Source organism: Microtus pennsylvanicus, chromosome 6, assembly GCF_037038515.1.
Source record: "Microtus pennsylvanicus isolate mMicPen1 chromosome 6, mMicPen1.hap1, whole genome shotgun sequence".
Taxonomy (NCBI): Eukaryota; Metazoa; Chordata; class Mammalia; order Rodentia; family Cricetidae; genus Microtus; species Microtus pennsylvanicus.
Window position 1 is genome coordinate 4079831 of NC_134584.1, and position 212947 is coordinate 4292777.

The 212947-nt window shown below is 43.9% G+C and overlaps 3 protein-coding genes and 1 long non-coding RNA gene across 7 annotated transcripts; 3 read left to right on the forward strand and 1 right to left on the reverse strand.

Annotated features, from left to right (window-relative positions):
• The first annotated feature begins 2788 nt into the window (after positions 1-2788).
• Ahrr (aryl hydrocarbon receptor repressor) lies at positions 2789-89877 on the forward strand. Its single transcript, XM_075977785.1, has 11 exons — positions 2789-2880; positions 16578-16650; positions 25036-25217; positions 43237-43334; positions 67936-68025; positions 73050-73179; positions 74994-75127; positions 79025-79221; positions 85257-85318; positions 85550-85691; positions 86366-89877. Exons 2-11 carry the CDS (start codon positions 16586-16588, stop codon positions 87366-87368), a joined length of 2103 nt encoding a protein of 700 aa, XP_075833900.1. The 5' UTR covers positions 2789-2880; positions 16578-16585; the 3' UTR covers positions 87369-89877.
• Positions 89878-92354: 2477 nt separating this feature from the next.
• Exoc3 (exocyst complex component 3) lies at positions 92355-124468 on the forward strand. Of its 3 annotated transcripts, none has more exons than XM_075975690.1 (13): positions 92355-92404; positions 100356-100546; positions 104185-104404; positions 108024-108705; positions 110546-110663; positions 111439-111564; positions 113716-113816; positions 114330-114440; positions 114521-114671; positions 117246-117368; positions 119590-119751; positions 120318-120445; positions 121576-124468. In XM_075975690.1, exons 2-13 carry the CDS (start codon positions 100373-100375, stop codon positions 121745-121747), a joined length of 2268 nt encoding a protein of 755 aa, XP_075831805.1. In that variant the 5' UTR covers positions 92355-92404; positions 100356-100372; the 3' UTR covers positions 121748-124468. The 3 variants fall into 3 exon arrangements, with proteins under 3 accessions (XP_075831805.1, XP_075831807.1, XP_075831806.1); XM_075975692.1 differs by having other exon boundaries at positions 92373-92484; XM_075975691.1 differs by lacking the exon at positions 92355-92404 and adding an exon at positions 93102-93230 and having other exon boundaries at positions 121576-122535.
• A 2780-nt stretch (positions 124469-127248) lies between these two features.
• Positions 127249-174113, reverse strand: Slc9a3 (solute carrier family 9 member A3). 2 transcript variants are annotated; one of them, XM_075975687.1, is made up of 17 exons: positions 173797-174113; positions 141908-142210; positions 139719-139879; positions 138107-138185; positions 137387-137564; positions 136195-136415; positions 135641-135843; positions 135049-135138; positions 134882-134952; positions 133738-133867; positions 131357-131472; positions 130686-130815; positions 130298-130474; positions 130047-130119; positions 129262-129369; positions 128644-128893; positions 127249-127387 (listed from the first exon to the last, which is right to left on the reverse strand). In XM_075975687.1, the coding sequence occupies exons 1-17, from the start codon at positions 174002-174004 to the stop codon at positions 127384-127386; spliced, it is 2502 nt and encodes an 833-aa protein (XP_075831802.1). In that variant the 5' UTR covers positions 174005-174113; the 3' UTR covers positions 127249-127383. The 2 variants fall into 2 exon arrangements, with proteins under 2 accessions (XP_075831802.1, XP_075831803.1); XM_075975688.1 differs by lacking the exon at positions 127249-127387 and having other exon boundaries at positions 128640-128893.
• Positions 174114-197159: 23046 nt separating this feature from the next.
• LOC142852748 (uncharacterized) lies at positions 197160-203192 on the forward strand. The gene is made up of 3 exons (XR_012910979.1): positions 197160-197288; positions 200223-200467; positions 200841-203192. It is a non-coding gene; the product is annotated as an uncharacterized LOC142852748 (long non-coding RNA).
• Positions 203193-212947: the final 9755 nt, after the last annotated feature.

Below are 212947 nucleotides of genomic sequence, written 5' to 3' on the forward strand. Positions count from 1 at the left end.
GTATTCATTTAAACACTGCTTGGCCCTTTAGCTCTAGCCCTTACTGGCTAATTCTGATATCCCTATCAACCCATCTCTAATAATCTGTGAGCACTGGTCTTAGTGAGCACCGGTCTTACCGGGAAGATTCTAGCCTATGTCCATCCTGGGTCGGAGCTTCATCGCATGCATCCGCCTGGGAGCGGGGAGCACGGCGTCTCTCTGAGGCGTCTGCCCCCGAGAGGAGAGCTGTGGAGTCTGAGCTCACTTCCTCTTCCTCCCAGCATTCTGTTCTGTTTACTCCTCCCACCTATGTTTTAACCTATGAGGGCCAGCCAAGCAGTTTCTTTACTTTTTTAACCAATGACCTTCCTCCATCAACTTTCTTTTGAAGGGTTATCTGTACAGAGACTTAAGACTGTGAGAACATCTAATATTGATGACCTATACCCTGGAGGTATCAAGGACCAAGTGTTCTGCTGTACTTGGTAAAGACATCCTCAATTTTTATTCCAGTTATTCCAGGAATCAATAGTGAAGCTCCCCTTCCTGTTGGTTCTGAGGAGACAAAGTAAGTGTGGTGGGACTTGTATTTGTCTTGAGATATAAAGGTTGTCTTCCCACAAAAGAGGAGTGAAGCTCTTTCTGTAAAGTTCCAAAGGTCCTGAAAGTGACAGCAAAGCCCGAATTCTTAGGGTACCTATGAATGCCAGTTCCCTGATCAGCAGGCTGTGTATAGCAGAACCTCTCTCTGCCTCTTCATTACACCTGCAGTTCTGTTGCATGCCCGTTAACAAAGCTATACAAGAATCACAAACATCTTGAAAATTTAAAAGAAGAAAAATGAAGTTTACTGTAACCTCACTTCTAGCAAACCAAAATTTTCTATGCATAGTTTACATTGCCAAAAAGCATATCAAGATAATAATCAATGATTAAAAACATGGTAGTGTATCTGCACATTGTTTGATGCCCAAATCCAAATAGGAATACATTTACTCAGTCCCTGTTCCTGAGCCTATGTTTTCTGTCAGGCAGAGATGTTTACAAAATCGAGAACAGAATAGAGCTATCCCAAATCCCCAGATTTGTTGGTGGAACTCACAAACTAGAAGATGTTAGCTGTTTACTTTCAGAGCTGTGCATGGAAAAGACAAGGTACCTTTCGCCTCTGTGCTCTCAGGACCAGTCCCTTGCGAGATTCTAGAACATGGCTTCTGACCAAGCAGCTGGTGCGGGGCAGGGAGCAAACAAGGGTAACCGGGAACGTGACTGAATTAAGGTGTGTCCCAGGAACTGGAAACACGGGCAGAGTCAAAATCAGGACTGGTTGCCTAAATGGAAGGCGGGATGAGGACTAGAACATGGAGGGCAGATTGCCCACATGAGAGCTTCAGAGACTCCATGAAAGTGACCTTTCATGGAGCTTGTTAGCAGGAGTCCTGATACCTAGGCCAGGCAGGACAACAGAACAGGTACGTTTAAGGGCTGAACCTAACCATGTGATGTCCTGAAAAGCTTCAGATGAGAATGTGCCCCCAAAGGACCCCAATGTGTCTAATATGTCTCTTAGGTAAGTTCTGTGTCAGAAAGAAACAAACTAATATTTTATACTTCGTGAAGTATAAAAATACTGCATTTTTAATCTTTTTGATTCTCCAAACAACTGCATAGATCAGGCTAGGAGGGTCACATTAAATCCAGGTTACCTATTCTGATCTCATTCTCTGACCCTAGGGTCCAAGAAGCCCCAACCCACAACTCTGCAACATGGAGGAGACTACTTGGACCTCCTCATGCCCAGGTGAAATTTGGTGCACAAACTGGGAATTTGAGAGGCCCAGGGTAAGATCACATATAGGCACAAAGATCTCGGAGGATCGCGTGGACTCAAAGGGCAGGCGGTGCCACTCTATCCAGGCAGTCAGACCTGGGAACCCCTGATATTCAAAGGGCACGGGGCAGATAGAGCCGAGGACGTGCGTGCGCCCCCTGCCGCTTTTCCCTTGCTCCTGCAGCTCCGGGCGGGGCAGGGCGGCTCGCGTGCCGGGGTGGGGCTTTCCTTCTCAAGTCCTGAGGGCAGGTCCCGGAGCTGAGAGAGCTGACAGTTCCCGGCCTCTGCGGCTCCCTCAGCGGGCGCGCCCAATCTTCCGCGCCCCGCCTGCCCCTGGTAAGTGCTCCTGGGTTTCAAGGGATCTCTGGTCTTTGCCTCTGCAGTAGCCACTCTGGGATTTTCCTGCTTGGTCCAGGGCTCCTTCTCCGACTCCTTCTTGCGTCTGGGGGACGCAGAATTGCTCAAAGTGGTGGACACTGCAGGGGCGTCTCGCTTGACATCCGAAATCTTTGAGGGAAGCCAGTCAGGTTCCACGGTTTGAGGACCTTAATTTCCCCAACTTGGGTATCTTGTCCCCAACCCCCTTCACTCTTGCAATGCAAATGAACATAACCTGTCCCTGGACCTAATATCTTTTAAAAGTTTTTGCAGATGCTGGCAAAGGGCGCCCCACAGTCCGCCTCAGCCATTCCCAGTACTGGGGCACCACTGGCACAGCCAGTGGAAGTGGCGCAGCCAGCTCCTTCATAGAGATCCGAGGACAGTAACCTGGGACTCACATTTCGGAGGGAATTACATTCCAGGAATTCACCAGTTAGTGGCTTCAGAAATATCTGTCCCCTCCAATCTTGAGTGGCAGAAAATTCCAGAGTGTGGCTCCTTTCAGAATGGGGCAGGAGCCCTGGTGTTGCTGGAAATCTGCGAGGCATGAACCCTGAAGTCCTCAGCTCCTGTGTTACTCTTGTAATTCCAGTTATGGAACCCTATCCCAGCTGGAGATGACCGTCAGCTCCCACTCCCGGCCTCAGGGAGTCTCTTGGAGGAGGCACAAGCTGTACACCGTTCTGGTACATGGGTCCCTCTACAAAAGTTCTATTTTGCAGCTGGTTCCAGGGTTTGGGTTCATGAGATCTTTCTAACTGTGGCTACCCCTTATCCAGGATGGGAGGTATAGCTTGGCTTCTCAGGAGTGTGTCCAGCTAAACTTAAAGGCCCTGCTCTAGAAGTTTCTGTGTGCACCTTGGGGATTATATCCCAGAGTTTAGGGTACTGGACACTGTAGCTGGACTTCTTCTGGTCTGGTCAGTGGGTCCATAGAAGGAGACACTCTTGGCCTCAGAGCCTAGTTCACTTTTTCGCCTGCCTTGGTATGAGACCTTGCTGCAGTATGCAGTGACTGTCTCCGTCATGGGAAGGTGCTGATTATTCCTGATTGGATTCCATGTTCTGCTTAATGAAGCAGCCTCATGAGGTGTCTGTTGTCAACCATCTTACCGAAGAAGAAATGGGAGTAAACAATTTGCCTATGCCTTAACAGGACGGGCAGTGTTTGTGTTCAAAACACATATGTCCTTTCCACCTGGCCTTCCCAGTAGTTGAACATGGCCTCAGGGTTACCATGAATGCAAGACTAGAAAGAAGACTGAAATATTGCTACCATGCACACAGGAGACTGCTTTTTATTTCTACTTTCTAGTTATCTGTTATATAAAGTGAACAACTGTTACTTTTGTTTGAGAAGTTTGGTCAGCTTATGTCTTAGTGGGTAGATGATCCACAGGCCAGAGAGGGCAGGCCCTGCTGTTAGCACAGGGTTTTCCTATGAAAAGCACTCACATGTCTGCTGCCCATGACCCCATGGCTCACCTCTGGATACCAAAAAGACCCTATTCTGGGCCACCAAGAGTCCATTGTGGAGGGTCTCCTCAAACAGTCTTCATTGAAAAAATGTCTCCTATCTGCTTCTAAAGTCTGGAAAAGAGATGTAGTTGACCACAAGGGACATTTGTGTGTAGTTGTTCTGATCCTTTAGAGAAGGACACACAGCTTTGGTAAAATAAAGTGGTCAGTTGCAGTGATGCTAACTCTATGCTGGGGACATAGGCAGAGACCAAGGTGCATCAAAGCAGTTGTTTGGAAAGACTTCACAGAGACTTGTGGATGCCAGCAAGTTGCTTCTTGTGCTCTCTACTGTATAGGGTATAGAGCAGCATTTACCAACTCTTTGTGCTTTTTGAAAAAACCTGCATTTTAGGACTGTTCTTCACATTTCAGCAGAGATATCTAGGAACATATTCCCTGCTAGAGTGATCACCAGCAAGAGGCTGTTTATGAGTCTAGGCAGGCTTATGCCACACCCAGATCGTAGCCCTTGTTGCAGTGCCTGCTGTTGTTGTCTCTGTGTTCCTACATGCCATTGGTTGCCCCCATTCTAGTTCTCTTCCTGCCCCTGCACTCATTCCTGCCTATGACAGGAATTTGGCCACAAGGCCGGTCAAGCTTGTGGTGCTGGGGCTTGGGTTCTTCTAGGATGTAAGAGTAATCCCCTTCCTTCACTTTATTTGACCCGTAGGGTAGTCCAGTGGGTGGTGTGTGTGTGTGTCCCCCTCTGAGGGTGTCAGAAAGCATCTCTGGCCTGTTCTCTGGGACCAGGCCTGGGTGTGGCTTGGAAGTTTCCTGCCTGATTTGTTAAGTCCCTTGCAGATGCAGTGAGACGGCTTTATATGCTGGCCTCCAGCCACTGCTTACCCAACCTGCTTTCTTGGAGAATTCCACTGACTAGGCGTGTGGCTGGACATAGGGTGAAACCAGCATCTCACAGGCATTTCCTGGGAAGGTGGGCCGTCGGAATGTCATTTCACATCCTCATCCCTTCCCATGGGTATCTCTCGTGCTCCAGCTCATAGCCACACTCACTACCCATCCATCCATCCAAACCCTCCTGCTCCTCCATCTCCACTTCCTTAGGTATCCTCCCATTCAATCTGAAGATTTTCCTCTGATCTCATCACTCCTGCAGCTTCCTTCCCTCCCCTATTTTTTTGTTGTTACTTTGTAGTAGTTTCTTGGCCCATCTGTGCTACAACTTGTCAGGGTTTTCTGTCATTCGGTGCATCATCCTTTTACTTTCTTTTTAAATTAAAAAATGTTTTATTTTGTATTTTGTGTGGATGAGTGTTTTGTCTGCAGTGATTTATGAGTGCCACATGCATACCTACCATTGGTTGTAAGCTACCATGTGGTACTGGAAACCACACCCAGGTCCTCTGCAAGAGTAACAAATGCTCCTGACCCCGGAAACATCTCTCTAGTACTTCCTTTTATTTATTGATAGTGTACTTTTAGGCAAACGTTTTATTTTGATGAAATCCAATTTATCCTCTATTTTTATTTTTTAATTGTGTTTTTAATGCTAAAACTAAGAATATTGTCACATTTAAAAACAGGAAGGCTTATATTATTTTGTTTGTTGTAATCCTTATGTTTTTGAGACTGCTGAAGCTTTAACTCTTACATTTAGGTCTTTACTTAATATTGGGTATTTTTTTCAAGTCGTGTCAGACAGGTGTCCAGTCTCACTCTTTAGCAAGTGGATATTTATTGTTTTGAAGAGACGTTGTCTTCCTCATTGGGTAAGCTTGGAACTATGTTGAAAGTCAGCTGACCACAGTATGACCATTCTTGTACCACACGTTCTCTCTTCTTAAAACTTAAAAACCCACTTATTAAGTAATTTATTTGTGTTCTACAAGGGGGTCTTGTTATATAGCTGAAGCTGACTTTGATCAGGATCCTTCTACCTTACTATCTCAAGTTCTGGGGTTACATAAGCTCACGACCATACCAGCTCTTCTGTCTTTCTAAAATCAGATTCTCTGGAGTTGGAGTTACAGGTGCTTGTAACTCACCTGATGTGGTTGCTGGGAACCAGACTTGGGTCCTGTGCAAGAGTAGTCCTAACCATTGCACCGTTCCTGTGGCCCCTTCTGCATCCTTTAATAAAGAAATATTCAAGCCTCTTACAAAGATGAGAAGAATTTTACTATAGCCACTTTGTCCCACTTTGTTTATAAACCAACACAGGTAGCTAATTATCAATATTGGCAGATATGGCTTTATTTGAGCATTATTCTGCCAACCAAGCTGTCTAGACTCCACTTTCCTCCCAAACAATTATGTAGAAGTGAATCCTTTGCATGCTGTATGTGTGTGTTTCTAGAATATTTGTATATTTGTATGATCATTTCTTAGATTGATTCAATTTTCAACTTTAAGTTGATTAAATTTAATATTAAGTATTAATACTAGAGCAACTATAAAGGTGCTCAGAACTCAGAAGGGAACTCAGAAGAGTACCCTGGTGTAGTGGGAGAGTACCTTAGGAGGGTCCTTTTGCAGAGATGGTATTCAAGCCTTTTATGAAAAATGATTCAACCCTACAGGTGGCAGAGGAAGTTGCTAAGTTTTCTAGCCTCTGTAGTGCCAAGCAAGAGCTAAGAGAAAAATTAGTTCCAGAACCAATAAAGAACCCCTTGTCTTCCAGGGTCCCTATGGTGCCCTCTCCTGCAGGCATAACATCATGTTCGCTCTAAATAGTACTCCAAGAACCCAATATCTTCATGCTGAGCAGGCAAAAGTGACTTGGAACCTAAAAACAGCAGGTGGATAGCCAGTCTGTTTCCCAGTATTTCTATACCACCTCTTGGATGGTTTCTTCCGTGTTGACTTTTGGTATACACAACTCATAAATCTCACAATAGACAATAATTATTGTTGTTTAAATTATCAGCTATTGTTTTATTTATTTAGTTTTAAAGGTGTGTTGTGTGTATGTATTTGTGTGTGTGTTTTTGTGCATGCACGCACACGTGTGTGCCAGTCAACAGAGGCCAGGAGAAGACATTAGATCCCATGAATTGGGATTATAAATGGTTAAGAGCTTCCTTACGTGGGTACTGGGAACTGAACTCTGGTCCTCTGAAAAATCATCAAGTACTAATCCACCTCTCCAGTACCTCATTTCAAAAATTAAAAAACAAAAGAATTTGAAAGGCAATATGTAGAATTCTAAGTTATATCATCTTTTTTTTAAAAGTGCTTTTACTTGGTTCCTTCTGAATCTTTCTGTTTTCATTCATTCTGATGCTGTTGCTGTCCTTTATTGTTGTATTTTACTGTATCAAATATTGTAGTATTTGGATTTTAAAATTATTTGTCATGGATTATGAGTGAGTTGGATATGAAGCAATTTGGATACTTCAGTGTAATCTTCCTCATTTTTTTTTTTTTTTTTGTGCTTGAGCTTCACTGAGCTGCTTGGGTCTGTAGTTTATAGTTTTCATTATATTAACTTTTTTTCTGATATCCCTTTAATCTTTCCTGATTTCTAGAGGCCTACTTACACATGTCAGGACTTTATAAATACTATTTAATTTTTACTTGGGTCTTATTTTAAATGTTATAACTTTTTTTTTCTTTTTATTTTTTTATTTATTTATTTATTTATTAAGGATTTCTGCCTCCTCTCCGCAACCGCCTCCCATTTCCCTCCCCCTCCCCCAATCAAGTCACCCTCCCTCATCTGCTCTAAGAGCAATAAGGGTTCCCTGACCTGTGGGAAGCCCAAGGACCGCCCACCTCTATCCAGGTCTCCTAAGGTGAGCATCCAAACTGCCTAGGCTCCCCCAAAGCCAGTACGTGCAGTAGGATCAAAAACCCACTGCGATTGTTCTTGAGTTCTCAGTATTCCTCATTGTCCTCTATGTTCAGCTAGTCCGGATTTGTCCCATGCTTTTTCAGACCCAGGCCAGCTGGCCTTGGTGAGTTCCCGATAGAACATCCCCATTGTCTCAGTGAGTGGGTGCACCCCTCGCGGTCCTGAGTTCCTTGCTCGTGCTCCGTCTCCTTCTGCTCCTGATTTGGACCTTGAGATTTCTGTCCCGTGCTCCTCTGTCTCTGTCTCCTTTCATCGCCTGATGAAGGTTAATATTCATGAGGATGCCTATGTGTTTGTCTTTGGGTTCACCTTCTTACTTAGCTTCTCTAGGAACATGCATTATAAGCCCAATGTCCTTTATTTATGGCTAGAAACCAAATATGAGTGAGTACATCCCATGTTCCTCTTTTTGGGTCTGGCTTACCTCACTCAGGATAGTGTTTTCTATTTCCATCCATTTGTATGCAAAATTCAAGAAGTCCTTGTTTTTTACTGCTGAGTAATACTCTAATATGTATATATTCCATACTTTCTTCATCCATTCTTCCATTGAAGGGCATCTAGGTTGTTTCCAGGTTCTGGCTATTACAAACAATGCTGCCATGAACATAGTTGAGCATATACTTTTGTTGTATGATAGGGCCTCTCTTGGGTATATTCCCAAGAGTGGTATTGCTGGATCCAGGGGTAGGTTGATTCCGAATTTCCTGAGAAACCGAAACACTGCTTTCCAGAGTGGTTGCACAAGTTTGCATTCCCACCAGCAATGGGTGAGTGTCCCCCTTTCTCCACATCCTCTCCAGCAAAGGCTATCATTGGTGTTTTTTATTTTAGCCATTCTGACAGGTGTAAGATGGTATCTTAAAGTTGTCTTGATTTGCATTTCCCTGATCGCTAGGGAAGTTGAGCATGACCTTAAGTGTCTTATGGCCATTTGAAGTTCTTCTGTTGAGAATTCTCTGTTCAGCTCAGTGCCCCATTTTATAATTGGATTGATTAGCCTTTTACGGTCTAGTTTCTTGATTTCTTTATATATTTTGGAGATCAGACCTTTGTCAGTTGCGGGGTTGGTGAAAATCTTCTCCCAGTAAGTGGGTTGCCTTTTTGTCTTAGTGACAGTGTCCTTTGCTTTACAGAAGCTTCTCAGCCTCAGGAGGTCCCATTTATTCAATGATGCCCTTAGTGTCTGTGCTGCTGGGGTTATGCGTAGGAAGTGGTCTCCTGTGCCCATGTGTTGTAGAGTACTTCCCACTTTCTCTTCTATTAGGTTCAGTGTGTTCGGACTGATATTGAGGTCTTTAATCCATTTGGACTTGAGTTTTGTGCATGGTGATAGATATGGATCTATTTTCATTCTTTTACAGATTGACATCCAGTTTTGCCAGCACAATTTGTTGAAAATGCTGTCTTTTTTCCATTGTATACTTTTAGCTCCTTTATCGAAAATCAGGTGCTCATAGGTTTGTGGGTTAAAGTCAGGGTCTTCTATTCGATTCCATTGGTCGACTTCTCTGTTTTTATGCCAATACCAGGCTGTTTTCAATACTGTAGCTCTATAATAGAGTTTGAAGTCAGGGATGGTAATGCCTCCAGACAATCCTTTATTGTATAAGATTGTTCTGGCTATCCTGGGTTTTTTGTTCCTCCATATAAAGTTGATTATTGTCTTCTCCAGATCTGTGAAGAATTTTGATGGGATTTTGATGGGGATTGCATTGAATCTATAGATTGCTTTTGGTAGAATTGCCATTTTTACTATGTTGATCCTCCCAATCCAAGAGCAAGGGAGGTCCTTCCATTTTCTGGTGTCTTCTTCAATTTCTTTCTTCAAAGACTTATAGTTCTTGTCGAATAGGTCTTTCACTTCCTTGGTCAGGGTTACCCCTAGATATTTTATGCTATTTGTGGCAATCGTGAAAGGTGATGCTTCTCTGATTTCCCTCTCTGTTTCCTTATCCTTAGTGTACAGGAAGGCTACTGATTTTTTGGAGTTGATCTTGTATCCTGCCACATTACTAAAGGTGTTTATCAGCTGTAGGAGTTCTTTGGTAGAATTTTTGGGGTCACTTATGTATACTATCATATCATCTGCAAATAACGAAAGCTTAACTTCTTCCTTTCCAATACAAATCCCCTTGATCTCCTTATGTTGTCTTATTGCTATTGCTAGAACTTCAAGCACTATATTGAAGAGGTATGGAGAGAGTGGACATCCTTGTCGTGTTCCTGATTTTAGTGGGATGGCTTTGAGTTTTTCTCCGTTCAATTTAATGTTAGCTGTTGGCTTGCTGTAAATAGCTTTTATTATATTTAGGTAGGATCCTTGTATCCCTATTCTCTCCAAGACCTTTATCATGAAGGGGTGTTGAACTTTGTCGAATGCTTTTTCAGCATCTAATGAAATGATCATATGATTTTTTTCTTTCAGTTTATTTATATGGTGGATTACATTGATAGATTTTCGTATGTTGAACCAGCCCTGCATCTCTGGGATGAAGCCTACTTGATCATAATGGATAATTTTTCTAATGTGTTCTTGGATTCGGTTTGCCAGTATTTTGTTGAGGATTTTTGCGTCGATGTTCATGAGTGAGATTGGCCTGTAATTCTCCTTCCTGGTTGAGTCTTTGTGTGGTTTTGGTATCAAAGTAACTGTAGCTTCATAGAAGGAGTTTGGTAATGTCCCTTCTGTTTCTATACTGTGGAATACATTAAGGAGTATAGGTATTAGGTCTTCTTGGAAGTTCTGGTAGAATTCTGCATTGAAACCATCTGGTCCTGGGCTTTTTTTGGTAGGGAGGTTTTTGATAACCTCTTCTATAAATACTATTTAATTTTTACTTGGGTCTTATTTTAAATGTTATAACTTTTTAAAAAGAACTAAATTCCATTGGTTTATTGCCAGGATATAGTTGTATGATTAACTTTTGTATATTGTACTTTTAGCCTTTGACATTGCTTAATAGTTAATTATATGAAGTTTCTTTGTTTGTTTGTTCTGAGACAGGATCTAACTACATAACTTTGATGTGCCTAGACCTTACTATGCAGACTAGGCTGTCCTTGAACTCATAGAGATCTGTCTGACTCTGCTTTCCCAGTGCTGGGGTTAAAGGCATGTGCCACCAAAGCCAGATTGTAGGACATTTTTCAAAAGTGTTTTTTTTTTCTCTTTGGGGGAATTTTCTATAGGTACCATCACATTTCTTGTGATGAGATGAAGTTTGAATTCTTTCTTTCCAAGTTTTATTACTTTTATTTATTTTTCTTACCTTATTTCTCTGGCTAACCCACAATATGATGTGTGATAGGAGTAGAGAAACACAACAGATGTTTTTTCCTGATTGTGGGGGATGACTTGGTAGGATGCTAACTGTAGACTTTCTGGAGATGTTCTTCATTGAGTTTCTTACACTGCCTTCTATCCATAGCTTTAGGTGAGGTTTTTAGTGATCATAATTGAATTTGGGTTTTGTCAGATGATTTTTGTAGGTATTAAGATCATATTTTTCTTTAGTTTATTAATTGATTCTTGAGAATTGAAAAAAGAAGCACTGACTTCTTTGGATAAAATCCATTGAGGCCTGATGTATTTTGTATTGCTGGATTCTATGCACTAATATTTAATTGAGGGTTTCTGTATCTATGTTCACAAAAGATACTGACATATAATTTTCTTATTTTGTAATACCTTTGCTTTGATAGCAGAACAGGGCTGAACTCACAGATGAGTAATGTTTAGTTTTTCTACCAGAAACAATAGAGCTGGACTTATTTATATTTTAAATTAGTGGACTATATCAGGAAAGTTATTTGGGCTTGAGCTTTTTTATTGTGATGTAGAACTATCTAAGTTATTTGTTTTTCTTGAGAGAATTTTAATAGTTTGTGTCCTTGAAGGAATTGCTCCATTTCATTTAAATTGTTGAATTTATGGGGGAAATTATTTGTCCTAGTGTGATTATTCATGTCTGGGCAGCCAGGAAAGGAACAAGCAGTCTCTGCTTACAGGCATAAGACAAAAGAATGTAACTAGGGACAAAGAAAAAACTAACCAAGTTGCCAATCTTCTAAGAAAACATGGTAATCCTAAGTGTGCCTACTCCCTACAACTAGCACAATTAAGAAAATGGCTCATCACAGGTACTGATAAGCTTCTCTCACTGATCCATAGAACAAATAAACAGGACATCATTACAGACACAGAATTCACAAATGCCAGCTGACTGGAACTCAGGGGAGCTGAGCTACAATACACATCTTTCAACACCACCAGAATACACATTAGTCCTGTGCACATGGAGCATAGAACAAGACAGACTTTACTGTAAAATTTACATAATCCCTAATAAATCCAAAATGACAGAAATTATACAAAGTATGTTTTCTGATATAGTAGAATTAAACTAGAAAAACATCTGAAAAACTCCCAAATATTTGGAAAATAAGGAACTCATAATTTTAAAAAATAGAAATAAATAAAAATGAAAACATGAACACATCAAACTTTGTGAGAAACAGCGGAAAGTGCTTGTTAGAAAAATAAAATGTATCAAATAAATAATCTAAGCTTTTAACTGAAGTAACTGGGACAGGAAAAAAAGCCTAAATCAAGCAGAATAGAAACAAGGCAGAGAAGACATGAAACTTAAAACATAAAAATGAAGAAAAATTAAAATAATAGTTGGATCTTAAAAGATCAACAAAATTGGCAAACCTTTATTCAGAATGACCAGAAGTACAAAAATCATAGACTACCAGAATCAGAAATGAGAGGACATTAACATAGATAGATCCCATAGACATTGGGAAGACTATAAGAGAGTACCGCTATGAACTGAACTGTGTCCCCCAAGATCCATATATTAAAGCTGCAGCTCTACATATGGACTTGAGGCATGAATGGAGGGACTAAGGAAGTGAGGTCATTGGGTATATCCTGTAGTTCCACAGAGTTGTGCTCTTAGGAAAGGAGCAAAAGACCCTGGAGTTCTTTCTCTCACCACTTCATGAAGACACAGGAAAACAAGGCTATCTATCAGTCAGGAAGATTCTATCATGAGAAACTGAATTGAATAGCATCTTGGTTTTCAATGCCCATTTTCCAGAACTGTGAAGTGTGAAGGTCTGCTCTTTAATCTGCCCAGGTTGTGACATTAATTACAACACTGTTTGGCCAGTGTCTCACAGGCACATTTCTAGCTAGCTCTTACATATTTTTTTTAATTTTTAAAAATTTATTCTTTGGTAATTTCACACATGAATACAATGTATTTAGATAATATTCCCCACACTGATTCCACTTCCTGTTTTGCCCAGACCTGACCCCATCCCTATTCTTTTCTTTTCCTTTCTCTTCTTTTCTTTTAACAAGAGCATGAGACTTCTTTTATTTTAAAGCATTCAGATGTCAAAGTCATAGAAACTTAGTATTTATTGAACTGTTACCTCAGATGAGGGACTTTTTAGAATTAATAAGCTCTGGGAGCCCCAACTTGTCAGACCCTCAGTGATTATGAAGAGAGTACATCTTTGTGAACATGACAAGACCTCTAAACACCCTGAAGCCAAGACTTCTAGGGAACAAGGAGCATTGCTTATCCACTTAGAGTGTAATCATGCAGTCTTCTTGTGGTCCATGTGGACTGAGCAGATGGCAGCTGGGGATAGTACTCACTTCTCATCTCTGAGTATTTAGAGCTCTATATATTCACTCTGTCTTTGAAGAATTACAGAACTGGTAGGAACAGCAATTTTAGAAGGGATTTATACGACTTCACAAGTACAAATCCTGCTAATGTCCACAACAGTACTTAGAGTAAACATCAGGTTATGGTGCCATGGATTGTGCCCACCCAGAAGATGAACTATCTTTTAAATTAATTTAAGTTACCTCTGAATACATTGGCCACAGCCCTTGAAGCATGTTTTTTTTTCATTTGACCCTAACAGTTTATTCTTTACTGAGGTGAGTTTTCATGCCTGTGCCACATCCTCTCCAGGACTGATGCATTCATCTAATATTGGCTACTAATGGCATAGAGTTAAAAAAAATCTCTTCCAGGATGATTTTCTGTTAAGTAGGAGCAGCCTAAGTTGGGGAACTGCTTCACTGTCGCTCTTTTTTTTTTTAAACCACTAGTTAACGATTTTATTTATTTTTAATTGTTTTTATTGAGCTATATATTTTTCTCCCCTCCCCTCCCTTTCTCTCCCCTCCCCTCATACCCTCTCCCATGCTCCCAATTTACTCAGGAGATCTTGGGTTTTTTTTCTACTTCCAAGTAGATTAGATCTCTTAGGATCCTCATTGTCATCTAGGTTCTCTGGGATTGTGAATTGTAGGCTGGTTTTCTTTGCTTTATGTCTAAAAGCCACTTATGAGTGAGTACATATGATGTATGTCTTTCTGGGTCTGAGTTACCTCACTCAATATGCTGTTTTCTAGATCCATCCATTTGCCCGCAAATTTCAAGATGTGATTTTTTTCTTCTGTGTAGTACTCCATTGTGTAAATGTGCCACATTTTCCTTATCCAGTCTTTGGTCAAGGGACATTTAGGTTGTTTCCAGTTTTTGGCTATGACAAACAATGCTGCTATGAACATAGTTGAGCACATGTCCTTGTAGTACAATTGAGCATCCTTTGGATTTATACCCAAAAGTGGTATTTCTGGGTCTTGAGGAAGATTGTTTCATAATTTTCTGAGAAATTGCCATATAGATATCCAAAAAGTCTGTATCAGTTTGCTCTCCCACCATCAATGAAGGAGTGTTCCCTTTACCCCACATCCTCTCCAGTATAAGTTGTCATCGGTGTTTTTATCTTGGCCATTCTTACAGGTGTAAGATAGAATCTCAGAGTTGTTTTGATTTGCATTTCTCTGATAGCTAAAGATGTTGAACATTTCCTTAAGTGTCTTTCAGCTATTTTAGATTCCTCTGTTGAGAGTTTTCTGTTTAGATCTATACCCATTTTTATTGTATTATTTGTTCTTTTGATGACCAATTTCTTGAGTTATTTGTATATTTTGGAGATCAGCCCTCTGCCTAATGTGGGGTTGATGAAGATCTTTTCCCATTGTGAAGGCTGCCATTTTGTCTTGTTGATTATGTCCTTTGCTTTACAGAAGCTTCTCGATTTTTAGGAGGTCCCATTTATTAATTGTTTCTCTCAGTGTCTGTGCTACTGGGGTTCTATTTAGGAAGTGGTCTCCTGTGCCAATGCATTCAAGTACACTTCCCACTTTCTCTTCTATGCAGTTCAGTGTGGTTGGCTTTATGTTTTGAGGTCTTTGATTCATCTGGACTTGAGTTTTGTGCATGGCAATAGATATGGATCTATTTTCATTCTTCTACATGTTGATATCCAGTTATGCCAGCACAATTTGTTGAATATGCTTTCTTTTTCCATTTTATATTTTTTGCTTCTTTGTCAAAAATCAGGTATTCATAGGTGTCTGGGTTGATATTTGGGTCTTTAATTAGGTTCCATTGGTCCTCCTATCTGTTTTATACCAATACCGGACTATTTTTATTACTGTAGCTCTGTAGTTAGGGGTTGATGTCAGGGATGATAATGCTTCCAGAAGTTTCTTTATTGTACAGGATTGTCTTGGCTCTCCTGGGTTTTTTGCTTTTCCATATGAAGTTGAATATTGTTCTTTCAAGGTCTGTGAAGAATTTTGCTGGGATTTTGATGGGAATTGCATTGAATCTCTAGATTGCTTTTGATAAGATTGCCATTTTAACTATGTTAATCCTATCTACCCAAGAGCATGGGAGATCTTTCCATTTTCTGGTGGCTTCTTCAATTTTTTTCTTCAAAGATTTAAAGTTTTTGTCATATACATTTGTTTGGTTAGAGTTACTCCTAGATATTTTTTGTTATTTGTGGCTGTTGTGAAAGGTGATGTTTCTCTGATTTTGTTCCCAGCCCATTTATCATCCCTGTAAATGAGGGCTACTGATTTTTTTGAGTTAATCTTGTATCCTGCTACATTACTGCTACCCATTTCTATCAATCTATGTATCACCACAAGGTATTGGCCTATCAGTAGGCATCTATCTCCTTATGCAGCTACATGGCATCTCTTTGACTCCACCTACTCTCTCTGTTTGGATTTCCAAATAGGATTTGCTCTGCTATGCCAATGGCCAATGGTATAAAAATACTCCTAGCCTACAGACAGGAATCCCACATCATATGCCTTGCATGCTACCTAGCTGTGTGATTAGTGTTTGCTTGGAAGATCCACTCTATGAGTTTTCTCTTTCTCTGCCTGCCTCCCTTAATCTTCAAAAGAGATCAATCACATAGTTCTGACAATTTCACTGTCACTTCCAGGCTTAGAAATGGTACCTCTTCCAGATAATACACATATGAGGTCAAATCAGGGCTATCCATTTACATTCTTAGGCTACTGGGGCAGGGGGTGTGCAACAGTGGTCTAAGGGAAATTGTGAAGGCTCAGATGGCCTCACTACTAGAAATATCAAGATTCTATGACATGATGAGAGTCCTTATATTTGATGAGGGGATGAGAAGTTGCAAACTTTGAAGTGCAGGCCCAGGGATTCTTTAGTAACTTCTGTGGGAGGCATAGGCCTGGGTTTAGCACCAGAGGACACGATTAGTTGATCTGCAGGTGGCTGAGCATGAGTGACCATAGTGGAAGACCAGCACATAGAACTGAGAAGAAATAATGCACTTAAATGGGGGGCTGCTAACCCCATGGGCCTGTGGGTGCAGGAAGGACTGCCCAAATAAACAGATGGCATGGCTCTGAAAGCAACAGCCTCTTGAGGCTCAGTACATGTTCTCTGCTCCACCGCCTGTGTCATGCTTCTACTCAGAGTAAAAATTTGTGCGGTTCTCAAGGCCGCCACCTTGTTTTCCATAGTGCTGTAAGAGTGAGCACTCCAACCTGCATGAGGGCCGGTAGGCCTTGACTGACCTTCCTGATTTGGGGTCACTACAGTAGGCTCATGTGGGATGTCACATGGGATCTCGCCATGTGATTTATTCAATGTCCCCTTTCTCTTTTAGGACCAAAGATGATGATTCCACCAGGAGAGTGTACGTATGCTGGCAGGAAGAGAAGGAAACCCATTCAGAAGCGGTAGCGTATCATCCCCTTCGTCGTGATATTGCTGGGGAGTGAAGGACATACTGTGCCTTCCTGAGGAGAGGGAATTTTATAGGCAAACATAGTATAAGGGAGACTTTGGAGAACCTTTCTGGTGTCATGGTGTCCTTTGGGTCTCATGTAAATGTGACCTGTCACTGGCTTTCTTTAGCAGGTAAGCTTACTCAAGGCAGCTTTTCTGACCTAGACACAAAGCACTGGCCGGAATTGGTGGAGGTCTCATCTGGGTGAGGGATATGCCACTAGTATGTTTGGAACATTTGTTCTCTTCAGCAATGAGTAATTCTGTCTGTGGAAAGTGCCCTAGGGTTTAGTACTCACACTCCAAATGACAAAGGCTCTTTGGGGTGCATTCTCCTCACCCAAGGTCTCTGAAGGTATAAAGATAGGGAAAACCAGGGTTCAGACCCATGTCCCCCAGGGATACAAATATCCTTGTCTGTGGTCTTTCTGCCTTTCCTGGGCTTAACCTGCAACCCACAGAATGGTCAAAGTTGGAGGTGTGTGGTGGTTCCAGCAAAACCAGAGTTTAGAACACTTTCCAGGAAATCAGCTGAATTATAATTTGCCCACAGGCTGCCTCTGGCTGTTGGTATAGAATCTGCTGTATATATCATCACCTGCAGTTGTGTGTGCATGTGTGTGTGCATGTGTGTGTGTTACAACACACTGTTGGGAGCAGTGAGACCCCAGATCCTGAATTTCTTGTAATTCCCTGATCTGAGTGCCTACAGCTGCTCTGAGCACGAAACCTTCAGGAGTTCCTGATGGCAGGAAAGTGGTTTCTTGATGGAGGAAGGTCATTGGCTAATAAAGGAACTGCCTCGGCCCATCTTATTGGTTAGAACGTAGGTAGGTGGAGTAAACAGAACAGAATGCTGGGAGGAAGAGGAAGTGAGGTCAGACTCGACAGCTCTCCTCTCCGGAGCAGACGCCTCAGATAGACGCCATGCTCTTCCGCCTGCCTAAGCCTGATTCTGCCTTCTGCCCAGGAGCAGGCGGGGAGCTCTGAGTCATCGTCACGGTCTCAGAGCACTCTCCTTCCGATCCCAAGCAGGAACACAAACATAAAGCCAGAGTTTGCACTGGCGGCACAGCCCCAGGAAGCCACGCTTTGAAATGACACAGCGTTTTTTTTGTTGCTGTTGCCGAATCAGTAAATTTTTCTACAGCACGCCACCAACAAACAGCAAAAATCTGTGTTAAACTCTCTCTCCCTTATATTTAAGCCTTCTCAGGTTTTTTAAGTGGGTTTAGTCCCCACGTTGGGCGCCATTTGTAGTAATATGGGCAGCGGCGGGGCTGCATCCCCAACACCCTAGCAGCCTGCTCGGCTAGCTTATGCCCCAAAATAATTAAACGGACACTGTATTCTTTTAATCACTGCTTGGCTCATTTCTACCTGGCCTCTTCTAGGCTAACTCTCGCACCTGGACTAGCCCATTTCTTATCATCTGTGTAGCACCGGTCTTACCGGGAAGATTATAGCCTAAGTCCATCCTGGGTCGGAGCTTTAGAGCTTCATCTTCCCTGGAGCAGGGAGCATGGCGTCTATCTGAGGCGTCTGCTCCGGAGAGGAGAGCTGTCGAGTCTGACCTCACTTCCTCTTCCTCCCAGCATTCTGTTCTGTTTACTCCACCTACCTACGTCCTAACCAATAAGATGGGCCGAAGCAGTTCCTTTATTAGCCAATGACCTTCCTCCATCAGTTTCTGGTGGGTTTGGCTGGGGCATGGCTATCTCTATATAATCTGCCCTTGAACACAATAAAGGGGGCATTCTTGGGGAATTCAGACCCGTGTCCCTGTCTCTCTCTCTCTCTCTCTCTCTCTCTCTCTCTCTCTCTCTCTCTCTCTCTGTGTGTGTGTGTGTGTGTGTATTTTAACCTCCAGCCCCCTTGCCCAAAGCTCTCGAACTGGGTGCCAGCACACAGAGCACAGACACAGGGGTGTGGTGCGTGGCAACACACACACCCACACACCCAGAGAGAGAGACAGAGAGAAGGGGGATCTGTGTTCTGGATATGTGATACAGCTGTGTGCATGATACAACTGTGTGTGAGACTGGGATGCAACAGAATGTTAGTGGTGCACCCAGCAGTAGCTCCTTTTAGGTGTGCTCTCTTTGTAAATGACAGAGCTACCCCTGCTGGCCTCCAGGGCTACAAGATATTGTGTTGGTTTAATACCCTGTGGACCCAAGGCCTGACAAGAAGCTGAGGTTATCTTGAGTGTGAGACTGTATTTTGAAGGTGGTTATTTGAAGGTCAGAGCCACCAAACAGTGGAGCTTGAGGTCTTTGATATGAGGAGAGCTGGGGTAACAGTTGAGTACAGTAGAGAAGACATAAAGCCCATGAGAGTAGGCATAGAAATGTGCTCCTCTATGACAGAGATTTAGATTTGTTTATATAACATTTATCATATAAATAAGGAAAGAAAATAACTTAATCACTCAACTGAAACAGTGGTATATGGTGGGCAGTGGAGAAGGAAGTTGAGCTGAGTTTTTTGTCTTGATAATATTTTAACTCCAATGCAAAAGCAAGACCATGTTTGAGGCATTAAATACTTACATTTTATTTTGTTTCATTTATTTTTGAGACAGGGTCTCATTATGTAGTCCTGATGGGTCCAGAATTCCCTATGTACAGCAGACTGGCCTTGAACTCAGTTATCGGCCTGCTTCTGCCTCCAAAGTGCTAAGATTAAAAGCAAACACATTTTGATTTATAGATGCTCTGAAAAGATAGAAAGCTTGCTTGGCTCACAACATAGGGGCTGTCTCTGCACCCCATCCCCTTTCAAGAAGCATCTGATTTTAGAATTTTCTGTGAATGCTTCTTGAAATGTCTCTGCAGTGTATGTTTTTTCCTATATGTACTCATGTTATATACATACTTGCACACCTCTGAGTCTTTTCCATAGGCTGTACTTTTCCTACTATACAACCTGAGTATATGAGGTGTACTTTCCAAGGGTTCATCTTAGTCCTTTGCTGTCCATTAAGCTCTGTGTTCTCCGCTGCAACACAGATCTGTAGCATGCACGTCATCAGTCAGGATCCTTCCACCTTATCCAGGGAGCTTAGGGATGTGGGTAAATGACACGGGCAGCCTGATGTTAGTGTCACCTGCCATGCTATAAGTGGCAAGTAATTTGTAAGAGTGTTCATTCAACCTTAATTTTTTTCTTCACACCCTAGGTGTTACCTAGTAGCTATGAGTATTTCTGAATCTATAATTTTCTTCTAGAAGTGAATGTCAAGTATCACCACCAGCATGTTTGGTGTTCCACATCTCATCTTCTAGGATTCCTGGGATTTTATCACATACAGTGTCTTCATTTCATGACAATGTGGAAGTTGTAATACTCAAGTCCCTTGTAGTAATAGGAGCGGCGGGGCTGCGTCCCCGGCACCCGGCCACCCACATGGCTAGCTCTAGCTTATGCCCCGAAATAATTACACGGAAACTGTATTATTTTAAACACCGCTTGGCCCATTATATCTATCTAGCCTTTTCTCGGCTAACTCTTGCACCTGGACTAGCCCATTTCTTATAATCTGTGTAGCCCACGAGCTGGCTTACCAGGAATGATCTTAACCTGTGTCTGCCTGGAGTGGGAGAATCATGGCGACTCCCTGACTCAGCTTCTTTCTCCCAGCATTCTGTTCTGTTTACTCCACCCACCTATGTTTTAACCTATGAGGGCCAAGCAGTTTCTTTATTGCTTAACCAATGAAATCAACAGATTGATATATGACACTCCCACATCAATCCCTGATTTTTTTTATTTGTTTTTCTTTTCTTTCTCCCCCAAAATAGGTGTGTGTGTGTCTGTCTGTGTGTGTGTGTGTGTACACACATTGGAGCACATGTGCATTCACATGTACCATGGTGTGTGTGTGTGTGTGTAAGTCAGTTCTGTTCTTTTATTATATAGGTCCCCAGGCTCAAACTCAGGCCAGTAGGCTTGGCATCAGGTATTTTTACCAACAGCTATCTCACTGGCCCACATCTGCTTTTTCTTTACTGGAGTATAATTGAAGTATAAGTGTTTCAGTTGACCTGACAAGGTTTGTAGCCAATCAGCTTTTGCCCATGAAATCACCAGCAAGTCAAGATTTCAAATATTCTGCCACTCCAAAAGTCTCCTTTTGAACTTTAGCTGTCTCCACCACCTCTGTCCCCAGGCAGCCTCTGCTCTACTTCCTGTCGCTGTGGATTTTGCACTTCTTGTGTCCTGTATAATTGAATTACATTCTTTGGAGCTACTGCCTTGCATAATGACTCTGGGGTTCCTCTGAGTTCATGCATCAATAGCCCTATTTTTTTTTTGCCCAGCTATTCTCTGTTGTGGGAATATTCCAGGTTTGGTGGACACCTAGATTGTTCCCTGTTTGGGGGCTGTTAAAGATTCTGTGGATATGCCACACCAATTCTTGGAGAGCTGGGTACTTCTGTTCTTCTTGGGTAAATGCCTAGAGAGACAGTTGCTGCATAACAGTGCAAATCTTTCCCAGAAACTTTCAGGCCATTCTCCAAAGTCGCTGCATCCTCTTATGTTCCAGTTACAGTGAAACAGGGTATAATCCCCTCTATATTCTCCAGTACTTACATTGCCAGTTTTCAGTTCCAGACGCTTTCATGAGTTGGTAAACTCTCAAGGTTAATCTGTATTGACTTAAGGAATAATGATGTTGGATGTATTTATGGGCTTTGTTTTCATTCATGCAGCCTCTGTTTTAAAGCATTTAAATAATTTGCTTTTTTTCATTTCAGATCGTCTCACTATGTCCTGAGAGTTCTTTATATACTCTAGATACAAGTGCTTGTGATTATTTTCTTCCAATCTATGGCAGCTTTTTCATTTTGTTAACACTGGTTTTCAAAGGATATTTTGGAGGCTGTAGAGATGGCTTAGCAGGTGAAATGCTTTCTGCTAACCATGAGGACATGACTCCAGCTCCCTAGCACCTACACAGATTCTGATCATGGAAATACTCATCTGTATCCCCAGAGCTGAAAGCAGGGAAGCAGGCGGTCTAGCACAAACAGCGAGAGACTATACCACAAAAAATAAGGTGGAGAAGTCTGATGTCAACCTCTGTCTTCTTCTGACATGCACACCAGCTTATAAGCACACACATACACATGCATGAACAAATACACACATCTATACATTCACAAGACAATTTAAGCTGAACATAGTGGTATGCCTATAATTCTCGTAATCAGAAGACTGAAGCAGGGTCATGAGAATGAGACCAGCCTAGGTTACATAATGAGATGTCTCAAAGAAAAGTAATCTAAAGAACTTTGGATGAAGACAATTTTATTGTGTGTGTGTATGTTCTTTTTAAAATTTATTTTATTTTTCCTTTTTAAAAAAGAAAACAAACTTTCATTCATTTTACATACCAATCCCAGTCCTTCCTCCCCTTCTCCCATTCTCTCCACCTATACTACACTCCACCCCCACCGACTCCCCAGAGAGGGTAAGGTACATTGCTTTGGGGAAGGTCTAAGACCCTCCCTACTATATCTAGGCTGCGCAAGGTATCTATCTGAAGAGAAGAGGTTCCCTAAAAGTCAGCACAAGCAGGAGAGGGTAAGTCCTGGCCCCACTGCCAGTGGCCCTCAGTCTGCCCCAGCCATACAAATGTCAACCACATTCAGAGGGTCTAGTTTGATCCTATGCTGGTTCCTTCCTTGTCAGACTGGAGTTTGTGAGCTCCCATTAGCTCAGGTAAACTGTTTTAGTGGGTGTCCCCATCATGGTCTTGACCTCTGCTCATATTCTCACTCCTCCCACTCTTCAGCTGGACTTTGGGAGCCCCACCCACTGCTCCTCTAAGGGTCTCTGCCTCTGTTTCCATCAGTTGCTGGATGAAGGTTCTATGGTAACATTTAAGATAGTCACCAATCTGACTACAGAGCAAGGCCAGTTGGGGCACCCTCGCTTCTATTGCTTAGGGTCTCAACTGGGGTCATCCTTGTGGATTCCTGGGAATTTCTCTAGTGCCAGGTTTCTTGCTAGTCCCATAATGGCTCCCTATTCATCACTTCTTGCTGTTTCTTTCCTCTGGAGCCTGTGAGAATTCTATTTGGCCTCTATATTTGCCCTGGATTTGAACTCATCACAAGCCCAGAGGACCACTTGCTTTCTAGATGGACTGTCCCTACTGATTATTTACCCTTTCTTGGGGTACCACCTGCTTCATGGAGATGATATTGGGAAGTAGAGTGTGGAGTATAGATAGCAGTGAGGTGTATCTTGGTGTCCTGAGAACAAGAGGAGGAAAGCAACATGTACTATGACTTGTAACAACTCCATTGCTGGACAATGCCCCACCCTGAGCCTGAGACAGTCTTGGAGTGCAAGGAACCAAGTGCAAGTTTGCTGCAGGTAGTACCCTTCATGTTCTCTGTATAGAAAGACCTGGTGGTCAGGGCTAGAGCTAGTGTAGGCACCACCCTGCATGGAGAGGCAAGGACACCTCTACCTTAGATTTAGATAGAGGTTAGAAGTAAGCTGGGATTATGGGATCATCAATGGAAAACCACCCGATTTGTTAATTGGTAAAAAATCAATAAAATGTGGTCCATTTATATGCTTTAATATTACTTAGCCATAGAAAAGAATGAAGAAGCAAACACACACATTATAATGAGAATGAATCATGAAAGCATTCTATTTTGTAAAGGCAGTTGGTGCACCATTATTCATGTTTCCATACATTCAGATGAAATATTCATAAGAGGTCAATCCACAAGGGTAGAAAACAGGCTTTCTGTTTCCAACGCCAAAGTAAGGAGTTTAGGAGAAAATGCACACGAGGGAGGTGCTTCCCTTAGGACAGTGAAAATCTTTAGGTCAAGAAGAGACGAGCAGTGTCATGACCAGCAGATGAAAGACGCTCACTTTCAATGACTGACTGTGTTATGTTAGTTAGATGTCCTGGGTTTGTTGCTGCCTGACATTATTTAAAAACTGGGGAATTTGGGCCATTGGACAACTCCTCAAAACCAGAGAGGCCTCAAATCTGAGATTCCCTGAGATACCAGAAAGTGTTGGGCTGCTGATTCAGATGGCTGATTTGTGAAGTTCTTACAATAACGGGTCTTTTTTGCTCTCCTGTCCTTTCCAACTTGGATCCACTCTGACTGCTGTGGTCTCTTCTAGATGCATAGTGTGGGCAATACTGATAGTGAATAACCAGGAAGGTTTATTTTGTGCCACAATTAAGAGGTTCGGAAGAGAGAGACCTAAGAAATGAGGTGAAGGGATGTTGAAGGCGCCCTCTCCAGGCAGGCATTTGAAGCCAGGTCAGTCTATCTATGAGTGAGCAGTTTCCTGAGCTATATGAAGTGGTGGACAAATGACCTATTGGTCCTCCAGATGCTCAGGCTCTGAGAACTTTTCTGTGATGTCTGGCAGGTCCTGGAGTCCTCTTCTAGGCATTTGGACTACCAGGCTTGAATTTTGAACTGAAATTCTTTGTTCTGGGAACCAAAAAGACTAAGAACTGTTTGGATTACCAACGGGGTCAGGAAACGTCACCACTCTAGCATGGGAGCTTGTATTTTTCCTGTCATATATAGTTTGGGCTAGGTGATGTGAGACTCTGAAGGAAGCTAAATAAAAGTATATTTTTCCAGGCACATTTTTTCCCAGACTGCCCTAGCCAGGTATCCTCCCTTCTCAGAAAACCTGACACAGAAGTGCTGAGAAATGCAACAGAGCCACACAGCTAGTAACTATGCCCTTCATGCTTGCCTGAGACTTTTCACACATTCCTCCAAAATATCAGGTTGTAGCTAACTGGTGTGCTTTTTATCAGTTTCTTCAGAAGTGTAAGCTGAATATTCTGTCCTGCCAGCCAACTCCCAAATAACTATATAGAGGTTTATTATTAGTTATAAATGCTTGACCAATAGCTTAGGCTTTTTTTTAACTAGCTCTTATAACAGTCCATTTCTATTAATTTACTTGCTGCTCATGGCATGTTACTTCATCTTGTACTCATCCTCCTTCCTCTGTGTCTGGCTGGCAACTCCGACCTTCTTCATACGAGAGAACTCTCTCTCCCTCTTTGTCCTCAAGTCTCGCCTAACCTCTTCCTGCCTAGCTATTGACCATTTAGCTCTTTATTAAACCAATGAGAACAACACATCTTCACAGTGTGCGAAAAGATTGTTCCACAGCAAAGGAGTGATCTCTAATTCTCATAAGCATTTTCTGACTGGGCAACAGCTTCAGTGTTCCCAGCAAGGTCACTACAGAGAAAGGTTTCTTGCCTGTGGGGCCATTGGCTCCTGGTAGGAACCTATATGACTAAGGCCCTCTTCCCACAGGAGACTTACCATGGGGGCTGAGAAATCAAATCCTTCCAAACGTCACCGGGACCGCCTCAATACAGAGCTGGACCACCTGGCCAGCCTGCTGCCATTTCCACCTGATATCATCTCCAAGCTGGACAAGCTTTCCGTCCTGCGCCTCAGCGTTAGTTACCTCAGGGTGAAGAGCTTCTTCCAAGGTAGGACTCTCATTTGGACATTGTCTCCATCTAAAACTGACTAAATCTCACTTGTGCCATCTGAGTTCACTTGAGTCCACTTAGGTTACACTTGTACATTGCTAGGTCTGTTCTGGGTTCCTCTGGTCCAGCTGAGTTTCTCTTGAGCTCTGTTGGGTCTTACCTGGGTCCAACTGAATCCAGATAGATCCAACTTGGGCCTAGCTGTGATGAGACACGTGCATAATGAGTTATACCACCATGCAACCCTCCCTGCCTGTGCATCTAGGTGGGAAGATCCTTGGTTGTGGGCTGACTCGTTTGTGGGATTCCTCTGGCTCCAGGTCAACAGTAACACACTTGCTTCAGGGTTTTTACACACTTCACTAGGATGATCCTGGGTTCTCTAAGTGACCAGATCCAGGACAACTCTGAGGATGGGGGCTTCAAGGAATAAGGGATTCTTGCCCAGGAACAGGACAGCTCTGAGGGGGATCCAGAGAATAAGGGGATCTATTCTGAGGGAGAGTAGAACTGCCATGTGCAGTGGCTTTCTTTTGTATTTTAATAAATAATGCTTCCCTGACGATCAGAAAAGTAAAACAGCCACACTGGCCAGCCTAACAGACCATACAACAATGACATACACCTTTAATCCCAGTAGCCACACTAGTTTGTCATAGAAACCAGGTTGTATTGGTGCACGCCCTTAATCCCAGAACTAGAGAGAATTATAAAACAGAGGAAACAGCTCTCAGGCACAGTCTCATTCTGAGGTTTCCTGAAGGCATGTCACCATTTTCAGACTGAGGTAGAAGTAAGAGTCAGTGGCTGGCTGCTTTGTTTTTCTGGTCTTCAGGTTGAACCCTGATTTCTACCTCTGAGTTTTTATTAATCATGCATCAGCCACAGACAGGTGGTCTAGTGTCCACAGTTAACCTTGTTTGCACCTTGGATACCACAAGGTGACTCAGGAATAACTTTGTATGCTCGAGCAGCCAGACTGACTGATCTCCTGCCATCAAGCTCTAGCAAAGTCTTTCTGCTCTCTACAATGTGTGAGGCCCTGTCTTCTGGGAGTCCAGGGGCTCCCTACATCCTGAAACTCCAATCGACCATGGTTTAGAGATATTTTGTACTGAACCCTCAAGGATAGAAGGGCCCTGGACTTCCTGGCACACTGTGGCTTTGTTCCGTGGAAGAGGGGCAGGGAAAGGTGCCTGTGAAGGACTAGGGTGGGTGGTCAGAGACAGAGCCCTTCTCTGTGTTCAACATGGTTTCTACCATTCGTCTGTATTGAGAATTGTACCCGTGTTCTGCCACATCATCTTGTTTCCTTAGATATTCAGGCTTTGGTTTCCTTGGAATCTTCGGTATCTGAAGGATGGAAGAATACATAGGGGTTGAAGACATAGATAAGATTGAGAAGCTTCCTTTGTTGGAATGTGGGGGTGATGCTCCCCAGCTTCTGCATTATGTGGCAGTCAAAGGTAACAGATTTAAAGAGTGTGGAAATCTAAATGGTTTGGTTTCCAGTCTGACTTTTCAGGTTAGTTTCATGGTTACATGTTCTGATGGAGTAAGCAGTATTACTAGACTCTGGTAGCTCTACCCTCAGTGTCCTGTTGGCATGTGGGGTGTTTGCAACATAGGGACCTGCTATCCTTGGCACAACCCCAGAGCCCTGGAGAAGTTTTGCTTTCCAGGATAAGGAGGATGCCAAGTGGAAATTTTGTATAGTGCCGGATCATCTTGATACCCTTGCCTAAGGTCTTCCACAGGCACCCCTGAGTCCTGGCTAGTCCCAGCCTTCTTGAATACCATACCACAGTGGAAATATGACAATACATTTTCATTTTGCTCTCTAGAGTTTCTATTTTTACCCACAAAGATATTGCTTTTACAAATTTCCTCCACTCTAGGTCTCTTTCCCATAGAACCCCTATCGACTTTGGGGCCTGCTGGCAACTCTTAGTTCTAATGGTGCTGCATTCAGTTTGCCTCTGAGATTTGAGTGTTTTTCCAGGGCATTAGGGTGGGAAGAAATTGAGAAAATCTTTCAAAACATGCTGTGTCATCCTGATCTTGTATGGGTGTGGGAAGCTAGGATGGAATTGAAGCTCCTGACTTTGGTTTCTACAACATGCCTAAAAGTGAGAAGTGTGACCAAGTGCTCCCATGAGCATTTTTAGCAAACCTCAAGGGCAGCCCCATGTCTAGACCACTCAGATCAGACTGGGGCTGCTGCCCTGGGTAGAAAGACTCTGTCCAGAACTGAAAATGGCTTTGTTTTCTATCCTTGCACTGACACAGCACTCTCACACACACTTGACCTTGGCACAGAGATGAAGAGTGGTCTAGTTTCATTCTTTTGCTGTGATAAAATATTCTAACCAAAGTAACTTAGGACAGGAGAGGATGTGTTCAGCTTATAATTCCAGGTCACAGTCTGTTGTTGAGGGAAGCCTAGGCAGGAACTTAAGGCAGGAATTTGAAGGCAGGCCACTTTCTCTTCCACGTAACATTACCTTCAACCAAGAAACTCATTTTACAACCAAAGAAGCATGGTAGGAATTGTGGAGGATGCTACTCAAAGGCTGGCTTTAAGACTGGCCTGTACTCAGCTAGTACACATTTAAGGATCATCAGCCTGGTGATGGAGCTACAGTGGACTAGCCAGAGCTTGCTGGCCCACAGGAGATATGCTCCTGATGTTTCCGGCCAATTCCAAAGACTGCCCAAGAGTTTGTATAAATGCTCAGTTGTTAACTCAGAAGTGAAGTGGTTTGCCCATCTTACCATCATTTTCAAAGTTCTGAGTTGTGAATGCAGCACTACTTTTGGTTGGTCTTCCCACATCACTGAAACCTGAGGATCCCACTGTGCTGAAATGAAGTAAATTCTGAGGGTCCACAGACTTCCTGAGAGTGTTGAGGCTTTTGGGGGCAAGATAACAACCTTTTAAATTTCTGTACTACAAATGTTTTACCAAGAATTCTGAATTTTGTGATTCCCCTTAAGCTGTACATAGAGAAAAAATTCTAAAATTTTTCCTGAATTCATTTCTAACTATGTGAATAGAAAAAAAATGAATCTACAAAAATTGGATTTTAGTTTATGCTCGTTGACCCGAATGAATGAGTTAATTTCATTAAAATTGTCATAAAAGATCACCCCTGAAAAGGACACGATCTGGAAACTCCAAACTCGGAGGGTAATAGTGACATGAGAATCTGTCTGGAACAGTTAGGGTTGAGGCAGTGGACTATTTTAGTTTTGTTCATCTGGTCTCTGTGTAACGAGGCCGCATGCTTCCATAGATCTTTACTTCCACCATCTTCTGTGGGTAATGGTCAGGGCTGGGATTTTCCACTTTTATAAGTTTTTCTATCCACAAAAGGGGAAATTTGGGTGAAGAAAAAATAGGGAGTGTTTTGAAGAGACAGCCTTGTCCTATTACAGGGCAGGAAGCAGAGTTGGGTCCTCCCATGCGTACGTTAAGCTGGATCCTTGGATATGTAGCACTGAGGATCAACCAGAAAATTCTGAAAAACCCTGGCCCCATTATTACAATCTAGAAATATCATAAGTTGGTTTTTCCCAAGCCTCCCCAGGGACTCCTTGCTGTCACCAGGACAAGGCCTAGGAAGACCTCCCAGGAGTATAGAGTCTCAAGCATTGATATTAAAGATCATGCCCAGGCCTGGTTCAGGGACAACATCTACCCAATAAGTCATTAGAATGACAAGATCCATCAGGCAAGCCACTCAAGGGAGAGGAGGTGATCCTAAAAACCAAAACAAATAAGAAAAAGAGGCAGAGAGACCTAGCTTCATCTCTCATAAAAACCTAGGGATTTTTCATGGCTACTCTTCTGCTACTGCTGTTGTTTCCTCCTCCATATGGCCCATGCTCACCTGGGATGGAATCTGGGACCGTTTGCTGATTCGTTTTGTTCTCAGCCTAACATACCTTTCCACACACTTCTGGCTGTCCTTGAGTTCCTGCCCAAGGTCAGCCCTGGCCGCCACGCTCATTTGAACTGAACAGGCTCCTCTGCTTCATGTTAATCCCAGATGGATAAATACAGACACACCATGACATCACTAGGTGTGACCTGGGACCTAGAACTTGGGAATACAACATCTATTAGCATATAAAAATCAGGAGTACCTTGAGAGTGCTAATGACTTTGGATACTCAGGACTGATGTATACAATTATTAAACAAGATCGTACCTTTTTTTCTGTTCTCATTGAGGGATTACTCTTTTCCTAATGGTCTTTGTTATGGGTTAAGTATTTGTGTCCTCCAAAAATGTGTATCTTGAAGGCCAAATCTGCTGTGTGATGGTTTTTGAAGATTGGGCCTCTAAGTAAAAAAAGTTAAAGAAGATCCCAAAGTTGTGGCTGTGATCTTTCAGGATTATTGCCCTTATGAAAGGAACACAAGAACCCTCTCTGAATACAAACCCGCAATAGCCACTCATTTGAGGACATAGCAAGGTATGTGTTTATAAATCAGAAAGGCCCCCTCAAGGAGCCCAAATTTGCTATCATCTTGACCATGACCTCCAGCCTCTAAAACTGTGAGAAGATAAGTCTCTGTGGTCCATCCTGCCCAGCCAGTGATAAATACCGAGAAGTGGGATTCCATTGAGACAAACACTGAGATATGCAAGGAAAGCTTTGGAATTGGAAGCAGGAGCTCTAAGATGTGTGCTGGGGCATCTGTTTGCTTAACATGGCTGTTTGTGCTGATCCTGGAATATTAAGAAAGGAGGAGCCCTGCAGAGCAGGCTCTTGATGTCTCAGAAAACATTTGTTATATTGAACAAAATTTAGTATAAACGTGTGCATTAGTGAGTTATTCTGTTAAGAACTCAGCAGGAACAAAGATCTGGTTTTGGAAACCAGTGGAAATGGGAGTCTTATTCATAAGTTGTCAAAAGTGCAGCCTGACTGTGCCTTACTGTTTTGTCCAGAGTAGAGCCTGCAAAAAGATGAGGCCAGGCATTCAACAGAAGAGATTTCTCAGTAGACTACTGAGGGTGCTCCTTGATGATTTTCTTTACTGCCTATTATAAAATAGGTGGAATGAAAAAAATTAAGAGAAAAGGAACCAACTTAAAGAGTTGAAAAATCCTTAGCTTACTCATATTGTAACAAGTGAGAGAGGAGGCAGCGGAACAAGCACTTGTTAAAGAAACTGTGTGGTATGAACCACGGATTTAATCAGCCACCACAGAAGGAGGAAGAGAGAAGGAGTACACCAGCAGATGTTTCCATCTCAGCAAAAGGAGATAGGGCAGCACCACAAAGTAATTCCACTAACAACATGCATTCACCATCACTAAAGGGGCAGTATGACCCGAAGAGAGAGTCCAAAGTTGCTGTGGGCTGAGGAAGCCCACCTAGAGCTTCGAATCCAAGATATTTCTCAACTCCAATATCTAACTGGGTTTACCTTGTTGGGTTTTAGCCTTTCATAACATCTTTCTTTCTTTTCTTGATGTCTCCCTTCTGAAACTGGAATCCGTCTTCTATGCACTCTGCCACTGTGTCTCTGATGTACACACATGGTTTGAGCCGCAGACTCACAGCTTGGGGAATCTGCTCAGGGGTCTATCATATCTAGGTATCTCCCCATGTGAGCAGATGATGCTGAGATGAGACTTTACTTTTAGACGTTAGAGTAAATGTTGAAAGGATTTATATTTTTTGTTTTGAGACAAGCTTTTAATGACCGAGCCATCTCTCCAGCCCATGTTAAGACTTAACACTTAGGGTCAAATAGCTTTCACAATCATTGCTAGTGTATGAAAAGATCAGACTGATTGTTTTTTGAACTGATTCTATTTTCCTACCTCTTTTCGTTGATTTCAAAAGATCAACCTGACCAATTACAGACAGCCTTGATAAGTCCCTCTCTCCTTCCCTCTCTCCTGTCTCTGGATTCTTTCCCAGGACATAAGGAACTGATGTTTGGGTTCCCTTCTAGCTTTCCCAGCAGACCTCCCTGTATGGTCCTCATTCTGACTCCGGGAGGATCTGAAACAGCCTAGGGCCTTGCTGGTCACTTCTAGGAGGGTATATTAGTATTCTATCCTACTGTCCAAGCAGGCTAGCTTGCTATTTGTACAAGTCTAGTGATACAGTTAAAACATAATGCAACTCTCTAATGAAAGAGCCTCGGATGGGAGGATGAACCCCAATCCCACTCCTGTACAGTGATGCTGCTGTTCCCGATCCCCTTAGTAGGAGTAGAAGGGGAGAAGGAAGAAGGCCAAAAACTGTCCCGTGTGTCTGGCATGTCTCTAATGCATGAACTGACTTGTGGAGCCCATTCTCTGTGTAGAGACACCTTGCTCAACCTAAGTATGGGAGGGGGAAGGCCTTGGTCCTGCCTCAAAGAGGTGATGCCATAGGCTCAGTTGGTTTCCCAAGGGACACCTTACCTTCACTGAGGAGTGGGTGGGGGTGGGGCAGGGGAAGGTGGGGGAGTGGGAGGAGAGGAGAAAAGGGGAATTGGGTTTGGTATGTAAATGACAAACAAACAAATAAATAGAAAGAAATGTGGTTTAATTTTCAAAGGAAAAACCAGAATGAGAAAGCATAATCAAAGAAAAAGACAAGAAAGTAGTAAAAACTCAAATAGGTGCAATAACTACAGAGCATAAAAGTCCAATATATCACTAATTATAAGAAATATAAATAGAATAACCATGCCAATTAAAGGATATTTTATTTTATAATATTGATATTTTATAATTTTGATTTTTACAAAGAGCATGTGTAAAGTCTAAGAGTTTAGAAAGAAAGAACAAAAGATGGAAAGACACACTGAGGAATCCCTACAGAGAGACTTATGCCTTTGAGTCAACGTCCAAAATTTTCTTTGAAGTTTAAAAGCACTGGGGAGAGAAAGGGGATGAGTCACTACATAATTACTTAATGATTCATTTTGTCAGATGAATAAGATAATTTAAAATTTGTGTGTTCCTAATAACCTCAAAATCTATAAAAGAATCATTGACTATAAGAAAAAGACATAAATTTATCATCAGAAAGATTAATTTATGGAATAAAAAGTAGAAGAGTAAAACTTATGAAAGATGTAAACAAGGCAAAAATAAGGTTAATCTAATGGACAAACATAAAGCACTGGACTCCCAAGCTATAAAGTCCTAGTCTTCTCAAACCTGCATGTAGACTAAAATGTTGAAATCAGATAATCAGTAAAGCAAATATCAACAAAAGTCAAAAGACAAAAATCACAAAAAGCTTACAGTGAAACTCCAGAGAATATTAGCTAGAAGTCATTAATAAAAAGATAACCTGGCTGGGAGGTGACGGCACATGTCTAATTCCCAGCTCTCAGAAGAGAGAGCAAGTTCCAGGACTGCCAGGGCTACACAGAAAAACCAAAAAGGAAAAAAAAGAAGAAAAGAAAACCTGAAAACTAGAACTGTTAGTGCCAGAGAAGAAACAACAAAGGAATATTGTGTAACATAGGAGGCTCTCTACTGACCGAGACAGGACTGATTTTTTCATTAAAATGATTTAACTAGTAATAGCTGATAACTCTATGAATAAAAAGGATTTTATTAACATACATTAGTATAGATAAATGAATTAAATAAACAGTGAGAAGATCTCTCTGTAATATACTACTAGCTAATAAAGTAGGTGAAGCAAACATAAAGTCGTCATTCCGTGGCCATTGAGCCGTAGTTAATTCAGGCAAGTAATATCAATAAATACAAAGAATAATGGTAAAAGTGTGGTGAGATATGGGATTTTTATAGTCTCAAACAAAATACCTTTTTGTGTCGATGGGGGAAAACATAAAGGAGAGAATCAGTACTCATTGTCCTTAGTGGTTGTGTTTGATCTGCTGAGAGTACCTACGTTAGCACCGTGTATCACACCCAAAGCACCAGGGATACAAGGCAGAGGAGTGGACAGCAGTGGCTGTGGAAAGCAGGACAAAACGGCTCTCAGCAGGGCTTGGACAGGGCATGCACAGGAGAGGCATAGGAGAGGTTTCCTGGCTTGTGGGAAAGTTACCGTTGCAGCCCAAGTCCTGGAAACTGTTACCTGCAAACCTTTGTTTCCTTCAGTTATTTTTACTTTTAATTAGAACTTTTAACTGGAATATAATATTTGTGCTTATTGGTTGAGCAAAATATGTAAAATACTTATACTGAAGCATATATAATGATCAAGTTAGAATAATTAGCATTTCTCTTTTTGTCATTAGAACTAACACATTAAGTATAGTAATAGTTTTGAACCATTATTACCTTTTTGAAGTGAGTCCTATTTGGTAATTTTCTTTCTTTTTAAGATTTATTTTATGTATATGACTGTCTTGCCTCAGTACATGTCTGTGTACGACATGCATGTGGTGCCTTCAAAGGTCAGAAGAGATCATTGGATCTTCTGGAACTTGAGTTACAGATGGTCCTTTAGAGCTACTTCCTGCTTCGAACTCTATTTTTATAGCCATAGCCCACCCTCTCTATTTCTCTTCACACTATCTTTCCCATGCTATGAATGACCTTTGTTCTCTCTACTTTTGCGTTAGCAACACTTTTAGCCTCCATGAATAAATGAGAACATGAGGTAGATTCAATGTTTGGCTTCTTTCATTTAATACAATGACACCCAATTCTATCATTTTTTTCTGGTAAACAATAGCATTTCATCCTTTTAATGGATGAATAGCATTTCACAATGTTTATTCATCATATTTTCCATATCAATTAATTCATCAGTGAACATCTAGGCGGATTCCATATCTTGATTATTATGAATGGTGCTAGAGTTAATGTCTCTTTGATATATTCATTTCCTTTGGCTGTTAACTCAGAAGTGAATTGAGGATTATATCATATTTCTTATTTTAGTTTTTAAAATTACATTTAAATTTATATTTTATATTACATTATTCTCCCTCCTCCCCTGAGGTGCGGGGAGCATTCTTCCATCATATGTACAATGTAGGTCCTGATGCAAACTCAGGTTGTTAGATTTGGCAGTAAGCATTGTTACCCACTGAGCCATCTTGACACTTGCCATTTTTTTCTATGCTAATATCTTAAAGTATTTCCCCTATGTTTTCTTTTTCTAGTTTAATAATTTGGGTACTTAACATCTGGTTTTAGATCAAGTCTGGGTTGATGCAGAGGATGAAGGATAGGAGTCAAGTCTCAATCTTATAAATATGGGTAATTCCTTGTGAACTCAGATATAACCCCACTGAGCCTTCAGGGATATCAGACAGCAGTGTCTAAAGTGTTTCCTGATTTAGACCTCAGGTATTATAGAAAGAATTTTCTTTGGTAGTGGACATGGGATGCTGAATGATATAAACTCAGGACCCAGGAAGAAAGTACCAGTTGCTGATATTGTCAGCTTTTGTTTCTGGAAGAAGTGGTGCTCGGGGTGTAGACTATGGAGGCTGTATCCCTGTAACTCACCAGAGGAGCATTCTCAAGGGGAATAAAGAGGTGTCCTAGCCTAAGGAAAGTACCATAACTCCTGCATCTTGAGGGAATTCCCTGGCGGCTTGAGCTCTTGTCCCTTATGCAGGACACCGCTTAGGCCAAGATACTGTGGGGCACCACAATGGTTGTGCTGACGGAGCTGCAGCTTTCTGTGTTAGTGTGGTTGATTATCAGTGGACCCTTGAGAGGGGACATACAGGAGCTCTGTCTCTAGAACAGGAAGATCCTTTTTTTTTTTTTTTTTTTTTTTGGTTTTTCGAGACAGGGTTTCTCTGTGGTTTTGGAGCCTGTCCTGGAACTAGCTCTTGTAGACCAGGCTAGTCTCGAACTCACAGAGATCCGCCTGCCTCTGCCTCCCGAGTGCTGGGATTAAAGGCGTGCGCCACCGCTGGCTGGCCGAACAGGAAGATTCTGAAAGAGACTCTGTTCTCAAGATGGCATGTTACTAAAGCAGCCCAAGTTCCAAGATTGGGAAGATAAGGCCAGTCCACGAAATCAATGATAGTATATGTGGCCTCTCTCCAGCCAGGGCTGCTGGTGTCCAGGGTGCTCTATTCAGCACGAACTCTGTTAACTCTTCTTTCAGGAAATGGGCCATGACCATGTGCTCCATTCTACTCTCACTCCCACATCCCAGGTTTCTGAAAGACTGACATCTCCCATCCAGTAGCCTGGAAATACAGATGTCTGTTTGGGGTTCTGGTTCTTTCTTAGGGTTTAGGTAAACACTTGGGCTTATTTTTCTAGACATCTTGGTATTACTTCATCCAGATCTTTTCTCAAAGGCCATCCCTCAGATGGTTTGCCTAACCATACTTTTGACATCACCCCTCATTCTCAAGCCACAGTAGAGCTTCTCTGACTCCCTGCTCAGTGTTTCTTCTTATGTTTGTCTCACATGTGGTATCTCATTCTCTGCTGTATAAAGTCAGGGATAGGTAATGACAGGTTGAATGATAGGCTGAAAGGGGAAGCAACTACGGGGAACAAGAGGATATATCTTCATAAGGACCTGTGTATCTGACATTGAGATATCAGTATGTTTTACTAAATTCAATCTGTGTCTGTTAATCACAATTACAGCAAAACCCTGATAGGAGCTAATGACCTATAATAATGTATAGATTTATTTTTGAGTGTTTGTGGTGTGTGTGTTGCTGAAAATTGAACTCATGGATAACCAAATGATTTACTGAACTTTCATCCTCCATCCCACACTAGCTCAGAATTGAGAAATAGATGGTTATTTATTTAGGGGTAGACTCACAAATCAGAATCCTCTGTTTGAACAGAGATCAGAAAATGAATCCCACAACTGGAACAGGGAGGTAGGACTTCCTACAGCAATCAGTTCTTATTTACAAGTAGATTATATACTCTCCCTGACTTCTAGGGCACCCAGTCTGTGCTGTCAGAACAGTATCTGGCTGTAGGCCTTATTCATGCTCATATTCACACCCTAGCATCATGAAACTATGAATTTAGTACATCTTTAACTTTAAAATATTTTATTTTAAAACACATTTTTTGTTGTTATTGTTTTACAAAACACTTCTTGAGCCCTCACTGATATGGGAGAACTTTCTCTTGCTATTGTTTGCTGAAACATTTCTGATAAAAATCCACGAGAACACCTAGTTTTTGCTATACCAGAGACTTTATACCATGAAAAATATAGGGATCTGCATTGTGCCCAAATTATGTTCTTCCTTCCTACAAGGAGCTAATTTGGTTTTCATTCTTCACAATGACAGATAGGGTGGTGTTTCTCCTTTGAAGTTTGCATGAAGCTACACAAAGAGCCTGTGGGGAGAAGTAAAACCCAAAGCAAGGAGTTAAGAAGAGATGGGGACATATCTGCCTTTTGACTACTTCTCACTGGCTCAGAGGAAATGCAGTTTTAAAATTTTATTTATTTATTTTACATTCCAACTGCAGCCCCTTCTCCTTCCTTTCCTTCTACTCTCTCTCCCCACCTTCCCTCCACCCTCCCTCAATCCACCTCTCCTCTATATTTGCTCAAAAAGAGGCAGGCCTCCCATGGACATCAGCAAAGCGTGGCTATCAAGCTGCCTTGAGATCAGGCACGAGCCCTGTACCAGGCTGGACAAGGCAATCGAACATGAGGGATAGGTTCCCAAGAGCCAGTCAAAGCACCAGGGACAGCCCCTGCTCCTGTTGCCAGAAGTCCCGTAAAGAGACCAAGCTACACAACTGTCTCATATATGCAGAGGGTGCAGCTTCCCTGGTTGTCAGTTCAGACTCCGTGAGTTCCCATGCACCAGGTTAGCCATTTCTGTGGGTTTTTCTGTGATGTCCCTAACCCGCTCCCCCCACCAGATTCCTATAATTCCTTCTCCCTCTCCTCAGCAGAACTCCCAAGCTCTGCCCAATGTTTGGTCCTGGCTCTTTGAGTCTGCAGACAACTGAGGTAGTCACCAGTTCAATCGCAGGGGATGGCCAATTCAGTTGTGCATCCACTGCTGCCATGAGTCTTAGCTGGAAATGGAGGCTTTATGGAGTCTGGTATAAGTCTGCTACAAGGGAAACTCCCACAATTTGGCCCCAATTTCCTGAGAAACCACCAGATTGATTTCCAAACTGACTGTACAAGATTGCACTTCCACCAGCAATGGTGGAATGTCCCCCTTGCTCTACACCCTTTCCAGAATAAGCTGTCATTTGTGCTTTTGATCTTAGCCATTATGACAGGTGTAAGATGGAATCTCAGTAATTTTGATTTGCATTGAGGAAATGCATTTGTGTGTGTGTGTGTGTGTGTGTGTGTGTGTGTGTGTATGTATGTATGTATGTTTGTTCCTTTGTAAACTTTTTGGAAGTGTGAAATCTTTAATGAATGTATTTTAAAAATCTGGAAATTATACATCAAAGGCAGCAACTTACTATAATATACAACTTGAGTTATGCTCCAATTTTTTTTTTTTGGTTTTTCGAGACAGGGTTTCTCTGTAGCTTTGGTGCCTGTCCCAGAACTAGCTCTTGTAGACCAGGATGGCCTCGAACTCCCAGAGATCTGCCTGCCTCTGCCTCCCGAGTGCTGGGATTAAAGGCGTGCGCCACCACCGCCCGGCCCAATTTTTTAATATTACATTTGGGTGAATGTTTATTCGTGTTTCGATGTTTTTTCTTGTCTGAGGGACTGAGTAGTAAAAAGATATTTTGAACGATAAGTGGGCATTGCAGAGATCCCAAGACTAGTATTTGGTAAAGTCCCAGGTAAGGCACAGCTAGCAGCTAGGCTGGGGTGATGGGGCATATTCCTATTAAACTGTCTAACCTCTTTAGAAGGCTGGAGGAGAAAACAACATAAAGGATACTGGCCCAGTGTGCAGCTTGAAGCCTGGAGGTCAGACACAGTATCATTTTATCCCAAAACTGGCCTTGGACATATATACTTCAGGGTTCACTAGAGAAGCAGATAAACAGAGGCAGGCAGTATGAGGAATTGGTTCATGTATCATGGAAGCTGAATCCATGGGAACCCTTGGGAGATGAAGGCTGTGATCCAGCCTAGGTGCAAACAGAATCAGGAGCAGATGTAAATGAGAGGCTATGTTCCAGCTCACCCAGAGGCAGGAGGAAAGGGCAAATTTCTCCCTCACCAGTCTCTGTGTTCTTCGGGCCTCAGCAGTTGGGAGATACCACCCACACTAGGGAAGCTGGACCTGCCTCCCTGGACCTGATTCAGATGCTACCCTACCTGAAATAACCTCAGACATTGGAAGCTGTGTGACTGGGCAACTCACACATACTCAAAGCAATGTTGGTCATGGCCCCAGGCACTGTCCTTGTTAAAGTAGAGGCCAGTCCTTGGTTGTGGATCTGTTCACTCAAACATCTGAAACAAGTCAGCAAGAGGTTCAGATGTGTCCTTTCCAAAGACTCTTGGATTTTCTCCAAATTAATGAGATTCCATGCATGTGGCAGGAACCCTGTGTCTGGATCCCCAGTAGGTGCATCACCATCAGGCAATCACCAGACTGCCTAATGCACAAATGAGCCCATGCATTTAGCACAACTGAACATCCTAGATGCACAAAAGGGCTGTGAATATCACAAGACTGTGGAACCAATGGCTACTGTTGCCAGGGTATCCCCTTCGGTCCTGAGACACTCTCAGGGAACCTGTCCATATCTAAGCAACTTCACTTAGGGAGCTTTCTCAAGACAGGGTAGCCAGGAATCCAGGGCTTTCTTTCATGTCTACTTGTTCCTGCCTTCTAGAACTGCTGAGTGTTCTACCAGCAGCCTGGCAGCTGTGTACCTTGGAAAAGCTGTGATGTACCTGTGGGTCTGTTGGTCCTTACACCTTCTTCACGTGAAGTAATATGTGGAACAGGTTTTGACTGGTAGAACCTTGAAGCATAGCGTGACCTAATACAAGACCCGGACAATGTGTCATTCTGTCTGTCCATACTGTCTCTGCCCTGCTGCTTACTTTGGCATTATGTTCACAGTAGACTGTGATGCTGTAGACTGAATCCTGACAGAGGCCTGTTCTTCCCAGCTGTAGTTCTGGGACTCTAAAGTAAGTTGGCTTACTGAAATTCCAGTCAGGTCTCCTTATTTGCCAGGAGATGCTTCAGAGATTTCAACTGTCCAGGACAGTCCAGGTTGCTGCCAGGAGATTCTGGGTGAGTCCCGAGTGACAACTCATCTCTCCTACTTTCTTTTTCTTCTTTTCTCTCCTCTTCTTTCTTTCTTTCTTTCTTTCTTTCTTTCTTTCTTTCTCTTTCTTTCTTTCTTTCTTTCTTTCTTTCTTTCTTTCTTTCTTTCTCCCCCTTTGCTTCTCTTTCCTTTCCTTTTCTTACCCTTCCTTTCTGCTCTGCCTGGGACCCACATCTCTATCTATTGACAATCTAAAATAAACTTTACTCAGCCTTGTAAACATTCAGAAAACTTTAGCCAAAATTCTGGAACATCTCTCTGCTCCAGCTGGCTTGCTCAACTTTGTCTCTGACCATAGCAAGTCCAGGGGGAAAGTAACTATAGAAACAACTGTCCCACTGATCAGACATACCACTCAGGTATGGGAATTGACATCACTGAGCTGAAAGAAAAGAGAAAAAAGGAGTCGTTTTCCAGGCATTACAGCACTACCCAGGAGTAGAGATGGTTCAGTCTTCTTGCTTCTCCTCCACAGAAAAATAACTGGATTTGTGTGTATCTAGCATCCAGAGAAGAGATCCTCCTTGCCTGCTAAGTGTGGAGAAAGGGAAATATGTTACTAGGAAGCTGAGTGTACAGGATAGCCTGTACTGGCTGCATTGCTGTGTGTAGCAATTTCAGCTGTCTCCATGGTAACTCTTCAAAATCTTGCTGTTCCAAATAAACTACTTCAAGGTTTTAGAAAATAAGAGAAGTGAAAGATTCGTTGGCTCCAGTTGATTGCGACCAATTGAGGACTCCTTGAAGTGCCCCTTTAAATCTCAAAAGTGACTGTGTTTCCTGGGGTAGGGATTTACTGATCTGCCTTGCATCTACAGTTGCTGGGGAAAGACTAGGGTTGTTGACAGGATTACCTGGATTTTAGGTCGAGCTGGGCACAGAGCACAGGAATTTCTGTGCTCATTTCTGAGTGGGTCTCCCCAGCAGGTCCCTCTTCTTGCCAGTGGCCCCAGCAGAGCTGGTCGAAACTTGTAGGGGTTGGTGCCTTGAAGTTTCCTGCTCACGACCCTAGAAGCCGACAGGGGCGGGGAAAGTCTATAGGAGCAGGGTAGAGGGACGGAAGCCACGAAGAAAGCAGAGGGAAGTAGTGGGGAGACTCTCGGAGGCGTGTGGATCACCGTAACCCTCTGTTGGTTCTTAGACACCTACTCCCTAGCTATGCTTTGTGGGGATCCCAGTGACCCCCGCCATTCTTAACACGTAGCAAAGACACCCTCCTTCGGCCGATCAGCCACTGCAGGCAGGCGTTACTGGACCGGGAGGTGAGACAATCCAAACCCCTCCCATCCCGGTCCCACCCCAGTCCCCGGCCACACCTCTATCCCTTTCCCTCGGGTCTGGGCCCCCAACCAATCTACCCCCACGCCTGCCGGGTGGGGCCCCATTCACTCGCACGCGATCTCAGCCATCGCGTGACGCCGGTGGCCGCAGGAGGAAGCCGGAGGCGCCAAGCACGCGATGGGGGTGGCGGAGTCCCAGGAGCTCAGCTCTGCTGGACCTAACCGCTCTTAGAGGCGGAGCTGGCTCTCGGGGTTGGAGTAGGGAGATCCTGTAGATTTGGCCAATTTCTGGGTTGTGCTCAAGTAATCCAGCAGCCCCACCCCCACCCTCGTCCCGGTGTAACAAGCTTATCGCCCCCTCAGCCACCCTAGCTTAAGTTCTCTGGAAGCCTTGTGAAAACTCAGCGGTGCTGGGAACGTTGCTCCTCTGCAGGGAGGCCATTAGAAAGTTGTCCGCTGGGAATCCTCACGGCTAATGCCTTGGTTTTCATGGGACCTACACAGGCCTAATCTTCCTGTTCTCCTCACCCCAAAGCACGAGGAGACAGCTGTTCTTTTAACTCTTGCAGTTTTCATGGAATGTTTCCCAGGGCTATGGGGATGTCTCCCGGGGCTCTAGCGCCTCCGCGTGTAAGCTAGTCTCTCAGTTCCTTATCGCCAGAGAAGAAGCAGAGCATTTCGCGAAGAAGAGGAGTACTATAAAGTGAACCTCTTGGGGGCCTCCTGAAGCCACATCTGGAAACTCAATGTATCATTGCCTCCTGTGTAGGAGGCCCAAACTGGGGAGGTTAGAGGTGAAGACGAACTGGTAGATAGGCTTCAAGGAGTCTGGCTCCACCCCCTTCTTTTTCCTAGAGCAGCTTTTTCTCAACCTGTGGTTCTGACCCTTTTTGGCAAACCTCTATCACCAAAGATATTTACGTTATGACCATAACGGTATCAAAATTGCAGTTATGAAGTAGAAACGAAAATAATTTTATGGCCGGGGTTCACCACAACATGAGGAACTGTATGAAAGGGTCAAAGCATTAGGAAGATTGAAAACCATTGCCCTAGAGGCATCAGGGGCTCAGGTCTCCCAGGAGTGATTGAGTTCTGAAAAGAAAATGGTACATTCTTTACTTAGTGCAGAAAATCCAGTCTCAGTAGTTGGGAGAGACAAGGGTAAGAAATGGTAGCTGAAAAAAGGAAGAGAAAGATACCATGTCCCAAAGGTCATGTCACTGCCACTGGGGCCACAGTCTCCTGGGCTCCCCTGGGAAGGGTGGCCTGTTACACAGGGTGCATTGTCCTTACCAAGACCCTTGCATGTGGGTAGGACTGTCTGAGGATGCCATGGACTTCTGGGACAGTGGAGGATGCCAACCAGCTGAAACAACAGCTTTGCATGAGACTAGGAAGGCTAGGTCTGAGGGCCAGGTGTAAGTCTGTTGGGGAGTGGGGCAGGGTGTTAAACAGTATCTGGATCCCAGAGTAGTAGGGCTGCCTGGGAGCCTGGATTCCTCAATCTTCTGGAGATGCTAAGAGCTGCAGAAAAAGGGGAGTTCACTTTCATGGTACCAGCTGACAGTAGAATGGTAGGAACCACTCAGAAAGGGAGGCATGGAGTCACAATGAGGCTCAGATTCTAGGTAAGGATTACCAAACTATACCACCACTCTTGGGTTTGACGGCCAAGCCATGTGACACATGAATGATAGAACTTTGATTCAAATATTACTTTTACTTCTGAAAAATACTCCCAGCCCATCAAACTCATCCTTTTCAGCATGAGGTGGGCAGTGAGCAGGCAGTGAAGGTACTTTTAAGAATGCTGTGGCCCTCAACAATGGGACTTTCTGTCTGTCTTAGGTCTCCAAAGACTGGAATCCAGCTTAGTAAGAGAACCATGAGCTTTCCTTCCCAAAGCCTTTAGACCAGAGTTGAATAGGGGTACCAGGGAGGTCGTCATCTTCATAGGCTCAGAAGCATTTGGGGAAAGTGTGGGCATTCTCAGGGGACATCATTTATCTCCAGATGAGGACATTTGGGCTACTCCCTTCCAGGAGAGATGAGGGTATGGGATACGGGTAGACTCAGAGGACCCTGACCTACCTAACCTTGAAGCAGATGGCAGACAGGTTCCCTTTCATCAGTTCTGTTGAGATCTGCTGGTATTTGGATCTCAGTAGGTGACATGTCTGTGGGAATCCTGGGATCCTTGATCATGAAGGGGACCTGGCAGGAAGCCATACTTTGTCTCCACACTGGGTAGAAGGGAGAATCAAGAGCAGTTTCCAAGATGAGGGTGGGTGGTACATGAGTTGGTTACACTTTTACATTAGGTCACCCTTTCCTGTTGACCTGGGGCCTCAACTTGATCCTCCTGCCAATTATACAACTCTTTTAGAACTTTTTGGAGATGCTGCATATCTTGTATAGGACAACAGCACAGCCTAGGTTGAACATCTAGCAGGAACCATGTGGTATAATTCAGACAAACATAAGAAAAACATGACTTAAAAACCACTAGCAGGCCTGGGCTCTGCAAAGGGCTCATCTGTTCATTCTTCCCTGACAGCCTTGCAGGAGACATGTGTATGGCCAGCTCCAGCCCTGCCACCTGAAGACCACTCACACAGAGGGTTCCCTGTGCAGGAGGGACGGCTGCTGCTGGAGGTAAGAGCACATTTCATTGCAACTCCACACAGTCATGATGGTTTTGTTTTGGTTTTATTTATTTGTTTGGTGTGTGTGTGTGTGTGTGTGTGTGTGTGTGTGTGTGTGTGTGTGTGTGATTCCTAATAAGTAGTTGAAAGGCACTAATGTGCCTTCATGAGCTATTTGCCAGACTTGTCCAAGACTGCTTAAGCTAGGATCTGTGGGCAGAGAACAACTTCAAGGAAGGAGTTAAGGATTTCATCATCCTCTTGCTAAATCTAAGAATCATTTGTCATTCCATATTTGCTGGTTTTACCCACTGATGAAAGAACCTAAATATTAGGCCATTTATTTCCAAATTAAACACTAAAAATAGTCAGTGTTGAGTTTCTATGTGGTTCACCCAGAGTCCTATGCAAGCAGGACCTGACAATTCTTAATTTCACACTGGCATTCAGGCTGATGGGGACTTACATTAGGTGGGACTTTTTCCCGTATGAGATGAATCCCCAGACTGTTTGGTGCGGAGATTTCTCTGAAGTGTTCAAGCTTGGTCTCTGACATCTCAGAAGATGGTCACAACAGAACTGTGTCTGAGGGCTGAGGGCTGGCACAAAAAGATCAGGAAATGAAATGATGGGAATATAGGGTAGGGCAGAGTTGTACTCCTTTGACCTCATCCTCACTGGGCCAGGCCCTGGGTGAGCCTCTGTGGGCAGTACAGATGCCAGGAGCTGGTAGTTCCTCACTTTTCTTCTTAATCACTGTGGGAGAGGGTTGGCCTTATGTTCATCACCATTCAAATTTTAGGCACCATCTCTGTCTATGCCTGCTTTAAAAAGAGGGAATGAAAATATTAAGAACCCACAGAGGGAATAGCTTCTTTCAGGGTGAAGTCATACCCTCTCACCTCCTCTACTATATATTTTACATTAGAAAATCTCATGTACATTTAGAGGAAGAAAAGGATAATGGACAGCCAGGTGCCAGGCTCCATTCCAGACTTACTTGCCTTCCCTATAGGCTTCTGCATCCTCTCCTATGGCTCAGATTTCCTTTGTATTGGGTCTTCTTGCCTTTTACACTTTCCTAACTTAGTCCTTTTTAGCCAGTCAATGTGAACTAAGTTGAAGAAGAGTGTTCTGGGTCTATCTTGGCCATGAGCAACAGCATCCAGGGGACTCTGGGAACCCCAGGGGTACCTAATGGAGAAAGAGCTAGGGTGAGGAAGCATCACTAAGTTCTATTACCTCTGGTGAAGAATCTAGGCTTTGATTAGTTTATAAATCCTTCAATTTAAAAAAATACAAGGAAGCCGGGCGGTAGTGGCGCACGCCTTTAATCCCAGCACTCGGGAGGCAGAGGCAGGCGGATCTCTGTGAGTTCGAGACCAGCCTGGTCTACAGAGCTAGTTCCAGGACAGGCTCCAAAACCACAGAGAAACCCTGTCTCGAAAAACCAAAAAAAAAAAAAAAATACAAGGAGTTGCATTCTCAAAGGGGCCCCCACACAGAAGCAGTTGTGCTTGCTCAGAATAGCATGTGATCTGGCTTCAGTTCTTTATGGTCAATGTGGATAGACCTAGATGACACTGCCATTTCTCTCTGGGGAGCATTGTCCTTCAGTGGAAGAAATATGTGCAACCTTATCACTTACCATTATGTGCTAGAAAGCACATTCTTAAGTACTATTACTTTTTCTCTAATATTGCTTTTTCTGTCAATGATAGTAAAAGCAGAGCTTTAAAGTGCATCCTAGTTTGAATTACATCCTTCACAAATATCTTTTCAAAATTAAGATTCATTAAAAAATTAAGACTCATAAAAATCCTCCTTAAACTTTTGTATTAAATTATAAAACACAGAGTATGCACACAGCACCCTAGATACCTGAGTAGTCTGATCGAAGTCCTAACCAGGTACATGTTCTTCAACACCTCCTCTCCTGTCTCCCTCCTCATGTCTGGACTTCCCTTTATACCTCCCTTTTAGGCTCCACACCTCCACCCACAGCCTACTCCACAAACTGACCCCTCACCACTTTCTTTACTCTTCCTTCCACACCTGCATTCTTCTTCCCATGTTTCCAGCCATGCTTTGTCTGGAACCAAGTAGGTTACGTGTAGGGTCTTTCTTTCATCTCCAGGGCAGGGAATTCAAACTACAAGACTAAGGATGCTTTCAAAAGGTGCCCACTGCTCCATGTTCTTGGGGTTGCTTTGGTTTTATCCCTCACCCAAAGTCATTTTGGTGGGTGAGTGCTGGATCCTCACCATTTGAACTAGTATTTCCTCTTGACCGAGGATGTTAACTATCTCTTCTCTGTGTCTGTATTCTATTTACTAAACCATTAGAATCCTTTGCACATATAAAAACCACAATTTTGCCTTCTTACTATTTAGTCTAAAGAGCTCATTGTACACTCTGGACACCTGTCACTTGTCACATGTGAAATTTGTGAAAGTTTTCTCCTAGGCTGTGACTTGCTTTTCATCCTCTTGATAGGTGATGTACAAACTGGAAATGCTTAATTTTTATTAAGTCTTTTGCCATTTTTTTTGTTGGTTGCGATTTTGGCATCACGTGTAGGAACTCTTTATCCTAAAGTCACAAAGATTTTTTTATGTTTTCTTCAAAGTTTTAAATTATTTTTACATTTATTTATGTAGTGCGTGAATGTGTGTGTTTGTTTATGTGTGTGTTTGTGCGTGTGTGTGTTTGTATGTATATGTGCGTGTGTGTGTATGTGTGCATGCATGCTTGGGAGGTGAAAGGATAACTTGAGGGAGTCCTTTCTCTTCTTCTACCATGTGAATCCTGGGTGTTAAACTCAGGTTGCCAAACTTGGTGGCCTACACCTACTAAGCCATCTTACTGATCCATCCTTCACAGTTTTGTAAGTTTTACATTTTGCATTCTCTGAATTTTATCTGGCATATCAACATTACATACGGTTCTGAGCACTGGATGATCTGAATCTTCCAACTCTTTTTTCTTTCAAAATTGTATTGCCAGGGTTGGAAAGATGACTCAACAGTTAAGAACACTGATTTGCTCTTCCAGAAATACTGAGTTCAACTCTTAGCACCCACATAGCTGCTCATAACCATCTGTACTCTGGAGTCCTTGGGTACCCAATGCCCTCTTCCGGTATGCAGATGTGTATGCAGACAAAACACTCATATACATAAAATGCATAAATAAATCTTTCAGAAAATTGTCTTGCCTATTTTAGTTTCTTTATCTTTGCACATACATTTTAGAATGATCTTATTGACATCTTTAAAAATTTCTTCTGGGAGCTGGAAAGATGGATCAATGATTAAGAGTACTTGCTACTATTGCAGAGGAGGTGGCTTTATTTTCCTGCACCCAAAACCACTGGCAACTGAAATCATTGGTAACTGAAGTTCCAGGGGATCAATGCCATGTTCTGGGCCTTCGTGGTACTTCCTGCACTTGATACACACATATTCAGGCAAACATTTGCACACATAAAATATAAATAAATAAATCTTCAAAATTTGCTAGGATTTTGATTGGAATTATTAAACTCAAGTGAGCTTCTAAGCATATGTGTGTCTGTTTATTTAAGTCTTTAATCACTTTCAAGAGAGTTTAATAATTTTCATCTCACAGATCCTCTGTGTTAGACTTTTACTTAGGTATTCAGTATTTTCTGTTGTTCTATATATGGACCTTTTTTAGCTATAATTTTTCATTGTTGGTAAAATATATGCAATCTGGTTTCTAGGTTTACTTTGTGTAATATGACTAATACATTAATTAAGTAGTTCTGGGAGCTTTTTCATAGATTCATGGAATTCTGTTTTATGTTGATTATATAGTTTGAGGACAGAGATAATCTACACTAAAAAGGTTTTTAATTATATGAATGGGCAGGGTATGTGCACATGAGTATAAGTGCCCAGCGGGGCCAGGAAAGGGTGTTGGATCACCTCGAGCTCCTAGAATTATAGACATTTGTGAACTGCCCTGCATGGGTGCTGGGAACCGAAGTCTGGTCCTCTGCAAAAGCAGTAAGCATTCTTGACAACTCCCAAATCTATATTTACTGTTTGAAGCTACCTACTTTTTTCTGCCATCATACATTTTTAGGCTCCCAGTACCGTGTGAAAGGGACATCTTAACCTTGTTCCTTATATTAGGGGAAACTTCAGTCATCCTAAATCAAGCATGATACCAGCTTAGTTTTTCTGTTTGAATCTTTGAGTTTTGTAGATGCTTTACATTAGATTAAGAAATTCTGTCCCATGCTTTTTTTCTGTGAGTTCTTATGAATAAATGTTGAAATTAAAGTGATTTTTCTGCATCTATAAAGCTGAAAATGTTTATCTTGCCTTTAGTCTGTTGACACTATGAATTACTTTGGTTTTCAACTGTTGAAACAACTTTGCAGCATCAGAATAAATAACACTTATATATTGCTTCCAGTTTATAAAGGGTTAGCATTAAACCTTCAAAATAGTTAAAAATATTTTTAAATTAAAATATAATTACATCATTTCCCTTTTTCCTTTTCCCCCTCCAATCCTTTCTATGTATCTGTTCCCCAACTCTCAAATTCATGATTTCTGCTTCTTTGTTATTCTGTAGAGATAGATATAGATAGACAGATGAATATTCATAAATATATAAATGCAACCTGCCTAATACATATTTTACTTGTATGAATATGATTGCAGGTATGACCATGATATCAATTTGAGGCCTCTTGCCTAGGGAAGACTATTTCTCCCACTCTCAGCACTCATTAGTTGCTTGTAGTTCTTTGTCTAGGGTTGAGGCTCCATGGTATTTTACCCTTCCATGTTAGCATGTCTATTGGTGTTGTCCTTGTTCATATCTTGTTTAGGTAGCCATGTTGATGAGATTACATGGGTGCAGCTTCTCTGACATTCTAGGTAATGCACCCTCACTGCAAACTTACTGCTCCCTGGTTCTTACAGTCTTTCTACCCCTTATTCTTCTATTCACTGAACTTTAGGTGCAAGAGTTGTATTGCAGATGCATCAATTGGGGCTAGGCAGAAAATAATAATGATAATGTTTCTCTGCATTTCTGTAATTATTTCCATCTGTTACAAGGAGATGTTTCTTTTCTTCTTTTTAATTTATTCTTCTCTAATATATTACATTCCAACTGCAGTTTCCCCTCCCTACTCTTCCAATACCTCCCCCCACATCCGCTTCCCCCCAGATCCACTCCTCCTTTCCTTTTAGAAAAGAGCAGGCCTGTCAGGGATACTAACCATCATGGCAGATCGTTACAATAAAACTAGGCACATTCCCTCATATCAAGGCTATACAAGGCAACTCAACAGGAGGAAGAGTCTGAAAAGCAGGCAAAAGAGTCAGAGACGGTCCTTGCTCCCACTGCCGGTTGTCCCACAAGAGCACCAAGCTATGCAACCACAAGATATATGCAAAGGACCTAGGTCACTCCCATACAAGCATCCTGACCATTGACCAGTCTCTGTGAGCCCTCATAATGAGCCCTGGATAGTTGATTCTGTGGGCTGTTTTCTTGTTGTGCCCTTGACTCCTCTGGTCCTTCCAGACACTTCTTCACAATCCTCCACAGAATTCCCTGAGCTCTGCCTAATGTTTGGCTGTGGATCTCTGCATCTGCTCCTATCAATTGCTGAATGAAACCTCTCTGATGACAATTGTGCCAGGCTCTGGTCTAAAAATATAGCAGAGGAGCATTAGGAATCATTTCGTTGACTTTTTTTTTTGGTCAGTTGTGTTTGGTTCTATCCTAGGTCTCCGGGCTGTCCATACTCTGGTTCCTGGCCCTCCAGGCAGCATCTCATGGCCTGGGTCTCAAGTTGGACTAGTCATTGATTGGCCACTCCCACCAGTTCTCCACCACCTTTCCCCGGCACATCTTGCAGGCAGGATAAATGTAGGTCAAAGGTTTTGTGGGTGTCCCAATCCCTTCACTGAAAGCTTTGCCTGCTTACAGAAGATTGCTGGTTCAGTCCGCAAGGAGAGGTTTCTTGATGAGGGCTGAGAGCTATACCTATCTCTGGATATAAGAATAATGTTTTCTTGATTAATTGGTCCCCATGGTTAGAATGAAGTGTCCTTTACCTGTTCTGATTGATTTTAGTTTGAGGTCTATTTTGTCAGATATTAGAATCGTGATGGCTCCATGCTTTCTGGTTCTATTTAATTGGAGTACTCTTGTCCATCCTTTCACTCCAAAGCAGTGCCTATGCTTCAAGAAAAGATGTGTTTCTTGTAGACAACAGACAAATGGGTTCAGCCAGCCTGTGTTTTTTCATTGGAGAATTGAGATCATTAATATTTAAACTTTTTATTGAAAGGTATGTTAATTGCAGTTATTGCATTATTGACTTTTGGTTTTGTTTGTGTTCTCAGTAGTCTTTATGTTTCAGTAACTATAGCTTTGTATATTTTCTTTTTGTGGTCTCTTGGCTGCTCATTCCTCTCTTCAGCCTGAAATAGTGTGTCCTGTATTTTCTTTAAGTTTGGTCTGTTGAATATAATATTTTAAGTCTTTTTATATCATGGAAAGTTTTTCTTTCTCCTTCACCTATGTCAGATAGTTTTGCTAGGTACATCAGAGTAGGTTGGCAGTCATAGTGTTTTAGACCATGAAATGCATTTCTTCAGACTCTTTTGGCTTTTGATGCTTTCATTGAGAAATCAGACATTATTCTGGTGGGTTTTCCTTTTATATGTGACTTGTCTTTTTCTCTTGCAACTTTTCAGTGTTTTTTCTATGCTTTGTATGCTTGGTGTTTTAACTATGATATTGCAGTAGGGAGCTTCTTTTCTGGTCTTCTATTTGGTGTTCTGTGTGCTTTTCGTATCTCTGTGTGTATGTCTTAATTTGTGGAAGTCTTTATTGTTGGAGATCTGCTCTATGCTATTGAACTAGAAGTGTTCTGCCTCATTTATTCCTATAATTCAATCGTTTGCTCTTTTCATGCTGTCCCATATTTCCTGCATGTTTATTTCCTGTATGTAAAAATTTTCAAATTCTTTTATTATTTTGTCTAGCTCCTCTATTTTAATCTTCAAATCCTGATATTCTATCTTCTTTTTGATTAATTCTATTTATAAGACTTTCCTTTGGGTTTTCTAGTTATGCTTTTTGGTTTCTGTTTTTTGATTCTTTCTTCATCTCAGCTTGAGTTCTACTCAATTCTCTTTGCTGAATTCCATTTTTAAATCCTGGATTTTTTTAGTCATTTCCATCAGTCTATGTTTGTGTTTTCTTGGGCATCCATCAGCCATTCATCCCGTTTAAGTTCATTGAGCTGTTTCTTTGTGTATTCTTCAAATTTCTTAAAATTTTTAGTAAAAATTATGATTGTTCTTTTAAACTATGCTCTGGGGTTTATCTATGTAGTTCTCATTGGCAACTGCTTTTATAGGAGTGTTGGTTTAGGGGTCAAGATACTGACTTGATCTTTCATATTGTTTGTCTTTTTGTGATGAGATCTGGGCATGTGGACTTCTTTTGTTAGCTCTGTGTCTGATATTTACAGAGCAGGTTGTTTGAGAACACAGGATTTCTGGGATAGGTTGGACCTAAAGGTTGAATATAGATTATGTGGAATAAAACCAGGTGAACACAGGGTGCTGGGATAGCATGCAGGGCGTATATCTTGGTCTAAGCCTAGAATCTAGGGGTTGATTCAAGGTTGAGGAAAGTTTATGAAGGGAAGGATCTGTTGGAATCACTCTGGTTGGGAAAACACGTTGGATTATAACACTTGAAGGGCCTAGAGGTTGAGGAGAGGTGAGGCGTGGCCTGACCAGTTACTAGAAGTTAGAGATGGCTAGACAAGGCTGGTACACTGGATGTGGGACCTGAGCTGATCTGGGGGTTTCATGAGGAATAATGAAGAGGAAGATCAGACTCTTCAGGTGGTCCCTGGTGAAGTATGTTCAGAATATGGCTGGGTAGAGTGATTAAAATATTGGGTGTGAGGGGCCTGGAGGTTTTGGTTTGGTGAACTAATTGACCCAAGGTTGGACAGGATCTTTGGGGGTCCACTGTCATCCATTATAATCAAGCACCAAGTGGTGCTGGGATTCCACAGCTAAAGAAAGGAAGTGGGGGGAGAAGGTAGGAAATCTTACTACAACATAAAAAGATTTTATCACTTAACATGAATTGTTCCATGAAATGGCTCTTCTAACTGTACAGAAGTTCATTGAGATGTATAGACTTCGTATGGGTTAATGTTTTTATTTGCACTTTATAAAAATAAAGTTCATAACTTTTTATTATAAAAAAATGTAAGCAGGATATGTTGGTTCATGATTTTAATCCCAGCATTTAGGAGGCCGAGACAGTTTCAGCTACATTGTGAATTTGAGGCTGTGTTACATGAGACACTGTCTCAACAAAACAGAGCAGTGTGGGGCACACCAGGATGGACCCACTCTTAACTGCTGTGCTGGACCAGCTTCTCAGGTCTGACAAGCTCTGGGTTAGTGCTGCAGCTGACCACGGCTTTCTCATTAACGATGCCTGCCTCTCCAGCAGCTGATGCAAAGGCCTTTGGTTAGGTGAAATCTTGCAAGGAATAAATGTACACAGCATACTCTGGAAGATAACTTCCACTTCTAGTACTATCTCAATCTTTTTTTAATCTGCTCTACCCAGTCTTTCCTTCCTTCTTTTCACCCATTTGGTGAACTGTTATTCAAGCTTCAAAGCTTTCCAAAGATTCACAGAACAACAATTTTTCAATCACCCCCCCCCCTCCGCCACTCACACACCTCTGGCTTAGCAAATGTAGGGTTAAGACAGCCCCTTTAGGGAGCGGGGTTTGCCTCGGGCGAATGCGTACCGATAAATGGGCCGCAAACGCGGGAGGAGGCTCCGCCCTTTCCTTCCTACCTCCTGTACTACGCTGGAACTTCGGTTCTGTAAGTTTATCATTAAAGTGGTAAATATTCTTTAATATCTGCATTGCATTTATTTACGCCGATACAATCAAAGATCTTGCCATATTTGCTTTTAAGAAACCTGAACAGTCACTGTTGTGCTTCTCCTCAATCTTTTTTATTTTCCAGTAGCTCCTGAATGCTTTACATTTAGGAGTAATTTATTCATCTTGATCTTTAGTAATGATGTTTCTGGGTTCAAATCCTAGATAGTGTCTGTTTTTATTTCATTGATCTTCCTGAACCAGTACATTTATTTCCACAAAATTTGGGTATTTTAAGCATTATTTTTCTTTAAAAAATTTTGTGTGAGATTATTATTCTGTCTTCTACTTGGAGAGTCAGTTGAAACAGCTATATAGGTACTAGCCTTTTCATACTGTCTCATGGGTCCCTGAGGATCGGAACATTTGTTTTTCCTGATATTTTCTCTCTCGGGTTGGATGATTTATGTCGAATTGTCTTTAACTTTATCAATTCTTTTCTCTGTAACCTACATATGTTATTAAGCTCATTCACTGAATTATTTATGTTTTATATTTTCTCAGTTCCAAGGTTCTCACATGATTTATTTTATAAGATAATTTCTCTGTTAACTTTAAATTTCCCCCCTAGTGTTCACCTTTACCAAGTGCAGAACAGAATCAGACTGTATCTTGGATTCATTTTGCTTGTGCTATGAGACTCTGGATCCGTGAGATTCTCAAGGGAATGCTGAGTAATTTTTATTTAGTTTGCATTTGTAACAATCAGCACATCCAGGTCCTCTGCGAGCACCAGATCCAGGCTTGATCAGCTGTTTGGATTTGTGCTACATGGATCTACCTCCCACAGCACTGTGTGGGTCCTAAATTGGTTCTTGCCAGATCCATCTCTTAGTCATCCCTCTCCTTCTTCCATATGCCTCCACGTAGCTTGAGAGCCACCTGGGTTAGTATAGTTCATACACAGAAGGTGAAGGTTCCTGTTTCCTGGAGCCTCCTCTCCAAGGTCCCTTCTACTTGCTACCTTTTTGCTTTCCTGGTCATGACTAGAAAGAGGTTTCTTTCAGACTTTTTTCCTTCACCATTGTCATATGATTTAGTGCAAGGGTCTTATGATTAAGGCAAGGCACCAAGAGAATATGGGGGGAACCATGATGTTACCCTCTCCCCAGGGAATAAAGGCATTTCAAGATATTCTGGAGCTCTAGGCTACTTTCTCCATGTTGCTGTTCATAAAATTCACCTGATAATTTTTTTACTAAGTTCAGGGTACAGAAGAGGCAGGTATGGGACCTAGATCATAGTGTCTCACCAGAGACAAAGACATTGAGGTTTGCCAGTAGGCAGCACACCCAGGAAATAGAGGTGCCAAGAAAAGTTGGAATAGACAGGCTACCTACCACAAGGTTGATTCAACTCAAAAGGTAAGAAAATGTCTCTTTCTGTTCTCTCTTGTTGTGACTGAACCTCATAGACCAAGTGGTTTATGAATACTTATATAGCTCATGGTTCTGTAGGCTGGGATGTCCAAGATCAAGAAATCACATCTGGCAAGAGTCTTCTTGTTAGTGGGAACTGTGCAGATATCAGAAGAAGTTCAAGATATTATTATGTGGTGGGAGATTGATCCATCACTGAGATAAAAGAATTCATGGTCCATCATCACCTCCTATTAGCTTCACCTGGTCCCACTTGAACAGCACAAAGTGGATTAGGTTTAACTTGATACTGGTGGACACACCCAAACTTAGCACAACTAGTAAAAGGATAAGTGAACAGAAAATGAAGTGGACAGGTACATTTGTGAACTCCATGCAGGGAGTGTTGCCCAGGGCACTGAGGGGTTCTGAGTCTGCTGGGCCTGACTCTTCTGAGAAGTCTGTGCTGTTCTAAGGTCATTGGGAAGCTCAGAAGGAAGCATGTTGTGGTAGGTGCTGGGAAACCTGGCATTTCAAGCAGTGAGTGACTGGGACTAAAGGAGTCAGCAGCTGCCTGTTAGGTGAGCACATGTCATGGTAAGCATGGGTTTTGGTAGGCGTGGCTTTGGCAGGCATGGGTCTAGAGAAAAGATACATAATAGAAGTGTGACATCTTAGACATCTTTGAAAGTGTGGCACTTGGTTCTCTTTCACACTGTTTGCAATACAGTGTAGACAAATGACATGTATACATTGCTACAGAATTTCTTTATTGAAATAAGTTCTAATCATTTTCTCTCCCGTTATTCCTGTAAAGCTTTCTCTGGTACAGTCATATGCAATGGACTACTTGAAACTTGTGTGTTCCTGCTAACATTTCATACCAACAGAGAGCATGTACGTGTAGGAATCTAACCATCTGCTTTTAGGAGTTGGTGCTGATTCCCAAAGAAACTGAGAGATAAGAATTTGTTTACAGAAATTGCACCCATGTCTAAAAATAAACCTAACCAGGAGAAAAAAAAAGAATAAGGACATGAGAAGAGCACAAAGCCATTCTCTGAAGGGCAGGAAACTGTGAGGTTCACCGCCACGGTAATAACTCATCTTTGTTTGAATCTTTGGACTCCATGTATTTTTTTTGTGTGTGTGACATATTTTCTCTGTGTAATAATCCTGGCTGTCCTGGAACTTGCTTTGTGCATGAGACTGGCCTTGAACTCAGAGATCCACTTGCCTCTGCCTTGGCCTCATGAGTGCTGGGATTAAAAGTGTGTGCCACCACCACCCAGCTCCATATACCTTTTAAGGCCTTGTACACTGGCATTTGGTTCAGTCTGTCAGATGGTAAAATTATGCCCCAGGTTTATTTTGACTCCTCACTTCATAGGGTATCTTTCTGTCCTTCTTGTATAGCTTTTTCTAAGTTAGCTTCTTGCAGACAGTGTACTAAGGGACTCTCTTCTTGAAATAAGCCTTACTCTTAGGGGTGACTATACTCTAGTTGGTTCTTATTTTTTGGGCTGGTTTCTATTGTCATATTTATATTTGCTTCTCTCTACTCTTTCTTTGGTGTCTCCTCTGACCCTCCAGTCAACCATTGAGTCTTCACATGTGGTCTGTGTGCTGTTGTTCTTACCAGTCTCCTACCAGGACTTTCTGTAGGAATCCTCTCAGTTACCCTTTGAGAGCTCCTAGAGTTACTGATTCTGTCCTAAGCCTTATGTTGATTTCAGGTAGACCACAGTCTTTGTTGCTGTCTTCTTTTTCTGTGTTGACAGGATCACTGTGAAACCAACCAGAACCTTTGATCATCTTTTTGCCTTTCCCTCTTGCCCAGATCGTCTCCCTCCAAAGGGATTGTTCAGGATGATGCTACTGTGGGTCTTGGTATGAAATCTTCCAGGATCTCAAAGCAAACCAGAGACTGTTATGTGTTACATTTGGGTAGCCATTTGGGTAGATACAGGGTTTAAGGTGTAAATCTTTCCCCTCAATTTTCATGGTATAGTCTTCTTTTTGTAGTGCTTGATGGCCTGAGTTATCCATCCACCCTAGTGCTCTTGCTCTTTGAAAGTTTTGTAAAATTTTCCTTTGCCTTTGGCATCCTCAAATTTCACTGTGATGCACCTTTTGTCTTATTCCCCTGTCTGTTCCCTCTATCGTCTTCAACTCTGAAAGTTTTATGTCTTCATTCCTGGTTCTTTGTTTTGTTTTTAGGAGCTGGCATTACTCAAAGACTGCCCCTATCCTAGTCACCTACCATTTCTATTTTTTGTACAGCTGCCCTTCTCTGTGCCCATCGGCACAAGGGCTTGTTACTTATCTTCCCACCATGTTCATGTTCACTGTGTGTGCATTATCAATTTCATACCTAATGTTTTCACTCTAAATAATTATATCATTTGTTTTCCTTTGCTAATAATACCTTCCTTATTTCTTTGGATGTCACACTTACATCAGCTCCTTAGTTTGATGCATGTATGTCTCATAGGTTTCTTTGCTTGGACTTCTGGGATACCAGACAAGGGATTTAGACCTAGGAACATTGGCCACCCCTGGTCCACTGGAGAGATGGAAGAAAGTGTGGTCAGGTCAACCAGCTTCCTGAATGAGAGTATTACCTATAGAGAAGGGCTTATAAAGGAGCCCTTCACTACAGGGGTCCCCTCTGTGGGCTTTTTGTATAGTATGTGCCTAGGGCATAGCTCTGTGGTACCAGCTTCCCCATCTCTGTGGGCAGGTCTCACCAGTCAGAGATGGTACTAAATCACTTGGCAAGGGGCAGGAACATAACCATTCCTAGGCTGTTCACCGTTAAATTCCCAACTTAGGGATTGCCTTCCACACCCCAACTCCAGACAACCTTAGGTTCCTGGGCTCTCTTGGCCTTTATGGGGATCCAGTTTCCCCTGGTGTGACTGAACTGAAGGTGTGTGTTGTATTTTTGTGTTTAATGGAACAAAGGAGGTTATCATGAATGAAGGTAAAAAACAGCAGTCTAGGAGACTTTCTGGGTGAGTGACTTTGTATACTGAGGTAGCAAAAGTCTCCTGGTTATAAGTGGCCTGCAAACTAAAGATTGACTGAATCACATGCTCAGATGAAGGAAATCTCACAAGTTCCCTGAGCAGAGCACAGGGCTGCCTGCCAGTTTTTAGCTGCCCTCTGTCCAGTCTGCTTTGCAATGCTTTACAGAAATAGCTGTAGGATAACCTTATATGTCAGGAAGTCATAGCCATATGCCAGGCAGAATTTCTCTGAGTTGCACTGCTGTGTTCTGTAAGTTTTGGAAAAGCTACCCCAGACCCCTCAGACTCCTGGAAGGAGGTTTATAGAATTCAAATACCTCCAAAACTCCAAGTATAGTAAGTTGGAGACAAAATATTTGAGAGTTGTTCTTCCAAAGAAAGACTTCAAAAACTTACCTTCCTGGTTGGGATGTCTTCCTGGAGTCCCACATGCTGGACAGACACCTGACTTACGTTCTATGTATGTGACCATATACTGGTTACTGGGAAGAAGATTGAGGTTAGGGATATGGGCTAGAGCCAGAAGAATAAGAATCCCCTTTATCCTACCCACTTCTTCTCCCACTCAGTTAGGAGGCCATGACTAGAAAGAAAATAAAATCAAATACCAGAGACTCACATCCAACACTCAGAAACTCCAGGCTACAGAAAAAAGAGAACATGGTGGGAAATGGACCAGGAGAGCAAGGAAGATCTGACAGGACTGGAGGAGCCATGCTTGAGGTTGAGGGATTAGAGCCTATCCTCTAAAAGCCTGGCAGATGAAGATGATGGTTTGTGTTACCTACCGTTGGGAGCCACAGGATGGAGATTTATCCTCTTGTGTCCCTGTCTTTTAAAATGGTGGGGAATGAAATGCATAGGTCAGGAATCCAGAGCAGATGCCTGAATGTGGCTAGGGTCTGAATTATTGGGGCTCCTGGATCCCCTGATGCCCCTCATTGATTCTTGGGACCCTCAACAAGCAGGTTGCAGAATACGCTAACTTCATCTCATGACCCAGAGCTTTTTGCCTCCTTTTAAGGCCTTTCTGACCGAGAAGTCCACATTTTATTACCAAGAGTTGTAACTGTTGGGTCTACTGTTCCTCGGTGCCTTTGAAGTATTTTTCCTTTCAGGAATCCAATATATACATAATGTTATGAATATTAAGGTAGTATTTTTATCAAGGAGGAGCAAAATGCCCCTGTGGCTAGTCTGTTTATGGATATGGATGGGAAGACCATGTCATGGAAACAGTGATCCCAGGGATGCCCACTTCAAAGCAGTTCTCTTCAGCTGGGGCCATGTCTTATCCTACGCTTTGTAACTTTTGGAAAAGCTATCACAGACCCCTCAGACTCCTGGAAGGAAGTTCATAGAATTTAAGTACCTCTAGCACTCTATATGTACTAGTTGGAGACAAAATATTTGGGAGTTGTTCATCCAAAGAAAAACTTTTTTTTCATGTGAAGAGGTAGAGCTTTATTGAAATATAAACATTCAAGAACATGTAAGACAGAAAATAACCACAACATATACGGACACTTGCTGTGAGAGGACGTCTGAGGTATTTATTCACGGCCTAGGCTACCATGTGCTATCACATTTTTTTTCTGGTTAGAATACATACAAGACATGAAAAGGGGGATGCTGTCCTGCCACGTGACTTTCAGGACTATGCCTGCAGGGGAATAGAAAACACTATCCTGAGTGAGGTATCCCAGACCCAAAAAGATGAACATGGGATGTACTCACTCATAATTGGTTTCTAGCCATAAGTAAGGGTCACGGAGTCTACAATAGGTAAATCTAAAGAAACTAAATAAGAAGGTGAACCCAAGGAAAAACATATAGTTATCCTCTTGGCTATGGGAAGTAGACAAAATTGCCGGGGAGAAAATTGGGATCTTGGGGGTGGGGTGGGATGGGGGTAAGGGGAGATGGGGAGAGAAAAGTTAGAAGGGAAGGAGGAGGGGACTTGGGGAAACAGGAGGATTGGGATAAAGGAAGGTTGGACAGGGGAGCACGGAACCACAATTCTTAGTTAAGGGAGCCACTTTAGGGTTGGCAAGAGACTTGACCCTAGAGGGGCTCCCAGGAACCCATGGTGATGTCCCCTGTTAGTCCCTTGGGCAGCTGAGGATAGGGAACCTGAAATGACCCTATCCTATAGCATTACTGACGAATATCTTGCATATTATCATAGAACCTTCAGCTGGTGATGGATGGAGATGGGGACAGGGACCCACAAATAAAAACTTTAAAAACTTATCTTCTCAATTGGGATGCCTTCCACATTCCAATGAGGCATGGTCTTTGGTCCCTGGCCCAGAGGGTGGTTCAGATATCTAGGGCCAGGCTTCACCTCTCTGTTGCTTTTTTGGTGCTCAGGATTATGTACCATTCACCCTCCCTGTCCAGCACACTCCTCTAACCATACACAGTCTGAGATGGGCATACTGCCCACTCAGTGGCTGACTTGCTGTAGGTTAGCTGTAGGACAGAACACAGGAAGGGGTTGCTGAGAGTTAGTGGAGTGAGTGGACAACAGGCTATCCACACCTGTTGTCTCTGCAGCCACAGTTAGCATGGTCTCTCAGGAACTGCTTCAAGTGCTCTAGCTGCTTCATGGAAGAAATTCAAGGCTGAGTTTACTATTTGTGGCATCTATAAACAGCCATTTATTCCACTCCCCCGGCTAGAACAGTACTTGCACGCACGCAAGTTCCATGCCGCAGCCCCTGCGAGTGATCTGGCTCCAGGAAGCCCAGCCAGCTGCCCCAATGCCTGCCTGGTGCTGCTCGCGTGACTAGGAGCCTGTTGCTGTGCAGTAACCATGGCAGCGAACTCCCAGGGGGAGTGACTTGCTCCAACTTCCCCTAATGCCAAGGGGGAGAGATGAGAGGAGCTGTTGAGAATTGTTCCTTTTTCCCTCTTTTTTTTTCTTTTTCCCTCTGCGGTGACCTTGACAAAAATAATCTTTGAAGTACAGGCTCACTATCTTCCTGCCATGGGACTGGAAGAAATCAAGATAGTCAGAGTTCGCCAAAGGAAGTACAGCTTCTCAAAGTGCTGGCCTCCCTGTGTGTAGAGGGTGGGAGGAATGCCAGGGCGGAGCTGAGGGGCCATCAGACCACTGACCCTTGCCTGTGCTGATCACCATCCTTAGTAGTAGTTGCTTCATGTTATGACTTTCAGTAATTAAACATAGATGTGATTTTTTTTTCCTTTAAAAATGTAGTCTTTAACCTTAGGACTAAATCCTTTTTTTCTCCACTTGGAAAAGTGATCTCATTTTCCATGTACCATGGGTGTTTTGTTTTGTTTTGTTTTTTGTTTGGGGGGAGGAGTTTGTAGGAATAAAAAGAAAAAGAAAAAAAGCATTCATGATGCATATTTGAAAGATGGTTCCACATGTGTAAAAGAATTTGGCATGACAATTCTGGACCAGAAAGTCAATCTGATATTGAATCCATATGATCCCACAAAAAGCTTTTTATGGTCTTTAAAAAAATCCTTCCTTGTGAGTTAAAATTAAGATTGTTTTTGCTTGTGACTAATCTCATAAAATCTTTTTTAAGAAGACATTTTATATACTCAAGTCTTGAAAATTTTCTTTGGTCTTTGAACTATTATTAGTAGGACATCATGAGTACGTGGCAAGCACTGGGCTGGGAAAAGCTTTTGCAGGATCTGGGAAGCACAACTGAACTCTGTCTGCCCAGTGGGCTCAATACTAAGGACATATGCTCTGACTTAGCCTGCTGCAGTCTGCCAGTCACCTGAGAGAAACGATGCCCCAAACACCATGATGGCTGCCTGGCATGGCCGTTCTATCAGAGCTGAGGGCATTGCCTTCCGTATTTCTCCTGCTTATCGCCCTGCTGGTTTTGCTCTCATAATTAGCCTAAGCTCTCATGCAATGCTGATGCCTTATTCACTAACCACCCCTACGTGCACCCCTGTATTACTCTCATCTCCGTCTAGAAGGGGACTACAGTGGCCTGTAGGTTGGATGGTGGACAGCAGCCAACAGTGCATGTTGTAGTGATTTGGGTCTCCCCATTCTGGACAGAACTGACTGTCCCTAAGGCATAGCTCTACGACCTGAACATTAGGCTAGACTGAGCTTACCAAGTCACCCTAAATATTCTGTCACCAGCTTTCCACCCTTCCACAGACTCAGCTTTGGTCTCACCCAGCCGAGCTGTGCCCAGATCCCGCTGGGCTGTATCTAGAAGGATAGAGGGGCTTCCAAACTTGGAGATATTCTCCACTGGGATCAAATGAAGGCAGAACAAAAACTCTGGAATTTCCCAAGCAAAACTCTTGAAGACAGCACACAAGAAATGTGGATCAGAAGTACTAGATGCCCCTTTGTGAAATGCCTGCCAGCTGTGAAGGCAGCAGAGTAACATTCAAGCCTCACTGCAAGTTTCTAAACTTTCTTTTACCCCACTGGATTGCAGGAAGAGCAAAGTGTCAGATGGACCCTCACACCTCCATACCTTCCTTCTCCAACAGGCCTGCACAACTCACACCCACAGTCGCAGAAGCCCTCTTCACCAAGTCAGAAAAAGGAGTCACCCAAGTATCTGTGAACAAACGAATGGAAAAAGAGAGAAAGAGGATTGTGTCAATGTAAAATCCTCTGCACAGTGAAGGAGACAGTCAATAGAGTGAAGTGACAGACTTCAGAATGAAAGAAAGTATCTGCAAAACATACATACAATAAGGGGTTAATGTTTAAATAACATGAGATTCAACTATCAAAAAATGATTAAAATATGCACTTTTAATCCTAGCACTCATGAGGCAGAGACAGGCAAATCTCAGAGTTTGAGGCCAGCATGGTCTACACAGCCAGGGCTATCCAGAGAAACTCTGTCTTGAAAAACCAATAAATAAAATAAAATATGTAAAGGACCTAGGATATTTCTCAGAAGAAGATATACAAAAATTAATAGATATAAAGAGTGCTTACTTACTAACCATCACTAGGTACAGATCAAACTCACTTATGAATGTCACTTTGTCCAAGTGATCAAATTCAAGTTCAGTCATTGCAGAAAAAAAAGTATGGATGTTCCTCCAAAAACTAAAAATGAGTTACCATATGACCCAGCAATCCTCCTAAAGAGTGTGTATCCAAAAGAAATGAGATCATTATGTTAAAGAAATACTGTGCTCCTATGTTTGCTGCAGCACTATTTAGAATAGCCAAGTAATGGAAACAGCCCACATATCCATCAGCAGATGAGCAGGTTTTAAATGTGGCACAATACAATAGAATATTAATTCAGGCGCAGGAAGAAGGCAGGCTTGCCATTCGCAGTAACATGAGTGAAACTGAAAGATTGCTCAGTAAAATAACCCAGATAAAGAGAAGTTCATTGCATGGCCTCATTTTCTGTGGAGTCCATAGAAGGGGAGAGTAGAATGATGGCTGCCAGAGGGCAAGAAAGGAGTGTATGACACGTGCTGCCAGGTAGATGACTGAGATTATTGTGCCCAGTGACATAACCCAGTCTCAGAAGGACAAATACTGTGTGCGTTCACTTATGTGTCCCCAGAAGGATGAAATCAGTACAGACAGATTATATGGGGGATAAGGCTGGGGGCAAAGAGTACTTGAGATGATGGTGATCCCATAACACTGTGAATTGTGCTGAATGCCATGGTGCTGTACCGTGCTGTGCTATGCTGTGCTGTGCTCTTAAAAATGGTTAAAACGGCTTGATGGTGGTAGTGGTAGTGCACACCTTTAATCTCAGCACTCAGGAGCCAGGGGCAGGCAGAATTCAAGAGTCAATTGTCTCCTTCTACCCTGTGGTCCTAGGAATTGACTCTTGAAATCTGTCCTCTGACTCCAACATAAACTCCAGGGTATACAAATAAAATAAATACATACAAAAGGAACATCTAGAATCTTACTATGGGTTGCAACTCCGCATCGGAGTCAAGTAACTGAATGTAAAAGTCCTTAAACATTTACAGTAAAAGGATTCCGAATACACGGTTTGCTCAGTGACCACAAATTAACAAAACCAGACATGTAATGAACTTGAGCTATTTCTGGTGGCACTGTCTTCTCCTGCATCTCACACCTCCATGGCAGCCTTGGTTCTGAATGCAATATTTACATGTTTCACTGTATATGCGTCGTGCTGCATAGCACCAACAAACACTGCCTCAAACACCTCGGCTCCTATTGAGACTATTGTATGTTACGAATTGCAGTGTTTTTTTATTATACATAATAGAGTTTTCTGCTCTTACAGAGTGTGAGTTTTATTTACAGAAAACAAAACTTTTAATATTTCCTGCTGTCATTTCTCAGCATATAAATATCAGATTAGTATTGTGGATTGAATTGTGTTAGAATGTTTGATTTTTAATAGTGCTGTTTGAGTTGATGACTTAACTGTGGGAGCAAAAAGAGCCTGGGTTCAGATATCTATCACCCATGTAAAAGCCATTATGCATGGCCATGTGTGCCTCTAATTCCAATATTGAGAAAGTGGAGATAGTCAGATCCTGGGAGGTTGTTGGCCAATTAGCATAGTTAAAATGGTGAGTATCTCAGTTAGAGTTTCTATTGCTTCAATGAAACACCATGACCAAAAAGCAAGTTGTAGAGAAAAAGGTTTATTTGTCTTACACTTCCATATTGCTGTTCATTACTGAAGGAAGTCAGGTCAGGAACCTGGAGGCAGGAGCTGATGCAGAGGCCATGGAGTGGGGAAGGCTGCTGCTTAATGGCCTGCTTCCCCTGGCTTGCTCAACCTGTTTTCTTATAGAATCCATGTTCACAAGCCCAGAGATGACACCACCCACCATGGCCTTGGCCTTCCCCCACTGATCACTACTTGAGAAAATGCCTTACAACTGAATCTCATGAAGGCATTTCCTCAGCTGAGGTGCCTTTCTCTCTGATAACTCCAACTTGTGTCAAGTTGGCACACAAAACCTGCCAGTACAGTGAGCTTAAGCTTCAAGTCTCAGAGAAAGACCCTGTCTCAAAAAAATGAAACAGAGTTACCAAGGAAGACTGACCTCTGCATGCGAGTGCTCTCTCTCTCTCTCTCTCTCTCTCTCTCTCTCTCTCTCTCTCTCTCTCTCTCTCTCTCTCACACACACACACACACACACACACACACACACACACACACATTGTGTGTAAAACAGAAAAAAATGTTAAATGCTAGATGCATTTTGATTTGGGATCGGATCAGAACAGAATTTGTAAAATTACTCTAAACACAATTCTGCAATTTTATAATACATGTTTATGTGAAGCAGTGTTCTCAAGATCTATAATTATAACATCGCAAAGTTAATCAACTCTGAAAAACATTGGAGATACTCATATGTTCTGCAGTTCCAAATCTTCACCCAAATCAATTCTTTTTTAATTAATTAATTAATTGTACATCCTGGCAGCAGTTTCTCCTTCCAGTCCCTCCCTCCCCACTCCACTGCTCTGCTTCTATTCTCCAATCCACTCCTCTGTTTTTGTCTAGGAAAGGGCAGGTTTTCCACGAACATGTTGAACAGGTCAACAAAACATGGCATATCAATCTAAATTAATTCTTTATATAAAATAAATAAGTACATGCACCTCAGTATAAAAATTCCCTTTAGTCCTAATTAAATAGTAAAATTACATGTATACCAAATAATCATGTTAAAATAAATTTATTTATAATTGGTGTTTCTTTATATATTCATGAAAGTTCTAATGTTAAAAAGTGTATTTATTGTTATTGCATGTATATAACTTGTGGTTGTACACGTTATGGTGATGTGTTAGGAGACAACTTTGTGGAATGTGTTATTTCCATCTTTACATGGATTTAGAAAATGAACTTCGGTTGTCAGATGTGCATTTTCGCCAGCTAAGCCATCTCACCAGTTTGAATTGTAGCTTTTCAAAGTATACCTTTGCAGGAGAACAAAACTCTAAATTTAAGCTCAAAGTCTGTGTCAGCACGTGTGGCTTTCTCTACAGATTTCGGTGCAAGGTCACACCCTATCTAGGTAGAACACAGAAACTGTAGGTTGGGCTGGATCCTGTTATGTTCTAGCTCCCACAACCATGATTGCAGGAGAAACACAGATCTCTGAATCTTTCTTCTGCCGCCCAGCTGAAGGAGGCAGAAAATCTACTGCAAAGTTAACTGAAAAATAAAGAGAAAAAATGACGAAGATGAAGCCCAGATGGAAGAAAGCCTCTGCAGTGTGGACCAGCTCTTCCTGGCTCTTAGAGACAAAAACCGGCTACCGTGTAGGGCTGGTAGCTTAGAGAGACACAAGGGGCACTTGCTAGGGTCAGGGTCTTAGATAATCCTTCCCTTGTTGACTCCATGAGTATCCTCTTTTTGCAGGTAGAATGTAGCACAGGTTGGCTCCTGTACCAAGATGCAAGGTTTCCCAGGCTCTGCCTACACCTCTACCTGAGTGGCCAAATAGTTCTTTCTGTGTGGGAGTATAGAAGTGAAATTATTATTTTTGTTTGTTTGTTTAGAGACAGGGTTTTTCTGTAGCTTTGGAGCCTGTGCTGGAACTAGCTCTTATAGACCAGGCTAGCTTTGAACTCACAGAGATCTGCCTGCCTCTGCCTCCCGAGTGCTAGGATTAAAGGAATGTGCCTCCACCACCCGGCTTAGAAGTGAAATTTTAAAAGAATTATGACATTTGATATTTCCTGAATAAAGTGATTATGGCATTGATAAGGAAGAAAGGGAAGTAAGTCCATCTAACTGGGGAATACAGGTATTTTGACTGCTTTTTTTTTTTGTAAAAAAAAAAAAGAGAGAGAGAAACTTTTAAGACACAACTCAGCCATCCCAGGTAGGGAAAATTATGGGAAGACAGCCAACTAGGTTCATAAGGTATAGACAGTCCTGGAAGCCAATGCTGATAGATACAACTTAAATGAACATTTTAACGTACCCTTCCCTGTGACAAACAGCGAAACATTCCAAAAAAACCTAATGTAGATCAAGCCACCTATTCGATGAACAAGTGATGTATAGCAACAGGAGAAAATGACAAACCATCTAGAGTACATATAAGGAGGAAACACTAAGAAATTGTCTAACTGATAAATTAACAAAAAGTAGCAATAACAAATTCTCTAATTTTTCCTTTTTATTTATTTAATATAAATAAATATATTTATATATTTTATAAATTTAATTCTCTCAAAGCACTGTTTATTAAACCTAGCTTTGACCTATGGTTTGGGATGGCTTCTTTAGGTGTTTGTTGTCTGTTGTGAACTTGGGTGTGTGTCAGGATTTCCTTTCTGGTTCATTGATCTGTTCAAACCCCAGAACCAGTCTGAAAGAGACTGTGTGGTATGTTTCATACTGAGCGATGCAATCTCTTGTTTTGGTTCTGTTTTTATGGTGTTAGGGTGCTTATTACATGGAAGTTACTAGTACTGTGTTTGAGAGTTCACCTGGAGAAGGGGAATCCTTTGGAGCCTGAGCCTTTTTATGAGTCATGGATGGATACTTTCCCACTTCAGATACTGTGGTGGTTTGAGTGAGGATGGCCCACATAGGCTCATATATTTGAATGCTAGTTTCCTAGTTGGCTGAACTGCTTGTGGAAAGATTAGGATATGTTAGATGAGGTTTGCCACTGGGAGCCGGCTTTGAGGTTTCAAAAGCCTAGGCCATTCCTAGCTAGTTCTCTCTCTCTCTCTCTCTCTCTCTCTCTCTCTCTCTCTCTCTCTCTCTCTCTCTCCCCCTCCCTCCCTCCCTCCCTCCCTTCCTCCTTTCCTCCGTTCCTCCCTCCCCCCATCCATACAACTTGGGCAACTTGTGGGTTGACTACCAAGCTCCACTGTCACGGTGAGAAGAAGTCTGTAGACAGAGTAAGTTTCACGGTGTCATTGAAACTTTTGTATGAAACCAAGAAGCAGATCATACTTGAGTCATAGTCTCTCTGCCCTGATACAGGTTATAGCAGTCACCCTCGCTTCGTTTCTTGATATTACTAAAGACACCTGGAATTTTTTCCCTTTAAGAAAGTTGCCGCCTAAAGAGTAATGCACACATTACTACCACCATAACTGCTTCCACCACGTTATGAAATTTTTTTAAAAAATTAGGAATGAGTAGCTTATTGAAGGCTTCTTTATTTCTATAAAGGATACTCAGCTATTTGTCCTTAGAAATATATAATATTAGTAGATTTACTAATAATGAGCCAAACATATGACTGAAGCAAATATACTTGGGTTCAAGGTTTGATCATTGATCAAACTGGTCATTGTTTCTTAATGTGAAATTCACTGTTGTTTAGTGCATTTACATCAGCCCTCAAAAATAATATTGATTTGTAACTTTATTTTTTATGGTACTTTCATATCAAAGTTAAGTTGTTGAAGTCATATTTAAAATAATTAAAAATTTTCTTTACATTCTATTTCTAGTCAAATTCTTTTTCCCTTTTTCTTTTATTATTATTATTTTCTTTTATTATTTTTTATTGATTTTTATTAAGCGCTACATTTTTCTCTGCTCCCCTACCTGCCTCTCCCCTCCCCTCTTCAACCCTACCCCAAAGTCCCCATGCTCCCAATTTACTCAGGAGATCTTTTCTTCTTCTACTTCCCATGTATATTAGGTCTATGCAAGTCTCTCTTAGTGTCCTCATTGTTGTCTAAGTTCTCTAGGATTGTGGTTTGTGGCTGATTTAGCCCCCAAATGTGCCCAAGTTGGATGATTTCTAAGGTAAACCAGACTTTCAAGGAATACATTGCTTTTGTCATAAACAAGTAGGTCAAGATGATGGGGAAGGGTCTGGATTGGATTTTTTCTTTTTGCTAGACACCAAAATTAGGAGAGACTGTATACACAATTCTTAGAAAAGCTGAAAATTTTTCAAAATAGTATACAGAAAGCTGAACAATGGAGAGAAAGGTCCCCTTCTGCTTCCTCTTGGGATGATGCTTCATTATGTCAGTCCAGTGATGTTTTATTTCATTAAACATGTATACTGTATCCCCAGGAGAGAGATCTAACTAAGTCTTTAAACTCACAAACATGGCCAACTTCCTTGGTCTCCTGTTAATGGGGAACTGTCACAAAACAAGTGATAGAAAGTTGATGTCAGTGCTTCTAGAGGTCATACGAAACAGGAGAAATGTTGGGTAGTTATTCAGAACTAACCACCTCTTGTTCTTTTCATTTTGGGTAAGCCAACTCGGTTTTATTTATTGTTTTTCTTTCTTAGTCTCTCAATGGCTTCGCTCTGGTGGTGAGTGCAGAAGGGATGATCTTTTATGCTTCAGCAACAATTGTGGACTATCTGGGCTTCCATCAGGTAAATGAAGCAAAAATATATTAAATGTGGATTCCATTACCTTTGTAAATGTGTATTGTCTTCAAAGCTTAAGACTGTTTAAGATCAAGCTTTTGATATCACATGACTCAGCTTTGTCTTAGACAGCATGTCAGCTTCTGTGGAGTGTTGTGGTGCTTGGAGACCCAGGGACTTGGGCTGAGACTCTACTCTCAGCCCTCGGATTCAGAGCACCATCCCATTTGATAACTCTCTGGCCCTATACACCTTCAACAGCTCTCAAATTGGGTTATTAATATTTTTATGCACTGAAGAAATTTTCATTCTATCTGTATCAGATGTTTGCCTCTGCTTCTGCCTTCAATAATGCCTTTTTAAACTCCTTAAATTTTCCTGTGGCCTCTTTAATACTTTTGTATTCACTCTGTAGCCTACATACACACACATACACATGACAGAGAGAGAGAGAGAGAGAGAGAGAGAGAGAGATCTGATAGACAGATATAGACAGATAGAAGGATAGATGATAAAAAGATTTACTATGTGATGTATAATGTTGATTTAAAATTAATTTAATAGTTTCCAAGAATTAAAATAATATGGCTATTTCTTATACACACCTCATAGTTTAACTTACTGTCATTTGAGCTGAAAGCCAGAGTCCCTCAAAACTAAGGATACTGTTACTATCAGAACTTATCCTGATATGATACTTAACCTATCCTTGGTGTCATTTGTACATTGTCATTTTTGCCCCTGGGCAGCATTTCTTCCACAGTCTCCATTGCTGGATTTAGGCTGGCATGAAAGCCATGTAAAGACCCCAGGGGATGGCGGCATGCAGTGAGTGATGACATTGACCAGCTGAGTGGGACAGGATGGGGATGGCTGGGCTCTGCCACTCAGAAGTTATGTCTCATTCCCTTCAGTAGTACAGTTGACAGTACTGCTATCTGCCTCTGAGGCTGCTGAGAATGTATACAAAGAATCCTAGGCACCCAAATAAAAAGTGCCCCTGCCATCTGTTCTTAGTGGCCCACGATACCTCAGCTTGGCCAAGTACAATATTCATGGCCTGACGACGTGGAACTTTCCATCCTCTGGAGATGAGCCTAGTCCTGAGGAGACCTTATATAAGAGCACTAAGTCAGTCTCTCGTCCCTGAGATGACAGCAGCCCCCAGGGAAGACTGAGGTCTGCTTGAACTATTTTATTTCTGAAAGTAGACTCTACCAACTGTGACTCTGTTTACAGCATGGAGGTAATGTGCATTTGCCAGACTCTGTGACCCTCTGCTCTGTATAGGGTCCCGGTGTCCTAACAGTGCAGGATTTGGGCATGGAGGCAGATAAGAACATGACATGGTGGCATGAGTCTTATATTAAAATAGTCCCCAATATAGTCTTCTCTGCTTGTGTGTGCATTCAAGCTAGAAAGAGACACCCGCCACCTTCTACATGTTCAGAATTATTTTAATTTAATCCTTATCTGTGAATAGGCTATAAACTCCTTAGTTACACCTAAACCACCTCCTTTATCTCAAACTGATGGTCTGCTACAGAGTTGGGGGGTTGAGGACAGAGGCACTGAAGTACGGAGTGGCTTATTTTCAAGGTTAGAATTTTCTTGCTGGAATTTTACTTATTAGAGGTCTGCTATTTCTCTTTGTCAGAAGTATAAATCTGTTTTTCCTTCATTATAGAAAATGTTTCCATTGTCTTTACTTTATGCGAAGTATTTCACAAGAATATTACAATAGCCTTGTGCTCTCAGGAACATCTTGTATTGAATGCTTTACAAAAGTTAAGAGCCAATTCCTTCCTGGGGCTGCCTGAATATACCGTCTAGCTTCTTCAGATCAGCACAGCTGTAAAATTAAGGCCTATGAAGCTTATTCATTCAGGAAACTGCCTGTTTCCCCACAGTAACTGTGGCAGCTGTCACCAAGTGAACCAGAACATCAGAGCCCAATGGTCTATGCCCAGTTAGTAGATGCATACATCTTTGCCCAGTTAAGCAGCTTGTAAAAGATAGGCTCGCCTTTGTGTCCTACTGTATGAATAGTAGCTTGACGCTGAAATAAAGACTTCTTCTCTTGGTGGCAGCAGAGTCTAGTTTTTGTGTCATCTTTACCCCTTCTTACATTTTCTCATTACTTCTCTTGGTTCTGCTCTAAAAACTTTGAAGGACAAGGGCCACCACACCTGGGTATTAGTTATTAAAACAGGAATTTGTTTCTCTCTCTCTCTCTCTCTCTCTCTCTCTCTCTCTCTCTCTCTCTCTCTCTCTCTCTTTGTTTTTTTCAAGACAAGGTTTCTCTGTGTAACAGCCCTAGCTGTCTTAGAACTCACTCTGTCGACCAGACTGGCCATGAAATCTGCCTCTCGAGTACCACTACTGCCCGGCCAGAAATTTGTTTATTAAATATAAAAACATTTCATGCTTTCTTCTAATTGTCATGGAAATATATGGCTTTGCTTTGAACTCCCTTCCGGCTTTGCTGTCTCTTGCACTGTCTTGTCTTCCCTTTGCTTCAGTTAACTGCAGGCCCACAGCTCATGTTAACCTAGATATACCCATTCACGTAGAGATGATAGATAAGGGTCTTGGGAGGCCCGGGGACACTGGAAACCACACTCTCCAGTAGATCTACAAAGCTCAGGGTCACCCAAAAACTGGGTAAAAAGAATGTATGTGCTACAGTACCTGCTTGCACCCTCAGTCTGGGAATCATGGGAGCCCACTGTGCCTAGGTCAGTAGTTTCTCTAGTTAAAACCACATAGCGAAATAGAACTGTCTGAACATGGTAAAAACTGTTAAGTTTTAAATTCCTGGTTAATGGGAATCTGCCGGTGCTGATGCAATAAGCCAATCAAAATGAACTAATAAATCCGGGTTTATTCTGAGCAAAGCATTCCTGGGTGGCCCCAGGGGAAGTTGAGGAGACCACGAGTGGAATCCCACGAGGGATCTTAATGCTGATAGTGGCTTTCTCAGGAGCAGAGTATGTACTGAGGCAACTCCAGGGGAGGGAGCTTGGAATGAATGTGGTCAATGACTTAAAGAACACCCACATTCTAATTTTTAATTAAATTGACTGGTCTAAATACATGGTGAGATAAACCATACACAAAAGACTCATTACCATCATGAAGATGTCAGCCATCTCCACATCAAACTATACAATTAATGGGATTACAGTGGAAGTAGAGACATTTTGGGCAAACACTGGCTCTCTAATTCTAGACTCTTCATTGACAGGTATGTGCCATTATAATAGCATTCTTAGGAGAGGAGGGGGTTACCAGATGGGATAGTGCAAATCAGGCAGACCCACAAACAGCACTGCTCAGAGACAAGTGCCTTGGACCTATGAAAACAACCATTCCTGCAGTCATCCAAGTCAGAGAAAACCATCTTATCTCCTGATTTATACCAAGGGGAATGACAGACATTTCTAGAGATAGCAGGGCAAAGATAGGAGGAAAGAGTGGCTATGTTATAAAATGCCAACACATGAAGATGATGCTGCCACACAAAGACCAGTCTTGCAGTTGTTATACTGGGTGAAAACATAGATCCCAAAGAATCCAGTATTCTTTTCTTATGGGATTCAATCTGTGTGTGTAGTATAAATCATAATTTAGGGGTGTCCCAAGAGGCTCCAACATCATGCTTCCTGAAATGGGAATTTTCTCTATTCAGGTCAACTTCTGCTATCCTTCAGTGTCAGTTCATTAGGGTGACTGAGATCGTGATGACCAAACCTGTAATTCTTGCCCTGTTGGGGCTGGAGGCAAGATCATGAGTTAGAGGACAGCCTGGGATAACTAACCTGTTTTTGAGAGCCCCCCCCCCCCGCCTCTCTCTCTCTCTCTCTCTCTCTCTCTCTCTCTCTCTCTCTCTCTCTCTCTCTCTTCTCTTTTTTAAAAAAGGAAGCAAAAAAGCTAAAAGGAGATTGGTGTGTTCATTTCTGCCACAAAGAGATTTCTGTGCCTCAGCACCACAATTGCCTCCAGAGCCCTGACCCTAGACATCCCTAACCAGACAGAGGTTGTATCTGACAACTCTGCCTTCTCTCTGGGCTGTGTGCGAGCATTCCTTTGTAAAAATGTTCCCTCTAGATATGCCTGCCACTGAGCCCGTGCATGTTTATGACTACACACTTCTGTCACCTCCCAGTGGTATCTTATTTGTTATCTGGGGTACCACAGGGCTTATCCACAAAGTTACAGGCAATGATAAGGACGTGTGGAAAACGTGAAGGATTTCATGAACTCTAGGTGAGATTGCTAGTTACATTTTAAAAATGTAACAAGTTTCTAAGGTCTTGATTACTAGGGAACTTTTGCCCATCTGAGAAGAGTATTCTAGTTATCATAATCATTCATTTGAAAAGGATGAAACCTAGAAATAGATCTAATATGAGAATCCTGTCCTATAGAGATGCTGTAGGACCTGGTGGCATTAGTAGGCTGGGTTCCCAATGGAAAGAATGTGCCAGATTCTTCATTATGGGGATGGTAAGTGTCATAGGAGACCTCTCCAAGATCATGGGTTATCTGTACATGTCATAGTCAAAATGAGGCCAAAGTTTCTGCTCTGTCCACCAGACAGCTACCAGAGGACTCCAGTACCTAAAAAATTTGGCTTTTTCTTTAAGGGGGTTAGAGGAAAGAGGACCAGAGAGAGAGCTAAGATCTGGTGGGTCCTAGGCACATCATGGACCTGAATAGGTTGAAGTATATGACACGATTGGCATGAAGTACAAGAGTTGATTTAGGAAAGAGGACTACTCTGACTAAGTGCCTATGGCTTTGAGGGCATGATGATACCACCATGCAGGCCAGATCCTGGGGGCCACAGAGTGAAGATTCCCTGGAATTACATGAGCGTGGAGACATATCCTTCCAAGGAGGGCTGTTGGAACCTCAAAAAGGTCTGCCTTTTTCTCAAAGTTTTTTCTTTACATATGTGACTTGTCTTTGAATTATTGACGTGGGGATCATGTGATGAGGCTAAAGCAACTGCTTCTGTACTTCAGACAGATGTGATGCACCAAAACATTTATGACTACATCCATGTGGATGACCGACAGGACTTCTGCAGACAGCTACATTGGGCCATGGACCCTCCACAGGTGATGTTTGGGCAGTCCCCACATCCCAACACAGGTAGGCCAATTTCAATGACATTCATGTTTTTCTCTGAATCTACATAGAATTTCCTTCAGAATTCTTTCTCTTGAGCTTTCCTCTCCAGACTCCTTCGGCAAGAAGTTGGTTTATCCTAGGCTCTATGTGGCTACTGAGGGCCTTTGCATCATTGTGCTTGGTCCAGTCTCCTCTGCTCTTCACTATGGCAGACACTAGAGATACTCAGCTCATAGAGAGGAAAAGCTTATTCTGTTTCATAGTTTGGAAGGGTTCAGTTTATTAACTGTGGATCCTTTGCTTTTAGACATTTAGGAAGAGGCAGCACATTATACTATGAGTGTCTGGCAAAATCCTTATCTGGCATCCTACTCAGAGAGGAAAAAAGGGAACTGGATCCATATTAATTACTTTAGCTGTTGCTACAACAAAATACTTTACAAAAGCAGCTTAAGGAAGGGCTTATTTGGGGCTGGAGAGATGGCTCAGTGGTTAAGAGCACTGTCTGCTCTTCTAGAGGTCCTGAGTTCAATTCCCAGCAACTACATGGTGGCTCCAAACCATCTGTAATGAGATCTGGCGCCCTCCTCTGGCATGTGGGTATACATGGAGGCAGAAAGTTGTATACATAATAAATAAATAAATCTAAAAAAAGAGGAAGGGTTTATTTCTGTACACCCACCATATCAGATATAGCCCACCATATCAGAAAAGCCTTGGCAACAGGACCATGTGGCAGCTGGTCACACTGCACCCACGGTTAGGAAGCAGAGATGGATGCTAGTACTCCCTAGGTCATGGAGTGGTGTGACCACATTTCAGGTGGGTCTTACTACCACAATTAATCCAATCTAGAAACTCCCTCGTGGATACTCCCAGAGGTTTGTTTCCTGAGTTGTTCTAGAGCCTATCAAGTTGAGAATTAAGATTAATAATCACAGCTCTATCCCTTGTTATGTTAACACCCAAACATATCACTTTAAATTGTAACAGGGTCCCAAAATACTTCTCAAAGACATGCCTCTAAAGCTCTAACACCTCTTACAAGTTCCATCACCATAAGCTGGAGTCCATGGACCTTTGTAAAATATCCAAGATCCAAACTCCAAGGTCTACCATATTTGGTATTTCCAACACCCGCTAAGAGCCTAAGAACTTGTCACTTGTTTCACAAGCTCTCTCAAGCCCCTTATCTGCTTTGTACCTATTCACATTTAACTGAAAAAACAAAATCTTCCACAGCATAGTTATCTTTTGTGCACTAGAACCCTGTAAATCACTCATCCATTGAACCCAATTGATAAATATGGGCTGTAAATAGAATATTTCCATAAGGAGTAGGTAATAGTGGATTTGGAGGATATAGATGCATGTGGGTCCTGGGCTTCATCCAGGAGTTCATTCAGATGATGGTTTCCTACAGAAACTTTAAATAATTCAAAGAAAAATTTCCTCCCAACCTCAACATCCAACAGAATAATTCACCTTAGACCTAAGGTGCCTTTGCATCATACCATTTATACAACTCAAACAACACTAAGTGGCCGACCTTAGTCACACATGAATCAGTGCTAAAAACCAACACCATTAAGGGTAGGGCCAGTGAAAGCAAAATCCATCCAAGCACTATCTCTTGGAGACGTGCGGGATGGCAAAGGCTTGCGGAACCATGGAGACATGTTTATTTTAAACGGAGTAGCATGTTTCTTACAAACTTCATCGTAGTCAGTTACATGTTCTTCCGTGTGCTTACTCACTATCCTCAAATCTCTAGTCTGTTGTTTCCCATCCTAATCATCATATTTTATTTTGCATTATTTGAATTATCTTATCAGATGATCCCATCCTTGGGAAGTTGCTCAGGGCCCAGGAACAGGGCAAGGGCTTGCCCTCAGAGTATGCAGCCTTCTTGACACGCTGCTTCATCTGCCGTGTTCGCTGTTTGCTGGACAGCACCTCTGGCTTTCTGGTGAGTGTGTGAATGCCTCAGACATGTGGGATATATTCTACTCTGGTGAAGAAAAGGTGGGGGACAGAGTGAGCACTATGTAGAGGCTTCAAGCAAGAAGCCAGCAGAGTTGGACCTTGACAGCCCGCACTGATAGGTAGATGGGGAGGTAATAAGATAAGGCCCTAGAGGATTATAAGAAAAGCAGATGAAATATTTAAAAATTGACAATTTTCAATTCAAGTTTAGGTGTACATTTATTTAAAGCTAATTTAAAAAGTCTTTTCTAGGGCTGGAGATACAGTAAATAAGTAGGGTTCTTCTCGCGCATGCACAAACTCCTGGATTTGATTCCCAATACCACATAAACTCTATATGGTGGCTTACATTTAAAATTCCAGCAGTTGGGAGAGACCTCTGTGGGTCCAGGCGTGAGTATGGGACCTCCAGGGGTGTAGAACTGAGCCAGAGAACTCTGCTGGACCAGGCCCAAGCCAGGAACCTCCACAGGAGTGGGCCCAGGCCAGAAACATCTGCAGGAGTGAGCCCAGGCCAGGAACATCTATGAAAACAGGCCTGAACCAGCGACCTACACCAAACAGGCCTGAGGGAGTGAACTCCACAGGACCAGGTACAAGGGAGCCACCGCTGACTGAGCAGGCCCAAACCAGAGAACTCTGCGGGACCGGGCATGAATCAGTGACCTCTGAGGTAGCAGGCCTGAGCCAGCAAACTTCACTGGAGCAGGCTCAAGGCAGCAATCACAGCAGAAACAGTCCCAAGCAAGCAACCTTTGTGGGAGCAGGCCCAAATGACCCCGGGTATTTCAGAGCTACCCATGGGAGCGATGAGTAACTTCCAGGAACACGGAGTGACCAACAGGGTGACTGGAACCATGGCACTGAGATTCCATCTTATACCTGTAAGAACAGCCAAGATTAAAAACACCGATGACAACTCATTCTGGAGAGAATGTGGGGTGAAGAGAACACTTCTGCATTGCCAGTGTGAGTACAAACTGGTACAGCCCTTTTGGATGTCAGTGTGGCAATTTATCAGAAAATTAGAAAACAACCTTCCTCAAAACCCAGCAATACCACTTTTGAGTATATATCCAAAGAATGCTCAGTCCACAAGGACATGTGCTCAACTATGTTCATAGCAGCATTGTTTGTCGTAGGCAGAACCTGGAAACAACCTAAATGCCCCTTGACTAAAAAATGGATAAGGAGAATGTGATACATTTACACAATGGAGTACTACACAGCAGAAAAATATCACATCTTGAGATTTGCAGGCAAATGGATGGATCTAGAAAACATCATACTGAGTGAGGTAACTCAGACCCAGAAAGACATACATCATATGCATTCACTCATAAGTGGCTTTTAGACATAAAGCAAAGAAAACCAGCCTACAATTCACAATCCCAGAGAACCTAGACAACAACGAGGACCCAAAGAGAGACATACATGGATCTAATCTACATGGGAAGTAGAAAAGGACAAGATCTCTGAGTAAATTAGGAGCATGGGGACCATGGGAGAGGGTAGAAGCGGGGGAAGAGTAAGGTAAGGGAGCAGAGAAAAATGTATAGCTCAATAAAATCAATACAAAATATAAAATAAAAAAAATCTAGCAGTAGGAAGGTGGGAGTAGGAGGATCAGAATTTCAATTATCCCCAGCTATATAGCAAGTACAAGGCCAGCCTGGGGTACATGAGACCCTGGAAAGAAAGAAAGAAAGAAAGAAAGAAAGAAAGAAAGAAAGAAAGAAAGAAAGAAAGAAAGAAAGAAAGATTGATTGATTAAAAGTAGGGTTGATAAGATTACTCAGTAGGTAAATGTGCTTGATTTACCTGACCACCTGAGTTTGATCTCTAGGACCCATACAGGAAGGGAGGAGCCAACTCTTGGAAATTGTCTTCTGACCTGCACATGTGTACCATGGCATAGCTGAGTCCACAGTTTTGGTTGCAGCCCTTTCCCCCGACACACACACACACAACATTTAGGCTTCCATCATTTTAAATGTAATATTTTTCTTTATTTTTATTAGTATATTTCTATATTTTATCATTTTACATGAGAGTCTTTTGCCTGCATATATGTATGTACCTTGTGCATGCTTCACGTCCATGGGAATCATAAGAGAGCACCAAATCCTTTGGAATTGGAGTTACAGATGGTTTTGAATCCATACCGGTGCTGGGAATTCAACCCAGGTCCTCTGCAAGAGCAATATGTGCTCTTAACGCTGAGCCATCTTTCCAGCTCTGAGTTTCCACTTTTCACATTTGACCATTTCTTCTTCCACCTCCATATGAAAAGAAAAGGAGGTTATCCTCCTGGGACTTAGCAGAGCAAGGACTCTGGATCCTGCCTACCTTGCCAGGGCACACTGAATTTGCCCTTTCAGAACCTTGGCCCCTGGTTCCTGTACCCTCCCTTTCCAATGAGTCACAGCTGTCTGATAGCCCCTGGACACCCTACATTGTCTTGGCAAGTATTCCACTCTGAGTCCTTGGACTGACCTCAGCTCCCAGTGGTAAGATTCCTGGTGGGCTCAGCTTCCTAGATTGATTTGTGGATATGGGACCATAAGATCCAGTCATCACTGCATATTGTCCTTCTGGTCCCCCAAAACAAGCCAGACATATATGCCCCATATATATATATCCTGGACAAACGTTCCTGAGAGATTCCTATCTACACAGCCGGGACTAATGGTCCCATCTTCTTCAACTGGACTGGGTTTCTGAGAGAAGGGGCTATCTCCCTCACCTGGACTATGGAACCCCAGAAGTCAGAAGTCAGTCCCTGGGGACTGCAGATAGACCACCCACTAAAGGATGGACTGATAATTCCTAACAGGCTTACTGCACACCTGGGAAAGAGCCCTGAGGAAATCTGTATGAGGTCTGCCTAGAGCCTCAGTATACCCTTTTGTTCTATCACAATCGGTGACCAGCTTCACCCAGCTCTGTATCCATGGCTCTGTGAGCTACCCCCATGTTGCAAGAAACCACTTGTTCATCCCTGATGCCTGGCTAGCTTAGCCCTGAAATAACCACACAGGCCCTTTTTACTCCATCCAAAGTCTAGGCAGGGGTGGGGAGAGTCTGCCCAAGATCAATTGTTAGAATATTGGCGTCTGATTGACCTTATGTAAATAATTCTAAATCAGCCATAATGGGAATATTTATATCAAAGAAACTGACAAACAGTGCAAATCTAGAATTTTTTTCCTTAGAGCTGGGCATTGAATGTTTTCCAGTACACCACCACTGTCTAAAATTTCTTACACCATGTTTGTGATTGACACCAAGTGGATCCTTGCAATTATTTGTTCATTCCACAACCCATGGATGTATTTAGGCATGGATGAGTGGATAGGGCATGGGCACATACTGCTAGGTCATATGAAGGCAAGAGAATCCTGAAGGAACTTGGGAATTAATTAAGTGATATAGCAGTCTTCCCTATATAAAAATATTTGTCTCTTATCATAAATACCTAAGCTCTTTTCCGGAAATTAAACTCGTACCATATATTTTAGATTAATAAAAGCAAGCTATCCTCGTCTTCTCATTAAAAGCAAGGAATGCTAATTTGGAAATGGAAAGTTAAAGCGGGGTCAGCTCTCAGGGAACTTTCCAGGGAGCTCCTGAAAGAGGTGGCTGATGGCTGGGACAACTCAGGTCGATGTGTACTCATGTCTGCCTACATATACACACACCAGGGGTGTCAACATGTGCGTGGGCGAGTCTATGCTATCCATAAATGGTCTTGAGACTGCCAACTAAGGGAACTACTTATAGCCCTTGGGCAGAGCTAGTGCCCAGGAGGCTGAGCTCCACTAAGGTAGTGACCATCTTAGAACTCTGTGAACAGCTGTATTTGTCTTTAAAACACCAGACTATGCAGTTCCAAGGAAAGCTAAAATTCCTGTTTGGACAGAAGAAGAAGGCCCCATCAGGAGCAGCCCTGCCCCCGCGGCTCTCACTGTTTTGCATTGTGGTACCAGTCCTGCCTTCGGTGACTGAGATGAAAATGAAAAGTGCCTTCTTGAGGGCGAAGCACAGGGCAGACTTTGTGGTTACAGTGGACTCCAGGTGAGCAAGAATTGTCACACCATGACATTTAATTATGATAGCAAAATGTTGTTTGTTATTTCTATTTAATTTTCTGTAACAAGTAATAAATATGCAATCTGATATTTTAAAACCCATACACAATGTACCTGACTACTATTAGGGACAAGTATCTTTTCAAAATTGGTGCAAACTGTAGCACCATGCATTTTCATTGCAACCATTCTAAATCTGCCCTTAATTTCTAGGCTCAGAGTAAGACCCCAGAGAGAGGTTGAAGTGGTCCTGTCACCTCCTTGGGCCCTGCCTCCTCAGTTTGTTGGTGCTGGTTCATAACACAGACAGATATTCAGTGGGCTCATCTAAGATTAGTGTCAAAACTGTACCAGCTTCCTAGGCCCTCATCTGGATAGTCCTGTAGCATTTTCCCAAATTTCAAGAGTACAAAACACTCCTAGTTTCCTGGGTCATATCTATGGTTGATTCATGGATCCATTTCCAGGAGAGATTTAAAATGCAATGCATATAAAGCTATTTTCTACCTGGTATAGTGACATGGGAGCATGTGGTCAGCGGGAATTGACTGGATCCTCAGTTCTGAATCTGATTTCTGTTTTATGACACTGTTCTTGGAGAAACATGAACAAATGTCTACTCACATTTGATAGTGAGCCGAAGACAGACAAAAGTATGGATAGCACAAAGTCCAATTTGGTGAAGTAATGAGTTTTATTAGGGTTATGTACAGGAATGTGGGTGAGAGGTTACTTATAGGAGCAGAAACAACTCAAAGACAACTACATCACTAAAGTCCACCCCAGCATGAGTGACAGATCACAAAATCTGGAGCATACTGTATAGCCTCCGAGCAGCTCAGTAGGTTGGAGAATGGTCTTTCCTGGGGACTCGATCTGAGCCTTTTCTAGGCAGCTTAGCTTCTTTGAGGATCTTCTACGTAGTTTGGCTTGTGAGACTCCCAGGAGTTTCTGCTGCTTATACATTCCTGGGAGATGACTAGAGATTCTGCTCAGTTTCAGGGACTTCCTGAAGCTATTTTGGGTTATTTACTTCCTGTCTTAATGATCTTCCCTGCAGGATGGAGTGTTCTACTTTCCTTAGGACATCTTATTGTTTTGTTTCACTTCCCTGTAAACATTCTGACATTAAATATTTCTTTTATATCATATGTCTTCAGGAGTTTCTCCCTGAGATGGAAAGTTTTAATCTAGGAGGAAGCTACTACACAACAATTTTCCCCATAGATTGTGAGCAACACTTTTTCCTGTTCCACTATAATAGCATAGTCAAAAGGCCCTAATTCCCAGGCAATTGTATGTCCTTTGGTGACTCAAACAGAACCAAGATGCCCCCTCCCACCTCCAGGACATAGTAAGGTCCTGGACCATGACCGCATTAGTCAAGACAGCAGGCTTAGAATAAACAGTGAAAGTTGAGATGGGCTCTCCATCTATTTAAAATTGAACCAGGAGTTTCAGCTGTAATCCTGACCCTAATTCTAACATGAGCCATGGTGCTTTTCTTATAGAGGCAATTGTGAGCTCTTCTCTGGCCTTGGTTGCAGAAGAGTGTTGGGAAGGGGCCCTCTAGGACCACTATTTTCCCATCAATCTTGTCCCCTCCTCAGTATAGCCTCCATGAGGGCAGTTAAATGCCTTATCAGGCCATTTCAGGAGTCAGTGCCCCTTTTACTGGCCTCCCCATCCTGACCTGAGGATGTCATGCCCCAAGCATCCTAGAACAGTGCCACTAGTGAGCCCCTCCTAATCCATGGGTCACTCTGTGATCTCCTTTAGGTCATTGGCTGAAAAAGAAGGGATCCTGTTTGCTCTGCTGCACCAGACCCCTTCTTTTATCCTTTGGGGCCTCTCTGCAGCAGCCAAACTGAGTGACCACTCTGTGGCTTAGTCCTAGCCCATGCATGGCCTTGGTCCCCTGTAATTGTCCCCTTGTTTGGCCTAAGTATCTGTTACATTCCCATTTTGAAGGGTGATAAGCACCAGGCATCACCTAACTCGTTACCTGAATGCTGGTCTGTTACCTGGCCCTCAAGAGTAATTTGCCAAGGCTGCACAAACCCACAGAGACACAGAGCTCACTACCACATGCATTGTGCACATTTAGAAAATGCAGTTAGCAAATGTTTTGGGCAATTGTGAAAATCTAGCTCCTGTTGTTTCTGCCTTTCTTCCTCAGCTGAGTGCCTTGGTATGTTCATCTTGCTCTTTGTCTTAGTTAGGTTTCTATTGCTATGAAGAGACACCATGACCATGGCAACTCTTATAAAGAAAACGCTTAATTGGTGTGGTGTTTGCAGTTTCAAAGTTTCAGTCCCTTATCATCATGGCAGTTTGCAGGCAGATGTGGTGCTGGAGCTGAGAGTCCTATGTCTTACAGGAAATCAACTGACACACTGGGTGGTATCTTGAGAATAGGAAAACTACAGTGACAGACTTCCTCCAATAAGGCCATACCCACTTTAACAAAGTCACTTCTCCTAATACTGCCCACCACTGTAAGATTATGGGTGTCAATTACTCCAAACTACCACGCTCCTGGATCATGCTTTTTATGTTTTCCAACCAAGACAATTTTCCTATAGATATATACAGTGACAATAGACTTAGAAATACAGGTAGAATTCAGATAGTCATGTACTTTAGCTGGGACATCTTCCTTTAGGAATACCGTCACCAGTGGCCAGCTCCTCCTGTTATGTTCAGTGGCAATCTCTGCTGCTTGCTCTATGCTGCACTCTGCTCCCTAGTTTGTCTTTGTTTCCTACCTGCATTTCTTCTTTCATCAGCATTAAATCTTGTTCTTGAGATTTGAACCTGGACTGGATCTGAGTTCCCAGCCACTCAAGGACTCCACATTGCATACCGCCATTCAAACCTTCTCTGTCAGCTCGTTGGACCTATCATTGTGCCTCATCATTGTGACAATTTCACAGTCACTAGGCTCTTGCAGCTCAGTCCCTAGTTATCTACCATATCTCAGATGGTGGGGAGGCTCTTGCCTAGACATCCCCTGATGTCCAGCTACCAAGTGACTATACTTTCGTAAGAGCCAGCGTGGAGATACTGCCTTGTCTACCAGCCAATGCCAGCAACCACATAAGGTTGAGCCTGCCTCTCTCCTATTGGGTTTGATTTCACCCTGCCATGGCATCTGTGACTCACCTCCACCTTCTGTAAATTGTGTGTGCACAACAATGGTCACACAAAATTTTCCTTTCTTTGCTTTGATTGCCTAGATTTGTTGTTCTTACTGTTCAGTGCTTACCTGGCAATAAAGCCAGAGTTGTTACCTTATGGTCTTCTGGGAGCAGGGCATATGGAATTAGCCTCAAGGGATGAAATTGGGACTGAAAATAGCCTAGGAAGTTCACAACATGGGGCAGCAAACCAAGAACAGTAGACTTCTAGAACATTCTAAAAATAAGTTTGTGTGCTTTCTCATTTTTTATTAAAGAAACAGCATATAAATATAAGGGAAAAAAGCAAGTCCATTGGGGAAAATACTTAAATCCCATGATCTATCCAGAGCCCAGTGGTCTGCAGAACCTTGTAGTTTGCAGGGGCAGACCCCACCTGTACAGGGGCAGAGGGAAAGGTCAGTGTATATCAACCTCAAGGAGTACTCTGCTTTTGTTCAGTGTCTGAGGTACCTGTTTTCAAAGAATAATTTGGGTTGTTTTCATCAGAGATCCCCACAAATCTTCTCTTTTCTGAGTGTTTTTCTAGTCCCTAAACAAAGCTCTGGGAACACTAATACTGTGCTCCGAACTGGGCCTGGAGAGAGACCTGGAACCCAAGCAAGAAAGTGCAATTTCTGGTACCATTTCACTCTGTCTTCTGTTCGTGGTGGACACAAGAGTGGGGACACAGGCCAATCCTTCCAGAAGACACTTAGATGGAGTTGTAGGAATTCTGAACACAACAACCCTATAAGTAGGTGCCATCCTATGCAAACCGTTAAGACTCTTATGGAGAACCTGGTGTTCATGCCTCTGCCCTCTCTGCTTTGACCTGAATTCAGCACTGCTGTCAGCAAGCACACCACAATTCATTCTCTGCAGAGGCAGAGATGGTCGTGCCAGGCCCTGAGAGCTTGCTCTGGGAGCAGCTGTATGGCTATTGCAGGAGCAGCTGCCATCTCTCACAGCTTTCTTAACAAGTGTTTGTGTTGACCGTTCCTCTTTATTTCTTCAGCCTGCCGTGCTCTTTTACCTACCTGCTCAAATTTATTTCAGATCCCCAAATCAACCCTTGACACAGTTTTATCATTGTGTCCATGAATACAAAGTGGGAAAAAAAGATGATTCCTGGAGAGTACACATTCCCAGCAGTTTCCCAATAGGTCAGGCTTCCCTTTCTCTCTGTCTCAGCTCCTTACAGACCCCAGGTACAAAGAGCATAGAGCACTATAGAGTGAGTTCAGTAGACAGACTTTGAGATCCAGCATGGTACCCAGCAGAGGGGCATCACCAGAAAAAAAAATGCCTACATTTCACCTTCAAAAAGCAAAATGGCTCTATCAGGACAACTCAAAATTATTCTAAATAGAATTTAAGGGCAAAATCCATGATTCCAGTAGCGGGCCAGACTTGGCAATTCATCCAGATCTGTCCATTCAATAGACCAGTAGTGATAAAAATAGAGAAGGGAGACATAGATTATAGTACTTTGGAGACAGGAACATATGAAGGCCCCCATCTTTGGCACATTTACATAAGCTTGTGGCTAAAATAGAGGCATAACTGGGGTAAGGGTAAGAGATGTATGCTTAATTAAGAAGTTACAATCAAGGGATGGTAATCTGGTTAACCATTATTTCAGTTCTGATTCAGCAAAGTGGTCCCAAGAAGTCTTTATTGCTTGAGGAGATAAACTGGGTCTCAGGAGATGGTTAGTATTTCTTCCAGCTGTTGCCCCACCATCACAGATAGTCTGTCTTAAGAGACCCCCTGTAGCTAGAATCTAAGGTGTCTGTAGGTTTGAAGAAATGACTAAACACCTTTAGTCACCTAAATGTGAACATGAAACAGAATGCTGTAAAAAGCTGACAATACGATGCCTCTGTTATTCTTATTTTTGTGACTTAAGCCTTGAAGACAAATGAGTTAGTGAGCTGACTAGTTTTATGTCAAGCACAAGCTAGAGTCGTCTGAAAAGGAGCAAACCTCAGCTGAGAAAATTCCTCCAACTGTAGGGCCTTTACTTAACTTGTGATTGATGGAGGAGGGCCCAGCTCATTAGCCGTCCCTGGACTGGTGGTTGATTGTTGGGTTCTATAAGAAAACAAGGTGAGCAAGTCATATGAGCAAGCCAGTAAGCAGCACTCCTCCGTGGCCTCTGCATCAGCTTCTGCCTCCAGATTCCTGCCCTGCTTGAGTTCCTGCCCTCACTGCTTTCAAAGATGAACTGTTGTATGGAACTGTGAGTGAAATAAACCCTTTCCTCCCCAAGTAACCTTCAATCCTGACACTTCATCACAGCAATAATAACCAGAACTAATCGTCCATGGACACCTATCTAGAAACTAGGGCTACCTATCCTAGCTGTCTTAGTTCTCATTATCCTGCCTTTAGAACTCAAGTGAAGAGTTTGGTTTTTAATAAAAACAGCTTCCAAGTTCATGTTATAACTCTTACCCCAACCCCACACAAAGTAGTGGCTTTGTGATCACCAATTCATTGTTCTGATGGTTGTATAGAACACAACTTCATTGAGTCACAGGAATAAACTGTATTTTCATTCTGGCCTTCTGGAGGGGAGGAAGTTACAATCTCTAGAAGCCATCTATGTGCCATCTACCTCCTAAAGTAATTAATGTTTGTATTTGTATTGGCCCCCAAATGCAACGTGCTTCAGAATCTTCAGGTAGCTGTAACCAAGAAAAATCTGTGCAATATAAAGATTAAAAGGTGTATGTTATTTCTGTCTTCTCTTGAGCAAGCAATAATACCTGTCTTGCTAATTTCTTTCATTGTCATATTGTTAATATGCATTAATGCTGTCATCTGATCTTTACAGGGCAAAAGCTGTTACAAGTCTGTGTGAATCAGAATCACATCCTAAACCCAATTACTTAGCAGGTACTTCTAAAACTTCATTTTCTTATCTTTTCTCTATGGCAAGATGTTTTTGTCCCTGAGAGAGTTCCCCATGCCTACAGAACTCTGTGTATTTCCTGGAGATGCCAGGGCTAGCAGGGAGTATCACAGAGATAATTGTCTGGGGCTGTCACTTTGGTCCTGAAAACTGTTGAGAAAAAACTGTCTCATTAGCCCTCATTGTGACATCTTTCCCTCTCTAAATTCTAACAGGAAGGAACAATGGAGAAAATGGCATTTCACTGTTCAGGGGACAAACAGATAGGAGCCACTGGGCCCGGGCCCTAGCCAGGCCTTCATGTCTCTGCCTCAGGGGTGGTCCTGACCTCATCCTCGACCACAAGGGGGCTTCAGGGTAAGTGGTACCAGGATGCACAGTCCTATCCCCTATTTAAGCCACCGTGGTTATCAGAGTGAAAGGGATGGAATAGGCATGGAGAAGAAATAATTGCTATAGCCCTGACACCTGTGTTTGTGGACATCCTCTCAGCCTGGGCAGCAAGCAATCAGGGAGGAGTATGCTGGGCTCAGAAGTCTTTCAGGTCACAGCCCTTCTCTCACCTGCCACATGCCCACACTCTCACCCAATCCTGACCAGGGATCTTTACCAAACTGACTACTAGGTAGTACCTTCCTTATCTCTCATAACACAGGTGCTAGTCCTGAAGCCACAAAGTGTCCTGTGGTCAACCACAGAATTGTTCTTTCAATTTGATAGTCCCTATAGTGTTATATTAGTCATGATCATATGACTGATGGAGGATACTCACCCATGCCTAGTGATGCCTCCCTGGACTAAGGAGAGCAGCATGCTGCCTGGGACCTAGGGACCAAGGAAGGCAAGGTAAAGCAAGGAAGGGTCTTCACTGTTCCCTGGGATTGACAACAGATGGTTGAAAAGGCCAATGTGATCTTGGAAGACTTGAAGCTTCCCTTAGGAGTTAACTGGTATTGTACTAAGTTGTCATCCCTAAGGAGGTAAGAGTATCACTTCTGTTGCTATGTTCAATGGCTATCTTTTCTCTGAAGGGATAGGGAAGAAGAGGACCAGAAACACATACTAAGGAGATCTACTGGTGCCCGGGGGCAGAGGGAGATGCACAAGTACAATTATGGCTTGGAAACACCAATACACTTGAGGCACCTGAACTGGAGCACAGAACAGAGAAGTCAGGAGGTCACTACCAAGTTGACACGGCAGCCCAGTAAGAATGAACCATCCACCTGTCCAATGACCCATGGTTCCTGTATGCCCTACCCTGGAAGCCAGGGCATGTTCAGTACCAGCAATATGGCTTCTTTCAAAGATTCACCAGACTATCACGCTGGTGCCTACTGCAGTCAAATGAACAGACCCTTGCAAGATATCCATCAGGTACATCCCTCCACCTGTCATATCCCCCAGGGCAGCCTAGGATCCAGGATCCCTCTGCATGGAATGCAGCGTTTCTCAGCCAGAGGTTTTTCTACAGAGGAAGCAAAATTGCACAGCCTGCCAGTCACCATGGACACCCCATGTAATCCAGTATTATCACTGGAAGTACCAATCAAGATGGAAAATGAATCTGGGACCCAGAACATAGTTGATGTCAGCACAACTAGTCGGGTATGGCTGGGAGCTAACGACATGGCCAGGAGACATCTGGTCAGTTTCCCTGCCAGGATGCACCTGAAAACAGAGCCCGACTATAGGCAGCAGGTCTGTACCCCACACCTTGGGCATGGTATACTGGGAACGAATCCCCACAGCAGAGATACTGTGGGATCCTGCAGGGAGCCGGCTCCTCTCCATCCTGCACATTGCACCTGCCTGGATCCAGAGTCTCCTCACCACCTCTTCATGCAGGGTCACAATGAGAGCCAGCACCCCTCTTTGGGTCAAGACTGCAGAGCTCCTATTGTTAAGCGTGAGCCCCTGGACTCACCATCATGGGCTAGTCCTGGACAAGTGACTGTGCCCAGGATATTCACTAAGGGTGCCTCTATAGCTGTGATCCCACCCAAAGGCTCTGATGGGATTTTCCTACCCTAGAGCTGCGGTTCTGCTGGAAATTTCAGTCCTTGGATGATGGGATGTGATCAGAGATTCTTCTAGTGACACTCTTTACAGAACTCCATGAGTGAGTCTGAGATTCCCTGTGTGTAGCTGAGTGGTAGAGTATCCTGAATCATATAGAACATCAGAGGATTCTCATGAACAAACCTAAGTCTGTTCAAGTGGACACTATTTCTCTTTGAAATTAATGTGCTTATGAAAGTAGCCAATGGTATTTTATGGTGGGCAACCCTCAACTGATGTATCAAAATGATGTGTCCCTGGTACCCAGTCTTTCTACATCTCCTGCCTGTATTCAACAGAAGTTCTGGGGTTTCTAAGGAGATCTGAAACCACACTTTGCATAGTGGTGGTCAGGGAAACATACCATCCCATTTGGTATTTTCTGTGGATTTCTAAATATGATTTATGTACCTGTATCTCTGTACACATCACATGGTGGAGGTTATAGTGTCCAGGCCAGAAATCAGGGAAGCATAACATACAAAAAAGGGTGAAGCCACACTGGTGAGGATGAATTGTCCCTGGCTATTGTCTGTAGAGCCTTCCTGTAAGGGCAACAGTTCCTAGACCAGAGAGACTTAGGGACAGGAAGGCAGCTAGTATTTGTTCTGAATTGCCAAGGCAATGTACTCTGATTGTAGGATATGTGGATATTAAATATGAAACAGAAAGAAAGGGTTACCACGAATCATTAGCAAGATGACTTATGGCTGGTAGAGCAGTTGAGAGTGTTCCAGGGAAGGGCTCAGACCAAAAATCCTGCTCCATTAGCACAGGGGCCACTGAAAAGGAAAATGCCTGCTGTGCTCTGCCTACCTCTATGGTACAGAGAGTCTTCATCAGGGATGAGCATCCACCTCTGATGTCACTTCCCCTGAGGTCTTAGGAATGCCTGCTAAGGAGCTTGCTGGAGCTCATGGCTAATTCTACTAGGCAGTCTCTTCAATACAGACTTTCTTTTCGTATCTATGGCCCCAGGAAATCATTGCTCAGCTACTGGCTTAGTGAAGAAGCTGTCTGGAAAATGCCTATCACCTTGTTAGAATCTGGTTGGGTGGGCAGAACCAGGTTCTCTGCTCAGCTTTTGAGATGTCTAGCTCTCACTGTGGGACAGGGATTCACCTGAAGATCTAGAACTGAGAATACCCACGATGAAGGCCTGGGAACTTGTGTTCTCTCTGTCCCCCAGTCCACAGAGGCTTTTCAAATGGGAAAGGCAGGAGCTGTGCTGTCACAGATGTGAGGCTTGCTCATAACATCACAGCAGCTTCTCCATTACCTAAAGCCTGCACCTTGTGCCCAGCCACTGATCTCCCTCCTTCCCTCAAACTGTCTCAGTCCCACTTTGCACGTTTCTGACAAGCACAGCTTACACTGTGGGTCCTAATGAAAAACAACAGGTACGATTTGAGTCTTCCTCAACACTTCCTGTTCTAACCACATGCCCAACTCCCAAGGACAGAATATGCTCAAACCCCTCATGTGTCTGACATTCTAAGTATTTCTCTCTGAAAGTGATTAGTTATGTTCCTATCCTCAGCCAGACTCAGCATCCTATATGCTTATTACACAAGAAGCAGAGAACACAGTAAACTGTTATGTTCCAATGTATACAATATTTCCCAGGCATACTGGAGCCAGTGGAAGAAACCTTGGAAAAGAGTCAAAAAGAGGGAATTCAGAGACATATTTAGGAATGGTGGTGTGTATTGCAGCACTAAAGAGATTGAAGCCTATATGAGACCCTTCTCAAAATAAAATAAAATAATAAAATGCATTATTATATATTTATCAATCTTAGCTAGATCCCCCTCCCCTAGCTATGTAACCAAAGAATAGCCATGTCCCCCCAGAGCCTGTATGCCCTCTGTTCAGATACTCTGAACCTTTCTGATGAAGTTCATCTGCACACTGCTGGGATGAGTTACCAAGTGTGAAGTGTAGGCAGCTCAACTGGGACCTGGGCTTTCCCTGCAGGTCAGGCTTTGTGTACACTGAGTTCTGCACTTGGATATCAGTTCTGCAGATTTTGTGTATGTGAGACACCACATCACATGGCAAGCTTGGATACCTGGTGCCAACACTGTCCAAGGAAGCTCAAAACTCCCAATCTGCACTTTTGTTGCACATTCATCACAAGTGTCCAGTCAACTTGTACAGGAGGTGCACAGAGGTTACTCCTGCTTTATGAGTTCACCATCTACACTAAGCACAGGCTCATACTTTTTGTGATATCTAACTTTTGCCTATGTGGCTAAAATATCAAAACCAAATATAGTGAGAGATGGGTTAAGAAGTAATATAAATACATATTTACATTTGCAGTTTCTACTAGAAAAAAATCCTCAAGATCTAGACTGACCCAACAAACTTTAAACAGATACACTACAATGCAGCTTTCTGTGCTGTTTTCTCAGTGCTCTGTTTTAACAGAGAATGCAAATGCATTTCTTATACTGTAGTCTGTACTAAATTTGCAAAACTTCTGCAAAATAAACCTCATGTTTCCATGTATTTAGTGTAAGATTGTGTGTCTTTTCCTTCAGAGAGTGTTTTGGATTTACATTCTGGGACAGCAGAAGAGAATAATAAATGTAAAAGTAGAAAGGCTGGAGATGAAAACTGGGGTTGGGCCCTCTCATTGAGGATTGGGACCTTCATGTGCTCTCAGGACGCCCCATCCTCACTGCCTGTGAAGAGTGAGGAAGGCATGACAGAGGCCTCTTGTCATCCAAGGATATTTTTATCCTGTGATAATTACCACATTTTAATCCTTTTTGTTTATATCTTATGCATTTTGTATCTTCACAACAGTCTCTGTCTGTGACTTTTGACAAAACTTAGACAATTTGATGCTAATCTCACACACAAATTTTCTCAGGATTAACTGGTCATTGTGAGAGAATTCCTCCACTACTAGCCCTTTTGTTTTCTTATGTTTTAAATTTTCTCTGATAACAGTCTTACCACATTTAATCCATTTACTTGTGCTCATTTGAGCACATTTCTATTTCCCATTTTGTTTTCAATTATGGTTGATCAAGTCTTCCTTTTCCCACGTTCTCTGCTTGCTGGCATACTGTTCTCCCCCTTCCTTCTCTCATTTCTGCTTGTTTGGATGCTACAATTCTATATATCCTTGATACATATTTGATAACATCTAATCTGTAGCTAAGCAAGAGCTCTGTCCTCTGAGAACAAGAAAAGATCTTGGGCAACATTATAATTTGTTTCTGTTGAGATTGAGGGGCCCAAAGAGTCTCTCTGGATTTTCTTTGCCAACAGCTGAGTCTCAGCACTACTCTTCAGGCTGATAAGGAGGTATTTGTCCCAAGTGAAGTGTATTTCGTAGCCTACCCTACTCTATGGCCCACCACAGCTATGCAACCTTCTAGCAATCCCTAGGATAGACAGTTTCTGGAAACATTCGTTCACCAAGGAAGCTCTGAGCTGATTATCTGGGTTTCCAGAAGGAATCTCCATCTGCTCTCCACCTACTTAGAACCTGTACCTCCTCCCTTGCTCTGGGTAAGTGTAAAGTGGGCTCTGGGATACTCATTTTCCTGCTTCAGGGTAGCATAACTTTCAGTCACTGCTTGTTTATTTCCCTAGTTTGACCCTGGTTACTCCTATGCCTGCCTAGAAATCCACCTATACATTCAAAAGTATGCTTAGTATATTCATCCTGTGACCCCAAGAGCTTGTTGAGCTTTGTCACCATGTGGCTAGCCAAAAATAGAAATCAAGAAAGATTCTTAAATTTTGTTTTAGTTGTAAGAAAACAGAAGTTGAGTCCTTTACTGAAGCAGTTCTCTTCTAAGTAGGCTAGTTAACCGAATCTGTTAGGGAGCACCATGACTAAACTCTCCAACACATAGGCAGTAGTAGATTAGGCATTAGATATAAGGTAACCAAGAAAAACTGCAGCTTTGTCTTGGTATCTGTGCCTACTGACTTTGCAGTTAAACATTCAAGAAGCTGAAGTTCTTCCTACTGTATCATAAACTAAGGGATCAGAGCACTTTCCCAATTGCAACTCATGCACTGAGGGTCTGCATCTTCAAAAATTGACTTCGTTATATCATTTGTATTGTAGTTATAAAAGATTACCCACATTGTTCCTTCCTTTACTGAAGATCTGCCCTATCATGCTCTTGTTTGGGAGACCCAGACTTTGTAGTGATGTTATGGGTAGGTGTGCTACTCAACAAGTGTGTATAAAGAAAAGGTGAAAAACTAAGACCCCTTAGGGCAGAGTTGTCAAACCTGATGGATTAGTAGAAGAACTTAAACCTGCCAAAATTTACTAAAAGTTCACACCAGTGTGGAAAACTCTCTGTGTCTGTAGAGGTAGGGAAACTCGTAGAAACTTTCTGGCTGTTCCTAGTTGTCAAAGCAATTTGATGTTTCCTTGTTTCCTTCAGCTGAAGGAATTCCACCAGCTGTTTTTTTGTTTGTGTTTTTGTTTTCTTTGTAGCTTCTATGAGCTATGTTAACAGCTATCAGCAGGACCCCACTCTCTGTTCCTCAATTTGAATCTACCAGCTGTCAGAAACCTCTAGGGGACGGGTGAGAACAAAGACAGCAAGAAAAAACAATTATACGAAGTACAAGTAATGCAACTTTGAACACACAACACAGTAAAGAGATGGAGAGGTGTGGAGAGACCGAGGTGGCTAAGGAGAGGAACTGAGCAAGACCCGAATGAATCCTGAGAAAAGGAGTGGGTACAGCAGGTGCTGCATCAGAAGAGAGGGGCGGGGAAACGGCCAAACGCCAGAGGGCTGAGCCAGGCCAGGATCCGCAATCCCAGTTTAATTCTGAGTCTGTGTCATAAGGGGCAGCACACGCTGCCAAACAAGGAGATTACCGACGAATTACCCGCACAGCAGCAGCCTTCAGGACCAGGTTGCCCTACTCCCGTCCTTCCGCCCCAACGCCGGAAACGGAAGTGACCACGCTGCACACTTCCGGTCTGGCTCCGGGAAGTGGAAGCAACTTCGCGGACGGTGAGGAGCCTCAGTTCTGAGACTGGGTCGTTGGGCTGTGGGCGGGGCGCTGCGACCTGGCACTGCGTGCCCCTTAGCGGGTTTGTACCTTGGCGAGGGACCACATTGGCCTTTGGTGCGGGCGCCTGGGCGGGTTGGGGTTTGTTCTTGACAAGCGTCCCCCCCCCTTGGGCGGGGCTGTTTCCACGCTCAGAGTTAGTTCCCTTTTGCGCCTCTGGCCCGCAATCTGACATTCCTCAGGCTGCCATTGGAACCGGGCTCGGTGGAGATCCCTGTCATTTCTTCCCTTCTGATTCTCTGTGTTCAAGGATCTTTATCTTGCAAAGGTTTTGCCAGCTTTCCTTTAGCATCTGCAACTGGGCTGCCTTTCACCTGTCAGCTGGAGTGGGTGATACTGTGCCAGTGGGAGTGGTTGGATGCTGAGTTTAATACCTAACCTTGTAAATAGAATTATGCCGGCTTTGATGTCGTTGGGAATGCTGGGGATAACGTGTCAAACCAAAGCAAGAAAACAAAAACTTGCAATTGCAATTATGTGTGCAACAGAATCCCAACTTATAAAGAAATAGAGAAGAAAAAAGTAAAAACAGCGCTCTTAGAAGTGGTTGCCTCTAGAATCCTATTTCTGTTGTCTGATCAGATTTTTTGTTTGGACATATGTAGTTTTATAATCAGAAGGTGAAGAAAGATAGTATTAGCAATGTTGCTGTTCCACTTGAATGAGAGATGGCAAAGAAAGAGATACACAGTGAGAAGTTACATGATGAAAATCTACAATGAATTTTGGTGGTTTTCTGAAACTACATGGAATGAAAAGCTCTAGGAGGTGGTTTATTATTATTATTCTCATCACGTCTGTGAAAGTTGAATAGTTGAAATCAACGGAAAATGTTATTGATTATTGTTACTCAGCAAATAGCCTGTGGTCCATGACTAGGATAGTGTTGTATCTCAGACTGAAGACTGACTAATCCAGTATCTGAATATCTGTGCTTAGGGGAACAAACTGCTTGAGAAAGAAGAATGTGTATCTTCATTCTGTCTTAGCTTTATTTTAAAGGTGTTAAATGTAAGAAATGGAATCTTGGGTACCCAGAGCAGTGCTAAGGGGGAGTCATTGTACTCATGTTTGCCCACTGGGCTGCTGAGGTGTATGTAATAGTCATTGTCTCCCAGTGACTACCAGTGGGCCTGGCTAGCAATCGGGTGACAGCTCCAGAAATGAAAAGTTGAACTAATAATGGTGATAGAGATACTTTTGACATAGTAGTCTTTTTTTTATTGAGAAAAGGAGAAAAAAAAACAAGTTTCCACCTCCTCCCAGCCTCCCATTTCCCTCCCCCTCCTCCCACCCTTCTCCCCCTCCCCCCACTCCTTCCCCCTCCCTCTCCAGTCCAAAGAGCAGTCAGGGTTCCCTGCCCTGTGGTAAGTCCTAGGTCCTCCCCCCTCCGTCCATATCTAGGAAGGTGAACATCCAAACTGGCTAGGCTCCCACAAAACCAGCACATTACGTAGGATCAAAACCCCGTGCCATTGTCCTTGGCGTCTCATCAGCCCTCATTGTTCGCCATGTTCAGAGAGTCTAGTTTTATCCCATGCTTTTTCAGTCACAGTCCAGCTGGCCTTGGTGAGCTCCCAATAGATCAGCTCCACTGTCTCAGTGGGTGGGTGCACCCCTCGTGGTCCCGACTTCTTTGCTCATGTTCTTCCTCCTTCTGCTCCTCATTGGGACTTTGGGAGCTCAGTCCAGTGCTCCAGTGTGGGTCTCTGTCTCTATCTCCATCCATCACCAGCTGAAGGTTCTATGATAATATGCAAGATATTCGTCAGTATTGCTATAGGATAGGGTCATTTCAGGTTCCCTATCCTCAGCTGCCCAAGGAACTAACTGGGGACCTTGGCTTGGGCACCTGGGAGCCACTCTAGGTTCAAGTCTCTTGCCAACCCTAAGGTGGCTCCCTTAACTAAGAATTGTGCTTCCGTGCTCCCCTATCCAACCTTCCTTTATCCCAATCCTCCTTTTTCCCCAAATTACCCCCATCCTCCCCTTCTCCCTTTTCTCTCCCCATTTCCCCTTACCCCCATCCCACCCCACCCCCAAGATCTCAATTTTCTCCCCGGCAACTTTGTCTACTTCCCATAGCCAAGAGGACAACTATATGTTTTTCCTTTGGTTCACCTTCTTACTTAGCTTCTTTAGGATCACCAATTGTAGACTCCGTGACCCTTATTTATGGCTAGAAACCAATTATGAGTGAGTACATCCCATATTCATCTTTTTGGGTCTGGGTTACCTCACTCAGGATAGTGTTTTCTATTTCCATCCATTTGCATGCAAAATTCGAGAAGTCATTGTTTTTTACCGCAGCGTAGTACTCTAATGTGTAGATATTCCACACTTTCTTCATCCATTCTTCCATTGAAGGGCATCTAGGTTGTTTCCAGGTTCTGGCTATTACAAATAATACTGCTATGAACATAGTTGAACAAATGCTCTTGTCATATGCTCGGGCATCTCTTGGGTATATTCCCAGGAGTGGTATTGCTGGGTCCAGGGGTAGGTTGATCCCGAATTTCCTGAGAAACCGAAACACTGATTTCCAAAGTGGTTGCGCAAGATTGCATTCCCACCAACAATGGATGAGGGTACCCCTTCCTCCACAGCCTCTCCAGCAAAGGCTATCATTGGAGTTTTTTATTTTACCCATTCTGACAGGTGTAAGATGATATCTCAAAGTTGTTTTGATTTGCATTTCCCTGATCGCTAAGGAAGTTGAGCATGACCTTAAGTGTCTTTTGGCCATTTGAACTTCCTCTGCTGAGAATTCTCTGTTCAGTTCAGTGCCCCATTTTTTAATTGGGTTAATTAGCATTTTAAAGTCTAGTTTCCTGAGTTCTCTTCATATTTTGGAGATCAGACCTTTGTCTGTTGCGGGGTTGGTGAAGATCTTCTCCCAGTCAGTAGGTTGCCTTTTTGTCTTGGTGACAGTGTTCTTTGCTTTACAGAAGCTTCTCAGTTTTAGTAGGTCCCCTTTATTCAATGTTGCCCTTAATGTCTGTGCTGTTGGGGTTACACATAGGAAGCGATCTCCTGTGCCCATCTGATGTAGGGTACTTCCCACTTTCTCTTCTATCAGGTTCAGTGTGTTCTGACTGATAGTGAGGTCTTTAATCCATTTGGACTTGAGTTTTGTGCATGGTGATAGATATAGGTCTATTTTCATTCTTCTACAGGTTGACATCCAGTTATGCCAGCACCATTTGTTGAAGATGCTTTCTTTCTTCCATTGTATACTTTTGGCTCCTTTATCAAAGATGAGGTGTTCATAGGTTTGTGGGTTAAAATTCGGGTCTTCTATACGATTCCATTGGTCGACTTCTCTGTTTTTATGCCAGTACCACACTGTTTTCATCACTGTAGCTCTGTAATAGAGTTTGAAGTCAGGGATGGTAATGCCTCCAGACAATCCTTTATTGTATAGGATTGTTTTGGCTATTCGGGGTTTTTTGTTTTTCCATATAAAGTTGATTATTGTCCTCTCAAGATCTGTGAAGAATTTTGATGGGACCTTGATGGGGATTGCATTGAATCTATAAATTGCCATTGGTAGAATTACCATTTTTACTATGTTGATCCTCCCAATCCAAGAGCAAGGGAGGTCCTTCCATTTTCTGGTATACTCCTCAGTTTCTTTCTTCAATGCCTTAAAGTTCTTTTCAAATAGATCTTTCACTTCCTTGGTTAGAGTTACCCCAAGATATTTTATGCTATTTGTGGCTATCGTGAAAGGTGAAGCTTCTCTGATTTCCCTCTCTGCTTCCATATCCTTTGTGTATAAGAGGGCGACTGATTATTTGGAGTTGATCTTGTATCCTGCCACATTACTAAAGGTGTTTATCAGCTGTAAAAGTTCTTTGGTGGAGTTTTGGGGGTCGCTTATATATACTATCATATCATCTGCAAATAACGAAAGTTTCACTTCTTCCTTTCCAATTCGAATCCCCTTGATCCCCTTATGTTGTCTTATTGCTATTGCTAGAACTTCAAGCACTATATTGAAGAGGTATGGCGAGAGTGGACAGCCTTGTCGTGTTCCTGAGTTTAGTGGGATGGCTTTGAGTTTCTCTCCATTTAATTTGATGTTAGCTGTCGGCTTGCTGTATATAGCTTTTATTATATTTAGGTATGACCCTTGTATCCCTTATCTCTCCAATACTTTTATCATAAAGGGATGTTGAATTTTGTCAAATGCTTTTTCAGCATCTAATGAAATGATCATATGGTTTTTTTCTTTCAGTTTATTTATATGCTGGATTACATTGATAGATTTTTGTATGTTGAACCAGCCCTGCATCCCTGGGATGAAGCCTACTTGATCATAATGGATAATTTTTCTAATGTGTTCTTGGATTCGGTTTGCCAGTATTTTGTTGAGGATTTTTGCATCGATGTTCATGAGTGAGATTGGTCTATAATTCTCTTTCTTGGTTGAGTCTTTGTGCGGTTTTGGTATTAGAGTAACTGTAGCTTCATAAAAGGAATTTGGCAATGCCTCTTCTGTTTCTATATTGTGAAATACATTAAGGAGTATAGGTATTAGGTCTTCTTGGAAGTTCTGGTAGAATTCCGCATTGAAACCATCTGGTCCTGGGCTTTTTTTGGTAGGGAGATTTTTGATAACCTCTTCGAATTCTTCGCTACTAACAGGTCTATTTAGATTGTTCACCTGGTCCTGATTTAACTTTGGTATATGATATTTATCTAAAAAAGTATCCATTTCCTTTACATTTTCCAGTTTTGTGGCATATAGGCTTTTGATCTAATGATTCTCTGAATTTCCTCTGTGTCTGTGGGTATGTCCCCCTTTTTATTTCTGATCTTATTAATTTGCAAATTCTCTCTCTGCCGTTTGATTAGTTTGGATAGGGGTTTGTCAATCTTGTTGATTTTCTCCAGGAACCAGCTTTTTGTTTCATTGATTCTTTGTATTGTTTTCTGTGTTTCTATTTTGTTGATTTCAGCCCTCAGTTTGATTATTTCCAGTCTTCTACTCCTCCTAGGTGAGTCTGCTTCTTTTTTTTTCTAGAGCTTTCAGGTGGGCTGTTAAGTCTCCAATGTGAGCTTTCTCTGTTTTCTTTAAGTGGGCACTTAGTGCTATGAACTTTCCTCTTAGGAGTGATTTCATAGTGTCCCATAAGTTTGAGTATGTTGTTTCTTTATTTTCATTGAATTCCAGGAAGACTTTAATTTCTTTCTTTATTTCTTTCTTAATCCAGGTATGGTTCAGTAGTTGACTGTTCAGTTTCCATGAGTTTGTAGGCTTTCTGGGGGTAGCATTGTTGTTGAATTCTAACTTTAATCCATGGTGATCTGATAAGACACAGGTGGTTACTAATATTTTTTTGTAACTGTGGATGTTTGCTTTGTTACCAACTATGTGGTTGATTTTCGAGAAAGTTCCATGAGCTGCAGAGAGGAAGGTATATTCTTTCCTCTTTGGGTGGAATGTTCTATAGATGTCTGTTAAGTCCATTTGATTCATTACCTCCATTAATTCTCTTATTTCTCTGTTAGATTTCTGTCTGATTGACCTGTCCATTGGTGAGAGAGGAGTGTTGAAGTCTCCTACTATTAGTGTGTGCGGTTTGATGGCTGCCTTGAGTTTTAGCAATGTTTCTTTTATGTACGTGGGTGCTTTTATATTAGGGGCATAGATGTTCAGGATTGAGACTTCATTCTGATGAACTGTTCCTGTTATGAGTATAAAATGCCCCTCTCCATCTCTTCTGATTGATTTAAGTTTGAAGTCAACTTTGTTAGAGATTAGTATGGCCACACATGCTTGTTTCTTAGGTCCATTTGCTGGATAGGCCTTTTCCCAGCCCTTTACTCTGAGTAGGGGCCTGTATTTGTGGTTGAGGTGTGTTTCTTGTAAACAGCAGAATGTTGGATCCTGTTTTTTTTATCCAATCTCTTAGCCTGTGCCTTTTTATAGGTGAGTTGAGGCCATTGACATTAAGTGATATTAATGACCAGTGGTTGTTAACTCCGGTCATTTTTTTTTTGTCGTAGAGTTTGTGTGTTTCCCTTCTTTGATTTGTGTTGGTGAAGGGTCTCTAGATGTCTGAGTTATTGTGGTCATTGTTGGACTCATTGGTTAGTGATTTTCCTTCTATTACTTTCTGTAAGGCTGGATTTGTGGCTGCATATTGTTTAAATTTGTTTTTATCCTGGAAAATTCTATTTTCTCCATTTATAGTGAACGAAAGCTTGGCTGGGTATAGTAATCTGGGCTTGCATCCATGGTCTCTCAGTTTCTGCAGTACATCTATCCAGGACCTTCTGGCTTTCATGGTTTCCATGGAGAAGTCAGGTGTAAGTCTGATAGGTTTACCTTTATAAGTAATTTGGCCTTTTTCCTTTGCAGCTCTTAATATTCTTTCCTTATTCTGTATGCTTTGTGTTTTGATAATTATATGGCAAGGGGATGTTTTTTTTTTGATCCAGCCTATTCGGTGTTTTGTATGCTTCTTGAACTTCATAGGTATATCTTTCTTTAGGTTGGGAAAGTTTTCTTCTATAATTTTATTAAATATATTTTCTGGACCATTGAGCTGCACTTCTTCTCCTTCTTCTACTCCAATTATTCTTAGGTTTGGTCTTTTTATTATGTCCCATATTTCCTGAATGTTTTGTGATGAGAGTTTGTTGGACTTGCTGTTTTCTTTGATCAGTGTGTTTATTTTCTCTATGGTATCTTCAGAATCTGAGATTCTTCTACCTATTGTATTCTGTTGATTATGCTTGTTTCTGTAGACTCTGTTTGTTTACTTAAATTTTCCATGTCCAGCCGGCCCTCTGTGTTTTCTTCTTTGCCTCCATTTCAGTTTTCAAGTCTTGAACTCTTTCCATTATATGTTTGATTGTTTTTCCTTGGTTTTCTAGGGTATCATTCACTGATTTATTCAATTCTTCAAACTTTCTGTTATATTTCTGATCCATTTCTATAAGGGCGTTTTTTACATGCTGTTTAAGGGCGTCAATCACTTTCATGAAGTCAATCTTTTCTACTTCTTCTTGATTAAGGTGTTCATGTCCTCCCGTTGTGAGGTCGCTGGTTTCTGGTGGCTTCATGTTGCTTTTCAGCTTGTTGGGCGAATTCTTGCCTTGGCGTCTGCCCATCTCTTCTTCCAAATGCTCCCTTATGGATCTTCTTTTACCGGATCAGGTCTTGCCTACCCAGTGCTGGCTCTCCCCAATGTTGGCTCTCCTGGCGCCGAGAAATCAGGTCTCCGTGCCCAACGCTGGCTCTCCTGGCGCCGAGAGATCAGGTCTCTGTGCTGGTTGGGCAGCTTGCAAACAAAGCGCCTACCCTGCTTGGTGCAGGCAGGCCATAGAAACAAAGGAACTCCAGCCCGCTTGGGTGCCCCAAGGATTCGGACCCAGTGCCCAGACAGGCTGGGCTGGGTGATGTTATGTGCCGAAAGAGGGCGGTGGGGCCGAAGTGGGGAGGGTTCTGGATGGAAGCTGGGTGGGCTAGGAAGAAAGAGGCAGTATCCAGGGAGTAGAGGCCCTGCAGAGAGCCCAAGAAGGATAGGGGGCCAAGGAACCTCTGAGCTCCCCGTCCCAGGCTGGCGCCGCGGGCCAGAAACTCACCCCAACTGACATAGTAGTCTTAAGTGCCTGTATAAATATCCTTTGTGTGTGCCTCTCTTATGCCTCTGAGATATCCCTGCCTCTCTTTGTTAAGGTGAAACTTGAATTCCAAAGATTTGTGGTTTTGTTAAGGAGTTTATGACCCAAGTTTAGCTTTTTTTTTTTTTTTGGTGTACTGATTTAAATATTATAAAAACTTTCCTTTAGTTGCACTGTGATCACATGAGCTTTGCATATTAAGTTTGGTGCCATCACTTCATCCTTTTTAACATACCCTTTCCTTTGTGTACATAGTGTACCTGTGGTATGATATGTGCAAAGATTCTACCTGCTTTTTGACCATGAAGGAGACAGACCTGGAGGCTGTTGCAACAGCAGTCCAAAGGGTTGCTGGGATGCTTCAGCGCCCAGACCAGCTGGACAAAGTGGAGCAGTATCGCAGAAGGGAGGCTCGGAAGAAGGCTTCTGTGGAGGCCAGGCTAAAGGTAGGGGACCATAGGAATCATGGGACAGAGATATTTCTCTTGAGAGTTTCTCCTCTGCCCTATCCTGCTTGCCTCCAGCACTATTTTATGGAGACATTTTTCTCAATTGTGATTCCATCCTCTCAAATGACTCTAGTTTTTGACAAAGGAATCAAAATCATAACTGGGAAAGATAGTCTCTTTACAAACAGTATTGGGGAAATGCAGTATTCACATATAGAAGAATAAAACTAGATCCCTATTTCTCACCTTGCACAAAAATCAATTCAAAATGGATCAAAGACCTTAACAGAAGACCTAAAACTTTGAAAATGCTGAAGGGAAATAGAGAACACTGCAAGCTATAACCATAGGCAAACACACCTTGAAAAGAACTCAAATAGGCTCCAGAAATAGTCATTAAAAATTGACTGGGCCTAGAGAAATGGCTCTGTAGTTAAGAGCACTGGCTACTCTTCCAGAGAACCCGGGATCAATTCCTGCACCAACATGGCAGCTCACAACTGTCTGTAACTCCAGGATCCAACATCCTCACACAGACATACATACATACAGGTAAAATACCAATAGAGCAATTAAAAAAAAGAATTGACAGCTGAGTGGTGGTGGTGCATTGCCTTTAATCCCAGCACTGTATAGCTACTGAAATTAGTATGGAGGTGTATTATCAAAACATAAACCTACCATACAATCCAGCTATATTACTCCCAGATATATATCCAAAAGAGTCTAAGTCACATACCAGAGACACTATGAGCACATCAGTGTTTATTGCTGTACTATTCACAAGAGCCAAGACATGGAACTGGCTTAGATTTACTCAACTGCAAAGAAGGATGAAAAACTACATCTCCTGCAGGGAAATAAATGATAGAAGCTAGAGATCATTTTACATTAAATAACTCAGACTCAGAAAGACAAATATTGTGTGTTTTCTTTCAGAAATGAGAAACTAGATTTAAGTACACACACAAAGACAAACACACCATGAAATTTTTTTTATTATTTATTTTTTTATATTACTTAATTAAAATTTTCCACCTCCTCCCATTTCCCTCCCGCTCCCCTTATCCCCCTTCCCCTCCCTCTCCAGTCCAAAGAGCAGTCAGGATTCCCTGCCCTGTGGGAAGTCCAGAGTCCTCCCCACTCCATCCAGGACTAGGAAGGTGAGCATCCAAACAGACTAGGGTCCCACAAAGCAAAGACAGACACTACCTCAGAGTAAAGGGATGGGAAAAGGTTTTCCAATCAAATGGACCAAAGAAACAAGCGGGTGTGGCTATACTAATATCTAACAAGATTGATTTCAAACTAAAATCAATCAGAAGAGATGGAGATGGACACCTTATACTCATAACAGGAACAATTCATCAGGAGGAAGTCTCTATCCTGAATATCTATGCCCCTAATATAAAAGCACCCACATATGTAAACGAAACATTACTAGAACTCAAAGCATACGTCAAAACCACACCATGAAATTTAAAGGGGTTTATGAAGTGTGAGGAAAGAGTCTAAAGCAGTGGTTTTCAACCTTCCTAATGCTTCAACCCTTTAATACAGTTCCTCAGTTGTCGTGACTCCCAACCATAAAATTATTTTTGTTTCTACTTCATATCTGTAATGTTGCTACTGTTATGAATCATAATGTAAATATCTGTGTTTTCTACTGGTCTTAGATGACCCCTGTAAAAGGATCATTCAACCCCCAAAGGGGTTGTGATTCCCAGGTTGAAATCTGTTGGTCTAAATGAAAGGAACTAGAGAAAACAGTAAGAGAGAAGAGAGACAAAATACCATGTTTTCTTTCACATACACAATATAGATTTAAATACCTATAAACATAATATATAATATATTGTGTTGACTAACTTTTATGATCATGATGGATGATCTTTTTGATGTGTTCTTAGATTTATTTTTGACACCAATGTTCATGAGGGATTTCTTTAAGGGGTTTATTTATTTCCTCTTTGTTGTTGTTGTTGTTTTGTCTTGTTTGTTTTTTATATTTTTGAGACAGGGTTTCTCTGTGTAACAGCCCTGGGTATCCAGGAACTTGCTTTATAAACCAGACTGACTTTGTAACCCAGACAGACACATATCCTCCTGCTTCTGCCTCTGGAGTGGTGGGATTAAAGATATCCAGTTCCTCTATCATCTGCATAAAGTTGATTTTAAGGTCACTTCAACTGTGTTAGAATATTCCACCACTGCTGTAGTAGGATAACTGGGCTCTGGTGGTGGCATGTTGCCCGGCTTATAGTGTTCTTATATTGCTGTCTAGGCGTCTGGATTTGGGAGGATTGTAGATCTAGGTGCCAATTTCTGAGTTTGTTTTTGTTGGATAGGTGTTTTGTTCCTGCCTTTCTAGTCTTTGTTGACTGGATTTCCAGCAGCTGGCATGACATCTACTCCATTAGACACTCTCCCTGTTGGGGCTGGAATTCTGGAGGCTAGCTTGGTCTTTGGTCCAGCAGGAAGTCTCTTCCTGAGTTGGGGGTAGGACATGGTAATAAGGAGGAGAATGGGGATTGGGGGTAATGCATGTGGGGGCACTGAGAGAGTGGAGGAGGTCTGCAGGTGGGCCACCTATCTGGGGTTCTGGCAGCCCCTGTGATCTCTGGCCCAGTAGTGTATCTCTGTCTGAATCAGCCTATCTGTTCTTCTGACTGGCATAGTATGGAGCCGTTCTTCTGAGTGGTGGTATGTCCAGCATTGCACCTGAGCAGCTAATATCTGTCTGTGTGGGGTGGTGGAGTGGGAAGGGGTGTCAGTGGGGTTGGACTTTGGGATCTGGAACCAAGGGTGTGGAAGGGTTCCTGAGGGCAAGTGGGCTTCTCTCTTCTCTGACTGGCTTGTTATATCTTCTTGATGCATTGTTCCCTTTGTTAATATACATCAGTCATTATATCTTCTGACTAATTTTGCTTCTAAGACTACTTTATCAGATCTCAGAATAGTGGTCTAATTTTTGTTTGAAGTCTACTTTATCCTATTTCAGAAAAACTAGGGCACCTTCCTTTTAGCTTTCATTTGTTTAATGTGAGTGTCCTTGCAGGTAAGTGTGATTCCTGTAGATAATAGACATTTGAATCCTGTTTGGACTTTCTTTTGTTGTTATTGTTGTTGTTGTTGTTTTCCAATGCAGTCAACTAGTTTACATCTTTTAATTGGAGGATCAAGGCCATTTTATATTTAGTTATTGAGAGCAGTTTGCTGGTTACTGTAATTTTGTTGGTTATTTTTTTTAGTCAGTCGGACTAATGTTTGGTCTTTGCTTTTTCCCTATCCAGATAGGGTTTTACTAAGTTGGCTATGATAGAATCTTTGTTAATCTATTCCTTTTTAAGGTGATTCTTTCCTGAATTCTCCTAAACGAAGCTTCTCCCTGCTTATGATATTTTAAATATCATTGATGCTTTAAAATATAACATTGTTCTGTTCCCAGGCAGTATTGAAAGAAACAAAAAGTTACTGTGTAAGTCCATCAAATTGTTTTTTTTTTCTGAAATTGAGTGATTTTTGTTCCCTTAAATGATTCTTTCTGGACTTGATTCTCTTTGGAAAGTTTTATTCCTTAGGAAATCATATATGGCTGTCATTGGCTCTTCTTACCTGCATGGTGTCTCCTTTAGGCAGCAATCCAGTCACAGCTAGATGGGGTGCGCACAGGCCTAAGCCAGCTTCACAATGCACTGAATGATGTCAAGGATATCCAGCAGTCTCTGGCTGACGTCAGCAAGGACTGGAGACAGAGCATCAACACCATTGAGAGTCTCAAGGACGTAAAAGATGCAGTGGTACAGCACAGCCAGTTGGCCGCAGCTGTGGAAAACCTCAAGAATATATTCTCCGGTGAGTGGGGCGAGGACTTGGGTGGCTGCTAGAACACTCATGATGGTACCTTCCCACACATACCTGCTTTTCCTTCACACACTGGGAGCCCTGTGAAACATGGCCAGCATTTCTTTGCAATATGCTTTTTAGGCCTGTCCTCAAGTGTGCAGTACCTTCTCTGAACATGAGTGGAAAGGGTCAGTTGCGCAAATGTAAATAAAGACTAGCGGAGAGGGTGCTATTCTGTGTCAGGGTAATGCGCAGACATACACTGCAGAGCCGGTGCTTGACTAGGAGTCCACTATACAAGGACAGGTAGCAGTGTATGTTTATAGGGTAACTGACTGGTGAGAGGAGAGGCAGGCCCTGAGAGAGAGGATCTCTGACAACAGCAGTTCTTAAGCTAGGGCAAGTAAGTGCACAGGCCAGGGAGCAGGTGGGATGGGAGCAGGTGGGATGGGAGAGAGCAAGGAGGAGTCTCAGTGTGACAGCCACAACTGGGGGACTCCTGGAGAAGAGGCAGAGGACTGCCTGGCTGACTGGCCTGAGTTATTCCTTTGCTATCTGTGTTAGGGAATGCAGAATGCTCCACCGCTCATCCACATGTATGTCTCTAGTCATGAACTCTTTTCAGTGTCCAGAAAATCTCAAGAAACACTGACCAATTCACTAGTGATATGACTAGGTTAGGGCTTTTCTTTGTAGAGAGATCTGTTCAGATTTTCTACTGTTCTGCTTCTCAGTCTGGTAGGTTTTTATATCCAGGAGTTTGTTTGATCTGGATTATCCCGGTTTTTGGTACGTACTCAGTTTTTGATTGTTACCTTATAGTCCTTTTTATAAATTTCTGAAAAATTAGTAAAATATTCCTATTTTCTTACCTTAATTAGAATCTTTTTTCTTAGACCATTTGAGCTAAGGTTTTGCTAGTTTTCTTAATCTTTTCAAAGGATCAAGTTATCGCTATTGATTTTTATTTTCTGTTTTTGTATTCTCTGTTTTGTTTATATGTTTTGAACTCTATTATTTTCTTCCTTTTAGCTTTGGGTTTAGTTATCCTTTTTTAAGATTTATTTTTTTATGTATGTGAGTGTTTACCTGCATATATATTTGTGTACCACATGCGTGTGTAGGGCCTATAGAAGTCAGAAAAGGACATTAGATTCCCTATAGCTGGAGCTGTGGGTGGTTGTGAGCATCTGTTTAGGTTTTGGGAGCTGAACCATCTGTCTAACCCATCTTCTTTCCTTAAGTTGTAAAGTTACGTTGTTGGTTTGAGATCTTTCTTCTCAATGGAAGCTGCTCTAGAAAGTGTTTTCCAGTTATTCCTCCTGTACTGCATCCTCCAAATTTTGTTATACTGTATTTTCATTTTCATTCTTTTCTACATATCTTTCACTTTCCCTTGGGGTTTCTACTTAATAACATTGTTTAATTCGACAAAATTTGTTTATCTTTAAGTTTTCCTTCTGTCACTGATTTCTAGATTTTTCTGTTTTATTTGAAGAATAAAATATCTTGGAACAGCTATATTTTTAAAAATCTATTGAGACTCAATTTGTTTCCTCAATGCAATCTATCTGTAGGTTGTCCCTGTGCAGTTAAGAAGAATATGCATACTCTTCCATCCTCAGATCTTAAATTCACTAACGTGTAAAAACTGTATTTCTCTATAACTTTATCCCACCCCTCTTCAGTTTCTTCTTTATACTTTGTATATGTCCCAAGACAACCTGATACTGTATTCATTTTTCAGAACATATAGAGAACAAAAAATTGTGTTAAACACTTGCTCTTGTTTTTACTTTTGTTGAGATTTTTCCCTACTTTGTGTTTTGTTTTTTTGGGGGGAGGGCTATTTTACTTAAATTATTTATTTGTTCTGAGAATTTTAGATTGTCTCATGTAACTCAGGTTGGTCTTGAACTTGCTATATAGCTAAACATGACTTGAATTCTTGACTCTCCTGCCTCTACCACCAAGTACTAAAGTTACAGGTGTGTGTCACCAATACTAGCTGAGATCTCTTCATGACTCCCAGTTACTGTCTTCTTACAAGGTGCCGTCTACTGCCGTCTACTGCCTTTTCATTTCCCCCATATGATTCCTGCTAGCAGACTGCAGACATGTCTAATTGTAAAGATTTTTAACTTTTTCATCTTTGGGAATCCTAATTTCTCTCTCACTTTTAAATAATAGTTTTTTCTCTAAAAGATAAAAGATTCTTGGTAAAAGCTGGGCTTGGTAGCTCACCGCTGTACTCCTAGCACTTGAAGGCTGAGGCAGGAATATTGTTGAAAGTTTGAGGTCAGTGTGGACTATAGATTGAGACACTCTCAAAAAAGAAAGAAGGGAGGAAAGAAAGAGAGGGAGGGAGGGAGGAAGGAAGGAAAGAGGAAAGAAAAGAAAGAGGAAAAGGAAAAACAATTGCTAGTATTTTTTTTTAGTGCTTTAGTATATAATCCCCAAATACATCTGGTGTCTAAAATTTCTGATGAGAAATCTGCTAGTGATATTTTTTTAGGAGTCCTTTTATGTGATGTTTCTTCTCTTGGGTTCTTTCATTGTTTGGTTAATTGGTTTGCCTTTCTTACAGGTCATTGAGCTTCTAAAATTTTACATTAGTGTCTTCTATCAAGCTTTGGAAGTGTCTAGCCATTATTTCTCTAAAGGGTCTCTCCCTTCTTCTTTTGAGGTTATGACAGTATATATATGATGGTCTGCCTTAAGGGTCTATGAATTCATCTGGGCTCTGTCTACTTTCTTTAAGCCTTTTTCTTTCTGTTCCTGATAATTACCATTATTCTCTCCTAACATTTTTTTGGTTCCATCTCCTACCTGCTCAAATGGCCTTGCGCCCACTTTAGTTAAACAGTTTTAATCTTTATGTCAGTAGACCTGCCATCAGGTCCTTCCTGAAGCATTATGTATTGAATTGGCTTTTAGTTGCTGTTGTTTGTTTTTTGTTTTACTTTGTTTTTTAACTTTTTAATGAAGCATGCTGGTAGCATGCTTTGTGTTCTGTTTTGGCACTTGATTCTTACATAAATGTTGGGATCTTCCAGAATTCTGGTTTTAGATTGTTTTATATAGGATCCTTTCATGTTTTATGAGCTTTTTCCTCTGCCTGAGCATCCATAGTGATTTTTCTGACATGTCCTATATGTTTATGCATGTACACACATGAGCACGCACACACATGCTTTTGAATGCCCTTCTGTTAGACTTCCAAAGGGATAGAAAGAAAATTGGAGAAAGGAAGGTAGTCATCCTCTTTATTTCTTGGAATTCACATCAATAATAGTAGCTATAAAATAGTTAGAAGCAACCATCAATAATCAGAACATGGATCACCATACTTGAAGCATGGGATTTTTTCTGAAACCCACCTTAGCTCAAGAAAGATGACATTCACTGGTTTAGAAGAAGCACATGTAGCTGAAGTTGACTGTAATTACTTACTTTCCATCTAGGCCTTCTAGGAGTTGCTAGTCTTTTATAGACCATTAGGGTCTCTCAGGGCAGCTGTCCAATAGAGAGACTGATGCCAGGTGCCCCCTTCTTTACCTGCTGTCATCTCTTTGTGTACACACAGCCTTCATGTATTTTTACTGAGTCAACTTGTACCTTTCTCTAGTGCCTGAGATTGTGAGGGAGACCCAAGATCTCATCGAACAAGGGGCTCTCCTGCAGGCCCACCGGAAGCTAATGGACTTGGAGTGCTCTCGGGACGGGCTAATGTGTGAGCAGTACCGCATGGACAGTGGGAATAAGCGGGACATGACCCTCATTCAAGGCTACTTTGGTAGCACACAGGGGCTCTCTGATGAGCTGGCTAAGCAGCTGTGGATGGTGCTGCAAAGATCACTGGTCACTGTCCGCCGCGATCCCACCTTGCTGGTCTCCGTGGTCAGGATCATTGAAAGGGAAGAAAAAATTGACAGGCGGATACTTGATCGAAAAAAACAAACTGGGTTTGTTCCTCCTGGGAGGCCCAAAAACTGGAAGGAAAAAATGTTTGCCATCTTGGACAGAACTGTGACAACTAGAATTGAAGGCACACAGGCAGACACCAGAGAGTCTGACAAGATGTGGCTTGTGCGCCACCTGGAGATCATCAGGAAGTATGTCCTGGATGATCTCATCATTGCCAAGAACCTGATGGTCCAGTGCTTCCCTCCCCACTATGAGATTTTTAAGAACCTCCTGAACATGTACCACCAGGCCTTGAGCACTCGAATGCAGGACCTGGCGTCAGAGGACCTTGAGGCCAATGAGATTGTGAGCCTCTTGACATGGGTCCTAAATACCTATACCAGGTAGAGCTGATTTCATGCCTTATGTCTTCTTTACTTAGAAACTTGTAAAAGCACACTGACCAACAGTTTACAGTCTCGTGCATTTTGAACCCATGCCCTTTTCTGGTTTATGAAAGTCTTTCTGTTCTGCCTGTTGGGGACTTACCCTTGAGGATGAACCACGTCTCATGTGGGTACAATTGTTTCTACATGGTCGCTGCTGTCTGCCATGGTATTGTTTTCTATGCTAACTATGTGCGTTCTTGCTTCTTCACAGAGATTTCCTGAGACAGGTATAGTATTGGAACCTTTTATAGGTTGGGATTCTGTGGCTGTAAGAAATTCAGTGACTGTTCAGGGTCACCAGGCTGGTGAAGAGATTACCAGGTTTTGTTTTCCTTATCAGTACACTGCAACAGTTAATCATCCAAATATAAACAGTTGTATACTAACTTAGTAGTCCTTACCTGCAGTTTCTGAACTCAAGAGTTTAGTGGAAAGATGGTTTGAGCATGGCCTGGACAGAATAGCAAGACCTATCTCAAAAATAAAGAAATAGCAACAAGAATATATAGAAAAAATATGTAGACTATATAGAAAAATCAGTTATTCCTTTTACATTACAGCTTGATACTATTACTTTATGTGAAGGAACACGAGCCACTTTATGCATGAAGTACGTGAAGGGGGACTTTGAAAAAAATGTCACTGGGAAGCTATCATGATTACTTTTAAGATTAGGTAATTAATGGACTTATGGGTAGAAAACGATATTAAGTAGTATACTAAAATTTCTTTGGTTTTGCCCACCTTATTGTGGAGAAAGAAACCATGCTTTTAACAGTGAGGTTTATTTTGTGTGTGGCTTTAACTATTTATATAGAAAGATATGAACAGAATGAATTTGTCAGGCATCATTTGATACCTTTTTAAAAAGATTTATTTTTATTTCTTTTAATTATATGGAGTTATATATGTGTATGCATATAGTTACATACATGTTAGTGCAGGTGCCTTCAGATGCCGGAGGTGTTGGATTCACTGGAACTGCATTTAAAGATGACTGAGCTGCCTGACAAGGGCACTGAGAAGTGAACTCAGGTCCTCTGAAAGAACAGCAGGTGCTCTTAACCACTGAGACATCGCTCTGGCCCCATTGTTTTATAGCTTTTACATGTACGGGCCTGAACCTTAGTTTTTAACCACTGTTGGGAGATCCAAATAGTCTCCACTATTCCATTCCATAGTCTTTCACCAAGCCTAGAGCATAGTGTTTTGTGTGTTCTAGACTTTTTTGAACCTAGTTGCATGAACAAACACATTTTCTCTGAAACTTAGCATTTGTTCCCCTGCCTTCTGCACAGGAAAATGAATGTTGTCTTTCTTTCTCTGCAGACATGTTTCCTCCACTGACATTTACTCCTTACCTTAGTCTCACCCCTGAAGGCGTTAGTGACTCACGGCAGTGCTTAGTGTTCCAGATAACAGTACTTGTCCATTTATCTTCTTATTGAGTGTGCCAGTTCAGCAGTTCCTGTTTGCCTGGTCGTGTCTCAGTTCTAGAGACACAGTGAGTTAAAACAGACAAACCTTTGTGTATCTTCCCTGCCTTTGAGTGTGGGCTCCCTCTGCCTCATCAGGCCATATTGAGGTTACGTAAGTGGCTGTATAGCCTGCATGGTAACATCATGGAGGGGCCTCCAAATCGTTGGCCTTTCACTCTGTGCTGTCCATGAGACCTCTGTTCTTCCTGATTGGTGGAGATCTCTAGAATAGTGCCTTTACATGTCAAGTCAAACACATAGACTTACTTGAGAGTGTTCTGTTGTGGTTTGTCATTTACACCTGGTTTTCACTGCAGTACAGAGATGATGGGGAATGTGGAGCTGGCCCCAGAAGTGGAAGTTAGTGCCCTGGAGCCTCTACTCTCTTCAAGTGTGGTCTCTGAGTTGCTTGACACATACATGTCAACACTCACGGTGAGTAGAAATGGCTTGCAGTTCCAGAAAGTAGTTAGCGGTTATCTGTCTGGAATGTGGTGAGACATCTGAACTAACCCTCCCTCAACAGACTAGCTGTTTCTCTGCATCTTATCATGCCCATTTTCTGTTAAAGAAGGGATACCTGACTCTGGTTCTGGAGCTCATTTGAATATATTTCGCAGATATGTGAGTCTCTTCTGCTGGAGGAGCCAGCCTGTGCCACCCATTTGGCTGGCAAGATCTTGTGTCTAAGGTAGCATAAGCCACCTTAGCACTGTGTTCCAATTTGGGGACCCAAGGGCCAGGCTGACATCGGTTTCACAATGAATGAACAGTCTCAGTAAGATGGAACGTGCAACGAAATAGCATCTAAGCCACTACTAGGTGTCCCTGGGGTCTGGAGACCTGTGTTTTGCTGTGACCTGAGGTGACTAGGCTGCTAAGTTTGTTCTCTAATGGACTGGGCCTAACCATCAGATGCTGGACATCTGATTTTATCCTCCAGCATCGTGTTCATCCGTAGCCTTCTTGATGCTTTCCCCTCTTTATCTACAGTTAGGGTTTTGGTGGTCCACATATGCAGAGACCAGTATGAGCACTTCACACAGTGTGAATATGTGAGTTGCATGTGAGATGCCTGCTCTAGCAGGTTCTATGCTTAGGAGCACGGATTGCTGTGAAAAGCCGCACCTGGTCTTCACAGCTAAAAGTGCTGTGAGGAAAATATAACTTAGAGCCTGTTCTTTCCTTTTCCATAATACCGAATTCCTAGTCCAACATCATTGCCTGGCTTCGAAAGGCACTGGAAACAGACAAGAAAGACTGGAGCAAAGAGACAGAGCCAGAAGCAGACCAGGATGGCTACTATCAGACTACACTTCCTGCCATTGTGTTCCAGGTAAAAGCTCTGGATTCACAGGTCCCATTTCCCATGTGGGTAATAGGGTCTGTTGGTTTTTTAGACAGAATACCTCAGTCCTCACAATTTAGTAAAGTTGTCAAGAGCACCCTTTCCCTGATGTCTCCTGTCTCTGCTTTCTTTTTTTTTTAATTTATTTCTTTATTAAAAATTTCCACCTCCTCCCCTCTTTCTGGAGCTAAAAAACAAAGTGGAGTCTGAAGATTATTCTCACTAAGTAGTATTTATCACCCAGTGCTGTGGTTTCATCGCTTCTGCTCAGTTATTTCACCCAGGATCACTTGAGATTTTCCAGATCTTTTTGGGTCTGAACTGGAAGCTAATCATATGTTGGCTATGCATGGTGCTCCCATTCTGTGCTTATTTACACTCTGTGTTGGTAAACTGTCAAGATTTATCTTAAAAATGCCACAATTGAGTTTAGTCTGGTGAAATCCAGGGACGTTTTTAAAGATACTTTCTTATTACTGGACAGTACTGGATATTAGGCCCATGTACACATTGAGGACCTGTATTGGGCCAAGACACCCTAAGACCAAATCATTGGCCCAAAAAGATGTATTTGCCCCAGAGAGGCAATGGGCAGGAATAAGAGACAAAGACAGGAGATAACCGAGAAGGGAAAGGGGACGGAAACAAGGGAGGGAGGAGGGTCTTTGTCCCAGAGGGACAAAGGACTGCCTCTGCATAAAGAGGAGACAGACATGGCCTGTTTATAAAGTAAAGGGGGGAAGCTCCTGTATTGGGATAAGGTGTTTAATTTTGATTAGACAGGTTAATTTGGGCAGACACTACTGGGCTTTTGATTGTTGGATTTCAATGCTTGGAGAGCTGGACCTCAACAGGAAGAAATGGCCATATAAGGGAATAGACCTTGGTAGCTAGCTTTAGGAATATAATCCAACAGTTTTCAGCAAGGCAGAGGGAATGGGGTAGAGGGGCCAGGCCTGCTAGAGCCCCCCCCCCCTCCCGAACCATTTAAGGATGATTGGCTGTAGAGCTTCATTGAAAGTCTGGTATAATTCTTCTGTGACTCCATCTGGTTCTGCCCCCCCCCCCCCCCGTTTAAGCTAGAAGACCTTTTATTATTATTCCAATATCCCTTACTTGTTATGAGTCTGTTTGGGTTGTTGAATTCTTCTTGGTTTAATTTTGGTGGTTTCCTAAATCTAGAAATTCATCCATTTCTTTTAGGTTTTCCAACTTATGGAGTATAGATTTTTAAATTATTTCCTTACAATATTCTGAATTTCTTTGGCATCTGTTATAATGTTTCCCTGTTCATTTCTGATTCTGTTCATTTGGATCTTATCTTTCTTTCTTTTGTTTTTTTATTTTTGTTGAAATCTGTTTTTTAAGTCCTGGGTTGTCTTTAGTATTTCTATCAGCCTTATATTTGTATTTTCCCAGGCATTATTCAGTTGTAAATTCTTTTTCCTTAATTTTACTCAGATGCTTCTTTGTGTCTTCTTTAAATTCCTTGAATTCTTTGATGAATTTAACTGTTCTTTTGAATTCTTTTTCTTGAGATTCATCTAGGTAATTCTCATTGGCAGACATTTTTATAAGGTTTAGTACATTTTGGAGGAAAGATAAAGGCTTGATCATTCATATTGTTTGTGTTTTTGTGAGGTATTCTGGGCATATGGACTTCTTTGTTACTTCTGTGTCTGACGTGACAGAGCAGGTTGGGAGGAATAGAAGGGAAGATTGCAGGCGGGTTGGACCTAGAGATTGGAAATTGCTTGGGAAGAATGAAAGCAGGTGGACTGGTATGCAGGATGTGTGTCTTGTTCCAAGCCTGGAGTGTGCGAGTAGATCTGACCAGATGGAGAGGTTGGATATGGTACAGTAGGGGCCTATGGTCAGGAACAGGCAGGGTGGGCCATGGGAGGAGCCAGAGGTTGGTTGAGGTGAGGTAGGGGTGGCTGGACTAGGCCAGGGCACTAGATGAGGGATCCAGGCTAGATCTAGCAGGTTGGGAGGGTGTGTTGAGCAGGAAGAGTCAGGCAGATTAACCAGGGTAGACCTTGGAGAAGGATATCCCAGGTAGAATTTTTATTAATGGTTGGAATATTTTTCTATACTCTTGCAAGACTATTTCAGATTTTTAAGTTTTTCAATTTTTAGATGTTTGAACAGAATCTCCAAGTTGCTGCTCAAATAAGTGAAGATTTGAAAACAAAGGTGCTGGTTTTGTGTCTTCAGCAAATGAATTCTTTCCTAAGCAGGTATGTATTTTTGCCATTGATCTAACTTACAAATTGTGTGTTTTAAGGGCAATTGTTGATTCTAGTATGCTGTTATTAAAAGATTAGCCTCCTTTTGTTGTTCAGAAATGCAAAAATATTATAAAGAAGTAAAAGAATGCGACGATGAAGACATCCTAACCGATGAGACATGTGATACAGTGTGTCCCAGTGGGCCTTTCCCTGTGAGTTGTCCACTTGAGGTGGATAGGCTTCTGAGACAAGTACCTTTACCTACTGAGTCATCCTCTAGTCCTGTTATGTAAATTGTGGAGTGAATTGTTCATGAGATAAAGTGATACTTTCCTGGTTACAGTTACATGTTTCAGAGTATCTTCATGTCAGAATATCAAACTATATTTCAAAGCCTGCTACAATTAATTTAACATGATTGACTCTCTGTCAATCTAAAAGTATGTTGTTGGTGTTTAAAGACTCCTCTGGTCTAAAACTGCTGTCCCTGGAGGCAGCTTGAGTCCCCTGATGTGATTTCAGATACAAAGATGAAGCCCAGCTTTACAAAGAAGAGCACCTCAGGAACCGGCAGCACCCACACTGTTACGTGCAGTACATGATTGCCATCATCAACAACTGCCAGACCTTCAAGTGAGCGGTGATGGGACAGGGTGAGGCAGACAACATGCAAGCATGCAGCTCTTCCCTGAGCCCTTGATGTTTCCTTGCAGAGAATCCATCGTCAGTCTGAAAAGGAAGTACCTGAAAACTGAAGCAGAGGAGGGCCCGTGTCTGAGTCAGCCAAGCATGGATGGGATTCTAGATGCCATTGCTAAGGAAGGCTGCAGTAGTCTGCTAGAGGAAGTCTTCCTGGATCTAGAGGTATGCTTGGCTCCTCCATCCCTGGGGCTAGAGCATGGAGTGGTCTCATGCTCTTCGGGCTACACTGTCACCTGCCTCATGTAGAAGCTGCACGTGAGCTGAGACATTCCCTTGCGTCTGTGCTAAGCTACAGCCAGAGGGCCACTGGCTGCCTTGTATGATGTAGGACCCTTCGTAGGCAAATTTGGATAAAGACTCTCAGGATATTTTAGGCATCAAACTGATAGCAAATTACCTGATAAGTATGTGGAAACCTATCACAAAACCCAGCTGAGAGTGCATAGGTCACATAAATCAGCTTCAGTTTGGAATGAAATTTGAACATTCAACAAACCCAGAAATCATCAGCACTCTTGCCAACCCTAAGGTGGCTCCCTTAACTAAGAATTGTTCTTCCATGCTCCCCTATCCAACCTTCTTTTATACCAATCCTCCTTTTTCCCCAAGTTCCCCCCATCCTCCCCTTCTCCCTTTTCTCTCCCCATCTCCCCTTACCCCCATCCCACCCCACCCCCAAGATCCCAATTTTCTCCCCGGCAATTTTGTCTACTTCCCATAGCCAAGAGGATAACTATATGTTTTTCCCTTGGTTCACCTTCTTACTTAGCTTCTTTAGGATCACCAATTGTAGACTCCGTGACCCTTATTTATGGCTAGAAACCAATTATGAGTGAGTACATCCCATATTCATCTTTTTGGGTCTGGGTTACCTCACTCAGAATAGTGTTTTCTATTTCCATCCATTTGCATGCAAAATTCGAGAAGTCATTGTTTTTTACCGCAGCGTAGTACTCTAATGTGTAGATATTCCACACTTTCTTCATCCATTCTTCCATTGAGGGGCATCTAGGTTGTTTCCAGGTTCTGGCTATTACAAATAATACTGCTATGAACATGGTTGAACAAATGCCCTTGTCATATGCTCGGGCATCTCTTGGGTATATTCCCAGGAGTGGTATTGCTGGGTCCAGGAGCAGAAGGAGGGAGAACATGAGCAAAGAAGTCGGGACCACGAGGGGTGCACCCACCCACTGAGACAGTGGAGCTGATCTACTGGGAGCTCACCAAGGCCAGCTGGACTGTGAATGAAAAAGCATGGGTTAAAACTAGACTCTCTGAACATGGCGAACAATGAGGGCTGATGAGAAGCCAAGGACAATGGCACAGGGTTTTGATCCTACGCAATGTGCTGGCTTTGTGGGAGCCTAGCCAGTTTGGATGTTCACCTTCCTAGATATGGACGGAGGGGGGAGGACCTAGGACTTACCACAGGGCAGGGAACCCTGACTGCTCTTTGGACTGGAGAGGGAGGGGGAGAGGAGTGGGAGGAGGGGGAGAAGGGTGGGAGGAGGGGGAGAAGGGTGGGAGGAAAGGGAGGGAAATGGGAGGCTGGGAGGAGGTGGAAACTTGTTTTTTTTTTCCTTTTCTCAATAAAAAAAAGAAAAAAAAAGAAATCATCAGCAAAACAATTTTTATTTATATCAAAAGCATAATGCACCATAAATAGGGCCACTTTGGAACACAGATAGCAGCATATTTAAATGCCTTAGCAGGAATCAGCATATATTAAAACATAAAACAATGGCCATTTGTGGGTCTTGCTGCAAAGGAATTTTTTAATCATGCCTCATTGAATTCAGATCCCCAGTACTCATGAGTATGACTATGAATGCCTTTAACCATAAAGCTATGAGGAGCAGAGATAGGAGGACAACTGGGACTTTCTGGCCAGCCAGTGTAGACAAAATGGTGAGCTCTAGGTTCAGTGAGACACCATGTCTCAAGGAAATAGAGTGGAGAGTGACAGGACAGGACAGCCAATGTCCTCTGACCTCTTTGTAGGGCACGCATACACCAGTTGAGAAAAGAAGAGATGTTTGTCTTTAGGATTATTTTTTTTTAAAAAAAAAAGACATAATACACAAATAGACAAAGGGTACAATGACCTCTGCACAGAAAAAGAATGACCAGCATCTAAACATGAGCCAGACATCTATCTGCTGTTACCAAAGAAACACAGATTGAGACTTAGTGTGAGCTGTTGCTTACCTTGTAGCTGGGGATTGAAACACACACTGCTCAGTAGAGCTGACTCTGCAGTTTTCAAAGGGCAGTTTGGATACACTTATAATATATACTTATATTATAGAGTTTTAATTTGCATACTTTTTGAATCAGAATTCTACCTAAAGGAATTCCACCTGCAAAATACAAATTCACTACAACATTATTTGCAATCACAAAGTGTGAAAAATATATAAATGTATATCAGAGACTTTGGGTAAATTATGACATATCCATATAATATATTGCTATTAAAAGTAAAAGCCAATATTTGCATATCTAACCTGTTGTTTGTGATGCTTTTTACAAAGCTTGTATCTAAATACAAATCTCATAAATTTAAAGTAGAAAATTGCAGATTATGTAAAAGTAGATTTTTTTTTTTAACCTGAGTATATCACTGCCACTTCAGAAAATCTCTGTGACACCAGGGAGTGTGCACTCTCAGGTAGGGGTGATCCTGGGCATTGTGCCAGATGAAGATTTACATGATCACTTTGTGCCTTTCAGCAACATCTGAATGAACTGATGACAAAGAAGTGGCTGTTAGGGTCAAACGCTGTGGACATCATCTGTGTCACTGTAGAAGACTATTTCAATGACTTTGCCAAAATTAAAAAGCCATATAAAAAGGTAAACAAATGGGTTGTGGTACACTGGAGCCTACCTCCCGTCTGATTTATAATTAAGTGTCAAAATAGCTGTCTGCTTATAACAATATGCCAATGTTTATGTGATCTAAAGAAGGTGAGGTGTGGGTGAAGACTGGAATTTTTTTTTTTTTTTTGAGGAACATAGGAGTGTCTGACAGTGGTCCGAAGTCTTTGGGTATTGCAGGGAGTGGCCCACTTGTTTGTCCCAGATGCCCGGCTAGCTTAGCCCCGAAATAACCACACAGAAATTGTATTAATTAAAACACTGCTTGGCCCATCTGCTCTAGCCTCTTATTGGCTAACACTCACATCTTGGTTTAACCCATTTCTATTAATCTATATATGGCCATGTGGCAGTGGCTTACTGGGAGAGATTCTAGCCAGCATCCGTCTCAGGCAGAGGATCGTGGTGTCTCTCTGTGACTCTGCTTTCTTTCTTCCTCCCAGCATTCAGTTCTGTTTTCCCCAACTACCTAAATTCTGCCCTATCAAAAGGCCAAGGCAGTTTCTGTATTCATTAACCAATGAAAGCAACACACAAACAGAAGGACCTCCTACACCATTTGGGTCTTAAGGAAGGAGGCTATTATCTGGGGAAATTATATGCACTTCACAGGCATTTCTTAACTCCAGTCTCAGCCTCCTTGCAGCTTGATTTAGTTAATGATATATGTTCCTTTTTCTTCTTGGAGACTTGTGGGGCTCTTCCCCAATGTGACAGCAGGCCTGTGGGCCTAATGGTTGTGTGTGACTCTCCATTTTGGATAAGGGACAATAGCCCACCCCACTCACAGGGAGCAGATTCCAGGGCAGAAACTACAGCTATCAACCATGATATCCGTGCTTGTACAAGTAAGGAAGCTGACTGACTTAAGTATCTCCTTCAGGAAGGCTCCATTACTTCCATGTAGGGAGTCTGAGCTCTTCAACAAGCTTCTTCCCTATACTTCTACCCATGTTGGTTCTAGACTTTTCCTTTGCTTTGTAGTACTCCAGACAGAGGTTTCTTTTCTCATTGAGTCTTTCCTGAAGATTCATAGATATTTGGCCTATAGTTGTTTTGTTTTAGCAGAGGGTACAGGTCGTTGTTTTGCTTTTCCACTAATCTTAGGCTGCCTGTGGATGAGTTAATACTGTTTGGGCTCCATCTGAGCTAAACTCCTCCTGCTAAGCCAGCCTGTCAGTCCATGAGGCCAAAGTTTGTTTGACTCAGGCAATTAGTTCCTCAGTTCCATTGTGTTGAGTTGAGAGCTTCAGGGACAGGCAGAGTTAGAGCATCTAAAGGAGTTAACCCTGAGGCTAGGGCACACGTCAGGTAAGTGCTGGCCTGGTGTTTCTGATAATGAGGGTCACTGCAGCCCATTTGTACATGATATGGTGCCCCTAGAATAATGATGCTGGAAACAAGTTCTCCCAAGGACTTAAATCTGTTTGATTTTTAGATGGAAAGTAAACATCAAGATTGCACAGGCCATGTATGAGTCCTTTCTTGTTCCTGTGTATCTGTCTCTGTCCCATCAGCCAGCTCCCAAATAATGGCATGGAAACTTCTTATTAATTATGAAAGCTCGGCCTATAGCTTAAGCTTGTTCCTAACTAGCTCTTACAACTTAAGTTAACACATACTTTTATTAATCTATATTCTACCGTGTGGCTTTTACCTCTATACCATTCTGTGTGCCTAACTCAGTCTGCATCTGGCTGGCTTCTCTGCCTGCCTTCTTCCCAGAGTCCTCTCTGTCCCTAGAAAGCCTGCCCCACTATTGGCTGTTGAGCCCTTTGTTAAATCAATCACAGCAATATATCTTCACACAGTGTACAAATACCCCAAAACACCTATGCACGTGCTGTTCTGACAGTTGGCCTAACCACCTAGCCACTCCTGTGCAGCCAGGAGAGTCCAAGATGTTTTGGTGAAATCCAGGTATGCTTAATTCGCTTAATATACTTACTTTAAAATTCTACCAAATATATGGCAGATGTGGTACTCTGGAGGCTGAGACAGGAGGATTATTGTGAGTTTTGAGGCTAGCCTGGACTGTATAGCTAAATCATGTCTCAACAGAGAAAAAGAAAACAATCCAGCTAAGTTGTTGGGTAGGAAGAATGTGCACCGACCTGTTTGCAGGTCATTTTAGGCTTGGTGAGAACATCTGTGTGTGTTAGCACTGTGGAATCTGCAACTACATGTTTCTTTATAGAGGATGACGGCTGAGGCACACAGGCGTGTGGTGGTAGAATACCTGCGGGCTGTCATGCAGAAGCGTATCTCCTTTCGAAGTGCTGAAGAACGCAAGGAGGGTGCTGAGAAGATGGTCAGAGAGGCTGAACAGCTCCGCTTCCTGTTCCGGAAGCTGGCATCTGTGAGTAATTGGCACCATGGGCTAAGCTCCAGGATGGTGGGTGTCAGGTGTCAGAGTTTTGTTGTCCAGTAGCTTTTAATTTCTGTGCCTGGACTGTTTATGGGGTCCAGCAACATCAGAAACCAGTGGTTAGTTGTGTCTGTCAAGAGGAAGGTCTTGTCCACAGCCTGCCCAGGTCACAAATGATACATTTCCAGAGGAACTGACACTTTACGGCCGTCCATGTGACTTCATAGTAATTCATCTCTTCCTGTCCTTCTGCCCTCGCCTAAGATTCTGGTTGCCTAACTCCTAACTTAATAACCTCATAACCTAACTCCTTGTCCCAAGTGGCTGTGACTAGATACTACTCCACTAGGCCCTTTTCCCGGCTAGAGACCAAGTAGTGACTAACCAAATCACCTCATGAGAGTGGCCCCAATCCCTGCTTAGAAAGAATCTTGGGTGTTCACATGAAAGAGCAAGGTGCCCAGCCTGAAAGGGAGTTTGGAGATGTCAAGATAAAGTTGAGACTGCTGCAGAAGACTGAGTTTAGTACTGTCCCTCACGCTGCTGCTGTTTTCCAGGGATTTGATGAAGATGCGGATGGACACTGTGATACAATTGTTGCAGTGGCAGAGGTTATTAAGCTCACAGACCCTTCTCTGCTTTACCTAGAAGTCTCAACTCTGGTCAGCAAATATCCAGACATCAGGTAAAGGCTGAGTAGTACAACAGGCTATGCCTACTACCCTTAGGAAGATGAGCTGTGAGCATCAGGAGTTAGACAGTACTTGCATCCCAACTGCATGTGAAGAGAAAGGTTGTTGGAACTGTGGTGGTGTGGCTGCACCAAGGTGTCATCTGTGCAGCCTTCGACCAGCCCTCCCTGATGTTAGCAGAATCTGGCTGGGGTTTGTACACCTACCTTATAGCCAAGCTTCTGTGCCTGAGTGGGTGGTGGTCAGAAGGCAAGCCTAACTGTACAAGATAGGGAAGTGTCGCTAAGAAGAGACGCCATGACCACAATTCTTATTAAAAGGAAAACATGTAATTGGGACTAGTTTACAGTTTCAGAGGTTTAGTCCATTATCATGGTAGGGATTGGTGGCATGCAGACAGTCATGGAGGAGCTGAGAATTCTACATCTTGATCCACAGGCAGCAGAAGCAACTCTCACTGGACGGTGTAGCTTGAGCATAGGAGACCTCAAAGACCGCCCACAAAGTGACACATTTCCTCCAACAAGGCCATACCCCCTAATAGTGCCCTCCCTATGAGGCCATTTTCTCTCCAACCACCACAGGAAGGACTGAGTATTGCATCTGTGTTGAGTAGAGTGAGAAGGTTGTGATCACTGAAGTGGTCTGAAAGGTGATCTAAAGAAGGAAGCTGACATATCATATGTGGCCAGGACTTCCTTGAATATATGTGTACTCAGTATCAGGCTGAGGGAATGGGTATCTGCTCCGTGTCCCTCTATGTGCTGTATTGGCTTCAGGCCCCAGGCCCTGCCTTTGTGACCTCCATTCCAGGAACCTGCCATTTTCTCTAAGGGTGAGCATGGCTAAGTTGTCTCATTGCCACTCTTAGAAGAACTAGAGTCCTAAGCCCTCCAGAGCTGCCCTTCCCAGGCCAGACAGTCTTGACACCAGTAGTTAGAAGAGCAGAATTTAAAAAGTGCTTTGCATTTTGCAGAGGAAAATTAAGATGACATTTAGGGTATCTCATTCTATAAAAGAAGAGATGCCCTTTGTGGCTGTCGGTACCCTACCCTGTGGGTGTCACCTGTGGGACTAAGGGAACTGAGAGAAGATGGAAGCTCATGCTGATTTCTCCCCACAGAGACGACCACATTGGTGCATTGTTGGCAGTGCGAGGAGATGCCAGCCGGGACATGAAACAGACTATCATGGAAACACTGGAGCAGGGCCCCATGCAAGCAAACCCCAACTATGTACCCATCTTCAAGGAGATTGTTGTGCCAAGTCTAAATGTGGCAAAACTCCTTAAGTAGCCCTGTCCTCCACTGTCTCGTGTGTCTTCACTGTGGGGCTTCATGTTGCCACCCTAAGAAGCAAATTTATTAAAACAAAAGTCCTTCTCTGGCTGCTCCATATAATGTCAGTTTCACGTGCCTATCTTCTGAGTTGTCATACTGTTCTCTACTGTAAAACCCTCTTGGTCACTTACGTCATTGTGAAAAGATGAGTAGTGAACATCACTTGTCCTTTCCTGCTGAGGTCTTGCCCTGCTTAGGTAACACACTTTGAACCTCTGCCACTTGATTAAAGGGCAGGAAAGCAAGAGAGCTTCTCATTCTTAGTTGTTCTGACTGGTTGTGATACTGCCATGTCCAGAAGCTACAGGTCATCAGATCTCAGCTGACTGTGGATAGTCCTGAGCAGTCTCTGGGACCAAGGTCTACCTTGGCCTTTCTGCTTTTCTGTCTGTCTCTAGACCAGCTGCTCAGTCCTCTTGGCAGGGGAAAAACAAAACAAAAACTTCACCTGCTGAACCAGTGAGCCCCACCCAGGTGAGCACGACCTCATATGGGCTGAGTGCAATCTGGGTCAGTTATACAAAGAGGATGAGAATTGTCATAAGTAAAAATTTTGGGTCAAAGTATATATGAAAACAAGTATTTAAAATATGTGTTAGGATAGCCGGGCAGTGGTGGTGCATGCCTTTAATCCCAGCACTTGGGAGGCAGAGGTAGGAGGATCTCTATGAGTTCAAGGCCAGCCTGGTCTACAAGAACTAGTTTTATGTCATGCTCTACAGCTACAGAGAAACCCTGTCTCGAAAAACAAAAAATAAACAAACAAAAAAAAGATCTATATTGCATGCTTATTTGTGATCCAGAGTCCCTGGGTTCCCTTGTCCGCAGCTCTCCATTTACATAGATGGTGGAAAGCCTGGTGGAGCCTGTCTATCTGCTGAGCCCTATACCACATGATCACCTAATACTATATTTTCTTTCTACTCTTGATGATAGTGTTAATATTCTGCTTTTATTTCATTCTTACAAGGTATCAAAAATTCACAAGTAACCTTTTTTTTCTATGTGGAACTAAGTAAAAATTCCTCTGGAATTCAGGAGAGACATGGATTTCCTAGAGCATCTGGCTAGTATATGTTGATACAGGGGCTGCTCAACCATGTGTTCAATGTGAATGACAACTGGGGAGTGCTCATTAATTGTGCACTGAGAAGTATTGATCAATAGCAGTGACCCTTGTAGTGACAGATTTCTCACTGCAGGCTGCTGCCGCCGAGTGAGTGTCTGGGTAGGCGTTAAGATGACCACGGAATGTCTATGTGGTGAAGCCCATTTGTCTCTCTGGCCCTGGAGGTCAACAGAGAACAGAGGAAATCCTGTTCTTGAGCAGTGGGTATTAGGATCATGGAGACAGGCTAGGGAGCTAGAAGTCAAGGGGTGGTAGCACGCTATGTCCCAGTGGGTAGATAGTGTCCGTCATGACACCAGAGAGAGGTGGGACCTCTATGTACAGGATTGGATAGGCTGTACCAGTGAGTAGATTGTGGCTACATATATGAACGTTTATAATGTCTGCTTACTGAACAAGATGTAGGGCTGCCATCTGCCAGTCAGGGAAGTGTTTTTAGAGAGAACACTCACCAGGTATTAGTTTCATCCTCAATGAGCTGTTACCCTATGGAAGGATGTCTTCCAAATTAGCAAAGTCCCTTGATTGTTGGCTGTCTTAGTTATTGATTCTTTTGCTGTGAAGAGGCACCACGATCAAGGCAGCTCTTACAAACCATTTAAATGGGGGCTTGCTTACAGTTTCAGAGGTTTGGCCCATTATGACAGGAAGCATAGCAGTATGCAGTCAGGTGCTCTCAGTAGCTGAAGCTATATCCTGATCTGTATTCAGAAAGAGAGACTCTGGGCTTGACAAAGTCCACCCCCACCCCATGAGACACTTCCTCCAACAACGCCACACCTCCTAATCCCTTCAAATAGTTGTACTCCCTGGTGACTAACAATTCAAATATTTGAGCCTATGTAGGCCATTCTTATTCAAACCACCACATTTATTTATTTTTTTTTTATTTATCCAGAATGAGTAGATGTCCCAGGTCATGATGGGTCACCAGTGAAATGGAGAAGCAGTTACCCGCTATCCTCCTTCCCTCTTATCTGTTGATACACAGTTCATTTGCTGGGTGAGGATCCTCTAAAGAAGGAAAGGGTTGGTAGGCGTCCTTGGCACTTGGGTGCAAGCTGCTGGAATCAGGCCCCTCAGCAGGCCTTTAAACTAGAGTGCAAGAAAAGCTGAACAAGCAGAGCTAACTTGGCTCACTTCCTTTCATACTTTAATGGAATGACTTGTGACCCCTAAAAAGAAAAATTAAGGTCTTAACCTTAGAATCTTGAATCAGACTTGGGTGGAAAGTAGAATCATTGCAAGTGTGATGTGTATCAAGGTTTTAAGACGTCGCATGAGAATAGTGTGCATACTTGAGTGGCAATGCCAGCAGCCCTTAAAGCCAAGACTTTCCTGACCCCTGGCCTTCAGATGTCTGCCTCTACAGTATGAAACAGACTTTATGAGCTACCCAATCTGTACTCTTTGCTAGTTTACCCAGTATATCATATATTACTTAACAGTTAAGGCTCCTCTTGTATATAGCCAATATCTGGGGATTCTGTATGCAATTTTTTAAATAATGTTTTTAAATGAAAATAAAGATGTGTTGTAGAACTATAGACGATGTTTAACAGACTCCACCACACATCTCTGCCTTGTACTGTCTGGTCTCAACCCACCAGATTTGGTGCCCTTTCTCACCATTCCTTCCTACTCACCCACTTTGGTGTCTCTAGCACCTCAACCAACTTTTTAGCCATGGTGGGTGTGTATCAATCATCTCTGGTCTATTTTATATCTGAGAGATGCTAAATTGGAGGCTTTCCATCAATGTATCCAACAGCTTCCCACCCCTAATAGGATGACCCCCAAAACACCATCTGTCCATCTGAATTTTAATGCATAACAAACTGTTCCTAAATTATCTTGGATATGATTTTTCATTTATAAACAAAGTTTGCACCCAAAATGCCTTGAAATATTTTTAATAGACTTAGATAAGCAGTCACTACAGTTTTGATGTTGTTCCCTGTACAGATGCTGCCCAATGCATCGGAGGGGCATTTTAAGGCACATTATTCTGTGATCAGAATTAAAGTTCAACTTGATTAATACACAGTTTTATCCTCTCAAAATATATTTCTAGTTTTGATGAAATCTTTAAATTTTCTTTCACAAAAAGATCAGTAATACATAGTATATTGAACACTGTAACAAAATTATTTTAAAGAAAATACAGATGTGGACTTTGTAGTACCACAAAGTAGGTCAAAGTTCAGTATTAAATAAATATTCTCTCCTAATAAAAAAAAACTTTTACAACAGTTTTCCTAAGGAAATACATTCATAGGATTTTACATTCTATTGTACAACATTGACAAGGGGGGAGGGGTCCTCAACTATGAAATGTAGCTACCGTGTCATCTAAGCACAGGAAATGGGTTTTTGCGAATGAGGCTTTCCTGTCAAAATTCTGGTTCCATGTGGCTATGCCCAGGTGTAGTTCACAAACTCAAAGAACGTAGCCTGTCAGCTAAAACACAGGGGCAGAGTGTAGAAAGATTTATCACCTGGTTGCTAGCTTTGGTATCTGGATATCTGTTGCAAGGTGACAGCCCCTGAGGCACTGTCTAGTCAGACTTGGCTTCTAATTCTGCAGTGGGAATTAGACTCCATGTCCAACAAATCAGGTGGTGGGTTAAGGCAATGCCTGGCACAGGCAGGCATGAGAAACGTATCTGCAAAGCAGGGATCGATAGGTGCCTCTGGGAACACCTCTGGTACAGTAGCCAGGCACAGCCTACCTAGGTGGTACTCCAGTGGCCGCTCCAGAGCGTCTGATGGGATTACCGACCACAGCATTCACTTTACAGTGGCTGGACTTCATTTCAGAAATGGTCAAAATTCTTCAAGGGAGAAGCTGTGAAAACCAGATTGTGAGCATCTAATGGCTGAGCTTGAGCTAGCCAGTGAACAGTGTACCGACAGACAGGTTCATTTAGGGAATGATACCCTGAGCTAGCCAGTCAACAGTGTGCCGACAGACAGGTTCATTTGGGGAATGATACCCTGAAGTAGAATGCAGTACGTTGTGCAAATTTACTGTGTATTCATTGATTTGTGAATAGGAAATTGTCCACTCTTCCTATCCATGATTCAACTGCAGCATTAATACAAACTGACGGACCTTCTTGGGACTCCTGTGAATGTAACTGTCAACCTTGTTCCTGAGACACAGTATTTAGTTTCCTGAGCAGAGAGCTGAGTGGTTTGTTTCAGAAGTCTCCAGGAGGTCCCTAAATCCACCATTAGCCTCATCTCAGCCTCCTTCAAGTGAGATCCTGTGGTGCAGGCCAAATTTCCAGTGGGCTGGAAGCAAAACTCAGTCAAGTCCAAGACAAGACTGGACTTCTGAGGAAAGGTGACCATGCCCCCCTTCTAGGTGATGCAGAGCCCTTCTATGTCCCCAGGTCTCCCTGCCCTCAGTAGATGAAGCCAGAGATTTCCTGTGGACCTCCTCTAGTCCCCAGCCCAACCAGCCTGGCCATCTGCAGTATTCCCACCTTAGGGACAGCTCAGGCAAGACACCTTGTTTGTGTGGGCAAGGCCCAGGCTGGGAGGGACCCAACAGGGAAAATCCCTTGAGCTAGAGGAGCCAAAATTGGAACAAATATTTCTTCAGTTGATCCTACAAGGTGGCTGAACAGTCTGGAGATCTTGGAAGGGGGTCTAAAGGGCCTCAGAGGTATGTATCCCTGGAAATGCACAGGAAGCTGCTGCCCTTTTAGGATGAGTCTGAGCTTGGCGGTGCAACTTCCACAAATATTAATTTGTAAGACCTTTGTACTAGAGAGTGATAAAAGGTCCACCACAGGCCTCTCAGGGGTCTTCCTCCTCTTTGAGTAAGAGTGGTAAATACTTAACAAGTGCTCTCTTGGTATGTGGGTGTGGGGGTGTTGGGGAACTGGGTGTGCAGCACCTCGGAGCAGTAAGGACTGAACCAGGGCAAGAAAACGGCGGAGGCAGTGTATATCCTGGGAATGCCCGGAGGGTGAAAAGATTCTTCCTAGGGCCAGACCAGGCATAAGACTCCCAGAGAGCAGTGGACCCTAAGAAACCCTGGCTGGTTGGGGAGGGGCCACTGAAGGAGATTCTTGGAGCTGGCCGCAGGCCAGGCAGCGATCACAAAGGCGTCTCTTCTTGCTCCAGAGCTTGTGGAGGCAGTTCAGTAGAGCCCGGAAGAGAGGCGAGCTTGAGGAGAGCTGGGCGGCGGCGAGGGCGAGGCCTCTGGAAGGAGCGCCGGCTGTGAACGCGGCGCGCAGCCGCAGACCGAGCGTGCGCACTGGGCAGGGCCCGGTGCTCTGGCTCCGGCCCAGGTTCACCAGAGGCGAAAGTACCGGGCGATACGCGTTCAGGTGGGACGGGACTCGGGGCACGTGGGCTAGCGAGCCGTGAAGGGAGCAAGGGCTGCTGAGCAGCTGCGGATGGCCAATGCGGATACAAGCTTCCGGTAAGCGGTGTGTCAGAGCCTGTGTCACCTGCGGGAAGACAGGGTGTGAGTGGCTCTCAGTCCAGAGGAACAGTGACCTACAGAAACCTGTACTCAGCCCAGGATTCCCTTCCCCCTGATTTTGCTGTTCCTCTGTGGCTTTCCCCAAACCAGGTACCTGCTCAAGTGCAAGGAGGGACCCTTAACCTTCCACACCAAATGTGAGGGCATTTTCTGCTGTACACTATTGCAGAGTTGCAGGGAGTTCCAGCGAGTGTCAGTGAACCTTCCTAGGCAGCTGTACACCTGTGCACCACGCAGCCAGCAGATCTAGATCAATCCAGATATCTTCCGACACTTGCAAACTCTGCCCTTGATAGCTGCCCCCTCTATAGGAACATCAGTATCATACCCCCCCCCCCCCCCGGTACTACTCCTCTACCCCAGAAACCTATCACAAGCTTCCAGGAGCACAAGGCTCTGCTTCAAATCGGTAGGGTTTGAGAATGAGGAGAAAGTCAGGCCTTTAATCCCAGCACTTGGGAGGCAGAGGCAGGCATATTTCTGAGTTCCAGGACTGCCTGGTCTACAAAGCTAGTTCTAGGAGAGCCAGGGCTACACAAGGAAACCCTGTCTCAAAAAGGATTGGGGAAGGCGGGGATAAGGCCAGAGACAGAAGCAAGGAGCAGGTGGAAGAGCACTAGGGCCATGCAGAGTTCCTGACCCTGATACATCATTTCAAAATTGGATTCTCTTAGGAAAGAGTCATATGTGTGTGTGTGTGTGTGTGTGTGTGTGTGTGTGTGTGTGTGTGTAGTAATGCCAGGCCTTGCCAGGAATGCTGACCAGAATTTCCAATATTTACAATTGTGTGTTTCATTTCGTTTCCACTAGACTGACAAATGTCCACCAGACCAGAAACAAAACCAAAAAAAAAAAAAAAAAGAAGCACTTTCATCTGAAATGAACATGAGACCTGACCACAGGATACTTCTGTGTTGCCCAGGCTGACCTCAAACCCTTAGTCCTCCTACCTGTCTTTTGTAAATGTTGGGGTTATAGATATATACCATCATACCCGGCCTCAAATGTTTCTGTCTACTACACATTAGCTAGAGAAGCAGGCTCAAATGGAAGTTGTCCACCAGTCTCCTAATACAGAAATACACAGCTGGACAGATGACCAAGACAAGGTCCACAGTGTGAAGAGAGCTGCTGGAAAGTCTGAAAAAGTGCGGGTCCACTAAAGAGTCCGGAAAGCAATAGCTGGGAAGAAAGCAGGTGTTAGAGGAAGAAGCCAGTTACATGTGTGTGGACTCAGGGGAAGCGGGATGGAGCTGGTCCTCGGGGCCATCGGCCAGCAGGAAGGAATCCACTGATTTGTTGCTGAGGCGGAATGGTGTCAGACGGCGGAAGTTGCTGGGAGAGTTGGGAATCTGGAAACGGGCCCTCTGAGAGGGCACCACGGTCTCCCCAGGGGACAGCCAGGGCGGCACCCTAGATAGGATGCTTGGGTCCAGGTCCTCGTCAGGGGAGAACACGGGATTATCAATTCCTAAGAGAAAGGGCAGTTGGTCAACCTCTAAGAAGTTCCCCCCAGGGCAGAAGGAGGCTGAGGGATGGGCTCTATACTGTGACTACATCAGCTCTTGTGGCTACCACCTTCAGACCTAGACACTTAACCCTCATGCCCACACCTTTCCTCTACCTTTGAGACCCCATACGACCCAGACAAGATGGCAACATCTCTCCTCTCTCAGACCTGGTAATATACTTGCTGTCTGCTCTGGGGCGAAATCTAAATGGAGGAGGTGACACTTCCAAGACCTACAGTAAGTGCCCCCCCCCAGGCCTTTGGTTCCTCCTTCAATGGCTCACTTGGGGCAGCAGGGACATCTCTTCCACCAGCCCCTCCTATCTCACCTGCCCCAGATTCAGAGGTTACATCCTTGGTGACATTGGCCAGAAACTCAATGCCCCCAGTGATCTCTTCATAGTTGGTGGTCTCCTCGGGCTCTGAAAGTTCTAAATCTGGATAGCAGAGGAAAAAAAAAATGGGTAGGGATGACTCGAGTTCTTTATGGCTGGTGATAATCCCCACCACCACCTCCCCCCCCCCAACACACACAGTTTTCCACAGAACCTAACCAGCCCAGTGTCCAAGTGGCTGGGGTCAGCTGTGTAAAGACCTGAGTCACTCTTATGGTGCTCCATTTTGTGACCCCAACCATATTTGGTCTTTGGGAAGGTCTGTTGGACAGGAGGGGCTGGAACCTCAAGGCCTACGATGAAAAGAATGGAGAAAGTCCTCTATCTTTTAAAGAAGATGTGTGTGTGTGTGTGTGTGTGTGTGTGTGTGTGTGTGTGTGTTCAGTGCCCACGGTGGCCAGAAGAAGGCATTAGATTCCCTGAAGTTGGAGTCACAGGTTGCTTAAGCTGCCTTATGTGGGTGCTAGGATCTGAACTTGGGTCCTCTGGAAGAGCAGCAACCACTCTTAACCACTAAGCTGTCTCTCCATCCCATAGGAGGAGTGCTTCTCTATGGTACAGCAACAGGAAGGGCAGAGAAGAGCACTAATGGCCTAGTGGCACCACCACCCCCAAAACAAGGAATGTGTGGAGGCCCAGGGTCAGAATCCCTGGGTACAGCCACCAGCCGGGGCAGAAGTCCCTTCTGAATCAAGCACGTGCAGAGAAGCAGGTCATACCTTTCTCCTTGATGATGAAGTTGTGTGCCAGGTTCTCCGTAGGCAGCTTCCCATTAGGAATGCTGCTATTCCTCTGTGGACAGGTATGAGCTCTTACAAAGGTACAAACACCCAGTTCCCCAACTTGCTGACATTTCATCTTCTGTCTGAGACCCCAAGGGCCTCTTCCTGGCAGCAGAACCACAGGGTTCCCTGACCCTTCCCAGTATTTAGAAGCCCACCCAACAACCACTGACCCCACCTTTCCTCACCCGCTTCTGTGCACGCTCCCTCTTGTACAGCTTGGCTGCCTTCTTGTTCTGGTTGATGCCTAGCTTAGCTGACTTAAAGGACTCCATGCGCTTCTTCATGGTTCTGTGAAAGATTTCCTTGTCCTGTTTCTCATCCTCGTTGGGTGTTAGCTTATGCCGGCTATAGAGATGCTTGTACTGTGGGAGCAAGGGACAGTCAGCTGGGCCTGTATGGCCCAGGTGGGGTCACAAAGCCTCCAGCTCAGCCATGAAGAGCCCTTGTCTGAGAAAGAGGCAGACATTCCTGTAGGTGTGTGGTTAGGTTCCACCAGACACAGCACAGAAGGGACGGCAAAGGCTTACTCCGGGGGGTGGGGGGGCTCTGGGTGTCTTATCCCCTAGTACCCACCTCCTGTCGAGGCTTGTACAGGTACTGCTGCAGTGTGTGGTGAGTGACCATGTCCTCAGTGTCACGGATGCTCCTCCGCCTCTGCTCCAAGGACTGCATATCCAGGCACACAGCGCTGACATTCTCCCTCCTGCATGGACCAACATTGAGCCAGGAGGATAATTACACAGAGGTCTCCTGCCCTGCCTAGATACCTGGAAGTCCCTTTCTGTACTGCTCAGATGGTCTCCCAGGATGCCATCTACACTTCTGTTGAATGAACTCCACTGCCACCAGTCCCCCTCCACAGCCCAACTATGAGTGCTGAGGTCCACAGTCTCTCCTAAGCACTGGAAATCTAGAACAGCCACCATCATAACAACTGGCCATCAGCTGCCCACAGTAAGAGGGTATGAAATGCTGGACCAGGTCAGGCATCTGTTGCTATCCTTTCCTGCCCTTCCCCTAATATAAGTATACCACACAGTCCCGCTGACTGCTGAGTAAAGGTGTGCTTCCACAGATGGGGATGCAGGCATCTTTCTGTACCCTTCTCCTACTCTGGTCCACTCACACTCTCCTGACTTAGTTGCCTTAGGACCTGCAGAAGGAGCTAGTAGGCTTAAGAGTCAGGAGAGAGGTGCTTTTAAAGAGTACCCTTTCCCAGGGAAGTTTTTGAATTGGTCACATACAAGAGATAGGAGACAGATGCCTCCACAGTAGATGGGCGGGGTGTGCTGAAGTCCACGTTGACCATATTGTCCATACTCGGGGAGCGGATGAAGGCCAGGGACCCACGGCGCTCTCCCTATAAGGAGGACATAGACTCCTTAGTACTCAGGGATGAGCCTTAGGCATCACCTGCCATAGAGAAGTCAAAAGATCCTGAGAACAAGCACAAGAGCCTGTCAGCTCTGGGAGGTAGAGATGGAGCCCAGTGGTGGACCCTGTCCATCCTCACAGCTCAGCAAGGGCCAAGATACAGAGTATGAGCTGGGATTAGATCCTTGTAGAGGCCACCAGAGCATCACTTGAGACGAGCAGAGCTAAGAGTTGAGCAGACAGAATAGTAGGTAGGAAAAGAATCTCTCTCTCTCTCTCTCTCTCTCTCTCTCTCTCTCTCTCTCTCTCTCTCTCTCTCTCTCTCTCTCTTTTTAGGTTTTTCGAGACAGGGTTTCTCTGTAGCTACGGAGCCTGTCCTGGAACTAGCTCTTGTAGACCAGGCTGGTCTCAAACTCACAGAGATCCACCTGTCTCTGCCTCCCAAGTGCTGGGATTAAAGGCGTGCGCCACCACCACCCGGCGGAAAAGAATCTCTTAAAGGACACTGGCAAGTCTAGGATATACTACCCCCACTTAAAGATTGGCGAGAGATAGTTTTTGTCCCCACCACAGCCACCAACCCACAGGCCTTAGTTTGAATGAAAATCAAAACCACATAGAAAAGAGCTGGCAGCAAGCAGAATTACTGGAGGATAGAGAAGCTGTTTCCTAGCTAGGGGCTGAATCAGCAAAGTGAGAGGCTCCTGAGATTTCACAGACAACAGTAAACTATGGCCTCAGGTAGAGTCCCTGGGGGACAGCTTGTGCCAGGGTTAGAAGGGTGATGGCCTATCAGGTGTGTTCCTCCCTTAATCATGTCAACACATCATTGTATTTTACAGTTTGTGAGGTTCTCTCTTGGAGCCCTTCAAAGAGGGTGGGATTGTTGTGGCTATCCTTGGAACTTGGCTTGGACTGCCTACTCCAAGGTATGTGGCGTATCACTGATATGGGCTGGGGCTTTTTGGTCATTTTATTCCAAACCCATTGTTGTTTGTATTCTTTATTTTTTTTGTAATTCATCCTCCTCAGGTGTGGGCAGTGGTCTCTCCCATATCATCACTGATACCAGGCACTCCCCATCTCAAGGGGATATCAGGAAAGAAGTCAGGTGACCCTTAGGGCAGAGACAGAGCTGAAATGGCGGTGGGGTTCCTGTTCAAGGGTGGGAGACAAGAATCAAGGGGTGGGGAAGGGATGATATAGACAAAGCAACCGTGCAGGACTTGGAGCCATCTCTCCCAACAGTGATGAAAAAGATGTCACAAAGCTCAGACATCCTGGCTGGTGCAGTAGGGACAGGAGTGAGGCTTAGGGTCCTGACCAGTGTGAAGTCAGAGCTAAGAGCCTCTCAGAGGCAGAGACAGTGACTGCCAGGGACCTCCCCCCCCACTTTCACTCCTATCCTCCATCCATGATGTGGTGCCAGGGGCACCCAGTTCTGCCCAAGAGAGGAGGCATCTCAGATTGAACACCACAATATTACTTGAGTGGTAACAGCCATGAGGTCATAGGGTGCCTGGTTGAACCTGTGTCTATATATAAAGGGTGCTAAGGGGCCCAGATAGGGATGGGTGGGTCAAGAATGCACTGGCCACAAGATAGTCACAGGTGTGTCATTGGAGCAGTTCATATGAATGTGTACATGTGTGTCTGTGTTTTATATATATATAAATACACATGTGTTCATAAGTAAACATGTATGTATGTATGAGGGCACACGTACCTGGGTATGTATATGTTCATGCATGCATATGTGAGCATTCCTGTATATTTGGGTGTGCATGTATAAGCCATGTGTATGCATTTGTGTATGCTCATGTAAGGCTGCTTGCTCCTTAAGGTTGTCAGCCAGTAGGAAGTATCTACCAACTTGTTGCTGAGTACAACAAATATGTGTGAATAGGTAGAAGACCTGGGCCCATATTCTCTATTTCCCAACCTTTTCCCTTCTCTTCAGGGAAAATACAGGCATTCAGACTCCTCTATCATGGTTACCATGCTCAATTCTACCAGAACCACAGTATCTAGACAGTCACTGTGCCAGTCCTCTGATTCCTGAGTGACAGGAAACTCTGATATGCCCTATTCCCAGAGTCCAACTCCAGGCCTCACATGAGCTTTTGCAGTGAGTCATCCAGGCATAGAGCGCAAGGGTCACTCACCACTGCCCTCTGCCCGTGCCCTAGACCACATGTATTGCCTTACTATAGCCCTCAACTTATCAGAGGGACACAGGATATTCACGTACCTCAGCCACGTAGCTAATGGCATCCTTCAAATTCAGCTCATGGAAAACATTCAGAATCCGATCTCGAGATTTTTGAGCTGATCTTCTCATGAGGACTTTGCTGAGGAACTTCCTATCAAAATTGGACCACCTAGGGGACAAAATATCACATCAGCACTGGGAGTCTGGGGCTGCCTGCTTCACAGGAACAAGAGCAAGGTCAGAACAGGTAAATGTCTGCCAGAGATAGGCACAATATAGGATCAGTCTTTTTTTTCTCCTGGTTTTTATTTATTGTAACAACCTGAAAGAGAATTTTAAAGTGAAAGGTTGGCCACCTCTGGTCTCACCCTTTGCTTTCTCCCACTGACAGTGGCTGGCAGTGGAACCATATGCCATTTCCAAGTGACCACCTGACCTCCCAGGTGCTGTGGGGACAGGACTAATATTAAGACACCAGCAGCCACAGTTCCAGTTCCTTGCAATATTCAAGTTAGCTCTGTAACCTCAAATGGACTCTAGGTAATTATCTCAAAACAGGTATTAACAAGGGTGAATTAAATGCTTTGTCATATACTTCTAAGTACCACTTTATGTTGTAAAATATAAATGATTTCTGTTTCATGAACAAGATAATTTTAGATATAGATGAACACACCTTTCCTCTATTAATGAAATAGGGAAGTGATTTATTTTCCTGGTTTTTAATTCCTACATTATTTAAGTTTAACATTAACTGGTCAGTTAAAGGGTGTCTCTATGACTGGGACAATCATCAGGAATAAGATTCAGGCCCCTGGACTGGTGGTTGCTCTGTTCTCTCAGTTAATATTAACTTTGTTTTTTACCTGCTCGCACCCAGGAGTCTAGTTCACATTTAAGCCCTTAACCTGGGAATGGAAGACACCTGACAAGATGTCCGTGGGTTGTCCTCTGTTCGTTCTTGTCCCCAACATATATACTTCAGGACCAGCCTACAACTCAGTTTGTCTCTGGCTCTTTTGAATGGAGAGGTCCTCCAGAAATTGCGTCTTGTGGGCCTTAAGTTCTGGTAGCACAACTGACATGACTTCCAGTGTTTTAGTGGCCCTGTCTGCATGTGTAGGACCCACAGGTTCGAGTGGTCACTGGTAGAAGAAGGAATGTTACAGCTTAAGCTACTTACTTATCTCTGAGATAATTGTGTCCAATTTGTCCAGAGATGTCCTCAATGGCTGAGAGGATGTGGTCAAAAGCCTTTCAGAGGAAAGAAACTTCATTGGCCATCCATCCTCACCCTCAGCCTCCCCTGGCTGCGCCTCCCCTGGCTGCACACTGCCACCCTCTCCTTACCCGGCCGTGTAGCTTCTCATTGAGCTTCGGCTCGTGCTGCTCACTCCTCTTCACCTTCAGCCACTGCACCAGGGGCTTAATGGTCAGGCCCTGAAAGACAACCTCGCTAATGGAGCCAGGCAGGATCCCCACACCGCCCAGCCCCCAGGGCCCTCTAAGCACAAGCCAGACAGACATTCAATCTCTTCTCCCACTGTAGGCAATCCAGGGACCCATGAACCCATGGGCACTGCCCTATAAAGCCCCTGTGCTGTGGATGTCCATATAGACCTCAGAACCTCCAGCTGTCACTTTGACCAGCCAGATGCCAAAGTGTAGTAGGTGCCAATTATTCTCTGACCAATCAGCAGTCAGGAAGTAACTAGGTCTGTTCTAAGTCCTTCCCAGGAAGTAACACTTTTAGGACAAATTATGCTATGTCCCCTGTGGGGCCACATGAAAACCTACAAAATTCTCCTAATTACTAAAATTACAAAAACCAATTAAAGTGTAAAATATGGGAACACTCAACCTGCAGGGCTGAGATAGGGTCAGTTGCTCTTAGGTAGGTTTGGGCACCCTGAGGCAGTGCCCTGGGCAATAGGAGTCACACCTGAAAGATGACTGTGAAGAAGACCACGATGAGAGTGGTGCTGACAAACAGCTTTTTCTCCTTGACTTTGGTCTCGTCCAGAAGTACCACCAAGGCATAGGCCACTGCCCCACGCAGGCCACCATAGGACATGACCACCTGGTCAATGGTCTCTAGCTGCACCATGCGGTAACGATTCAGGATCCAGGTCTGCAGAACAACACCTGTAGGAAGAGGTCACTCAGCTCCGTGGCTGCTTTCCCCAAGGCCTCACCTCAGGGCTCCCTAAAGCCCTTTGACCCTCTGTCCCTTGGCTGACTGTGAAGGCTGGGCAGTGGGTCGACTGGCTAGGGCTCTGTAGGAAGAGGCAACAGTGCTGCTCTCACCCCAGCTTCTATTTCCAGTTCCTTGATCCTGTCCCTTGGTGCCTCATTGTTCCCCATGCTGCACCTTGAGAAATACTGGCCTTTATAGAGATCAATGGTTGGATTTATTACTGAGCTGCCATGGGGCCCTCAAATCTGTACTCTATACTAAAGGGGCCTAGACACTACCATGAGTGCCCCAACACTCACCAATGGCTCGGTAGACAGAAATGAAGACCAGCGTCAACAACACAAAAGCCGTGTTCCATGTCCAAATGAGAGGGTCCACAGCTGAGATACCCAGGAACATGAAGATAATGGTCTCTGCTCCACTGGCCAGCATCTTCATGGTGTAGCGCACAGTGGTGGCCGACTGCTCTGAGATATTGGCCTTCACGTACTTCTGGCAGCAGATTCCACAAAAGGTGATGCTGGAGAAGGGGCAGTGTGAGGTTTCCCTGCCTCTATTCAGGCAGGCTGATGCCTCAGACCAGAGGTCTCCAGGCCCAGCTCTTGCCGTCCCTACTTCCTTTGGTGGCATTACAGGCCTCTGCAGATGTAATCTAAAGTGGACAGTCCTGTGTTGTGTGCACACTGCTTTTCCTGAGAATCAATGCCCTGAGCTGGGTCTGCCCAGCTGTTCCCATGCTCTAAGACTAGATGTGGAGTTTCAATGAAGAAACAGCCTTCAAGCCTGTGGGCCTGTTGGTAGCTGATTGGTAACCAGGTCATAGTAGCCTTTGGAGAAGCTTGCAGCCAACTTGGGTGTCACGAAGCTTTTGCCTAAGTGTGAGGCTGCATGACAACAGAGACTCTAATAGGGTTTCTGGTCAGACCATTCTTGAATCACAAGCCACCCCACACACCTACCCTGCCCTCTCAGTAGGCATGTGTCTAGCCAAGGAAAATTCTGAGGATTTATCAACTTCTTATTTTTTTTAAAAAAAAAATAAAGCCAAGCAGTGGTCTCACACGCCTTTAATCCTAGCACTTGGGAAGCAGAGGCAGGCAGATCTCTGTGAGTTTAAGGCCAAACTGGTCTACAAAGCTAGTTCCAGGACAGCCAAGGCTACACAAAGAAACACTGTCTCAAAAAACAAAAATTAGATTGACTTCTTTGCCCCTGACAATAAATTTCTACCCAACTATGAAAGCCATGGATGTGGAAGCTACACAGTGGGCTTGAAATTCACGCTCCAAAGAAGAGACAGTAGGCAGGGACCAGACTCACTCCCACAGCCCCTTCACCAGGATGATGGCAAAGAGCCCAATATCCCCTTTGTTCACAGTGGCACCTTCTGCCAGGATGTTTGAGTGCAGGGGATCTCTGGCATATACCAGCTAGAAAGCCACCTACCCAACCCAGCCAACAGCAGAAGGTGATTCCTTGAGGGAGACTTACGCCAGGATGGCTGACAAGGACAGCATCTCGGAGGTCAGATAGGACAGGTAGGAAATGACAAAGACGAAGCCAGGCTCGATGATTCGCACATGCTTGGTGAAGCGAGTCACCAGGGACAGCAGGAAGGCGAAAATAACACCCACCAGAGTCCCCCCTAGGCTCACCACGAAGAAGGACACTGTGAGAAAAAGGAATGAATTGTCCTTTGTGGTTGGTACTGTGAGTGAAACTGGCCAGGTTGGCCAGTCATTCCTCATGGAGGGCTCCTGATAACTGCTCACAGCAATGCTGAAAATTTAGTAAATGAGGCAACTTTGCTTTCTATGGAGAGAGTGTCTTGTCTTCAATTTTAGTGCGGGAGGCAGAGGACAGAGACCATGTACACAGGAGACAGGACCCCATGGTAGGGAGCATTGCCTTGACATCTCTACAACTTTGGGTCAGTGGCAAGATCTGAACCCTTTGTCCTTATACACTGTCTATCTGTCCTTGTTTAGGGAGACTTGGGGTTGACTGTCCCTATCCTTTCTCTGAAGAACACACCCTAGGACCTTCATCCAATAGTGTTTATGTGGTGTTCTGGGAAAGGAACCCAGGCTGGTAAGGAGACACCAGGATAGCAGAAGTCCCAGGGATTCTGTTCTAAAGAGGAGACAAGTCTCTGTATTCTTTGACCACTATATCTAAAACAGACCAGGCAGGAACCCTCCCGATACATACCTATGCCTTTCACACATTCCACGCCAGTCACCTTGTCACCACCCAGTGTCACAAAAGACTCAAAAACATTGTACAAGACCTAAGGGTACAGAAGACAGGAACATATCTCATCAGCCCTGCATCCACACTGAGCCCTCCCTGTTTAGTACCCCCTCTTTTCTGGATTTGGGCCCCAGAGTTGACATCTGAAACAACTAAAAACACTTTTAAAGCCAGCACAAAGTAACAATGGTTAACAGGAAAAGAACAGAGGAACCAACAAGTAGGATGTGCAGGTGAGGGGGTGTCCCAGATCCCAGGAAGTAGGCCCAATCTCTGACTCTTATTCTGTCCTCTTGCAGACATGTTCAAGGAACACTGGAAGAGCATGAACCATGAGGGCAGGAGGTAACCCTTAGTCCACAGGAGGCTTCGGGGCCACTGAGGCTCAGGAAGACTAAAAGCTATTTTCTGAGTCTCAGACTGGGTCTCAGATGGGCCATTAGAGCCTCCTGCACACACAGAAATCTGTTACAGTGCACGCTTCAAGAGAGCATAAGACATGGGCAATTCCAGAAGGCAGAAGAAACCAGACACACTTCCTCAGGTATCAGCTAAGTGTTCAGGCCCATTCTTACCAGTTAACCCCTCACACCCACCCACAGACCTGTAGTCCATCTGGGGACAGGTTATGAAATTTCCATAGTGCTGCTCTGAAACAGCAGCAATGTTTATGTTTCATGAACCTGCTTCTTGTTGCCAGGGTGAACACAACCTCATCCTCGTGGAGACCTTATGCTTTCTCCACCACCTGGGTCCAAGAAACCCCAGATGCTATCAGGGGATTCTTGACTCACTGGAGGAGCTGAATATGTTTCTTCCACTTAATGTTGTGTCCTGACCACAATACCTCAGAATGCTGCTGTTTGATAGGAAGTCTTCAAAGAAGCAGCTAAGGTTAAATGAGAGCAATAGAGTAGATCTCGTATAAGAAGAGTGCAGGACACAGATACACACAGAAGATGGCATCTGCAGGCCAGAGAAAGAGACCTCCAGAGCCAACTGCCACGCTTGGTTCTCAGCCTCCAGTCTTGAGCATTAAAACAATAAATCCCCACTGTTTAAGCCCCAGCTTCTGTGGTGTTTTGTTACTGGTGAGCCCCGCAGATGAATGCAATTCCTGTAAGACTTTGTTGTTTGTCTATTTCTCAGGAGCTAGTGTGTAGTAGCAAGTGTGGGTCCAAAGTTATAGTCCTCTGGGGGATGTAAATATAGGGATTTCAACAGGGCAGAAATACCTCCAAAGTCATGGAATGGGTGGGCCTAAGATTGGGAACGAGATAAATTGGATGAAGCTGAGTTAGGGAATCAGAAGGTCAGAGCCTGTCCCTCCAATTCATACCCCAAGGCTGCTGCACCAGTGAGCAGGGACAGATGAAGGACATACCCTGCAGGGTGTTGGACATCCTAGGTTGCAAACATGGCTGTAAACAAAGACCATGTGTAAATAGTATCCCTCTTCCTAGCTTATCTATCTGGGGCATATTGGTACTGCCCACTTGTCAAGGTATCCTAGAACTTCCAAGCAAGTGAAATGTTCTGTAGCTTCCTCAGGGACCCCACCATCACTCACCACAGTCACTGCATCATTCAGCAGTGACTCTCCAAAAACAATGATGAAAAGAACTTCATTGACGTGGACTTCCTCAAACACAGCCAGCACAGCCACAGGGTCCACAGCAGCAATGAGGCTACCAAAAAGCAGGAAATCCAGGAGTCCAATCTTCAGGTCACCTGCAACAGATGTGGACGATGGTACAAGGGCTAGCCACCTGGATCACTCTACCAGGTCCCTAGGAGATCAGAGGCATCAGGAATAAAGGGTAGACACAACTCTTCCCAGGGCTACCCAATGACAAAGAGAATCTGAGACTGGAGCTTGCAGCCAGACATCCCAAGAATGTGTAAGGCTACACAGTTCCCATGTTAGTGCTTCACTCTTTTTTGAGCTGGGGCAGAACTTGCCATCCCAGAACCAAGGGATGAACCTTGGGAAGTAAGTGCTTCAGGTATCGAGTGTGCCCTAGGAAATAGTAGAGGGCACAGAACAGAGTGCCTTCATCTGTGACTACTAAATTCTGCTGCTTCTAACGAGCAGAGCCTTCTGGAGTTTCCATTAAGAAATGGACCACACACTTGACTGCCACAGCATAAATGCCCTGTCCAGCTTTCCAGAGCAAACTAGTTTCAAGGCTACCCTAGCAGGGCCAGACTCTTGTTCTAGAATCTTGACAGAAACAGAGTACATTCCAAAAACAAGCTGGATCCCAGCAGATGTACAGTTCATTAAATCAGGACTGGCCCTCCCGCCTGGACAGTGCACCCATATTTGCCTTGTGCCTGGAACTGATAAGCTGCAAGACAGCTAGCCTAAGTTGACTCTCCCAGTAAGGATGAGTGAGCCCCAGCCTTGAGCTACGGACTACAGAGTCTGACCACTGCCTAGGCAAATCTGGGTATACCATCAGCCAAAGTCACAGAGGAAAGGGAGCTCATGGGATCAGTACGATCTTTCTTGGTCAGCCTTGACCAGCTAGTTCCCAAAGGTGGAACACAGGCCAACATCACTTGTCTATCGTGGGGGGGGGGGGGCTGTAGGCAGTGATGTACAACAATGCTCGTTATTAAAAGACACTGTGGTATAACAATTCTTCATGGCTATGGCCTGCTAGAAAGATGGGCCTGGATGTCCCAGGAGAGTAAAATGCTCTAGATTTTGGTGACCATGCAATTCCTGGTGTAAGTGTATTTGCCAAGGCTCAACTATTTAAAGGCCTGTGCTTACACCATAAGTCAGTCCATTAGAGGCTTATCTATGCACCCTAAAAACATCCCTGGGAGCATCACATGCTGGGATCTTATGGGTGACAAGACTGTCGGGTAAGGGCCAGCATGACCCTTGAAGGGTTATGGGTATTAGATTCCAGAAGTCCCTGCTCCATATCCCAAGACATCTCTCCAGGGCAGAGGCAGCCAGCCATCTAAGATGTGTCCCACCACCTTATAGTATCACCAGTGTGACCAGTAGCACCCCTTCCAGAGCAGATGCCTATAGTTTCATAAGCCAGGCAGGTCCTTACCACTGGGGTCTCTAGTGATGCAGGAATTCAAGGGAACTCCCTAAAAAGATAAGATCCCAAGCAATTGATAGTTCCTGGGTTTACTGGTCTCTGCTTCTCCTTGGTCTCTAGGATTTCAAGGGCCTCATTCACTCACTGAATGTGCCAAAAGGAAAGTCCTGACTCTGAGTCCTCCTGTGAACATCTACTCACACCTGCTCAGGTATCACCTGCTGTCTATCAACTGGATAAAGATTCAGCACAGAGGGTGGAGTGTTCCTGGGAGGTAACCAAGGCTAAGTGAAGTAATCACTAGCAGATTTGAGCAGAAACAGCACAAATCACTCAAGACTTTGGGGTGCTCAACTCTGTAATTCACTCATGAGGCTAGGGGGGTGAACAGCTGGTTCACACCACACTGCCAACTATGACAGGAGTAAGAACAGCTGCCTATACACACCTACCCATCCTGCTGCTCCATGTGGTCACAAATCTGTACTGAACGTAACAAAACAGCCTCAGTTTGCAGATGTCCCAAAGAAGCATATTATAGACGGAACCTTCTTTCAAATATTAGGCTAGTAGTCCCCAGAGATACTGCCCATCATCCTTAGCCCCAACCCTCCTACAACTGTGATCTGGACCCTTACCTTGGCTCAACAGAGTGACTTGGACTCACCCAGAGGGCAATATATAGACTTACCCATGATGCCACTGAGGTAAACACCATAGAGGGACAGTCCTGTGGTGGCTGCATTCCATATAGTGCCAATAACAGCATATAGCAGAATGGTGCCCAGGTTACCAAAGAAGAGTCGATTGGGCATGAAATATCCAGCATCCAATACGATGGGGGGCAGCAGGTAGAAGAAGAAGACCGTGGGTGTGAGTGTGAAGGACGCAATGTGGTCAGCTGCCCAGACGATGCCGCCCAGCACCAGGCCCAGAACGATGAGCAGAGCACTCTCAGGAACAATACTGGTGACCTTGTGGGACAGGTGAAAGACTGTGGGAAGGAAAGAGAGTCCGGGATATCAGATCCTATAAGGGACCACAATGATAACGAGTAGAACTGGATTCAAGGTCCCCCAGAGGAATGGGAGGAATTGGGGGGGCAGAACCCCTACTAGCAAGGCATCCATGAGATCGAAGTAGTCACTGGTTTCTTGCAAGTTTGAAAACTGGGAAGTCAACTAGTTTCTACCTCGGGTTTTGAAGACCCTTCCTGTAGGGCTCATGATCAATGGTTCTCAGTCTGTGAGCCACAACCGCCCAAACCACTGGGAAGCACAGATGTTTACATTGCAGTTCACAACAGCAGCAAAATTATAGTTATGATTATATATAATAATATAATAATTTTTGGTTGGGGCCACTACAACATGAGGAACTGTATTAAAGGGTCACAGCATTAGGAAGGCTGAGAACCACTGCACTAGATGGACCTCTTCCTAGGTGCCTGGGGTAATGTAAAGCTCTGCCCGCCCCCAGCCACCCACAGCTGATGGTGATAAGCAGGTTCTTCTGGAGATTAATTGTTCCCACCCATGGCTGATGGTGGTAATTGTGGAGATGAATTGTTCCCACCCACGGCTGGCACACATGGACAGAGCCAAGAGCTGGATAGAGCTCGGTCACACCAAGCCAGTGTCTCTACCTTATGGAATCTCCATGTTCACACGAGGGTGACAAAGTATGTTCACCAGATGACAGAAGCTCCCACCCCAAGACAGACTCCGCGGGTAGAGGCTACATAGCAATTGAGAGGGGGTGACCTAAGTTGGGCAGATAGACATCCCTTGCTTCCCAGGTAGGTGTCCTCGCCCCAATTTGATCTGGATGTTCCAGAGGTTAAACCTGTTACACCTTTAGAAAACCCAAGCTCCTCATGTCCCCTATGACTCATGTGGGGTCACAGCCATTTAGGAGTAGTAGCTCCTATAGCAAGGGTCTCCAGAACCCCAGGAAGAAAGACCACCCATCTCCAACCCCTCAGGTCCCTGAGACTCCTCAGCCATCACCAACCCTGCTAGAGCTTGACAGGTGCTCAGCTCTGCCCTGTGAAGAAGCACAGACATTTGGTCATGGATCCTGTGTCATAATTCCCATGCTAAGCCTGATTTGAACACAATTGGAATGATGATAGAAGGGCTTCCTCCTTTGGCTTAAACAATGTTTTATACAATCAAATTCATTCACTGAGGCTGTCATGCTGATGAGATCTCTGAAATCTAAAAAAAAATGTGGAATACTGAGGGGACTTAAGAGGTAAGTGAACAGCCATGTGGCGGGACACCCCACTCTCTAGGACCTCCCTAGTGGGACAAAACCCCAGGCCTCTCCCCCAATTCCTTGGCTTTTCTAGCCAGCCAGCAGGGAATTTCCTGCAGGTAGACTCCCCCCAAACCCAACCCCATCCACTGGACCCTCCAAGCTACTAGCCACACCCTGCCTAAGAGCTGAGAGCTTGCTACAATACTGAGGGGACCAAGAGAGAGCACCAAGAGTGCGAACCAGGAGAGAAGACCAAGAAAGCAGGCTAATGGAGACCTCAGAGACATTCTGAGACAGACATTGACAGTACAGAGCCAACCAAGAAAAACTCCCAAACACTCAGACAGCCACAGCAAGGATTGGACCAAGACACAAAGACACTGCCGGCCTCATTTGAAGGACAAGATGGGTAGGTGCCAATACAAGAATCCCTCCAACAACCTAAAAAAACCAACATGTCAACATCAGAACCCAGTAGTTACTCAACAGGAAGACTTGATCATCCTAACCCAGAAGGAGCAGAAGAAAACAACTTTAAACGTAACTTTTTGAAAATGATGAAGACCTTTAAAGAGGAAATGAAAAACTCCCTTAAAGAAATGGAAGAAAAGACAAACAAAAAATTGGAAGAAATTAATAAATCCCTCAAAGAAACCCAAGAAAAAGCAATCAAACTGGGGAAGCAAACAGTTCAAAGTAATAAAGAAAACACAAACTGAGGGAATTCTGGAAATAAAAAATCTGGGTAAATAAACAGGAACTGCAGAGACAAGTATAACTAACAGAATACAAGCGATAGAAGAATGAATCTCAGGCGATGAAGATACTATCAAGGAAATAGACTCATTGGTCAAAGAAAACATTAAATCAAACAAATTCTTCACACAAAACATCCAGGAAATCTGGGACACCATGAAAAGACCAAACCTAAGAATAACAGGTATAGAAGAAGGAGAAGAACTCCAGCTCAAAAGCACAGAAAATATATTCAACAAAAATCATAGAAAAAAAACTTACCCAACCTAAAGAAGGATATCCCTATGAATGTACAAGAAGCTTACAGAATACCAAATAGACTGTATAAAAAATGTCCCTTCACCATATAATAATCAAACACAAAACATACAGAACAAAGAAAGAATATTAAGAGATGCATAGTAAAAAGGTCAAATAACATATAAAGGTAAACATATCAGAATTACACCCAACTTCTCAGTGGAAACCATGAAAGCCAGAAGGTCCAGGATAGATGTGTTGCAGACACTAAGAGATCACAGATGCAAGCCAAGACTAATATACCCAGCAAAGCTTTCAATCATCATCAATGAAGAGAACAAGATATTCAATGATAAAAGCAGATTTAAACAATATGTATCCACAAACCCAGCCTTACAGAAAATACTAGAAGAAAAACACAAACCCAAGGAAGCTAACTGCACCCACAAAAACACAGGCTAATAACCCCCCCACCAGCATAGCCCAAAGAAGGAAACACACAAACACTACTACTGAAAAATAACCAGAATTAACAACCACTGGTCATTAATATCGCTTAATATCAATGGACTCAATTCACCTATAGACACAGGCTAAGAGAATGGATATGAAAACAGGATTCAACCTTCTGCTGTATACAAGAAACACACCTCAACCTCAGACAGACACTACCTCAGAGTAAAGGGTTGGGAAAAGGTTTTCCAATCAAATGGACCTAAGAAACAAGTAGGTGTAACTATTTTAATATCTAACAAAATAGATTTCAAACTAAAATCAATCAGAAGAGATGGAGAAGAACACTTTATACTCATAACAGGAACAATCCATCAAGATGTAGTCTCAATCCTGAACATCTATGCCCCTAATGTAAGAGCACCCACATATATAAAAGAAACATTATTAAAACTTAAATGGCACATTAGACCCCACACAATAATAGTAGGAGACTTCAACACTCCACTCTCACCAATGGACAGGTCAACCAGACAGAAAAGAAAGAAATAAGAGAACTAACAGAAGTCATGAATCAAATGGACTTAACAGACATATATAGAACATTCCATCCAAACACAAAACAATATACCTTATTATCAGCACCTCATGGAACCTTCCCTAAAATTGATCACATACTCGGTAGCAAAGCAAACCTCCACAGATACAAAAAAAATTGGAGTAACCCCCTGTGCCTTATCGGATCACCAGGGATTAAAGTTAGAATTTAACAACAAGACTACTCTCAGAAAGCCTACAAACTCATGGAAATTGAACAGTGAACTACTGAACCACCTGGATCAAGGAAAAAATAAAGAAAAAAATTAAAGACTTCCTAGAATTCAATGAAAATGAAGGCCAAACATATCCAGACCTATGGGACACTATGAAAGCAGTGCTAAGAGGAAACTTCATAGCACTAAGTGCCCACATAAAGAAAACGAAGAAAGCTCACACTAGAGACTTAACAGCACACCTGAAAGCTCTAGAACAAAAAGAAGCAGACTCACCCAGGAGGAGTAGAAGACAGGAAATAATCAAATTGAGACTGAAGTCAACAAAATAGAAACAAAACAATACAAAGAATCAATGAAACAAAGAGCTGGTTCTTTGAGAAAATCAACAAAATAGACAAACCCCTATCCAAATTAGTTAAAAGAAAGAGAGAGAGAACATCCAACTCAACAAAATCAGAAATTAAAAGGGGGACATAACTACAGGCACTAAGGAAATTCAGAAAATCATTAGGTCATACTACAAAATCTTGTACTCCACAAAATTAGAAAATGTAAAAGAAATGGACAATTTTTTTAGGTAGATACTATATATCCAAATTAAGTCAAGACCAGGTCAGCAATTTAAATAGACCTATAAACTGCAAGGAAATAGAAGCTGTCATCAAAAACCTTCCAACCAAAAAAAGCCCAGGGCTGGATGGCTTTAGTTCAGAGTTCTACCAGCACTTTCAAGAAGACCTAATACCTATACTTCTCAAAGTGTTCCACTTTGAGAAACATTGCCAAACTCTTTTTATGAGGCTAAAGTTACTCTGATACCAAAACCACACAAAGAGTCAACCAAGAAAGAGAATTACAGACCAATCTCACTCATGAACATGGATGCAAAAATACTCAATAAAATACTGACAAACCAAATCTAAGAACACATAAAAAAATCATCCATCATCTCAAAGCAATTTCACTAAAATGAGGAACAAGACAAGGCTGTCTACTCTCTTCATATCTCTTCAACATAGTGCTTGAAGTTATAGGAATAGCAATAAGACAACATAAAGAGATCAAGGGGATTCAAATTGGAAAGGAAGAAGTCAAACTTTCATTATGTACAGATGATATGATAATGTACATAAGTGACCCCAAAAACTCTACCAGAGAACTTCTACAGCTGATAAATACCTTCAATGATGTGACAGGATACAAGATCAGCTCAAAAAAAAATCAGTAGCCCTCCTATACACAAATGATAAAGAAGCTAAGAGGGAAATCAGAGAAACATCACCTTTCACAATAGCCACAAATCACATAAAATATAATGGGGTAATTCTAACCAAAGAAGTGAAGACCTATTTGACAAGAACTTTAAGGCATTGAAGAAAGAAATTGAAGAGGACACCAGAAAATGGAAGGATCTCCCATGCTCTTGGATGGGTAGGCTCAACATAGTACAAATGGCAATCCTACCAAAAGCAATCTATAGAGTCAATGCAATCCCCATCAAAAATCCAACACAATTCTTCACAGACCTTGAAAGAACAATAACCAACACCATATGGAAAAACAAAAACCCAGGATAGTCAAAACAATCCTGTACAATAAAGGAACTTCTGGAGGCATCACAATCCCTGACATCAAGCTCTATTACAGAGCTACAGTAATTAAAACAGCTTGGTATTGGCATAAAAACAGAGGTTGACCAATGGAATAAAATAGAAGACCCAGATATTAATCCACGCACTTATAAGCACCTGATTTTTGACAAAGAAATTAAAATTATACAGTGGAAAAAAGAAAGCATCTTCAACAAATGGTGCTGGCATAACTGGATGTTAACATGTAGAAGAATGAAAATAGATCCATATCTATCACCATGCACAAAACTCAAGTCCAAATGGATTAAAGACCTCAATATAAATCCAACCACACTGAACCTGACAGAAGAGAAAGTGGGAAGTAGTCTTCAATGCATGGGCACAGGAGACTACTTCCTAAATATAAACCCAGTAGCACAGACACTGAGAGCAACAATAAATAAACGGAACGTACTGAAACTGAGAAGCTTTTGTAAAGCAAAGGACACAGTCAATAAGACAAAAAGGCAGCCTACAGAATGGGAAAAGATCTTCATCAACCCCACATCAGACAAAGAACTGATCTCCAAAATATATAAAGAACTCAAGAAATTAGACATTAAAATTCTAAATAACCCAATTTAAAAATGGGATACAGAACTAATCAGAGAACTCTCAACAGAAGAATCTCAAATGGCCAAAAGATACTTAAGGAAATGTTCAACATCCTTAGCCATCAGGGAAATGTAAATCAAAACAACTTTGAGATACCATCTTATACCTGTCATAATGACTAAGATCAAAATCACCAATGATAGCCTATGCTGGAGAGGATGTGGAGTGAGGGGAACACTCATCCATTGCTGGTGGGAATGCAAACTTGTAAAACCACTTTGGAAATCAGTATGGTGGTTTCTCAGAAAATTGGGAATCAACCTACTTCAGAATCGAGCAATACCACTCTTGGGCATATACCCAAAAGATGCTCAATCATACTACAAAGCCATTTGTTCAACTATGTTCATAGCAGCATTATTTGTAATAGTCAGAACCTGGAAACAACCTAGATGCCCTTCAATAAAAGAATGGATAAAGAAAGTGTAGCACATTTACACATAAGAGTACTACTGAGCAGTAAAAAAAAAAAAGTGACATCTTGAATCTTGCATGCAAATGGATGGAATTAAAAAAACACTATCCTGAGTGAGGTAACCCAGACCCAAAAAGATGAATATGGTATGTACTCACTCATAAGTGGATACTAGCTATAAACTAAGGATATTGAGCCTATATTTCATGATCCTAGAGAAGCTAAGTAAAAGGTGAACCCCAAGAAAAACATATATAGATCCACCTGGAAATTGGAAACAGACAAGATCACCTGACAAAATTGGGAGCATAGGGGCGGGGGGAGAAGGGAGCATGGAAAGGGACGAGAAGGGGAGAAGGGGAGGGTTGAGAAAATCTTGAGGGAACAGGATAGTCGAGATGGAGGAACAGCAGATATGAGAGCAAGGAAAGAGATATCTTAATAGAGGGAGCCATTATAGGGTTAGCAGAAACCTGGCTCTAGAGATATTCCCAGAAACTCACAAGGATGACCCCAGCTAGGACCCTAAGCAATAGAGGAGATAGTGCCTGATCTTCATTTGCCCTGTAGTCAGACTGATGAGTATTTTAAATATCACCACAAAACCTCATCCAGCAACTGATAGAAAGAGAGGCAGAGACCCACATTGGAGCACTGGACTGAGCTCCCAACGTCCACTTGAAGAGTGGGAGGAATGAGAATTTGAGGAAAGAGGTCAAGACCATGATGTGTTCACCCACTGAAACAGTCTACCTGAGCTAGTGGGAGTTCACAAACTCCAGCTGTACTGGGAGGGAACAAGCACAGGGCCAAACTAGTCCCTCTAAATGTGGTTGACAGCTGCATGGCTGGGGAAGACTGAGGGGCCACAGGTAGTGGCACCAGGATTTATCCCTACTACATGTACTGGCTTTTTGTGAATCTATTCTCTTTGGATGTATACTTTGCTCAGCATAGATATAGTAGGGAGGGCCTTGGACCTTCCACAAAGCAAAGTGACTTACCCTCTCTTATGATTAGGGAGGGGTGGAGTGGTAGGGTATGTGGAGGGATTGGGAGGAAATGGGAGGAGGAAAGGGAGTGGGAACTTGAATTGGTATTTATTAAAGATCTAATAAAAATAAAAAAATGTGTATGTCCCCTAGCCCAACACTCCCACTCCCAAACATCCAAAATTCCTCTTGGGCCAAGGTGGTATGGTAACCAAATAGGGTCTGAACTCAGAAAAAGTACTTCCTGGTGAGGCCAATGATGGTGGGGGCCTGCAGGATGGATCCACCCTTCTGAACTGGATAGCCTTGACAGGGCTCCCTGGCTGGTTTATCCACAGGTAATTTCAGGGATTGCAGGGATCAGGTGGGCTCCTCCACCCTGTGGGTGGAGGTTGCTACTATCCTTAACCATGACAGACCTGAACTACATACAAGCCTGGAGAAAAGCAAATGTCAGATCAGGTTGGCACTACTATCAACCTTCTAGCCTATCACCAGAAATCACCGACATAACAGAGACTCAGTCACATCACTGGTTACCACCTGTAGTCAGCAGTCCAGACTCTGAGTTCCAGGGAGGGTCAGGTTTTAGCTGACATAGACAGATGGTTTGTGTTTAGGGGTTGGAAGAACTGCTTGTCTGTACCACACATCTTTCCTCATCCCGAGCACACATCTTACCAATTTGAATCAAGTTTCTCTTCTCTCCTCTGAGAGTTTCCACTATTATCAGGTGGAGTTAGCTGTGGGGCCTATCTCTTAATACTAAGGGCTTGACAAGACCACAAACAGGAGTATATGATTATATACGTGCCTGGGACAAGTATATAAGAAAAGGTACCAACTTAGAAGGAGGGAAGCTGCTGAAGGGTGTTGCCAGGGAAATTTCTTGATTCCATGGGCCCTGTCCAGGGTTATCCATACTTTTGAGGTACCAAGAACACTAGCAGAAATATATCTGGAGGATCTGATATTGCTGAGGTTTACAGGCTTAGATTCTCTCATAGGGTGCTGTCTCTAATCCAGGAAGAGGCCATGATGTGGATGAGAGGATCCTAGATATGTGCTGCCCACGGGAGTTGGGGACAAATATGTGTGACATCACCAGCTGCACACAGAAAGCTTGCATCCTCACTCTGGACCCTATGGCCATGGGCAAGGGCAGCCCAAGAATCCTAGCAAATTTTGATACCCAACTTGTAACTCCCAGACTCAATGGATCCTGAACCACCCTAGGGCTCTGCATTCTTAGACCCCAAGGAGTTGTACTGAGGAGTTCTTGTGAACCTTGGGAAGAAACTGTGATGCCAGAGGAATTCTACGAACCTGTGCCTTGGCTTTCCACCTCTCTGAGTCAGGATAAAGTTCCCATTCCCATTCTTCCTATAAACTATAATAGTTGAGCTCTGGGTTCAATGGCTCTCTTCAGAAATGTCTGGAGCCCCTGTTTCTGCAAAGATTGGCAGCAGCTGCTCCATGACCATAGTTTCCCATGTGTTGTGATTGTGGTTCAGTTTCTCCTCAGGGCAGAAGCCCTCCAATCCCACAGGACCCATGTACCAGGCTTACAGGAAGCTGTGTAGAAGCCACAGAGTCCATGTGCATGTCCTGCCTTTCTTCATACCCTGGGTTGGCCCCAGTTAGGGGGTCACATTTCTCCCATGCCCTACTAAGAGTCTCAGTTAGAAAGTCGGTGCCCTGTGCCCTTTGAGTCACTAAAGTCTGAGTCTTTTTGATGAAGGGTCATGAAAAAGGAACAGAAAACCTCTGAGATCTGACCACACCCAAACTGGGAGGTTGCCTTCTGCTCAGGACTTTGGTCTTTTCCTACACCTCTCTCCATAGTATAGACCACAATTATCTCACCTCTGTGAAGTTCCCTTTGACAGCTGAGACTAGGGATGGTACCAGACCATTCTTATCTCTAGAACAACAAGGCAAGTCTGCCCTTTAGACATCAGCAGCTAATCCCTTCTTTGTGGTTGCTGGTGACTGTAAGATCTCGACAACTAGAGTATAGGTGCATGGAAGACAGGCTGGCTTCAGAATTAAGCCCTGAAAATTCCAGGAAAATGGCAACCTCTTCACTTCTCTGAATATCCGTCTATGTGTGGTGTAGATGGGATGAAGACTACTTTTGTCCTTTGTCATCTCTGTGATAGAACGACCAAGTTTGAATATATATATTTCCACCCATGAAAGAAGCCAGAAGAGTGAAGGACAATACATTCTTAGGTCCAAAGTGTCTCCTGGAAGATCGTTGCTGCCCGCTGCCTACCTCACAGTCCAATATCTCACTGAGGACTAAAGCCTGCTTTCTTTTGCAATTTGTGGGTGCTAGCAGCTATCCTTTCATGTTTAAGATACTTTTGATCCTGTCTGTGAGCTGCTATTTACAGCATTTGATAGTTTATTCATTGGGATGCTAGTCCTTTACATAAACCGTGTTGTAAAATCCTGATCCCCTCCTCAATTGCCCACAGCCCTCTGTCCAAGCATGCCAGCATAGGCCTGCTGTGTCCTGGTTCTATCAGGGCTTGCCTTAAGGTATTCTGGGTAGTCTGTCCCTAGAACCTTAAGCAGACAGTGCTCCTGGTGTTTCAGAAAGGGCTCAGGCCAGTCTGCTCTGCTTATTTTATTTTTAATACTACAAGTTTTGTAAAAGACACATTTCATTCTTAAAAATAATTTGAGGGGGCTGAAGACATGGCTTAGAAGTTAGGAGCAGACTCTTCCAGAGGTCCTGAGTTCAATTCCCAGCAACTACATGGAGGCTCACAACCATCTGTAATGAGATCTGATGCCCTTTTCTGTCATACAGGTGTACATGCAGGCAGAATACTGTGGACATAGAAAGATAGAAAGAAAGAAAGAAAGAAAGAAAGAAAGAAAGAAAGAAAGAAAGAAAGAAAGAAGAGGAAGGGAAGGGAGGAAGGAAGGAAGGAAGGAAAGAAAGAAAGAAAAAGGGAGGGAGGGAGGGAGGGAGGGAGGGAGGGAGGGAGAGAGAGAAGAAGACCTGAGGGCAGATGTTAACATGAATGCCCCATTTTCCGCGTGTGGTTTTTGTTTCTCCCATTTCCAGGGAGCTTCCTGAACTCCAGAGCAGATGGCTGCCTCCAGGCACCTCCGTAGTCCCCCATGACCTGGTGAGGTGGAGGTACTGGCAGTGTTCCTGCAATGGTTTGAAATGGAGCAGCAGGCATCCACTCCTGGACTATCCCAGGTTTCCTCCTCTGTGCATCGTCCCTCCCATCATCTTAATTTCACTGAAAGTCTCCAGCCTTTCATCTTGCAGTTGTGTGAGCTGAGCCATCTCTCACTGCTTCCTATTATTCTTATTTATTTCTCAGCCTGATGTTGGTGAGCTCACACCCATTCTCAAAGCTCTGAAAATCATGTCCAGGTCATCATGTCTAGCAAAGGACTCTAGGTTCTGGAATCTACACATTGACCCTGTATCTCTTGTGACTCTGGGAGTATTTTCCCCCTTCCCCGGTTCGTGGTGAAACTAGTTGTCCCTGAGCAATCTCTGTGCATTGTGTTCCTGCCTGACTTGAACAACTTTCCTACTGATCTCAGCCACTTTTTCCAGGGCCCTGTGTGTTCTTCTGGGTTGGATGACTCCTCTACTCCTCATTCTCCTGTAGCCAGTTTTGCCATGACCACAGGGAAAATCTCAGAGATCTGTCTCTGGGCCTCACTGGCCCTGAATTGGCAATTGATCATTTCCTCTAGGCAGGTATCATCCTCACTCAGTGGAATTCCTGGTGGTTGGGGTCCATAGAGCCCACTGGGCACAGCCTAAAGCAGCCTAGTCTGCTGCTCTGTGTGTCCCTATGATTACCTCCCGAGCAGTAATCTGCATTGTAATTAGCTACTTAAGCCAAAGGTTCAATTGGCTTTAAGTAGCAATTTGCTGGTAGCTCGGCAATTACAGACATAATGGGCATTCTAGAAATTAGTAGGCCAGCTGCTGCAGGACAATCCTACAGTAAGTAGTCCCTGCTTCCTGTGCTGTAAGGGTGAAGTTCTTCTTTCGTTGGTCACACGAGTCTGATGTGTAGCAGGAGACATCCATGTACAGGAATGGCCCACGCTTGAGTTGTGGTCTGGGACTGCTTCTTCCAAGGTGCTGGGAGCATTTCTGGCGTAGTCTGTTGTTTTAGGGATGGGAATATAGGTCGCAGTTTGCGGTGGTGAAATGTACACTATACACAGGCCTTTCTTTCTTCCTGTACCTCTCTGCCCATATCACAGATGTGTCTATTATCTAATGCATACCTTCCATCCAAGAAGTAGGTGCTTCTGCCCTGTGTTGTGGCTTTAGAGAAAGAAAGGCAGGAGACAGACCTGGTGGGGCCTAAGGAGGAGGTTTCAGTGGCTCTTCACAATGGTCTTCGTCCGTGTATGATTTGTCCTTAAGTTGCCTGGAAGCCCACCCTTGGGGACTGGAAATACTACGCAGCATGGAAGAAGAATTTCTTCCCCACAGGGGAATGCGAGGCCTTCCACCAGCCCATTCCTGCACAGGACAGGAGCCGAGTGGCTGAGGACTAGGCTCATAATATGTTCTTCCACACTGAAGTTCTCAAGTACACTAGGCTGTTAGGGAAAGTGTGCCCTATAAGCTACAAGAGCTGTGCTGGGCTTTACATTCTAAACATACCCAAAGACTATGAGATAAAAGTTTGGTCCCCAGCATGGTGCTGTTGTGGAGTTTGTAGAAGGTAGAGTTAGGGAGACGCTGAGATCATTGGGAATCTAGTCTTGAGGGAGTTCATAACAGCCTTCTCTCCTTTGTTTTTTCCCTTTCATTTTAAAGATTTGTTTTATTTTTACTTGTGGGTATGTGTGTAACTGCATGTGTTTTTTATGTGAGCCATGTAGAGGCCAGAGGGCACTAAATACCCTAGAACTGAAGTTACAGGAGTTGGCAAGCCATCTGACATGGGTACTGGGAATGGAGTTTGAGTCCACTACAAGAGCAGTAAGTACTGTAACCCCTGAGCCATTTCTCTAGCCCCTCTCCTGTTTCTTTATGCCCCTAGCCATGAGGTTATAGGCTATAGGTTTGCTTGACCACATAACATGAACCATGATGCCATGGTTCAAGAGCAATAGGCCAGTCATGGCCTGGAACCTCCAGGGCCATGAACCTAAATAAGTCATTTATTCTGGTAGGTCATCTCAGGCATTTTTTTTATAGTTATGGGAAGCTTACAGAACAGCAGCAGAGATGTCCGAGACCTTAACACGGAGAGAACAAACACCTTGCTGCATTTACTGTCCCAGGATCTATCAGAATGTGTTCTTCTGGGGTTGGGGTCAGTTTTCTAACTGCCAAAGTCAAAACTAAAGCAAGCTTCATGGAAACAAGAGCCAATAAAGCAGGTAACAGGGAGAGGGTCTCTTAGAGAACTAATAAAATATTCTAGGAACAAGGAAGCCAGAGAGGACAGAGGTGGGCCTTGATCCCTGTGTCAGCTGAGGATATTGCACCAGAAGGTGTCATAGACAGACACCAAAGCCCATAAGTAACTTATTGCTGAGGCTCAGAGTCACAGTTAATTAGGCACAAAATGGCACAGCCATCTGATGGTGACAACAAATGCTTTAGTTATAATTACAAACTCTGTGACTGAAGTGAAAGGTCTAAGCGTTCATAAACAGACACTTTGGGACCAGACACCAGAAAGAGCAGACACTTCTCATGGAGACACTAGCGGACCCTGACCCCCTCACTGCTTGGCAATGCAGCTGGGGAAAGGCCTTGGTCAGGCCCAGAGTCAGCCCCACTGCCAAGGATCTTTCAAGGTGACAGGCAGATTTAGCTGAGTCCTTGCAAATGCAGCGGCACAGTAAATCCCTTGGTTTTACTTTAACAGGTACAAGCCTTAGAGAATTAAACTCTGCCTAACAGAGCAAATGGACCGAGCAGTGAAAACCTGCCCAGAGGAAAGGAGGAGAAGCGCCTGACACAAGGAGCCCCCTCTTGTGCCACAGAGCAGGTCAGGGTCAGACATGAGCTCACACATGAATGTGCAGTTTCTTGGGCTCACATGGACACGCAGAGATAAGCACATAAATGCCATAGGCACAGTCACACACTAGAAACAAGATCCTTAAGTGAACCACCAGAAAAAGCCCAGAGTCTGTAAAGCCAGGAAGTCCAGACCAGCTGCCTTGCTTAAACACAGAAAATCCCATTTTTCTGACCTCAATATTTCTTCTGTTTTCAGCTGTGTCCACTGGGCATCACAAGAATTTCAGTAAGTATGTCAGGTATAGCTCCAGGGCAGAAGGTAAAGATATTTATAGTCCACCTGGAGTCTAGCCAATTCCTCCTCCTGCTTGCATCCCACTAGGCAAGTACCTAGAAGTTCACACTGGTCAGGGTGGTCCTGGTTTCTCCTGTTGCAGGCAGGGAACCCCTCTGTGAGCCAGGCTTTCTTCAGGACTGAGCAATTCAGAGAACGACATTCTCAGGTCTAGCCCTGCTGCTTAGAACTGGCAAGGTATTTTCAACACTGTTAATTTATAAAACCTAGGAAAACACTGCTAATTTCTAAGTTGGTAAATTGTTGATGATTTTCCAGGAAAGCAGTGTCTCCTTCTACGCTAAGCAATGTTGAGCAACAGAAGGTTCTCCTGCACGTGTTCATGGGTTCTCTTCATTGACTACCAACTATGTAAGATAATATTTTGGCTTATCTTATGTCCTCATCACCATACAGTTCTATTTTACATCTACTAAAACTAATATTTTTGTGAAGTTTCTCAGATAGACTGAAGTGCAGATTCTTAGAGACCTCCTTCCCTTTGACCTGAACTAACTCAAAACCCTGTCTTCTGAGAGTCACTACACAAGACTGGAGTAGAGTGTTGACTTGAGCAGAATGCACGGTGACACATTTCATCAGAGCCTGGAGTTCAGAGTCAGGTGCAAGCACTGGTAAGAGTCCCAGAGCACGACTATCACCTCATCCTGTGCTCACCCTGTTTTCCGAGGGTGCTGCCTACCAACATGGCAGGCATCTACCATGTGGTAGATGTTTCTAATGGTTCTTATCACAGATGTGCCCCTTAACAGCATCAGGTAGCTGCTTATTAAGTGTACACAGTGGGAACAGCATGGGCCTGTGGCATAGTCAGAAGGCAGCCAGGTATCAGCTTTGCCCTCCTCTCCACAGTGTCTCCCCAGAGCCACCACACCTCAGCCTGCTCTGAGGTCATGTCACTCCTGCAGTCTACACTTACAAAAGATGGTGAGTTTCCAGGTTTACTTATGATCTCACAATTCACTGTAACTTCAAACCAGAGAGCAGGACTTTAATAATCATATCTAATGACTGGGTGTTGGAGCAGCTTCTATTGTTCCAATTCACCCACAAGGAACAGTTTCAAAATTTGAAATAAATATACAAACAACAGGTCAAAACTGGAGAGACATTCAAACCTAAGAAAGAACCAGCCTGGAGGCTTCCACGCCATCCTGAATCCTCCTAAGCACACATCCTAGCCACAGCTGAGCAACCGGACAAGCCTACCAGAAACCTTTGGCCACTGGCTGGAAAGCCAGAAGACAAAGATTCAAGCAGCTAATAAAAAGAGAGCAGCAAATCTCAGAAAGGAATGAGCTGGAGACAGAAACCCCAGTCAATTTCTGTAATTTCCTGTAAATACCAGTCACAATAAGAACAGATAGTAGTTGGAATTTCAGTCCACACAAAGGTCAGTTGCCTGGTAAGACCAACACCTCAAAACTCAGAGGGACACAGTAGCACACAGTCTCTGTGGGATATAAGTCACAATGTCTTGGACACAGTTATAAATCACTAGACATATAAAGAAGTAGGCAAATAGGACCAGCCATAAATAGCTGATGAGACTCTCACAGTGATGCAGATACTGGAACTATCAAATAAGGACTCTACAACAGCTTTAAAAATAGTTTAAAAACAGATTTAAAAATAAACAGCTTTAAAACTGGTTTAAAAAATCAGAGGAAACATAATTATTTTTCTAAAAATTGGCCAATCTGGGAATTAAAGTAGGATCTAGGTTAGCAATTTTCATTTGAAAGAAAAGTAGTAATGCCACAAGATTTATGGGACATTCAATTGATTAGCTCTGCAGAACACTGCTGTTTTGTATGTAAACAAAAAGGCAAGGCTATGAAGAGTTGTTCTAACAAAAGTTTATTTTAAAAAAATAGGTGGCTGGTTCATTGAACATGGTTTCTTGACCCCTAAGATATGTTATCAAAAACATTTATGGAAATTCTGGAGTTGAAGAATGCAATATCCAAAATAAAAATGTAGCATAGAAATGGTACAAGAGTGAGCGGTTTGAAGGCAGAGCAATCAGAGGTAAAAAGAGAAAACGCCCACATATTTGTTGGTTAATCACGAAGATGCCATGATCAACAGCGCAGTTTCAAAAGGAAATGTGTGTGTGGTCGGGGCTCTACAACGAAGGGAAGAGTAAGCAATGAGAGAATTCTGAAAAAAGAAAAATAGTAGCAGAAAATTGTCCCAACTTGGTGGGGGACATTCTTACAGAGTTGAGAAATTCTGCCATCTTCAAACACAGTAATTTTTTTTAAAAAAAAAATACACTCTATAGGATTAAATTCAATTAGTTAAAAACCAAAACTGAGAACATTGTAAATACATGTAATTGTTTCATTTTGTTTTTACCCCATCAAAGGATAGGAAAGGAACATGGGTCAGTTGTAAGTCTGTGGCCTCTCTTGTCTCAGAGATCATCTGTTTCCAGGGGCTGGTAGTTTTGACCAGGACCTGGAGCCTGACTGTGCAATGTGTCAGATGTCCTCAGGACCCCTCCACACTTCACTTTCCCCTCACTACACTATTAAAATACCACACTTTCAAAGCTGATGCTATGAATAGTGTTCTAGCCGATCACAAACACAGTAATTCTGTTTTCCCTTTGGTTTATCAACAACCACACAGCGCTGTGTGGAAGCTGCAGATGAACAGGACAAAGTCCCTCAAACTACTTGTAGGAAAGGTCATTGCCAGCACATCTTGCGTGGCTGGAACTTGGGCACAGGCACCCTCCACCCAAGGTGCACATACATCTCAATGATGTTGCAGAAATATTTTTGTACTTCCTGAAAACAATGGGCATTTCAGGAGAACTTGGAGATGGTTGGGATACTGACAGGCACACAGGTGTCATCTGAGGGCAGAGGCTGCACTCAGGAAGTCCCTTCCGCTGTCTTGGTTTCTTCTCATACATTTGAACAAATGGCTACCTGGAGGGCCTAAGGAGCTGGACACAGGAATCTAAAATGGACTGGGCTTTGGCCCACTGAGGTACCTATGATAGAGAAGTGGGGCTTTGACTTCTTAGTGGTGTTTCAATACACCATGCACCCATCAAGAAGGTACCTGCTCTGTGGCTCTTCCCTCATCCCCATATCTGGCACTCCCTGAGCACATAGTCCTCCAGGAGATCCCTGCTATTTATCATGGTGGACTGAGATGGCACTAAGGGAAGCCTGGGCTCTCGGATGGGAACTGTGGACAAGCCCTGGCTTTCTGAAGCAGATCCTTGGGGGCCTCAAGCACCTCAACTCCAATCTTCAGTGCTGACCAGGTTGCGTGTTTTAAATGTAGGGACTGAAAGCAAAGCCAGCTCCTAGTAACCCATGACATATAGCCAGAATGACTTTTTCCCATGTCCCTTAAGCTCAGAGCAGAGACCTCAGAGAGGTCCCTGTCTTCTTTTTCAAATAGACCTCCAAACCTGTCCCATCTGTGCCTACCAAGACCTCACCAACTCTGAGTTACCTGACCATCATCCCCCTAAGGGCAGAACTGACTCACAGGGTACCTGGTAGGGATTTTGGATAAAGAATATTGTCTTACAACTTTAAGATACCATCTTACACCTGTCAGAATGGCTAAAATAAAAAACACCAATGATAGCCTTTGCTGGAGAGGTTGTGGAAAAAGGGGGACACTCACCCATTGCTGGTGGGAATGCAAACTTGTGCAACCACTCTGGAAAGCAGTGTTTCGGTTTCTCAGGAAATTCGGGATCAACCTACTCCTGGATCCAGCAATACCACTCTTGGGAATATACCCAAGAGAGGCCCTATCATACAACAAAAGTATATGCTCAACTATGTTCATGGCAGCATTGTTTGTAATAGCCAGAACCTGGAAACTACCTAGATGCCCTTCAACGGAAGAATGGATGAAGAAAGTATGGAATATATACATATTAGAGTATTACTCAGCAGTAAAAAACAAGGACTTCTTGAATTTTGCATACAAATGGGTGGAAATAGAAAACACTATCCTGAGTGAGGTAAGCCAGACCCAAAAAGAGGAACATGGGATGTACTCACTCATATTTGGTTTCTAGCCATAAATAAAGGACATTGGGCTTATAATGCATGTTCCTAGAGAAGCTAAGTAAGAAGGTGAACCCAAAGACAAACACATAGGCATCCTCATGAATATTAACCTTCATCAGGTGATGAAAGGAGACAGAGACAGAGGAGCACGGGACAGAAATCTCAAGGTCCAAATCAGGAGCAGAAGGAGACGGAGCACGAGCAAGGAACTCAGGACCGCGAGGGGCGCACCCACACACTGAGACAATGGGGATGTTCTATCGGGAACTCACCAAGGCCAGCTGGCCTGGGTCTGAAAAAGCATGGGATAAATCCGGACTAGCTGAACATAGAGGACAATGAGGAATACTGAGAACTCAAGAACAATCGCAGTGGGTTTTTGATCCTACTGCATGTACTGGCTTTGGGCGAGCCTAGGCAGTTTGGATGCTCACCTTAGGAGACCTGGATAGAGGTGTGCGGTCCTTGGGCTTCCCACAGGTCAGGGAACCCTGATTGCTCTTCGAGCAGATGAGGGAGGGTGACTTGATCGGGGGAGGGGGAGGGAAATGGGAGGCGGTTGCGGGGAGGAGGCAGAAATCCTTAATAAATAAATAAATTTAAAAAAAATGCTATAGCTCTGAGGAAAACACACACACACAAAAAGAATATCGTCTTAGGTCCTTTTACACAGGTAATAGCATGAAGCTGAGTCAAGGGCCTTCGAGTTTGGAAGGGAACCCACTGCCAGGCTGGAGATTAGGGGTAAGAAGTAGGCAAGGCACATCAAGACTCTGTTGGTACAACCGAGCAACTGTGTACAGTGGTATAAAGACGTGGTAACTGAGCCCAGCTATGACGGCTACAACCAACATACATGAGGTTTGGAGGAGCAGAGTTCACAGCTAAGCCAACACGGGTGACCTGGCACCACCAGGACTTCCCTAAATCATGAAAAGTACCAGAGGCCAGGCAAGCCATGCCCACCTCCTTCTCAGAGTCTATCACGTCATAGGAAGCCACTGTGAGAGGAATATGGGCCTGACAGAAGAGTGACCCCAAGATCAAATTGATGTAAAATTCACTAAAGCTAATGATTCTTGATGGACAGGAGACACGGGTGGATGTTCTCAGAGCTACAAAGAGTGTACAAGCACAATCCCTGTTGGGGAGAAGCTATGACTCTTGCTGACCTTCATACCAGCAAAGCATTTTCTCCGTGGACGTCTTTTGTGCAGATAAACTGTGTGACAATATCCTAAGGCTGTTGTTCACTGGGCCTGTGCCCATTCACATGGTCATGCTCACTACCACCTGGGAGCACAACTTGTCTCCAAAGCCAGGACTTTGTCACCATTCATTTCCTGGACTCAAAACAAGAGCTCACCAGGACTACTGAGATTTGCTGTTCATATAGCACAGGATATATATGAGTTGGAACTCCAAAAATTAAAAAAAAGTCATAAAGTAGCCCACAGGCAAAGGCCTTCAGTGAGGGCAGGGTTTGGACACACTGGGCAATGGTATGTGAAAATATGTGTTAATGGAGGATTCATGCCAACAGCCCACCCTTCACCTAGTTGTTCCCCTGAGACAGATGGTTCAGAGACCAGAAGGACCTCCTGAGGGCCCCCACCAACACCTCCTGGGGCAAGGTGACCCTGCAAGGTACAAACAGCCCCTATCTGTGGAGCCAGAAGGGCACGGTCCCTGAACGAACATCTGAGGGCTCTCTGTTCCCAGGACTTGCCTGTCCACTATCTAATAGGCAGTTTTATCTTTGGATTTTATTTCCTGGTGTAAGATGACAATCTCATCTTTTCTGGATGTTGTGAAAATGAGAACTGGATCTCCAGATGCTTTACTTTATTTTTGAACCCAAAGAAAACAAAAGGGCAGAGGGCTTATTTGTTGTATTTATTTCCAATGATTTTACATAGGCCTAAGAGAAGTAGGGAGTTTTCCACAAATACCACACTGACATACCCCTGTTCTGTGTTCCAATGAGGTTTCATGCCCCCAGCACATGGTCCAGCCCAAGACTTACTCTGAAAACCTCAGGGAATTGCAGTAGATGCATGGTCACCCAGTAATGGGCTGGAGTGGAGAAACACTGGACGCTAGCACACTGGGCAAAGGGGTTTGACACTGAGAGGAGGTCCTGCAGCATTTTGTGGGGAGGCAGGCAGAGGGATCGACAAAGAAAGCAAAAGAGAAGAAAGAGAAATGGGAGAGGGAGGGGAAAGAGGCCTCTTACAAGTTAACAACACAAGATTAGTAATTTAAAAAATCAGCTGAAGACCTGAAAGATGAAATTAAGAAATCCTAACAGAAAAATAGAAGAGAATACATAAGTTGAAGAGCCATGCTTCTAGACTAAACAGCAGAAAATATATGACCTGCCCCCAACATACTGTTATAAACAGAGTGGATACTACTCCATGGAGAGGAATCCCTGTACAGAGAAGGCTGAGCAAGGCTTCCAAAGTAGAAATAAACCATGAAAGAAGTCATGCAGTGTCTCAAACTCCACACAGAAAAGCACTTACATCTGCACCTCTTTGTCCACAGAATGGCCAGATTATAACACCTCAGTGACCACCAGGTTGCTTCCTAGTCCTGGCCCTGTGGCCCTGACCAAAAGGCTAAGGGAAAGCTTCAGAAGAAAATACATTAAAGAGAGGGATCTTAATACAAAAGCATAAGATGCAAAGATGGCCCATGTCAATGGGGACAGTGTCAGGGGACCAAGCAAGGCTGGGTAAGGAGACTCTGGGTCTCTCAAGAAGAAAACAAGAGAGCCCCCACCTCAAGCAGAGCACAGCAACATTTGGTGTGTGCAAAAATTCCCTGACCAGCACATAGTTCACAGCCAAGTCCCTTAAGGCCTTGTTTGCTGATATCAAGAGTCTGTCACAGGTGATATGACTGTCTATGTGGAAAGCCCCAAAAAATCAACAAACGATTCTGAAATGAATGCGTGACTGCAGCAAGGTGACAGAATGCGACACTCACACACAATGCGTGACTGCAGCAAGGTGACAGAATGCGACACTCACACACAATGCGTGACTGCAGCAAGGTGACAGAATGCGACACTCACACACAATGCGTGACTGCAGCAAGATGACAGAATGCAACACTCACACACAATGCGTGACTGCAGCAAGATGACAGAATGCGACACTCACACAATGCGTGACTGCAGCAAGATGACAGAATGCGACACACACACAATGCGTGACTGCAGCAAGGTAACAGAATGCAGCAAGGTGACAGAATGCAACACTCACACACAATGCGTGACTGCAGCAAGGTGACAGAATGCGACACACACACAATGCGTGACTGCAGCAAGGTGACAGAATGTAACACACACACAATGCGTGACTGCAGCAAGATGACAGAATGCGACACTCACACACAATGCGTGACTGCAGCGAGGTGACAGAATGCAACACTCACACACAATGCGTGACTGCAGCAAGATGACAGAATGCGACACTCACACACAATGCGTGACTGCAGCAAGATGACAGAATGCAACACTCACACACAATGCGTGACTGCAGCAAGATGACAGAATGCGACACTCACACACAATGCGTGACTGCAGCAAGGTGACAGAATGCGACACTCACACACAATGCGTGACTGCAGCAAGGTGACAGAATGCGACACTCACACACAATGCGTGACTGCAGCAAGATGACAGAATGCGACACTCACACACAATGCGTGACTGCAGCAAGGTGACAGAATGCGACACTCACACACAATGCGTGACTGCAGCAAGGTGACAGAATGCGACACTCACACACAATGCGTGACTGCAGCAAGATGACAGAATGCGACACTCACACACAATGCGTGACTGCAGCAAGGTGACAGAATGCGACACTCACACACAAAGTCCACTACTCTACATACCAGCAAAAGAACATGACAAAATCTGAAATTTAAAACACTCTGCTATATACCTTACCACAAAACTGAGACATAAATCAACCTCACCAGAAATGTCAAGATACGCATTACAAAAGCCATAAACCTTGATGGACTAAATCAGATGACAATAAATTAGGATGTTACATGTTTGTGGATTAGAAGTCTGAATTTTGCCAAAATGTTGGTTCTTTCTGCTTCATTGCAGCAAGTTACTTTGTGAATTCAGACATCCTGGTCTACATGCATTTGCAGAGGCAGAAGCCCAGGAACAGGTGCTCAGTGATGAAGGAAAACAGGTGAAGCTGACACCACAATTGCCTGAACCGTTGCAGTGAGGCTTAGGAACTGCCCCGGAGAGCAGACAGATCACCGCCAAAGACCGAGAGAAGGCAGAGAAGCATAGAAACTCAGCAGAGAGAGTAAAACGCAAAATTTTACAATTTCTAGAAGAAAATAACATGGAGGGGAGAGAGTCTAGAATATCTCAGGTTAGTGATGACTCTTTCAATAAAACATGGCACACAAAAGAAAAAATGGATAAGTTGTACTTCACTAAAATTTAAAACTTTGGAAAGCTAGGGATGTCAGTCCTTAAAGAAGCACTTGCTGATAATGCATGAAGCCTTGAGTTCCAATCCCTTACTACCCCCCCCCCCACAATTAAATTAATTAAAAACTTGGGAAAAATCTGTGACTGTTCACCTGACAAAAATTAATATCTATAACATATTTAAAAACACCAAAAGAACTTCTTAAAAGAAGAACAAGTGGCCAATAAATATTAACACATAAAAAAGTTCAATATCCTTAACTATCCCTTAAACACAATTAAAACTACATTGAGATTCCATCTTTCTCTGTTCAGAATGGTAATCAAAAAAACAAGCAACAAATACTTCATAGGATGTCATGGAAAAGTAACCCTAATACACTGCTAGTGAGAATATAAATTTGGCAGTCATAAAAATGTGGTACATAAATGAAGTTTCATAAAGCCATAAAAAAATTAAACAATATGGAGGAAAATAGATAGAAATGGAGATCATATTAAACAAAATAAGCAAGACACAAAAAGACAAATAGAGCATTTTTCTCTAACATGGTGTGATAGTTAATCTTGACTGTCAACTTAGTGGGATTTAGCTCCTCTAGGAGGCATATCTCTGGGAGTGTCTGCGAGGGTCTTTCTAGAGAAGAAAGACCGGCCCCAAATGTGGGCAACACCATTCCAAGGGCTGGAGAAAGTGGTCTGAGCACCAGCGTTCACGTCTCTCTCTCTGCTTCCTGGCTGTGGATGCAGGGTGACCAGCTGCCTTACATTGGCATTGCTGTGCCTTCCACATCATGGTAGAACGTACCTTCAAACTGTGAACCCATACACCTTTCTTCAAGATGTTTTTATTTTGAGGCATTTTGTCACAGAGATGTGAAAACTAACTAATAAATACATACAGATTCTCAAATTTTTATGGCCTGTAACAAGAAGATAAGCAGAAGACTTCCCACCAGTAGTGGGAATGGAAAGGGGGTTACAAGAGAGGGCAATTGGGGATGGGTAAGCCAAGTACATAAAATATATGTGTGAAATTGTCATAATAAAACTCATTGTTTTGTACTTTAAATTTATGTTAACTTTATAGGGTGAGATAAATAAAACAGTTATCTAGAAATTTGAAAATTAGAAACATTTATTTTTAAAGGGACAGGTTCTAACTGCCCATAGCTCAGACTGACCTCAAACTCATCATCTTCTTGCTTCAGGATCCCAAGTGCTAGGATTACTGCCATGTGCTGTTTCCAGCTAAAATTAAGAACTTTTGCCCTGCAAAAGGCACTCTTAAGAGAATTAAAAGGTAAGAGGCTGCCCTGGAGTGGAGTTGATATAACCAGGATCACTCCACTGAAAAAACTAATTTTCCCCCTCCTCTCAGCTATCAATGCAGACAGCTTCTTGGTTAGGTTGGGACTTTGCACTCACTTCCCATTCTCCACGCTGAGATTTTATCTGTGCAACTGTCACAGTCTCAGTAAGCATAAATGTGCATCAACCCTGTTGTGTTTGGAAAACGCTGCTTCCTTGGAGTCACCCACCACCTCTGCATCCTCGTCTGCATAAACCCTTGAACCCTGAGGGTAAGGATATGATAAAGACATCCCATTTAGGGCTGAATGCTCCAAAGTAAGACTGTAAATTCTTAAACATATAACAAGTGGAGTCTACAGAATGGTTCCATTGGTAAAGGCGTTTTGTTCCTAAGCCTGATGACTTGAGTTTGATCCCTGGAACACACAAAAGAAGGGAACTGAGTCCTGAAAGTTGTGATGTCATCTCCTCACATGCACTGTGGCATGGGCACATACCCCAGCCACTGAACACACAAAAACATATGAACACATACACACACAATTTAAACTAAAAATATTAACTTTCCTATAGTTGGGATCAAGATCCCACACTGTGGATTTGGGTTATAAACAGCCAAACACAGCCTTGTGGCTCTCGCAGCCCGCCCATTTGTGCGCAGACTCTTCCTTTGGTAGCACACCTGGGGCTAGTCTGTCCTCACAGTGAGCACTCAAGACAGCACCCAGCAACAGTACCTTGTGTGGGAGGTACTGTGTCCTCAGGAATAGACTGCCCTCAAAGCTCATCTGTTCTTTGTGAATACCCACATTCACCTTCAAATCTCAAGAAACAGAAATAAAAACTGAAAGTTGGGCTGGCAAGATGGCTCAGCAAATAAGCCTGCTACCAAGCTTGAGAATCTGAGTTCTATTCTGGAGACTCAAATAGTGGAAGGAGAGAACCAACTCCTAAAAGTTGTTCTCTGACTTCCACACCCATGAATGCACGCAAACACATGCACACACACACACACACACACACACACACACACACACACACACAGATACACACACATTTTATAAAGAATGAAATACTTTTTGCTGCATTTATTTGTTAATTTCATATGTGAGTGTGTGTGTGTGTGTGTGTGTGTGAGAGAGAGAGAGAGAGAGAGAGAGAGAGAGAGAAGGGAGAGGGAGAAAGAAGAGAAAGAGAGAGAGAGAGTATTAGGACATGTAGAGGTCTGAAGATAATTTTCAGGAGTCAGTTCTTGCCTTCTACCATGAGGGCCCCAGGAATGGAACTTGGGTTATCGGTCTTTTTAAAAATCAGGTAGTGAGCATGTAAAGGTGTTTGCTGCCCAGCCTAATGGCCTAAGTTCAATCCTCAGGACCCACATAGTGGAAGGAAAGAACTGACTCCAAAGATGTTCTCTGACCTCCACAAACGTTCCTTAGCATACATGCATACAGTGTCCAGCTTGGCAATGGTGTTTCTAGCTATTGTGTGACTATCTTGACATTTTTGTTTATTGGCTACCATTATGTTCTGTAACCCTCTCAGACACCAGGTATCTTGTAAGTACCTCATCTGTTGAGCTCATTTCTTACTCCTCCATAGAGAGATGCAGATGCTGGCTCATGTCCTGTGAAATGCCTAGGGCATTGGGGAGACAGGAGCTTATCCCTGTACAGACAGTGGAACCAGGCTGCCGTGAGCGCTTATCAAATGCTGTGACATCTACAGGTAGGAACCAGGAGTGTCCAAGTCCAGGGTGGGAGGCACATCACTGACATCTGTGTTTCTAGGAGCCCTGAATGCACAGTGCCTCCTTGGAGAATATGCATCCATCTTCACTTGTCCCTCCCTGAAGTCCTGGAGCTCTACTCCCAGCCCAAAGTCCTCTCAGAATTTCTAATTTTAGAGGCTGGAGTCAGCTCCATGGACTGACCTGGATGGGGAACACTGGTCTCCTAGATGAGATAAAGAAATGGGCCCCAGACATGGCACTTCCTGGGCAAAGTATGCTTACATGCTCCTTCGACAGAGTCTAGGTGTGGGGGCAAGAACATGAGCAGTGTGAATATGCACGTGCAAAATCACCCACACTTACATACACACAGGTGGTCGTGTGTGCACCCACATGCTCAGCATAATCAGTAATGAGTCTGTGCTCTTTGCACACACAGGCACACTTCCTAAGAGGCTTATGGTGGATCCACATCTCACTAGCTGGCTTATACCCTCCCTCCCCACTTCTTCCAGTCTTCCTTGCTAGACTGAGATAAGCCACACTGCTTCCACCCTGCAGCTGGAGCGCTCCAAGTTCCAGGGTCCTCATTTTCAAAGGAGAACTTGTGTTCACTTCCCTGTATTACTGTATCCTGGGTAGCTGCCCCCCAAAGTTCGAGGCTCAGGAGGCCCAGAGAGGGCTAGCGGAAAGGCCTAGATGATGCTAACCTCTATTGACTCAGATTGAGGGACACAAAGCAGTCCCAGAACATCAGGAGAGCTGCTATGGGTCCTTGTGAACAAGCCTGTGCCAAATCTAACACAAAGCCTTCAGCAACTAGTGATTTTCCACTTTTCATTTTCTTCAAAAAAATCCTTAAAAACAGGCTTTTTAACATTCCCATTTTGCCTTGCAAGAAACTCTTTCCCAGCAGAGAATACAAAACTAACTGGACTTTGGCACATCAACTCAGCAGGTGGTAAATCCTGCAGATTTCCCAACTTACCCAGGAGGGGAGAGAGGACCAGGCCACTTCACCTCACTGGATACTTCCCTATTCAGAGACAGCTTGAAAATCTGACCTGGAAATGATGCAGGTTTTGTTCTCATCTAGAGATCGCTCCCAGAGCTGGATTGCTAGCTCTACACAAAGCCTTCAGGATACTTGTCTAGGGAAGTGAGGAGCTGGGTGTTCTTCAGGGGGCCCCAGGCAAAGTCCACACCCTTTACCCAACCATGAGCTCCTCCATCTGTCCCTGACCACACCTCCTCCAATCAACAATGCAGCCCCAGTGATAATGGTCCTGATCGTTTCAGAGTTTGCCCCCCCTCTTCCCCCACTTCTTGGGTCTCTAGGGCTTTAACTTGTCCAGTCCCTTTACTCTGAAGTTTTCCTTACTGTGTCTAAGATGACAACTCCTTCTGCAATTATAGCAGCTCTCCAACCCCTCAGTCTGAACTCTGTCCCCTGTAGCCAGCAGTCTGAGGGCTCTCCTTCAGATAGGAGATCCTTCTTAGAGAAATGGCACTCAGCGAAAGACATGGACAAGAGGAACAACCATCTAGAAGCAAAAGCCAATGTACACAAGCCTGACAGACCTCATCTGTCCAGATGTTAGATTGCTTTGCCTGCCACGCCTGAATACGTGTTGTCACCAGGGATGCCATGCACAGGAAATTGGGTGGAAGTTTGGGGAAGAATGTGACTAAGGACTTAGGAATCTCTTCCTTGGACTCAGGACCAAATGGGTGCTGGGAGTTTAAGGTAGGAAAGCCAGGTTCATCAGCATGTCATTTACTCATCTTTGTATGAACATATCCATGTATCCAACCAGTTGTTCATGCCCAACCTTGCATGTATTTACTCCTAAACCTGCAGAATCCTTGCTAAGTGCAGACAGGTTAGCCACCAGAGACTCAATAAGAACATACTGCACATTTACTTGAATCAAAAGAGCTTGGAGTTAAGGAAGGTATCCTCAAGAGCTGAGGGAGCCTAGGGATTTCTAAGCTGGGAAGCGGTGGGGTAGTAGGTAGCTGGGTGTGGAGGATAAGGCTAGGGATGAAGGAGGTAGAGTCTGGGCTCCAGCTGGAGTTAAAGAAAGACTTAGCTAGAACTCAGCAGGCACTCAGTTCAGAGCCTTGAAATGCTCACTGGCAGGCCTCCCCTTAGTCCAATGCCAGTGATGGCATTCGACTGTACTAGCTATTGATTCCTTAAGGCAGGGCCAGGCTAGGGAGAGCTGGGGAGCATTCTAAATTCACCAGTACTTGCCAATCCATATCCCTGGCTAGAGGTCTGAGAAGAGAAGAGCAGAAAGAGAAGGGAGATGAGATGAGAGGAGAGAGAGAGAGAGAGAGAGAGAGAGAGAGAGAGAGAGAGAGAGAGAGAGAGAGAGAATATTTAGGGGTGTTGTTTAGCCTCAGCACTGAGATGTGGCGCCCTAAAACATGGTGTCCTGAGCCTTAGTAGCCATGACACAGTGATCCCAGGGACCTCCATGTCCTACAACACAGAAGGTTAAAAGCTTTTTTCTAAGGGAAGCTCCAAACCCTGGGGCTGGGTGGAGAAAGGACAGCTGAGTGGATCCTAACCTTGGCAGGCTCATTGCAAACACACCAAGGACCCTATGAGAGACTTATGACATACACATCCATAGAAACCCTGATTTTAAAACACCCCAAAGAAACCTAATTGGAAATCTCAACATACGACAGACTATAGGGATAGAGCCATGACATGAAGCCAGCTAAATGACTAGGTTGCCAGGGCGCAGAGGTGGTGTAGCAGTCTGGCTTGTTACAATGAGCAGTTTGTTGAGGGCTGGCAGGATGCTTGTGCCCCACAATGAGGCTTCCCAGAACAAGAGTCCCAGAGGGCCTAATGTTCTCTCTAGAAAGCAGCAGGTACACATAGGCAGGACTAGCCATTGAGGGGTCCATCCCTGCAATGCTACCGTACTTCCTAACCTTTCCTCTTTCCTCAGACGCTTCAGTTTCAAATGCTGCATGGTATTACAGCTCAAGCAACTGTCCAGGGGCAGTTCCCCAAAATAAGATTTTATACCTTCAATGACTCTCAGCAGATTTTAGAGAAACCCCTCAGCCACATGAGTCTCCCACTGTCTCTGCCTTGCTGACATGGCCCTCACACTATTCTGTTCTGGTCTGAGAGGCTCTTGTTTCTTTACTGATGGGACTCAGCTGGGATTTATCACTATTACTGCCTGGAAGGCCTGGGGGATATCATTTTTATCCCCTACAATCACCTCCTCCTATTCTTTCCCGTCTTTTTCATCAACCTCTAGTTCCCTCTCTGGCTTTAGCCAGAGGCAACTCTGCTCCTAGCACAGTAACAAGAAACCAAAAGCTGTATGCTGATAACCCTGCTTTAGTCTTTTCCTTCCAGTAAGTCTGAAGCCCAGAAGAAGTTCTGATTGCTCTCCCCACAGCCTGTTTGGTCTTATATTCTGTCTTTTAACCAAAACAGTGGTCTGAGAAGCCAGTCATGACTGAGGCCCACCCTTGACACAACTTCAGCAAGGACCAAAGTCCTCTAAGGCCTGCAGGTAAGGAGGTTCTGTCTTCCCCTAGCATTGCATTGGTCTCTTCCCAGATTCTTTTTAGTTTCTCCTCATCCTTTCCACAAGCTCCCACTAGCCCCTGCTTCTAGTCTGTCTTCAACGTCTGATCCACCTCCCTTGGCATCCCTTCAGACTTCTGACCCTGCCTTCTCCTGCTCCCTTTTATTCCATTGCCACCCTACTTCTCTCTTTTCTTTCTTCCTGAAGGACAACTTCCTACTGTGTGCTCCTGAAGCTGCCCGAGTCCACCCTAGATGAAGTCTGACAGCTACTGCTGCCTGTGCCCTGACATGGGCTCTTGTAGCATAGCACCTACCCAGAAAGGAGCACCTCAACCACTTAGGGTGGACTCTGGTCTTCTACCACAGACAATACTCCTCTCCCCCCACCCCAGACACAAGCAAACACAAATAAAAATAAGATAAATATAAAACTATCCTAAAAAATGAAATACCTGCTGCCTGGCCCCTTCTCAGTCTTCCACTCCTGTGCTGTACACAAGCACCTTGCCTCCCTCAGTCACCAACCACAATAATCACGTGACCTGTGTTCTAGGGTCCATGTCGTACTCCTGAGCTAGGTCAAAACCAGCTAGAAGAATTATGACCTTACAAGGTTGGGCTAGGAGTTAGAAACAATCAGAAGAAAACATGAATCCTATCAGCATAAGACCTTCCCACCCTCTCCTGGAAAGCAGTTTCTGTACAATTTGAGGGTGAAGCAGTGTGGACAGACCTAAACATTTTTTTAGAATACGTGGGACTTAACCAGTGAGAGCCATGCCCTTGTCTGGGAGCTGTGGAGGAGTCAGCTATACTACCCAAGTTCACATATGTGTCAGCCTTGTGCCTATCTATGTTGAGGACAGAGTTATGTGTGAGGTGGATGGGATGGGGCTTCTGAGGTTGGTTGGACAGGGAGGGCATCTGGGAGGTTTCTGAAGAACAGGTCAAAGTCAGCAGGGATCTGGATAAATCCAGAGTTCACAAGCAGAGGGAAGGGTTGTAAGGCAAGAGTTGGGCATGGGAGTCACTGCCACCAAGAGGTTGGTTCTTAAAGCCAGGCAGAGTAGAGTTGAACCTGCAGAGTGTTTCCCTCAGCTTCTCTCCCTCGTGCCTCTGTAATAGAATTTAAGGGTGGACAATGGGTGCCTGGTAGGGTCCTATTAGAGTAAATCCACTCCAAGAGCTAGTACTGGGGAATATTTGCTGCAACTGCCTATTGTTGGGATAGAAAGGGATGGAACTTGGGGCAGAGGCTTTAGCCCTTAGAGGAGAGGGTCTTGTGGACCGATGGAGTCTTAAAGGTACAGAGATGTCTGCTACCTGGTGTGCAGCTATATCTGAGGAACCTCTGTGGAAAAAAAAAAAACCCAGTGCCATATTCTTCACTGAACATGCCGGTGACTTGCAGTAGAGGGCAGGGAGTGGGCCAGCAAGGGCCAACACCTGCAGGTTTAAGCAGGGAAACATGTTGGAGGACAAAGCAGGATTGGTGGGGGTACTTGGAAAGATTGGTGAGAGCCACTCAGCCACCAGGAGGCCTTGGAGACCTGGGAAGGGCCAACTCTGTAAGTTCTAGAAGTCAGGAGTGAGGTAAAATTGAATAACAGGGAACACCTGGGCCCACTAGACTACTTAAGACAGAGATGTCCTTCTGCAGAGCTGCCTGTCCACTAGTGATCCTCTTAATGGTGGCCAGTCCTTTGGGGGCAAGTTCATGTCCCCTAGAGAGCTGCAGAACTATAGCCCTTAGGGGCCAGGCTGCCTCTTAGTCAGTGTGCTAGCCTAGTACAAAGCATTGCAGAGAAACCTGGCTGCTGCTGAGCTGAGACACTAAGCTCCAAATCTATACTCCAGGGCACAGAGATAACACAGAAAGTACACAGACTGGGGATGTTGCAGCCCACGGAGAAGCAGGTGAGCTTGTTGAAAGGGCCTCCTGGGGACCTCCCTGGCCTTTCCTGGACAGTCTGTATGAAAAAGTCATTAGTGTCTTGTCACAGCAGCAGACAGCACAGACCTTACTGAAAAACTCAATCAGACAGTGTCTGTGAGGACAACCAAGTGCTAGATCCACAGGCTAAATAGACAGGAAGAGGCAGCAAGAAGTACTGGAAGAAGAAGACGAAGATGGAGAAGAGGAGGAGGAGGAAGAAACAGCACCTTCACTAACTAGGTGCTCTGAGTCTGAGCTCTCTAAATGTTCTCTCTACAGCTCACCCCTCCTTTGTCCTGCTAAAGAGGCATGCTTCCTCCCAGGTCTTTGGAGGGGCTTTTTCTGCCTCTTCTATTGCAGAACCCCAAAGGAAACTGGAAGGCTAGGATCTCTGCATCTGTTCTTGCTCTCCTCACACAGGGGTCTAGTAAATTTCACAGAGACCACATATCACTACCTCCAGAAAGATACTGAAGCTTTGATCCTCCTAAAAATTTTTAAGAGGTCTGACCTTCCTCTCTCCTTGCTAGGTACTTTTTCAGTCCCACTTTCCAGATTCACTGAGTCAGCTATGAGAGGAGCACCATCCTCCTCTCCAGACAATCCATGAGTTTTCGTGGATTTAATCAAAAGCGATTTATTGAAACCCTGTCTCAAACAACAACAACAAAGCTTATTTATTTATTTATTTTTACTATCTGGAATGAGACTTCATACCGGTGCCACTTACACTCAGTGCAATACCAAGCCCCAAGGTACCCAGCAGGGCAGCTAACTAGAGAAGGATTTGGGCAGAGCAGTCATTCTGAGCCTGCGACTGTGGGCGACACCTGCCCTGTAGGACCAGAGTATGATGCTTTTGGGTGTGCTTCTCCAACCAACACAGGCACCAACTCTCCCTGGATGTGCCTCTTCCTCAGAAAGGAATAAATTCTAGGGCAAAGACAGGTGGTACAGACTCTAAGGGCTTAACTAAGACTCAATCATGGGATACCGTGATCCAAAAATCCCCGGGCCGCTTACCGATTTTGGCCAAACTAGCCACTAGGATCCAAAGCGCGATGATGTATGGATCCTGGACGTGGTGCCATTTGAAGGTGACCACCTGGAAGCTCTCGTCTGCGCTGGGTTCTGCCTCAGAGGCTGTCGCCCCTCGCAGGCTGGTCAGCGCCAGCACCAGCACCAGCGCCAGCAGCGGCTTCCAGCCTGGTTCCAGAGCCGGATGCCACATTGCGGCTGCTCAGCTTTGGGAGCCAACACGCATACCGTGGTGAGTCCCTGCGTTCTCTGTCCCGGCGCTCAGCGCGATCCGGGAGCTGGCAACAGTCAGGTCCCCAGACAGCCGGGGTGGCCTTTAATCCCGCTGCCCCCTCCCGCGCCAGGGCGGGGCTTTCCCGCCCCCGCTGCGCACACGTGAACGCAAACAGTTCAGCCTTAGAGGCACTCACGCCGGCCCTGCTCACACCCACCTAGTCGCTTGGGCCCCTGCCTGGAAATCTGGGCTCTCAGGGTGCTGCGTACTCCTGAGCTAGCAGCCAGGACCTGTGGATTTGGAGGTCCTCGAGGTCGCTCGCCCCCAAGGTCGAGCAGCACCCAGCCCACTGACAACTGCTTCCCTCCGGGCCGAGCGCAGCGTGAGGCCAGACAGGTCACTGCCTGACTCTACCTGATAAATGGGAACTGCTTCTCCTACCTTGACCCCCTCAGCAGCTAGATGGTTTCCCTAGTTTCGCGGTTTGCTACACCCTATTATATACACACAGCGATGCCCTTTTTTCTTCATTGAGAACCTGGAGTCCTTGGGTAGCACATCATGCCATCTAAGTAAACGTGAGTCAGTATAGAAAGACAGAGAAAATGAAGGAGACACGGGACAGGAAAGGGATTTCTCATTCCAGAGTGTCCTCGAACTTCTGGCCAAATGAAAGTCAAGAATTCCATCACAATTTAAAATTGCTGTGAACTTTGCATACACAGAGACAATATTCCTTTTATATGGAGATATTTAAGAAAATGATGTTAAAATGGCATTAAATCATGTGTAATGCCTAACTAAACATATATGACTTTAATCCCTTTCCCAGATATAAACCTGCAGTTTTCTGGGAATCTCACAATACGGTTATAGATTTGTTTACAGAGAAAAAAAATTGAAGCAATTGTCATAGTCGGTGACACTGTTTGGCTGTAATATCAGCATTCAGGAGGCAGAAGTATTTCAAAACAAGCCTTGACTGTGTAGCAAATTTAAGGCCAGTTTGGGATACATGAGACCCTGACTCAAACACAACAAATAGCCGTGTCTTAACTCCCTTGCACAATCCTTGAGATCCACGGTTTTATTTTTTCAGCTGTAACCCTACTTAGTGCACATTAGAACCCTCCCTACAATCTAATTTAGGGGAAAAAATCTTGGCAACCCTTCAAGATATAACTTCAGAACTCACCACCAAAATTTTATACATGGCTACTGTAAAAACAGTCTCAAAGTGACTCCCGAGAAGTCCGTACCCATATGCACACTGCCATTTATACATATACTGTCCTTTTCTCTAAAATCCTTTCTGTGAATCCTATGCCAAATCTGTTACAATGTTTTAAAAGCTCTAACTTTGTTTCACACTAACTTTCTCTAAAATCCTTTCTGTGTCACAATCAAGATGCCCAACTTCGCTTGAGTAGAGTTCTCAGGCTACAGATACTGCTCCTTCAGCCCTTGTGGCCAACCAGTTTACACTCTGTAACACAATCCAGGGCTTATCAACATCTAGATCCTGTGTATTGTGGCCTGGGAGTCTGCTCCTCCATGACAGCAGTCCCTGGCAGCTCCTTTTCCAACCACACTCAAGCCTTGGAAGCCCTTGGCTAGACACCCTTCAGAACCTTCAGAGGTCCTTTAGGACCTCCTGTTGGAATACCCAACCCAGAGGATAGGTCCAGTTCTCCCTGGATTCAATCCATCCTCAGACCATTGTACCTTGCTGATGACCCCTCCCCTACTGCCCATGTAGGTAACACCCTTCTCTGAGGCTCTAGACGTCCCTCCCTGTGCTCACTACCTGGGCTCCCTGAGGTCTTGCTCTAGTGTCTAATGTTTTGATACTGGGCTCCTGACTCCCTGCCAGCTCTGCTACTCAGCTTAGCTTATATCTATGGGCTGTCTGTCCTATCTGTGGAATGTCTACTTCATCAGTGAAGGGCTGCAGCAGTGGTATGGTTGATTCCCAGGACTTGGAATAATGTCTGGTACATGTATGGAATACTGAGTGACTGGTGTTTGGACCCAGGATAGGCAGGGCTAGCATCTAAGCACACAGGTCAGGGATTCCAGAAGGGAAGTACTGGCTGAGTGACTTTAGTTTTCTGTCTCCATGTGTAATGCTGATGGGTGTTGGCTTGCATGACATGACGGAAAGGTTGAGAGGTAGGTGATGAGTGATGGGGCAGAGGCTGGGTAGTTGGACTGGACCAATCACAGGGCCTGGAATAGAACGGGACATCACAACTTTGTAATTGGCCACCAGGCTTGCAATCTTAGTGCTTGCTTGGGCATCTTGTATGGTGAGTTTCTGGAACTGCTCCCAGTTCATATGGTCAAACCGAACCTGCTGTTCCCCGTCACATTCCCAGCCTCCTGTCCCAGGGAAAGCTAGGAGTTCAGATGTTCCTGGATAAAGCCCATGGTGGAGCAGGCTTTCTGGATGTTGTCCTTGTTACCTGGGAAAGCCAGATCCCATGACAATAGTGTGTCCATGACGTCCAATTACCCTCCAAGGATCTTACCTATACCTGCCTTCCCTGTTAGCCTGCAGCCAAAAGTCCACACCATTCAAACAGAAAACGGAATGGCATCACAATGCACGTATGAGAACTCAAGATGAACACTGACAATAGTGTGATGTGTCACTTACACTACGAGCCATCTAAGAAGGGGGAAAGGGAGAGAAAACAAGGAGCCCCTGCAATGTCACAGATAACAGCAAGGTGCCCTCATAATCCACCACCCATTGCTCAGGTGAGCTTGGCTATATGGCAGGGCTTGGGGGCACTTAGGAATGAATGTACGTATGCCTCAGGCTTATTAGAAGGCTCCAGCAGTGAGTGTTCCCACACTCTGGTGACTGAGAGGAGTGAGGCAGTGATCATGTCCAGCAGCCATGGAAAAAACTGTCATGATAGATATATGATCATCATCAGTGTGCTGGGGTCAGGGTTCAGGCAGCTCTCACGGCCTGCTTTTCTTCTGCAAGGCTGTGGTTTTAGAAAGCCTAAGCCATCCCACAAGTACTCACATTTGGAAAACTGTATAAACAGTGACACCTGGGGTTATTTGATAGCCGCTGATCACCTCCTCCCTCATATTGGCATGTGTAGCCTTCCTGGGGCCTAGACCTTCTGGAACTCTTAGGCGTTTTCCTGTACAGGCCTAGAGGACCCATGATTAAACTGGGCTCAAAGATATTGAAAAGCAGTCCAAGAAGGGCTAACAAACCCACAAAAATATATGAGCCTCAAAATTAAGGAAATAAAAGTGGGCATTATCTCGTTTGACACATTAACTTCTGATTATGAAGTTCATTTGCATGGTTGTGAAAACTTGTGCATAAAGCGACTAATAATTGCAAATCTTCTTGTTTGTTGACAATACATGAAAGACAAAACATTACTTTTCAGTCTAAATTCAAGAGGTTTGAGAACTTTTTACACACTGCCTACAGGTTACCACCTTGAAAGTAGAAGCTTGGAGGAAGAAGAGTGCATACAGAGCTGCCCTGGCCTATATTGAAGGTGTCCTCTGGGTGCCAAGGACTTAGAGTTAGAAGAGGTACATCTGGGAGCTCTTCCAGGAACCAAAACCCAAATCACCACTCAAGGTAGAGATATTGTTACTTTTTATTTATTTATTATTTTTTGCTTGCTAGTATACAATTGCAAATTGCATTTCTTATAGACAAACGAGCATCATGCTTTTGGGTCTGCCTATTAGTGCGTTTGACACTCCCTGCTCAAGACTGGGTCTTTGTCCAGTCTGGAACTTGCAGGAGACTCACTGTATTCTACTCCAGCCTGTGTCAGATAGGCCTGGAATGGCCAGGCTGTTGTCACAGGGGTGTGTGCTGTGATTCTGGATCCTTGAAAACTTTGGAGCTGATCAGGCTAGCCACATCAGAGGCTAACCCAGCAGCAGAGCCACTACAGGGCAATAGGGTGATTGTTGTGTTGCCAATCCCATGGCTCTTGATGCAGGGAACTGAGGCTAGAGGCTGCTCCAGCTCTACTGCATTGCATTCCGAAGTAAGGTTAGAGAGAGTGGGCTGCCAGGGGCTCAGCATCGCAACTTCCACAGCTCCTAGCCCTGCGCTGCTCTTCCTGTCACCTGTTGTCACCCACCTACTCCCACTCCATGAGGCCGAATGTTTCCTAAGAAGTTGCCTCGTTCTTGATCATCTCTGTGGTGTTTTCGGCTTTCTTCCTTGCTAGATCTGATTCCCAGAGAGTCTGGGCCACATTTAGTGCCCCGGTACAAGGGCCATAGTCATGTATCCCTCTTTTTTATGGCCTCTGGGGTAGGTCCCCACCTGTCTTGTCTGCTATTGGGAGAGAGCCCCACAGATCTTGCACAAGCCCTGTAGTGCAACCGAGACTATGAGAGCTTTATAGACAAGGATCACATGGCCTGGGACCATCCCCAACTTAACTTCAAGTGGCAAGGTGCCCAATTGTCCCCAGTCTAACCACTGGGGCAAAGAACAAGGCTTAAAATATTCTGCAGACTGGACTGGGACACAAAGTCACCAAATTGTATTCAGCAGATGAAAAATTCAACAAACTATGGCCAAGATAGGCAGGCAGGCAGGACAGCTTGCAAAATGAAAAAAAAAATTCCTCTAACCTGACAACTGGAAGATGAATTGGTGACTCCAAGCATCAGAGGAAGCATGAGAACAGGGGATATAATAGGTACCTCCAGCCCTCTATGCGTCCTGTCTCAGTTGAATCTCTTGTTCTGAAAACTGTACTTTGAGAAGAAGGAAGGGGATTATACCAAACTCCAAAGAACTCATGGGCAAATCACCTTGTGCAGGTGCAACTTTCACTAATGGGGACCCAATACACTACAGTGGGGTTGTAGGCTATATGACCTATTGACCTCATCTTAGGCTTAGTTGGTATGGGCACACTGTGATGTTTGCAGAAGGCTAAATGCCCACCTTCAGAGGACTGGTTCTCCTCTCTGCACTGCTGTGTTCTGGGTCTTGTTTACACAAACCTTGGTGGGAACTGATGTCCCCCAAATCACACACTTGAGTGATCATCCAGGCATTCTCCTCTGACTCCCTTCTGGGTCCCAAGGACCCTCAGGATCTTTGGAGTATGCCCAACCAGATTCAGGCTAATCTTGCAGGGTGGTCTTGTGCATCTGCTTCATTACCGAAATCATGATCTTGATTCTTATGTTTCCCTGGGAGAGAAGATGCATGTCACTAACCATACTGAAGACAAGGCAGCTCTTTTAACCGTGAGCTTGGCTGAGACTCCAGAGCTATCTTATGGTCTTCAGGGCCCCTAGAAGCACCCATAACCAAGTGTAGATGGTGGGAGCAGACTGAAAGCAATCAGCCCTGGTGTCTTAGGGAGGGGTAACACAAAAATGCTCCACCTCTCTGCATTTCTATGCCACTCTGTATAGTGAGGAGTCCTTGACTGCAAAGTCTTCCTGGGGTTTACTGTTGGATACCAGTCTGTGTGTTGTGTTGCATGCTTAGCCTACTGTCTCAGTTGTTCTCAGACAACCTACCAGTTGTGGAGGTCCAACACTTGGTCAGTATTACAAGCCAAGCCTCTCCTCTCTGGATGGTTCCTGTTAAGGGAGTGCCCATACAACCAATCTTAGTGCGACTCTTCTGTGCAGCTCTACCCCTTCTAAAGAGTATCTGAGACTTTGGTTCCTCTTTGGACTTCCATTTTGAATCAGAAAGGGGGGGCGGTCCCCAGGTACTTCTGAACAGAAGAAGAGTGTTCTGGACCTACCTGGGCCCAGATCTCACCTGTCTTGGACAAGATCTGATTCTACCCACCAGCTTTAGTTGTTTCACGTGTGTGAATAGCAACAAGTAGCTTACGAGGCCTTCTCTGTATTTATATTCTACCCCTTGAAGACGTCTGACAACATAGTCATGAACACAGCAGGCAGTGCCAGCCCAGCTCCTGTACTTCAGACCTCCTGGAGCGGGAACGACACGCAGCTCCCCTATCAGCCAGGGAGAAGGCTCCAGAGACGGGAACAACCCAGAGTGCTGGAAAATGGCCAAGTCCCCTTGGGCCTGAAAAGTGCAGCTGTTTCATCTGTTGAGGGCCCCTGCCTTGTCTAGAGATCAATGGTCTTAAGCCTTGAAAAGCTGGATGACAATAGGCCCAACAGAGAAAGGCTCCTGGACTTTGTCTATGTCTGATATGGTGTGTGTTAAAGGATTTCAGGAGGCACTGCCTTAGGAGCACTGTGCACACGCAGAGATCCCATCCCCTGGGCCCCGCAAGGGCCCCTAGATGTTGGGATGAGCGCTATTCATAACAAATATTTATGCAGCTTTGTTTGCAGAATCACTTCTGATAGCCTTTCTTAAGAATGCAGGGGGATTTCCCTGATGAATGGTACTTTTGTTCATAGGAACAAGTCCAGAGATCCCAGTAGTGTGCTGTAAAATGGTCATGCATTTGTCACCAGTGGCCTTCTTAAGTAAAACAGAGGCTAAAGTCTGTTAGCAGGCTTCCACATCACAGTGTGTTGCAAACCACAGGGAACCAGGAGTTTAAGTGAGCCCCCAGTTAGGCCACTGCCCTTGATACCAGGGCGACTTGTTGGGATAATAAAAGTTCCTCTGGAAGGTGAGAAGTGGCCACCCCAGGAGCAGTGGGGATGTAGCCCCTGCCAAGTCACTTTCACCTCCTCTGTTTTGCTTTCAACATATGCTAATCTGGATTGGTGGGAAACACAGCAGGTCAGTGAGCCAGTTGGTTGCCCACCAAGCACAGAGCCGAGCAGGAAGGAAATCTAGCCACACTCCTGGCTTGGAGGGCCTCTTTGAATACTGGGAAAGGGATGAGGGACTTTTACTAACAGAGTTTCTGATCCAGATATGCACTCCAAAGACCTAGGAGAGGACAGCAGATAAAGGGCCTCAGGGAAAACCCAAGGCCTTTGCTCGCGGCCACTACTGTCAAGGGTTCTGTGCACATGGAAGAGAAGAGGCATCCCCTAAACCAAAGGTTGCTCTGAATTCTGAAATCAAGGCAGCATCAAGTTGCTCAAGAGAGGGTGGAAATTTTCCAGAGAGGAATGTGTGCAGTTGTGGAAGGATGGGAAATTCCTAGGCAGGGGCCAGAACACATTCATCTGCACACATTAGCCTTTCAGATTAGAATGTCACTCATGCCAGACCCTGGGGACACAAAACACATAGGGAAGGACTCCATGTCCCAGCACACAAGAGCCCCTTGGCTCCTTCCAACCCCACAGACTCTTCCCTTAAATCTGTCATCACATTCAAGGACTATAGACGTGGGACTCCACATCCTAGCCCAACTCAAGCAGAGAAAGGAGAGGAATGCCAACTGAACCAATCATTACAGGGCACAGCAAGTGGGCTGCCAGCCAGTCTTTTCTGTGCAACTGGGCCTGGGAACCCTGTGGGATGTACACAGCTCAGGCTAGAGCTGGCCCTTTCTGAGACCCTACTTTGCCCTTTGTTCTTTCTCCAGCAGAAGGGGACCTATTCCATCATGAGTGCAACTCTGCAGCCCCACCCAGACCCACCTGAGACCTTGCAGGAGGAACTCAGCCATACTCTCACCCCAAGTGGGTACAGGCTGTTCTGGACCAGCCCTGGCTGTGCTTAGGTCAATTGGGTTATAAAGGAGACATGGTCGTGCTGGACATAAACTCTGACTTCTTCCCAGAACCAGGAGTTGTGGGTTTATGGAGTGTAATCCCGAGGGAGGATTAGGCTGCCAGCACCTTCTGAGTCACCATTTAGTGGCCCTGGAGAGGGTGTGGAAGCCTCTCCCGACCTGGGCAGCCCACCTGAGCAAGGAGAGCTTGGAGTGGGAGGAGGAAGAGACCTCTTTCAAGATCTACTGTGCAAGACAACATTCAGAAATTCCTCCCCCAGCAGCCGAAGCTGAGGAGAGAGGGGCACCAGTGACCAGATTTGAAGTCTTGCTACCAGGAACACCAGCTGTGAGTTTCTATTTCAGGAATAATATTTTCGAAGATCAATCTCATGCTTCCACTATTTCAGCTTGTGAAAACAAGGGTGTTTTCCTTGGACGTGGGTGTGGGGTACGTTCCCCTCCCTGAGTAAAGTAGCCTCTTGGCAGCTTTAGATGCAAGCTGACACATCGCTCCTACCATAGCCATACTGCCCTGGTGTCAAAGTGTCCTAACATTGCATGGATTCTGGTTTCCACTATAGTACAGCAGCACCTCCCTGATAAGAATATCTCTCAGGGTCTCCTTTCAGCATCTGTCCTTACGGGCACAGCTAGGATGCTCTGACTGTGCAAGAGATACGGGACTACAGGGAAGGAATGTGCCCTCCTTGAACTGAACACCCACTAGTGCCCGCTGTCTCCCACAGCACTGGCTGCTGTGGGCCCCTGTAGTAGGCCACGTGGATGGCCCTTTGTGCTTGTCTGCACATGAATGCACTCATTGTTCTGTCTATGAGTTTCCTTGTTTAGAGACTGGTATTATATACACAGAAAAACAACAACAGCCTCTAGCTGGCACCCCCTTATGTACCCTCACCTGGGTTTCATTTGATACCCATGGGAACCGTGAAGGTAGGCTGGCCTGGCATCCACATTGTATTCCTAATCCCATTTTAAAGCCAGGAAGCTGAAGGCTTTGGTAGCTGGCCTAGGGCCACTGGGTCACAGAGCCAGCGTTCTACACCCATCCAGCCCTGATACCCACCCTCTGCTACTTATGCCTTGGACATTCTCACTAAGAGGCAGAGATTCTGCGCATGCCAAGGGCCTGTGGAATCTATACCATATCTGCCATGTGTGAGAACAAGATTTTAGCTACCTACGCTAGGAAAAAGTCAAGAATCTAGGCTCAGTGAAGGAAAATATAGGTAAATAGTACCCTGAGTATCAGTCCTATGAGAGTGCCCCACAGACACAGAAGGCTGTAATGAACCTAGACAAAACAACTTCCAGGTGCAAGGCTAATACGGAGCTTGGTCAGAATAACACATACACCTGCTGAGCTGCAGGTAGCTGGTAGACAAGGGGTGGCAAGCTACTAGAGAAGTTGATGACAAGGACAATGAACTGGTTTATTTATCCCAATAGCTCTGATGGCAATGTTCTGCTAGTCATTGGTCGGTCACAGACTGTGGTGATTTAAACAAGAATGGGTATCATAGGCTCAGATATTTGGATGCTTAGTCACTAGGGTGACAATATTTGAAAGGATTAGAAGGATTAGGCAGTGGGGCTTTGTTGGAGGAAGTGTATCATGGCGTGGGGTTGACTTTGAGGTTTCAAAAGCCCATACCAAGCCCAGAGTCTCTCTCTTTGCCTGTGGATCAGTATGTAGCTCTCAGATACTGTTCCAGCACTTACACATGTTATCATGTTACCTGCCATGATGACAATAGACAACGTCTGAAACTTTAAGCAAGCCCCCAATTAAGTGCTTTCTCTTCTAATAGTTGCCTTGGCCATGCTGTCTCTTCATATAATTAGAACAGTGACTAAGACAGAAGTTGGTACCGGGGGTAGGCCACTGTTGTGATAGGTCTGCCCATGCTTTTGTTTGGATGAATATGAAATACTTTGGAACTTTGTACTAGAAAAGTAGTTGATCATTCTCTTTGGAGGGATACCTTGTTCAGTCTAGATATAGGGGGGAGGGCCTTGGTCCTGCCTCAAAGTGATATGCTAGACTTTGTTGACTCCCCATGGGATGCCTTACCCTCTCTGAGGAGTAGATGGGGGTGAGGGAGAAGGCAGAGAGAACAGGAGGACAGGGAGTGGGAACTGGAATTGGCATGTAAAATAAAAAAGATAGTTTTTTTTAAAAAAATCAAAATAAAAAATTAGAAAATTTAAAAAATATTTAAAAAAGAAAAATGGTTGAATGCTTTAGGTAGAATTTTATAATGACCCAGATCCAGAGATTTCAGAAGGAAAGAATATTAGTAAGAGGCCTAGAAATCATTCTTGTGATATTTTAGTAAAGAATGTGGCTGCTTTTCCCTTTCATGAAAATCTAAGAATAGATTGAAGAGTTTTGGATTAATGGCATTGGCAGAGAAGATTTCAGGAAAGTCTGGTATTGATACTGTCCTGTGGTTATTAGTAATCACTCTAGTGCAGATCTATAATGAAAAGAAGCAAGCTGGGGAAAGAGAAATTCAAAATCTACAGTTTGAGGAGAAAAGAAGCACCAGGAAAGGTGATCTTGGAGCCAAGTCTTGTGCTCAAGGAAATAAAAAGTTTAAATTAAAGCCTGATGCTAAATGGGATAGATAAAATGATGATCTCAGGGTAAGACCCCACTAAGCTAAGCTTCCAATTTGTGAGAAGAAATTAAAAAAAAAGTTTAAGCAGTGAAGGAAAACATCAACCATAGAAAGCTGGTGCGAATATAATTGAGCTAAGAAGCAAAGTTCCATCTCCAATTTGGCAGCTTATGCTACTTGGTTCTGGCTTTGTCAAAAATACAAGAAAGGCATTGCAGATTCTTCCTCCATGGCTAAGGAAAACTGTTGGAGATGCTATAGTCATGGGATACCTGCCAAGGAGAGCTGCAGACTGGGTGTAAAATCAGCCCAAGAGAGAGAAGCATGCTACAGTCAACAAAGCTGAAAGGAGTGGGAGATCTGAAGAGCACTCTGACACGAGGCATAGAGATGCAGAATTTGTCGTCTGCTCTGCCGGATTTTGGCTTTGCTTTGGTCCAGTACTTCCTTATTATGTCCCCCTTTCTCCTTTTTGGAATGCATAGTTTGTGCCATTGTATGTTGAAGTATGTGATTTTTTTTATTTTGGTTTTACAAGGGGGTTACAGTTAAGAGATTGTCATGAGTCTCAAAAGAGATTTTGAACTTTGGACCTTTAAACTATGTTGGGACTGATAGACTATGGGGATTTTGAAGTTGAACTGAATGCATTTTTTCATTATGGTATGACTACAGGCCTGTGGATACCAGGAGTGGAGTGTGGTACTTTGAATAGGATTGACTCCCATAGACTTGTATATGCTTAGTTGCCAGAGACCGGCAATATTTGAAAGGACTAGAAGGATTAGGAAGTGTGGATTTGTTGGAGGAAGTATGTCACTAATGGTGGTCTTGGAGGTTTCAAAAGCTCATGTAAAGCCCAGAGTGTCTCTCTGCCTATGGGTCAGGATGTAGCTTTCAGTTACTGCTCCAGCACCTGCCTGCATGCTGCCATGCTCCCCACCATGACAATAATGGGCTAAACCTCTGAAACTGCAAACAAGCCCCCAATTGCTTTCTCTTCTAATAGTTGCTTTGGTCATGGTATCTCTTAACAGAAATAAAACAATTGCTAAGACACAGACCAAGGTCATTGTCCACAGCTTCAGCACAGATTCTTAACTCAGAGCTACCTAGTGCCCTGCCATCAGTGGTTCATGCTCCTCAAACCAGTAGTCAGCATACTAGAGACATTACATGGAGTGCCTGGTGGGTGTTGGGGAAGGTTCCAAGAGTCCTGACCATCTCTGAGAAGCATATGAAGAACAGAAGGATCGTTGCCCTCTGGGTGCAGGATTGACTTGCCATGTGTGCATGGGCAGACAGCTATACACAAATCACAGGCTCTTCTGACTTCATTCTGGCTCTGACTGCCCAAGTGACTAAATATTTGCTGAAGAGTAATGTTGCTTCTCTGTTAATGCCATAAGTTCCCCCAAACTACAATCCATGTTTCAAGGTTATGACAGCCATGGTTTGGATCAGCCAGTGATTACAGGACAACAGAACATTTTCTTTTTTTTTTTTTTTTTTTGGTTTTTCGAGACAGGGTTTCTCTGTGGTTTTGGAGCCTGTCCTGGAACTAGCTCTTGTAGACCAGGCTGGTCTCGAACTCACAGAGATCCGCCTGCCTCTGCCTCCCGAGTGCTGGGATTAAAGGCGTGAGCCACCACCGCCCGGCCAGAACATTTTCTTCTAGGCTTATTTTCAGGTATTCCTAAGTTTAGGCTTATGAGGCCCATAATATGGCTTCAGTCAACTGGGTCAGATATCAGAGCATCCAATACCAGTGAGGGACCATCCCTGCTGTGCAGCAGCTCCTCCATCAGTTTTGACTGCTTGAGCACAGGATAACGGGTTAGGGCAGAAAATGGAGCTAATCTTCAACTGCATCCAGTTGAAGGATACAAGGAGACTGACCTCAGGACTAGTTGTCTGAAACAGAACATGTTAAAGCATGTTGTACTGGTATATGCATGATCTAAGAAATGGAAATTTTGCTTCAACCTCTTCAACTTAAGGACCTTAGGTAGGTGCTGACTCTGTGGTACCAGGCTCATGAGCCTATTATTTCCTTTTTCTTTGTTGTCTCCTGAACATAAATTCCCACTTTCCCCTCCTGTGTCAGCTCACATAGAAAGATCAGAGGGTGCTACCAGAGACTCTGCCTCCCTTCCTGAGGAAGGAGGTTGCAACTCCCCACCCCCTGGACCAAGCACTACTCACTTGGCACAAAGTGACTTCACTGATGGAATGATCATTACAGAATGGCAGAGCTGAAAAAGCTCCCATCAGCTTCTTTGCCTGAGATCAATTCCTCTGTGCCCAGAGCCTCTGCTTCTCTACTGGAATCCAGGTCTCTCTGTAGTCCATACACCATAGCACCCTATTATCTGCCATACTCTCAGTACAGGCTGGGAGGGGCCCAGTTTATGGCAGACTATATTCCTGCCATAACCTGACTGCAGGAAGGGAGCTACCAGGTCAGGAACTGAATAACTGTGATGAGAAAAAAGTCTTCTGCATGCAGAAAGATCCTGACTCAGCCTGGGCTCCTGTGATGGCTGTTTATATAAATGAGTTCTTTGCCATGACCTGAGACTGGGTGGACAATGGTAAGAGATAACATGAGTACAACCCCCAGAAGAGTTTCCAGTAGGGACAGGTGTAAAGAATTCCAAACTGCCCCCCCCCAATGTGGTGGGTGCAGACAGAGGGACAAGGCCTAGGTAATTTCACACCCTTCTTTGGTGTGTTGGCAGGGGTCATTGGCTCCCTTCCCCCATGACCTTGGCAACGCACAATGAGAGAAGGCTCTTATCAGCTTTCCTTCTCCTCGTTAAATACTTATCTAACAATAGCTCTGGCATTGATGAGATACTGAAGGGTGTGGAATTATATATTAACTTGTTTTAATTAATGTTTATGACACAGGGTGCTGTGTGCCACTAGCCACAATAACAACTTTCATTCAGTGGTGACCAGGACCACTCTACTCTCCTGGACCATACGACTGGTCAGCCTGGAAAGCTGCCTCTGTAGCCCTTGGCCTCCCAAGTTGACTGAGCTTCCCCACCAGAGCCCTCCCTCAGTGCCCATGAAGTTGTCCTTGGATCCCTTCCCTGCTTTACTTCTGAGCAGTGTTGAGCAGTGGAGAAGCCCCTACCTTGAACATAGTCACTACATCTACACCAAACCTGCGAGGGATCTGGCTGAAGTTGAAAGAAAAGGCTCGGCTCAGCCCAAGTTCCTTGCTTATGTCATATACTATGACACCAGCTACAAATGGTCCCCTCTTCTCTCTGTGCAAGTGTCCAGTCTCCACCTTTCAGTTCTCTTTGACAAGCTCTCCCAAAGCAGTTTGTCCAGGGTTACATGTGGTCTCCATACTGCCATCTCCCACTACTGAAGCAAGATGTCATTGTGCTCTACCTCCTGCCCTGATTTCTACCTCCAATGGAAGTGGAAACCAAGAAAGTTTCTGTCTTTGTGGTCTCCAGACAGTATCTCTCAGGCTTCAGGGTCTTTTCATGATGAAGGTTCTCAGCTTTCAGAAGTATCCTCTAAACATTTGGACCCTCCCAGCCTCTTCTACAAATAATTCTCTCCTGGGTTCCCAGCTTACAGATCACTCTGGATTCATCCAAACATAAGTTTCATCCACAATAATGAAGACAGCAGTCATGTCTGTGGCAAGCAGATCAGGACAACAGCGAGCTACTCACAATTGTGAACTTGGGAGAACGACACAGAATGCCCAGAGAGAGCTCAGTGATGCAAGCTGTCTAGTAGCCCCACAGAACACTGTGGGTTGCTGTGACTGTGCAAGGGCCTGGACAGCTCGAGTGGGGAAGGTTCATTCCAGGAAGCCTCAGGGTGACCTTGACTGAGGAGAAGCCAGTTGCCAGGTATTACTCTGAATGCCAGGAATCCTCAGGGTAGGTAGGCTAGACATCGAAGTCAGAGGGCTACAAAGGGACAGGAACGTCACCAGTATAGGGACACACACTGACTGGCTTTGAGGAAGTTTGGGAACACTAGAGGAGAAGTGACTCTAAAGGAGGAAGCCTAGTGCAGAGACCACTGCTGTCCTGATGGTCTAGTGTTGGGACCCACCGAGAAGGGATTCCCCAGGAGATTCACTACCTTCATGGATTATGCCTCTGTGATCAGGCCTTCAGTTCAGAAAAATACAACTTTCAGTTTCCAAGCGTGTGTGACACAGACGGTGAAACTACCTGTGAACCCAGTTTACAAGGAATTTTTTCTCGGCATAAGGGATTCCTAAATTCCAGCCGGGCCAGCCAGGGACAGAAGACTCAAGGTGACATTGAAGAGGCAGACTATGGCACAGGTTGAGATTACCCTAAAAGGCAGCTAGGCGCCCCCATCTGTCTCTCACTGAGCTATCATCAGATGCCCTGGCTCTTCTCCATTAGGGCTTCTTCTCTCTTCCAGTGACGCCTCTTCCAGTATCCCTAGGAAGGGATTCTATGGGTGTCTCCCCAGCCTTCCCAAAGAAAGAGAGCACACTGTGAATGGCACACGTCCTACTGGCTGTTGCTAAGCTATACCACAGCAAATCTGGGTGTGTGCTCACTTTGCTGGACAGCTCTCCCACTGACTAGACACAGCCCAGTATCTACAAGATGGGGTAAAAACCTACCTGTGCTGACCTTTGAGGTTGTTAAATTTGTCCATAGAGTCAGTCATATATGGGTACTATGACATGGCTAGGACCTGGTTTTTCTATCTTAGCTTCCTGATAACCTTCCAACCCACAAGGCATGCTGGACTGAGGGTATCAGAGCCTGGGCCTCTGTCTGTAGACCTCATATACACTCACCAGGGCAAAGTTACAGCTAGATAGCTTCTTAACAAAACCCCTGTCTTCATAATGCACAGCAGCACATATTCTTTGTCGGATGCAGACAGAGCTCAGAGGGTGACTTTATTCCAAGCTTCTTCATAGGGAATCCAGGGGATCTAAATCTCTAGGCAACACTGCCCCTGCCTCCCCCACATGACTATTGTCTGTTGCTTGTCCCTGCTGAGGGTCTGGGACCAAGTTAAGGACCAGTGGTAGACTTCATCTCCTAGGTAGTTATACTCTGTGGGAAGCAGCTATCTAAGAAGAGCCTGTTATGGAAGCTGGATAGCAGAGCCATCACTACCTTGTAGCTCTGGGTTCTTCCCACCCTTCTGAACCCATAATCCTTCACCAACATCCCCTCTGGGCTACAGCAGGCCTGTGGGTGGGGCCTAGATGTTCAGGGCTCTGGCAGGGTCAAGGCTGGGCTGACTGTAGTTGTTGGCTGTAGGTAAGGCAATGAGAACAACATGAACATCCCAGGCCACCTTGGTTCCATTCTACCCAGTCCTACTGAGGTTGGAGATGACAGACTCTCACATGGTGATTTGGGATCTGCCATCCACCCTAGAGATCTGTCTTTAAATCACAAGCCTGCGATGTCTGTAAGTCTGGGCAGTCCTCATCCATAAGGCTGGTGGCAGATCCCTCAGTTGACCTCCTTGGACTCCAGATCAGAGCAGTTATACAAAGGGCAGTCTAGTGTTGTTACTGTAGAAAGTCTTCTCCGAGGATCTGGGTTCAACAGAAGTAGGAGAAACCAGAAGGGCTGAACTCGGGGTACCAGGTGAGCCTTCCAGCAAGAAGACAGGCAGGCTCAGAGCTGTGGGAATGTCTGGTGTCTGGTGTGTGTGTGTATGTGTGTGTGTTGTGTTCAGGAGGAAAGACACAAAATGTACTTACACATGACAACATAGTCATTAGAATATGGAGGAACAAGCTCAAGTCCCTGAAATAGAGGTAGGTAGGCCATGGTCAGGTATGCAGTGGCCTGGTGAGGATGCAAAAGTCAGGAATATTCATTTTCCTAAGGTCAGTTATAGAAGAAGTCCTGAACACAGAGATGTGGTTCTGTGGTAGCTATTAGAGAGAGAAGGTGCCTAGAGAAGGCACCACCATAGCTGAAGAGTCCTTCCAGGTACAGTGGGGGCCCATGGCATGCAATGAACTGTCTTTTGTGAGAAACAGGGGAGCAGAGTGGGAGCCATCCACAGTGTGGGTGGTCCTGTGACCATAAAGAGAAAAGTGTAGGGAATACAACACTGCCTCTGTGAGGGATACCAACCATAGGTGGCCAGATAAACCTGGCAGTGGAAGCAGAGGCTCTGAGAGAGGCTAGATGGGGAAGGAATCAAGGAACATGGCCCTCGATGACTTTCATGATTTGGAGATAGGAAAGCTGTACTTCTCAAATCCCTAATCACAAAGCTTCAGGGATAGTGGCTCTGACTGGTAATCATCAGAATGGGCACTCTTGGAGCTGAGAGCTTTCTGAGAAGCCAGTGTGCCCTGTTCTTGAGGGGACTCTGGGCAACTGCTCTGTGACCCCTATGGCTAGTCCTGTCCTCACTCTCTAGCCCTGCAGGAGACTGAGCTGTTTTTTTAAAGGGGGCCAAGTCCTTCGAGAAATGGAAAGTTCACCCTGACCTGTCCCTTCTGAGGGAATCAGAGCAGGGAGAACCCACCTACTGGCCATTATGTTCCCCTCACACTCTCATTCCTAAGCCTTCTCAGGTGGGTAGAAACCCAGGATAGAGCAGGGGTGTGAGACAGAAGCTTGTCTAACCTCTGTAGACCTCTCAAGGTCTTCTGAGGCCTAATCAGTTAAGGAGAAATGTTTCCCTTCCAGGAACTGGGTCATTCTCAAAAGTCACGTCCAGTCTCACCCGCATTCCCCGTCAGCAGGACTACTAGCAGGAAAGTCAGGAAACTGGAAATTATTCCACCACCTCACCTTTAGCTACTCTCCACACTGGGAGAAGGTGAAGGGCCAGGGAGCCAACAGGTCTGCCAAATCAGGCCAGTGCTATCTGGAGGCCGAGAGAAGGCGGGGCCTCTCACTTCCACTTCCTCAGGTTTCTGTGCCTTTAAACTGTGCAGGTGGAGCCAGAGGGTGGTGTGCCCTGCACCTGGGCTGGAATCACAAGCTGGGCTTTGGGCCCTTGGATCTCAGAGAGGAGATCAAACAGGAACAAGTGCTTAGAAGTCCTCCTGGGTATCAGCCTCATTCCCACAGACTTGGTGCTGCTGTGGGGAGCCCTCGGCTAACCACAAAGCAGTGAACAGCCATCCAAAGGCATCTGCTTCTTGTTATGTGATCAAGACTCCAGCGACTGATCTCTCCCAGGGTTCTGTGTAGCTAGGCCATGAGGGAAGTCCCAGCTGTTGCACAAAGTAGATAGGGCCCCGAAAGACACAGAAGTTTACCCTGAGGCCAAAGTAGAGGAGCCTGTGCTTAGAGCAGGCTGATCCTGTCATTGTGTCTTCCTCTGCCACTAACCTCTGGAGCAAAGAGATTATTGAAGTATTTCCTCAAAAATCTCAAGCCCTCAAACAAACCATAAATGAATAAACAGTCATTGTCCTTCGTTTCTATATTTTCTTTTTTTTCTATATTTTCTTTGACTTTTTGACATATGATCTTGCTATGTATCCTAGACTGGCTTCACACTCACAATCTTTTAACTTCAGCCTCCCACATGCTGGGATTCCAGATACACCTAGATTTCTATACTCTTTCTTTCCTACCTATGTGTCTATTTCTCTTTTTCTGCTGTATTTCATGTGTGTTTGTATATATGCAAGTATACCTACATGTATGTGCATATGTATGTTGAAGCCAGACCTCAACTTCACAAGTTGTCCATATTTTTATTTAATAAAGGACTTCCACTGGACTCTGAGTCTAACAAAGTAGATGAGGCTGGTTGGCTAGAGAGCCTCAGGGATCTCCCTGTCTCCACCTCCTCCTTAGCACTAGGATTAGAGCCCACACCAGCACACCTGACTTTTATCTGGGTATTGGGAATAAAACTCAGGTCCCCCTGCTTGCATAGCAAGCACTTTATCAGCTGAGCTACTTCCCCAATTCCAACCCCAGCTCTGTCTCTCTAAAACCGTGGTCATTTGGGTATCCCTGTTGGAGTTAGTTCCGGTGGTTAGGAGCCAGATCACCTCATTGACCAGCCCTGGTTAGTGAGGGACCAGACTGGCACGGAGTTCTGACAATGCAAAACTAGCTAGCTGTTCATGCCATCTGTGGGCACCTAGGGTTGCCTTTTGATAAAGGTTCTGCTTCGTGGTGGAGGGTTAGCAAGGGCTCTGTGTTGGAACATGTATTCTCACGCCTCAAAAATCTGCTCCAATAATCTCTTCTGACTAGCAAATCTTCTACTATCTAGTCCTAGACTTTTCTACCCTTTCCCTTGATCATCCACGCCCTGTCATCATCACTGAAAGTAGTTTTATAGTTTATAGTTTTAAAGCATCTCAGTGGTTTTATAACCAGTGGTCATCACTGGCTAGCTGCCTAAGTGGTCAGAGGGCCTGCACTCTGAGGATGACTTCAGGCTAGTGTGTGCCTTGGACAACCTACTAGCAAAACCAAGATAACTACAGATTACTTGATGCCAGGACTGAGGTAGAAGACTAGCTTTCTATAAAACAATTTAAAGAGTATTATTCCCCCCCCCCTTTTTTGGTTTTTTTGAGACAGGGTTTCTCTGTGGTTTTGGAGCCTGTCCTGGAACTAGCTCTTGTAGACCAGGCTGGTCTCGAGCTCACATAGATCCGCCTGCCTCTGCCTCCCGAGTGCTGGGATTAAAGGCGTGCACCACCACCGCCCGGCTTATTCTTCCCTTTTGAGACAAGGTTAGGGACTACAATTGTGCCCACAACTTCAGGCTCCAGGTACCTTGCCCTCCCCAATCCCATCTATGAACAGTCATCTATGGAACTTAGAGAGTCTATGTATCTTAAATTGGTTCATAAGCCCCTTGTCATCTAGAAGGCCTAGAACCATAGGTCTATACTCTTGTCCAGCCTCTGTAGTTCCTGGAAAGCTTGGACAACTTTGGGAAGATACCAGGAAGGAGGAGGTAGAAGAAAGTCACCTTCTAGCCTGCCAAGGCTAGAGCAACTGCCAGGGGCTTATCAGGAGGAAATTCCACTCAAGGCCACACCTGTATGACCCCAACATCGACATTAAAGAAACCCTAGGATTTTGCTGGGGATTTTAGTCTGAAGTATGGGTTTGTCGTTGGGACCTTGGGTCACATAGTAACAGTGTCCCAATGGGATTCCACCAATACCAGCAGCCCTAGTCCCAGAGAGCCAGACCTTAAGGTCTTCCTATTCACTCTACCCCGTCCTCTGCCCTTTTCCCCACTGGAGGCCAAGACTCAGAGCCTCATGCACTCATCAGCCTGGCTCTGGGTTGGGACACTGTATGCTCGTGCCTCAATGAGTTTAGGATGGGGTGAGCATGTCGGGAGACAGCCACTCCTGCTAATAAAGTTCACAGAATTACAAGACTTGGACTTTGACATCTGATTATTCCTGCCGCTCAGACAGCCATATAAACTTTCTGCTCCTGAGTAAGGCAGGAAAGCTCCCTTCTCAGTGTAACCCAGCTCCTCGGGTCCAGGCCCTCTCGATGCTCAGAATACAGATCTTTCCTCTATCTGCTTCTATCTACAAACATATTAAGACCTCAGTTTGTGTGGAGGGGCAAGAGACTCCCAAGAATTCAGCTAGGGGCCCTCAGTTCACAGGCAGAAACAAGACCAGCCCAGAAGGAAGAAGAGACATTGCTGTGGGGTCTTTAAAGAGACACAGGAACTAGGGAAGGGGAGAGCCGCCATGGATCAGAGTTTGGGGTATTTTACAGACTAAACATTAGAATCACTGATATGAGGCTCTTTTGCACATTTGCATGCCCAGTAACTAAGGCAGGTCCCACTTTCATGTCCCAGGCTTAGTGCTCAACACTGTTGGATGTCAGCCTGACAGTCACAGCCCAGAGTTATTGGCTGTCAGGTGTTAAGGCTGAGAGGTTCAGCAGTAGACAGATCTCAGCTTCGATGACGGTGGAGACTATGATGAAAAAATGGAGTGCCCACTCCAGAAAAGCTCCAGATCCACGTCCCCATAGCTCAGAACGTGTTAACTTGTTGCCTCACTTGCTCAGGCAGTAGACTTCCCACAGGTTCCAAAAGGTGGGTGCTCAGATTAGGGTGTGTCCTCTAGAGGGTATGAGCTGTTAAAGTGAAGGGGACAGAAAGGCCATCCTGGCAATCCACTGGCTATGCACACTTCTGTCGCCATACGGTGCGTGTCAGCAGAAGGAGTGGAGTGGAGTCCCTGCCTGATAGTTTCCGAATGGCCAGTTGACAAACCATACCACCTTAAGGAGAGTAATCCAGTTTCCACAGACATATGGTGCCACTTCTGTGACATGCTAGTCCCCACATAAATGGTCACCTATCTCTGGAGTTTTAGCTCTTTCCTGATCTACTTTCACATCAGCCCAGTACTCACCATGTACCTGAAGTTCTGGTCAGTGTGGGCCCCTATGTGAACCCAGCAAATAAAAGGTTATAAATAAGCAATGCCATAACTGAATTTTAAGGATGTGGAAAACTATGTGACGTCAGAAGGAAAAACTAAGACCCATATTCATTGTTATTGTCATTAAATAGAAAAGTAATATCAGATGCAGATGTCTGCAAAAAAAAGCATCTGGGTAGACATGTAGTCTGGCCTTACTATACACTGGAGACTGAGACTTAGGATACATTGTATTTATATATTTTTTTGTTTGGCATCTTTTTTGTTAGTATTTATATTTTTAACTTTTGCTTTTTATCTCAAGCTTCCTTTTTTCTTTTTACAATGAATACAGATAACATGAGAGCAAAGAAAAAAGTTACCTTTTAAAGTAGGTTATTTTGAAAGGTTATTTTTTACAACTATTTTAGTTGAGGTCCCTTCTAAGTAAGGAGTAGATTGGACCAGGATTACACTACCAGTGGTCTGAACCAAATAAAGACTCAGAAATAAGACATGAAGCAAAAGATTTCAAGACACTGGATATCAGGCATTGTGTAGACATGGGAAGCAGATTCTAACTGTATGATAAATAGCATTATAGCATGTGTAGGAAAGTGTGTAACAGAAACAGCACAAAGGCCAGAAGGGAAGAAATAAAAAACAGTTATAAGATCCTCGGTGTTGTCACGTGAAGGTAAACCATGATTAATAAAAGATATGCATCATAGATTATAATAAACAAAAATAAAACTAAACCCCAAAGTAAGTAAAATGCAATCACAGGAAAAAAGAAAACAAAATATAAGATAACAAAGAGTGGATGGAACAAATAGTAAACAAAAAATATTTCTTTAAACTCTACTTTTCTTAATCACATTAAATATAAGTGGTTTAAACACTACAAAAAAAGAGTGCCAGATTGGAGGTGGGGACATCTAAGACCCAATTATCTGCTTCTTAGAAAAAAGAGAAAATAAACAAACAAAAAACACATGTTAAACTAAAATTAAAGTCAAGGAGGAAAACCACATTGTGTTGGTCCTAGTCAAAGAAAGAGAGAGTGGCTAAAGTAATGTCAAAGTTGGGAAGAATTCAAGAGAGCACAGCAGGGCTGAAGGGTTGTGGTACACCTATACAATGGAATACTACTGACCTGTGAACAGGACTAAGGCTGTAGGACAAAAAGTTAAAAGTAACCATGTATAATCACATATCTATAAGAGTTCTAGAAGATAAAAACTGGTTACCACTGCCGGAGTGAACCAGTTTTGCTGCGCTGAGATGGGTCATGAACAGGGAGGGAACTCCAAGGGGACACAAGGACCTATGGGTGATGGAAACATCTCTTATCTTGTTTATGGTGGTGTTTTCTCCAGTGGAGACACATGTCAGAACACCGAATTGATGCTTTATATGGTTGATTGTATGTCAATTGCCCCTCAGTAAAGCTGTTAAATAAGAATAGGTGAGAGAGGAACTTTATACTAGTTCTTACACTAAAAATATGACCTCCACAGTCCAATGCTATGCAATTCCCAGTGGCCCTTGCCAGAATGAATGTCTTCTCATTCCTGTCCTCGTGCAAGGTCTGAGTCTTTCTGTCTTTCCTCCTGAGCTATGTGTGCAGGACGAAAAGAATCCATTAGGAAAGAGAAGAGTGGGCTCTGGTAGAAAAAAAAAGCATAACCTCAGCAAAGCTGCAGATGGTCGTTAGTAAAATCTCATCTGGGAGGTAGATGCTGGTCTCTGAGAACCTTTCCCCTGGAACTCCTATTTTCATCACATGGCTAAGCTGAAAAGTCTGGTCAGACTCAGTGAAAGAATTGGAAATCAGGCAACAGAGGTATCCAGCCTTGTTCTACGCTCCCTAAAAACTTTCTTCCCATTTTGAGTTTTGTATGCAAATCAGCAAGTGCTGATTCCACCTCCTGGGGCATCTCCCAGATTGCCAACTCTTGCTTCACTCAGATTGTAGAGCATTTTTACAACAGGGGAAATAAACGAATATTACCTTCCACCAAATCACAAGGCACCTTTTTATTTAGGGTGTACACCCCTACCTACTTCCTAGAGAAATTTCAAGCAAGTTATAAAATCATTCTCAACATAGAACAAGATAACTAAAAATAGAAAAGAAACTTAGCACCCAGTCTCTTCTGGGATGCCTGGGAGGTTACAGAAGACAAATACTGCAGTGGGCTCTGAGATGACGTGTGGCCACCTCACTGGGTGACCTTGCACTTCTGTGAGGCTCTGCTTCCGCGTGCACAGCCTGGGACAGTGCTGCCTCCACACATTGCTATCTCCTGAATAATCAGCACAGCAATTCCAGTCAGCGCGGGGCAGGTATGGCAACTGGGCGATCTGCCTTCAGGATCGTAACTTGCAGCAGCTGGGGAAGCTGGTGACTTAACCCTAGAGAATGAGATCCTTAACGAATTGCCTCTTCCCTTAAGAAGAGCAAACTGCCTCTGGAAAAACCTGCATCCACTGGCTGTTTGGAGAACAGGAGCAAGATCTTCTGCTCTGATGCCCAGCCATGCTGAAAGGAGCTGACGCCAGGGATGCTCTCTGACCCTAAGGTGTGAATCCCTAAAGCTCCCACCAAACCTCTGCTCACTTCCAATGATAAGGTCTCTTTTTACAGGCAGAATGTGACCAGTGGCAACTGTGTTACTAATATAAGATAATTATGTGTGAAAGGCCAAGTTCAACTAGCATGATCTCTAGATGTGTCCGTGCAGGACCCATGGGGGAAGAGGAGCATAAAATCTGGCTTGTGACTGCAATTGTTCCTGTCTCAAAGAAATGGTATGGTCAGTAAGGTGGCATATTCCTATAATTCCAGTACCTAGGAGTCTGGAAGGAGAATTTCCACAAGTTTGAGGTTAACCTGGTATATGCAGTGAGTCTGAGGCCAACTAGGGCTACATAGCAAGATTGTGTCTGAAAAAGAGCCAAAGTCCAGGAGCTGGGGAGATAGCTTATTCAGTAAATACCTTGCCTTGGAAGGCATGATAACTTCAGCACAGATCCTCAGCACCCACATGAAAACTGGCTGTACTGGCATGAGTCTGTAATCCCCGTACTCAGGAGTTCAGCTATAGACAGGCTTGGAGCTCACCGACCAGCCATTCTAACCAATCAGTGATTTCCAGGTTCGATGAGAGCCCTTGTCTCAAAAACAAAAACACAGAGCCATACATACAATATAACCACATAACTTCTGGTTTCCAAACATATTCACACACACACGCATGCATGCATGCACACATGCATGCACACATACACACATACACACACACACACGCCATGCATGCACACAAATAAATAACCAAAAATCAAGAACAAAAACTCAAAATAACAACAAAATTCCTCATAATGTAGTGGTGAAAACAGCTTCAGGAACTCTAGTGAGAAAGAGTCTCAGGCCAAAGGAAGCCAGTCACCTGCTGGGCTCTGCTGGGTCTGGGCTGCTGGGGAAATACTGTAATGGGCAGTCTTCTCTCTGCAGGGTTTCTGAGCCACCAGAAAATGAGGGTCCCAACCTCTTGAACTCCTTCAGGCCTGGCTGGTAGGACTAGTGTGGGAATGAGCACAAGACTGAACTTCACACCAGTGTGAGCATGGTTTTTGGCCCTGGCACATTCTGCAGTGGAACCATGGGCAAGTCTGAGTGTGCTGACCTACCCCTGGGCTGAGGCTTGAACCACAGGAGGACGGGAACCACAAAGGAGCCACGGGTTGTGACTTTGCCTGAGTACTAAGTCTAGAAACTTGCCAGTGATAGAAAAATCTCCAACATTAGAGTAATGTTGAAAAGTGGTACAAGTCCTTAAATAGTAACAGAAGAGGAGTAGGTAAGCCTCCACCTCGGCACGGCGCCTAGAAGTCCATCTTCTCTGAGCCCTGACAGAGAAGTCAGGCAGAATCTTGGCTGCAGGAGATGGCACAGCCCAGGAAGCTACCATGGCGCCTGCCACTACATCCATGGGGGTGAGTGGGGCCACAGAGACTGAAGTTCTGAGAAGGCCTGGCCCCTTGTATTCTGCTGTTTCTTCAGGCCCATAGCAAAGGGGAGGTGGGTCTGAGGAGGCAGCAGACTCTCATCCCTAACCTGCTTCATCCTTCCCAAGGGTGATTTTTTTTTTCAGTTGTGGTTTCTGACTTCTAATCATTATTTCTAATAAAAATTAAACAGATGGGGGAAAACAAAATGAGCACTATGATCCCAAGAAAAATAAAATGATTAGTAGGGCAGATGCCCTGAGCTCACTGCTGGTGGCCCTGAAGAGGTGACTGCCTGCCCCCTGCTGGCTGTGATGTAGAGAGGCCTTTGGAAGGAGAGCTTGGTTACCCACTGATTAAGCTTTGTTGTGTTTAATGAGGCAAATCTCTACCCCAGAGCCAGCACTTCCAGATTCCACCATACACAATAGACCCAACCTTGCCCAAACTCCAGGCCTGAACAGACACCACCCCTATCTATGCAAGTATCAATCAGGCAAATACTTGACAAAGATTTTCTCCCATGATTTTTGTTTTGTTTTGTTTTGTTTTGTTTTTTTACTATAGAGACTTTTTAGTGTAGATAAAATTCCATTTTCAATTCTTGTTCAATTCCATGGCTCTATATAAATATCTTAAAACATTTCCTTATGTTTTCCTCTAGTAGTTTCTTTCTTTTCTTTTTTACTTTCTTTTGCTTCCTTCTTCTCCTTCATCTTCTCCTCCTTCCTCCTTCTTCCCTTCTCCTTCTCCTCCTTCTTCTTTTTCTCCTTCTCCTCCTTTTCCTTCTCCTTCTCTCCTTCTCCTTCTTCTCCTCCTCTTCCTTCTTCTCCTTCTCCTTCTTCCAGACATATCCTCTGTCCTGAGTTTCAGATCTTACACTTAGGTATTTGATTTTTCTATTCATGTATTTATTTGTTATTGGACAAGATAAGAGAGTGTTCAGATTCCAATCTTCTACAGGTGGGTTCCCAGCTCCCCAGCATCACTTGCTGACAATCCTGTTTTACCAGTGTATATTTTGGGTGCCCTTGTTGAGATTCAGTTGGCTATACCTTTGTGGGTTTATTCCTCTGTTCTGTTCCATTCATCTACATGTCTATTTTCATGCTATTCCATACTGTTTTGTTACTCTTTCTTTGTTATGTAGCTTGAGATCAGGTACTGTGATGTCTCCAGCACTGCTATTCCTACTTGGGATTGATTGTTTTGGCTATTCTGAATCTGAGTATCTTTAAAAATTTTAAAATCACTTTTCTAGTTTTATGAAGAATGCCATCGGTGCTTTGATGGAGGAGTATGTTGAACATGCAGATTTCTTTGTAGTGTGTACATTTTAGCAATAACATTGCTTCTAATTCACTAAACACAGACGGCATTCCCACTCTTTTGTTTCTTTGTTGTCCATTGCAGAGATCCTTCGCATCCTTGGTTAAATTTATTCTTGGTTTTAGTTTACTTATTTTTATGTATAGTAAATGTTATTGATGTTATGATTTCTTTCTCAGGAAGTTTGTTATTGGCATATAAAAACGATACTGCTGAGGGTGTGGAGAATGAACTCACACACAATGCTGCCTGGAATGTAAACAGCACAGTCACCAGAGGACATTGAAACTAGAGCTTTCTATGATTCTACTGCCTGACTACATATCCAAGGGAAATTAAATCACCATGCTAGAGAGAGACCTGCATACCTGCGTTTGTTGTTGTGCTATTCTCCAGAGCCAAGATACAGCGTTAGCCTAGGAAGGTATCCATCAGTAAAAAAATGGATAAATTAAATGTGATATATATATATACACACACACACACACACACACACACTGGAATATTATTAAGCCATAAAGAAAGACAAAATATTGACATTTTCAGCAAAATACATGAAGCTGCAAGATATGTTAACAGGAGAGAGCCAGATACTTGTGTACCTATTCTTGCTTAGGTGGAGCCTAAAATGTTAATCTGGATGTAGGAGTGTTTATTAGAGATTGGAGCGAAGGAGGAGGATGAAGGGGAGGCTGGGTTTGATCAATGCACACTGTGCACATGTGTGGAAATATCACACAGAATGCCACTAATGTGTATACTTTTCTTCCTGTTTGTTTGTTTGTTTTTTAAGACAGAATTTCTCTGTGTAACAATCCTGGCTGTCCTGGAACTCACTTGGTAAACCAGGCTGGCCTCAAACTCACTGAGATCTGCCTCTGCTTCCCAAGTGCCGGAATTAAAGGCATGTGCCACCACCACCTGGCATATATATTTAGTGCATGTGAATGAAAACCAAATAACTTAAGGGGACTGTGTAAGCAGGAGGAGTTGATTCATATTCTCAGGCTTCTGGGGACCTCAAATAAAGGTAGGTGAGCAAGAGCCTTCAGAGGAGTCCCCATTTTGAAACCCAGTTCTTCCTGCCTAGCTGGGGGTTGGGGAGCAGACCTGAGACCACCAGTGAAATGTTGGCTTCTGCAGTATCTCTGATATTCCAGGTTATCCCCAAATGTTGATGTTCAGTTGGCTTAAAGGGAGTGATGAGGAAGAGGAAATTAGTTTGGTTCCATATAAAATTAGTATGGTTCCTCCTGCTTAAGGGCAGAGTTCGCTCTCTTAGGAACCAGAGCCCAGGAGAACAAATGCTAAAAGATAGAAAGGGTGGAAGCCCGGAGTGCACACATCTCTGGTAGGTGTGCGTGCCCTTCCCTCACTTCCCTTGGGGATGCTATTGCACAGGCTATGCAAGGCATCCCACAGCACGCTTGTAGTCTGGGCTGATATGGAGTGAGCACTTCCTGAATCCTCCATCACTGTCACCTCCTGTATTGCATGGTTCTGTGCCGAGCGGAGTTCTTTATACGCACATGAGCCCCCTGAGCACACTTGAGTCTTCTGTTAGCAATATTATAGGCCAGGAGACCCAGCTCTGTGATCCTCTGTGGCCTTGCACTTCCTCCAAAATAGTACAAAGTGCTAGGATGTCCTGGGTTCCTGAAACAGCTGGGGAGAAGCAAGGCCCTCCAAGGGCATCATTCCACATACTTTAAAATGACCCACTAGCTTATCATTAATGGAAGAGACATATGCATACTTGTTAAAACAACAGCTTAGTAAGAACCATGTGGGCTTCAGGGGAGGCAGGTTAGTGGAAAAGTACCACTGAGCCATGCAAAGACGCAGAGGAAAAGTTTCATACAGATTAATTTCACGTGTTAATACATTTCTCAAGGAAAAAACTAAAATAAAGGCTACTGACCAGGAGAAGTTGAGCACAGCTCAGAAAGCTGACCAAAGATTCATACGTAGTGAGAAATTCTTTAAAGACTTTCTATGATCTCCTGCTACTCTTGAGCCAGTGCTGCATGGCTCTTCTCAGACTTCACCCTTCTGTGTAAATTTCAACCTATCTGGCTAATTTATATTCATAAGCACCAATGGGGTTAAGATTGGAACTGCATTCAATTAATAAATATTTTTAAATTATCTCCAAAGAAGCTACAAGGAATTTACAGGTCACTTTCAAGGAAACTGTGTATTCTGGTTACTTTTTTTGTGAATTTGACCCAAGTAGAGTTATTTGGGAAGAGGGACTCTTGATTGAGAAACCCCCCCCCCCCACCAATAAGATTGACAGAATCAATTGGTGTGGAAGAACCCAGCCTCCTTGGGTGATGCCACCTAGGAAGATGGTCCTTGATAGTAAAGAAACCAAACAGAAAACAACGAGAAGAAAGTCAGTGCACAGCATTGCTCCACAGTTTCTACTTCAGTTTCTGCCTCCAGCTTCCTTGCAGTGATTTTCCTGGATGACTCTTCTCTTTCTGAGTTACTTCGATCATAGTAAACAGGGACTGCAAAAGGGCTGTGAGCTCCCAAAGTCCAGTTGAAGTGTGGAAGGAGTGAGAAGACAATCAAAGCGGTCAAGACCATGATGGGGACACCCACTGAAACAGTTTACCTGAGCTAATGGGAGTCTACCAACTCTGGTCTAACAGCGAGGGAATCAGCAAAGGACCAAAATAAGCCCTCTGACTGTGGGGGACAGTTTTATGGCCGGGAAGACCGTGGATCCACTGGCAGTGACACCAGGATTTATCCCTACTGCTTGTTCTGACCTTTTGGAACCCATTCTCTTTGGAAGGATTCTCTACTCAGCCTAGTTATAGTGGGGAGGGCCTTGGTCCTGCCTCAAAGCAATGTGCTAGACTTTGTTGACTCCCCATGGGAATCCCTTACCCTCTCTGAGGAGTGGATGGGGGTGGGATGGGGGAAAAGTGGAGGGAGCAGGAGGAGGAGAGGGAGTGGAACTAGATTTGGCATGTAAAATGAGAAAAAAAATAAGTTTTTTTTTTTAAAAATTAAAAAATGGTTGTCAGCATTTAACATACAGAGACCCTGGGAAAGGCATAAGACCTGAAACAGGAAGCCTGAGAAGATCATGAGACATTGGTACACGGAAACCATAGGAGGGTTGTGAGAACTTGGCACAGGGGAGGAGTGTGAGGTGGTGCCTGTGGCCCTGGGAAGTGGAGAAAGGCTGCTCCAGTCATGGGAATGACTTTTCTGTTGAGCTATGGCCTCAGTCAGGCTTCAGGGGTCAGGCTTCCACTCCACACGCCATTTCTTCACGTACTCTTTACTCTGTGCTGATGGACCCTCATGACCGAGTGGGGCTGTACTGGCCCTTTAATCTGCTGCCAACACGATGTGACCAGCACCGACTGCCAAGAAGAGTTCCAGCTCAGTGATGCTCCTAAAAGAGGCCAGATTCTTGCCCCAATACCGTTCTCTTCATCTTAATGTGATCATTTCCAGGTAGTGGTCAGCTCTCATTTAATTGGATTTAACAGCGCAGATCAAATTCTGCCTTCGAGATGAGTTATCAGTTCTGTGTAATTTTACCCATTGGGTATACAATTTGGTACAGTCAATGTACCAACTAAACCTCAATCTCACTTCATAGACAGCATCAGATCTAAGGAAGATACCAAGCACTCAAATGGGACAGCTGACCACGTGTAAGGGACATGTCACTCTCTGTGCAGCTTGTACACAGACGGACGGCAGCCAGGCACAGGGCCCCTCCCCGTTGCTGTACAACATCTGTATGTACTCAGGGGCTACTCGACCCAATGTATTCAGAACACATTTCACTTCACTGTCCCCTCAAAATCCCACAGGCTTCAAAGTGCAGCCTCCTTTATTCCTGACCAGCTGAGAGACTGGGTAGAGGGTCTCTGGGTTTCTTGAGATGATCACTGAGTGACTAGGGCCAATAGATGTATACCAGGGCTTTGGAGACCCATTCTCGTATGGAAAGAGTAAAGTTACTAGATTATTGATGAAGCCTGGTAAGTAGGACATGAAATAGAAAAATCTCTGTTAATGAACATAGAACAAAAACCTTAAGCTGATGCAGCTGCTTACCTAAGACAGAGTAAAGAGCCACCAAGGTCCATGCAGTGGTGAGGAAGGGAGCCCGCACAGAGAGCCACTGTAGACTGATCACTGAGTACCCACTGCTGTTCCAAGGATGGAGATGCTCTGGACCCAGGCCTGGGCCAGAGAGAGGCTGGGAGTAAGCACTACCCACCAACCAGGCCAGCAGAAGAAGGGTACACGTCCACATGTCGGGGGGTATGCTCCTAAGGCTGAGTTTTTAGCTGAGCTTCTCAACAGGCAATCCTGATCTGGAAGGGCACATAACCAGCTTCTCTATAGCTATCACAGGCACAGCTGGCTTCCCCTCTTCTGCCCAGACCCTCCCCTTTACTGACCGCAGGCCCAGCCTTGTTCTAGGCAGCCCATGTCTCCTGCCATCTCAAGACATCTCCCTACAAAGCAGCAGGCCACTTCCTCCAGGCAGGAGTTCAAAGCCTTTGCCCACTTCCCTGTCCTGGGAGACAAAAGGCCACCTGTCTACAGAGATTAGTTACTGCTGTCACATAAAATAACAGCGGATAAAGAAGCAGGGTTTAATTGGCTCTTTATCGAGGGTTTTGGCTCCTGATAGGAGCACCACATGAGACAAGAGAAACTTCAGATAACACCCAATTCAGGCTAACACCACTGTCCAGCCTACGGGCGTTATAGCAAAGGGTGTCCATAGAGCACTCCTTAGGTTTCTGAGAAATTCCCAGGGCATTTGCTCTTTCCAGGCTCCTTTACTCCTCATCCTGTTTGGGACCCTCAAGTCAACTGATTCTTGGTGCCACTGACTCTCCAAGATGAGGTAACCTTACAGCAGTGTAAGATCTCTGCCCACGTGGTTCCTAGACATGTGCTCTGCACAGGCAAGTCAAAGTATGCCAGGAGAGGGGGCAGAAAGAGCACGTGACCTGTCGTGTGACCCATGAGAAATAGAAGTGTGGTCATCCCCAGAGCCTGATGAAGTGGGACCTGTGCTGAGGACAGCGGTATCTTATTGGTAGAGAAGTCCAATTTGCAAGAGAAACAGTGATGTTAAAGTGACTCATACTGAAGTTGGAGAAACCCATGTTACAACCAAAATGAGCCAGGGTAGGTGGAAACAAATTCTAGATGTAAATAACCATGTGTTGCCTGAGTATGCACATGAATGTGATCCCCGCTTCTAACCTGGGATGGGCAGATACAGCAAGCCACATCCGGTACTCATATTGTATTTTCTAAGATCCCTCTCTACTAGGAGCATACTGGGCTGGACTTGGTTGCACATGCCTTTAATCCCAGCTCTTGGGAGGCAGAGGCAGGCAGATCTCTGAGATCTCTGAAATGGGGGGGGGCATTTCAGGGTGAGGTAGAAACCTAACGCAATGGAAACCCCCAGGAATCCATGAGGGTGACCCTACTGAAAACTAGTAATGGTAGCTATGAAACCTGAAGTAGTCATCTCATAGAACCAGATCAATCTCCAGCATAACTGTCATCAGAGAGACTTCATCTAGCAACTGATGAATAGGTACAGGGGTCCATAGCAAATCCTGCAGAAGAGGGAGAAGAAGGGTTGTAGGAGTCAGGTCAAGGCATCACAAGAAAACAGCCCACGGAATCAACTAACCAGGGCCTATAAGGGCTCACAGAAACTGAACAGACAATCAGATTCTATCCTGTATGGGTCTGATCTATATTCTCTGTATATGTTATGGTAATGTATCTTAGAGTTCCTGTAGTACTACTAACAGTGGGAGCAGGAACTGTCTATAATTCTTTTGCCTGCTTTTGGGACCCTTTTCCTTTTACTGAGTCCAGCCTTCATATGAGGGGATGTGTCTAGTTTTATCATAACTTGACCTGTCATGTTTGGTGATATCCCTGGGAGGCCTGGCCTTTTCTGAAGAGAAAGGAGGAGTGGATCTTGGGGAAAAGGGATGAGGGATGGGGGTACTGAGAGGGGAAGAGGGAGGGAAAACTGCAGTTAGGATGTAATATATGAGAGAAAAATAAAAAGAAAGTAAATAGTAAAAAGTGTATCTAAATACACATGCCAGCATAATGCCCCTTGGTTTATTGCTCACTGTCATTCTTGAGAGTGCCTCCTTTTGTTCTATAACAAGTTGCCTTTCTTTGGCCAGGCCGTGGTGGTGCACACTTTTAATCCCAACATTCAGGAGGCAGAGGCAGGTAGATCTCTGTGAGTTTGAAGCCAACCTGGTCTACAAGATAGTTCTAGGACAGGCTCCAAAACTACAAAGAAATCCTGTCTGGAAAAAACAAAGATAGATGATAGGTAGATGATAGATAGATAGATAGATAGATAGATAGATAGATAGATAGATAGATAGATAGATAGACAGACAAATAAATAAATCACCTTTCTTCTACACCACACTCCGAGTCTTGTCTGAATTCATTCAGCAGAGAACTCAAGGACCAGAGAGTCAATAGGAAGCCAGAGCGAGATCCTATCCCCAAGTCCATCAAATGTCATAGGCAGCTTTCTAGAGTATCATGGGATCAAGAAGGGATAGCCGGCTCCCCTCAGGACTGTGGTGAAGCACAGGCATGTCTTTATTCTTGACACCCAGCTCTCGCACAGTAGTATGTCACAGCTTCTTCTTGTGTCCTACAGCTCAGGTCTCCACCATCTGGTGAGAAGGTAAAGTCTGTGTTATCTGGTAGGTCATTTCAGAACCCCCAGGCTTAGCAGGCTGTTGCTATCTAGACTCCCAGGTGAGTGGGTGATCCTCAGCTTCACTTAAGATCTTAATCAACTTCCTTGCCTCACTGGATTGAACTTTAAGTAACACAATTAGATGCTGTTAACCCTGGAGACCTAAAACTCCTGAACTATAACTCACATGAAAGGGAATATGTCAATCATCCACAGAACTCAAACTACCAATTCATCTCACCTCAGTCATCCAATATTGCAAAGAAACAAATCTCTGGGAGCTTGGCAGCTTAAAACAGGCACAAGCCCTTAAAAAGTTTTATAAAGAATCTGAGAGGGACAAGAAGGGCTGGTTCTGTGATAGTTTTTATGTGGTTGTGTCAGCTCTGGGTAGGGTGGTGGACCACTGAAAGTTGTATCTTTTCCAGGTCATGTTCATAAGGCTCACAGAGACAATGAAAACTCTCCTGAGGTCACCAGTGCTGGCAATCCAAGAAAGCATTCGGGATATCACCACAGCCTTCCACGGCTGTATCTCAGATGACACCCACCAGATCTGATACCGTAAATGGTTCCGAAGTCTAGCCGTGATGTGATGACAGATGACCACATACCTATGTGGTTCCTGTAAACAGAACAGTGTAAGGTGGATTTGCTTTGCTCTGAGTAAATACTGATTAGATGTCTAATGTGTTTCTAGACCTTGAAAATGGCAGTCATTCCTCATTCATGACTTCATCTTCCACAGCCTAACCCAAAGTCAAGTGTGGCATAAAAATAGTAAAAGAAATTTTTCAGAAATAATTTTTAAATTGCACTCTTCTCTAAGGGTTACTTGAATACATAGCTATGCCATGACAGTTAATCATCTGCCAACTGAGACGACTCTTTAATTAATAGGCATCAGTGTTTGTAGCAAGAACAAGCTGTACAAAGGCTTGATTCTTTTCCAAGGATGGAAGCACAGAGTTGGACAGCCTACAACTCATGTGGCTACTCAGGGCAGCTTCCCAGTGATCAATGAGGATTATCTCAGCAGCTTGCTTCACTGTCTCATCACATGGGTTTCGCAACCTGCTGCAGTACCCCAGGAGTAAGCATAGGTCAGTACCACACAGGGAGGTCCTCAGGTCACTCATGTAAGGTATGTTACAATATATGGTCACAATTACTCATCTATTGCTGTTAATATTTCCCTGTGTCTGATATATACATCAAGCCTCGACACAAACACAGAGGAAAGAACCTTGTATGAAACATGATATGTTAGTACTAGCTGAAGCCCTAGGCACCCACTAAGACTCTTGGACATATCCCCAAGGAACACATGGCATGTCCCCCTCTGCTTGTCCATTGCTTTGAAGTCAGTTTTGTCTAACATTCACACATCTGTCTGGAGTTTCTATTTTATTGGAGTTTGTCTAGTGTGTCTTTCCCATTATCCTTAACAGCCCAAATCATTATATTTAAAATGATCTACTTGTAGGTACCATGTAGGTGAGTCTTTAGAATATATATGTTTGGAAGCAGTGTTTCAATATTGAACCTACATTATATGTAAATTTTAGGGACATTAAAACTAACAAAAATTTAATAAATTCTACATCAATCAAATACACGCCACAAACACTGGAGTACCAAAACAGATGTTAGAGCATCCAAAGGGCCCAGGTCATGAGAGGCACCACAGACCAGTTTACCAGGATGACACCATAGAATGTGGTTATGGCTAACAAGAAGGCTATAAAGTGTCATCTGGACCGAAGGGAAACAGTTATGTTGGTATTAGAGGCCTTAGGTTCTTACAGGATCATTTCAGCCCTACATCCAGAAATACCCATAAGCAGTGCCTTCAAACAGGCTAAATTAACTTCTCACAGTTCTAGAGCCCAGAAGCTTAAAGTCAAGACAATGCAGAGCTGGAGACCATGAGGCCTTCTTTACACTCTAGATGCTATCCATACCTCGTGGCCTCTGCTTTGTTCTCATGGCTTAGTGCCCACTGTTCCTCCTGTGAAGATCTTTGTCTGAGCAGGTCAGGGTCCACCCTCTAACATTCCTGTAACACCCACTGCCTCTTCAGAGTCCACCTCTAAATATAGCAGCACTGGCGCTCAGACTTAGGTGTGGCGTTGCTGGTCCTTTCCATTTGCCTCAATAATCTCACACAGATCAGAAGGATATATCAAGTGTGAGCAGTACTGAGCACAACAAGACATACTTGGTTTTATGGATCTCTCCACTGGAGACCAATTCATGTTTACCAGGGGCTTTTTGCCTTGATAGAATCTGCCTTTAGTCACACTGCATACCCTGACATAGAAGGAAACTGGAAATTAGTAACTCCTTGGATAAACCCCCAAATATGCAGATATTGAATATTATTCTAAATAGTCAGGTTCAAAGAAGAATAAAAGTCATTTTCTGGGATGAACATAAAAATATAACATATCCAAATTAAACAGTGTTTAAAGGGAAATTCACAAGACTAATTGGTTCTATTAGCAATATTTAACTAGTGAATAAATTTAGAGTTAAAATGTTTATATTGGAAACAGAAGAAAGCTGGAAAGAACAGTCTAAGTTTCCATCTTAAATTACTTTTAGGAAAAAAATGAAGCTCACATCAAGTAAAAGGAAAGAAATAATAAACATAAGTGAAATCAATGGAATTGAAAGCAAAGACAATAAAGAAAATCAAGGAAATAAAAAGCTGTTTTGTTTATGTAGCCCTGGCTGTCTGGAACTCACTTTGTAGACCAAGCCAGTCTCAAACTCAGAGATCCACCTGCATCTGCCTCCTGAGCGCTGGAATCAAAGGCATGCTCCACCATTGCCTAGATGAAAATATTTTGTTTTGTGTAGATAAATAAAATTGAATAAGCCTTTAACCTATTGACCAGAGAAAGGAAGTTGGGGCAGAGAAAGAATGAGGAGTGGGGATGGAGGAAGAATGGAAAGAGAAAAAAAAAGATTCCATTTTCAACCCTACCTAACACTCAACAAACTGAGAAATGGAAGGATATTCTTTAATCTGGTGAAGCAAATCAATTGGAAAACTTACAGCCAATGCTGCCCTTCACTGTGGTAGAAACTAAGCTCTTTCCCCTGGAGCCAAGGTCATAAGGAGGTCTACTGTTATCACACATTGCAAACACCAGAAATAATCCCAGCTAGTGTCACAAAACAAGAGGTGCCAAGGCTCACGGGCTGCAAAGGAGGAAATGAAACCATTTGTCTGCTGAAGGCATCACTGTTTACGTGTGTAATTCCAAAGAATTAGCAATAAGACAAGCCCTGCTAGAACTAGTTAGGCAAGGTCCCAAAACCCAGTGTTGACACACAGAAACCCATCTCTATTTTATTCAAAGGCAGGGAGCACATAGGGATCACAACCCAGCGTTCATGGAAGAATTAAAATATGTTCACCAAAGAACATGAAAAGATACTCAGCATTGTTAGCCACAAAGGAAAAAACCTCTGAAGCAACAATGCGATGCCACTATGTGCCCAGGAGAGCGCTCAAAAGAAAGGAAAGAAAGGGAACGGTGTACAGGAGACAGTGATGGCTCACCCCAAAGAGAAACAAGCTCATGACTCTATGGTTCATGTGAAGAACTAGAAAATGAGGTTCTTACTCAAGTGCAGTTAATATATGACCTTTGAAAAACACTTGATCACAAGTTTTGATTAGTAGTCTGTTCTACTTCCTTGAAGTTCCACTTTGAATCTTTAATTTTTCTTCAAATCCCTAGGAGTTTCTATTCAATGGTATTAAACTAGTCATTTAAGGCATTAAATGATGAATAATGTGATATTCGTCTTGAAAAGCAAAATAAAACTAAGTAAGTGACATAGCTGGCATTTGATTTAGTAAGTTCAGGTTGGCACAGAAGTAGAGAAAGACCAAATACAGTGAGTGATTAGATAAAGAAATGGGTCTAACAGAGACCAGCCGAAAAATAGTCCCAAGAAGAAACACGAGATAAAAAGAGTGGAGTCTGAATCCTCACTTGGCAATGGTCAGTGACTATCTTACTACAAGTAAGATAGGTACATATCCCCATCCCCAGTCTGTGTGGCAAGGGCCACCACGTTGCCTGAGTTCTTCTTTGCTGGGTGGCTTTCCCAAGTCCGGGGCACCCTCCTGGTCAGCCTATATAACCCTATCTCATTCAGCTTCATTCTGACCTGAGCTTTTTGAGGTCTGTGATCCCTTCCTGCCATTTGCTCTTCTTCAAAGGCTTTGCACACTTCACATCCTAGAATAGGACCTAGAGCCTGGAGGCTTGCAACAAGACAATTGAGAGCAAAGGGATGAAGCCCTTCTTTAGGAGTAAGCCAGCAAAGTTATTGGGCTCTGACCCAGTACACCCGCCTTCCCAGAACACAGGAAGCCAAGAAAGATAGCAGTCAGGGAACAAGGCCAAGGGTCAGAGGTTGAGGCTGCATCAGGACCCTGAAACTGGGTGGAGAAATTGGCAAGGGTGAGCCCTCCCATGATGGAGCTCCCCAGCACTCACCTTCGCCACTCACACAATGGTCTCCTGCTAGGTGGATCTTCCAGCCCATCCTGCATTGCATGCCTTTCCTTTTTCCTTGTGGCTTCATGTCACACTGTGCATCCCACCTTGGGATTCTAAGACATCAGTCATGTCGGCAGATCAAGAGCCAGTTGCTAAACACACCCTTGAAGTTGCTGGGAATTCAGGTGTGTACCTGCTGGCCCTGCTGGTGGACCAGGTGTGGGTGACTTAGGACTTCAAAGGTCTTGGGCAGGAAAGAGGTTGTGAGTTCAAATAGGTGAGTCAGGCCCATTGTTTCATATATCTGAAAAATCAATTGAGTCCAAAGTAAAACATGTATTTAACCAGCAAAAGTGTATGGCTAATTGGTTTTTAAAGGATGTGCTTCCTGATCCTTGATACCAAAAGGGACCTGAGATTAAAAAATAAAACAAAATAAAACAAGACAAAAAAATCTGTGAGGACTGAGTTCTGGAAATCTGAGGCCAAATGAGTACAGTGAAATAGCAGAGTCCACAGAAGACAGCTCAGTCTTTCCTTTAGGAGATAGTACTACAGGAGTGAGAAATAGCACAGGAAAACCTGCAAGCGTGTACCAACAGAAACAGCAGGCTGATAAGGGTCTAGGCTGCTAAGAGATCCCTGTGTCTAAGAGATGAAAGCTTGGCCTTCTCTGCACGAGTGTGGGATCAGAGCCAGGAAGGTCCCTGGTTCTTTTGTAAGATGGGCTCTTAACTTAGATAGCACTTACAACGCCCCTGTCCCAAACAGCTCAAGTTTCAGGCTGCTGTGCCTCAGATGATCTCAGGGAAAAGGTTCTCAACCTGAAGAATATCTGGTAGGTTTGGTGCCTCTTATGAATTGTCTGGATCCTTATCAACCTTAGATGCTCCTGTGGGGAGGGGCAGAGGCAGGTGCCACTGTGTGCTACTGCAGAAGCCAGCTGGGCACGAAGTATGATATGAGCCCTGCTGGGGTATACCTTCTGAACGTGAGAGAGGACTAGGACTTTGGAACCATCTTTTGTCTCCCCACATGCAGGCTCAGGGATGATATATCCTGGAAATGTGGGTGAGAACTCTGCACAGCGGCAATGAGACCCGACCAGGCCTCTTTGGCGTTTCTAAAAAGACAGTGAACATCTGTGAACAACTTTATCAATTAGGGCCTCACCAAGATGTCTTCTATATTCTATTGTCTTGGGACATTTTTGGATTTGGTATGTATATAAGTGGTCATAATCAAATGGAGTTGTTTGTATCAAAATTAACCAAAGTACACTGAAAGCCTCCAGAGGTGGTGAAGAAGGGGAATCTCATGCTCTTGTGCCTGAATAGCAAGAGCTATGAATTAAGACTCTGCCAGAGCCAGAGCCAGGCAGAAACTACCTCAGCCTCACATGGGAACTACTGCCAGTACTGCCTGCCCACTTTGGGGTTATTGACATCCTGGTTTCTGGTCATGAGAGCCAAACAGGGTCAGAACAATTTATGCAGGCTTTTTACTTTACCTTTGAAAGTCTTCTTTTGTCTCATGCCCTGAATATGCCTCAGATACATGGCTCACATGGCCTCACTGTGGTGCTCAATCCCAAACACAGGAGTCTTTAGACACTCTGTGA

What these genes read in the sequence shown, in the direction of transcription:
- Ahrr (XM_075977785.1), top strand. Translation starts at nt 16,586, where the DNA reads ATGATGATTCCACCAGGAGAGTGTACGTATGCTGGCAGGAAGAGAAGG. An exon ending in AGGAAACCCATTCAGAAGCG is followed by an intron (nt 16,651 to 25,035) that starts GTAGCGTATCAT and finishes CTCTTCCCACAG; the next exon opens with GAGACTTACCATGGGGGCTG. An exon ending in GTCCCCACATCCCAACACAG is followed by an intron (nt 73,180 to 74,993) that starts GTAGGCCAATTT and finishes TTATCTTATCAG; the next exon opens with ATGATCCCATCCTTGGGAAG.
- Exoc3 (XM_075975690.1), top strand. Translation starts at nt 100,373, where the DNA reads ATGTGCAAAGATTCTACCTGCTTTTTGACCATGAAGGAGACAGACCTG. An exon ending in CCTCAAGAATATATTCTCCG is followed by an intron (nt 104,405 to 108,023) that starts GTGAGTGGGGCG and finishes ACCTTTCTCTAG; the next exon opens with TGCCTGAGATTGTGAGGGAG. An exon ending in TTCCTGCCATTGTGTTCCAG is followed by an intron (nt 111,565 to 113,715) that starts GTAAAAGCTCTG and finishes TTCAATTTTTAG; the next exon opens with ATGTTTGAACAGAATCTCCA.
- Slc9a3 (XM_075975687.1), bottom strand. Translation starts at nt 174,004, where the DNA reads ATGTGGCATCCGGCTCTGGAACCAGGCTGGAAGCCGCTGCTGGCGCTG. An exon ending in TCCTTGTCAGCCATCCTGGC is followed by an intron (nt 136,416 to 137,386) that starts GTAAGTCTCCCT and finishes CCCCTTCTCCAG; the next exon opens with CATCACCTTTTGTGGAATCT. An exon ending in ATGAGAAGCTACACGGCCGG is followed by an intron (nt 134,953 to 135,048) that starts GTAAGGAGAGGG and finishes TTCCTCTGAAAG; the next exon opens with GCTTTTGACCACATCCTCTC.